We start from the raw sequence: 288,358 nt of genomic DNA on the forward strand, positions 1-288,358 counted from the left end.
CACACCCAGTACACCCAGTACACTGCAAACAGGCACACACCCAGTACACCCAGTACACTGCAAACAGGCACACACCCAGTACACCCAGTACACTGCAAACAGGCACACACCCAGTACACCCAGTACGCTGCAAACAGGCACACACCCAGTACACCCAGTACACCGCAAACAGGCACACACCCAGTACACCCAGTACACTGCAAACAGGCACACACCCAGTACACCCAGTACACTGCAAACAGGCACACACCCAGTACACCCAGTACACTGCAAACAGGCACACACCCAGTACACCCAGTACACTGCAAACAGGCACACACCCAGTACACCCAGTACACTGCAAACAGGCACACACCCAGTACACCCAGTACACTGCAAACAGGCACACACCCAGTACACCCAGTACACCCAGTACACCGCAAACAGGCACACACCCAGTACACCCAGTACGCTGCAAACAGGCACACACCCAGTACACCGCAAACAGGCACACACCCAGTACACCCAGTACACCCAGTACACTGCAAACAGGCACACACCCAGTACACCCAGTACACTGCAAACAGGCACACACCCAGTACACCCAGTACACTGCAAACAGGCACACACCCAGTACACCCAGTACACTGCAAACAGGCACACACCCAGTACACCCAGTACACTGCAAACAGGCACACACCCAGTACACCCAGTACACTGCAAACAGGCACACACCCAGTACACCCAGTACACTGCAAACAGGCACACACCCAGTACACCCAGTACGCTGCAAACAGGCACACACCCAGTACACTGCAAACAGGCACACACCCAGTACACCCAGTACACTGCAAACAGGCACACACCCAGTACACCCAGTACACTGCAAACAGGCACACACCCAGTACACCCAGTACACTGCAAACAGGCACACACCCAGTACACCCAGTACACTGCAAACAGGCACACACCCAGTACACCCAGTACGCTGCAAACAGGCACACACCCAGTACACCGCAAACAGGCACACACCCAGTACACCCAGTACACTGCAAACAGGCACACACCCAGTACACCCAGTACGCTGCAAACAGGCACACACCCAGTACACCCAGTACACCGCAAACAGGCACACACCCAGTACACCCAGTACACTGCAAACAGGCACACACCCAGTACACCCAGTACACTGCAAACAGGCACACACCCAGTACACCCAGTACACTGCAAACAGGCACACACCCAGTACACCCAGTACACTGCAAACAGGCACACACCCAGTACACCCAGTACACTGCAAACAGGCACACACCCAGTACACCCAGTACACTGCAAACAGGCACACACCCAGTACACCCAGTACACTGCAAACAGGCACACACCCAGTACACTGCAAACAGGCACACACCCAGTACACCCAGTACACTGCAAACAGGCACACACCCAGTACACCCAGTACACTGCAAACAGGCACACACCCAGTACACCCAGTACACTGCAAACAGGCACACACCCAGTACACCCAGTACACTGCAAACAGGCACACACCCAGTACACCCAGTACACTGCAAACAGGCACACACCCAGTACACCCAGTACACTGCAAACAGGCACACCCCCCGTACACCCAGTACACCGCAAACAGGCACACACCCAGTACACCCAGTACACTGCAAACAGGCACACACCCAGTACACCCAGTACACTGCAAACAGGCACACACCCAGTACACCCAGTACACTGCAAACAGGCACACACCCAGTACACCCAGTACGCTGCAAACAGGCACACACCCAGTACACCGCAAACAGGCACACACCCAGTACACCCAGTACGCTGCAAACAGGCACACACCCAGTACACTGCAAACAGGCACACACCCAGTACAAACTCACTGTACCAACTCTGAGTATTGAGTTTCTGGACAAGGTGATTGAATTTATGAAATTTGTAGAGAGACAGGCTTCAGGTAGCTTGATCTGTCACCATGTCTGTTTTTGTAAGCTGCTTAAGTGTCTCTGTTTATAATACCCATGAAAAATCAAAGACAATTAAAGGAATGGAAAGCACGGAAGCCTGATCAAAGTTTCACTGAACAGTGCACTCCAGCATGCAATAGAGCAGAACATCTAATATTACTCAACCATCAGCAACTGTGCATCTCACCAACCGTGCTTCTCAGGAACCGTGCATCTCAAAAACTGCATCTCAAAAACTGTGCATCTCAGAAACAGCATCTCAGCAACGGTGCATCTCAGACACTGCATCTGAGAAACTGCATCTCAGCAACCGTGCATCTCAAAACCTGCATCTGAGAAACTGCATCTCATCAACCGTGCATCTCAGAAACTGCATCTGAGAAACTGTATCTCAGCAATCGTGCATCTCAGGAACCGTGCATCTCAGGAACCGTGCCTCTCAGCAACCGTGCATCTCAGGAACCGTGCCTCTCAGGAACCGTGCCTCTCAGGAACCGTGCCTCTCAGGAACCGTGCCTCTCAGAAACCGTGCATCTCAGGAACCGTGCCTCTCAGGAACCGTGCCTCTCAGCAACCGTGCATCTCAGGAACCGTGCCTCTCAGGAACCGTGCCTCTCAGAAACCGTGCATCTCAGGAACCGTGCCTCTCAGCAACCGTGCCTCTCAGAAACCGTGCCTCTCAGCAATCGTGCATCTCAAAAACTGCATCTGAGAAACTGCATCTCATCAACCGTGCATCTCAAAAACTGAATCTCAGCTGTGTATATCTCAGCAACCGTGCCTCTCAGGAACCGTGCCTCTCAGGAACCGTGCCTCTCAGAAACCGTGCATCTCAGGAACCGTGCCTCTCAGGAACCGTGCCTCTCAGCAACCGTGCATCTCAGGAACCGTGCCTCTCAGGAACCGTGCCTCTCAGAAACCGTGCATCTCAGGAACCGTGCCTCTCAGCAACCGTGCCTCTCAGAAACCGTGCCTCTCAGCAATCGTGCATCTCAAAAACTGCATCTGAGAAACTGCATCTCATCAACCGTGCATCTCAAAAACTGAATCTCAGCTGTGTATATCTCAGCAACCGTGCAGCTCAGCGACGATGCATCTCAGAAACTGCTCTCAGCAGCGTGTAACTCGGCAACCGTGCATCTCAGCAACCGTACATCTCAGCAACTGTGCAGCTCAGAAACCATGCATCTCATCAACCGTGCAAATCGGAAACAGCATCTCAGCAACCATGCATCGCAGAAATTGCATCTCAGAAACTGTGCATCTCAGCAACCATGCATCTCAGAAACTGAATCTCAGCAGTGTATATCTCAGCAACCGTGCAGCTCAGCGACAATGCATCTCAGAAACGGCATCACAGCAGCGTGTAACTCGGCAACTGTGCATCTCAGCAGCCGTGCATCTCAGCAACCGTGCATCTCATCAACCATGCATCTCAGAAACGGAATCTCAGCAGTGTATATCTCAGCAACTGTGCAGCTCAGCGACGATGCATCTCAGAAACTGCTCTCAGCAGCGTGTAACTCGGCAACCGTGCATCTCAGAAACGGAATCTCAGCAGTGTATATCTCAGCAACCGTGCAGCTCAGCGACCATGCATCTCGGCAACCATGCATCTCCGCAACCATGCATCTCAGCAACCGTGCATCTCAGCAACCATGCATTCCAACAACCATGCATCAGCAACCGTGCATCGCAGCAACCATGCACCTCAGAAACTGCATCTGAGTAACCATCTCAGCAACAGAGAAGCTGTCGTTATTGATGCAAAGTGACTGAAGCTGAAATAGAAAGAAAGAGTGACGAACAGGCTTAAAATATAAAGATCCACAATAAAAGGGGCTGGTTTAGCACAGTGGGCTAAACTGCTGGCTTGTAATGCAGAACAAGGCAGCAGTGTGGCTTCAATTCCCGTACCGGCCTCCCCGAACAGGCGCCGGAATGTGGTGACTAGGGCTTTTCATAGTAACTTCATTTGAAGCCTACTTGTGATAATAAGCGATTATTATTATTGTTAAGAGAGTGAGACTGAGAGCGGGGAGTGTTTTAAGATTGAGGAGAGGCACAAAGTGAGAGAACGAGGTCAATGATCATCAGTAAAAACCAAGATTGAGATGAGCAGATCTGAGCAGGAGATCAGTGAAGTATATCAACTGGGCAAACAATGTTCAGAAACGCTAGCATCAGCAAATAAAACATAAAAGAGGAAACAAATAAATTACAAAACACAAGGAAAGATCGAAAGCAGAAGGAATATGTAACTGAGAAGCAATGACTGGAGGTAAAGTACGGGTTTCATTTCAACGTATAGAGTTTGTCAGTTCCGTATAAACTGAGATAATAAGAAAAACAGAAAGGGCTGGAAAAATTCAGCAGGTCTGGCAGCATCCGTGGAGAGCGGAACAGAGTTAACGTTTTAATTCCAACATGACTCTTCCGAACAGGAATTGTAAAGACATAGATTGGCTGAGAAAGCACAATGCAGTCAGCTGGACTGATAGTCATTCCATCCCTCCTGCAAATAACCTGTAACATGGATGTCAAACAGGAATACAGGGAAAAGAGGAGGCAATCTGGGCCTATTCTGCCAGTAAATTTGATCATGACTGATCTGTAATTGCGACTCCATTTACCCATCTTGGTTCTGTAACCTTTAATCCCCAAAACCCAATAAAAATCTATTCATCTCAATTTGAAATTTTCAATTGACCCATGCCTCAACAGCTTTTTGAGGGGACATTTCCTGTAATAAGCCTGATGAGACCCACAGGGATGTCCCATTGATTTCCCCATGGGGCCCGTCAGCTGGGGGTCTTAGAAATTAGACTGAGCCGGGCACAATCGGTCGACCTGGTTGGGACCTTTTTGGTGTATGCCGCGCTGTGGCCTTTTACTTTTGGCTTAAAATAAACTGCTGTTTGAATTTACCTTCTTGGATCTCCTGGCTTTTTATTGTTCCGGAGTCCTAAAAGAAAAAGATAAACTTAATGAGCAAGTTTTTTGGGGTAGAAGACAGTTGTATGAGGTGCAAGAGCAGCCCTGCAAACCATGTCCACATGTTTTGGGCATGCCCGGAGCTTAGAGAGTTCTGGCAAGGGTCCGCGAGGGCAATGTCCAAGGTGCTTAACACACGGGTGGTGCCGAGTCCAGAGATAGCGATCTTTGGAGTGTCAGAAGACCCGGGAGTTCAGGGGGTGAAAGAGGCCGACGTCTTAGCCTTTGCCTCCCCAGTAGCCCGGAGACGGATTTTATTAGTGTGGAGGGACTCGAAGCCCCCGAGTGTAGAGACTTGGGTTACCGACATGGCTGGGTTTCTCAGCCTCAAGGAAATAAAGTTTGCCTTAAGAGGGTCTACGCTAGGGTTCTCTCGGAGGTGGCAGCCGCTCGTCGACTTTCTCGGGGAAAATTAAAATGTCAGCAGTAGCAGCAATCCGTGGGGAGGGGGGGGTGAGTGCTTCATTGGGATGGTGTGGGAAGACTGGGTCGCGTGGGGTAATGTCTATTTCATTGTTATTGTATATTTTAATGTTCACTCTAGTTTGTTTTGTTATTATGGTTGCTACTGTTTTATTATGAAAAATTTTGCAAAACCTTAATAAAAATACTTTAAAAAAAAGGAAAAAGATAAACTTGGTCACCGAATGACCCAAAGCACTTTATAGTCGATGAAGTAATTTTAAAAATGCAGTAACTGTTTTAGTCTATGATCCTTTCCTCTACAACCTTTGTGTGAAGAAGTGCTCCCTGACATCATCACCGAACAACACAGTTTGAAAGCTTCTCATAGAACCTGGGACCCTGGAGCTGTGAGGCAGCAGTGCTAACCACTGTGCCACCGTGCCGTCCGCTTGTTCTGGACTCCCCACTTTGACTGTCAGTCTTTTCTGTTGTTTACCAGTTCCTTCACTGCAGACTGTACAGTGTGGGTGTAGTGTCAAAATTTGAGGTGCCAGAGCTCTAAGAAAATATGTTGACCATATCATTTCTAAATCTATTACCTTGTTTTTTCTATGTATTATTCAGTTAAGTCCCCAATCTTTAGTAAAACTATGCTTTTTAAATAAAATTATTAGTGTCAGTATTCATTTTATTTCAAACCATGTGGTATTTTGAATCATTTATCGTTAGAATACCTAGAAATTCATTATGCAACAGTTTAAGTATTTAATTCAAGTCTATTAAAAGCATGAATTACAAAAAACGTCACTTATTTCTGAGTTGTGGATGGTATAGAGAGGGCACATTGTGCTCTTCCTGATTTATATTAATAACTGAGACCTAGGTGAGCAGGGCACAATTTCAACATTTGAAGATGATTCTGGACTTGTCAGTATTGTGAATTGTGAGGAGGCTAGTGATCGACTTCAGGAGGATATAGACAGGCTGGTGGAATAGGCAGACATGGGGGCAGGTTAAATTTAATGTAACAAAGTGTAAAATTATACATTTTGGTTAGAAAAATGAGGAGCAGTGACGTAAAATAAAGGGTACAATTCTGAAGGAAATGCAGGAGCAGGGGGACCTGGGTATATATGTGCATAAATCATTGTGGGTGGCAGAACAGGGGCTGGTTCAGACAGGGGCTGGTTTAGACAGGGGCTGGTTTAGCTCACTGAGCTAAATTGCTGGCTTTGAAAGCAGGCCAGCAGCACGGTTCAATTCCCGTACCAGCCTCCCCGGACAGGCGCCGGAATGTGGCGACTAGGGGCTTTTCACAGTAACTTCATTGAAGCCTACTCGCGACAATAAGCAATTTTTATTTTTCATTTTCAACAGGTTGAGAAAGTAGCATAGTGGGCTAAACAGGGTGCTTATAATGCAGAACAAGACCAGCAGCTGGGTTCAATTCCTGTGCTGGCCTCCCTGAACAGGCGCCGGAATGTGGCGACTAGGGGCTTTTCATAGAACATAGAAAATACAGCACAGAACAGGCCCTTCAGCCCATGATGTTGTGCAGAACGTTTGTCCTAGATTAAGAACAAATTCATCTACACCCCAGCATTCTACTGTAATCCATTTATTTATCCAATAGCCGCTAGGCAGCACGGTAGCATTGTGGATAGCACAATCGCTTCACAGCTCCAAGGTCCCAGATTCGATTCCGGCTTGGGTCACTGTCTGTGTGGAGTCTGCACATCCTCCCCGTGTCTGCGTGGGTTTCCTCCGGGTGCTCCGGTTTCCTCCCACAGTCCAAAGATGTGCAGGCTAGGTGGATTGGCCGTGATAAATTGCCCTTAGCGTCCAAAATTGCCCTTAGTGTTGGGTGGGGTTACTGTGTTATGGGAATAGGGTGAAGGTGTTAACCTTGGGTAGGGTGCTCTTTCCAGGAGCCAGGGCAGACTCGATGGGCTGAATTGCCTCCTTCTGCACTGTAAATTCTATGATTGTAGGTCCCTAATGTTTCCAACTCAACTACTTCCACAGACAGTGCATTCCATGCCCCCACCACTCTCTGGGTAAAGAACCTACCTCTGACATCCCCCCCGATATCTTCCACCATTCATCTTAAATTTATGTCCCCTTGCAATGGTTTGTTCTACCCGACGAAAAAGTCTCTGACTGTCTACTCTATCTATTCCCCTGATCATCTTATAAACCTTCATCAAGTCGCCCCTCACCCTTCTCCATTCTAATGAGAAAGGGCCTAGCACCCTCAACCTTTCCTCGTAAGACCTACTCTCCATTCCAGGCAACATCCTGGTAAATCTCCTTTGCACCTTTTCCAAAGCTTCCACATCCTTCCTAAAATGAGGCGACCAGAACTGCACACAGTACTCCAAATGTGGCCTGACCAAGGTTTTGAACAGCTGCATCATCACCTCACGGCTCTTAAATTCAATCCCTCTGCTAATGAACGCTAGCACTCCATAGGCCTTCTTCACACCTCTGTCCACTTGAGTGGCAACTTTCAAAGATCTATGAACATAGACCCCAAGATCTCTCTGCTCCTACACACTGCCAAGTACCCTACCGTAACTTCATTGAAGCCTACTTGTGACAATAAGCAATTATTATTATTAACGAGTGGCCATAGAGGAATTGATGGAATCTTTTTACTGCAAACCGATAGCTAGACCTTCTTTGTGCGATTGTGAGTATCCCTTTTCAGCCTTTGTCAGCCTCCTAGATGAAAACCAATGGGATTTTCGGACCAATCCTCCATTACATAAGTAAGCACAGTCCCCACCCTTTCGGACGATGCAATGCATGACAGGATAAATTTCCTGTCTGGATCAAAATGGACTCGCAGATTTTTAAATTGCAGCAACGTTTTCACATCTTTGAAAGCCTTCGTCTGTGCAGACTCCCACTTCCATTTGGTTTCTTTGTCCAGAAGTAGATACAGTGGAGACAACACTGTGGACAGTCTGGCAAAAACTTTCCATAATAGTTTAGCAAACCTACAAATGACCTAAGTTTGTTTACATTCCTGGGCTCCGTAGCTTCCTTAATCGCGTGAACTTTCCTTTCCACAGGAAATAAGCCTCAATCAGTGATTCTTTGGCCCAGACCCTGAAGTGCCATCTTTATTTGGGTGGCATGGTAGCACAGTGATTAGCACTGCTGTTTCACAGCTCCAGGGTCCCAGGTTCGATTCCCGGCTTGGGTCAATGTCTGTGCGGAGTCTGCACATTCTCCCCGTGTCTGCGTGGGTTTCCTCCGGGTGCTCTGGTTTTGAGATGAAACAAAATGAAAATCACTTATTGTCACGAGTAGGCTTCAATGAAGTTACTGTGAAAAGCCCCCAGTCGCCACATTCCAACGCCTATTCGGGGAGGCTGGTACGGGAATTGCATCGTGCTGCTGGCCTGCCTTGGTCTGTTTTCAAAGCCAGCGATTTAGCCCAGTGTGCTAAACCAGCCTCTCTCCCACAGTGCAAAGATGTGCAGGTTAGGTGGATTGGCCATGATCAATTGTCCTTATTGTCCAATGAAAAGTTAGGTGCGGTTACTGGGTTACGGAGATAGGGTGGAGGTATGGGCTTAAGTAGGGTGCTCTTTCCAAGGGATGGTGGAGACTCGATGGGCCGAAAGGCCTCCTCCTGCACTGTAAATTCTATGATTCTATTCCCACTCAAACAAAAGAAAAAAAGTAACCTCAACTCGCAATCTACTTCAACCACCACTTGCACAAAGCAATGCCTCCTTTACAGGGATGTTCTTTGAGAAAGAGAGATCCCTTGATATTGCTTTAAAGAAATGATCTGACTCCTGTCAGACCCATGCAGAAACTCTGGCAGTACTTTTTCAGAAGAAGCTTCGCAGCTTGTTTCAGCTCCCCCTTGTCCTCAGACAAGTCTGCACTGCTTTAAATACCATTAACCTCTTTCAATTGAACTGCGGTGAGAGCAAAACTGCTTCACGTCTGGGCACAGCTTCATTCAGCTCGAATCTGACCTGCTTTCTCAAAATGCCTGACGCCTTAGCTCCATCCAGCAACGACATCATCTTACCAAGCTGAAATCAAATTAACTTCTGTTACCAAATTAACTAGATATGGCAGTTATTAATGATAATATTGCTTTTCAGAGTGGCCAGGTATCAAATGATACCACCACAAGGCTTTACCGGATATCAATCAAAGACCAAACAACCAGTTAATCAGTTCAAGTTCAAAGATGGTTTATTTACACAAAAGGATTACTTCGGCATGCAACATAAAACACTACAAGTTAAACTATACCTAACAACTACAATAACCTATACTTAACTTCAGGGCAACCGGCTCTATGCAGATGGACAAGGCCTTTGTCCTGATCTTGCGTGGCTGGGTGGAAGAAGTGGCTCTGTTTCTGCTGGGCTCATCCGTCTGGTAGCGATCGTTGGTCTTGAACTTGTCTTCTGGTCGTTATGCTGCACTTGCTTTTAGGCGTAGGCTGGGGCCAAGAGAGACCGAACACATGGCTGTGTCTCTTTTTATCCCTCTGGGATTTCATGCTCTTTGGGGCAGTCCTTAGCTTTGAACCCAATAATTCGACAGGCTTCGACCACTGCCTTTGATTTTGGCCAAAAAGGGGCGGGTGCCTTGATGGCTGGATTTGTCCTGAGCGGTCATTGACGTTGACTGTTTGGGCTTTCTTAGCAAAGGGAGTGGCGCCGGTTAGTCTGCATCTGTATCGGTGACCTGAGTACAGTCCTTTTGTTCTGGGGAAATGGGCCATTAGAATGCAAACGAGCGGGGGTTTCGATCACGTCTAGCCATCTGGGTTGCAAATACACACACAAGCTCTGACTGTGTCTGAGTCCTGGGTTGGTCAAAATTCCCATGATCCTTAACAGGTGGCCATCTGAGATGGCTACACTCCACAGGGAATCCCCTTAATCAAAACAAAATGCACCCCTGGCTCCCAACCTTTCAAACCAGGATTCTTACAAAACAGTCACACACAGTAACTCAGGGTTTTAACCCTTATTGAAAATAATACCTCTGATACAACACATCTGAATTTCCTACATTCACCACTGTTGTAATAGGTGTCCGTCATTCTTTAGATGATCGCCGCACTGGAGGAGATGCCAAAAACCAAACGATTATACTTGAACAGCCCTTTATGCTTGTTGATGGTCACGTACTGCTTCAAATCTTCCTCTAGCAAGAGTTGTTGATAGGGCTGGCTCATATCCAGTTTTGAAAACGTCTTGGCTCCTGCAAGGGTTGAAAACAGACCTTCTACGCTCGGCAACGGCTAAACATCCAGATTGGAAATCTGGTTAACGGTAAATTTGTAATCCCCACATATGCCCATCATTTTAAAAAATATCTTTTTTCTAATTAAGGGACAATTTAGTGTGGCCAGTCCACCTAACCTGCACATCTTTGGGTTGTGGGGGTGAAACTCACACAGACATGGCGAGAATGTGCAAACTCCACACGGACAGTGACCGAGGGCAGGGATCGAACCAGGGTCCTCGGCGCCGTGAGGCAGCAGTGCTAACCACTGCGCCACCGTGCCACCGCACCATTACTTTTACGAACAGGAACAATTGGAGCTGCCCAATGTGGAAACTGAATGGGCTTAATGATTCCGAGTCTTTACAACTGCTCCAACTCCTCCTTCACTTTGGCTTTCATGGTTTGAAAAAGCAAGAAGCAGCACGAGGATCTATAATTTAACAGTAGCGTTAAAATTGCTGATCCTTTGAAAGAAAATAGATATTAAGAGGGGGTTGTGTTGTGATCAGGTGATAAAAATAAATACATTGACTAGTTTTCACACACAGCAAGTTCCGACAAACTGAAATGTGATAATGACCAAATAATTTGTTTTTAGTGAAGTTGCTTGAAAGATAAATATTGGTCAGGAGATTGGAGAGACCTCCATAGTCACAAAAGTGACCACTGAATCTTTTACATCCATCTGAAAGGACAGATGGCACCGTGATTTAATGTGTGAAATATATTTTAGCATGATTCCAGTAAATCTCCTTTGCACTCTCTCTAAGGCCTTGACATCCAACATGGGGCTGAGGATTAGACATAGTACTCTGTCGGAAACTTAACTTGTGATTTATAAAGGTGTAGTATAACGTCCTTGCGCTCTATGCCTATATTGATAAAGCCAAGGCCTTCTCAACTTGTCCTGTCGCTTTCAAAGATTTGTAATTGTGAATTTCTAGGTCTCTCTGTTGCTGCAGTCGCTGCAAAATTGGACCATTTTGTTTATATTGCCTCTCCTCATTCTTCAGATCACAATCACGCACCCACGTTGTGTTCAACCACCAGATGAGGAAGGCCCCAGAGCCTGAATCTGCTGAGTGTGAGGGCTGCAGTGGAGTGCCACTGGATTACATGAGGTTCCTGCCTCTGGGCATTATCTGGTGAGTCTGGTTGGATGGACTGTGAGTAGGTGGGCATCAGCTGCAGAGGGAACATAATCACAAATAAGGGGTTTCCCATTTAAGACACAAATGAGGAGGAGGTTTTTTCTCCAAGAGGGTCATTAATCTTTGCAATTCTTTTCTCCAGAAAGCCCTGGAGGTTGGTAAGATACTCAAGGAAAGTCAGTGACCATGCTGCCTTTACACCTTCAAGAGAGGTGGGAGGAGAAAACCCATCAGAGTGAAATGTAAATGTCATCTAAAATAAAGAACAAGTAATAAATGCTAATTCCTGAAATCAAATAGAAATATTGGAGGGCGAATCTCCGAGCCCCACGCCAGGCCGGAGAATCGCCACAACCTCGCCACAACGCCCTGACGCCGGCGCGCAATTCTCCGAGGTGTGGAGAATTGGTGCCATTTGCACCGGCACGGAGCCGGTCTGTGGGCCGCTGGAATCGGCGGGGCTGCCGATTCTCCGGCCTGGATGGGCCGAGCGGCCGCTCCGATACAACACAGTCCTGCTGGCGCCGTTCACCCCTGATCGCTGCCGGCGGGAACTCAGCGGGAACGGTCGGGAGGCGGCCTGTGGGGTGGGGAGGGGGGGCTCCTTCACCGAGAGGGGCCTCCGATGGAGTCTGGCTCACGATCTGGGCCCACTGATTGGCGGGCCGGCCTCTCCCTCCCCCCTGCTGGGCCTACACCCTGGTGCGGCCAGCCCCTGAACACCGACCCCATGTTGGTCAGGGCCGGCACGCAAAAGACCCCGCGCATGCGCAGGTTGGCGTGGTACCCATTTGGCGCCGTGTAAGGAGGCTGGAGCGGTATGAACCGCTCCAGCGCCGTGCTTGCCCCCTGTGGGGGCCAGAATTGTACGTAACCGGGCACGGGGCGCGCCGTCATGAAACGCGACGGAGTCCACATTGACACAAACTCTTGGGTCCAATAGTGGAGAATCGCCCCCAGGATTTCTGCTTTGAAGGTATTATGAGGATATTTCATTGAACCATAAAGTTTCTCCAGGAATCACAAATGAGATAAGATGGTAACTATTGCATGTATGGAATAGTGTGAGGAAATAGAGTTTGGGAAAAAGGATACAAGATCAAATGGGAATTGGAATAATTCACACGAGGTGTAGTTCAATATATCAGTTTGGTATTGATGTACATTCTTGCAAAGTCTCAGGCAAGTGACCACTCGGAAGTGATGACTGTAGAAAAGTTTGGTTTTATTCTCCTAGTTATACACCCCTCTGACTCCCCAAAGGGTCTCCCGAGCCTGGCCCACACCCGGCTATTTATATGCCAGCAGTCTGAGGAAAAGTGGGGGTAGCCCCACCCCCTCATCTGGGTAAATTGGATTCAGGTGAGGCCAAAGAGACTCTGATGTTGCAGATTCCTATGTCTCTTGTCGGGTTATGACCCCCTCCCACCAAGCCCGATACACTGTCCATTTCGATGGGAAGGGGGGAATCCTTCACCTTCTTCGCCAATGGCTGGTTATTCGGTGCCCACCGCTCCGGGTCGGGAGGGGAGTAACGGAACAGGGAGCGTCACTACCCACCGCTCCGGGTCGGGAGGGGAGTAACGGTCCGGGGAGCGTCACTGCCCGCCACTCCGGGTCGTGAGGGGTGTAACGGTCCGGGGAGCGTCACTGCCCGCCGCTCCGGGAGGGGTGTAACGGTCCGGGGAGCGTCACTGACCGCTGCTCTGGGTCGGGAGGGGTGTAACGGTCCGGGGAGCATCACTACCCACCGCTCCGGGTCTGGTGGGGTGTGACGGTCTGGGGAGCGTAACTGCCCGCCGCTCCGGGTCCGGATGGGTGTAACGATCCGGGGAGCGTCACTGCCCGCCGCTCCGGGTCCGGATGGGTGTGACGGTCCGGGGAGCCTCACTGCCCGCCGCTTCGGGTCCGGACGGGTATAACGATCCGGGGAGCCTCACTGCCCGCCGCTTCGGGTCCGGACGGGTATAACGATCCGGGGAGCCTCACTGCCCGCTGCTTCGGGTCCGGACAGGTATAACGGTCCGGAGAGCGTCACTTCCTGATCGAACATTTGGCCGGTTCCTTAGCCTTTTGTTCGGCAGTCAGCCCCGGACCTGCGTCAATTTCCGTGGGTAGAAACTCAATGTCCAATTCTTGGTCGGACTGGTCGACCTCCCGCATTCCGGAGTCACAAAGCCCAGCTGCTTTGCTGGGTACCACCGGCAGCTCCGGAAGGAAGGGCACCGGCGCGCTTGAAATCCGTGGTCGGTCCTCGGGTACCTCGTCCACCCAGCTCTTGCACCCGCACTGTATACGTGACCGGCCCGGACCGTTTTATGATCGTTCCCGGAATCCATAACGCCCCATCAGTAAACTTCCAGGCGTAGACAGAGTCGCCAGCGGCAAATTCTCTCGCGGGCCTGGCTCGCTTTGCTCTGGTCTGTTCCTGCTGGTGACCGATCCTATCCCCGATGTCCGATGCACGAAGCCCAATCATGTGCGCAAGTGAAGATTCATCAAAAGCTCTGCGGGTGTGGTCCTATATATAGTTAAACAGGAAAAGAGCGAGGCGGGATCTGGTGAGCCTGGGGTCTGTTTTCGCATCCTAAGTTCGAATGTCTGTGTGGCACATTCTGCCAACCCATTTCAGGACGGATGATAAGGAATGGTGGGGGCATGACGGACCCCATTTTGCTTCAAAAAAATCTGCACACTCTGAACTAGTAAACGCGGTGCCATTGTCCGACATGAGTCTGCCTGAGCCGCTCGATGGTGATACACGAGGTGGTACACCATCGTCATCCAGTGTACATCCATCTATTTAGAATGCACGTCTACTATGAGTAGCTATATTGCCCCCTGGAAAGGCCTTGACCTGTCAGCCTTCCTAACTGGCATGACTGGCGCAGCCCAATCCGCAAATTGCACTGAGCGGATGATGCCCAGCTTCTCCAAACAGTCCAGTTCTGCGTCGACCTTTGGCATCAAAGCGTAATGAACGGGGCGGGCTGAAAAATAGCACGGTTGGATATCTGGGCCGACTGATATCCTGGCGGATGCCCCCCGAATGATACCGAGGCCCTCTTGGCATTCCCCGGGAAACTTGCCAATACCGCATCAGAACCATCGGGGTATGTTCGGCATACTCGCTGCCAGTCCAGCCAGAGGTGTTTTAGTTAGTCGCGCCCTCGCAAATTGGGGTCTGAACCTTTCACCACTCTTAGTGGTACATACGCTGACTGAGCCCGTATTCCATGGGAACATCCCAGGTGTCCACGATCTCCAATGGTTCCCCTGTATATGTCACCGGCCGGGCGTCAGTATCTCTCAACGCTAAGGCGCGTATCCCTGAGCGAACTTTGTTGTCTGTGCAGCGGTTGATCACCGTGACCACTGCTCCGGTATCAAGTTCCATCCGAATCGGGAATCTGTTCATCCATACCGCAACCTGGATAGGTGCCACCCGTGGTGCCGAATGCAGTAAAGGCGGTGGCCCTCCTCCGGCTCGTCATCGACAAATTGCGTCAGCCGTGTAAATTCTCAGGCAAGCGACCACTTGGATGCAATGACTGCAGGAAAGTTGGTTTTATTCTCCTAACTATACATCCCTCCGAGTCCCCAAAGGGTCTCTCACGTCCAACCCACACCCGGGCCGGGTATTTATATCCCAGCCCCAGGAAAAGGGGGGTAGCCCCACCCCCTCATCTGGGTAAACCGTATTCAGGTGAGGCCACAGGGACTCTGATTATGAAGATCCCGGGACCTCCTGTCAGGTTATAACAGTTCTAATAAAAGGAAAGTGTAGATGAGAAGAGTTAAATTAACAGATTCCTCTCAAAGATCATCATTTCCTAGGAGCTTTTTTTAAGAGACCAAATTTGATCTTGATGTTTTTCAGCGTTGTCACTCAATAAGGGCCGAGACATTGATCTTCTTCCTCTTGGCCTTTTGGGTATTGTGCTGTCTTGGTGCTCGCTGGATGTTCATCACTGATCGCACAAGTCATCAGTGTCCATGAGGCATCAGTCCATCAAAAGGATCTGGTGATACAGATATTTGACCAAAAGAGTGACATAATCCAGGTGATAATGCTTTGATCTAGGATGACTCCATGTGGTTTTGTAATAATCCTCCTGTTGGAAGAGGGTGTTTGTTATAATGAGGCTGAGCTGAGCATACTTAGTCAGCAGGTGGTCAGACGTTGAGTTGGCTTTCCCCGCCTCGTTTTTCTCAATGGTTCCACCCCAGGCTTCGGAGTCACGGCCAAGACCGGCATTAAAGTTCCCCAGAACTATGGTCTTTTCTTCTTTTAGGACGACAGTGGGGGCTTCATCAAGACCAGAATAGAACTTTTTCCTAACATATTTACTGCACTCAAGGGTTAGAGCATAACACTGATGACAATAGCATATTGATTACAATGAGTCTTCCATTTATACAATTAGCGAGTTCTGTCTGGCTGTGCATCCAAGAGCCTATTCTGGATGGGAAACCATCTCCGTGGGCAGAGGGCCACTGTCAGCCTTTCCTTCCAGTGGAAGGTGTATCTTCCTGCTTGTTCCTTCGGTTGCCCCGTCCCAGGAAGGTAGGTCTCACTGTGAGGTCGGCAATGTCATTTTGGTGTCTTGATGGTTCATGTGGTACTGTCACAGACCATCTTTCTGGACGGTCATTCTTGAGAGTCATAGAATCCCTGCAGTGCAGAAGGAGGCCAATCGGCCCATCGAGTCTGCACCGACCTTCTGAAAGAGCATTTTGCCTAGGCCGCCATCCCCATGCAACCCTGCGCATTGATCATGGCCAACCCACCTAACCTGCACATCTTTGGACACTAAGGGGCAATTTATCATGGTCAATCCACCTAACCTGCACATCTTTGGACACTAAGGGGCAATTTATCATGGTCAATCTACCTAACCTGCACATCTTTGGACTGTAGGAGGAAACCGGAGCATCCGGAGGAAACCCACGCCCACACGGGGAGGATGTGCAGACTCCGCACAGTCACCCAAGTCTGGAATTGAACGTAGGTCTCTGGCACTGTGAGGCAGCAGTGCTAACCACTGTGTTGATTCACCTGTGCTGTATTATCCACACGTATTATAACATTCCAAGTTGCAAAATGTAAAGTTTTATTTCTTTGACCACAAGGATGGTGATCCCACAGAGTGTGGTTTCCCAGCCAGGAGAAAGTGGAACAACTCAGTCAAAGATGCTGTTGCCCAGAGACACCGCTGTCCCAACAACTTTTTCCATCTCTCGGCTGTGTGCCTGCCTGTGTGTTTAACATGAAGATCCTGGGGCACAGTTGGGTTGATGACCAGATGACTGGGGCCACCTTGCCTGGAATTTAAACATAGAAATGTAGAAAATAGGAGGAGGAGGCCTTTTGGCCCTTCGAGCCTGCTCTGCCATTCATTATGATCATGGCTGATCATCCAACTCAATAGCCTCATCCCGCCTTCCCCCATAGCCTTTGATCCCCTTCGCCCTAAGTGCTATATCTAACTACTTCTTGAAACCAGACAATGTTTTGGCCTCAACTCCTTCCTGTGGTAATGAATTCCACAGGCCGACTGCTCTCTGGGTGAAGAAATGTCTCCTCATCTCTGCCCTAAACGGTCTCCCCCGTATCCTCAGACTGTGAGCCCTGGATCTGGACCCCCCCACCATCGGGGAACATCCTTCCTGCAGCTACCCTGTCCAGTCCTGTCAGAATTTTCTAGGTTTCTTTATAATGATTTGCTGATGATGAGAAACCCCGTCTGGTTCATGAGTGTGCGACAGTGAAGGAAGTCTGCCATCCTTACCCGGTCTGGCCTACACGGGGCTGTGCCCCACCGTCACACACCGGGCCCAGTTCAGGGAGCCGCCCGCCAAGGCCCGGTTACTGTGGCAACGCCCCTCACCAACTGGGGGCGGGCCAGAGGCTGGGGGTGGGGCCTAAGGCTGGGGCGGGGCCATAGCAGAAGGGGCGTGGCCATGGTGAGGGGGCAGGGCTATGGAGGAGGGGTGGGCAAGGGCAGTGAGGCCAGGCTACATCACAGGGGGCGGGGCCAGGTCGGCAGGGGCGCGGCCATGGCTGAGGGGGCGGGGCCAAGTTCACGGGGGCAGGTACGGTCGGCAGGGCGGGGCCACGGCCATAGGGCGGGGCCAGGTCGGCAGGGGCGCGGCCATGGCTGAGGGGGCGGGGCCAGGTTCACGGGGGCAGGGCCAGGTCGGCAGGGGCGGGCCAAGTTAACGGGGAGGGGCCAGGTCGGCAGGGCGGGGCCACGGCGATAGGGCGGGGCCAAGGCGCCGGGGGCGGCCCTTAGTGGCGAGATTGGGGCCAGGGCGGGGCCATGGCGGAGGGGACGAGACCGTGGCGAAGGGGCGGGGCAGTTTAGCGGGGGCAGGGCCGGGTGAGCGAGGCCGGGGCGGGGCCGGGGCCGGGGCGGAGGGGGCGGGGCCGGGTTAGCGCGGCCGGGGCGGGGCCATGCGGAGGGGGCGGAGCGGAGGGGGCGTGGGCGGGTTAGCGGGGCGGGGTCATGGCGGAGGGGGCGGGGCCGGGGCGGGGCCATGCGGAGGGGGCGGGGCCTGGGCGGAGGGGGCGTGGGCGGGTTAGCGAGGCGGGGTCATGGGGGAGGGTGCGGGGCCGGACTAGCGGGGTGGAGGGGACGGAGCCAGGGCGGAGGGGGCGGGGCCGGGTTAGCGAGGCCGGGGCGGGGCCATGGCGGAGGGGGCGGGGCCACGGCGGGGCCGGGTTAGCGGGGGCGGGGCCGGGTGAGCGAGGCCTGGGCGGAGGGGGCGTGGCCGGGTTAGCGGGGCGGGGCCAATGCGGAGGGGGCGGGGCCGGGTTAGTGGGGCGGGGCCATGGTGGAGGGGGCGGGTTAGCGGGGCGGGGCCAGTTTAGCGGGGGCGGGGCCACCGGACTATAAAAGCGGCCCCGGGCGGGGAGGCTGAAGCCTGGTTTCCCTCAGACAGACTGTCCCTCAGCCTGAACTCCGGCAGCAATGGTGTGGCTGTGCGACAGCGGCTCCGGGCCGCGAGCCCGCCTCTGGGTAAGAGGGACTGCTTCGCGTGGGGAGGGGGAGAGGGTTTTGGGGTGAGGTGGGGGGGGGAGGAGCGGGTTTTGGGGTGAGGTGGGGGGGAGGAGCGGGTTTTGGGGTGAGGTGGGGGGAGGAGAGGGTTTTGGGGTGAGGTGGGGGGGAGGAGAGGGTTTTGGGGTGAGGTGGGGGGGAGGAGCGGGTTTTGGGGTGAGGTGGGGGGGAGGAGCGGGTTTTGGGGTGAGGTGGGGGGGAGGAGCGGGTTTTGGGGTGAGGTGGGGGGGGAGGAGCGGGTTTTGGGGTGAGGTGGGGGGGAGGAGAGGGTTTTGGGGTGAGGTGGGGGGGAGGAGCGGGTTTTGGGGTGAGGTGGGGGGGAGGAGCGGGTTTTGGGGTGAGGTGGGGGGGAGGAGCGGGTTTTGGGGTGAGGTGGGGGGGAGGAGCGGGTTTTGGGGTGAGGTGGGGGGGAGGAGCGGGTTTTGGGGTGAGGTGGGGGGGAGGAGCGGGTTTTGGGGTGAGGTGGGGGGGAGGAGCGGGTTTTGGGGTGAGGTGGGGGGGAGAGGGTTTTGGGGTGAGGTGGGGGGGAGAGGGTTTTGGGGTGAGGTGGGGGGGAGAGGGTTTTGGGGTGAGGTAGGGGGGGAGAGGGTTTTGGGGTGAGGTAGGGGGGAAAGAGGGTTTTGGGGTGAGGTGGGGGGGAAAGAGGGTTTTGGGGTGAGGTGGGGGGGAAAGAGGGTTTTGGGGTGAGGTGGGGGGGGGAAAGAGGGTTTTGGGGTGAGGTGGGGGGGAGGAAAGAGGGTTTTGGGGTGAGGTGGGGGGGAAAGAGGGTTTTGGGGTGAGGTGGGGGGGGAAAGAGGGTTTTGGGGTGAGGTGGGGGGGAGGGTTTTGGGGTGACGTGGGGGGGGTGGGAAGAGGGTTTTGGGGTGAGGTGGGGGGGGAGGAGAGGGTTTTGGGGTGAGGTGGGGGGGAGGAGAGGGTTTTGGGGTGAGGTGGGGGGGAGGAGAGGGTTTTGGGGTGAGGTGGGGGGGAGGAGAGGGTTTTGGGGTGAGGTGGCGGGGAGGAGAGGGTTTTGGGGTGAGGTGGCGGGGAGAGGGTTTTGGAGTGAGGTGGGGGGGAGGAGAGGGTTTTGGGGTGAGGTGGTGGGGAGGAGAGGGTTTTGGGGTGAGGTGGTGGTCGAGGAGAGGGTTTTAGGGTGAGGTGGGGGGAGAGGATTTGGGGGGCGGGGGAGAGGGTTTTGGGGGGTGGTGGGGGGACAGGAGAGGGTTTTGGGGTGGGGTGGGGGGGGAGGAGAGGGTTTTGGGGTGAGGTGGGGGATCCTAGCTCTATTATCCATGATGATCTCTACCATCTGGCCCTCCTGTTCAGGGTGAAGGGGTGGGGAAAATGTGTTCAATGTTAATGTCAAACCCGAAACATTAACAACGCTTTCTCGTCTTGCAGATGCTGCCAATCCAGCTGAGTTCTTCCAACATCTTCTTCTGTTCTTCTTTATAGTTTTATTGTTTATTATTGGTGTGTTGTGATAATATTCTGGCTGCTTTCACTGGTTGTAATTTTTTTGAAATAAATTGGTGACTTGAACTAGTGACATGCCTTTTCATCTCGTGGGTATCTCCTGCCCCTCGAAGGGTCTTCTCATTTGTTTAAAAGCAACAGGCTGCTGTGATCTGCTGTATGCGTTTGTGAATTTGTATGTGCAGAACATCGATCTTGTGTGCCTCATGATTTGCTCTTACTGCTTCGGAACATGAATTAGGAACAGAAGTCAGCAATTCAGCTCCTTGAGCCTATCCTGCTCTGCCATTCAATCAGATCATGGCTGATCTCTCCCTGCTTTGATATCGCTTTATCAGTGAGGGTTTCACTTTAAATGGATGGTCAAGGATGAATGAGCTGTTTATGTCCGATGCGGGAATGTGTCTGTGTCCGGCATTTGAATCCAGTGGCATATCCAGGACACCATCCCGCTGTGTGATTGAACCCCCACATACTGACTAGCCACTGAAGCAGCTATATTGGGACCTTTGCCCCTTGAGCTAATCTGGGATCGAATGTTTTATTAAAAAACAGCTTTATTTGTTCAAAAATCTGACTTGTTATATACAAGCAAATACTTAACAAAGTTGGAGGCCTAATAATATTTGCTGAATTGTGGGGCTTGGCACCACAGTCGGTAAGTATCAATGTTCTGCATTGCATGGTTCATTTTGTTTTCATTTCAACAAAGCAAAACTTTCAAGTCCCCCCCCCCCCCCCCGCGTTGTAATTGTAATCGCCTGATTGTGTAAATAGTATCGTCACTATTATTACTAAACAGCAGTCTGCCCTGCCCGGCCTGCGCTGTACCCGGCTCGTGGTGTCTGCCGTGCCCTGCCCGGCCTGCGCTGTACCCGGCTCGTGGTCTGCCGTGCCCTGCCCGGCCTGCGCTGTACCCGGCTCGTGGTCTGCTGTGCCCTGCCCGCACTCTGCCCTACCCGGCCTGCGCTGTACCCGGCTCGTGGTTTGCCGTGCCCTGCCCTGCCCACATTGTGCCCTGCCCGGCCTGCGCTGTACCCGGCTCGTGGTCTGCCGTGCCCTGCCTGCACTCTGCCCTGCCCGGCCTGCGCTGTACCCAGCTCGTGGTCTGCCGTGCCCTGCCTGCACTCTGCCCTGCCCGGCCTGCGCTGTACCCGGCTCGTGGTCTGCCGTGCCCTGCCTGCACTCTGCCCTGCCCTTCCTGCGCTGTACCCGGCTTGTGGTCTGCCGTGCCCTGCCTGCACTCTGCCCTGCCCGGCCTGCGCTGTACCCGGCTTGTGGTCTGCCGTGCCCTGCCTGCACTCTGCCCTGCCCGGCCTGCGCTGTACCCGTCTCGTGGTCTGCCGTGCTCTGTCCGGCCTGCCGTGCTTGCTTCACATTTCTATATTGCAGTCTTCTGGCTGCTTTCTCCTCTTGACATTTGACCTGTACATGAGGTATCAGGTTTACTGTGTTTCACTTCAAATCTGTTGAATTGAAGTTTGGATTGTTTGGTAAATAAAGCTTGTGCAATCCAGTCTGTTGCCAGTGTGACTGGAAAAGAAAAGGACCGAGGAGGTAACCTTTCTCTTACACACGAGAGATTGTCGAAAGTAAGGGGGACTGTAACTGCTGTCACTGTGGGTGCTGAGACTGTAGATTTGTGATGTTGATGTACATTCTCCCATCATGGTATGGTATTGTTCACAACCCCTCCTGGGTGCAAGGGGATCCTGATGTTTACTTGTTTTCCTCTGGGGCTACACTGAACACTTAACCCATAAGACATAGAAGCAGAATTAGGCCACTCGGCCCATCGAGTCTGCTCCGCCATTCAATCATGGCTGATATTTTTCTCATCCCCATTCTCCTGCAGAGTCACAATTTATTCGGGATAAGAGTCCATCATGCGATAGGTTGCAGTAACTTGCTGTGAGGCCAGTGTTATGATTTGTCCAGACAGTCAGACCACATGTTCTGCCTCTCTTAACTGGCCCCAGAGTGAAAGGAGCTGCCTGTCTGTGAGTGAAGGGCAGGAGCTATTCTGAAAGGTGTTGGGAAACCAAGTTAGTTTTAATTTGTGTTGGTAAATGTTAGAAATAAAGTATAGTTTTTAGTGTGTTTAATGTGATGTTTCTGTTCCTGGAAAGGTAAAACTTATTATTAGATTCATGCTGAACATGTGTGGATGTTGACTTAAATTCCAAATGTGATTCTCTAAAGAACAAAGGGAACAAAGAAAAGTACAGCACAGGAACAGGCCCTTCGGCCCTCCAAGCCCGTGCCGACCATGCTGTCCGTCTAAATTAAAATCTTCTACACGTCCAGGGTCCATATCCCTCTATTCCCATCCTATTCATGTGCTTAGAGTGGACTATGGTGTAAAGAGTAAATAAACCAGCAGTAATTGCTTAGCAACTGGGGCCTTGTCATGTAGAGAAACTTTTACGTTTTACTTTAGCTGATTTTATTACAGTTGGAGATCAGTAGTAAGGGAGCTCATAGCTCTGCTAGAAGCAGTTGGTTTCAGAAGGCTAGAATATCTCTCGGCCTTGCTAGAAAAAAACCCATACTATTGAGTAAGCGAGCAGATGCTGAAAGTCTAAAAGGCCAGCTAGTTAAGTAAGCTAGAGAACTGTCCATGAAGTTCTGGAGTTTAACGGACGGAGGAAACTGGGAACCAGAACAAGTTACTGTTTAGTAAAGTCAGAATTGGAAAAAGCATTGTATTGCGAGATGCCAGAAAGATATCTGCAGTAGTGCTAAGGTTTGTGAGAAATCCCTGCAGTTTGGGAGACATATATAAAACAATTGTGGAATTCGGTGGCTGGATGTTTTGTGAGTTTGTGTAAAAGCCTCCAGACCAAGGAAACCTGAAGGGCGAGGTATGAAACCTGAAAGCAAAACCTTGATGGAAGCAGCGGAGGGAAGATTTAAAAGTGGAATTTGAAATCGCTCGTGTGTAAGCCGGAGTTCAGTGAGGCAGAGTGGTTCACGGTATAAGAATCACCTGAAGAAATTTGAGGACAAATCCACAGATATTCACTTGGGTTCAGAGAGGAGTGTCATGGGGACTTTGTGTTTAATGGGGCTAGTGTAGCTTTTACTTTGTAACCCTTGTTAATCTTAAAAACTCTTGTGTAATTGTTTAAGCTCGGGGGAGAGAAGAGTATTGTATCATGATCCGACTTTTCATGTTTAAATGTTTTTTTTTCCTTTTTAAAACTAATTAGTGATCCTGTGACTCTTCCTCTACATTCAAATTTAAAAAAAAAAAAAAGTAAAAATGATGGAGTGGGATGCTCCGTCGGCTGATGGCAGAATCGGGAAAGGCAATTTGGGCAGAGAATCGGTTCTAACGCTGAAGTCGTGGTGGGTACCAGTTTCCCCTAAACCGCAATACTCCAGTGCCTCACTCCGCACATACAGTAACTGCCTATCATTAGCAGCGAAGGGAAGGCAGACATACCAGATCAGTGAAGGCTGGCTGAACCGTCCCCGAGCCAAGCCCCACCCCCAGGGTTATGGGGGTTGGAGCCAGGGTTATGGGGGTTGGAGCCAGGGTTATGGGGGTTGGAGCCAGGGTTATGGGGGTTGGAGCCAGGGTTATGGGGGTTGGAGCCAGGGTTATGGGGGTTGGAGCCAGGGTTATGGGGGTTGGAGCCAGGGTTATGGGGATTGGAGCCAGGGTTATGGGGGTTGGAGCCAGGGTTATGGGGGTTGGAGTCAGGGTTATGGGGGTTGGAGCCAGGGTTATGGGGGTTGGAGCCAGGGGTATGTGAGATGCGGGGTTGGAGCCAGGGGTATGGGGGTTGGAGCCAGGGGTATGGGGGTTGGAGCCAGGGTTATGGGGGTTGGAGCCAGGGTTATGGGGGTTGGAGCCAGGGTTATGGGGGTTGGAGCCAGGGTTATGGGGGTTGGAGCCAGGGTTATGGGGGTTGGAGCCAGGGAGGTGGGGGGTTGGAGCCAGGGGTCTGGGAGGTGGGGGGTTGGAGCCAGGGGTCTGGGAGGTGGGGGGTTGGAGCCAGGGGTCTGGGAGGTGGGGGGTTGGAGCCAGGGGTCTGGGAGGTGGGGGGTTGGAGCCAGGGGTATGGGAGGTGGGGGGTTGGAGCCAGGGGTCTGGGAGGTGGGGGGTTGGAGCCAGGGGCACAGTGCCGCCCACTCACGCTGGCAGCCGTGAGGAGGTTGTGCAGTTTCTTACGGCACTGGGCACTGCTGGCTGGTCTGGACTTTGTTGCTCGCGGTGCTGGCAGCCTCTGCCACCTGCGCCATGGCACGGTGAAAGGCGACTGGCGGCCTCCTTTCCGGGCCGGGGCACAGGGTTGCCTGACGCTCCTCCATGGTGTCCAGCAAGGTCTGTAAAATGGCATGCCAGTCTCCTCTCTGCCATCTTCCTGGCTAGGATGGTGTGTGTGTGTGGGAAGTGGAAGTGAGAATCTGTGGCTGCAGATTGTCCACCTCCCAAGTCACAAATGCCGCATTGTTTCTCATCGGGATTGATGGAATCGATTGTGTTCCACGTGGTGCGATTACGGCCGTTGAATGGGTCCAGGTGCGGCACCAGTTTTGCTGTCAGAACTCCACGATTCCTGCCCCAGCGTTAACACTTAGTCGGTGGAATTCCCCGCTCCTGAGACCGTGTCTTAAGAGCCAGGATTCCATTCTGGGATCTTCCCGTCCAGTTATAATATCAACTGGGATCGTAATAAGGCAGCAGGAGTCTTTCGCATCTGAAATTGTGTTTTCAGATCTAAAGGTGGAGAATTCGATTATCTGGCAATCACATTCTGTAAAACAAACATTTTGCCTTGCTCTACTTGAGGCTGGAGGAAGCTAGGCACCATCGGTTTGAGAAAGTGTTGTTTAATTATTTCATAATGAAACATTCTTGTGGCATTGCATCACTTCCTTGGGATTTACCTGAGTCATGAGGTGCTGTTTGTGTAGGTGGCTGGTTGCTCCCTCCTACTATGCCTGTAAATCATGGAGTATGTATCGGGTTTGTCTGGAAAAGGGTAAAGATTGAGGAGAATCTGTGTCCTTTTAACATTCTTTCCCTTAACACACGAGAGACTGGACCAAAGTAAGAGGAATTGTGACTGCCTGTCACGTGGGTATGAGACTATAGATTGGTGATGATGCCGTCCCTCAGCACTGTGGTGAACATTCCCTCTCCATTCCAGAAACCAGACTGACGAGCAGTGCTGAGGGAGGTGCTGCCCCTTGGTTTGGTGGGCGCGTGTGTGTGTGTGTGCGCGTGCGTGTGTGTGTGTGTGCGCGAGCGTGTGTGTGTGTGTGTGCGCGAGCGTGTGTGCGTGTGTGCGCGAGCGTGTGTGTGTGTGCGTGTGTGTGTGTGTGTGCGAGCGTGCGTGTGTGTGTGTGCGCGAGCGTGTTTGTGTGTGCGCGAGCGTGTGTGTGCGAGCGTGTGTGTGTATGTGCGCGAGCGTGTGTGTGTATGTGCGCGAGCGTGCGTGTGTGTGCGCGAGCGTGCGTGTGTGTGCGCGAGCGTGTGTGTGTGTGCGCGAGCGTGTGTGTGTGCGCGAGCGTGTGTGTGCGCGCGAGAGTGTGTGTGCGCGCGAGCGTGTGTGTGCGCGCGAGAGTGTGTGTGCGCGCGAGCGTGTGTGTGCGCGAGCGTGTGTGTGCGCGCGAGCGTGTGTGTGCGCGCGAGCGTGTGTGTGTGTGTGCGCGAGCGTGTGTGTGTGCGCGAGCGTGTGTGTGTGTGCGCGCGAGAGTGGGTGTGCGCGCGAGAGTGGGTGTGCGCGCGAGCGTGTGTGTGTGCGCGAGAGTGGGTGTGCGCGCGAGAGTGGGTGTGTGCGCGAGGTGTGTGTGTGTGTGCGCGAGCGTGTGTGTGTGTGTGCGCGAGCGTGTGTGTGTGTGCGCGAGCGTGTGTGTGTGTGCGCGAGCGTGTGTGTGTGTGTGCGCGAGCGTGTGTGTGTGTGCGCGAGCGTGTGTGTGTGTGTGCGCGAGCGTGTGTGTGTGTGTGCGCGAGCGTGTGTGTGTGTGCGCGAGGTGTGTGTGTGTGTGCGCGAGCGTGTGTGTGTGTGCGCGAGCGTGTGTGTGTGTGCGCGAGCGTGTGTGTGTGTGCGCGAGCGTGTGTGTGTGCGCGAGCGTGTGTGTGTGCGCGAGCGTGTGTGTGTGTGCGCGAGCGTGTGTGTGTGTGCGCGAGCGTGTGTGTGTGTGCGCGAGCGTGTGTGTGTGTGCGCGAGCGTGTGTGTGTGTGCGCGAGCGGTGTGTGTGTGCGCGAGCGTGTGTGTGTGTGCGCGAGCGTGTGTGTGTGTGCGCGAGCGTGTGTGTGTGTGCGCGAGCGTGTGTGTGTGTGCGCGAGCGTGTGTGTGTGTGCGCGAGCGTGTGTGTGTGTGCGCGAGAGTGTGTGTGTGTGTGCGAGCGTGTGTGTGTGTGCGCGAGCGTGTGTGTGTGTGCGCGAGCGTGTGTGTGTGTGCGCGCGAGCGTGTGTGTGTGTGCGCGCGAGCGTGTGGATTTAATTGAGCATTTAATTTGATGAATATGTTCACCTGAGCCCTGGGGCCTGTTCTGGTGGAGGATTGAATCCTGTCCAGTCGTGCTGTTTCTGTGGAGTCTGGTTGAGTCGGACAGGTTAACTCTGTGCTGTTGAGTACATTTTGACTGGAGGGTGTGTTGGACAAGGTATTGGGTTTCAGTGATGCGATTTTGCTGATTTTAGGGCTGAATGTTTTAAACATTGACTTGCAGCTCATGGTAACCTGCAAACTCTCTACTGCTCTGATGTCCAGATCTGATCTGTTTGAAAACCAAAAACAAGATTGTACTTTCTGATATCTTTAACTTTGATTTTTATCTTGCTTATTACAGAAATAAAAACCTTCATTTAAATAGCATTTTTTTGCCCTGTGCCTTTACAAAGGCCATGTTGAGAAACACTGTCCAATGGCCTGTGTCCCCACCGAAGGCAAATGGGTTTTTCAGAGTCGAGTCTTGTCACGAAACATGCCTGTTTCCCATCAGAAGCTGTTTGACCAGTGATCAGCAGCAGAAACTTTGTTGATTTTTGCCTGTAGAACTGTCTAGATTCAGGACAGTGAGCCTCGGAAACTGAATAAACTTTCTAAATAATCAGCTTGTTCCATTGTACATGTAGCAGGTAGGTGTGGATGGGACAAGAGAGATTCACATCCACACAGGCCGAATCCTTCCTCCCCCTCTCTCTGCCCAGCCTTGATCACACATCCTGTGCAACAGTGGCCTTTGAAGAGGTACTTCTATCGTAGTAGTACTTCAAACGAGGTTTCTGGTTAATGTAGCACAGTGGTTAGCACTTGCTTCAGTGCCAGGGACCTGTGTATGATTCTGGCTTGGGTCACTGTCTGTGCGGAGTCCCCCCCGTGTCTACGTGGGTTTCCTCCTTGGGACAATAATAAATATTATTATAATACTGATGCACCCTGCTATGAATGGCAATACCCAGTAGGCCTGTAGGTACCAGGTTAGCAGCCCAGCAGAGCCACTCATGGGCACTAGGCAAAAGAATCAGTGATTTACTAAAAAGGAGGCCATTCAGATTGCTTCGACTGTGCTGACTCTTTTTAGTCCAATTTATCCAATTCGTTCCACCCACCTGCTTTTTCACCACAGCTAATTTGTTTCCCCCTCAAATATTTATCCTTTTCAGGCGACGCCCATTCCACATCACACAATTTCCCCATGTCTCCTCGTGTTGCCCATAGATATTTTGCCAGTTTTAGCTCTGTCCTTTGGTGACTGACTGAAATGCCACTGGAAACAATTTCTCCTTATTTCCTCTACCTGAACCTTTTTTGATTTTGAACACACCTATCCAAACCGCCTGTGAGCAATCCCAGCTTCTCCACATTAACTGGCATCACCCTGGCACTATTCCCAGTAAATCTTCACCTTCTCTCAGGCCTTATCATCCTTGCTGAGGTGTGGTGCCCAGATTTGAACATGCACTGTTGTCGTGGATTTAGGTTATTCCAGACCTGATACTCTATTACTAACCTATGTCCTAGGTTAACCTATTAAAAGAGGGAAACCTGTTTTCTTGCCAAGACTCCGAATGGATCTCCCGAAGGGAGAATCCTTTTCCGGGTCTCACAGTTAAACAGGATCTCAGTTACTTTCTATAGGGAGAGTTCAGATTCGTCACTCATAACTAAATCCATACCTCTTGAGGTCATGGGTCCTATTGCCTACTTGGGCTTCCTAAATGAGTGTCTAGGCGATCAACCTCAATTAATTAAAAAAAAAAATTAAGTCTACCCAATTCATTTTTTCCAATTAAGGGACAATTTAGCGTGGCCAATCCACCTAACCAGCACATCTTTGGGTTATGGGGGCGAAACCCACGCAGACACTGGGAGAATGTGCAAACTCCACACAGACAGTGACCCAGAGCCGGGATCGAACCTGGGACCTCGGCGCCGTGAGACTACAGGGCTAACCCACTGCGCCACCGTGTCACCCACAACCTCTATTAATTTTCACACAGTATGATTTTAATTAAAGTATCTTTATTGTGAAAACACTACCAATAGATACTGAATTGCAGAGTTAAAGTATAAGTGGGCTAAACAAACCTTCTCGTTATCTACTAACATACTAACTTCTCGCAATCGAATGAGATATCTAAACATGGAAAAATCCTTAAAGCAGCTCTATTAGTTTCTTAATACATCTAATAAGAAGTTATACAAAACCATACTTGCAACAGGTTTTGTCCGACGAGATAAGCTTCTAAGGACAGAACTGACTCTCGCCCTAAAAGGGGGGTCAGGATCGGAGAGAGAGGATACGTCTGCTAAAATCCCCTCTCCCTATATACATTAAACTTGCTTATCGGTTCAGGAAGGCATTTATTACCTTTGTATTTATGGTTGGGAAATTACCTATAGCCAAATGGCTAATTGGATGTACTATCACTGATAGATATTTTAATGGTTGTAGTGTCTGTGTGATTGTCAGGAATCCTAAGATATATTGGCAAGGGAGGCACTGGTTGGTGCCTGCCTCTTGTCAGGGTGACATTCTCTCCAGATATCAAAACAGACACTTTTGTGAAGGTGTTATCCTAAGTGTCCAAAGGTATAGTTTGAGAAAGATTTGTGTATCTATTTATCTGGGCAATTCTCTGTCCTTATATTTTGAATACTTCTCAGGAGGGGAGTTTTCTCAAATGATTTATGGTCTATCAAAGAAGAGCCTTTAATTGTTTGATACTAATGAGTCCTTGGAACCACCTTAGAGTCTCCCCCATCAGGGGGTAACCTCTATCTGAACTTTAGCTGGAGTGGTTTTATTCCATCTTGAATTAGAATGCTGTTTGTATTACTGCCTTATTTTTAATCCAAATTCTGCGGTGAACGTGATATCCATCACACTGTTCTCCTGCCAACGTAATGACCTGCCGATGCCCATCTATGCATGCACAGAAATCAATGACTTCAAACACCTGCCTATTCTAACACATTCTCAAATCTCTTCAGTTTAAGGGTTAGTTATGATCTTGCAAAGTACTGATTGTGGAGATGCCACCACTGGACTGGGGTGGGCACAGTAAGAAGTCTTACAACACCAGGTTAAAGTCCAACAGGTTTGTTTGGAATCACAAGCTTTCGGAGCACTGCTCCTTCCTCGGGTAAAGTGGAGGCAGTTTCACAATATATAGGCAGAGACACGATTGCAAGATAATTACAAATTGGAATGTGAACAATGGTTGAAATGAGAGTCTTTACAGGTACAAACAGTGTGAGTGGAGTGAGGGGTAATCGAGATGTGAATTGTTTCAAGCCAGGACGGTTGGTAGCATTCGGCTAACCCGGGCAGTATGATGGGGGTTACATGTAATGTGACAGGAACCCAAGATCCTGGTTGAGGCTGTGTGGAACTTGGCTACCAGTTTCTGCTCGGCGATTCGGTGTCCTGAAAGGTGCCTTGGAGAATGCTCATCCCAAAGATTGGAGGCTGAACTTTCTTGACTTTTAATTTCTGGAATGTGGGCATTTTAGGTTAGGCCAGCATTTATTGTCCCTTCAGAAGGTGGTGGTGGTGAGCTGCCATCTTGAGCCGCTGCAGTCCTTGATATGTAGGTGCACCCACAGTGCTGTTAGGGAGGGAGTTCCAGGATGTTGTGACAGTGAAGGAACGGCCGATATATTTCCAAGTCAGGGTGGTGAGTGACTTGGAGGGGAACCTCCCAGGTGGTGGGGTTCCCGGGTATCTGCTGCTCTTCTCTTTCTAGATGGTAGTGGTTGTGGTTTTGGAAGGTGCTGTCTAAGTAACCTTGGTGAGTTCCTACAGTACGTCTTGTAGACGGTACAAATGGCTGCCACTGTTTGGCACCCTTTCAGCCACCGACAAACAGGTGGGACTGCTTTGTCCTGGATGGTGTTGAGCTTCTGAGAGTTGTCGGAGCTGCACTCATCAAAGCAAGTGGAGGATATGCCACCACAAGGAACATTGATTTATTCCTTGTCAATAGTGGACAGACTTTGGGGGGGTCAGGAGGTGAGTTATTCACTGCAGGATTCCCAGCCTCTAACTATTTTTGTAGCCACAGTATCAATATGGCGAGTCCAGTTCAGTTTCTGGTCAGGATGTTGATGATGGGGAATTCAGTGACAGTAATGCCATTGAATGTCAAGGCATGATGGTTTGATTCTCTTATTGGAGATGGTCAATAACTGGTACTTGTGTGGTGTGAATGTAACTTGCCACTTGTCAGCCCAGCTTGGATAGTGTCCAGGCCTTGCTGCATTGGGACAGGGACTGCTTCAGTATCTGAGGAGTAGCGAATAGTGCTGAACATTGTGCAGTCATCGGTGAACACCCCCACTTCTGACCTTATGATGGAAGGGAGGTCATTGAAGCAGCTCACGATGGTTGGACCTTGGACACTACCCTGAGGAACTCCTGCAGTGATGTCCTGGAGCTGAGATGACTGACCTTGAATTATCACAACCATCTTCCTTTGTGCCGGGTATGATTTCGCTTTTTAGTAGCCTTCCCCAAATTCCCTCTCTCTTTCACCGATTTGTCCAGACATGCCTTTTAAGTCTCTGCTCCTACACCCAGTTTAACATTGTACCTTTTACACTGCTTCTCCTCATTCTTCCCAAATGTATCAGTTCACACTGCCCTGCATTAAATTTCATTCTGCACTGTAAATTCTATGAATCTGTGTTCGCCCGTTTCACTTTAAAAAAACAAAAACGTATTTTATTACAAACTTGTAATCAAAGCAGGTTACAGCAAGTAAACACCCTGGGAAACATACTTCCCAACAATCAACTGTACAGTCTGTACAGAATTTCCCCCTTTGTCACCCCACCCCCCTGCGGCAAATAGCTCCTCAAACACGGTCACAAACATCCCCCACCTTTCCTCAAACCCCCCTGCTGAGCCCCTTAACTCATACTTCATCTTCTCTAACTGCAGGAAATCGTACAGCTCCCCCAACCAAGCTGCTGCCCCCGGTGGCGATGCCGACCGCCATTCCAGTAAAATTCACCGCCGTGCAATCAGAGAGGCGAAGGCCACGACGTCGGCCTTCCTCCTCTCCATGAGCTCCGGCTTCTCTGAGACCCCAAATATCGCCACCATAGGGTCCGGGTCCACCTCCTCCCCCACTATCCTGGCTAAGACCCCGAACACTCCCGCCCAGAATTTCCCCAAAACATGTGCGCGTGATTCGCTGGCCCCCGCTCACACCTCTCACACTCATCTGCTATCCCCTGAAAGAACCCACTCGTTCTCGCCCGAGTCATATGCAGCCTGTGCACCATCTTAAACTGTATCAGGCTCATCCCTGCACAAGAAGAGGTCCTGTTTACCTTCACTCCATACTCCCCAATTGATCTCCATTCCCAACTCCGCTTCCCATTTCTCCGTGATCTTCACCACCCGCTCGCCTCCCTGCTCCCCCAGCCACTTGTGTATATATCCCTAATTCTTCCCTCCCCTTCCACATTCGGAAGCAGCAGTCGCTCCAGCAGGGTGTATCCCGGCAATCAAGGGAACCCCCCCCCCCCCCCCCCCCAGACCTTTCGTGCAAAGTCCCAAACCTGCAGATACCTGAACTCACTACCCCTCGGCAGCTTTACCCTCTCCGTGAGCTCCTCCAGACTGGCGAACGCTTCCTCCAAATATAAATCCCTCATCTTCACCAGCCCCGTGTCTGCCCATTTCAACAGTCTTTGTCTGTGTCCTGCTGAAATCTGTTGCTGTCCTCCACTGTTATGTTTTGATGTGTTTGTGTTGTCTGCAATCTCCTGTATATCCATGCTCAAGTCATTCATGTATTCCGAGGGTCCCAATATTGACCCCTCTATAATCTCTAGACCACCTTCCAGTCTGAAAAGCATCTGTTTGCCACTATCACTATTCTCAGCTTTCTGTCCTTTCGCAGTTTATATCCATGCTACCATGGTGACTTTAATCATGTGGGCTACAATTTAGTTAAAGTTTATGATTTACTTTGTCAAACAGCTTTTGACATCAACTGACTGCCCTTTTCAAACCCTCCATTACTTCATCAAATAACTCCCAAGTTAATCAATGGTTTGCTTCTACTTTCTAATATCTTACTGGGGAGGTGGTGGCATAGTGGCCACGTGACTGGACTAGTAATCCTGAGACCCAATCTAACACTCTGGGGACATGAATCCAAGTCTCACCATGACAGCTGGAGGATTTAAATTTAGTTTAAAAATTAATCTGGGATTGAAAGCTTGTCTATTACAATCATCGGTTATCGTAAAAACCCATTTGGTTCACTGATTGATTTTAGGGAAGGAAATCTGCCATCCTTACCTGATTTAGCTGACGGGTGAGTCCAGACCCACAGCAACGTGGGTTGACTTAACCACTGTGCCCCCTTGCCACAGTTAACACTGCTGCCTTTTGGTGCCAGAGACCCCCAAGTTCAATTCTGACCTTTGGTGTGGTGTTTGCACTTTCTCCCTATGTCTGTGTGGGTTTCCTCCCGGGTGCTCCGGTTTCTTCACACAGTCCTAAAGATGTGCCGGTTAGGTGGGGTTACAGGGATGGAGCTGGAGAGTGGGCCTAGGTAGGGTGGGGCCTCTTTCAGAGGGTCGGTGGAGACGCACTGGGCCCAATGGCCTTCAGGAGTTCTATGTACCTTCCGAAATGGCCGAGCGAGACGCACAGTTCAAGGGCATTTCGTGATGGGGAACAAATGCTGGCCTTGTGACTCCATCCCATCAACTAATAAAAATTAGCCTGTTCTTTTTAACAACAATTAATTTTGGCCCAGATTATTGTGTCTCTATGATTACTGTTTATTTTTCTCTCCAAACTTTCTCTAAGAATATAAATAAGCAATATGCTGAAGCAGATATGGCTGGTTACTAGGTTATTGCTGTTATCGGGAGACAAGCCAAGAGATGTTTATAAGATTCCTGGAATCCGAACAATTGTTGACTTTTTTACTTGGTCAGGAAGCAGGCCTGGAGCTCATAGATAGAGGAATCGTGACCTCTGCAGGAAAAGGACTACAGTATTTGCAGTAAAATCAAGTGTTTTGCTTTAAATGTCCAATTGTAGGAAATATTTGATTCGCACACAAGAATGTGCTTTTGTACTTCGAGTTTCATCTGCAACTCTCAGCCTTTGAGCCAGAATGTTGTGGGGACACTCCAGACCTTAACCAACATTAAAAACAATCTAGGATGTTGTGTTGGCTGTTTGAAAGTTAACCCTACTCTTTCCACCTTCTGCTTCTTTTGTTGATCACTTCACTTCAGATTTGGTTACCTAGGTTACCAATGTTTGTGCCGTTTGTTTAGTCTTTGAGACCTCTCTGATTTTGCAATACCTATATTCCATTTCCTCTTCTCCTTCTCTGCTCCAAGGAGAACCATCTCAGCTTCTCCAATCTCTCCTCAAGTGCCTCATAACAGCTATACTGTAAAACAAAGGAAAAGCCGAAATTGTTTTAAGAGTACATTGAGGGTAAAAGGACAACTAGGGAAAGAGTCGGGCCCATTAAGGACCACGGGTAATTTGTGTGGAGCTGGAGGATGCAGATAGGGTTCTAAATGAATACTGTGTGTCGGTGTTCACTCTGGAGAGGACCAGTGTGGGTACAGAAATCAGGGAGAAGGACTGACAAAATTAAAGAAATTAACATAGACAGAGAGGAGGCTCTGAGTGATCTGTCTTGCTTAGAAATAGACAAATCTCCAGGACCAGATGAAATGTATCCAAGGCTGTTGAATGTAAAACAGTATCCTGGCCGCGAGGTTTGCTAGTGTCACATGGGAGGGTTTAAACTAGTATGGCAGGGGGGTGGGTACCGGAGCAATAGGTCAGAAGGTGAAAGCATTGAGGGAGAACTAGGGAATAGGGCCAGTATGGCTCTGAGGAAGAGCAGACGGGGAGTTGTGGCTAAAAACAGCGGGTATGGTGGCCTGAAGTGCATATGTTTTAATGCGAGTATTACGGGTAAGGCAGATGAACTTTAGAACTTGGAACTATGATGTTGTTGCCATTACAGAGACCTGGTTGAGGGAAGGACAGGATTGGCAGCTAAACGTTCCAGGATTTAGATGTTTCAGGCGGGATAGAGGGGGATGTAAAAGGGGTGAAGGAGTTGCGCTACTGGTTAGGGAGAATATCACAGCTGTACTGAGGGAGGACACCTCGGAGGGCAGTGAGGCTATATGGGTAGAGATCAGGAATAAGAAGGGTGCAGTCACAATATTGGGGGCTTACTAAAAGGCTTCCCAGCAGCCAGTGGGAGATAAGAGGAGCAGATAGGTAGACAGATTTTGGAAATGAGTGAAAACAACAGGGCTGTTGTGATGGGAGACTTCAACTTCCCCAATATTGACTGGGACTCACTTAGTGCTAGGGGCTTAGATGGGGCAGAGTTTGTAAGGAGCATCCAGGAGGGCTTCTTAAAACAATATGTAGACTGTCCAACTAGGGAAGGGGCTGTACTGGATCTGGTATTGGGGAAAGAGCCCGGCCAGGTGGTAGAAGTTTCAGTCGGGGAGCATTTCGGGAACAGTGACCACAATTCAGTAAGTTTTATAGTGCTGGTGGGCAAGGATAAGAGTGGTCCTAGGGTGAATGTGCTAAATTGGGGGACGGCTAATTATAATTATTAGGCAGGAACTGAAGAAGCTAGATTGGGGGTGGATGTTTGAGGGTTAATCAAATTCTGACAGGTGGGAGGCTTTCAAATGCCAGTTGAAAGGAACTCGGGACCGGCATGTTCCTGTGTGGAAGAAGGATAAATACGGCAAAATTTCGGGAACCTTGGATAACGAGAGATAGTGTAGGCCTCGTCAAAAAGAAAAAGGAGGTATTTGTCAGGGCTAGAAGGCTGGGAACAGACGAAGCCTGTGTGGAATATAAGGAAAGTAGGAAGGAACCTAAGCAAAGAGTCAGGAGGGCTAGAAGGGGTCACGAAAAGTCATTGGCAAATAGGGTTAAGGAAAATCCCAAGGCTTTTTACCCATACATAAAAAGCAAGAGGGTAGCCAGGGAAATGGTTGGCCCACTGAAGGATAGGCAAGGGAATCTATGTGTGAAGCCAGAGGAAATGGGCGAGGTACTAAATGAATACTTTGCATCAGTATTCACCAAAGAGAAGGAATTGATGGATGTTGAGTCTGGAGAAGGGTGTGTAGATAGCCTGGGTCACATTGAGATCCAAAAAGATGAGGTGTTGGGCATCTTGAAAAATATTAAGGTAGATAAGTCCCCAGGGCCTGATGGCATCTCCCCAGAATACTGAAGGAGGCTAGAGAGGAAATTGCTGAGGCCTTGACAGAAATCTTTGGATCCTCACTGTCTTCAGGTGATGTCCCGGAGGACTGGAGAATAGCCAATGTTGTTCCTTTGTTTAAGAAGGGTAGCAAGGATAATCAAGGGAACTACAGGCCGGTGAGCATTACGTCAGTGGTAGAGAAATTACTGTAGAGAATTCTTCGAGACAGGATCTACTCCCATGTGGAAGCAAATGGACGTATTAGTGAGAGGTAGCACGGTTTTGTGAAGGGGAGGTCGCGTCTCACTAACTTGATGGAGTTTTTCGAAAAGGTGACAAAGATGATTGATGCAGGTAGGGCAGTGGATGTTGTCTATATGGACTTCAGTAAGGTCTTTGACAAGGTCCCTCATGGCAGACTGGTACAAAAGGTGAAGTCACACGGGATCAGGGGTGAGCTGGCAAGGTGGATACAGAACTGGCTAGGTCATAGAAGGCAGAGAGTAGCAATGGAAGGGTGCTTTTCTAATTGGAGGGCTGTGACTAATGGTGTTCCGCAGGGATCAGTGTTGGGACCTTTGCTGTTCGTACTCTATATAAATGATTTGGAGGAAAATGTAACTGGTCTGATTAGTAAGTTTGCAGACGACACAAAGGTTGGTGGGTTTGCGGATAGCGATGAGGACTGTCAGAGGATACAGCAGGATTTAGAACGTTTGGAGACTTGGGCGGAGAGATGGCAAATGGAGTTTAATCCGGACAAATGTGAGGTAATGCATTTTGGAAGGTCTAATGCAGGTAGGGAATATACAGTGAATGGTAGAACCCTCAAGAGTATTGAAAGTCAGAAAGATCTAGGTGTACAGGTCCACAGGTCATTGAAAGAGGCAACACGGGTGGAGAATGTAGTCAAGAAGGCATACGGCATGTTTGCCTTCAATGGCCGGGGCATTGATTGAGTATAAGAATTGGCAAGTCATAGAACCTTAGTTAGACCACACTTGGAGTATAGTGTTCAATTCTGGTCGCCACACTACCAGAAGGATGTGGAGGGTTTAGAGACGGTGCAGAAGAGATATACCAGGATGTTGCCTGGTATGGAGGGCATTAGCTATGAGGAGAGGTTGAATAAACTTTGTTCTCACTGGAACGACGGAGGTTGAGGGGCAACCTGATAGAGGTCTACAAAATTGAGGGGTATCGACGTCAGAGGCTTTTCCCCAGGGTAGAGGGGTCAATTACTAGGGAGCATAGGTTTAAGGTGCGAGGGGCAAGGTTTAGAGGAGATGTACGAGGCACGTTTTTTACACCAAGGGGTAGTGGGTGCCTGGAACTCGCTGCCGGAGGAGGTGGTGGAAGCAGGGACGATAGTGACGTTTAAGGGGCATCTTGACAAATACATGAATAGGATGGGATCAGAGGGATATGGACCAAGAAAGTGTAGAAGATTTTAGTTTAGATGGGCAGCATGGTCGGCACAGGCTTGGAGGGCCAAAGGGCCTGTTCCTGTTCTGTCCTTTTCTTTGTTCTTTGTTTGAATGAGGCAAGGGAGGAAATAGTAAGGTGGTGGCAATTTTCCATTCCTCTCTGGCCACAGGAGTGATGCTGGGGGCTGGAAAATAGCCAATGTGGTACCGTTATTCAAGAAGGGAGGAAGAGATAAACCAGGAAACTGCAAGCCAGTCAGTCTGACCTCGGTGGGGAAACTATTGGAAGCATTTCTGAGAGACCAAATTAATCTGCGTTTGGAGAGGCCGGGATTAATCAAGAACAGTCAGCATGGTTTTGTTAAGGGGAGGTCATGTCTGACCAACTTGATTGATTTTTGATTTTTTTTTTCAGAGGTGACCCTGGTGTTTAGATGCATTTAATGTAGTCTCCTTGGACTTTAGCAAGGTGTTTGATAAGGTCCCATATAGGAGACTGATAGCGAAGTTAAGAGCCCATGGGATCCAAGAAAATTTGGCAAATTGGATCTAAAATTGGGTAAGTGGCAGGAAGCAGAGGGTGATGGGCGAGGGGTGTTTTTCTGACTGGAGGCCTGTGTCCAGTATTGGGGTCCCGCCGGGATCGGTGTTGGGGTCCCGCCGGGATCGGTGTTGGGGTCCCGCCGGGATCGGTGTTGGGGTCCCGCCGGGATCGGTGTTGGGGTCCCGCCGGGATCGGTGTTGGGGTCCCGCCGGGATCGGTGTTGGGGTCCCGCCGGGATCGGTGTTGGGGTCCCGCGGGGATCGGTGTTGGGGTCCCGCGGGGATCGGTGTTGGGGTCCCGCGGGGATCGGTGTTGGGGTCCCGCAGGGATCGGTGTTGGGGGCAGGGATCGGTGTTGGGGTCCCGCGGGGATCGGTGTTGGGGTCCCGCGGGGATCGGTGTTGGGGTCCCGCGGGGATCGGTGTTGGGGTCCCGCGGGGATCGGTGTTGGGGTCCCGCGGGGATCGGTGTTGGGGTCCCGCAGGGATCGGTGTTGGGGTCCCGCAGGGATCGGTGTTGGGGTCCCGCGGGGATCGGTGTTGGGGTCCCGCGGGGATCGGTGTTGGGGTCCCGCGGGGATCGGTGTTGGGGTCCCGCGGGGATCGGTGTTGGGGTCCCGCGGGGATCGGTGTTGGGGTCCCGCGGGGATCGGTGTTGGGGTCCCGCGGGGATCGGTGTTGGGGTCCCGCGGGGATCGGTGTTGGGGTCCCGCGGGGATCGGTGTTGGGGTCCCGCGGGGATCGGTGTTGGGGTCCCGCGGGGATCGGTGTTGGGGTCCCGCGGGGATCGGTGTTGGGGTCCCGCGGGGATCGGTGTTGGGGTCCCGCGGGAATCGGTGTTGGGGGTCCCGCGGGGATCGGTGTTGGGGTCCCGCGGGGATCGGTGTTGGGGTCCCGCGGGGATCGGTGTTGGGGTCCCGCGGGGATCGGTGTTGGGGTCCCGCGGGGATCGGTGTTGGGGTCCCGCGGGGATCGGTGTTGGGGTCCCGCGGGGATCGGTGTTGGGGTCCCGCGGGGATCGGTGTTGGGGTCCCGCGGGGATCGGTGTTGGGGTCCCGCGGGGATCGGTGTTGGGGTCCCGCGGGGATCGGTGTTGGGGTCCCGCGGGGATCGGTGTTGGGGTCCCGCGGGGATCGGTGTTGGGGTCCCGCGGGGATCGGTGTTGGGGTCCCGCGGGGATCGGTGTTGGGGCCCTTTCTGTTTGTGGTTTATATAAATGATTTGATATGAATGCAGGAGGGTTGCTCAGTAAGTTGTGAATGATACTAAAATTGGTGGGGTGGTAAATAGTGAGGAGGGTAACCTTCGATTACAGGAGGATATAGACGGGCTGATCAGTGGCAAATGGAATTCAGTCCACAGAAGTGTGAGGTGATGCACGTGGGCAGGACAAACAAGGCAAGGGAATACGTGATCAAACATAGAATCCTGAGACACTCGAAGGTTCAGAAGGACCTTGGTGTGCATGTACACTGGTCCCTGAAGGTAGCAGAGCAGGTGGATACAGAGGTTAAGAAGGCATATGGTAGGGCAGCATGTGGTTAGCACTGGGACTGCAGCGCTGAGGACCCGGGTTTGAATCCCGGCTCTGGGTCACTGTCTGTGTGGAGTTTGCACATTCTCTCCCAGGTCTGCGTGGGTTTCGCCCCCACAACCCAAATGTGCTGGCTAGGTGGATTGGCCACGCTAAATTGCCCCTTAATTGGAAAAGAAAAATAATTGGCTACTCTAAATTTTAGAAGGGGTATGGTATACTTGCCTTTATTAGTCGAGGTTTAGAGTTTAATAGTGGGGAGGTTATGTTGGAACTAGTTAAACATTGGTTAGGCCACAGCTAGAGTATTGTGCGCAGTTCTGGAACCCACATTACAGGAGGGATGTGATCGCACTGGAAAGGGTGCAGAGGAGATTTACCAGGATGTTGCCTGGGCTGGAGAGGTTTCGCTATGAAGAGAGATTGGACAGACTGGGATTGTTTTCCTTGAAGCAGAGGACACTGAGGGAGGACATGATTCGGGGTGGCACAGTGGTTAGAATGTTGCTTCACAGCGCCAGGGACCTGACTTGGGTCAGTGATTGTGCAGAGTCTGTACGTTCTCCCCATGTCTGTGTGGGCTTCCTCCCAAAAGTCCCAACTACGTGCTTGTTAGGTGAATTGGACATTCGGAATTCTCCCTCTGTGACCCGAACAGACGCCAGGGGATTTTCACAGTAACTTCATTGCAGTGTTAATGTAAGCCTACTTGTGACAATAATAAAGATTATTATTGTTATTGAGATGTATAAAATTGAGGGTGATAGAGTAGGCAGGAAGAAACCTTTCCCCTTCGTGGAGGGATCAGTGACCATGGGGGACCATGGGGCAGAGATTTAAGGTAAGGGGAAGGAGGTGTGAGGAAGGACTGGTGGTAGGAGTCTGTAAATCACTGCCTGAATAGTGGTGGCAGAGACCCCATAACATTTAAAAATGAATAACTACATTTAGAGTACCCAGTTCATTGTTTTCCTAATTAAGGGGCAATTTAGCATGGCCAATCTACCTACCCTGCACATCTTTGGGTTGTGTGGGCAAGACCCACACAGACACTGGGAGAATGTGCACACTCCACACGGACAGTAACCCGGGGCCGGTGCCATGAGGCAGCAGTGCTAACCACTGTGCCACCCATCCCCTAACATTTAAGATTTATTTCCTAGAATTACAGTGCAGAAGGAGGCCATTCGGCCCATCAAGTCTGCACTGGCTCTTGGAAAGAGCACCCTACCCAAGGTCAACACCTCCACCCTATCCCCATAACCCAGTAACCCCACCCAACACTAAGGGCAATTTAGCATGGCCAATCCACCTAACCTGCACATCTTTGGACTGTGGGAGGAAACCGGAGCACCCGGAGGAAACTCACGCACACACGGGGAGGATTTAGATGTGCACTTGCGATCCCAGGGCATATAAGTGCTGAAAAAATGAAATGAAAAAATGGGATTAGAATGGTTAGGTTGTTTTTGACCAGGGCAGACGTGATGGACTAAATGGCCTTTTCTGTGTTTTGTACGTCTATGACTCTAATACTGAGAGAGATCAGCAATGGTGCAAATTCTCTTAACTGTGAGGTCACTGTGAAGTCTGAAAAGTCAGGGTGTGGGAGGATGATACTGAGAGCTCTACAAGTACGTGCTCCAAATAAAACTGAAGGTCTGTGGTGCAGATTGTCATTTGCAGACTTCTCCCTTCTTGGAGGTTTACAAAGGCAGCCAGTAAGCCATGTTAACCTGTGTTACAGCTGGATGATGCTTGTCGCATTATCATTTGAGTACACTTTGGATCTTGTTTCTAACCACAAGTGGATAACCACTTAGTTGCTACATCACTTTCTGCTGATGTGTTTAGTCATCTGATTCCACATAGTCATTGAGTTTTACAGCCCAGAAAAGGTCCTTCGATCCATTGCGTTGTCTTAAATATGATGAGGGTCCCCACCTCCATCACCCTTTCAGGCAGTGAGTTCCAGACTCCGTCCTCTGGGTGAATCTGTTTTTCTTCACAACCCCTCCTGCCTGTTCCCTTTAAAGCCATGATCCCTCCACCAAGGGGAAATGTTCCTTCAGGTCTACTCTATCTATGCCCCTTACAATTTTATACATCTCACTCGTGTCCACCATCCCCCCCCCCCCCCCCCCCCCCCCCCCCCCCCCACCCATCCCCCCGTCCCCTCCAGACTCCTCCACTTTAAAGCAAAGAACCCCAGTATATCTAACTCTGCTGTATATTCTGCATTTTGAGCCTGCATTTTGAACACATTAAAGCAGAATTTCTGGGGATGGAGTAGGGTGGGGTGTCTGCATTCAGCATCTCATCAAACTCTCCCAAGGAAGATATAAAAATATCTTGCATTTATATAGCACATACACAATCAGTGGACATCCCAAAGCACTTTCTACCCAGTATGACCAGGGAGTTGTCTGTCTCAGTGTTGATTTGAGGATGTATACTGGCCAGCGCACAGGGGCTAATTCTGTTGTTTGGTAGTATCAGCAATCTTTTACATCCACACCAGTGGGCAGTTCTAGATGGAACCTCGAACTCTTGCACTCGGAGTTAGAACTTTTATTTTGTGGTCAAGTCCCAGAGTGGGGCTTGTGCCAAAACCCTCTGACTCGGGAGAGTGTTAACTAAGCCGTAGTCGGCACTGGACAACATTATGGGTGCGATTCTCTGGCCTCGTTGCGTTCTCGCCTGGGTGAAACTAGGTCCGTGAATAGACCAAAACCAGAACCGTGCCAGGCACCAAACAGTTTGTGATGTAACCGGCCCACTCCGTAGGCAAAATCAGAATCCCGCTGTAGAGTGGCGAGAACCAGTTATCACCACTTATCCATATCTCCATACAATAAACAGGAGCTGCCCCATATCCACCTGCCTCCCGATATTCAGCGGCCTCCTCAGCAAGTGGTCACGCTGGCGCCGATTAGTACTGCTTTGAAAAACATGAACCTGGCGGAAGAGCTTCTGTGGGGAGCCGCGGAGGGGAGTAGCCATCTTTGCTCACAGGCAAAGAGCCCGGGGGCACTGGGCTTGCCACCCCAGTGCTCGACTGGGGGTGGGGACCCTCTGCAGGGATGGGCCGCCATGAGATGTGGGGGGGGGTGCTGGGAGGGCAACCGCATATGGCACCAGCATGCCAACCCCTGGATGGCGTGTACCCGTTGTGGGGGCAGCCCTTGTCTCTGCCCCTCCGACCACTCATAATCCCCACCGACTGCCGAGGCCTCGGCCTTTGCTGGAGGCTGTTGCTAATGGGGAATTGGCAATCGTGGTTAAGTGAGCACCACATAACCCAAGTAGATTCCTGTGGGTAGGTGGGTGCGCCATGTAGCATGTGAGAGTTATTGCCCAACATCCCAATCACACCTTGGTGCCTGGACACTGGGAGTCAACACCACACATGCAGCAGCCAACATCCGAACACCCAGGGGATGGGACACAAGTCTGGGGACTTGTCCATGTTCGGATGGTGGCTGAGTGCCACCAGGGGGGCGGGAGGCGGGGCGGGGAAGAGAGGTGCGGTGCCTGGAGAGATGGGCAAGGCTTTGGAACTTGGCCCACATTGCGGAAGAAAGTGACAGAGACATCATACTAGTTGTGCACAAAGGTGTTTGTGTGTAACAATACTCCACTCTCCCAATGGTGCTGCCCCCTCCCCCAGCGGCCACGGTGATTTCCCCCCCCCCCCAATCCCCTGGTGTCCTCCGTGATCCCCCATGTGCTTGACTCTCCCAGTTCTATCACTATGTCTAGATGTGTCCCCAGGATGCCAACCTTGAGGTGGAAGCAGCTGCTGCCTAGGTCATCCTGTGGCCTACGATGCCCCTGGCGGGCATCCACTGGAGCCGCAGGGTTCCAGCTCAATTGTCGGCCGCCCTGTCCCGTGTGCTGACTGTGAGCTGTGGCCTTATCAGAGGGATGGAACTCGGGGGAGCTGGTGGGACAGGTCCGGGTTGGCACCCAGCATCCTTACTCGGTGTACGTAGAGCCCCAGGTTCACCTTGGAGTCACTGAGAAGCATCGCCGAGGGCGTCGACATGATGGTGCAGACCATGGGGAACCCTTGGGGCTGGCAAAGCCAGATGATGCTGGGGCTCGAACCATGGTCCGCACCATCGTGTCGACACCCTCGGCAATGCCCACCTGCAACTGGGACAAGCTCCATGGCGCCTCGACCATTCCCATCTGAGATTGGAACCTCATCAAGATCAGCCTGGTACTGGGTGACGTCCCCCAGCGAGGTGGACATTCTGTCGAGACCCTCAGCCATGGCCGTCACCAACTGCGCGACAGCTTGGACACCTCCAGGGTGCGCTGGCACCCTGCACCAGGCTCTCCACTGTGGTCGCCACCCTAGCAGTGTTGGCCTCAGTGCCACACGCCCATAGCCTCTGGGACCCCTCAGAGCTGCTATGGACCTGCTGGAATATCACTGATGTCTCCCTAACGTCTCCATCAGCTCCGGGATGACCTGTTCCAGAGGCTCAGCATCAGGCTGGAACCCAGCTGGGTCCTAGGATTCAGCAGAACTCTGACTGCTGTCTGGCCTGGGGGTTCCTGCCTCCACCTGATATATATCAGCAGCTGTGTGATGCTCACCAGATTGTGGCCCAGGTGCCTGACCACTAACCTTTCCTACCGAGGTGTGTGTCTCCGCGCTGGTGGGGATGACAGCTGTGATGTGATGTCTTCCTCGGAGCTCTCCTCCGAGGCCTTCTCCTGGGAGACTGGAGAGGGGGCGGCCTGGGACATGCCAGTGCTGTCGGCTGGAGGACCTGTGGGAGAATGGACATGTGGTAGGGATGGGTCAGTCAGTAAGGCAATAACAACTCATGTTTAATAGGTTTTTTTGGCTGGGGCCCGGTGGTTCCTCACCTCTGTGGCGCCTGCCAGCTTCTGCGTTGGTGACTCCTCTGTCCTCACTCACCCCCAGGGCCCGCTCCTCAAAGCGGGTGAGGATTCTTATGTCCGCCACAACACCGCCTGTCTGGGCCCTTTCCCAGTAGAGCTTTCCTGAGGAGAGACAGAGGGCATCGTTAGCCACACGCATGGTTCACTGCGGGGGGGGGGGGGGGGGGGGGGGGTGAATATTGGGGAGGTTGAAGCGAGGAAGAGGTGGCAGGAGGGTTGCATGGTGAGTTGGGGGTAGAAGTTCATGTGGGGGTGGTGGAGGGGTGTTGGTGTCTACTCGCTCGTGCTGTCTGGTCTGGTCTTTCACCTTTTATCCGGAATTGGCAGCCAGTCCTCCTGGTCACACTCCCAGCGCTCTCACCCGCCGCCATCACGTCCCAGGCAGCACTGGCTGCCCTGTGGCTGACTCACTGGGATCCTCAGGAGAGCAGGACACCCCTCCTGGCCTTTACTGCATCCAGGAGCCGTCCCAGGTCAGCATCCCTGAATCTTGGGGCTGGTCTCCTGGGCGCCATTGTTGTGAGCTGGCTGGGGTTGGCTGAGCAAGTGCAGCTTGACATGGTTTAGTGTGGGGCTGGCGAGTGTGGTGCTGGTGAGCCTTCATTTCCGGAGAGAAGCCTGTGAGGGCTCGTTAAGTGGACCAATTAATGTTGAATAGCGTTGCCGGCCTTGCTGGGCCATGTGCCGGGAAGCTCGCAGCAGTTCCCACTCACTACAGCACTTGGAACACCCTGTGGGTTAGATACAGGGTTAGATACTCTCTCTCCATTGTCCTGGAAAAGTTCTTCATGCTAATATTGGACATCACCCCGTGGGTGTCCTAGTGGGAATCTGAGGGTACATCCTGGGATTTCTTTGGGGTTTGAGTCAATACCAACACGGCCATGGCCTGAGTCAAACTCCCTTCAGTGTGTGAGCTGTGTTCACTGCAGGGCTGTAAGGAAATCACACTCCTATCAGCCACATCATCCTGTCCTGGTTTGCATTAATTGGGCAGTTTCTATCGATGGCTCTTAACACCAAAAATTCTCTCTGTCTCTCTCTCTGTGTGTGTGTGTGTGTCTCTCTCTCTCTGTGTGTCTCTCTCTCTCTGTGTGGTGACTACTGCCAATTTTCCGGTTTGTGTATGTCAATGTTATTGCACACCAGGTAAATACTGTGAAACTTGTCTTATTTCATTAACTGACCCCATTTACACACCACCTCGCAATATCCCTTAATGCCACCTACACATTCATAGAATCAAATAACTTACAGTGCAGAAGGAGGCCATTCGGCCCATTGAGTGTGCACCCGCCCTTACAAAGAGCATCCTACTCAAGCCCACGTATCTACCCTATCCCAGTAACCCCCACTTAATCTTTTTTGGATACTAAGGGCAATTTATCATGGCCACTTCACTTAACCTGCACATCTTTGGACTGTGGGAGGAAACTGGAGCATCCGGAGGAAACCCACGCAGACACTGGGAGAACGTGCAAACTCCACACAGAGTGACCCAGCCAGGAATAAAACCTGGGAACCTGGAGCTGTGAAGCAACTGTGCTAACCACTGTGCTACCATGCTGCCCATTTGATCCATTCATTCCCTTCGATTTGTTTTTTTTTTTGCAAAAATATACTTTATTCATAAAATATCTGAAAGAACAGTACAAGCATTTCAAAATACCCATCTCAAAGTGCAATAATATTCTGTTTCTCTACATGTTGCACTCTTGTGGTACTTCAATACAGTCAAATAAATGTTGCGGATATTTCAAAATGGTTATTGCAAATGTTGCAAAGTTGCCTATGTAGACCAAGTTGCACACTCACACGGAATTGTGTGTCTGTGTGTGTGTGCGCGTGCGTGCGTGTGTGCGTCTGTGCCTGTGACTGTGCCAAGACACATTCCACAAGGAGGTGGACAACGGTCTCTTTCCCCACCTCCGGGAACCGTCCGCCAGGATCCACCATCCCCTTTTCCTCTGGGACGTTGCGTACGGACCGCTGCCTGACGGGATTTGTGGTCAACGGTGTTTCTCTGCATAAATTTCTCCACGAGGTCAGGCGGTCCGGCAACTTGGAACGTCCCGCGGCAGCCTGGCCAGACCCATCCAGAATTCCCAGCTCCGGCCAACAGCAGAAAATGCTTATTTTCTCGCTTCCTATTTTTCAATTATTTGAATTGTGACGGACCAAACATCTATAAACCTGACACGGAGTCCACCCTCAAAACCAGCCTTCCAAATATAACAGGAAGGAAAGAAAAACAAATGTGCCGGTGTATTAAACCGATTGGGAGCATCAACTAGCCTCCCTTGGGAATGCAATATGGGAGCATCAACTAGCCTCCCTTAGGAATGCAGTGTGGGAGCATCAACTAGCCTCCCTTGGGAATGCAGTGTGGGAGCATCAACTAGCCTCCCTTGGGAATGCAGTGTGGGAGCATCAACTAGCCTCCCTTGGGAATGCAGTGTGGGAGCATCAACTAGCCTCCCTTGGGAATGCAGTGTGGGAGCATCAACTAGCCTCCCTTGGGAATGCAGTGTGGGAGCATCAACTAGCCTCCCTTGGGAATGCAGTGTGGGAGCATCAACTAGCCTCCCTTGGGAATGCAGTGTGGGAGCATCAACTAGCCTCCCTTGGGAATGCAGTGTGGGAGCATCAACTAGCCTCCCTTGGGAATGCAGTGTGGGAGCATCAACTAGCCTCCCTTGGGAATGCAGTGTGGGAGCATCAACTAGCCTCCCTTGGGAATGCAGTGTGGGAGCATCAACTAGCCTCCCTTGGGAATGCAGTGTGGGAGCATCAACTAGCCTCCCTTGGGAATGCAGTGTGGGAGCATCAACTAGCCTCCCTTGGGAATGCAGTGTGGGAGCATCAACTAGCCTCCCTTGGGAATGCAGTGTGGGAGCATCAACTAGCCTCCCTTGGGAATGCAGTGTGGGAGCATCAACTAGCCTCCCTTGGGAATGCAGTGTGGGAGCATCAACTAGCCTCCCTTGGGAATGCAGTGTGGGAGCATCAACTAGCCTCCCTTGGGAATGCAGTGTGGGAGCATCAACTAGCCTCCCTTGGGAATGCAGTGTGGGAGCATCAACTAGCCTCCCTTGGGAATGCAGTGTGGGAGCATCAACTAGCCTCCCTTGGGAATGCAGTGTGGGAGCATCAACTAGCCTCCCTTGGGAATGCAGTGTGGGAGCATCAACTAGCCTCCCTTGGGAATGCAGTGTGGGAGCATCAACTAGCCTCCCTTGGGAATGCAGTGTGGGAGCATCAACTAGCCTCCCTTGGGAATGCAGTGTGGGAGCATCAACTAGCCTCCCTTGGGAATGCAGTGTGGGAGCATCAACTAGCCTCCCTTGGGAATGCAGTGTGGGAGCATCAACTAGCCTCCCTTGGGAATGCAGTGTGGGAGCATCAACTAGCCTCCCTTGGGAATGCAGTGTGGGAGCATCAACTAGCCTCCCTTGGGAATGCAGTGTGGGAGCATCAACTAGCCTCCCTTGGGAATGCAGTGTGGGAGCATCAACTAGCCTCCCTTGGGAATGCAGTGTGGGAGCATCAACTAGCCTCCCTTGGGAATGCAGTGTGGGAGCATCAACTAGCCTCCCTTGGGAATGCAGTGTGGGAGCATCAACTAGCCTCCCTTGGGAATGCAGTGTGGGAGCATCAACTAGCCTCCCTTGGGAATGCAGTGTGGGAGCATCAACTAGCCTCCCTTGGGAATGCAGTGTGGGAGCATCAACTAGCCTCCCTTGGGAATGCAGTGTGGGAGCATCAACTAGCCTCCCTTGGGAATGCAGAGTAGTAACACACCCAGCCTTCTCACATTTCCACCTTGCTTGACAGACATCCCAGTGGGGCAATAAACAGCTCAAAAATGTAACCTGTAGGGAACATTGTGCAAGGACCATTTTGAAATGTTTGGAATGTTCTTTAAGGGGACAGGTAGAACCTCTGGCATGTGGTGACTTTTGGTGTTTGTGTAATGAGGGTCGATGCACAGCTGGATGCAGCCACATGGGTGACCATCAGAATTAGCCAGGATGTGGAGATGCTGGCGTTGGACTGGGGTGAGCACAGTAAGAAGTCTTACAACACCAGGTTAAAGTCCAACAGGTTTGATTCAAACACGAGCTTTCGGAGCTGTGCACAGCTCCGAAAGCTCGTGTTTGAATCAAACCTGTTGAACTTTAACCTGGTGTTGTAAGACTTCTTACTGTCATCAGAATTAGGGTGGTGTTGGGCTCGTTTCTTCTGTCTTTATCCAGAAGTTGTACATCACATCCCTTCAAACACAGTCCATTGTGACCCCCCAGATGAAGTGGAAAATGGCTCAGGCTATCACCACGAGTGAGGAATGGGCCAGACCTACACCGCAGACAGCAACAAGGGAATGAGCATGTCCTTGCCAGCAGCGGAGAGGGAGCGTCGCTCCCACATACCTACCCACTCCTCCCAGTTCCTTAACGTACGCCCTGGTCCCTCCGAGCCATTTCCTCAGCACCTTCAGCTGCCTGACCTGACGGTGAAGGGGACAAGGGATCGGTCTGCCTAATTCCCAAAGAATGTGGCCTTGCTCTTGCCACGATTTACCTCCACTCCTGAGGCCAGTTTGAACTTTGCAGATGTCCATCAGTCTGAGCACGGAGCGCAGGCCCGAGCGGAACACTGGAGTCCATGTGCACGGAGGCTTTGACTGGAGTGCTTCCACTGCCTGGGATTGTCACTCCCCTTGTATCCACATCCGCCCTGATGGACTCAGCAAAGGATTCTATACATAATGGGAAGAGAGGGCAGCACTGCCCGACTCCAGATTTAATTGGAAAACTTTCCGATTCCCACCCATTGATTGAAACTTCACTAATGTTTGTGTAGAATTGTTGGAGGCAGAAGCCCCATTTTGGAGAGCACCATGTAGGTATGCAATATCCTGTCGAAAACCTTCTGGTTCATACTGAGGCAGGTATGCAGATCCCCGTCCCACACACAGGCAAACTCTGGGATACGATTACTGTCCGGGATTTTCCTGTTGAATGCAGAGCAGGTCTGGCCAGGTTGCATCAACGACTCCACAGCAGACTGACACGATTGAGTTCCCTTCTGATTTTTTTTTTTTTGTTGCAAAAATATACTTTATTTATAAAATATCTGAAAAAACATTTCAAAATGGCCGTCACACAACGTGCAATAAAATTTGGGTTCCCTACAGGTTACATTTTTGAGCTGTTTCTTGCCCCACTAGGATGTCTGTCAAGCAACGTGGAAATGTGAGAAGAATGGGTGTGATACTACACACTGTATTCCCAAGAGAGACTAGCACTGTTGCTTCACAGCACCAGGGTCCCAGGGTTCGATTCCCGGCTTGGGTCACTGTCTGTGCGGGGTCTGCACGTTCTCCCCGTGTCTGCGTGGGTTTCCTCCGGGTGCTCCGGTTTCCTCCCACAAGTCCCGAAAGATGCGCTGTTAGGTGAATTGGACATTGTGAATTCTCCCTGTGTGCACCCAAAAAGTGTGGCAACTAGGGGCTTTTCACAGTAACTTCATTGCTGTGTTAATGTAAGCCTACTTGTGACAATAAAGATTATTATCATGCTCTGAATCTGTTTAATACATCAGCACACAGTTTCTGTTGACTTTTTGTGTTTTTCTTTCCTTCCTGTTACATTTGGCTGGTTTGAGGGTGGACACCGTGTCAGGTTTATAAACATTTGGCCTGTCACAATTTGAATAATTGGAAAGTAGGAAACACGGTAATGAGCATTTCTATTGTTTTGCCCAAGCTGGGAACTCTGGAACTTCCCACTGCTCAAATTTCCCTCGACTTCACCCCAGCTTCTCCAGACCAATAATAGTTACACAGGGAGAGGTCCTGTGAGCAGCTGCTACATCAGCAGCATAGATATCACAGGCTGTCCCGCATCTGTGACTGTAGTCTTCATAATCACGTTTCCTTATTTAGTGGTTTACATAGTTACACAGACAACAGTCCACCGAGGAATTGTTTAATCTCCAAGTTCCCCTCTTGCATTACAAGCCAGATGTTTAGCCCACAGTGCTAAACCAGCCCTTCTACAGACTCATCCTATTTGATTTACTGGTTGAATGTCAGTCATTTGTTGGTAATTCCTTCTCTAGCTCTGGAACCTGGGGCGGAATTCTCTGACCCCCCCGCCCCCGCCGTGGCCAGAATTCTCCGCCACCAGGGTATCGGCGGGGGTGGGAATTGCGCTGCGCCGGTCGGCGGGCCCCCCGCGGCGATTTTCCGGCCGCGATGAAAATGAAAAATGAAATGAAAGTCGCTTATTGTCACGAGTAGGCTTCAATGAAGTTACTGTGAAAAGCCCCTAGTCGCCACATTCCGGCGCCTGTCTGGGGAGGCTGGTACGGGCCGAAGTCCCGCCGCTGACAGGCCTCTCCCGCCGACGTGGTTTAAACCACCTCTGGTTTCGGCGGGAGTAGGCGGCGCGAGTGGGCTCTGGGGGGACGCGGGGCGAGCCAGTGCCGTGGGGGCACTTTTTTTTTTCTTCTGCCGCCGCCACGGCCCCAACCATGGCGGAGGCGGAAGAGACCCCCTCCACCGCGCATGTGCTGGGGTGACGTCAGCGGCCGCTGACACTCCGGCGCATGCGCGGACTCACGCCGGCCGGCGAAGGCCTTTTGGCCAGTCCTGACGCTGGCCGGCGGGCGCCAAAGGCCGTTGGCGTCGGTCGGCGGGGTGCCAACCAATCCGGCGCGGGTCTAGTCCCTAAAGGGGCGGAGAATTCCGCACCTTTGGGGAGGCCCGACGCTGGGACCCCCCGCCCCGCCGGGTAGGGGAGAATCCCGGCCCTGATTCTCAGATAAGGGAATGCATGGCATGCTGAGGCACCAGGTTCGATTCCGGCTCTGGGTCACTGTCCGTGTGGAGTTTGCACAGTCTCCCCGTGCTTGTGTGGGTTTCACCCCACAACACAAAGATGTGCTGGTTAGGTGGATTGGCCACGCTAAATTGTCCCTTAATTGGAAAAATGAATTTGGTACTCTAAATTTATAATTTTTTTAAAAAATGCAGGAAGCTCAACAAGGTAAATCCAAAAAAGATTTAATTTGACAACAAAAGTAAAGGCTGCGACGTGGCTCACAATTCCCTTTTTTACAGGCCTGACTTACAGGGTGATTTCCATGAGGCCCAGTTAACGGGCCTTCACCCACAGGGGAGCTTGTACTCCATGTGACCCAAGGGAGCGATCAATTGGACATCCCCATGGGTCTCCTGAATGTTATAACCTTATCCCAGAGACGGCAGTGATGATCACAAAGGTACTAGGTAAAGTACTTGTAAAAACCTAGCTGGTTCGCAAAACTTCCTTTAGTGAATCTGCCACCCTTGCCCAACCTGGCCCGTCCAGACCCACTGCCCACTGAAATGGCTCAGCAAGTTACTGGGTCAAGAAGGTGGCTTACCACCAGCTTGGCTAGGGGAGGGAAGGGGGGGAGTGGGTTACGAGGGGAGGGGTGGGAGGGTAGAGTGGAGGGTCAATGGGGGTGGAGTGATGTTCTTTGGTAGTCGTGGAACCTCGCGCTGTCGTGGAACCCCGCGCTGTCGTGGAACCTCGCGCTGTCATGGAACCCCGCGCTGTCGTGGAACCCCGCGCTGTCGTGGAACCTCGCGCTGTCGTGGAACCTCGCGCTGTCGTGGAACCCCGCGCTGTCGTGGAACCTCGCGCTGTTGTGGTGTCACTAACAGGAGCCAGTTCTGAAGATCGATGCTGTTATTTGTCACTGCATGCGAACATGCTACTGCTCTAATCATTTCCTTGTGCGGTGGATCAAATTCCATGTTAACATTTTAATGTTTTTCTGCGCGTTTGTTCACATATTCAAATTGGATCTGCTTCTGAACACCGCTCTCAAACACTCTTTTGTTTTTACACTGGCTCGATTGTATTTGATACAGAGCCGATTACTGGTTAATGAAGAGAGATTTGTCTATCCCAGGTGAATAGGGGCATTGTGTTATCAGGAATATAATGAAAAGCTGCCTGGGTGTGTTTGTGGTGCTGTGGATTTTGCTGTCTCTCCATTCGGGAACTTGGCTGTCGGCCCATAGCGTTGAAGAAATATCGGGTAATGTCTGACCTCGAGGTCTGGCAATGAAAGCAGCGACGGACTCTTGTTTTAAGATGAATCTAAGATACACCGCTTTGTGTGACCTGTGATCGCTTTGTGTCACCATCAGGCAAAGGTGCAGTCTTTATCCAGAACCACCTCCCATCTCTCATATATATAGAACATAGAACATAGAACGATACAGCGCAGTACAGGCCCTTCGGCCCTCGATGTTGCACCGACATGGAAAAAAAAACTAAAGGCCATCTAACCTACACTATCCCCTTATCATCCATATGCTTATCCAATAAATTTTTAAATGCCCTCAATGTTGGCGAGTTCACTACTGTTGCAGGTAGGGCATTCCACGGCCTCACCACTCTTTGCGTAAAAAACCCACCTCTGACCTCTGTCCTATATCTATTACCCCTCAATTTAAGGCTATGTCCCCTCGTGCTAGCCACCTCCATCCGCGGGAGAAGGCTCTCGCTGTCCACCCTATCTAACCCTCTGATCATTTTGTATGCCTCTATTAAGTCACCTCTTAACCTTCTTCTCTCTAACGAAAACAACCTCAAGTCCATCAGCCTTTCCTCATAAGATTTTCCCTCCATACCAGGCAACATCCTGGTAAATCTCCTCTGCACCCGTTCCAAAGCTTCCACGTCCTTCCTATAATGAGGCGACCAGAACTGTACGCAATACTCCAAATGCGGCCGTACCAGAGTTTGGTACAGCTGCATCATGACCTCATGGCTCCGGAACTCAATCCCTCTACCAATAAAGGCCAACACACCATAGGCCTTCTTCACAACCCTATCAACCTGGGTGGCAACTTTCAGGGATCTATGTACATGGACACCGAGATCCCTCTGCTCATCCACACTACCAAGAATTTTACCATTAGCCAAATATTCCGCATTCCTGTTATTCTTTCCAAAGTGAATCACCTCACACTTCTCCACATTAAACTCCATTTGCCACCTCTCAGCCCAGCTCTGCAGCTTATCTATGTCCCTCTGTAACCTGCAACATCCTTCCGCACTGTCTACAACTCCACCGACTTTTGTGTCGTCTGCAAATTTACTCACCCATCCTTCTGCGCCCTCCTCTAGGTCATTTATAAAAATGACAAACAGCAACGGCCCCAGAACAGATCCTTGTGGTACGCCACTCGTAACTGAACTCCATTCTGAACATTTCCCATCAACTACCACTCTCTGTCTTCTTTCAACTAGCCAATTTCTGATCCACATCTCTAAATCACCCTCAATCCCCAGCCTCCGTATTTTCTGCAATAGCCGACCGTGGGGAACCTTATCAAACGCTTTACTGAAATCCATATACACCACATCAACTGCTCTACCCTCGTCTACCTGTTCAGTCACCTTCTCAAAGAACTCGATAAGGTTTGTGAGGCATGACCTACCCTTCACAAAACCATGCTGACTATCCCTAATCATATTATTCCTATCTAGATGATTATAAATCGTATCTTTTATAATCCTCTCCAAGACTTTACCCACCACAGACGTTAGGCTCACCGGCCTATAGTTACCGGGGTTATCTCTACTCCCCTTCTTGAACAAAGGGACCACATTTGCTATCCTCCAGTCCTCTGGCACTATTCCTGTAGCCAATGATGACCTAAAAATCAAAGCCAAAGGCTCAGCAATCTCTTCCCTGGCTTCCCAGAGAATCCTAGGATAAATCCCATCCGGCCCCGGGGACGTATCTATTTTCACCTTGTCCAGAATTGCCAACACTTCTTCCCTACGCACCTCAATGCCATCTATTCTAATAGCCTGGGTCTCAGCATTCTCCTCCACAATATTATCTTTTTCTTGAGTGAATACTGACGAAAAGTATTCATTTAGTATCTCGCTTATCTCCTCAGCCTCCACACACAACTTCCCACCACTGTCCTTGACTGGCCCTACTCTTACCCTAGTCATTCTTTTATTCCTGACATACCTATAGAAAGCTTTTGGGTTTTCCTTGATCCTACCTGCCAAAGACTTCTCATGTCCCCTCCTTGCTCGTCTCAGCTCTCTCTTTAGATCCTTCCTCGCTTCCTTGTAACTATCAAGCGCCCCAACTGAAACTTCACGCCTCATCTTCACATAGGCCTCCTTCTTCCTCTTAACAAGAGATTCCACTTCTTTGGTAAACCACGGTTCCCTCGCTCGACCCCTTCCTCCCTGCCTGACTGGTACGTACTTATCAAGAACATGCAATAGCTGTTCCTTGAACAAGCTCCACATATCCAGTGTGCCCAACCCTTGCAGCCTACTTCTCCAACCAACACATCCTAAGTCATGTCTAATGGCATCATAATTGCCCTTCCCCCAGCTATAACTCTTGCTCTGCGGGGTATACTTATCCCTTTCCATCACTAACGTAAAGGTCACCGAATTGTGGTCACTGTCTCCAAAGTGTTCACCTACCTCCAGATCTAACACCTGGCCTGGTTCATTACCCAAAACCAAATCCAAAGTGGCCTCACCTCTTGTTGGCCTGTCAACATATTGTGTCAGAAAACCCTCCTGCACACATTGTACAAAGAACGACCCATCCAATGTACTCGAACTATATCTTTTCCAGTCAATATTAGGAAAGTTAAAGTCTCCCATAACAACTACCCTGTTACTTTCGCTCTTTTCCAGAATCATCTTCGCCATCCTTTCCTCTACATCTCTAGAACTATTAGGTGGCCTATAGAAAACTCCCAACAGGGTGACCTCTCCTTTCCTGTTTCTAACCTCAGCCCATACTACCTCGGAAGAAGAGTCCCCATCTTGCATCCTTTCTACCACCGTAATACTGTCCTTGACTAGCAGCGCCACACCTCCCCCTCTTTTGCCCCCTTCTCTGACCTTACTAAAGCACCTAAACCCCGGAACCTGCAACAACCATTCCTGTCCCTGCTCTATCCATGTCTCTGAAATGGCCACAACATCGAAGTCCCAGGTACCTACCCATGCTGCCAGTTCCCCTACCTTATTTCGTATACTCCTGGCATTGAAATAGACACACTTCAAACCACAGACCTGAACACTGCCGCCGCCCTCCTGCGAAGTCAAAACTGTGCTCCTGACCTCTCTACTCTCAATCTCTCGCACCCCAAAACTACAATCCAGGTTCCCATGCCCCTGCTGATATATGTTATTGATCACTTCTGATCCATTCTTTATTTATATTTCAAGAATAAATATTGTCATAACAGTGCAGAAGGTTGGCCGTCTGACCTATCGAGTCTCTTCTGAGAAATCAAGCCAGTTCCCTTTGCCCTCTAACAGGTGAATCTGAGGAAGGAGCTGCGCTTCGAAAGCTAGTGTTTGAAACAAACCTGTTGGACTTTAACCTGGTGTTGTAAGACTTCTTACTGTGCTCACCCCAGTCCAACGGCGGCATCTCCACATCATCTCTAACATAATACCAGCATTTATTACCCATTCTAGTGGTCCTGCTACGATTCTGGTGGCTTTTCAGTTGTTAGCAGTTTGATGTAACCGAGTGGCTCACGAAGCCATGTCTGAGGGCAGTTGAGACTGAACCTCAGTGTGAGGCCTGGAGTCACCTCGGCCCCGAGAGGGTCAGATGGCAAATTTCTGTCCCTGAGGAGTGTCAGAGAATGAGTTGAGTTTTTATAAAAATCACCAGCTCCATGGTCATTTTCACTGACACCAACTTTTTATTTCCAAATTGTTTTTCAAACTGAATTCAATATTTCAAATCACCCAGGAAAGTTCTGAACTTGTGCTTTCTTTTAGTCTGGTAACCGAGCCGCTGCACCTTTGGTGATTTGGACTGAAGGATAATCATTGTCCAGGCAACTGGGGGAGAATTCCTGTGCTGCTTGAATAGAGCCGAGAATCGTCAACATCCTGTGGCATTTGGCAGACGGGACTGGGATCTGGATCCGGCTACAGGGGACTGGGATCCGGCTCCGGCTACAGGGGACTGGGATCCGGCTCCGGCTACAGGGGACTGGGATCCGGCTCCGGCTACAGGGGACTGGGATCCGGCTCCGGCTACAGGGGACTGGGATCCGGATTCGGTTACAGGGGACTGGGATCTGGATCCGGCTACAGGGGACTGGGATCCGGCTACAGGGGACTGGGATCCGGCTCCGGCTACAGGGGACTGGGATCCGGCTCCGGCTACAGGGGACTGGGATCCGGATTCGGTTACAGGGGACTGGGATCTGGATCCGGCTACAGGGGACTGGGATCCGGCTACAGGGGACTGGGATCCGGCTCCGGCTACAGGGGACTGGGATCCAGCTCCGGCTACAGGGGACTGGGATCCGGCTCCGGCTACAGGGGACTGGGATCCGGCTCCGGCTACAGGGGACTGGGATCCGGATCCGGCTACAGGGAACTGGGATCCGGCTCCGGCTACAGGGGACTGGGATCTGGATCCGGCTACAGGGGACTGGGATCCGGCTCCGGCTACAGGGGACTGGGATCCGGCTCCGGCTACAGGGAACTGGGATCCGGATCCGGCTACAGGGGACTGGGATCCGGCTACAGGGGACTGGGATCCGGCTCCGGCTACAGGGGACTGGGATCCGGCTCCGGCTACAGGGGACTGGGATCCGGATTCGGTTACAGGGGACTGGGATCTGGATCCGGCTACAGGGGACTGGGATCCGGCTACAGGGGACTGGGATCCGGCTCCGGCTACAGGGGACTGGGATCCGGCTCCGGCTACAGGGGACTGGGATCCGGATTCGGTTACAGGGGACTGGGATCTGGATCCGGCTACAGGGGACTGGGATCCGGCTACAGGGGACTGGGATCCGGCTCCGGCTACAGGGGACTGGGATCCGGCTCCGGCTACAGGGGACTGGGATCCGGCTCCGGCTACAGGGGACTGGGATCCGGCTCCGGCTACAGGGGACTGGGATCCGGATCCGGCTACAGGGAACTGGGATCCGGCTCCGGCTACAGGGGACTGGGATCTGGATCCGGCTACAGGGGACTGGGATCCGGCTCCGGCTACAGGGGACTGGGATCCGGCTCCGGCTACAGGGGACTGGGATGCGGCTCCGGCTACAGGGGACTGGGATCCGGAACCGGCTACAGGGGACTGGGATCCGGCTACAGGGGACTGGGATCCGGCTCCGGCTACAGGGGACTGGGATCCGCCTCCGGCTACAGGGGACTGGGATCCAGATCCGGCTACAGGGGACTGGGATCCGGCTACAGGGGACTGGGATCCGGCTCGGGCTACAGGGGACTGGGATCCGGCTCCGGCTACAGGGGACTGGGATCCGGCTCCGGCTACAGGGGACTGGGATCCGGCTCCGGCTACACGGGACTGGGATCCGGCTACAGGGGACTGGGATCTGGATCCGGCTACAGGGGACTGGGATCCGGCTACAGGGGACTGGGATCCGGCTCCGGCTACAGGGGACTGGGATCCGGCTCCGGCTACAGGGGACTGGGATCCGGCTCCGGCTACAGGGGACTGGGATCCGGCTCCGGCTACAGGGGACTGGGATCCGGATCCGGCTACAGGGAACTGGGATCCGGCTCCGGCTACAGGGGACTGGGATCTGGATCCGGCTACAGGGGACTGGGATCCGGCTCCGGCTACAGGGGACTGGGATCCGGCTCCGGCTACAGGGGACTGGGATCCGGCTCCGGCTACAGGGGACTGGGATCCGGATCCGGCTACAGGGGACTGGGATCCGGCTCCGGCTACAGGGGACTGGGATCCGGCTCCGGCTACAGGGGACTGGGATCCGGCTCCGGCTACAGGGGACTGGGATCCGGATTCGGTTACAGGGGACTGGGATCTGGATCCGGCTACAGGGGACTGGGATCCGGCTACAGGGGACTGGGATCCGGCTCCGGCTACAGGGGACTGGGATCCGGCTCCGGCTACAGGGGACTGGGATCCGGATTCGGTTACAGGGGACTGGGATCTGGATCCGGCTACAGGGGACTGGGATCCGGCTACAGGGGACTGGGATCCGGCTCCGGCTACAGGGGACTGGGATCCGGCTCCGGCTACAGGGGACTGGGATCCGGATCCGGCTACAGGGAACTGGGATCCGGCTCCGGCTACAGGGGACTGGGATCTGGATCCGGCTACAGGGGACTGGGATCCGGCTCCGGCTACAGGGGACTGGGATCCGGCTCCGGCTACAGGGGACTGGGATCCGGCTCCGGCTACAGGGGACTGGGATCCGGATCCGGCTACAGGGGACTGGGATCCGGCTACAGGGGACTGGGATCCGGCTCCGGCTACAGGGGACTGGGATCCGCCTCCGGCTACAGGGGACTGGGATCCAGATCCGGCTACAGGGGACTGGGATCCGGCTACAGGGGACTGGGATCCGGCTCGGGCTACAGGGGACTGGGATCCGGCTCCGGCTACAGGGGACTGGGATCCGGCTCCGGCTACAGGGGACTGGGATCCGGCTCCGGCTACAGGGGACTGGGATCCGGCTACAGGGGACTGGGATCCGGCTACAGGGGACTGGGATCTGGATCCGGCTACAGGGGACTGGGATCCGGCTACAGGGGACTGGGATCCGGCTCCGGCTACAGGGGACTGGGATCCGGCTCCGGCTACAGGGGACTGGGTTCCGGCTACAGGGGACTGGGATCCGGATCCGGCTACAGGGGACTGGGATCCGGCTACAGGGGACTGCGATCCGGCTACAGGGGACTGGGATCTGGATCCGGCTACAGGGGACTGGGATCCGGCTACAGGGGACTGGGATCCGGCTCCGGCTACAGGGGACTGGGATCCGGCTCCGGCTACAGGGACTGGGTTCCGGCTACAGGGGACTGGGATCCGGATCCGGCTACAGGGGACTGGGATCCGGCTACAGGGGACTGGGATCCAGATCCGGCTACAGGAGACTGGGATCCGGCTACAGGGGACTGGGAACCGGCTCCGGCTACAGGGGACAGGGATTCAGATCCGGCTACAGGAGACTGGGATCCGGATCCGGCTACAGGGGACTGGGATCCGGCTACAGGGGACTGGGATCCGGCTCTGGCTACAGGGGACTGGGATCCGGATCCGGCTACAGGGGACTGGGATCCGGCTCCGGCTACAGGGGACTGGGATCCGGCTACAGGGGACTGGGATCCGGATCCGGCTACAGGGGACTGGGATCCGGCTACAGGAGACCGGGATCCGGCTCCGGCTACAGGGGACTGGGATCCGGATCCGGCTACAGGGGACTGGGATCCGGATCCGGCTACAGGGGACTGGGATCCGGCTACAGGGGACTGGGATCCGGCTCCGGCTACAGGGGACTGGGATCCGCCTCCGGCTACAGGGGACTGGGATCCGGATTCGTCACGGGACTGGAATACGGATTCGGGGACAGGGATCCGGATTCGGGACTGGGATCCGGCTACAGGGGACTGGGATCCGGATCCGGCTACAGGGGACTGGGATCCGGATCCGGCTACAGGGGACTGGGATCCGGAATCAGCTACAGGGGACTGGGATCCGGCTACAGGGGACTGGGATCTGGCTCCGGCTACAGGGGACTGGGATCCGGATCCGGCTACAGGGGACTCAGTTCCGGCTCCGGCTACAGGGGACTGGGAACCGGCTACAGGGGACTGGGATCCGGCTACAGGGGACTGGGTTCCGGCTCCGGCTACTGGGGACTGGGATCCGGCTCCGGCTACAGGGGACTGGGATCCGGATTCGTCACGGGACTGGAATACGGATTCGGGGACAGGGATCCGGATTTGGGACTGGGATCCGGCTACAGGGGACTGGGATCCGGCACAGCGGACTGGGATCCGGATTCAGCTACAGGGGACTGGGATCCGGATTCGGCTACCGGGGATTGGGATCCGGATTCGGCTACAGGGGACTGGGCTCAGGCACAGGGGACATGGATCCGGCTCCGGCACAGGGGAACGGTATCCGGCTCCGGCTACAGGGGACTGGGATCCGGCTCCGGAACATGGGAATGGGCTCAGGCACAGGGGAACGAGATCCAGCTGCGGCTACAGGGGAACAGGATCCGGCTCCGGCACAGGAGACATGGATCCGGCTCAGAGGAACGGGATCCGGCTCTGGAACGGGCTCCGGCACTGGGAACGGGGATCCGGCTCCGGCTCCGGCACTGGGAACGGGGCTCCGGCTCCGGCACTGGGAACGGGGATCCGGCACTGGGAACGGGGCTCCGGCTCCGGCACTGGGAACGGGGCTCCGGCTCCGGCTCCGGCACTGGGAACGGGGATCCGGCTCCGGCACTGGGAACGGGGCTCCGGCTCCGGCACTGGGAACGGGGCTCCGGCTCCGGCACTGGGAACGGGGATCCGGCACTGGGAACGGGGCTCCGGCTCCGGCACTGGGAACGGGGATCCGGCTCCGGCACTGGGAACGGGGATCCGGCTCCGGCACTGGGAACGGGGATCCGGCTCCGGCACTGGGAACGGGGATCCGGCTCCGGCACTGGGAACGGGGATCCGGCTCCGGCACTGGGAACGGGGATCCGGCTCCGGCACTGGGAACGGGGATCCGGCTCCGGCACTGGGAACGGGGATCCGGCACTGGGAACGGGGATCCGGCACTGGGAACGGGGATCCGGCTCCGGCACTGGGAACGGGGATCCGGCACTGGGAACGGGGATCCGGCTCTGGGAACGGGGATCCGGCTCCGGCACTGGGAACGGGGATCCGGCTCCGGCACTGGGAACGGGGATCCGGCTCCGGCTCTGGGAACGGGGATCCGGCTCCGGCACTGGGAACGGGGATCCGGCTCCGGCACTGGGAACGGGGATCCGGCTCCGGCACTGGGAACAGGGCTCCGGCTCCGGCACTGGGAACGGGGATCCGGCTCTGGGAACGGGGCTCCGGCTCCGGCACTGGGAACGGGGCTCCGGCACTGGGAACGGGGATCCGGCTCCGGCACTGGGAACGGGGATCCGGCTCCGGCACTGGGAACGGGGCTCCGGCTCCGGCACTGGGAACGGGGCTCCGGCACTGGGAACGGGGATCCGGCTCCGGCACTGGGAACGGGGATCCGGCTCCGGCACTGGGAACGGGGATCCGGCTCCGGCACTGGGAACGGGGATCCGGCTCCGGCACTGGGAACAGGGATCCGGCTCCGGCACTGGGAACGGGGATCCGGCTCCGGCACTGGGAACAGGGATCCGGCTCCGGCACTGGGAACGGGGATCCGGCTCCGGCACTGGGAACAGGGATCCGGCTCCGGCACTGGGAACGGGGATCCGGCTCCGGCACTGGGAACAGGGATCCGGCTCCGGCACTGGGAACGGGGATCCGGCTCCGGCACTGGGAACAGGGATCCGGCACTGGGAACGGGGATCCGGCTCCGGCACTGGGAACGGGGATCCGGCTCTGGTGAGCATACAGTGCAGAAACTGTCCATTTGATCCAAGTAGACTGTGCTGGTGATAACGTGCAAAGTTGTCTGTCTTGCTGTCTGATGCGCTAACAATTGCACACAAAGACTCGAACCGGTACAAGAGAGGCTTTATTACCCTGAGATGTTATCCTTCGACTGCAGCTGGTAGAATGGCAGCTCAGGAGAACTCATGAATATTTATACTGCTCCCTGTGGGCGGAGCTAGCCGGCAGGGGCTTACCGACAAACCTGTAATACAGGTACTGCTGTACATCCCCTAATAGAGGCACACACATATATATACAGTGGTGGATCACCACACTGTCTCAACCCCTGTGGATAGGAGGTTGGTCACTTGAGGGAGGTACTGAAGCCCAGGAAGTGTCAGCAACTACAGGGACAGAGTTTGTGGGAGGAGGTGGGATGGTTTCAACATTGAGGACCTTTCAGTACTGGAGAGTCAGTGGAGGGGCTGGGAGAGTGGTGTATTCTGGTGTTTAATCAGGTAATATGTCAAAGAACAAAGAAAAGTACAGCCGAGGAACAGGCCCTTCGGCCCTCCAAGCCTGCGCTGACTATGCTGCCCGTCTAACCTAAAACCTTTTACACTGCCGGGGTCCGTATCCCTCTATTCCCATCCTATTCATGTATTTGTCAAGATGCCCCTTAAATGTCACTATCGTCCCTGCTTCCACCACCTCCTCTGGCAGCGATTTCCAGGCACCCACTACCCTCTATGTAGAAAATCATTCCTTCCACATCTCCTCTAAACTTTGCCTCTGATGATCTCCGCTGTCCATGCCCCTCACAATCTTGTACACTTGTTTCAGGTCACCTCTCAACTTCCATCATTCCAGTGAGAACAAACCGAGTTTATTCAACCTCTCCTCATAGCCCTCTATACCGGGCAACATCCGGTAAATCTCTCCAGTCTCTACATCCTTCTGGAAGTGTGGCAAACAGAATTGAACACTATCCTCCAAGTGTGTATTATACTATACCACTATACTAACTAAGGTTCTATACCCAGCTGCAATATGACTTGCCAATTTTTATACTCAATGCCCTGGCCAATGAAGGCAAGAATGCCATATGCCTCTTGACCACCTTCGCCACCTGAGTTGCCACTTTCTTTTTTTTTAAGGTACCCAATTCATTTTTTCCAATTATGGGGCAATTTAGCATGGCCAATCCACCTAGCCCGCACATCTTTTAGGTTGTGGAGGCGAAACCCATGCAAACCTAAACACAGGGAGACTGTGCAAATTCCACATGGACAGTGACCCAGAGCTGGGATAGAACCTGGGTCCTCGGTGCTGTGAGGCAGCAGTGCTAACCACTCCGCCACCATGCTGCCCTCTGCGTTGCCACTTTCAGTGACCTGTGGACCTGTACACCCAGATCCTTCTGTCTATCAATACACTTGAGGGTTCTGCTATTTACTGTATATTTCCCATCTGTATTAGAACTTCCAAAATGCATTATATCACATTTGTCCAGATTAAACTCCAGCTGCCATCTCTCCGCCCAACCGACCTATATCCTGCTGTATCCTCTGACAATTCTATCCGAAATTCCACAAACCTTTGTGTTATCTGCAAACTTGCTAATCAGAGCAGTTACATTTTCCTCAATCATTTATATATACTGCAGACCGCAAAGGTCCCAGCACTGATCCCTGAGGAACACACTAGTCACAACCCTCCATTCAAAAATCCTTCCACTGCTACCCTTTGCCCTCTATGACTGAGCCAGTTCTGTGTCCATCTTTCCAGCTCGCCTCTAATCCTGTCTGACTTCACCTTCTGCACCAGCCTGCTGTGAGGGACCTTGTCAAAGGCCTAAAACCAGTTTAACTTTCTGGAAATCAGTAATACTGTATGGTTAATTGAAATGAAGTCCAAATGTGAGCAAGATAATAAATGCAGATAACTGCTGGGAAGGCTGGGGGCTGATCTATGCGTGCTTGAGGTTGCAATATCATGTTTGTGCGAGCAATGGTTGCTGGAAACACTCAACAGGTCAGGTAGATTCTGTCAAGTCTGGAGCATTAACCAGATGTTGCATTAAGGTCACTATACTCCAGTAGGCCAAGCACACCGCAGCATTTATTTTGTGTTTACACGTTATAACACAAACACCAGAGACTGGAGAGAGAGAGAGAGAGTGAACCTGGTGTGGGAATAGTTGATTAGAAAGGCGACAAAATATTTGTTTCTTGGGGGTCGGTTTTCAGGATTGAAGGAGCTGGGAGCGAAGTATGGGCTGGAGCAGGGAGAAATGTTTAGATACATGCAGGTTCGGGATTTTGCCAGAAAGGAGATACAGAGCTTCCCGGCGGAACCGGCCTCCACATTGCTGGAGGAGGTGCTGACGACAGGGGGACTGGAGAAGGGGGTAGTGTCAGCGGTTTACGGGGCTATTTTGGAAGAGGAGAAGGCGCCACTGGAAGGGATCAGAGCAAAGTGGGAGGAAGAGTTGGGAGGGGTTATAGAGGAGGGGGGCTGGTGTGAGGTGCTCCGGAGAGTGAATGCCTCCACCTCGTGTGCGAGGTTGGGGCTGATACAGCTGAAGGTGGTATACAGAGCGCACCTCACGAGGGCGAGGATGAGCCGGCCCTTTGAGGGGGTAGAAGATGTGTGTGAACGTTGTTTGTTTCGGGGGGGAAACCACGTTCATCTGTTTTGGTCCTGTCCAAAGCTGGAGGATTACTGGAAGGAGGTGTTTAGGATAATCTCTAAAGTGGTGCACGTGAAACTGGACCCGGGCCCTCGGGAGGCCATATTCGGGGTGTCGGACCAGCCGGGGTTGGAAACGGGCGCGGGGGCAGATGTTGTACCCTTTGCCTCGTTGATCGCCCGAAGGCGGATCCTGATAGGTTGGAGAGCAGCTTCTCCACCCTGTGCCCTGGCGGGGGGACCTGTTGGAATTCTTGACCCTTGAGAAGGTTAAGTTTGAACTGAGGGGAAGGATGGAGGGGCTCTACAATTCATGGCATTATTCATTATGCACTTTCAAGAACTGGATAACATCGAACATTAGTTGGGGGGGGGGGTGGGAGGGTTGGGGTAGGGGGGCTGTGTATGTATTGATGGTGACTATGGGTGATTCCTGATTCCTTTTTGTTATTTGTTTATGTTAACATGCGGGCTAATGTTTGGGGGTTTGGTGGGAGGATGGGATCGTTGTTATTGATATGGGGATTGGCATATTTGTTACTGATTATTGTTTATTGTTGGTGGGTGCAAATTTGGGAGAAAATGTGAACAAGGAGGAGAATAAAAATATTTATTTTTAAAAAAAAAAGAAAGGTGATAAAACTTCAAAAGAGTAGTGCAGCACACCTTTCAAATCCACAGGCGCAGCTCCTGAGGTTACATCAGGCTTCAGAAAGTGACATGGGGCAAGAGGAAGCAGCTGATTGATCTGGCTGAGAAGCCGCGCATTGTGTCACTGACAGCTGGATGAGGAGTGTGTTAGTCCTCGCCCTCCAGCAACGCCTGGGCTCCAGCCAGCTCCGATTTCCCTGCCTCTGGGCCAAGACCTCGCTCTGCTGGGACCGTGGGGGGGGGGGGGGGGGGGGGGGGGTGGGGGGATGTGCAACGACCTTCCCACGTTAAAGTAATCCACACACACATCTTCCACCCCACCCCCACCCCAACCAAATGAATTTCAGGTACAGGAACATTAGGACCCTTATGGACAACAACAACAGATCTGGACATCACACAACTATCATAGGTCAGGAACATCATTGACATTGCTGCCGGATTGGCAGGAGAAAGCCAAGATGGAAGATACACCATCTTCTGGAAGGGAAAACCAAAAGAAGAATGTTGTCTCTATGGGGTTGGCTTAACTGTAAAAACAAATTGGTTGACTGCCTCAGAAGCAGCACATCACAGCCGTCAATGCCTCCACCCCAACCTTGGATGCAACGTCAAGACTAAATGCATTCTACTACGCCTTGGACCAATCGCTGTCCCACAAAGGGAGACCAGCGCTCGATTCAGTGTTAGAGTCGGGAAAGATGCAAACCTTTGGAAAGATGTGTTGGGCAGGGAAGGTGTGAGCAAAACAAACACCAACTGAGTTCTCCTAACAAAATGTTTAGAACATGACCTGGTCATCACCAACATCCTGTTCACCAAAGAGACGTGCGAAAGACCTCCTGACAGCCCCGCTCCAAGCACGTATAATAATAATAATGATCTTTATTGTCACAAGTAGGCTTACAGGAACACTGCAATGAAGTTACTGTGAAAATCCCCTAGTCCCCACACTCTGGCACCTGTTCGGGTACACGGAGGGAGAATTCAGAATGTCCAATTCACCTGACAGCACGTCTTTCGGTACTTTGCACCCAATAGACTATAATCGTCATCCTAGTGTCCACAGTGCCCAGTCTGTCTAAAAGCTACCATAATCAGCATCTGCAAGGAGACACTCAGGCCAACCAGGAAACACCGAGACTGGTTCACCGTGAGAATGATCAGAGATTCAGGATCTTCATGAATGCAAACGCAAGGCATTCCTGAACTGGCACCTCCACCAAGGTACCACCTAAAGAACAGATTGTGAGTGGAAAGAGCACAGGACACTCAACAGCTTTCCGACAACCACTGTGCGCAACTTCAGTGCAATTAAAACCATCTACGCCACACCCCACTGAGCCAAAAACGGAGACGTGTGCATCAAAAAGACCGAGGCCAGTCAATGCCCGCTGGAGAGAGCACTTAACCTCCTCAACCAAGACTTTCTCACAAGTGCCCTCAATACCTCCCGCAACACACTACCCACCACCATCTCAGCGTAACCCCAGCTCGCTGTGAAGTTGAAACAGCTGAAAAATAGAAGGCCTCTGACACAGACTCTCATGTATGCACCTTGCATTAGAACACAAACTGTTGAAGAAGCATCCGCAAAGGAAGCAATTGCCTCGTCGCAGGGTGGAGCACGTGGAAGCCGCATCGTCGCAGGGTGGGAGCACGTGGAAGCCGCATCGTCGCAGGGTTGAGCACGTGGAAGCCGCCTCATCGCAGGGTGGGAGCACGTGGAAGCCGCCTCGTCGCAGGGTTGAGCACGTGGACGCCGCCTCATCGCAGGGTGGGAGCACGTGGAAGCCGCATCGTCGCAGGGTGGGAGCACGTGGACGCCGCCTCATCGCAGGGTGGGAGCACGTGGAAGCCGCATCGTCGCAGGGTGGGAGCACGTGGACGCCGCCTCGTCGCAGGGTGGGAGCACGTGGAAGCCGCATCGTCGCAGGGTGGGAGCACGTGGAAGCCGCCTCGTCGCAGGGTGGGAGCACGTGGACGCCGCCTCGTCGCAGGGTGGGAGCACGTGGACGCCGCCTCGTCGCAGGGTGGGAGCACGTGGACGCCGCCTCGTCGCAGGGTGGAGCACGTGGAAGCTGCCTCGTCGCAGGGTGGAGCACGTGGAAGCTGCATCGTCGCAGGGTGGAGCACGTGGAAGCCGCCTCGTCGCAGGGTGGGAGCACGTGGAAGCTGCCTCATCGCAGGGTGGGAGCACGTGGACGCCGCCTCGTCGCAGGGTGGAGCACGTGGAAGTCGCCTCGTCGCAGGGTGGGAGCACGTGGACACCGCATCGTCGCAGGGTGGGAGCACGTGGACGCCGCCTCGTCGCAGGGTGGGAGCACGTGGAAGCTGCCTCGCCGCAGGGTGGAGCACGTGGAAGCTGCCTCGCCGCAGGGTGGAGCACGTGGAAGCCGCATCGTCGCAGGGTGGGAGCACGTGGACGCCGCCTCGTCGCAGGGTGGAGCACGTGGAAGCCGCATCGTCGCAGGGTGGGAGCACGTGGACGCCGCCTCGTCGCAGGGTGGGAGCACGTGGACGCCGCCTCGTCGCAGGGTGGGAGCACGTGGAAGCCGCCTCGTCGCAGGGTGGAGCACGTGGAAGCCGCATCGTCGCAGGGTGGGAGCAAGTGGACGCCGCATCGTCGCAGGGTTGAGCACGTGGAAGCCGCCTCGTCGCAGGGTGGGAGCACGTGGACGCCGCCTCGTCGCAGGGTGGGAGCACGTGGACGCCGCCTCGTCGCAGGGTGGGAGCACGTGGAAGCCGCATCGTCGCAGGGTGGGAGCACGTGGAAGCCGCCTCGTCGCAGGGTGGGAGCACGTGGACGCCGCCTCGTCGCAGGGTGGAGCACGTGGAAGCTGCATCGTCGCAGGGTGGGAGCATGTGGAAGCCGCATCGTCGCAGGGTGGGAGCACGTGGACGCCGCCTCGTCGCAGGGTGGGAGCACGTGGACGCCGCCTCGTCGCAGGGTGGAGCACGTGGAAGCCGCATCGTCGCAGGGTGGAGCAAGTGGACACCGCATCGTCGCAGGGTGGGAGGACGTGGACGCCGCCTCGTCGCAGGGTGGGAGCATGTGGAAGCCGCCTCGTCGCAGGGTGGGAGCACGTGGACGCCGCCTCGTCGCAGGGTGGAGCACGTGGACGCCGCCTCGCCGCAGGGTGGGAGCACGTGGAAGCCGCATCGTCGCAGGGTGGGAGCACGTGGAAGCCAAGTGTAAACAGCTGAAATGGTGGGCATTATAAGAGCACCCCCCCCCTCTGCAAACGCCATCTGTCAAAGCCCAAAAGACTCCTCCCCTTGCATACAATCAAACCCAGTTAATATATATATATTTAACACTTCCTTCTTAGGTTACTAAATGATTGAACATATTTGTATTTCACACGTACATTAATCTGCATTGTGCACCAGGGACCCAAGTTCAATTCCGACCTCGGGTCACTGTCTGTGCGGAGTTTGCACGTTCTCCCCGTGTGTGCGTGGGTTTTCTCCGGGTGCTCCGGTTTCCTCCCACAGTCCAAAGATGTGCAGGTTAGGTGGATTGGACATTTTTTTTTTCCAATTAAGGGCCAATCCACCTACCCTGCACATCTTTGGGTTGTGGGGGGTGAGACCCACGCAGACACTGGGAGAATGTGCAAACTCCACAGTGACCCGGGGCCAGGATCAAATCTGGGTCCTCAGCGCCATGAGGCAGTAGTGCTAACCACTGTGCCACCATGTAGCCCTGGAGTGACCATATTAAATTGTCTCTGCATGTCCAGAGGCAGCTAGGGTTATGGGGATACGGTGGGGGAATGGGCCTGGGTAATGTGCTCTTTCGGAGGGTCAGTGCCGACTCGATGGGCCAAATGGCCTCCTCCTTCACTGTGTTTAAGAATTCTAGATCCAAGTTATGGGGTTGGGAGAAGTTGCCAATAAATTCTGGAGTCGCTGTCATTTGTTGTATCACTGGGTCATTCCAACACGGCTGGGAGTTGGTGGATTGTAAAATCTGACTGGTTGCCTGCTGGATGTGGTCCCCACTACAGCCAATATCCTGCTGTCTAGCTGGTGACATCTTCCCTTGGCAACAACTCGCAATGTACATTTATAAAGCATCTTTAATACCATAAAATGCACTAAGGCGCAACAAAGGTTTTGCTCCATGAGCCACGCGAGGAGGTATTTGAGGCAAGTGGCCAGTAGCTTGTTTCTAGGTAGATTTAAAAAGAGGGAGTGAAAGCAGTTTCAGGAGAACTCCAGAACTTGGGGCCCGGGAAAAGAAGCCAACAATGGAGCACTTGAAATTGGACATGAAAGGTCAGCTTGTGGATATTTGGTTCCTGTGGCTCTGCCATGCTGACCTGTTTCTGTGTCCTTTCTCTCTGTTACAGGATCATAATGTTACGTTAAACACAGACAATCCAGATCTGACACCATGCTTCCAGAAGACTGTCCTGGTTTGGATTCCATGTGTGTACCTGTGGCTGATCTTTCCCATCTACTTCCTGTATCTCCGACACATCAACAGAGGTTACATCAGGGTCACCTTGCTCAACAGGGTCAAAACGGTAGGTTTGCCACTCAACTGAATTTCCCACCTACTTCCTGTAACTCCGACACAGCAACAGAGTTTACATCAGGGAAACCTTATTGCACGAAGGCAAATTTCACCAACTTGGAGAAACCAAACTGAAGCAAACTTGCAATAACCGGCCTGTTCTCTGATATATTATCAATCCTGTTGAAGCCTCCACTTGCCCTGCAAACGGTTTGATGGGGCAGTGTACTTTGTATCAAACCTCTTGCTGTACCTGTCCTGGTAGAGTTTGATGGGGACAGTGTAGAGGGAGCTTTACTCTGTATCTAACCCCGTGCTGTACCTGTCCTGGTAGTGTTTGATGGGGACAGTGTAGAGGGAGCTTTACTCTGTATCTAACCCCGTGCTGTACCTGTCCTGGGAGTGTTTGATGGGGACAGTGTAGAGGGAGCTTTACTCTGTATCTAACCCCGTGCTGTACCTGTCCTGGGAGTGTTTGATGGGGACAGTGTAGAGGGAGTTTTACTCTGTATCTAACCCCGTGCTGTACCTGTCCTGGGAGTGTTTGATGGGGACGGTGTAGAGGGAGCTTTACTCTGTATCTACCCCGTGCTGTACCTGTCCTGGGAGTGTTTGATGGGGACAGTGTAGAGGGAGTTTTACTCTGTATCTAACCCCGTGCTGTACCTGTCCTGAGAGTGTTTGATGGGGACAGTGTAGAGGGAGCTTTACTCTGTATCTAACCCTGTACCTGTCCTGGGAGTGTTTGATGGGGACAGTGTAGAGGGAGTTTTACTCTGTATCTAACCCCGTGCTGTACCTGTCCTGAGAGTGTTTGATGGGGACAGTGTAGAGGGAGCTTTACTCTGTATCTAACCCCGTGCTGTACCTGTCCTGGGAGTGTTTGATGGGGATAGTGTAGAGGGAGCTTTACTCTGTATCTAATCCCGTGCTATACCTGTCCTGGGAGTGTTTGATGGGGACAGTGTAGAGGGAGCTTTACTCTATATCTAACCCCGTGCTGTACCTGTCCTGGGAGTGTTTGATGGGGACAGTGTAGAGGGAGCTTTACTCTGTATCTAACCCCGTGCTGTACCTGTCCTGGGAGTGTTTGATGTGGACAGTGTAGAGGGAGCTTTACTCTGTATCTAACCCGTGCTGTACCTGTCCTGGGAGTGTTTGATGGGGACAGTGTAGAGGGAGCTTTACTCTGTATCTAACCCCGTGCTGTACCTGTCCTGGGAGTGTTTGATGGGGACAGTGTAGAGGAAGCTTTACTCTGTATCTATCCCCGTACTGTACCTGTCCTGGGAGTGTTTGATGGGGACAGTGTAGAGGGAGCTTTACTCTGTATCTAACCCATGCAATGTTCTGGTCTGGGGAGGTTCTTGCTGGTACTGGTTTTGAAGTTCCTCTGTAACAACCATAGGAAAAAAATGCAAGTGACCTTTGTGTGGAGATATTGACTCTTGTGTAAATTCTACACAATTGCAGTAAATGACTGACTGGTTCATTCACCATTATTAATTTTCCAGCATCTCTGGTCCTAGAACTTGATTAATCAATGATGACTCTTGCTGTGTAAACCATTAAACTCTGGTTATTTATCTTTGTGTGTACAAAAATGCCCGCATTCCCTGTGCTAAATTCCAGCTGCTGGGCAAACCCAGGGAGGTGCTGTGAGTGTGGGGTTGATAATAGTGCGTGGTAGAGAGGGTGAAGGAGAAAGCCTGAATGGAAAATGAAGTAATACAGTGGCTGTGTTGGCCTTATCAACATTGTGATATCACTAATTGTTGATCTACTCGTTCTGCCAGGAGGAAATAGCCCTGATAAGACAAACCAATTCAATTTTTCAAGGGCCCAAACTCCTTTTAAAGCGGGAACGAGTGAATCATTAACAGATTTAAAGTTTAAAAATACCTTCCATGTTAATATGGAGCCATTTAGTTTTTCTGGGAGCTGTTACTCTTTCTGTTTAAACTATAACTCTGTTTATCTTTCTCGCCTTAGCCAACCTGGAGTTGAAAGGTTGGATCAATACAGGTCTGCGTCACCAGTGAAACTACATACAACCTCTGCCTGAATCTACTCCTGCTGCACCAGTACTCCTCCTCTGCATTGCCCCCCAATAATTGTGGATTTAAGCCCATAATGCCGCTGACACTCCTGATCACAATAGTGAGGGAAAGCACCACAACCTCCGTTTGAAAGGTTTTACTGTGGCCACATCTAATTGTTCAGCTGAACAAAAGACACCGGGTGGGACTTTCCAGCCCACGCAGGCACCGGGAGAATGTGCAAACTCCACACGCTCAGTGACTCAGGGCTGGGATTGAACCCGGGTCCTCTGTGCCCTGAGGCAGCAGTGCTAACCACTGCGTCGCAGTGCCGCCCAACAGGGCCCTTTACAGCAACAGCAAGACTTCTTTACTTTTTTACTCCAATCTCTTTGTAATCAAAGCTTTGACACTATTTTGAACAAATAATTAATTGGCTGTGTTATCTTCCAATTCTTCAAGTAATTTTGTGCCTTATTTGTCAGCAGTTTTCAAGTAGTCTAACTGATCTATAATTTCCTGTCGAATGCCAGTCCCCTTTGCGAGGAGACACGTTTTAGACTCCACAACAAAATGATACATTTACTCTTCCACAGAATTGGAGGAAATACTAGCCTGAGCCTCCATTCTTCTTCTGTTGAGATAATTGGATATAAATCACTCCACTTCTCAGTGTGATTAGGATCATAGTCCCATTTCCTTGAATGAGAAGCCTAATTAACTGGTTTCAACTTTGGGTTTGAAGATCCATCTGTTCTGTGCAAACTCTCTATCTCCCCATCCAATCAAAGGTGGTCTCCTTCATGTCTTTTTTAAAATAAATTTAGAGTACCCAATTCATTTTTTTTCCTTCAAATTAAGGAGCAATTTAGCGTGGCCAATCCACCTACCCTGCACATCTTTGGGTTGTAGGGGGCGAAACCCACACAAATACAGGGAGAATGTGCAAACGCCACACGGACAGTGACCCAGAGCCGGGATCGAACCTGGGACCTCGGTGCCATGAGGCAGCAGTGCTAACCACTGCGCCACTGTGCTGCCAGTCATGTCTGACTTGGTTCCAGATGTTGAGGTACCTTTGTTTTTTAACAAAAGAAAAAGACCTTTCCATTTAAAAAGCAGACTCTGCAGACAGAAAGCCAGCACAATATAGGTCAGTCTGAAAGGTGAGATCAAAGGACTATGAGGGAGAATGCAAGTTAAAATACAATAAACATATTTTATGTTATGGTATGCATTTTTTAATCCACCTACCCTTGTGGGGTGAGACCCACGCAGAGACTGGGTGAATGTGCAAACTCCACAGAACAGTGGGCCAGGATTGAACCTGGGATCTTGGCAATGGGAGGTAGCGTTTGATGATGACTACATTTCTCCTGCATTTCATTTAATTTTGATTAGATCAAATTTTGAGGGCAGATAATCACTTCCTTCAAGGAACCCCAGTCTTCCCACTGGAATATGCTTCGTTTGCACCCTATCCAGCTCCTGTTTAATTATTTCTCGTTGTCTATCAAGGTTATATTTGCCAACTTTTCATTCTGAACAGGCTTGGGCTATGACAAAATGCCAGGCAATGATTATATTTTGAAAAGCGAATCTAACTATCTCCCAGTGATATTTAGTGCCATTACCTTTGTTGAATTCTCCAACTTAGCCATAGTGGGTGTGCATTAACCAGAAGTGGAACTGGACCAGCCATATAAATACTGGGGCTCGTATATCAACTCGGAGAAGGGAGCCTGTCTATTATCTACAAAGGACAAGTTTGGAGTGTGATGGTATCATAGAATTTACAGTGCAGAAGGAGGCCATTCAGCCCATCGAGTCTGCACCGGCTCTTGGAAAGAGCACCCTACCCAAGGTCAACACCTCCACCCTATCCCCATAACCCAGTAACCCCACCCAACACTAAGGGCAATTTTGGACACCAAGGGCAATTTATCATGGCCAATCCACCTAACCTGCACATCTTTGGACTGTGGGAGGAAACCGGAGCATCCGGAGGAAACCCACGCACACACGGGGAGGATGTGCAGACTCCGCACTGACAGTGACCCAAGCTGGAATTGAACCTGGGACCCTGGAGCTGTGAAGCAATTATGCTATCCACAATGCTACCGTGCTGCCCTAGCATATACCTGCCCTAGGTATACCTTTCAGCTGGGTGAACAAGCCCCTACACCACTTGGAGTGTGGTGGTTCTGGAAGTTGACCTACTCATAACCCGCTCAAAAGCAATTGGGGATGGGCAATAAATGTCAGCCTTGCCCCGTGGCACCCACATCCCAGCAATGAATAAATCAAACTGGACAAGTTTCTTTTTTCTTGTGTAATTTCCTTTTTTTCCATCCAACACACTTCTCATACACACTTCTATTCTAGCATTGATCCTAATTTTGCTGGAGAGATTATTTAAGGTCATTTAATTACAGAACCAGATTAGTTAAAATTAGAGGGCAAACAGCACAGACGGAGGCGATTGTGCCCGTGTCGAGAGAGTTATCCCCTTAGTCTCCTTCCCTTTCCCCATATGTTTCCCATTTGACTCTACTTTGTATAAAGATAATAACAAATTATGAAGAGTAGATGGGTAATTATCCTGAATCTGGCCTCTTGTGTAATGTTCCAAGTTAGAGAGTCAGCCAAGCCCAACATCTTTGTGGAATTTGCAGATTGGCTGTGATTGATGAGCAAGCTGGGAATGACGGCCTTGGGCTGTACAGAACGAAACGGTTGTACCGAAAATGCAGTGGGATAGGGGCAGCTGATAATTTAAGATGTAGGTACATGCAACTTTCAATCTTTTTCACATGGTGAAGGAGAAGTCCCATCAAAGCAGGCTGCAGCTGTGACAGTTCAGGCTGACGCCGAAAAGTACGTCCAGCATTTTCTGTTTTATAATAATCTTATCATCTTTATTATTGTCACAAGTAGGCTTACATTAACACTGCAATGACGTTACTGTGAAAAGCCCCTAGTCACCACATTCCGGCACCTGTCCGGGTACACTGAGGGAGAATTCAGAATGTCCAATTCATCTAACAGCACGTCTTTCGGGACTTGTGGGAGGAAACCGGAGCACCCGGAGGAAACCCACGCAGACACGGGGAGAATGTGCAGACTCCGCACAGACAGTGACCCAAGCTGGGAATCGAATCTGGGACCCTGGTGCTGTGAAGCAACAGTGCTAACCACTGTGCTACCGTGCCGCCCCACATATTGCAGGTTACACTAACTGCACCATCCTGCTTTTGGAGAAATTCCACATGCTGACAAATTCCTGATCTTAGAGAGTTACCCACAAAATGTTTTCCCATCATCCTGAAGCCTTTTGTAATTCTCTCTTTTAAACCAAAATCATCGATTTTATGTGTGAAAGTAAAGGGGAGGGTGGGAGACTTGGAAAACAGCAAAATAAATACAATTACTGGAAATTACACACGGCAATCCTGAAGAAAGGAAAATCTGCAGTTGGAGCAGGCGGAGACGATCCAGGAGACAAGGCTCCTTTTAAACCCACAACCACAACCATCTAGAAGGTCCAGGACAGCAGATAAATGGGAGCACCATCACCTGTAAGTTCCTCTCCAATCCGCTCACTGGGTGCAATTTAACCATCATTTGTTAAGTGTCAGGCTCTGCCCGAAAGTCGGCCTCTATCTCTCCTGATGCACAACCGAGTTTTCAGACCAGATTTCCTGGCACTTGGTGCAAAGAATACCTGGTTGCATGGTTTACGCCATCACTCTGGCGGGCAGGTCTGATAGTGCCAACTCCACAGAAAGCAGGGATCTCTCAGCCCTCGCCACCCCCACTTCACAGACTAGTTACTTTTCCCCACCTCAGTGGAGCTACCCAAAGGGCTGGTCGCTGGCCTGGGCATGAGAATCTTGTTTCCCAACTCTTGCAGGAATTTTGCATCCATGTGGCTGTTTACGCTCACGGTGGACATGGACTCAAAATTCTTCCCACCACCTTGACTTGGAAATATATCGCCATTCCATCACTGTCACTGGGCCAAAATCCTGGAACTCCCCCCCCGAACAATACTGGGTGTACCACATTGGCCGTTAGAGGGATGGAGTTTAAGACTAGGGAGGTTACGCTGCAATTGTATAAGGTGTTAGTGCGGCCACACCTGGAGTATTGTGTTCAGTTTTGGTCTCCTTACTTGAGAAAGGACGTACTGGCGCTGGAGGGTGTGCAGAGGAGATCCACTAGGTTAATCCCAGAGCTGATGGGGTTGGATTACGAGGAGAGGTTGAGTAGACTGGGACTGTACTCGTTGGAATTTAGAAGGATGAGGGGGGATCTTATAGAAACATTTAAAATTATGAAGGGAATAGATAGGATAGATGCGGGCAGGTTGTTTCCACTGGCGGGTGACAGCAGAACTAGGGGACATAGCCTCAAAATAAAGGGAAGTAGATTTAGGGCTGAGTTTAGGAGGAACTTCTTCACCCAAAGGGTTGTGAATCTATGGAATTCCTTGCCCAGTGAAGCAGTTGAGGCTCCTTCATTACATGTTTTTAAGGTAAAGATAGATAGTTTTTTGAAGAAAAAAGGGATTAAGGGTTATGGTGTTCGGGCCGGAAAGTGGAGCTGAGTCCACAAAAGATCAGCCATGATCTCATTGAATGGCGGAGAAGGCTCGAGGGGCCAGATGGCCTACTCCTGCTCCTAGTTCTTATGTTAGCAGTTCAAGACAGCAGCTCACCACCACCTTCTCGAGGGCAGCTAGGAATGGGTCATAAACACTGCTTAATGTTTATGTCCTAAGAATGAATTTTTAAAAATCAAATAATTGGAAAGTGAGGCCGAGCGGATTAGGGAGGGTATTGCAGAGCTTCGGGCCCATGTGATGGAAAAATTGACATTGGGGTTTAGCAGCAGATATGCTGAGGTGGGGGTGGAGTCAGATTTCTGATATAGAAATGGGTACTCCTGGTGATGGAGCACAGATGGAGTGGGAATCTCATCTCGGAATCACATATAACATGGAGGTTGTATACGGTCCAGTTCAGCCTGAGGCGATTGAAGGGAGAGGGATGGATTCGGCAGCCAAGGAATGGAGTTTGTGGGGTGGCACGGTGGCGCAGCGGTTAGCACGGCGCTGAGGTCCCAGGTTCGATCCCGGCCCTGGGTCGCTGTCCGTGTGGAGTTTGCAAATTCTCCCCGTGTCTGTGTGGGTTTCGCCCCCACAACCCAAAGATGTGCAGGGTAGGTGGATTGGCCACGCTAAATTGCCCTTTTGGGTCAAATGAATTGGGTACTCTAAATTTATATTTAAAAAAAAGGAATGGAGTTTGTCACAGAGACTGAAAACAATAGCTTAATTCTCTCCCCCCCCCCCCACCCCACCCACCCACCAATGTGTTTAAGTGGGGACATTTTGGCTCATCTGGTACTAGATGTTGGATAGGCAGCGTGATTGTTTAGCCGCTTTAAAGGACTTGAGAGTGTGGGGTGGGGGGGCAGAGTAAATATGGTCAGTGTACTTGTGAAAGCCAGTGCTGTTTTTGGATGATATTGCTGAGTGGCAGCGTGTAGTTGAGGGGCGGGATTTTCCGGTCCCACAGCCCATGTTTCCCGGTGGCACACCTTTCACTGGCGGCGGGATTCTCTACTCACACCTCTTATCAATGGGATTTTTCATTGAAGCCATCCCATGCTGCCAGGAGACATACGGGCAGGGGTGCGCAGTTGGCAGGTACAGAGACTCCCAATGGCCGGAAAACTCCGGCTGACAGATACGAGCAAGCTAAGAATAGATCCTCGGGGAACACCAGCATATGGGAGCAAGAAGAGAAGCCATTGTAAGCCATACTCTTTCTAGAATTTGATGGATAAGAATGGAAGGGGAGGAGAGCAGCCACACCCAGCTGGGCCGCAGTGGCGAGGAGTTGGAGGAGGATGGCTTGGCCAATCGTGTCATAGGCTGCAGACAGATCAAGGGGTTGGATTAAACCAATGCTCAAGAGGCCAGATTTAGAGGGGCGCAGATTTCTCCGAGGGTTGTGTGGCTGGAGGAGATTTCAGGGTTAGGGAAGAACAAGACCACGAAGGGATTAAAAACGAGGGTTAGAATTTTAAAATCGAGGCATTGCTTAACCAGGGAGTAGTGCAGTTCATTGAGAGCGAGGGCGATGAATGAACTGGATTTGGTGCCAAGTTAGGACATGGGCAGCAATGTTTTCAATGGCACTTAGTTTATGTAACGTAAACTGGGGCACCAGTCTAAGTAGCGTAAACTGGGGCACCAGTCTAAGTAGCGTAAACTGGGGCATCAGTCTATGTAGCGTAAACTGGGGCATCAGTCTATGTAGCGTAAACTGGGGCACCAGTCTAAGTAGCGTAAACTGGGGCATCAGTCTATGTAGCGTAAACTGGGGCACCAGTTTTTGTAGCATAAACTGGGGCACCAGTCTAAGTGTGTTGGAGTAGTCAAGTCTAAAAGTAATAAAGGCATAAATGAGAGTTTCAACAGCAGATGAGAGAGGGACGAATACAAGTGATATTACAAAGTTGGAAAGAACTAGTTACTGTTGCCCATCCAGCAGTGGTTTTGGGAACAACTGGTCTCCTGTCTAGGCAAGAGATCATAGAATCATAGAATTTATAGTGCAGAAGGAGGCCATTCAACCCATCGAGTCTGCACCAGCCCTTGGAAAGAACACCCTACTTAAGCCCACACCTCCACCCTACCCCAGTAACCCCAGCTAACCTTTTTTGGACACTAAGGGCAATTTAGCATGGCCAATCCACCTAACCTGCACATCATTGGACTGTGGGAGGAAACTGGAGAAGATGTGGATCCCTTTGCTATACAAGTGACTCCAAAGTGGGGTGTCTGGTACGGAAGGTTAGGATAAAGTCAGTACTCTGTGGGTGACTTGGTAAATGTGATAACTGAACCCAGGAGATATCCGAATGCAGGGGATAGCCTGTATAATGAAAGGAACGTTGAACCATCACTGTGAACGTGAGTACGCCTGATTCACTTGCGTCTAGTGCCGGGTCAGTACAGTCAGCACATTCACCTGTCAGAGCTCTGTGCTGGTCAGCTGTGGCTTCAGCCAATCGAAGACCAGCAGCTATTCAGGGCCAGAGACATTCCCAGATCCTGGCTTGTATCCGCCTCCTCTGCTTTCACTGTGTGAGCTTCAGGGAGGTGGCATTGGGAAAGCAGGAAATGTCCACGTTGATTTCTCAATAGCTCCTATTGGAGTTTTTCATACCTGGCACAATGTGTAAGTGTGTGTCAGGTCATCCACTTGAACATATATCCTGTATTATTGGAATATCTGTGTTTACTCCCCATTGTCTGACCAGAAGTTGTGTGTGTTCTGCAGGTTCTTGGGTTGTTGCTGTGGATTATCTGCTGGGCTGACCTCTTCTTCTCCTTGTTTGAAGTGGTGAATGTACAAGCAATAGCTGCAGTGTATTTCACCAGTCCTTTGCTGTTGGGAGTCACTATGGTGAGCAGAGCATTGCAGAGTCCTGTCATTAACACATTTTATGTTGCTATGTGGTTGGCAGTTTGGAATTCACAGCACTTATACTTTTTAAACTCTCGCTACACTGACATGTTGGGGTGATTATCAGGCTCAGCCCTAACTGTCCCTCCCCCACCCCTCCCCTTCCCCACCTCACCTCTGGCCCAGCTCCTCCGTGTCATGGCAGAGATTGTAATTGTGATCTTGTAAAGCGGGATTGCATCTGCAGCTCTGAGCCCCTGAGCTCCTACCCTGTCTTGACTATTATGGAACATGCAAACCAGGACAAGCAGCGAGCACCCTGTGCTGGATCTCAGTGTCCTGATTAGCGATGGGTAGGTGGGCTGTGAAGTGACACTGGTGAGAGGGGGAGCAGAAGAAATGACCCCCACTTTCACTGAAGATGCCTGATGTCAGCAGCTTGCTTTGCCTCCAGTTTATTTGCATATCGTCCCTCACCTACACACGTCGGATAGCGTTCAGGGAAGGAAACCCACAGTCTTTATGACTCCAGTCCTACACCAATGTGGTTGACCCTTGAATGTCTCTTGAACTGGACGGGCAAACCCCTGAGAAGGTTCATCAGCCTGATTCCTGGGGTGAAGGGGTTATCTTGTGAGGAAAGGTTAAGCAGGTTGCGCCCATACTCATTAGGGTTTAGCAGAATGAGAGCTGATCTTATTGAACGTTAGAGGATCCTGAGGGGGCAGGACTGGATCAATACTGAGAGGATGTCTCCTCTCATGGGGGAATCCCAAGCTGGGAGGCACAATTTGAAAATGAGGAGTCTCCCATTTTAAGGTGGTGACCCCCTGCGAGCTCTTCCCCCACAGATGCTCTTCCCCCACAGATCCTCTTCCCCCACAGATCCTCTTCCCCCACAGATCCTCTTCCCCCACAGATCCTCTTCCCCCACAGATCCTCTTCCCCCACAGATCCTCTTCCCCCACAGATCCTCTTCCCCCACAGATACTCTTCCCCCACAGATGCTCTTCCCCCACAGATCCTCTTCCCCCACAGATCCTCTTCCTCCACAGATCCTCTTCCCCCACAGATCCTCTTCCCCCACAGATCCTCTTCCCCCACAGATCCTCTTCCCCCACAGATCCTCTTCCCCCACAGATCCTCTTCCCCCACAGATCCTCTTCCCCCACAGATCCTCTTCTCCCACAGATCCTCTTCCCCCACAGATCCTCTTCCCCCACAGATCCTCTTCCCCCACAGATCCTCTTCCCCCACAGATCCTCTTCCCCCACAGATCCGCTTCCCCCACAGATCCTCTTCCCCCACAGATCCTCTTCCCCCACAGATCCTCTTCCCCCACAGATCCGCTTCCCCCACAGATCCGCTTCCCCCACAGATCCTCTTCCCCCACAGATCCTCTTCCCCCACAGATCCTCTTCCCCCACAGATCCTCTTCCCCCACAGATCCTCTTCCCCCACAGATCCTCTTCCTACATCTTATAACCGTACCAATCCTTTATTTATCGTATGTCCTATGTTTTTCATGGAACGATCTGTCTGGACTGTACGCAGAGACAATACTTTTCACTGTCCCTTAGTACACGTGACAATAAATCTAAATCCAGATGGAGTTGAGGAGAAATCTCTTCTCGCAGAGGATCGTTGGGCGTCTGGATTTCTCTTCCCAAGAATTCTGTGGAGACTGTGTCGATGAATTGATTGAAGGCTGGGTGAGACAGATGTTTGATTGGCAAGGGAGTCAGAAGGTTATGGGAGGACAGAAAATGGAGTTAGGGCTGAAATCCGATCAGCCATGATCAGAGTGAATGGCTTAGCAGGCTCGAGGGGCTGAATGGCCTACTCCTGCTCCAGTCTTTTAAGGTGCATCAAACTGCTGCAGCAGTTCACAAAGAAAGCCAATGGCCACCTTCTCCAAGCAACTAATAATGGGTAATTTGTCACAGCCTGGAGAATGATGCCCATCTCACGAGAATGAACAAAAAATTAAAATACAGCTGAGACAGGATAAATGCACCCAGAGTGAGATCGGGTTTGATTCTTTCTCACCTGGACTGCTCAGGTGCACACTGGGCTGGTACACTCACATAGTTGGGGTGAATTTCATTAATAAGGGCAAAATCAGCCCCCCCACAGCAGAGTAGCCCATCAATATTTACTCACAACAGGAGGAGGCCATTCTGTCCTTCAAACCCATTACAGAGGAACAGGAGGCCATTCTGTCCAAACCCATTACAGAGGAACAGGCGGAGGCCAATCAGCCCTTCAAACCCATTACAGAGGAACAGGAGGAGGCCATTCAGCCCTTCAAACCCGTTACAGAGGAACAGGAAGAGGCCATTCAGCCCTTCAAACCCATTACAGAGGAACAGGAGGAGGCCATTCCGTCCTTCAAACCCATTACAGAGGAACAGGAGGAGGCCATTCAGCCCTTCAAACCTGTTACATAGGAACAGGAGGAGGCCATTCAGCCCTTCAAACCTGTTACATAGGAACAGGAGGCCATTCAGCCCTTCAAACCCGTTACATAGGAACAGGAGGAGGCCATTCCGTCCTTCAAACCCATTACAGAGGAACAGGAGGAGGCCATTCAGCCCTTCAAACCCATTACAGAGGAACAGGAGGAGGCCATTCAGCCCTTCAAACCCATTACATAGGAACAGGCGGAGGCCAATCAGCCCTTCAAACCCATTACAGAGGAACAGGAGGAGGCCATTCAGCCCTTCAAACCCATTACAGAGGAACAGGAGGAGGCCATTCCGTCCTTCAAACCCATTACAGAGGAACAGGAGGAGGCCATTCAGCCCTTCAAACCTGTTACATAGGAACAGGAGGCCATTCAGCCCTTCAAACCCGTTACATAGGACTAGGAGGAGGCCATTCCGTCCTTCAAACCCATTACAGAGGAACAGGAGGAGTCACACAGCCCTTCAAACCTGTTACATAGGAACAGGAGGCCATTCAGCCCTTCAAACCCGTTACATAGGAATAGGAGGAGGCCATTCCGTCCTTCAAACCCATTACAGAGGAACAGGAGGAGGCCATTCAGCCCTTCAAACCCATTACAGAGGAACAGGAGGAGGCCATTCAGCCCTTCAAACCCGTTACAGAGGAACAGGAGGAGGCCATTCAGCCCTTCAAACCCGTTACAGAGGAACAGGAGGCCATTCTGTCCTTCAAACCCATTACAGAGGAACAGGCGGAGGCCAATCAGCCCTTCAAACCCGTTACAGAGTAACAGGAGGCCATTCCGTCCTTCAAACCCATTACAGAGGAACAGGAGGAGGCCATTCAGCCCTTTAAACCCGTTACATAGGAACAGGAGACCATTCAGCCCTTCAAACCCGTTACATAGGAACAGGAGGCCATTCCGTCCTTCAAACCCGTTACAGAGGAACAGGAAGAGGCCATTCAGCCCTTCAAACCCGTTACAGAGGAACAGGAGGAGGCCATTCCGTCCTTCAAACCCATTACAGAGGAACAGGAGGAGGCCATTCTGTCCCTCGAGTCTGCTCCACATTAGATATGATTATGCCTGGTGAACACCTCAAACTCCAATTACCCACCATTTTTCCATATCCCTGATTACCATGCCCAACCAAAGTCCTGTCAATTATAGTTGTCAACGTTACAATTGAACCCCATATTCCACAGCTTTTTGGGGAGAGTTCAAATTTCCACGATCCTTCACCTCTGACAGGCCTGTTTCTGACTTGAAGTTGAATCCTTGTTCTGGACTGCTGGGGTGGGGGGGAGGGGGGGTGGGGGGGAGGGGGGTCCTCCACCGGGGTAAATTCCTCAGACAGCACGTTCCAAACCCACGACCACTACCATCTAGAAGGACAAGAGCAGCAGATACCTGGGAACCCCACCACCTGGAGGTCCCCCTCCAAGTCACTCACCACCCTGACTGGGAAATATATCGGCCGTTCCTTCACTGTCGCCGGGGCAACATCCTGGAACTCCCTCCCTGACAGCACAGTGGGTGTACCTACACCTCAGGGACTGTAGCAGTTCAAAAAGGCAGCTCACCACCACCTTCTGAAAGGGCAACTAGGGATGGGCAATAAATTCTGGCCTAACCAGCGACACCCACGCCCGTAAAATGAATTATTTAAAAAATTGAAAGGTTTCAGCCACATCTCCCATGTAGAATAGCAAAGGCAGCTTCAGCCAAGATCTGTGGGATCCACACACCTGGAGAGTTGATGTCCTGGTGAGTATTTTTAACTCCTCTGGGTTTTAAGGTGTGTCTGTGCTGTGAACGCCTGGCTGTGGGTTCTGTTATGGAGGGCGAGGTTGTTACTAACGCTTTTCTTCATTGTGCCTTCAGTTACTGGCGACCTTTCTGATCCAGTATGAGAGGTTACGAGGAATCCAGTCCTCCGGAGTGCTCTTCTTCTTCTGGCTCATTGCGTTGCTTTGTGCTGTGATACCATTCAGATCAAAGATCCTGCTGGCAATCAGTGAGGTAAGTAAGAGAGCGCTGAGAGGCAGCAGAAAGTATTCATTGAAATGTCCCCATGAATCTTAAATGGATTAACCTCTCTATTCAGTAAATGTTAAGAGATTCACTGAGAGCGCCACGGCCACTGAGCAGGAGTGAGTAAACCAGGTGGACTGGAGCAATGGATATGCTGAAATTTTGCTGAATCAGCGAGTGTTTATGCTAAACTTTCACGGCAGTGATGACACAGGTCTGGGCTGTGGGGTGAATGGGCTGGACAGGCCAATGTTACCTCTCTTATTTGATGTTGGACACAATCTAAGAGAAACTTTTCTAAGTGTCATTTGTGGCGGGTTTTGCTGGGAGTTTTCTGCCAGCGAGTTCATAAGAACTAGGTGCAGGAGTAGGCCATCTGGCCCCTCGAGCCTGCTCCGCCATTCAATGAGATCATGGCTGATCTTTTGTGGGCTCAGCTCCTCTTTCCGGCCGGAACACCATAACCCTGAATCCCTTTTTTCTTCAAAAAACTATCTATCGTTACCTTTAAAATATCTAATGAAGGAGCCTCAACTGCTTCAGTGGGCAAGGAATTCCATAGATTCACAACCCTTTGGGTGAAGAAGTTCCTCCTAAACTCAGTCCTAAATCTACTTCCCCTTATTGTGAGGCTATGCCCCCTAGTTCTGCTGTCACCTGCCAGTGGAAACAACCTGTCCGCATCTATCCTATCTATGCCCTTCATAATTTTAAATGTTTCAATAAGATCCCCCCTCATCCTTCTAAATTCCAACGAGTACAGTCCCAGTCTACTCAACCTCTCCTCGTAATCCAACCCCTTCAGCTCTGGGATTAACCTAGTGAATCTCCTCTGCTGCTGCCAGCCACGGTGCCATGAACCTGGCTGCTGCTGCCTTCCCCTGGTGAGCCATCTCCCTCAACAGTATCCAAAGCGGTATATCTGTTTGCAGGGAGATGACCGCAGGGGACACCTACGCTGCCTTCCTACTCTGGCTCTGTCTTTTGGTCACCCATTTTCTAATTCCCACCGCTATCAAACGATGCAGTGACTTCTTTGGGCCCTGGGGAGTTTCTCACCGGTTTAGTCCACACTTAGAATTATTTTCCTCACCTAGGAGCTCGACTCCGAGATCTGACCGCCATTTTGAAAGGTGCCCTGATCTCTATGTGAGCTTGTGTGCACCCCACCCCTGTGCAATGTTACCCCCCCCCCCCCCCCCACACACACACACACACACACACACACACACACGGGCACTACCCCACACCCTTCCAAGTGAGAACACCCTGCCATGGGGTCCCCCCCCCATAAAATTGCAGAGGCCCCTCCTTACCTGCCCTGCACCCCCCCCCCCACCACCACCTCTCCACCTTCTATACTCCCCCCCCCCCCCCCCCCCCCCCCCCCAGAATCCGGGCACCCTTGCACTGCCACTCAGGGGGAGGGCTAGGGGGACACCCTGCAATATTAGGAGGCCTCCTGGGTGCCGTTCAGCCAGATCCGTCTTTGTGTTGACCAGTACTGAACTGTGCCTGGCTGGGGACTCCCTGGGCAGGTCGGTGGATCGTGGGTAAGTAGAACTTAGTAGATTTAAGGTCTACCTATGTGAGCAAGGCTTGGACAGGTTCCTGATCGCGATGCCTGGCAGGACTTGGGTAGGTCCCGCAGGGCGGAGTGGCTGCCGGGAAGCCTGAGGGACACTTCACCCGGCTTCTACCGGTCATGTCACACTTCCGTTCAAGCGCAACGTCGATCCCGCCCGTTCCCTCTCATGCTTTAACTCCAGTGGACAGGCAGTCTTTGGGTAAAGGTGCCTTCTGATAAAGGTGCCTTCTCCCACTTGACTCCTGGTAACCCGACAAGCCAGTGTCCTGTAGTAGATGGGATGGTCCTACCTGGACTGTACAAGCAGTGGAAAAGAAGGTAACTGGTGTCTGGTTTTAGCCAGTTAAACCTCAGTGTAATGTGCAGACTTGGGAGAAGAAGGTGGGGGTCTTTAGACTAGACTGTTCCTAACCTAGAGCCGAGGTCACTGAGCTTGGGTTAGTAGGAGATGCCAGGGATGCTGCTGAAGGGAGAGAATGTACTTGTCTTGCACAGCAAACAGGAGCCCGATCTATGTAGCTTGAAAGGCTTTGAACAACGGCCACCTGCCTCTGTTCTGAGCTGTAAATGAATTACTGACCACTGTTCTGTGTTCAGTAATGAGTTAAGAGACATTCCAATTAGTTGTTTCATTTATGTTAAGTATCCATTAATTGACACGTAAAGGTGGCAGTACCTTTGACTGTTTATTCAGCAGCAGCTAAACGTCTAACATTCTGTGTATTCTTTCTCTGCAGGGTGGTGTGTCTGACATCTTCAGGTTTACCACATTCTATATATACTTTGTCTTAGTTCTGATTCAGTTCTTTCTCTGCTGCTTCAGTGAACCTCCTCCATATTTCTCCACAGCATCACCAGACGAGGTGAGTCCAGCACCATTCGGCTCGACATTGCTATAGTTTTTGGTCTCTTCACGTCTCTGACATTAATGACATTGAAGTCTACACTTACTTGAGGACACTAGAAAATCCACGAGCCATGTATCAAAGCTGTAGGTTGTGACTCAGAGAATAGCACTCTCACAGCTGTGGGTTTAAAGGAGGATCAGTACTGAGGCAGTGCCGTGCTGTCAGAGAGTCCATATTGAGGCTACATGGCACTGTTGGAGGGGCAGCGCTGAGGGTGCGCCGCATTGTCGGAGGACCAGCGCTGAGGGTCCGGTGCACTGTCAGAGGACCAGCACTGATGGAGCACTGGGCTGTCGGAGGACCAGTGCTGAGGGTGCGGCGCACTGTCCGATGTTCGCGCTGAGCTGCACTGTGCTGTCGAAGCACTGGGCTGAGGGAGCGCTGGGCTGTCAGAGGGTCAGTACTGAGGGAGTGCTGCACTGTCAGAGGGTCAGTGCTGAGGGAGTGCTGCACTGTCAGAGGGTCAGTACTGAGGGGGTGCCGCACTGTCAGAGGGTCAGTACTGAGGGAGTGCCGCACTGTCAGAGGGTCAGTAATGAGGGAGTGCTGCACTGTCAGAGGGTCAGTACTGAGGGAGTGCTGCATTGTCAGAGGGTCAGTACTGAGGGTGCGCTGCACTGTCAGAGGGTCAGTACTGAGGGAGTGCTGCACTGTCAGAGGGTCAGTACTGAGGGTGCGCTGCACTGTCAGAGGGTCAGTACTGAGGGAGTGCTGCACTGTCAGAGGGTCAGTACTGAGGGAGTGCTGCACTGTCAGAGGGTCAGTACTGAGGGAGTGCCGCACTGTCAGAGGGTCAGTACCGAGGGTGCGCTGCATTGTCAGAGGGTCAGTACTGAGGGAGTGCTGCACTGTCAGAGGGTCAGTACTGAGGGAGTGCTGCACTGTCAGAGGGTCAGTACTGAGGGTGCGCTGCACTGTCAGAGGGTCAGTACTGAGGGAGTGCCGCACTGTCAGAGGGTCAGTACTGAGGGTGCGCTGCACTGTCAGAGGGTCAGTACTGAGGGTGCGCTGCACTGTCAGAGGGTCAGTACTGAGGGAGTGCCGCACTGTCAGAGGGTCAGTACTGAGGGAGTGCCGCACTGTCAGAGGGTCAGTACTGAGGGAGTGTTGCATTGTCAGAGGGTCAGTACTGAGGGTGCGCTGCATTGTCAGAGGGTCAGTACTGAGGGTGCGCCGCACTGTCAGAGGGTCAGTACTGAGGGAGTGCTGCACTGTCAGAGGGTCAGTACTGAGGGAGCCGCACTGTCAGAGGGTCAGTACTGAGGGAATGCCGCACTGTCAGTGGGTCAGTACTGAGGGAGTGCCGCACTGTCAGAGGGTCAGTACTGAGGGAGTGCTGCACTGTCAGAGGGTCAGTCCTGAGGGAGAGCTACACTGTCAGAGGGTCAGTACTGAGGGAGTGCTGCACTGTCAGAGGGTCAGTACTGAGGGAGTGCCGCACTGTCAGAGAGTCAGTACTGAGGGAGTGCAGCACTGTCAGAGGGTCAGTACTGAGGGAGTGCTGCACTGTCAGAGGGTCAGTAATGAGGGAGTGCTGCACTGTCAGAGGGTCAGTACTGAGGGAGTGCCGCACTGTCAGAGGGTCAGTACTGAGGGAGTGCCGCACTGTCAGAGGGTCAGTACTGAGGGAGTGTTGCACTGTCAGAGGGTCAGTACTGAGGGAATGCTGCACTGTCAGAGGGTCAGTACTGAGGGAATGCTGCACTGTCAGAGGGTCAGTACTGAGGGAGTGCCGCACTGTCAGAGGGTCAGTACTGAGGGAGTGCCGCACTGTCAGAGGGTCAGTGCTGAGGGAGTGCCGCACTGTTGATGGTGCCATCTTCCAATGGATTTTAAACCAAGGCCCTGTCTGCCCTGCCAGGTGAATATAAAGACCGCATGGACTATCCAAGAAGGGCAGAAGAGTTCTCCCTTGTGGTATTACTCCCTCAACCAATCACTAAAACTGATCAATTGGCTGTTTGCCCCATAGTTTCAGGGAGCTTGCTGTGCACAAATCAACAGCTGTATTTCACCACATTGCAAGAGTCCTTCAAAACCCAAATTCGCTTTGGAATAATTTGAGGTTATTAGAACCCACACTTACATAGTTTGTTTCCTGTAAATGATCAGAGAATTCCGATTGAAACTGCAATTGGTTAGAAACTGAGTTCATGCAAAAGCCTAAAGCCACCCTGGTACTAAAAGTGGGAAGAGCTGGAACGTGCCTGCAGACTCCATGTCGCGCAGTAAAGATGTACACTGTGGCTGCATTGAGCCTGATGTTAAGGCATTGGTTCCCCTCTCTCAGGAGGTGGCCATGCAGCCCCACCAGCCTGTTCTTCCCATTGACTTTCATCCTGATTATTACAATCCCAGACCTGACGCCAACAGTGTCTAGGATATGGCACCAAAACCCCAATATTTTAGTTTAATTTTGTAAGACTATGAGGATAAATGATTTTTCACTCCAGAAGTGATTTCACAAAGAAATAGGAATTTGGTATTTTAAAACAAACTTTGTTACTAACACAGTGTTAAAATCTTTAACATCACCCCAGAAAATAGCTTCCAACCCCTTAAACATGACTACTCAACACAGTGAAAATAGCTTATTGTCACAAGTAGGCTTCAAATGAAGTTACTGTGAAAAGCCCCTAGTCGCCACATTCCGGCGCCTGTTCAGGGAGGCTGGTACGGGAATTGAACCGTACTACTGGCCTGCCTTGGTCTGCTTTAAAAGCCAGCTATTTAGCCCAGTGTGCTAAACCAACCCTTGGTTTATAATGTGAATATAGTGAATATAATAACCTTACGAGATATTTTTATTCCCATTTAAACCACAAGAAAATAAATCAATCCACCCTGAATGCCAATGGCACAGGAGGATACTTGCTTTGCAGAGTTATTCTTTGAGAAACAGATCTCTGGACACTTCCTTACAGAACAGATCTGACTCTGCAGAAACTCTCGCCATATGTCTTCTAAGAATTTTTTCAACTGGCTTGTTTGAGCTTTGTCCTCAGACAAGTCTGCACTGCTTTAGTTACATTAATCTCTTTTAACTAACCTACAGCGAGAGCAGAACTGTTCAGGGAATCCCCCTCATCAAAACAAAATTGTATCAGCCCGAGCTTTTACGCCCCCCCCCCCCCCCCACCCCGACGAACAATTCTGCCATCACGGACAGAAACAGCCTCCTCAGCACGTTAAACCCCTCCTTCGCGGAGCCCACCAAGGGCCAACTCTATCTTCTCCAGTCTATAAAAGTCCTGCAGATTCACCAACCGTCCGTGACACCCGGCGTGCGCAGCTGACCTCCAACTTATATCCGTCACTGGGCAATCAGATAGGCAAAGGACACCACCTCGGCTCCCTTTCGCCTCCTGCCGCCGCGCGCCTCCAGCACCCCAAAAATCGCCACCTTGGGGTCCGGTGTCATCCTCACCCCCACAATCCCTTACAATCTTATGTCTTCATAAGACACGCTCTCCAGTCCAGGCAGCATCCTGGTAAATCTCCTCTGCACCCTCTCCAAAGCATCCACATCCTTCCTATAATGAGGCGACTAGACTGGACACAATATTCCAAGTGTGGTATAACCAGAGTTTTAAAAAGCTGCAGCAAAACCTGCGACTCTTAAACTCAGTCCCCCTGTTAATGAAAGCCAACACACCAGCATACTTCTTAACAATCCTATCAACCTGTGTGGCAACTTTGAGGGATCTATGTATGTGGACTCAAGATCCATCTGTTCCTACACACTTCCAAGAATCCTGCCTTTAACCCTGTATTCAGCATTCAAATTCGACCTTCCAAATGAATCACTTCACATTTGTCTCGGTTGAACTCCATCTGCCACTTCTCAGCCCAGCTCTGCATCCTGTCAATGTCCTGTTGTAACCTGCAACAGCCTTCAACACTATCTGCAACTCCAACCTTCGTGTCATCGGCAAACTTACTAACCCACCCTTCCACTTCCTCATCCAAGTTATTTATAAAAACCACAAAGAGCAGAGGTCCCAGAACAGATCCCTGCAGGACACCACTGGTACCGACCTCCAGGCGGAATACTTTCCATCCACTACCACTCGCTGTCTTCTTTCGGCCAGCCAATTCTCTATCCGGACAGCCAAACTTCCCTGTATCCCATTACTCCTAACATTCTGAATGAGCCTAACATGGGGAACCATATCAAATGCCTTACTAAAATTCATATACACCACATCCACTGCCCGACCTTCATCAATGTGTCTCGTCACATCCTCAAAGAATTCAATGAGGCTTGTGAGGCATGACCTGCCCCTCACAAAGCCATGTGACTATCTTTAATCAAACTATGTTTTTCAATGATGTGGAGATGCCGGCGTTGGACAGGGGTGAGCACAGTAAGAAGTCTTGCAACATCAGGTTAAAGTCCAACAGGTTTGTTTCAAACACTAGCTTTCCGAGCGCAGCTCCTTCCTCAGGTGAATCCATCTGAGGAAGGAGCAGTGCTCTGAAAGCTAGTGTTTGAAACAAACATGTTGGACTTTAACCTGGTGTTGTAAGACTTCTTACTATGTTTTTCTAAATACTCATAAATCCTATCTCTCAGAATCCTTTCCAATATTTTGCGCACCAGAGATGTAAGACTGACTGGTCTGTAATTCCCAAGTCGGTCCTATTCCCTTTTCTTGAACAAGGGAACAGTATTCTCCTCCCTCCATCTGGTACTACTCCAGTGGAGAGTGAGGACGCAAAGCTCATCGCCGACGGCGCAGCAATCTCCTCCCTCGCTTTCTGTAGTAACCTTGGGTATGTCCCCTCTGGCCCAGGGGACCTGTCTATTTTGATGCTTTTCAAAATTTCCAGCACATCCTCCTTCTTCATATAAATCTGTTCGAGTCTGTTAACCTGGTTCACACTGTTTTCACGAGCAACAAGGTCCCTCTCTCTAGTGAATACTGAAGCAAAATATTCATTTCGGGCCCCCCCCCCCCTTACCTCCTCTAGGCACAAGTTCCCTCCACTATCCCTCATCGGCTATCCCTACTCTCACTCTGATCATCCTCTTATTTCTCATATAAGTGTAGAACGCCTTGGGATTTTCCCTAATCCTTCCCGCCAGGTCTTTTTCATGCCCACTTCTAGCTCTCCTAAGACCATTTTTGAGTTCCTTCCTGGCTACCTTGTAACCCTCTAGAGCCGATTCAGTTCCTTGCTTCCTCAACCTTACCTAAGCTTCCTTCTTCCTCTTGACTAGAAGCTCCACTTCTCTTGTCATCCAAGGCTCCTTCCCCTTACCATTCCTTCCTCATCTCAGTGGGACAAAACTATTCAGCACTCGCAGCAAGTGCTCCTTAAACTACCCCCACAGTACTGTTGTGCATTTCCCCAAGAACAATTGTTCCCACTTTATGCTCCTCAGCTCCTGTCTAATAGCAGTATAATTTCCCCTCCCCCAATTAAATACCTTCCCATACTGTGTGTTCCTGTCCCTTTCCATGTCTATGGTAAAGGTCAAGGAGTTGTGGTCACTGTCACCGAAATGCTCTCCCACCGAGACATCTGACACCTGGCCTGGTTCGTTGCCGAGCACCAAGTCCAATATGGCCTCTCCCCTAGTCGGCCTATCTACATATTGAGTCAGGAATCCTTCCTGTACACATCTGGCAAAATCTGCTCCATCCAAACCATTTGCGCTAAGGAGGTTCCAGTCAATCTTAGAGAAGTTGAAGTAACCCATGACAACAAATCTGTTATTTCTGCACTTTTGCAATAATTCAAATTGATGCAAATATAATGTTAGGATTTGCATATGTTGAATTTTTTGCTCAATCAAATTGCTACATGTTGCCATGGAGCTGCCCAACTGGAAAGGTAACCATGGAACCGAGCTCCAGCTGCTAATAACCACCGTTAACAACAATTTAGCATAATGTGAAAAGTTTATAATGTGTCAGTGTGTGGGTTTGTGTCAATCTGTGCCTGTTACTCGGACAGGGGGATTATAAATGAATCGAGTTTTACTTGGATTGTACCAGCAATGAGACTTGGGGCTGGGCTTCTCCCTAAAGCAGAGAGGTTCTGGGGATTTTTACTTTAAAATCGTGAAGGTTTTTTTGTGTAAATTCAGAAAAGCTGATAGGAGAGTTGGAACCTGGAATAAGCAGATAGAAGGTGATTGGCCAAAGAAACAGGGGTGATATGAGGAAACATGCTTTTATTTAATATGTATACAGCAAGTTGTAATGACCTGGAAAGACTATGAAAACAAATATTAACTTCAGGAAATGTTATAAATACTTGAAAAGGAGAAACTTTCAAGGCTATGGGAAGAGAACATCCTTACTGAGTAGTGCCTTGAACGAGCTGGCAAAGACATGATGGGTCAAATGGCCTCCTGTGTGGTATCATTCTAACCAAGAAAAGATTAAACTGACTGAAGATTGACCAATCCTGTTCTTATTCATCACAGAATCCCTGCCCAGAAGTGAGTGCTGGATTCCTCTCTAGACTGACCTTCTGGTGGTTTACTGGGTGAGTGGTTTCCTCCTCATGACCTCAGCAGTCAAACAGTCTTCATAAAAATAATGGGTAATTCCCCCTGCAGTCTGTACAGTGCCTGACATCCGATTCCTGAATCACCTGATAATGAAAACGGTTCCTCCTCCGTCCAACCACCCAATTGTTTGGTTACTCTCACCGACTCACTTTCTTTTTTTTTTGATAAACAATTTATTGAGGCATTTTGGCATAGTAAACAACAACAACACAAAACAGTGTGCAAAGAACAATCAACAGAGTGCAAAAACCAGCTCCCCTCCTACAAGGACCCCGCCTAACTCCCCTCCCCCCCCCCCCCCCCCCCCCCCCCCCCGGACGATTAATTTTCAGCGAAGAAGTCGATAAACGGTTGCCTGGGCGAACCCTACCTCTCAGATTGAACTTCATTTTCTCCAGACCGAGAAAGCTCGCCGTATCCGATAGCCAGGCCTCCGACTTCGGGGCTTTGAATCCCTCCATGCAGCAGAATTCGTCGCCAGGCTACCAGGGAAGCAAAGGCCAAACCGTCGGCCTCTGTCTCCTCCTCGACCCCCGGGTCCTCTGAGACCCCAAATATTGCCACCTCTGGACTCATCGCCACCCTTGTTTTCAGTACCCGGGACATAACGTCCGCAAATCCCTGCCAGTATCCCCTGAGTTTTGGACATGTCCAGAACATGTGGATGTGGTTTGCTGGACCTCCCGCACATCTGGTGCACCTGTCCTCCAGTCCAAAGAATTTACTCATCCGGGTCACTGTCATGTGGACCCGGTGGACGACCTTGAATTGAGCCAGGCTGAGCCTGGTGCATGTTGCGGCCGCGTTTACCCTTCTCACGCCTCCCCCCATAAGCCCGCTTCTATCTCACCTCCGAGCTCCTCTTCCCACTTAAGCTTCAGCTCCTCGGTCTGCGACTCCTCTATTTATATATCTGAGACCCTCCCCTCCCCCACCCATCCACTGGACACTACCCTGTCCTGGATCCCCCAAAGTGGCAGGCGTGGGAAGGATGGAATCTGTCGGCGTAGAAAAGTCCCGCACCTGCAAGTACCTGAAATCCTTCCCCGTCGCCAGCCTAAATTTCTTCTCTAGCGCCCTCATGCTCGGGAAGCTCCCTTCCAAGAACAGATCCCCCATCCTCTCACTCCCAGGCCTCCGCCATGTTTGGAACCCACTGTCCATATTCCCCGGGGCAAACTGGTGATTGTCGCAAATTGGGGACCAAACCAATGCTCTCACTTCCCCCACGTGCCTCCTCCATTGGCTACAGATCCGCAAAGTCGCCACCACTATAGGGTTGGTGGAGTACCGTGCTGGCGGGAGTGGCAGGGGAGCCGTAACCAGGGCTGCCAAACTGGTGCCCCTGCACGAAGCGGCCTCCATCTGCCCCCAAACCGACCCCGCACCCACCATCCACTTCCTTATCATAGCTATGTTGGCCGCCCATAGTAATTACTAAAGTTTGGCAGTGCCAGCCCTCCTTCCCCTCGGTTCCTCTCGAGCATCAATCTCCTCACCCGCGGGGACTTTCCCACCCACACAAATCCCACAATCATTTTATTGACCTTCTTGAAAAAAGACCGCGGAATGAAAATGGGGAGACACCGGAATACGAACATAAATCTCTGGAGGATCGTCATTTTAACCGTCTGCAGTCTCCCCACTACTGTCAGTGGGAGCGCATCCCACATCCGGAACTTGACCCTCATTTGCTCCACCAACCGAAATAAATTCAACTTGTGCAACTGGCCCCAGACCCACGCCACCTGTCGCAAACAGCAGTGGGGAGAGGGAGCACCCTTCCTTGTCCCTCGGTACAGTCTAAAATAGTCAGACGTCGTCCTATTCGTCCTTACACTAGCCTCCGGAGCCTGGTACAACAGTCTGACCCAGTCGATAAAGCCCTCCCCGAACCCAAATTGTCTCAGCACCTCCCATAGATAGCCCCACTCAACCCGATCAAAAGCTTTCTCGCCATCCAATGCCACAACTACCTCTGCCTCCCTACTCTCCGGGGGCATCATGATCACATTCAGCAACCTTCTTAGGTTGGCCACCAACTGCCTGCCCTTGACAAACCCAGTTTGCACCTGCTCATTTTCATCGACATTCTGTCCTGAACAACATTGTCCAAAAACAGTGTTAGATTTCCATATACAAAGGAAGCTACAGAGGTGTGAGCTGGCTAAACTAGATTGAGGAACTTCATTAAAAGGCATGATGGTGGGTAAGCAATGGCTAATATAGAAGGAATTAATGTATGCATTGCAACTGTAATACATTTCTTTCTGGCACAAAATCACAAGAAAAGTGGCCCAACCATGGATTACAAACAACATTAAGCACAGTATTTGAGCCAAAGGGGAGTCATTTAAAGTTGCTAAAGAAAAATAGCAGAGCTGAGGATTGGGAAAAGTTCTGTATTCAGCAAAGGAGGACAAAGAGATTGATTGATTAAGACGGGAAAAATAAACTTCCAAGTAACATAAAAGTAGCTTAAGTGGGAAAGTATTTCTGTAAGTATATAAAAGGAAAAGGGTTAGTGAAGCACAGCCTGAAACAGGAGAATTTATAATGGAGAACAAGGAAATGGCAGAGCAATTAAACAACTACTTTAGTTCTGTCTTCATGGAGGAAAACACAAATAACTTCCCAGAAATGTAAAGGAATCAAGGGTCTAGTGAGAAGGAGGAATTGATGGAAATTAGTATGACTGGAAAAATCGTGTCGGAGAAATTAATGGGACTGAAAGCCGATAAATCCCCGGGGCTGATAATCGACATCCCAGGGTAGTAAAGGAGGGGGCCATGGAAATGGTGGATATGTTGGTTGTCAACTTACAAAATTCTGAAAGGTGAGGGGGGAGGTGGGGTGCAATCAAATGTAACCCCGCTATTTATAAAAAGAGGGAGGGAGAGAAAAACCAGGGAATTAGCCCAACATCAGTAGTCGTCAAAAAACTAGATTCTATTATTATAATAATAATGATGTGGAGATGCCGGCGTTGGACTGGGGTGAGCACAGTAAGAAGTCTTACAACACCAGGTTAAAGTCCAACAGGTTTGTTTCAAACACAAGCTTTCGGAGCACGGCTCCTTCTTCAGGTGAATGGAAAGGCTTGTTCCAGAAATGTTTATATAGACACAGTCAGAGATGCCCCGGAATGCGAGCACCTGCAGGCAATCAAATCATCAAAGATGCAGAGAGAGAGGTAACTCCAGGTTAAAGAGGTGTGAATTGTCCCAAGCCAGTTCAGTCGGTAGGCCTCTGCAAGTCCAGGCTTGTTGGTGGGGGCCGAATGTAATGCGACATGAATCCCAGATCCCGGTTGAGTCCGCATTCATGCGTGCGGAACTTAGCTATAAGTTTTTGCTCAGCAATTTTGCGTTGTCGCGTCTCCTGAAGGCCTCCTTGTAGAATGCTGACCCGGAGATCAGAGGCTGAATGTCCTTGACTGCTGAAGTGTTCCCCAACTGGAAGGGAACAGTCCTGCCTGTTGATAGTCGCACGATGCCCGTTTATTCGTTGTCGCAGTGTCTGCATGGTCTCGCCAATGTACCACGCTTCGGGACATCCTTTCCTGCAGCGTATGAGGTAGACTACATTGGTCGAGTCGCACGAGTATGCGCCGCGTACCTGGTGGGTGGTGTTTCCACGTGTAATGGTGGTGTCCATGTCGATGATCTGGCATGTCTTGCAGAGATTACCCTGGCAGGGTTTTGTGGTGTTGTGGTTGCTGTTCTGAAGGCTGGGTAATTTGCTGCAAACAATGGTTTGTTTGAGGTTGCGCGGTTGTTTGAAGGCCAGTAGTGGGGGTGTGGGGATGACCTTGGCAAGATGTCCATCCTCGCTGATGATGTGTTGGAGGCTGCGAAGAAGATGTCGTAGTTTCTCCGCCCCAGGAAAGTACTGGACGACGAAGGGTACTCTGTCAGTGGTGTCCCGTGTTTGTCTTCTGAGGAGGTCGGTGCGGTTTTTTGCTGTGGCGCGGTGGAACTGTCGATCAATGAGTCGAGCGCCATATCCCGTTCGTACGAGGGCATCTTTCAGCATCTGTAGGTGTCTGTTGCGCTCCTCCTTGTCTGAGCAGATCCTGTGTATACGGAGGGCTTGTCCATAGGGGATGGCTTCTTTAATGTGTTTCGGGTGAAAGCTGGAGAAGTGGAGCATCGTAAGATTATCTGTGGGCTTGCGGTAAAGCGAGGTGCTGAGGTGACCGTCCTTGATGGAGACGAGTGTGTCCAAGAATGGAACTGAATTTGGAGAATAGTCCATGGTGAGTTTGATGGTGGGATGGAACTTATTGATGTCATCGTGTAGTCGTTTCAGTGATGTCTCGCCGTGGGTCCAAAGGAAAAAAATGTCATCGATGTATCTGGTGTATAGCATCGGTTGAAAGTCCTGTGTGGTGAGGAAGTCCTGTTCAAACTTGTGCATGAAGATGTTGGCATATTGAGGTGCAAATTTGGTCCCCATGGCTGTTCCGTGCGTCTGGATGAAGAATTTGTTGTCGAAGGTGAAGACGTTGTGGTCTAGAATGAAACGGATGAGTTGCAGAATTGCGTCTGGAGATTGGCAGTTGTCGGTGTTGAGGACTGAGGCTGTTGCAGCAATGCCGTCGTCATGGGGGATGCTGGTGTAGAGTGCCGAGACATCCATTGTGACGAGGAATGTTCCTGGTTCAACTGGTCCATGGGTGGTGAGTTTCTGTAGGAAGTCCGTCGTGTCGCGACAGAAGCTGGGTGTACCTTGTACGATGGGTTTCAAGATGCCCTCGATGTGGCCAGAGAGGTTCTCACACAGGGTCCCATTGCCTGAAACGATAGGACGGCCTGGTGTGTTGGCCTTGTGTATTTTCGGGAGGCAGTAGAGATCTCCAATGCGGGGATTACGTGGGATGAGAGCACGTAGGGTGTTCTGAAGGTCTGGATCTAAGGTCTTGATCAGTCTGCTGAGTTGGCGGATGTGTTCCTTGGTTGGATCTGCGGGTAACTGCCTGTAGTGTTCCTGGTTGTCGAGTTGTCGGTATACTTCTTTGCAGTAGTCTGTTCTGTTCAGTATGACGGTGGCCCCTCCTTTGTCTGCTGGTTTGATGACGATGTTGCGGTTGGTCTTGAGAGTGCGGATGGCGTTGCGTTGTGCTTGGGTGACGTTTGAGGCTGCCTTGTGATTGCGAGTGATGAATCTGGCATTGACACGACTTCTGACGGCTTGAGCATACATGTCGAGTCTAGGGCAGCGGCCTTCCGGAGGGGTCCAATTTGACTCTTTCCTTTTCGGTTGCTGCACTGCAGATCTCGCGGTCTGCTGTTCCGGTTCATTGGTCGTGTCCCTGGGTTCGCTGTCGGCCTCTTGGGGTCTGTGGAAGAATTCCCGGAGCCTCATTCGCCTGATGAATTCCTCCGTATCTGCCGCGAGACTGATGGGGTCCATTTTGGTGGTGGTGCAGAAATTGAGCCCTCTGCTGAGGACTTCGATTTCGTCTGGTTGAAGGGTGTAGTCTGACAAGTTGACAATGGATTTCCCTGTATTGTTTTCGACTGTTGTACCGGGAGAAGCTTGATTGCTGCTGGTGGTGATGCCAAGTTTCTCAAGCTTCCTGTTCTTGGTGTGCATGTAGGTGGCATAGTATTGCTGTCTCATCTGTTTGGCGGTGTTCCGCAGCTGGTCTGCTGTGTCCTGAGCGCAAGTTGAGAATATGGCCTCTCTCTTGGTTTCCAGGTTGCGTTGACTGCTGTAGAGTTGGTGTACGAGGTGTTTGAGGAGTGTGACAGAGGTGCGGTGGCAGAGTCTTTCAGCGTAGTCTGTGTTGTAAGTCGACTTGAGTGGGTTTTTGATCTGTAGTCCTTTCGGGATCTTGTCTGCTTTTTTGCATCTTTGTAGAAACTGAATGTCAGTGTCTATATGCGCGATCTTCCTGGAGATCCTCTCCACTTTGAGCCGGCAGTTTGCGGTGTCAATGGTAGCCATGATGTGGAGATGCCGGCGTTGGACTGGGGTGAGCACAGTAAGAAGTCTTACAACACCAGGTTAAAGTCCAACAGGTTTGTTTCAAACACAAGCTTTCGGAGCACGGCTCCTTCTTCAGGTGAATGGAAAGGCTTGTTCCAGAAATGTTTATATAGACACAGTCAGAGATGCCCCGGAATGCGAGCACCTGCAGGCAATCAAATCATCAAAGATGCAGAGAGAGAGGTAACTCCAGGTTAAAGAGGTGTGAATTGTCCCAAGCCAGTTCAGTCGGTAGGCCTCTGCAAGTCCAGGCTTGTTGGTGGGGGCCGAATGTAATGCGACATGAATCCCAGATCCCGGTTGAGTCCGCATTCATGCGTGCGGAACTTAGCTATAAGTTTTTGCTCAGCAATTTTGCGTTGTCGCGTCTCCTGAAGGCCTCCTTGTAGAATGCTGACCCGGAGATCAGAGGCTGAATGTCCTTGACTGCTGAAGTGTTCCCCAACTGGAAGGGAACAGTCCTGCCTGTTGATAGTCGCACGATGCCCGTTTATTCGTTGTCGCAGTGTCTGCATGGTCTCGCCAATGTACCACGCTTCGGGACATCCTTTCCTGCAGCGTATGAGGTAGACTACATTGGTCGAGTCGCACGAGTATGCGCCGCGTACCTGGTGGGTGGTGTTTCCACGTGTAATGGTGGTGTCCATGTCGATGATCTGGCATGTCTTGCAGAGATTACCCTGGCAGGGTTTTGTGGTGTTGTGGTTGCTGTTCTGAAGGCTGGGTAATTTGCTGCAAACAATGGTTTGTTTGAGGTTGCGCGGTTGTTTGAAGGCCAGTAGTGGGGGTGTGGGGATGACCTTGGCAAGATGTCCATCCTCGCTGATGATGTGTTGGAGGCTGCGAAGAAGATGTCGTAGTTTCTCCGCCCCAGGAAAGTACTGGACGACGAAGGGTACTCTGTCAGTGGTGTCCCGTGTTTGTCTTCTGAGGAGGTCGGTGCGGTTTTTTGCTGTGGCGCGGTGGAACTGTCGATCAATGAGTCGAGCGCCATATCCCGTTCGTACGAGGGCATCTTTCAGCATCTGTAGGTGTCTGTTGCGCTCCTCCTTGTCTGAGCAGATCCTGTGTATACGGAGGGCTTGTCCATAGGGGATGGCTTCTTTAATGTGTTTCGGGTGAAAGCTGGAGAAGTGGAGCATCGTAAGATTATCTGTGGGCTTGCGGTAAAGCGAGGTGCTGAGGTGACCGTCCTTGATGGAGACGAGTGTGTCCAAGAATGGAACTGAATTTGGAGAATAGTCCATGGTGAGTTTGATGGTGGGATGGAACTTATTGATGTCATCGTGTAGTCGTTTCAGTGATGTCTCGCCGTGGGTCCAAAGGAAAAAAATGTCATCGATGTATCTGGTGTATAGCATCGGTTGAAAGTCCTGTGTGGTGAGGAAGTCCTGTTCAAACTTGTGCATGAAGATGTTGGCATATTGAGGTGCAATTTGGTCCCCATGGCTGTTCCGTGCGTCTGGATGAAGAATTTGTTGTCGAAGGTGAAGACGTTGTGGTCTAGAATGAAACGGATGAGTTGCAGAATTGCGTCTGGAGATTGGCAGTTGTCGGTGTTGAGGACTGAGGCTGTTGCAGCAATGCCGTCGTCATGGGGGATGCTGGTGTAGAGTGCCGAGACATCCATTGTGACGAGGAATGTTCCTGGTTCAACTGGTCCATGGGTGGTGAGTTTCTGTAGGAAGTCCGTCGTGTCGCGACAGAAGCTGGGTGTACCTTGTACGATGGGTTTCAAGATGCCCTCGATGTGGCCAGAGAGGTTCTCACACAGGGTCCCATTGCCTGAAACGATAGGACGGCCTGGTGTGTTGGCCTTGTGTATTTTCGGGAGGCAGTAGAGATCTCCAATGCGGGGATTACGTGGGATGAGAGCACGTAGGGTGTTCTGAAGGTCTGGATCTAAGGTCTTGATCAGTCTGCTGAGTTGGCGGATGTGTTCCTTGGTTGGATCTGCGGGTAACTGCCTGTAGTGTTCCTGGTTGTCGAGTTGTCGGTATACTTCTTTGCAGTAGTCTGTTCTGTTCAGTATGACGGTGGCCCCTCCTTTGTCTGCTGGTTTGATGACGATGTTGCGGTTGGTCTTGAGAGTGCGGATGGCGTTGCGTTGTGCTTGGGTGACGTTTGAGGCTGCCTTGTGATTGCGAGTGATGAATCTGGCATTGACACGACTTCTGACGGCTTGAGCATACATGTCGAGTCTAGGGCAGCGGCCTTCCGGAGGGGTCCAATTTGACTCTTTCCTTTTCGGTTGCTGCACTGCAGATCTCGCGGTCTGCTGTTCCGGTTCATTGGTCGTGTCCCTGGGTTCGCTGTCGGCCTCTTGGGGTCTGTGGAAGAATTCCCGGAGCCTCATTCGCCTGATGAATTCCTCCGTATCTGCCGCGAGACTGATGGGGTCCAGTTGGGGAACACTTCAGCAGTCAAGGACATTCAGCCTCTGATCTCCGGGTCAGCATTCTACAAGGAGGCCTTCAGGAGACGCGACAACGCAAAATTGCTGAGCAAAAACTTATAGCTAAGTTCCGCACGCATGAATGCGGACTCAACCGGGATCTGGGATTCATGTCGCATTACATTCGGCCCCCACCAACAAGCCTGGACTTGCAGAGGCCTACCGACTGAACTGGCTTGGGACAATTCACACCTCTTTAACCTGGAGTTACCTCTCTCTCTGCATCTTTGATGATTTGATTGCCTGCAGGTGCTCGCATTCCGGGGCATCTCTGACTGTGTCTATATAAACATTTCTGGAACAAGCCTTTCCATTCACCTGAAGAAGGAGCCGTGCTCCGAAAGCTTGTGTTTGAAACAAACCTGTTGGACTTTAACCTGGTGTTGTAAGACTTCTTACTATAATAATAATAACCTTTATTGTCACAAGGAGGCTTACATTAACACTGCAATGAAGTTACTGTGCAAAGCCCCTAGTCGCCACATTCCGGCATCTGTTCGGGTCACAGAGGGAGAATTCAGAATGTCCAATTCACCTAACAAGTATGTCTTTCGGGGCTTGTGGGAGGAAACCGGAGCACCCAGAGGAAACCCACGCAGACACGGGGAGAACACAAAGAGATTCCTGGGATGGCAGGATTGTCGTACAAGGAGAAATTAGGTCGACTGTGCCGATATTCACTGGAATTAAAATGAGAGGGGATCTCATTGAAATGTCTAAAAGTCTTGCAGGGCTGGGCAGACTGGGTGCAGGAATGTTGTTTCCTCTGCCTGGGGGTCTAGGACAATGGTCACAGTCTCAGGATACGGGGTAAGAGACCCAGGGTAATGCTGTGGGGACCTGGGTTTGAATCCCACCACGGCAGATTGTGACATTTGAATCCAGTAATACCTGGAACCAAGTCTAATGATGACGATGAAACCATTGTCGATTGTCATAAAAACTCATCATTAATGTTTCTTACGGAAGGTAATCTGCCATCCTCACTTGGCTTGCATGTGACTCCAGACCTGCAGCAATGTGGTTGACTCTGAAATGTCCTCTGAAATGGGCCAGTGGGTCATTCAGTTCAAGGCAGCCAGGATGACCAATAAATGCTGGTCCAGCCAGCGGACGTTCACCTCCCAGGAAGGAATAGAGCATTTTTAAAAACCTGGTGGAGTTGCAGGTAGCGAGGAGGACTGTCAGAGAGTACAACAAAATATAGATAGATTGGAGAGTTGGGCAGAGAAATGGCAGATGGAGTTCAATCCAGGCAAATGCGAGGTGATGCATTTTGGAAGATCAAATTCAAGAGCGGACTATATGGTCAATGGAAGGGTCTTGGGGAAAATTGATGTGCAGAGAGATCTGGGAGTTCAGGCCCATTGTACCCTGAAGGTGGCAACGCAGGTCGATAGAGTGGTCAAGAGGCATACAGCATGCTTGCCTTCATCGGACGGGGTATTGAGTAAAAGAGTCGGCAGGTCATGTTACAGTTGTATAGGACTTTGGTTCGGCCACATTTGGAATACTGCGTGCAGTTCTGGTCGCCACATTACCAGAAGGATGTGGATGCTTTAGAGAGGGTGCAGAGGAGGTTCACCAGGATGTTGCCTGGTATGGAGGGTGCTAGCTATGAAGAAAGGTTGAGTAGATTAGGATTGTTTTCGTTGGAAAGACAGAGGTTGAGGGGGGACCTGATTGAGGTCTACAAAATTATGAGAGGTATGGACAGGGTGGATAGCAACAAGCTTTTTCCAAGAGTGGGGGTGTCAATTACAAGGGGTCACAATTTCAAGGTGAGAGGGGGAAAGTTTAAGAGAGATGTGCGTGGAAAGTTTTTTACGCAGAGGGTGGTGGGTGCCTGGAATGCTTTACAGCGGAGGTGGTAGAGGCGGGTACGATAGCATCATTTAAGAGGCATCTAGACAGGTATATGAACGGGCGGGAACAGAGGGAAGTAGACCTTGGAAAATAGGAGACAGGTTTAGATAAAGGATCTGGATCGGCGCAGGCTGGGAGGGACGAAGGGCCTGTTCCTGTGCTGTAATTTTCTTTGTCTTTGTTCTTAGATGTGTACAACCATTCCAGACCCTTCAAGATCACTGCTCCATTCTGCCTCCTTGCACATCCTAAATATTTAGTTGCTCCACCATTGGTTACCGTGCCGCGTTGCCAGGGCCTGAAGCTCCGGAATTCCACCTCCAACTCTCTCCACTCTCTCCTCCTTTAAGATGCTTCTTAAAACCTACCTCTTTGACCTGACCTAACATCTCTTTATGTGGACGAGGGCCATATTGTGTTTGACAATGCTCCTAGGAATTATTTTGAGACAGGTTATTTTACGTGAAAAATGATGTTTTAATGCAAGTTGTTTGTACAGACCATTAATTGGGCTGGTCGGTCAGCAGGTCAGTTTGGATGCTGCTAGCAAGGAGGTGCATGTGAGCTGCCAGGATAAACAGACAGTTAAAAACGTCTTTCTCTTGTCTCCGGAGATCAGGAATGTGTATGTAGCAGCCCAGGATCCTGTCCATGTTTCAAGGTTGGGTTGCTGATCTGTCGCTCAGCCATATCTCTGTGAAGGAGGTCACTGAGCCTGGCTGGACATCACTCTAGTTACACTGATCCAGTTCAGGGGAGGGTCAGACCCTCTCAGCACGAAGGGCCAATTTAATGGTGAATATTCAGCTATTTGAAATCAGTCTTGGTAGGAATCGACTGTAGTTGGGTAATGTTCAGTGTGTGCCTACTCAAGTCTGCAAACAATCACACACTCTCTCCCTCTCTCTCTATCACACTATCCACAGAATGGCAATGCAGGGTTACAAGCACCCCCTGGAGGACAAAGATCTCTGGTCATTAAACAAAGACGACCGGTCGGATGTTGTGGTGCCGAAATTACTTGAAGAGTGGGAAAAAGAGAAGCTGAAAGCAAGAAGGTAACAATAACCCCACCACATCACCCCCACTCTTACTGCCAACAAGTGGCATAAAGGTAGAATATCAGATACCCGGGAGTGAGTTACAGACTGGAATATAATCGAGGGGTTCGGGATGGTTTATATATAGAATAACAGATACCCGGGAGTGAGTTACAGACTGGAATCTAATCGAGGGGTTCGGGATGGTTTATATATAGAATAACAGATACCCGGGAGTGAGTTACAGACTGGAATCTAATCGAGGGGTTCGGGATGGTTTATATATAGAATAACAGATACCCGGGAGTGAGTTACAGACTGGAATCTAATCGATGGGGGGTCAGGGTGGTTTATATATAGAATAACAGATACCCGGGAGTGAGTTACAGACTGGAATCTAATCGAAGGGTTTGGGGTGGTTTATATACAGAATTACAGATACCCGGGAGTGAGTTACAGACTGGAATCTAATCGAGGGGTTTGGGGTGGTTTATATATAGAATAACAGATACCCGGGAGTGAGTTACAGACTGGAATCTAATCGAGGGGTTCGGGATGGTTTATATAAAGAATAACAGATACCAGGGAGTGAGTTACAGACTGGAATCTAATCGAGGGGTTCAGGGTGGTTTATATAAAGAATAACAGATACCTGGGAGTGAGTTACAGACTGGGATCTAATCGAGAGGTTCGGGATGGTTTATATAAAGAATAACAGATACCCGGGAGTGAGTTACAGACTGGAATCTAATCGAGGGGTTCGGGATGGTTTATATAAAGAATAACAGATACCCGGGAGTGAGTTACAGACTGGAATCTAATCGAGGTGGTCAGGGTGGCTTATATATAGAATACCAGATACCCGGGAGTGAGTTACAGACTGGAATCTAATCGAGGGGTTCGGGGTGGTTTATATATAGAATAACAGATACCCGAGAGTGAGTTACAGATTGGAATCTAATCGAGGGGTTCGGGGTGGTTTATATGTAGAATAACAGATGCACGAGAGTGAGTTACAGACTGGAATCTAATCGAGGGGTTCGGGATGGTTTATATACAGAATTACAGATACCCGGGAGTGAGTTACAGACTGGAACCTAATCGAGGGGTTCGGGGTGGTTTATATATAGAATAACAGATACCCGGGAGTGAGTTACAGGCTGGAATCTAATCGAGGGGTTTGGGATGGTTTATATATAGAATAACAGATACCCGGGAGTGAGTTACAGACTGGAATCTAATTGAGGGGGTCAGGGTGGTTTATATATAGAATAACAGATACCCGGGAGTGAGTTACAGACTGGAATCTAATCGAGGGGTTCGGGATGGTTTATATATAGAATAACAGATACCCGGGAGTGAGTTACAGACTGGAATCTAATCGATGGGGGGTCAGGGTGGTTTATATATAGAATAACAGATACCCGGGAGTGAGTTACAGACTGGAATCTAATCGAAGGGTTTGGGGTGGTTTATATACAGAATTACAGATACCCGGGAGTGAGTTACAGACTGGAATCTAATCGAGGGGTTTGGGGTGGTTTATATATAGAATAACAGATACCCGGGAGTGAGTTACAGACTGGAATCTAATCGAGGGGTTCGGGATGGTTTATATAAAGAATAACAGATACCAGGGAGTGAGTTACAGACTGGAATCTAATCGAGGGGTTCAGGGTGGTTTATATAAAGAATAACAGATACCTGGGAGTGAGTTACAGACTGGGATCTAATCGAGAGGTTCGGGATGGTTTATATAAAGAATAACAGATACCCGGGAGTGAGTTACAGACTGGAATCTAATCGAGGGGTTCGGGATGGTTTATATAAAGAATAACAGATACCCGGGAGTGAGTTACAGACTGGAATCTAATCGAGGTGGTCAGGGTGGCTTATATATAGAATACCAGATACCCGGGAGTGAGTTACAGACTGGAATCTAATCGAGGGGTTCGGGGTGGTTTATATATAGAATAACAGATACCCGAGAGTGAGTTACAGACTGGAATCTAATCGAGGGGTTCGGGGTGGTTTATATGTAGAATAACAGATGCACGAGAGTGAGTTACAGACTGGAATCTAATCGAGGGGTTCGGGATGGTTTATATACAGAATTACAGATACCCGGGAGTGAGTTACAGACTGGAACCTAATCGAGGGGTTCGGGGTGGTTTATATATAGAATAACAGATACCCGGGAGTGAGTTACAGGCTGGAATCTAATCGAGGGGTTTGGGATGGTTTATATATAGAATAACAGATACCCGGGAGTGAGTTACAGACTGGAATCTAATTGAGGGGGTCAGGGTGGTTTATATATAGAATAACAGATACCCGGGAGTGAGTTACAGACTGGAATCTAATTGAGGTGGTCAGGGTGGCTTATATATAGAATACCAGATACCCAGCAGTGAGTTACAGACTGGAATCTAATCGAGGGGTTCGGGATGGTTTATATATAGAATAACACATGCCCGGGAGTGAGTTACAGACTGGAATCTAATCGAGGGGTTCGGGGTGGTTTATATAAAGAATAACAGATACCCGGGAGTAAGTTACAGACTGGAATCTAATCGAGGGGTACGGGATGGTTTATATATAGAATAACAGATACCTGGGAGTGAGTTACAGACTGGAATCTAATCGAGGGGTTCGGGGTGGTTTATATATAGAATAAGAGATACCCGGGAGTGAGTTACAGACTGGAATCTAATTGAGGGGTTCGGGGTGGTTTATATATAGAATAACAGATACCCGGGAGTGAGTTACAGACTGGAATCTAATCGAGGGGTTCGGGGTGGTTTATATATAGAATAACAGATACCCGGGAGTGAGTTACAGACTGGAATCTAATTGAGGGGTTCGAGGTGGTTTATATATAGAATAACAGATACCCGGGAGTGAGTTACAGACTGGAATCTAATCGAGGGGTTCGGGATGGTTTATATATAGAATAACAGATACCCGGGAGTGAGTTACAGACTGGAATCTAATCGAGGGGTTCCGGGGTATGGATACCCGGGAGAGAGTTATAGACTGGAGTCTAATCTAGGGATTGTGCATGGTTGATGATTTGTGATTTGATGTTGACCAGCAGTGAGTAATTACATGTTTTATGTCTCCCCTTTACCAGGAAACAGGAGGTGTTTTATACTAAATGCCCATCAAGCCCATATGACATCAAGGAGGGGGAACCTGATGAAGCTGAGGTGATGTTTCACAACAAGGAGGACCAGAAGCAGCCTTCGTTCCTCATCGCTCTGTGCAAAACCTTTGGGCCGTACTTCCTTTTGGGATCGGCACTGAAGCTATGCCAGGACTTGTTGTCTTTCGTCAATCCCCAACTTCTCAAGTACGAAGTTTATATAGTGAAGGGAGTTTGTTAAATGTCCTTCAGATTGTAAATTCTCCTAAGACCCTGCCTAAAAGACAGGGTTCAATTTTAACCTGCTTCCCCACCCCACCCCCAACAGTAAACTGCGGGGTTCAGCCCAGAGTACATTTCAACCCCATCATGTTACATTTGGGGTGTAAAGCGGATGCCAGACCCCAACTTCTGTTTTTCATTGAGTGAAGAGGTTGACAAAGGAACTCGGTTGCCTTTAGCTTCAAATAAGTATTGTCTATGTAACGGGAAGGCGAGCTGATTGCTCCTGTTCTGCAGTTGCCAATTCTGCTTCAGTTCCTGACGCACTCCTGTTTTTTTTCACTTCCAGCATGTTGATTTCCTTCATTAATAACCCAGAAGCTAAGACCTGGTGGGGTTACAGCATCTCAATCTTGATGTTCTTATCTGCTGCCGTGCAAACTATCATCCTGCATCAGCACTTCCAATATTGCTTTGTAACTGGCATGCGACTCCGGACTGCAATTGTTGGAGCCATATACCGCAAGGTGAGAGAGCCACAGCTTGCTTATGTGTTGCAATGATTATTTTGCTGGGCTAATAATCCAGAGAACAGAATTCAAGTTCCATATTGACCAGTTTACAATTTTAAACTCGAGCTGAGGAATAAGGAAATAAGAAGGTGGAAAAAATGAATCTGTGGACCTATCAGAAAAATCCAGTGGGGCCCACGAATAACCTCTAGTGACTTCTACTCAACTCAGCAGATGATGCACAGGGTTAGCAAGGGACCAGGCTTTTGCCCCAGTACTTAACATCCTGTTGACAGATTACCTGGTCATTATCACATTGCTGTTGTGGGATCTTGCTATGCATAGATTGGCCATCATGTTTTCTAAAATCTTTTCAATGTATGTCATTGACTGTAAAGTGCTTTGGAAGGTTCTTTGGTCATGAAAGGTGCTGTATAATTGCAAGTCTTTTTATCTTTTTAATTGCTTCAGTGAGTGTTGATGCCTGTAGAACCCCTCGATACAGAGTGTGATGTTTGATGGGTGTTTTTGAGACTGGAAAGCTGTTTTCAGTTGAGTTTCAGAGGGCTCCGTGCAGGGTCCTCTTCGTTTTGTGGGATATATTAATGATTTGGACTTAAAATGTAGGGGGCATAATTAAGAAGTTTTCAGATGACACAAAAATTGGCCGAATGGTTGATAGTGAGGATAATCGCTGCAGGAAGGTCTCAATGGACTGGTCAGGTGGGAGAAAAGTGACAAATAGAACTAAATCTGAAGAAGTGTGAGCTGATACTTTTGGGGAGGTCAAACAAGGCAAAGGATTATAAATAAATGCGACACTGAGAGATGTAGAGGAAGTGAGGGACCTTGGGAGTGAATGTCCACAGACCCCTGAGAAAGTATAACTTGGGTATTTTTTTAGTTTTTTTTTTAACCCGCGTCACATCGGGACTTTCAAGTGGTGATCCTGGAAATGTTGCCTTGAGGTATAAGTGTGTCGAGACAAATAACTGCTATTGCTGTTGTTGTCAACTAGTTTCCTAAACCTCAGATGGTCTGCCAACTCCGAACGCAGCAAAATCAACCCTTGGCGTTAATTTGCAGAAACCATTTTCTCTACAGGTGGAGAAATTAGGGATTACTTGAAGAAAACGATGGGCTACACCAATGAGGATGGTCATTCCGGGTGGGATTCTAACCGGTTAAACAATATCCTTGTTAAGTGTCGACTTTTAACGTAAAATATTGTTTGTGTAATGGTTACCTGGGAGTGACACCTGGTAACACCCACCTGTTCTAATGCCTCGATCTAGACCTATGAGGTTGATGAGATGAAACAATTCAGAGTTGTCGCTCTCTTAACCTTTAGGACTTCAGGTTTTGTAGATTTTAACCAAAGTTTAGGAATTTTGTGTCTTTAGAGGAAGTTGCCAAAGAGCTCAGTATAGATATTAGACAGTATAGACTGTTTTACTAATTTAACGGTTTATAATGGGAGCACTGATTTTAAAGGGGTGGGGTTTTTTTTTAAATTAAGCTTTTAATATGCAGAATGAACAGGGTGACAAAATATCTATAGGTATTAAATTATCAAGTGATAGGTGTCGATTATTATTATTATTTGAACAATTGGGCTGCACAGTAGCACAAGTGGATAGCACTGTGGCTTAACAGCGCCAGAGTCCCAGGTTCGATTCCCGGCTGGGCCACTGTCTGTGTGGAGTCTGCACGTTCTCCCCGTGTCTGCGTGGGTTTCCTCCGGGTGCTCCGGTTTCCTCCCACAGTCCAAAGATGTGCAGGTTAGGTAGATTGGCCAAGATAAATTTCCCTTAATGACCAAAAAGATTAGGAGGGGTATTGGGTTACGGGGATAGGGTGGAAGTGAGGGCTTAAGTGGGTCGGTGCAGACTTGATGGGCCGAATGGCCTCCTTCAGCACTGTATGTTCTATGTTTGGCTGGTGAGCTTTGTGTTGTTTAGTGCGCAGTGTTTCAGTGTGTCATTAGAAAGTTATTGATGATTTTGGGTAGAGTCTATCCCTCAAAACCTTCACTGCACGTTTGAGCGATTGTACGAAACATTCAGCTAAACAGTTGGTAGCTGGATAGGAGGCAGCTTTGATTTGGTGGGTGCCAAACCTCTGTAGGTAGTTCTCTAATTCGGCTGATGTGAATTGAGTACCATTATTGCTCACGAGTTGTTCAGGTTGCCTGAATCTTGCAAATATCTCGCCAAACATTTGATGGTCTGTTCCATAATTGTTGATTTTACAATGGCAACTTCTGGCCACTTCGAATGCGCATCACTCAAAACATGTGTCTTTTGATTGGTCCCGCGTAATTGACATGGATTCTTTGCCATGGCCTGGTAAGCCATTCTCATCGATTCAAAGGTTGTATTAGAGATCTATTTCTCAACATAGCGCAGGACAATAATAATAATCTTTATTGTCACAAATAGACTTACATTAACACTGCAATGAAGTTACTGTGAAAATCCCCTAGTCTCCACATTCCGGCGCCTGTTCGGGTACACCAGGAGAATTCAGAATGTCCAATTCACCTAACAAGCGTGTCTTTTGGGACTTGTGGGAGGAAACCAGAACACCCGGAGAAAACCCACGCAGATACGGGAAGAACGTGCAGACTCCGCACAGTGACCAAGACGGGAATTGAACCTGGGTCTCTGGTGCTGTGAGGCTGCAGTGCTAACCACTGTGCCACCATGCTATCCCATGATCTCAAAAATCACAATATCAGACAGAAAACATTAACGCTTGAAACAGACAACATGTATATCATTCATACACAAGCAGCAAAACGTATCCAGTGCTTTGAAGCAACAATGACCACAATGCTTTACTTAAGTGTCCCTGTGGTTCTGTTGTAAACTTCCATCTTTAATTAAAAAGTTCAGACAAGGTTAACTCCCCAGAGAGATGAACCTTAACAAACGTAGCCCAAAACACTCGTAACACAAATATATGAACATCACGTAAAACAAATTAAACACCCCTATTCCCACTGCTCATAAACTTCAAACAGTTAATCATCAGCCTTCTGTCGCTGTTGCAAATTCTTACTGCAAGCTCACAATCTCTTAGTTAAAATAATAAACAAGTTCCTTCATTCTCCTTCATGAAAAAACTTTATTATTTATTTAATTCATTTATTTATTTATTTATTGCTACGTTTAAGCCAATTTCCAACAACCGATTTCATAGGCATCACCTATTCTTTATTAAATTCAAATCTCAGAAGCATTCTCACCCAAACACGTTACCATCTGCAAAATCTTTGTTCTCCTATCTGGGAGCGATTTTGATAACACAAAATTCTCACATTTGTTCCAAATTTCGCTAGAGTATGCTTAAACTTTCCAATTTAACTGGTGCCATTGAGTTAAACCTTCTGTCACATAGCTTAGACACATGTAATCATCGACGCACCAGTTTGTGGGCAATTTAAAAACAAATCAATTAACTTTTCTGCTCCAATTTCTTTTTTTCCCATATATACTTTTTTCTTTAAACCAATTTCAATTTTCTTACTTAACCAAGTTTAAAATAAATTTGAAGTTTCTTAATTCAAATGTTTGAAGGTTCAAATTGGATTGCTGCCAAACAGCAAGCTTCTCTCTGACTGTGACTCAGAACTGAATTCAACAGCTTTTTAACATAAAGTTGTATTTCATTTACAACTTAATCAATTATTTTATCAATTTTGTGATAGCTGTGTGGGAGGAGTCAGCCACCGCAGTGAGGGGACCGCCATGCCTTTATACTCCTGAAAGAGCGTGTTTGAAATTTACAGCCCTTGTTTTAACTACACAGCTGAAGTGTTTGTTGGAAATCACCCTGTTTTTACATTTTATCAATTAGGATGATTCTACCGTTTCGGGTTTAGTTTTCCTGGCTCAGACACATCTATTTTATTTTGCTATTCCCAGTCAGGAGACCAGACAGCATCTTAACAGCGATGGAAGATCTATAGAAAAACAAATCGAGACAATTTGTGTGAATTCGGGGCATCCTTCCACAGGAACCGTCACCACTCTGACCTCCTGCTCCTGCGTGGGAGGAGGTTCACCAAGTTTACATTGCTTCCTCCCTTCCTCTAGGCAGAGCTTCACAGAATACACTTCGCTCCCCCCACAACCCTGGAAAGAAGCTTCAGGGAATGGAGGTCACTCCCTTGGGGCCTCGCGAGAGATGCACCTCTCTCACTCTTTCACACACTCCCTTAATCTGGTCGGGTTTACTCTGAGTTCGGATCCACCAGCTGTTCGGCAGCACCCAGCCAGGAGTCTAATCAAAGTTAATACTCGCCAAACTGAGGTCTTGTTCCTGCGCACAGCCGGGACAACCATTCTCTACTACCACACTACTACCAAACTACTACTACCAAACTGAAACTTACAGCTAATCCACTTAGTGTCGCTTCCAATCATGAGAAACCAGACCAAGACTCTTGGAGTAAGACTAGTCCTGTATTACAAGCTATAGCAGGGGCTGTTAGCATTTCAAATTGGGATGCCATTGAGCACAGATTCAAGAATGTTACAAACAGATATCATTTGAGATTCGGTTACAACAAGTTCGCATGTGCCAATAATTTATTACTAGTTATCTATGTCCAATCATGACTATTAGTTAAGCTTACATTATGCAGAATATATGAGAATAATTAACCATCACATTGAAGGTCCACAAGCTCAATTGAGCAATCCGATCATTACAAAGGCACCTATGTTGTCTTGCTATTAGTGATTTCAGTGGCCTGATATCTGGGGTGTAGCTATCAATCACCTTCCCTCCTGCTGTTTAATGTCTCCTCTCGAGGTATGGATGCTATCCATCACCTATCCCTGCTGTTATTGGCAGGCACCCTGGAGCCATTGCAAGGCACACTGTCACACATTGTAGAACAGACGGTGAGTTTTAACACCTGCAGATTTTATGGCTGGAAGCTGGTCCCCACTGGCTGATGGTGTCCTTGCAGAATCTGATAGAATTGGCAGCTTGTTTCCCACAGTATGAACTGAAAATGTTAACTTCTCCAGTAAGTAATGAAACTAGAGTTTTAAAACTGGCAATAGATTCCCGCCCAGTAGCCTCAACACTTTCAGATGATGAAAGGAATACAACCTTTGATCCTTTGGAATGTGACTGTGCTCAGCTACAATGACTTTTTATGTTTACTTTATGCCCTTATTCAGAGCCGGGGTTTGGGGTCGGCTGCCTCAGTTGGCTGGATGATTGGTTGGTGTTGCGAATTGACAGCAACACCGCGGGTTCGATTCCGGAACTGGCTGAGGTTATTCATGAAGCTTTCATGAAATCTTCTCAAACCTTGGCCCTCGCCTAAGGTGTGATTCTCAGGTTAAATCGCCACCAGTCAGCTCTCTTTCTCTAAATGAGAGAGCAGCCTATGGGTCATGGCGGACTATGGCGACTTTCATTTGTAATATGTGGGATAGTAAAGCTTGTGGACGGACCACATTATGAGTATGAAATATGCATCATATTATTGTTGCTTAGGCAGGTCGATAGGTGATTATGAAGGTAGATGGAATCTTTTCATTTATTAGACGAGGCTTAGAATATAAGAGCAGGGAGGTTATGCTAGAACTATATAAAACTCTAGTTGGGCTACAACTGTCCACAGTTGTGGTCACATCATTACAGAATGAATGTAATTGCACTAGAAAAGGTACAATGAAGATTTGCGAAAATGTTGCCAGCATCGGTAAATTTAAGACATGAGGAAAGATTGAATAGGCTGGGGTTATTTTCCTTGGAGCAGAGCTTGAGGGGGGTTTATACAAGGTCATGAGGAGCCAGGATAGATTGGATGGGAAGGAGTGGGTTCAATGACGAGGGGGCATAGATTTACACTGATTGGTAGAAGGATTCGAGGGGAGATTCAGAAGAGGTTTTTCACCCAGAGGGTGGTAGGGGTCTGGAACTCATCACCTAAAAGGGTAATAGAAGCAGAAACGCTCAGCTCGTTTCAAAGGTGTCTGCATGTGCACCTGAAGTCCAGGAACCTCCAGGGCTACAGGCCAAGTGCTAGAAAATGGGGCTGGGGAGGCTTGTTTATCAGAGACACAATAAGCAGAGTCGTCGCCTTTTGAGGTGTAAATGTTCCTACATTTTCAGATATTGCGAATTTAGTTTTGAACGGTGGAATGTGTAGATACATGGGGAGAGGATCAGGGAGTGGCTGGACCTGAATTGCTCCTTAGAAGCGACAGCACACACATGATGGGCTGAATGGCCTTCCTGCTGTAAGGATTCTCTGAGAGTTGGTGCCCTCCGAAAGGGAGAGTTGTGATTATGGCGAGGTACTAAATATGAAGAACTCAAGTGTGTGATTATCTGAATTTTATTTTTCAGTCTCTGGTCATCACCAACTCAGCCAAGCGTTCATCCACTGTTGGCGAGATTGTGAACTTGATGTCAGTGGATGCTCAGAGATTCATGGATCTCACTGGCTTCCTGAACATGCTGTGGTCCGCTCCACTCCAGATCTGTTTAGCTCTCTACTTCCTGTGGCAGGTACCTCCTTTCCCAATTCTCATTTTGAAATGCTAACATCTGGTGGTGTTGAGATGGACAGACACGCAGCCAAGAGCTGATGTTTGGAGTTTGATCAGTAGAGAGACGGGAGCACTAATGTGGTTTCTGCCTCCTTTCCCAGTACCTGGGTCCTTCTGTTCTGGCTGGCGTTGCAGTGATGGTTCTACTGATCCCATTCAACGCGGTAATTGCCATGAAAAGCCGAAGCTTTCAGGTATGTGAGATACTTCTTCACTCCTACTTTCCTTAATCGTTTCCCCTCCTTCATTCCTTCACTCCCAAATACTTCTCCATCTATTATTTATCAACCTTTCACTTGCCCATTTATTCTCTCAATGTTTCTCCTTAAACCTCACTCTTTCTCTCTTTACTCTTATTTACTCCCTCACTCTTTCCTTCAGGTCACAGAATCACAGAAAATACAGTGCCCATCGAGTCTGCACTGACACATGGAAAACACCCGATCCATCTACCAAATCCCATTTGCCAGTACTTAGTCCATAGCCTTGAATGTTATGACGTGCCAAGTGCTCATTCAGGTACCCGTCTCTACCACCCTCCAAGGCAGTGCATTCCATAAAACCGTGACCCACCCTCCCCCTCACTCAGGCCAAGTGATTCTCCCATATCCTGGTGCAGACCGGGTGACCCATTTGCACACTCTTGCCCAGGATGTACCCTCGCGTGTGCCCTGCCCTCTCTCATGCCTGTAATGTGATTACGCCAACTTGTGTATTGCAGGTGCAACAGATGCAGCACAAAGATTCCCGGATTAAGCTGATGAACGAAATCCTGAATGGCATTAAGGTGCTGAAGTTATATGCCTGGGAAAAGTCCTTTGAGCAGAAGGTTCTGGCCATTCGTCAGAAAGAACTCAATATCCTGAAGAAAGCTGCCTACCTCAATGCCCTCTCCACCTTTACTTGGACAACAGCCCCCTTCCTTGTGAGTACCCTCTCCTTTCTAACCCTGTGCATTGGGTATGAGCTGGGCCAAGTGAATCAGGCTCAGTAGGAGAATGTTTAGGGGACAGTGATCATTGTATCATAACGTTAAGGTTGGCTATGGAAAAGAAGCTTGGAACAATCCAGAGCAATTAAATGGTGAAAGCCAACTTTATTGGGGCAAGAGTGGGCCTCATATTAAATTCATATTTTGCATCTATCTTTACCAAGAAAGAAGGTTGTTACAAAATGACAGTGCTCTTTGTCTGTGGAATTTTTACTGGCATTTGTTGCGAGTTCTGATCATGTGCGAGCTTTGGGTGGGCTTTTTGCTGTCTGTAAGAAGTTCCTGCAAGCCAAACGCGTTTTACTAAAGTTCCTGTTTTTGTAGTTACTACTGTAATTGTTAAACATATTTATATAAAGAAGTCCCTTCTTTCAAAAAGTAGCATTCGGCTACTTTCTTTGCGGTCTCAAGTTACCACCTTTTTGGTGATGAGGAGAAAACGGCACGCAAAGGAAACAAAGATTTTTGTTCAGTGAGGCAACACGGGGCTGAATTCATTGAGTAGCTAGTTTTCATTGTGGGTTTATTCGACAGAATTTCAAATTAGCAGCACCATGTCTGTTCAGAGCAGTTGGAGAGTTTAATGAGCAGAATACGTGGAGAGGCTGCCGTACTTTGTCGTAAATGGCATCGAAGATGTGGCGAAGCAGCGTGCGATTCTCTTGGGGCGAGGACTTGTAAGTTGATAAGGAATCTGGCCACGCTACGGAAGACTCTCATTTGAAGCCTTAGTCACTCTGGTCCAGAATCAACGTTATCTGAAGTACTCTTGATTGTTCAAAGATTCAGATTTCATAGCCATTTTCAAAAAGCAGGTCAACCAGTTGCTAATTTGGTGGCAGAATTACGGCAGCTTTCAGAACGCTGATTTCGGTGAAGTTTTGGAAGATATGCTAAGAAATATGCTGGTCTGTGGCATTAACAAAGACCGCGTTCAGCGTTGGCAATTGAATGAGACAACACTTACCTTCAAAAAGGCTCTAGAAATTGCTCAGGGCTTAGAAATGGTTGCCGGTAATGCCAGACACATTCCGGCTAATGGTGGTGCCCAGGCAGGGGGCGTGGCATCAATTACAAAATGATACATCCAGGAATAAAAGTTCAAGCAGTGGAGTATTTCAGGTGTGGAGGGCCACACTATGTGAATCAATGCAGGTTTCTGGACACTGTTTTGTCAACGATGCAACAAGAAGGTGCATTTAGCAAAGAAATGCAGGGCAGAGGCTGAGTAAGAAAATTTAAATTTGAGGAAGCCCCAAGTGGAAAGCTCAGGGCGACAGAGGAGCAAATGTACAACATGTTTAATGTTGATGAGGAGTGAACAGGGCTTATTTATACAGCTGGTGGTGGATAGGAAGCAAATCAAGATGGAGGTGGAGCCTCGGATCCATAATTATTAAAGAGACAAACTAATCAACGTGGGACTCTAAGTGAGCGGCAGCCCTTACTCTGACAGAAATCACACTGCGGACATAAACTGGAGAGTCCATCCTGTTACTTGGGGTGTGGATTGTAAGTGTCCTTCCTGTTTATTTCCTTTGTTCCCATTTCTTTTTATGTTGTTATTTTTGGTCTGTGGACCCAGTGTGCTTTTAAGCAGAAGAGTGCTTCCCAGGAGAGTGTGTTCCTAGGTTTTGTATTGTGGAGAGGAGAACCCAAACTCGTCTGTGCCAAGTGCTTCGCACTGTGAAATGCATCACAGCTCCAGGGTCCCAGGTTCGATTCCCGGCTTGGGTGACTGTCTGTGCAGAGTCTGCACGTTCTCCCCGTGTGTGCGTGGGTTTCCTCCGGGTGCTCCGGTTTCCTCCCACAGTCCAAAGATGTGCAGGTTAGGTGGATTGGCCATGATAAATTGCCCGTAGTATCCAAAATTGCCCTTAGTGTTGGGTGGGGTTACTGGGTTATGGGGATAGGGTGGAGGTGTGGGCTTTGGTAGGGTGCTCTTTCCAAGAGCCGGTGCAGACTCAATGGGCTGAATGGCCTCCTTCTGTACTGTAACGTCTATGACAAAAAGTGAATCTTGGGAACCGGTTTCGGAGGAAGTCGGTTCGATTGGCCAACTGGCAACCGGTGGAAATTGTGGAGGCTCCGACCACGATATTTCAGTCTCCCTCAGACCCAGGATGCTGCCAGAGGACTGGAGAATTGCAAATGTTACACCCTTGTTCGAAAAAGGGTGTAAAGATCAGCCCAGCAACTACAGGCCAGTCGATCATGGAGAATCGGTTAGACTTAACTCAGGACAAAATTAATAGTCACATGGACATGTTGCTCGTTGTGTTCTCTCTTTAATTGGCTCTGTTTATGGCGGTTAATACGGTCGCCTTCCTGAATTCTAATTACGTTTGCTCAAGAGTCGCCAGGTATCTTTCGATGCCGCCACAAGTTTCAAAACCGAATACTGATCCGAGATTAGATACACCAGTTAGTAAGTTCAAAATCAATGCTCGTTTATTTACACACACAGTCAATTATACTCATGCACAAACTCTACCAACTAAACTATCACTACTACTAAAGCCTATACTTAGCTTCGGGTGCCCACTCAGTCAGAGGAACAATGGCCGTTGTCTGGTTCTGAGGCTGCTGGGGTTGAGCTGGTCCGGAATAGTAGCTCGGAGCGTCTATCTCGTAGCGTGCATTGACTTTGGACTTACTTATTCTGGTGCAGCTCCTAGTCAGGTCTCTCCTCACTGAGAGCCAAGGCCAAGAGAGCGATTCTCTCTTGGAGGCTTCTTCTTATACCCAAAGGGGTTTCACACGCTTTTGGGCGGGCCTTGAACTTAGTCCCAATTAATTGGACCATATCCTGATCATTGGTATCGATTTCCTCCAATAAAGGGGTGGCTGCCCTGATTGCTGGGTGGGCCCTAGGTGACCGTTGGCCTGCTTTGTTCTAGTCTCCTCTGGTACTGGGGTTTCTGCTTTAGTATTGTTTACTTAAATGTTACTGTTTTGTCCCCGGAGATGGCTCATTAGTATGGTAATGGTTTTGCAGTATCGGGCTTGTCTGGGAGCTACAGCTCCAATCAACAGACAAACCTTGCACCTGCTTGCTTTCTCAGCATTGTCCATTTTTCCCTTCATTCTTTGCAAAATGTCCATTTTGTAATTGGGACGTGACCACCCCAGGTGGCTACAGACAAATGCGGATTAATTAAGGAGTCAGCGTGGATTTCTCAACGGAAAATCATATTTAACTTATTGGATTTTTTTGAAGAGGTAACAGAAATTGTTAATGAGAGCAATGCTGTTGATGTGTTGTACACAAACTGCTAAAAGGTATTTCATACAGTACCTCCCAATAGAGCTGTGAGCAAAGTTAAAGCTCATGGGCAAGTCGCAACATGGATACAAAATTGGCTAAGTGGGAGGAAACAGAGATTAATGGTTAATGGAAGGAGGATTGTAGTGGAGTTCCCCAGGGTACAGGAGACCATTGCTTTTCCTGATGTATATTAATGACTTAGACTGGTGTACCTGGCATGATTTTGTGTACAGGACACAAATCTCAAAATTTTCAGATGATGCTAAACTTGTAAAGATTGAGAACTGTGGGGGCAGCACGGTGGCACAGTGGTTAGCCCTGCTGCCTCATGGCGCCGAGGTCCCAGGTTCGATCCCGGCCCTGTCACTGTCCGTGTGGAGTTTGCACATTCTCCCCTTGTCTGTTTGGCTCTCACCCCCACTACCCAAAGCTGTGCAGGGTAGGTGGATTTGCCGTACTAAATTGCCCCTTAATTGGAAAAAATGAATTGGGTACTCTCAGTTTTTAAAAAAAAGATTGAGAACTGTGATGATGGTAGTGTTGAACTTCAAAAGGACATGGATAAGTTGGTGGAATGGGCAGACGGTGATCTCTTTGTTCTATCAAAGCTTGGAGTGAGATTCAACTCATCATCCAAACTACTAGGCTCTCTCACCCTGTAACCCAAACATCTCTTTAACCACTTCATGCTGTCTGATTTCTCTCTCCCGTTGAAACTCTTTTTTTCTTTTTTTTCTCTCTCTCTTCGCTTGCTAACTTCTTTCTCTGGAGTCTGGTTTAAGCCTTCACATTTCTCTTTTTTTCCAAGTTAAAAGTTCTCCATCTCCTTCTACCTCAAGCTGCTCCATCTACAGCTGAATTCTGGCTAACCAGACATGTGGTATACTTCCAATTCCAACTACTGCACTATTATCTCAACTATGCCTGCTCTATTACAACCTGCCTTTAACCAATTATCCTAACCTTGGTTAATTATGGCCAATCACCTGGTTATATGTCTTCCTTCTCCTGAAAGGTCATAGTTGCTGACAAAGCCATTCGACTTTTAATAGGTACAATAAAAGTTACAGTGAAAATCATATCATCCGTACCCTCAGCAATTCTCAGCTCCCATATTTCTCTATGGATTAGAGATCCCCCCCAAGAGCCCTCAATTTATGCATGATTGAGCTAGGGACCAATAACTTTTTGTTTAAAGTAGACAAAATCTGAAATCCAAGGTAACCCACCAGGAAAAGAAAGCCATAAGATTCCACAGTGCTAAACAAACAACAACAAACTTTGTTTTATTTTTATGAATTTGTACTATAATCTATAATATCTATCTTATACCCTAACAGTCTGAATTAACCTGAGATAAACATGAATTCAAAAGCAAAGTGTGGTGAAACACACCATACTGCAGATTAAATGGCAGATTCGACCATGATGGATGCCGTGGATTTTTCAGCAAGATGTCAGTGATCACTATGAACCAGAAAGTCACATTAAAGCTTTGTTTTATGAGGGATTTCAGCATTTTACTTTCATAGATCTAACCTCTGAATGTCCTCAAAGGCCACTCTGACTTGGAAAACCTGAATGACTGTTTGGTTCAATCTCTTCTCCTGAAATCTGTGTCCCAATGGGATTCACTAAGCTGAGTCTGCGCCTGGGTTTCTCGGAACTCCTGTCCCCTGGCTGCACCAAGCTAGAAATGGATCCCAGGGCTTCTTCTCAGCCCTAACTCTCCCCACCACCATTTCAGCTCCTTATGACGTCTCCTGAGCCCCAACTGCACCAAATGGGTCCCAGGACTTGTGTGTGAACCGCAAAGCATGCAACGTTTAAGCTTCAACTAACCCTTTCTCACAACACACAAAGAAAAATTCAGAACCTTCTTAAGTTTCATCCACCTCTCTCACAATATAGTCTTTCACAGTTCACTGAATGCTTTTAAACAAATTTCACTCAACACCTGAAACAAGTATCTCTATGGGCTGCACTTTTTTGCAATCAGTTTAAGCATCATGCCTCCAGCCCTCCAACTAAGTAACTCACTTGCTGTATTAGGATATTACCATTCTAGCTGTTGGCCATTAAGGCAACGTGGCCCTAACCGAGTGGAATAGACACCGGGCTGTTTTTGTTACATTTATCCTGTTCTCTAAAATTAAAGTTCAATCATCCCTGAACTAAAAATTACCTCCAAAATATTAACCTGAACCATGAACTGGTTATTCATCACGAGGCACAATCCCAGCATATTAACCATCTGGGACCGTTTTGTCCAGGAGGAAAGACACCTGTTGCTTCCTGAAGTCCCTCTGTGACAACTGCATCACCCACAGTGTCGGTGAGGAAAGGCCCAGGCTAATCCCAGACTCTGTTTAATTAATCTCAACCACTTAGAAATGGTCACTAAATGTACATAACTGCTGAGCAGGGACTGTTTGATGGAGACAGTGTAGAGGGAGCTTTACTCTGTATCTAACCCCGTGCTGTACCTGTCCTGGGAGTGTTTGATGGGGACAGTGTAGAGGGAGCTTTACTCTGTATCTAACCCCGTGCTGTACCTGTCCTGGGAGTGTTTGATGGGGACAGTGTAGAGGGAGCTTTACTCTGTATCTAACCCCGTGCTGTACCTGTCCTGGGAGTGTTTGATGGGGACAGTGTAGAGGGAGCTTTACTCTGTATCTAACCCGTGCTGTACCTGTCCTGGGAGTGTTTGATGGGGACAGTGTAGAGGGAGCTTTACTCTGTATCTAACCCCGTGCTGTACCTGTCCTGGGAGTGTTTGATGGGGACAGTGTAGAGGGAGCTTTACTCTGTATCTAACCCCATGCTGTACATGTCCTGGGAGTGTTTGATAGGGACAGTGTAGAGGGAGCTTTACTCTGTATCTAACCCCATGCTGTACCTGTCCTGGGAGTGTTTGATGGGGACAGTGTAGAGGGAGCTTTACTCTGTATCTAACCCCGTGCTGTACCTGTCCTGGGAGTGGTCTTGGTACTTTCACATTAATAATTATTCAATTCCACCAAGGATTCAACATATTTCTCCTGTTCTAATTCAGGTTGCCTTGACTAGCTTTGCAGTATACGTGACTGTGGATGAGAATAACGTGTTGGACGCACAGAGAGCTTTTGTCTCTTTGTCTCTCTTCAATATCCTGCGGTTTCCACTCAATATGCTGCCTCAAGTCATCAGTGGTGTTGTTCAGGTGAGGCTGGCCCGGGTGGTGTCCGCTCCATTATAGAGAGAGGCAAGTTGTAGGGAGTAGAAAAGGTTAACCAATCTTTTTGTCTGTGCAGTTAAAATAGCCAGAGGAATCTCAGCTGATTTGTTTGTAATAAATACTCTGCTTCCAGGAAGGTGAAAATTTGCTTTAAATTGAGAGGAGTCATTGAAAAGATTTGCACTCCCTCAGTCCTGACACTCTGACAGTGCGGCACTCCCTCAGTACTGACCCTCTGACAGTGCAGCACTCCCTCAGTACTGACCCTCTGACAGTGCGGCACTCCCTCAGTACTGACCCTCTGACAGTGCGGCACTCCCTCAGTACAGACCCTCTGACAGTGCGGCCCTCCCTCAGTCCTGACCCTCTGACAATGCAGAACTCCCTCAATACTGACCCTCTGACAGTGCGGCACTCCCTCAGTACTGACCCTCTGACAGTGCAGCACTCCCTCAGTACTGACCCTCTGACAGTGCGGCACTCCCTCAGTACTGACCCTCTGACAATGCAGAACTCCCTCAATACTGACCCTCTGACAGTGCGGCACTTCCTCAGTACTGACCCTCTGACAGTGCAGCACTCCCTCAGTACTGACCCTCTGACAGTGCAGCACTCCCTCAGTACTGACCCTCTGACAGTGCAGCACTCCCTCAGTACTGACCCTCTGACATTGCGGCACTCCCTCAGTACTGACCCTCTGACCGTGCGGCACTCCCTCAGTACTGACCCTCTGACAGTGCAGCACTCCCTCAGTACTGACCCTCTGACATTGCGGCACTCCCTCAGTACTGACCCTCTGACAGTGCAGCACTCCCTCAGTACTGACCCTCTGACAGTGCGGCACTCCCTCAGTACTGACCCTCTGACAGTGCGGCACTCCCTCAGTACTGACCCTCTGACAGTGCAGCACTCCCTCAGTACTGACCCTCTGACAGTGCAGCACTCCCTCAGTACTGACCCTCTGACAGTGCGGCACTCCCTCAGTACTGACCCTCTGACAGTGCGGCACTCCCTCAGTACTGACCCTCTGACAGTGCAGCACTCCCTCAGTACTGACCCTCTGACAGTGCAGCACTCCCTCAGTACTGACCCTCTGACAGTGCAGCACTTCCTCAGTACTGACCCTCTGACAGTGCGGCACTCCCTCAGTACTGACCCTCTGACAGTGCGGCACTCCCTCAGTACTGACCCTCTGACAGTGCTGCACTCCCTCAGTACTGACCCTCTGAAAGTGCAGCACTCCCTCAGTACTGACCCTCTGACAGTGCAGCACTCCCTCAGTACTGACCCTCTGACAGTGCAGCACTCCCTCAGTACTGACCCTCTGACATTGCGGCACTCCCTCAGTACTGACCCTCTGACAGTGCAGCACTCCCTCAGTACTGACCCTCTGACAGTGCAGCACTCCCTCAGTACTGACCCTCTGACAGTGCGGCACTCCCTCAGTACTGACCCTCTGACAGTGCGGCACTCCCTCAGTACTGACCCTCTGACAGTGCAGCACTCCCTCAGTACTGACCCTCTGACAGTGCAGCACTCCCTCAGTACTGACCCTCTGACAGTGCAGCACTCCCTCAGTACTGACCCTCTGACAGTGCGGCACTCCCTCAGTACTGACCCTCTGACAATGCAGCACTCCCTCAGTACTGACCCTCTGACAGTGCAGCACTCCCTCAGTACTGACCCTCTGACAGTGCAGCACTCCCTCAGTACTGACCCTCTGACAGTGCAGCATTCCCTCAGTACTGACCCTCTGACAGTGCAGCACTCCCTCAGTACTGACCCTCTGACAGTGCGGCACTCCCTCAGTACTGACCCTCTGACAGTGCAGCACTCCCTCAGTACTGACCCTCTGACAGTGCAGCACTCCCTCAGTACTGACCCTCTGACAGTGCGGCACTCCCTCAGTACTGACCCTCTGACAGTGCGGCACTCCCTCAGTACTGACCCTCTGACAGTGCAGCCCTGCCTGTGTGCCACTCTCTGGGGAGGAGGGGGAGTGCCAAGCAGGCACTAGTCTCGGATACAATCTAATCTCTTGGGAGAAGGGGAACTGTGAGAGAACCACAGGAACCACAAGTGATGAGATATCGCTGATGGATTGTTGATGTCCTCCTCTTATCTTGTGTTAATTTGTCAAATAATCAAAATTTAGCTGATCTCTTTCAAAATACAAGAGCAGATTGAAATGCTGAATTTTACTCCATACGAATGTGAAATATAATTTTACACAAAATGAGGAAGTGAAGTTAAATTCATTGAACAGAGGATCGTACAGAAGGAAGCACAGGAAATGATTATCTGGTGTCAGTGCCCCACTTCATCCACATGTGGCCCAGTCTCATACCGCCACCCCCCACCTCCCCAAACCCCCAAGGTGATATAGAACCTGAAGCCAATTCAGGAAGACCTCTGGGGAAATTTCTCTTGAGTAAAGAATCGGGGGGCTGCAGTAAGCCAAGCAGGCCGATAACATCACCCTGCATACTGCCTCCTCCCTCACAACCACCAGCTTCCCTTCAAGGCCTATGGGGAACTGACGACTTTGTTCACAGAGCATTGCTTCTCTGAGGAAAAAGAACACTTCCTGATATTTAACTTATTTCTCTGTCCATCTCCTCTCTGCTTGAATTGGACTCGGGATCCCTCTTCCCCCCTCTTGCTTTCTCAGGCCACCGTTTCACTGAAACGATTACAGAATTTCCTGAGCCACGATGAGCTGGATCCTACAAGCATCGAGAGACAAAAGACTGCAACAGGTAATCCTGGGTCCTGTCTGAACCTGCCTGACTGTTTGCAGTCTCTTGGAGCATTCACAGTTTTTACTTGTGATCTTTCTCTTTTTTGTAATCATTCTCTCTCCTTCCATTTCTCTCTTTTCCTCTCTTCCTTTTCCTTTATCCCTGCTTTCTCCTTTCTGTTCCACTCTTTTTCTGCCCCTCTCTTTCTGTCTCTCCCTCTTTTCTGCCTCTCCCTCTCCCAATTACTGCCCAATTTGAACAGTGAACAAGGTAAAATGGATTCCTGCAGGATGCATCCACAATATTTGTGCCACCAGAAGCCTCAGCTTTATATGATTGGGGCCAAGGAGCATGGCCAACACTCCTTGATTCATTTGCTCCAACCTATGACCCAACTCATTCGGTGGTGATAGGAGGCTGGGGGAGGGCATGCACGGACAGATATCGCATACAGGAGACTGTTTTGTGTGCTGCTACTGATGATTGGCTATCTTAACAATCACTTCAGTCCAGCAGAAAGTCAGTCAGGACTTTGTGCGAGTTTCCCATGGCTATACCCAGTTTATGCTTTGTACACAGGATGCAGATCTGCATTGGGAATCGCTATCCTTGCGCTAGGGAGAGGAGCAGGATGAAGACATGGAAGATGCTAGGCTGGAAGCTCTTGATGTTGCCAATGCAGAAGACATCTTTTCTGCCCGTGTGGGCGGCACGGTAGCACAGTGGTTAGCACTGTTGCTTCACAGCTCCAGGGTCCCAGGTTCGATTCCCGGCTTGGGTCACTGTCTGTGCAGAGTCTGCACGTTCTCCCCGTGTCTGGGTGGGTTTCCTCCGGGTGCTCCGGTTTCCTCCCACCTGTCCCTAAAGACGTGCTTGTTAGGTGAATTGGGCATTCTGAATTCTCCCTCTGTGTTCCCGAACAGGCACCGGAGTGTGGCGACTCGGGGATTTTCACTGGGAGTATGGAGACTAGGGGCTTTTGTGTGGGGCGCGGTAGCATGGTGGTTAGCACAGTTGCTTCACAGCACCAGGGTCCCAGGTTCAATTCCCGGCTTGGGTCACTGTCTATGAGGAGTCTGCACGTTCTCCCAGCGTCTGCGTGGGTTTCCTCCGGGTGCTCCGGGTGCTCCGGTTTCCTCCACAGTCCAAAGATGTGCAGGTTAGGTGGATTGGACATGATAAATTGCCCTTAGTATCCAAAAAGGTGAGGTAGGGTTAATCGGTTACGCGGATGGGGTGGAGGCGTGGGCTTGGGTGGGGTGCTCTTTCCAAAGGCCGGTGCAGGCTCGATGGGCCGAATGGCCTTCTGCACTGTAAATTCTATGACAGTCACAGTAACTTCATTGCAGTGTTAATGTAAGCCTACTTTGACAATAAAGAAATATTATTATATACACTTCTACCTACTCAGCCACAGTCAACTATTAGGGTTTCCCTTTGTATTGTCAAGTTTCCCTGACTGAGGGAGAAAGGGTATGAGATGTAAGGAGATGAGTGCCACAAGAACAGCAGAATCAGGAGCAGGAATAGGCCATTCAGCCCTCAAGGCTGCTCTGCCTTTCGATTAAAATCATGATTGTGGCCCTAACTCTATTTTCCTGTCTGCAGAGTGTGTATGAAGGTACCAGATCCTTGACTCTTGGTTGCACTTGTAAGAACATTGAACCTCTTCCAGCCCTATTTGGCAGATCTTGGGAGTGTTGGAAGTTACCCTGACTTTCCCTGCCACTTCTCTCCAGCCAGCCTGGACTCTCTCCCATGGACAACCCAGCCAACTGTCTGGTCTTCTGGGCCTTAGTGCCCTCTGAGATTCGGACATTCTTACAGAACTTTGACCTTACCCTGAAACCAGCTCTTTAGTGACTACGCCAGACCTCAAATACCTCTCCCTCCCAGTGTCGATGAACCTATCATAAGTTTTATTACCACTCCAAGAGAACCTTGTACAGCCAATCGGGGGCCCAGGAAGAATTTATCATCGATTTGTGGGATTATGTATCTTCCCAATTGACAGACAAGAAGCTGGATCCGTCCAAAATTCCAAGAAATCTATCTTGGGATCCATTGAAGCCTCTGATGTCCTTTAAATAAGGAGCTTGGAGTCTGGGAAAGGTTAATGCTGTCACCATGAAGGTAAATTGCTGTGTTTCAGTGCAAGGTAAAAGGCTCACAATTTACTTTGTTTACCTATTGTCGACATGTGATTTGGTCTTTATTTTAGAATCATAGAATCCCTACAGTGTAGAAGGACACCATTCGGCCCATCGAGTCTGCACTGACCCCTCAAAAGAGCACTCTACCGATGTTCACTCACCTATCCATCCTGCCCTATCCCCGTAACCCCATAACCTGGACACTAAGGGGCAATTTAGCATGTCCAATCCATCTAACCTGCATATCTTTGACCTGTGGGAGGAAACTGGAGCAGTCCAGGTGCCACTGTTATACCTGCCCCTAAGTTATATTTGGAAATCTCCCTGATAAATCACTTACTGGAGACTTTTTCCAAATTGAAACAGAAGTAGTAAAAAGGGTTTCTGTGTGAGAATCGCCTTCCCCGATACCCCCCACTCTTCTTCAATCCAGCGTTGGAGATGATGAGCTGAGCATCACAGGCGATCCAGCTCCTTACAGGTTCCTGTAGCTCCCATTCCGTTGATTAACCTTCACCTTTCCATCACCTGCTTACTCCCACTTAAAATAAACACTCTTTCTTTTACAGTATCTCTCTCTTTCACTACTTCTCTCCCTTCTTTCTCTCTCTTTCCCTTTCTCTTACTCTTTTTCCCTCTCTCACTTTCTTTCTGTCTCTGATATCACGTCTCTAAAGACTCTTGTGTTTTGCAGGATATGCTATCACCATGCTGAACGGGACGTTTAGCTGGGGAAAGACTGATCCTGTTGTCCTGAATGGGTAAGAACAGATTAAGCTGTGAGTTTATGCATCAAAGGGTTTTTAAAAATTTTTTTGCAGTACCCAATTCATTTTTTTAAATTAAGAGGCAATTTAGCGTGGCCAATCCACCTACCCTGCACATCTTTGGGTTGTGGGGATGAAACCTACGCAAACACGGGGAGAATGTGCAAACTCCGGGATCGTAGCCGGGTCCTCGGCGCCATGAGGCAGCAGTGCTAACCACTGTGCTACCGTGCCACCCTTCAGGATACAATGTGACGGAAGAGAGAGGCTTTTAATAAGTACAAGAGGAGAAAACCAACAGAGGCATCAGTGGAGCACAGAAAGTACAGGATGGAGTTTAAGAAAGAAATTAGGAGAGCAAAGCGGGGATATGAGAAATCTCTAGCTGGTAAAAGTAGGGAAAATCCCAAAATATTCTGTAAGTATATAATTGGGAAGAGGGAAAGCAGGGAAAGAGTTGGGCCCATTAGGGACCAAGGGGGAATCTGTGGGTGGAGCCTGAGGATATTGGCTCTTAAATGAATATTTCACATCTGTCGTCACCCAAGAGAATGAGAAGGCAGATATGAAACTCGGGGAGAGAGACTGTGAGATTATTCAGTAAGTTGTTATAGAGAGGGACAAGGTATTGGAGGTGTTGGCGGGCTTAAATGTGGAGAAATCTCCAGGTCCGGACGAATTGTGACCCTCTGACAGTGCAGCACTCCCTCAGTACTGACCCTCTGACAGTGCGGCACTCCCTCAGTACTGACCCTCTGACAGTGCGGCACTCCCTCAGTACTGACCCTCTGACAGTGCAGCACTCCCTCAGTACTGACCCTCTGACAGTGCAGCACTCCCTCAGTACTGACCCTCTGACAGTGCAGCACTCCCTCAGTACTGACCCTCTGACAGTGCAGCACTCCCTCAGTACTGACCCTCTGACAGTCCAGCACTCCCTCAGTACTGACCCTCTGACAGTGCGGCACTCCCTCAGTACTGACCCTCTGACAGTGCAGCACTCCCTCAGTACTGACCCTCTGACAGTGCGGCACTCCCTCAGTACTGACCCTCTGACAGTGCGGCACTCCCTCAGTACTGACCCTCTGACAGTGCGGCACTCCCTCAGTACTGACCCTCTGACAGCGCGGCACTCCCTCAGTACTGACCCTCTGACAGTGCAGCACTCACTCAGTACTGACCCTCTGACAGTGCAGCACTCCCTCAGTACTGACCCTCTGACAGTGCGGCACTCCCTCAGTACTGACCCTCTGACAGTGCAGCACTCCCTCAGTACTGACCCTCTGACAGTGCGGCACTCCCTCAGTACTGACCCTCTGACAGTGCGGCACTCCCTCAGTACTGACCCTCTGACAGTGCAGCACTCCCTCAGTACTGACCCTCTGACAGTGCAGCACTCCCTCAGTACTGACCCTCTGACAGTGCAGCACTCCCTCAGTACTGACCCTCTGACAGTGCAGCACTCCCTCAGTACTGACCCTCTGACAGTCCAGCACTCCCTCAGTACTGACCCTCTGACAGTGCGGCACTCCCTCAGTACTGACCCTCTGACAGTGCAGCACTCCCTCAGTACTGACCCTCTGACAGTGCGGCACTCCCTCAGTACTGACCCTCTGACAGTGCGGCACTCCCTCAGTACTGACCCTCTGACAGTGCGGCACTCCCTCAGTACTGACCCTCTGACAGCGCGGCACTCCCTCAGTACTGACCCTCTGACAGTGCAGCACTCACTCAGTACTGACCCTCTGACAGTGCAGCACTCCCTCAGTACTGACCCTCTGACAGTGCGGCACTCCCTCAGTACTGACCCTCTGACAGTGCAGCACTCCCTCAGTACTGACCCTCTGACAGTGCGGCACTCCCTCAGTACTGACCCTCTGACAGTGCGGCACTCCCTCAGTACTGACCCTCTGACAGTGCGGCACTCCCTCAGTACTGACCCTCTGACAGTGCAGCACTCCCTCAGTACTGACCCTCTGAGAGTGCGGCACTCCCTCAGTACTGACCCTCTGACAGTGCAGAGCTCCCTCAGTACTGACCCTCTGACAGTGCGGCACTCCCTCAGTACTGACCCTCTGACAGTGCAGAGCTCCCTCAGTACTGACCCTCTGACAGTGCGGCACTCCCTCAGTACTGACCCTCTGACAGTGCAGAGCTCCCTCAGTACTGACCCTCTGACAGTGCGGCACTCCCTCAGTACTGACCCTCTCTCAGTGCGGCACTCCCTCAGTATTGACCCTCTGATAGTGCGGCACTCCCTCAGTACTGTCCCTCTGACAGTGCAGAGCTCCCTCAGTACTGACCCTCTGACAGTGCGGCACTCCCTCAGTACTGACCCTCTCTCAGTGCGGCACTCCCTCAGTATTGACCCTCTCTCAGTGCGGCACTCCTTCAGTACTGACCCTCTGACAATGCAGCACTCCCTCAGTACTGACCCTCTGACAGTGCAGAGCTCCCTCAGTACTGACCCTCTGACAGTGCGGCACTCCCTCAGTACTGACCCTCTCTCAGTGCGGCACTCCCTCAGTATTGACCCTCTGATAGTGCGACACTCTTTCTGTTCTGCACCAGTTTGGATCATGTTCTCAACTCTGCAGTAGGACTATAATTCATGGCCTTGACTGCGAGGTACGAGAGACATCCACTGAATTACCTGCCTCACTGTTCCCCAGAACGTCAAAGCAGGGGATCTCCTCACCTCCCTCCTTCCCTCGAACGAAACCCGGAGCTTATATTCACGTATTAACGCTTCCTGACTGGCCAACATATCTCCCCTCCTGTATCACACTTGGATACGACCAGCACTCTGTGTCTTTGCCCAGCCTCAAAATGTCTGATTATGTAAACAGTAGCTGCAATGTGTCCTTTTTGAATTTTTAAACTGCAGGATCAGTATGATGGTACCGCAGGGCTCGCTGGTGGCGGTTGTCGGCCACGTTGGATGTGGCAAGTCTTCGCTCGTCTCCGCCCTTCTGGGAGAGTTGGAGAAGCTGGAGGGCAGAGTGGCGATCCAGGTAAGCACCCTCACTGTCTGAGAACTCACTTTTCGTGGCAGGTGCATTGTTCAGATTGCAGTCCGGTTCCAATGGATCAATCGGAATGTCACCTTGGTGGGTGGAGCAGGAGGCTTGTGTGGAGCATAAACACCATTTTGTCTGAGTGGTTTGTTGCCATGCTGTTAAATTTGAAGATGCCTGGGAATTTGAAAGGAATTGACTGGCGAAGACTGTTCTACTGGTGGGGGAATTAAGGTACGGATCAGCCATGCTCTCATTAAATAGCAGGGGCTTGAGGGGCTGAATGGCCGTCTACTGTTCTTCCTATGCTGATCACATTGGACTCTGTGTGCTTGTTTAAAAGCCCACTCCCTGCTGGCAGTGTCCCTTTATCCTCGTCGGAGAAACACATCCCAATGGACTCAGCATGAGGACAGTGGGATCTGAGCAAATAAATCCCTAGCCCACTGGAACTATCCTGCCGCCTGGCTTAAAATCAACCCAAGGATCTGCGAATCGCTGGCAATATCAGGGGAGGACAATGAGTAACGCTCATTTTAGTGAATGTTCAACAGAATCAGACCTAACAGGTCAGCGATTAATAACACTGTCCATTAAACCAGGAGTTATAGCTCCCACTGCTTACAGCATATTCGGGCTACAATAGTACGGTATTGTTAACACAGGGGGCTGAATTCTCCGTCCTGAAGACTAAATGCTGCTGCCTGCATAGAATGTGCCGACTTTCATGACAGGAAAGTCAGCGGCGACCCCTAACCGATTCCAGTACCGAAAACGGCCGGAGAATGTCCGGGTCCCAGGCAGCGTATACTCACGGCTGACGACCTGCATATGCTGCGGCGTACAACATAGCGCCAGCCATGCACTAAACCTAACTACTGCACTGTAAATTCTATGATTCTAACCCGCCAACCGCAACATCACAGCCCACCCACTGCCCCCCCCCCCCCCCCCCCCGCCCTGACAGACGCCCCCCCGCTCGCGCCGCCAATCCCGCCGCCACCAGAGGTGGTTGAAACCACGGCGGCAGGATTGGCCTCTCAGCGGCGGGATATCGGCCCATCGCGGGCCGGAGAATCGCCGCAGGGGGCTCGCCGATCGGCGGGGCGTGAATCCCGCCCCCGCCAATTCCCGGGTGGCGGAGAATTCCGGCCACGGCGGGGGTGGGATTTTCGCCGGCCCCGGTCGGAGAATTTCGCCCCAGATTTGTAAGTACAGACACACAATAATTGTTTATTTATAACAAGAGAAAGAGTTAAAACATACAATTATTAAACTAGAATAACGGTCTGCTAATCTATTACTTTTCCCTTCGACCGTCCCACCTTCCGCAAACACACACAAGACAGACGCGCACAGAGGAAGGGAAAGGGGTAAAATGATAGGGGATTAAAATATGGAAGATTCTTGTTGCTGATGTTGAAGTCTACGCAGTCGGCTGGCTTTCCCAGTTGCGGAGTTTTGAAAACCAGCAGTTGGATTGGATCTTCTGGCATGTGCATTCAATCAGAACTCACAATTATCAGGCCTCACTGAGGTAAGTTCAGAGTTCTCCAATTATCAGATTTTGAAAGGAGCTTTTCAGATAACCCAGCCTGCCTGGTGCTGGTCTGGATCTTCCTGCAGGTTTAACTGGCTGTGGAGAGAGAGAGAAATGTGAACTGTGACTCTCAAAGCCTCTTTATCAAAAGTTAACTTCACTGTACAAAATGGAGCCTGTCTGAGTTTGGCAGAACATTCTGGAACACCAGCACCAATCATGATCGCGAGCCAGTCAAGTCCTGATAAATCAAAGTAGTCGATTGGCTGTCAGCCAAATCCATCAAAATATGTCATCACTGGGCCGGACCAAATAGGACTGGTACCGGGGGTTTCATGAGGTCAAATCAAGTAGCACCTCTGCCAGCGGGGGTTCAGTAATTCTCCAGATGCAAAAGTTATAACAGCCAAGATTACAGAAAATAAAGGGAATACACAAGGGAGTTCAGGTTTAAATAGGAACATCCTCCCATAGACTGGCAAGCCTTATTCAGTTGCATCTGGCCACGCTGACCAACAGTTTTTGTCGCTACTTTCCAGTCAGTTGTTTTGTTAACTTACAGCTGACTCCAAATAAGGAGACTGAGCTGCTGCATCTGACCTGTGATACCACATTAAAATCACGCCAAAAGCCCATGAGGCTGTCAGCATTCTGCAGTAGCATCTCCCAGTTGTATCCAGTGCTGAGTAAAACAAGCATTTTGTTGCTGTTGCCCTTCACAACGACCTGCATGTGAGAGGTTGGATTTTATGTTCTCACAAAGATGAAGATGGCACAAAGGAACTGGCTGCACCGGATATGCGCATTTCCCTCTCCTCCTGTGAACCTGATTGGAGTGAGATCAAAATGAGGACCAAACAGGCTCCCCTTTAGCATTAAAAGTTAGCGAACATGGTGTGGGTCATTAATGTCGGCCTGCGTGGGTCACAAAGGTCAGCTGGTTAGCAAAAGCGAGTCTCTTGTGGGGGGGGGTGTAAGAGTTTGAAAAACACTGCTCCAACAAATGCTTCTTATGTGAAGAGCATTTTGCCCAGTTCTTTCCAAAGCCACTCTGACACGGCACCTTTTATTTAAATTGCAGTCAATGTATAAACTGGAGCCCTACACAAAAAGTGGGATTCAAAGAAGCTTTAATACACACAAGATGATCATTACTTATTCCAAAGCAACACAGTGCAATGCTGGAAATCTAACCTGAAAATACAGCATTCTGTAAATACTCAGCAGCTCTGGCAGTATCTGTGGAGCAAGAGAGAAACAGACGATGACCTGACAACAGAACGGGAAAAGAACTGAGATTTAACAAGTTTGAAGTGAGTACACAGTCAGGTAGAGGATGGGGAAGAACAAGCGGGAAGGTCTGTGATAGGGAGGAAGTCAGAAGAGCTGAAGTGACAAAAGGAGAGATGGTGCTTGGTAATGGGCAAGAAACAAAAGCAGGTCCAGAGGCGGTAAACAGGAATAGAATCGCAGCAATAAAACTCGGTGAGTCACAAACATCTCAAGCTGGCATGCTGAGTATTTTCAGCACTTTTTCTTATTTATTATGATTTGCTCCTGAATTTACTTCACCTTAAATTTGATGAGATAAGGAGTGAGCACAGCTGTTAGCACCCATAATACAGTCTTTAAGCTGCTGTGCTGAGAACCTTGAAAATGATGTTCATGCAAATGGATAATGATCATCGTGTTTTGAGTAATAATGTGACTGCCCGATTTAACAATGGATGGTTCAGTAGTGAACACTACATTTTTGTGATATCTGAGTGGGTTTTTCTTCCAGGGATCTGTAGCCTACGTTCCTCAGCAAGCCTGGATTCGGAATGCCTCGCTAAAAGATAACATTATCTTTGAAGAGCCTCTAAGTCAGCATAAATATCAACAGGTCCTGGACGCCTGCGCGCTGATCACTGACCTGAATGTACTGCCTGGTGGGGACCAGACTGAGATTGGTGAAAAGGTAAACATCTTCACTCCTATCTACCCCTTCCCCTCCTCAACTTGGCGGTCGCTTTCACACTAATAATACAATACTCCTTGTGCAGGGGATAAACTTATCGGGAGGACAGAAACAGAGGGTCAGTCTGGCCCGAGCTGTGTACAGCGACACAGACGTGTATCTCCTGGATGACCCCCTTTCGGCAGTAGATGCACATGTGGCTAAACACATCTTCGATAAAGTCATAGGCCCAGACGGAATGTTAAAGGAAAAGGTAAAACAATGAAACATCTTTAAAGTGTGACCGTAACCCTAAATAAGCAGTTACTCTGTACAGTTACACAGTGAGTGACCCTCACCCTGCTGAATAAACAGTGACTCTGTACAGTTACACAGTGAGTGACCCTCACCCTGCTGAATAAACAGTGGCTCTGTACAGTTACACAGTGAGTGACCCTCACCCTGAATAAACAGTGACTCTGTACAGTTACACAGTGAGTGACCCTTACCCTGAATAAACAGTGACTCTGTACAGTTACACAGTGAGTGATCCTCACTCTGAATAAACAGTGACTCTGTACAGTTACACAGTGAGTGACCCTCACCCTGCTGAATAAACAGTGACTCTGTACAGTTACACAGTGAGTGACCCTCACCCTGCTGAATAAACAGTGGCTCTGTACAGTTACACAGTGAGTGACCCTCACCCTGCTGAATAAACAGTGACTCTGTACAGTTACACAGTGAGTGATCCTCACCCTGCTGAATAAACAGTGACTCTGTACAGTTACACAGTGAATGATCCTCACCCTGAATAAACACTGACTCTGTACAGTTACACAGTGAGTGATCCTCACCCTGCTGAATAAACAGTGACTCTGTACAGTTACACAGTGAGTGATCCTCACCCTGCTGAATAAACAATGACTCTGTACAGTTACACAGTGAGTGACCCTCACCCGCAATAAACCGTGACTCTGTACAGTTACACAGTGAGTGATCCTCACCCTGAATAAACAGTGACTCTGTACAGTTACACAGTGAGTGATCATCACCCTGAATAAACAGTGACTCTGTACAGTTACATAGTGAGAGATCCTCACCCTGCTGAATAAACAGTGACTCAGTACAGTTACACAGTGAGTAATCCTCACCCTGCTGAATAAACAGTGACTCTGTACAGTTACACAGTGAGTGATCCTCACCCTGCTGAATAAACAGTGACTCTGTACAGTTACACAGTGAGTGATCCTCACACTGAATAAACAGTGACTCTGTACAGTTACACAGTGAGTGATCCTCACCCTGCTGAATAAACAGTGACTCTGTACAGTTACACAGTGAGTGACCCTCACCTGCTGAATAATCAGTGACTAATAATCAGGATCAAGGAAAACCCTAAGGCTTTCTATAGGTATATCAGGAACAAAAGAATGACTCGAGTAAGATTAGGGCCAATCAAGGATAGTAGTGGAAAGTTGTGTGTGGAATCAGAGGAGATAGGGGAAGCATTAAATGGATATTTTTCGTCAGTGTTTACACTGGAGAAAGACAATGTTGTCGAGGAGAACACTCAGGTTCAGTCGACCAGGCTAGATGGAATTGAGGTTCAAAAGGAGGAGGTGTTAGCAATTTTAGAAAATGTCAAAATAGATAAGTCCCCTGGGCCAGATGGGATTTATCCTAGGATTCTCTGGGAAGCCAGGGAGGAGATTGCAGAGCCTTTGTCCTTGATATTTATGTCGTCTTTGTCGACAGGAATAGTGCCGGAAGACTGGAGGATAGCAAATGTTGTCCCCTTGTTCAAGAAGGGGAGTAGAGACAACCCTGGTAATTATAGACCTGTGAGCCTTACTTCGGTTGTGGGTAAAATGTTGGAAAAGGTTATAAGAGATAGGGTTTATAATCATCTTGAAAAGAACAAGTTGATTAGCGATACTCAACACGGTTTTGTGAAGGGTAGGTCATGTCTCACAAACCTTATTGAGTTTTTGAGAAGGTGACCAAACAGGTGGATCAGGGTAAAGCTGTTGATGTGGTGTATATGGATTTCAGTAAGGCGTTTGATAAGGTTCCCCACGGTAGGCTATTGCAGAAAATAAGGAAGTATGGAATTGAAGGTGATTTAGCGGTTTGGATCAGTAATTGGCTAGCTGAAAGAAGACAGAGGGTGGTGGTTGATGGCAAATGTTCATCCTGGAGTTCAGTTACTAGTGGTGTACCGCAAGGATCTGTTTTGGGGCCACTGCTGTTTGTCATTTTTATAAATGACCTGGAAGAGGGTGTAGAAGGATGGGTTAGTAAATTTGCAGATGACACGAAGGTCGGTGGAGTTGTGGATAGTGCTGAAGGATGTTATAGGATACAGAGGGACATAGATAAGCTGCAGAGCTGGGCTGAGAGGTGGCAGATGGAGTTTAATGCGGAAAAGTGTGAGGTGGTTCACTTTGGAAGGAGTAACAGGAATGCAGAGTACTGGGCTAATGGCAAGATTCTTGGTAGTGTAGATGAACAGAGAGATCTCGGCATCCAGGTACATAAATCCTTGAAAGTTGCCACCCAGGTTAATAGGGCTGTTAAGAAGGCATATGGTGTGCTAGCCTTTATAAGCGGGGGGATTGAGTTTCGGAACCACAGGGTCATGCTGCAGCTGTACATAACTCTGGTGCGGCCACACCTGGAGTACTGCGTGCAGTTCTGGTCACCACATTATAGGAAGGATGTGGAAGCTTTGGAAAGGGTTCAGAGGAGATTTACTAGGATATTGCCTGGTATGGAGGGAAGGTCTTACGAGGAAAGGCTCAGGGAATTGAGGTTGTTTTCGTTAAAGAGGAGAAGGCTGAGAGGTGACTTAATAGAGACATATAAGATAGTCAGAGGGTTAGATAGGGTGGACAGTGAGAGTCTTTTTCCTCGGATGGTGATGACCAACACGAGGGGACATAGCTTTAAATTGAGGGGTGAGAGATATAGGACAGATGTCAGAGGCAGTTTCTTTACTCAAAGAGTAGTAGGGGTGTGGAACGCCCTGCCTGCAACAGTAGTAGACTCGCCAACTTTAAGGGCATTTAAGTGGTCACTGGATAGACATATGGATGAAAATGGAATAGTGTAGGTCAGATAGGCTTCAGATGGTTTCACAGGTCGACGCAACATCGAGGGCCGAAGGGCCCGTACTGCGCTGTAGTGTTCTATGTTCTATGTTCTATGAGTGATCCTCACCCTGCTGAATAAACAGTGACTCTGTACAGTTACACAGTGAGTGATCCTCACCCTGCTGAGTAAACAGTGACTCTGTACAGTTACACAGTGAGTGATCCGCACCCTGAATAAACAGTGACTCTGTACAGTTACACAGTGAGTGATCCTCAACCTGAATAAACAGTGACTCTGTACAGTTACACAGTGCGTGATCCTCACCCTGCTGAATAAACAGTGACTCTGTACAGTCACACAGTGAGTGATCCTCACCCTGCTGAATAAACAGTGACTCTGTACAGTTACACAGTGCGTGATCCTCACCCTGCTGAATAAACAGTGACTCTGTACAGTTACACAGTGAGTGATCCTCACCCTGCTGAGTAAACAGTGACTCTGTACAGTTACACAGTGAGTGATCCGCACCCTGAATAAACAGTGACTCTGTACAGTTACACAGTGAGTGATCCTCAACCTGAATAAACAGTGACTCTGTACAGTTACACAGTGCGTGATCCTCACCCTGCTGAATAAACAGTGACTCTGTACAGTCACACAGTGAGTGATCCTCACCCTGCTGAATAAACAGTGACTCTGTACAGTTACACAGTGCGTGATCCTCACCCTGCTGAATAAACAGTGACTCTGTACAGTTACACAGTGAGTGATCCTCACCCTGCTGAATAAACAGTGACTCTGTACAGTTACACAGTGAGTGATCCTCACCCTGCTGAATAAACAGTGACTCTGTACAGTTACACAGTGCGTGATCCTCACCCTGCTGACTAAACAGTGACTCTGTACAGTTACACAGTGCGTGATCCTCACCCTGCTGAATAAATAGTGACTCTGTACAGTTACACAGTGAGTGATCCTCACCCTGCTGAATAAACAGTGACTCTGTACAGTTACACAGTGAGTGATCCTCACCCTGCTGAATAAACAGTGACTCTGTACAGTTACACAGAGAGTGACCCTCACCCTGAATAAACAGTGACTCTGTACAGTTACACAGTGAGTGATATTCACCCTGCTGAATAAACAGTGACTCTGTACAGTTACACAGTGAGTGATCCTCACCCTGAATAACAGTGACTCTGTACAGTTACACAGTGAGTGACCCTCACCCTGAATAAACAGTGAATCTGTACAGTTACACAGTGAGTGATCCTCACCCTGCTGACTAAACAGTGACTCTGTACAGTTACACAGTGAGTGATCCTCACCCTGAATAAACAGTGACTCTGTACAGTTACACAGTGAGTGATCCTCAACCTGAATAAACAGTGACTCTGTACAGTTACACAGTGCGTGATCCTCACCCTGCTGAATAAACAGTGACTCTGTACAGTCACACAGTGAGTGATCCTCACCCTGCTGAATAAACAGTGACTCTGTACAGTTACATAGTGAGAGATCCTCACCCTGCTGAATAAACAGTGACTCAGTACAGTTACACAGTGAGTAATCCTCACCCTGCTGAATAAACAGTGACTCTGTACAGTTACACAGTGAGTGATCCTCACCCTGCTGAATAAACAGTGACTCTGTACAGTTACACAGTGCGTGATCCTCACCCTGCTGAATAAACAGTGACTCTGTACAGTTACACAGTGAGTGATCCTCACCCTGCTGAATAAACAGTGACTCTGTACAGTTACACAGAGAGTGACCCTCACCCTGAATAAACAGTGACTCTGTACAGTTACACAGTGAGTGATATTCACCCTGCTGAATAAACAGTGACTCTGTACAGTTACACAGTGAGTGATCCTCACCCTGAATAAACAGTGACTCTGTACAGTTACACAGTGAGTGACCCTCACCCTGAATAAACAGTGAATCTGTACAGTTACACAGTGAGTGATCCTCACCCTGCTGAATAAACAGTGACTCTGTACAGTTACACAGTGAGTGATCCTCACCCTGAATAAACAGTGACTCTGTACAGTTACACAGTGAGTGATCCTCACCCTGCTGAATAAACAGTGACTCTGTACAGTTACACAGTGAGTGATCCTCACCCTGAATAAACAGTGACTCTGTACAGTTACACAGTGAGTGATCCTCACCCTGAATAAACCGTGATCAGACCTAACCGAATGACAGAGCAGGCTGGAGGGCCTGAATTCATCGGCTCTGGTTCGGACCAGTACCGAATTCTGCTCATTTCTGTGCAGACTTACTTGAGATAATAATCTGCTTTCTGGAACTGGTTCCTGGTGCAAATTAGTGAAGGAATTAGTTTGAAAGTATGGTGTGTTGAACATGTGTGAGTGGAACGGTACAGAATCCGTTCAGCTGTTTATCTCGGGGTGTGATAGGTTTGTGTTGCAGCTGTTAACAGTTTTACTCTTGGCTTTGCAGACCCGAGTGCTGGTAACACATGGGATCAGCTTCCTACCCCAGACGGACCAGATTGTGGTGTTGGTGAATGGTAAGGTCTCCGAGATGGGATCGTACCAGGAGCTGCAGAATCAGAACGGAGCCTTTGCAGAGTTCTTGCGAAACTATGCACAGCGGGATGAGGTGGATGAGGATGAGCCGACAGGTATGAGAGCTTCAGGGGAGGGGGGGGGGGGGGGGGGGGGGGGGGGGGGGGGGGGGGTGTGGCTCACAGATCAGGCTCAGTCCGCCATATGGTTATTGTGTCTGAGATCTCAACATTCATTCCTTCCAGAACTTTAGACAAGGTCATCGTTGAAAATGTGGAACACGTTGAGAAGGCTGCTAATAAAATAAATTGGGTATCCTGGGCTCTGTTCGTAAAAGATTAAATACAGACTCACGGAAATTATGCAAAATCCTTAGAAAACAGCTTGAACGTGTGTCCAATCTGGGCTCTGTATTTTGGGAAGGCCTTGTGTAGGCTGCAGGATCTCCCAGAGAAGTTGGGATTTTCTCTACAATTGTAACAGTATATACCGTATACTTCACCCGTTGTCTATGTTTATGTATTTTCATGTATTTACCGTATGGTCTGTGTTTCACGTTTGGAGCGATCAGCCTGGACTGCACACAGAACAATACTTTTCACTGTACCTCGGTACACGTGACAATAAATCTAAATCTAAGCTGGTTGTTCTCCCTGGAGCAGAGAATATGAAAGGAGATTTGGGAGAGATTTTCAAAGTTGAGGAGCTTTGATGAAGTAAATAAGGAGAACTTCCGTGCTGGACACATTGATAACTAGTAATTGATTTTTTTTTTAAACGGGGAGATGAGAATATTTTTTGCTCACTGCGTTGCTGTTGTGTACTCTGCACTGTCTACTTCACTTATTCACCGAAAGGGCAGCAAGCAGACTGAATACTTATTTCCAAAGAGGAACTGATTTGAAACGGAATAAATTGCAGGACTATGGGGAAAGAGCAGAGAGCAGTGGGGACTAGTTGGATAGAGCCAGCACAGGATTGATGGGCTGGATGGGCTTTTTTTGTGCTGTAAGATTCTGTCAGTAAACAGGATGGATGGGGACAGGGGAAAGAGGGGGAGAACAGATTATCAAAAGTAGTCTCAAAGGAACTTGACTCAAACCTTGTGATGCACTGGGCGAGGGGAGGTTTATGATAGTCCTGTCTCAGCATGTTGTCTCTTTGGGAGCAGACAGGCAGAAAGAAGCTGATTTTGGGCTCTCGCCCAGGTTATAACTTGTTTACTTTATGCCTTTCTCCTTCCCTTCTACCACTACGCTTCCTCCCCCCCCCCCCCCCCCCCCCCCCCCCCGCCATGCTGCAGGACGATTTTCAGGATGATAAAGGTTTGTTGACTCTGCATTTCCTATTTCAGTTATTCCTTCCAGTTCAATGTTCCCCTTAGCTGCATGAGCACGTGGCCACGTGGAATCTGGAAATTTTCCACCCAGGGAACAAACAAGCTGCGTGCTAGTGGTGTTCCCTTTAAGATGCATGATGCAAACAGTAAAGACAAATTAGAGGGAACTCTGGTCCAGGTTTCCGTGCAGATTGGGCAGTAGTGCATTTAGAGGTAGGTGTGTCCCTCTGTGAACAGGCTCATTGGCGCATGATGTCGGTTATGCACCTTGCCAAGTGCCAGGCTGTTGGTTAGACTCCTGGTACTTGCTCTGTTTAGTTTAGACTCCCTCCCAAAAGTCAAAAAATTGAACCATTTTCACCAGCGGGTCAAGGGCGAAGTGTGAAGTGACAACAAAAAAAACATTGATGAAACCCTGACTGCTGAAGATGCTGAGCTGCTGGAAATCGGCCGGGGGCGGGGGGGCGGGGGGGGGGGGGGGGGGGGGGGGGGGGGGGGCGCAGGAGATGTAACAGAATTTAAAAATAGTTTTTTTTAATAATTTTTATTGAAAAATTTTGTTTTTATATAACAACAACAAACTGCTATAAAATACTAACAATAACAATAATGATAACAGTCATAAACATTCGCCCATCCTCAATGAACAAATGAACAACAAAACATATTAACAACAACTTAAATTAACACAATATTAAGTTAAATAACCATTAAAAAAATAGAACAATAATAAAGAACACCCCCCCCCCCCCCCCCCCCCCCCCCCCGGGTTGCTGCTGCTATTGACCAAGGTACCTATCTCTGAGCCAGGAAGTCCAGAAAAGGCTGCCATCGTTTATAGAACCCTTGTATTGATCCTCTCAGGGCAAATTTACCCCTCTCAAGTTTGATAAATCCCGCCATGTCACTGATCCAGGTCTCCACGCTTGGGGGCCTCGCATCTTTCCACTGCATCAAGATCCTCCGCCAGGCTACTAGGGACGCAAAGGCCAGGACACCGGCCTCTTTCGCCTCCTGCACTCCCGGCTCCGCCGCAACTCCAAAAATCGCGAGTCCCCAACATGGCTTGACCCTGGATCCAACCACCCTCGACACCGTCCCCGCCACCCCCTTCCAGAATTCTTCCAGTGCCGGGCATGCCCAGAACATATGGGCGTGGTTCGCTGGACTCCCCGAACACCTGGTGTACCTGTCTTCACCCCCGAAGAACCTACTCATCCTAGTCCCGGACATGTGGGCCCGATGCAGCACCTTAAATTGGATGAGACTAAGCCTCACACAACTCCGTCAACAACCCCACATCCAACCGCCACAACGGGCGCTGGTCCCGCACCTCCCCCATCTCCAACTCCATCCAATGCGGAGCGTGGTCGGAGATTGCAATGGCCGAATATTCGGCCTCCTCCACTCTCGGAATCAGTCCCCTACTCACCACAAAGAAGTCTATCCGAGAATAAACCCTATGTACGTGGGAGAAGAAAGAGTACTCGCGTGCCCTCGGCCTCACAAACCTCCATGGGTCCACCCCTCCCATCTTGTCCATAAACCCCCTCAGCACCTTGGCCACCGCCAGCCTCCTACCCATCCTTGAACTGGAACGATCCAGTGAAGGATCCAACACCGTATTGAAGTCCCCCCCCCCCATAATCAGACCTCCCGCCTCTAGATCCGGGACACGTCCCAGCATACGCCTCATAAAGCCCGCATCATCCCAATTTCGGGCATACACACTAACAAGTACCACCTTCTCTCCCTGTAGCCTGCCCGCCACTCCCCGGTTCTTCACATCCAACCCAGAGTGGAAAACCTGCCCCACTCACCCCTTCCTCAGTCGGACCTGGTCCGCCACCTTCAGGTGGGTCTCCTGAAGCATTGCCACATCTGCCTTTAGCCCTCTCAGATGAGGAAGTACCCTAGACCGCTTCACCGGCCCATTCAGTCATCTCGCATTCCAGGTGACCAACCGGATCAGAGGGCGTCCCGCCCCCCTCCCCCGTCGACTAGCCATAGCCCGTCGACTGCCCGCCCCAGGCCAGCACCCCCCCGCCCGACCCAGTCCCCACAGCGACAACACCTCACCTCTGTCCCCCAGGCCCACACCAGCTCCTTCCTGACCCTGCCAGCAGCAACCAGGTATTCTTCTCCCCCCCCCCCAAAGGCTAGGAACCCTCCTAGCCGCGAACCGTCCTCCATTGTACTTCCGTGGGTCAGCTAACTTCTGCTGACCCCGGAAACTCCCGCCAAAAACCCGACCCCTCCCAAAGTGGGATCATCTCCCATCCTGTCACTCCTCAAGGCACTGCTCCAGCGCGGGGAGGAACCAGTTAAGGCCCCCCCCGTCATCATCTCCACCCCCCAACCAGAGGAATGCCCGCGCTTTCGCACTGCCCCACCACACCCTTCTGACGCAGCTCCCAAATACCAGCCCCACTCCATACCCCCAACCCTATACAGAATCCAACAAACCCTCCCCCCCCCCCGCAAAATACAAAACCCAAACAATGCCCCCCAACAAAAAACAGAACAACACTCCAATAAATAACCATATCAAAATTACAAAGGTACAGAAAAAACACAGCAACAGCAGAAACCAGCAATAAAGTATTACAACCGACCACGCAACCCCCAATCCCTAGTTCAAGTCCAGCTTCTCCGTCCGCACAAAGGCCCACGCCTCCTCCGGGGAATCAAAATAATAATGCCGCTCCAGATAAGTTACCCATAATCGCGCAGGCTGCAACATTGCAAACTTTATTGGCCCAGCGCAGCACACACTCCCCATCACTGAACCGGTGGAACCTCACCAGCACCGCATGCGGGGGTTCGTTCTCCTTAGGCCTCCTGGCCAGTACTCTGTGGGCTCCCTCCAGCACCAGGGGTAGATGGAAAGATCCTGCCCCCACTAGCGAGTTCAGCATCGTGGCCACGTAGGTTGTCAGATCCGACCCCTCCAGCCCCTCCGCAAGGCCCAAGATCCTCAGGTTCTTCCGCCTCATGCGGCGATCAAGCTCCTCGAAGCGGTCCTGCCACTTCTTATGGAGTGCCTCGTGCCCCTCCACCTTACTCACGAGGACCACGGCCTCCTCCTCTCGTTCAGCGGCCTGCGCCTGCAACGCCTGGATGGCAACACCCTGGGTCGTCTGAATCTCCCGAAAGCTTTTTATTCGTTTCCTGCAGAGAGCTCAGCACCTCAGCCTTAAAATCTGCAAAACAGCGCAGGAGAGCAGCTTGCCCACAGCCTCCACTCCTCTGGTGCTCCGCCGGCCGCCATCTTGGAATCCTTCCCCCGTTTTTTCTGGGGTTTTTTCTCCGAGTTCGAGTCATGAAATGTGGAGAATGTCGATCACCACACCTTCTCCCACCGGGAGACGTCGAACAAATTCCGTTTTGGGCTCTAAAAAGAGTTTAGAATACAAGACAAAGGAGGGCGGCACAGTGGCACAGTGGTTAGCACTGCTGCCTCATGGCGCCGAGGTCCTGGGTTCGATCCCGGCTCTGGGTACCTGTCTGTGTGAAGCTTTCACATTCTCCCCGTGTCTGCTTGGGTCTCACCCCCACAACCCAAAGGTGTGCAGGCTAGGTGGATTGGCTGTGCTAAATCGTCCCTTAATTGGAAAAAAGAATTGGATGCTCTAAATGTATTATGGAAAAAAATAATACACAAGACATCAGGGAATGTTAATGACAGTGCCGAAGACTAAAGAAGATGCTAATATTGGCCTAAAGATCAGGTAGCTGATTGTGTTAATAGCAGAACATGGGTCAGCACTCTGAAAACAAACATAAGAACAAGTTACAATCCAAAATTGTGCAGGTTAGGGGATTGGCTGTGATAATACTGTCCCTTAGTGTCCAACGATTAGGTGGAGTAACAGGAATAGGGCGGGTAGTGTGGGCCTAGGTTGGTGGCTCGGTAGCTTTAGGGTAGCACGGTAGCACAGTGGATAGCACTGTGGCTTCACAGCACCAGGTTCCCAGGTTCGATTCCCCGTTGGGTCACTGTCTGTGCGGAATCTGCACGTTCTCCCCTTCTCTGCGCGGGTTTCCACTGGGTGCTCTGGTTTCCTTCCAAAGATGCGCAGGTTAGGTGGATTGGCCATGATAAATTGCCCTTAGTGACCAAAACGGTTAGGTGGGGTTATGGGGATAGGGTGGAAGTGAGGGTCTAAGTGGGTCGGTGCAGACTTGATGGGCTGAATGGCCTCCTTCTGCATTGTATGTTCTATGTTCAAAATCTAAAAATTATCAAAAATGTATCTCTTTCTTCGGTGCTCTTCCTCAGCTTGTGTTGGGACTCACTGGGACATTGCAGTAGGTCGAGGACAGAAGTGTGGGTATGAGAGCCACATGGTGAATTGAAATGACAAGTGGCAGCAAAGTTGAGGTCATGTTTGTGGATTGAGCAAAGTTGGACTGAATGACGTTGTTCCCGCCAAGCGGTCACCCAATCTGCATTCAGCCTCCCCAATGTACAGGAGACTTCATCGTGAGCAGCGAATAAAGTAGAGTAAATTAAAAGAAGCAAAAGTCAAATTCTTGTTTCAGCTGGAAAGAGTGTTTGGGCCCTTGGACAATGAGGAGGTGAAGAAGCAGATTTTACACATCCTGCGATTGCAGGGGAAGATGCTGTGGGTAGGGGACGAGGTATTAGGGTTATAGAGAAGTGGACCAGGGTGTCACAGAGGGAACGGCCCCTGCGGAATGCTGATGGGGGGGTAAGGGGAGATGTGCTTGGTGGTGACCCTCTTATAGACTGATCTGTCTAATACTACACTGCAGTATGCTTCACCCATGTCTGTGTCTATGTATTTATACTGTACCTTGTGTTGCCCTGGTACACTGTTGTTTTTCATGTACTAAATGATCTGTTGAGCTGCACGCAGAAAAATACTTTTCACTGTATCTCGGTACACGTGACAATAAACAATCCAAAATCCAAAAATCATGCTGGAGTTTGCCAAACTGGCGGAGGGTGATGCTTTGAATGCGGAGGGTGGTGGGATGAAAAGTGAGGATGTGGGGAACCCTATCATGGCTGTGGGAGGGAGGGGAAGGGGTGAGGGTAGAAGTGCGGGGCATAGTTTGAACATGGTTTCAATTCACCATCCTGCTCTTACATCCACATGTCCGTCCTTGTCCTGCTGCAATGTTCCAGTGAAGCCCAGCGCAAACTGGAGGAACAGCACCTCATCTTCCGATTGGGGGCGCTATAGTCTTCTAGACTTGAGTTTAACAACCAAGAAAGCCCTCCTCCATTTTGATCAATTTTTTTAAAAATTGCTAATTCCCTTCCCCACAGGACCAGTCTCTACTTTGTTCTTATGATTTGCGTTCTCTCGCCTATCATTAACCTATTTTGCTCCTCCTTCAATATGAAAACCATCATATTTTTACCTCTCTCCACAGATCCTGTCAGACCTGCTGAATATCTCCAGCATTTCTGTTTACATTAGTTAGAGAATTCACTTTCTCTCTCTCGCTCCTCCTCAGCTGAGTGCAGGCCAGGCTGACCATAAGACATAGAAGCAAAATTAGGCCACTCGGCCCATCGAGACTGCTCCACCATTCAATCATGGCTGATATTTTTCTCATCCCTATTCTCCTGCCTTCTCCCCATAACCCCTGATCCCCTTATTAATCAAGAACCTATCTATCTCTGTCTTAAAGACACTGCGATTTGGCCTCCACAGCCTTCTGCGGCGAAGAGTTCCACAGATTCACCACCCTCTGGCTGAAGAAATTCCTCCTCATCTCTGTTTTAAAGGATTGTCCCTTCAGTTTGAGGCTGTGTTCCTCTGTTCTAGTTTCTCCTACTAGTGGAAACATCCTCTCCACGTCCACTCTATCCAGGCCTCGCAGTATCTTGTAAGTTTCAATAAGATCCCCCCCCCTCATCCTTCTAAACTCTAATGCGCACAGACCCAGAGTCCTCAACCCCTCCTCATATGACAAGCAGAGTCTGCACTCACTTCTCTACAGCGTGTTCTGATAGGTTTTTGTTAGAATGATGGAGGAAGTGTTATCAGCTAATTCCCCGTTGAATATACTCTTATCCAGGACTTCCCCCTGAGCCACAGACTCCCCTGCTGCCCTGTCTCATGCTGTTCCAAGTCAACACATTACAGAACCATTTATGAAATAACTTCCGTTTGGAACCAGCTGATGCCATTTGCAAAGTGATAACACCCATGCTTCCCCACCCCCACTGCAAGGTTCTCCACAGCCAGCATTATAGGATTCTGGCTGGGTTGTGTGATGTTCACATCATGTAACTGCTTGCAGAGGGGGGCGCAGTCTGATGCTTTCCTGTTGTGACTTCCCTTCTTTGTTCCACAGTACTCGATGAAGAGGAAGAGTTTCTTGGGGAGGATGCCCTCAGTAACCACATTGACCTGAGTGACACTGAGCCATCGGCAGCAGAGGCAAGGAAACAGTTCATGAGGTGAGTGTGCAGTTCTGTACAGCACCGTCCATTGACCAGAACTGCTCAGATTGGTCATGTCTGGAGACTTTCGAAGCTGGTGTCAGAGCTCCCTCCAATGGCTGCATGCCCTATAGATGTGGTACTGAGTCACACGCTCTGATCCTGTTCTGTGTTAAATCAGTTGAACTCAGCTAAACGGCAGCAGGAGATGGAGCTACAAGTGGAAATGCAGTGTACAATAACTGGCCCTATATCCAGCCCCACTGCTCCACACAGCACTCTGTACCTCCCCCCCCCCTATAAATCTCACCCTATTTCCAGCTCTCTCGCTTTGACATAGAGTCATCCAGACTCAAAACGTTAACTCCCTTCTCTCTCCACAGATGCTGTCAGACCTGCTGATAGCTCAAACACTCCAACCTGGGCAACCCCCTGGCAAATCTCTTCTGCACCCTCTCTGCTGCAAGCACATCCTTCCTATAGTGTGGGGACCAGAACTGTACACAGTTCCAAGCTGTGGCCTAACCAGGATTTTATACAGCTCCACCATAACCTCCCTCCTCTTATATTCTAAGCTTGGCTAATAAAGGTAAGTATCCCATATGCCTTCTTAACCATCTCCTCCACCTGTCCTGCTGCCTTCAGGGACCTAAGACATGCACCTCAAGGTCCCTCTGTACTTCCTAACGTCCGACCGTTCATTCTGTATCCCCTTGTCTTGTTAGTCCTCCCAAAATACATCACCTCTCACTTTTCAGGGTGAAATTCCATTTGTCACTGTTCTGCCTGTCTGACCAGCCCGTCTATATCGTCCTGTAATCTCAGCCTTTCCTCCTCGCTATTTACCGCATCACCAATAGAACATAGAACATAGAACATAGAACGATACAGCGCAGTACAGGCCCTTCGGCCCTCGATGTTGCACCGACATGGAGAAAAAAAAACTAAAGGCCATCTAACCTACACTATGCCCTTATCATCCATATGCTTATCCAATAAATTTTTAAATGCCCTCAATGTTGGCGAGTTCACTACTGTTGCAGGTAGGGCATTCCACGGCCTCACCACTCTTTGCGTAAAAAACCCACCTCTGACCTCTGTCCTATATCTATTACCCCTCAATTTAAGGCTATGTCCCCTCGTGCTAGCCACCTCCATCCGCGGGAGAAGGCTCTCGCTGTCCACCCTATCTAACCCTCTGATCATTTTGTATGCCTCTATTAAGTCACCTCTTAACCTTCTTCTCTCTAACGAAAACAACCTCAAGTCCATCAGCCTTTCCTCATAAGATTTTCCCTCCATACCAGGCAACATCCTGGTAAATCTCCTCTGCACCCGTTCCAAAGCTTCCACGTCCTTCCTATAATGAGGCGACCAGAACTGTACGCAATACTCCAAATGCGGCCGTACCAGAGTTTGGTACAGCTGCATCATGACCTCATGGCTCCGGAACTCAATCCCTCTACCAATAAAGGCCAACACACCATAGGCCTTCTTCACAACCCTATCAACCTGGGTGGCAACTTTCAGGGATCTATGTACATGGACACCGAGATCCCTCTGCTCATCCACACTACCAAGAATTTTACCATTAGCCAAATATTCCGCATTCCTGTTATTCTTTCCAAAGTGAATCACCTCACACTTCTCCACATTAAACTCCATTTGCCACCTCTCAGCCCAGCTCTGCAGCTTATCTATGTCCCTCTGTAACCTGCAACATCCTTCCGCACTGTCTACAACTCCACCGACTTTAGTGTCGTCTGCAAATTTACTCACCCATCCTTCTGCGCCCTCCTCTAGGTCATTTATAAAAATGACAAACAGCAACGGCCCCAGAACAGATCCTTGTGGTACGCCACTCGTAACTGAACTCCATTCTGAACATTTCCCATCAACTACCACTCTCTGTCTTCTTTCAACTAGCCAATTTCTGATCCACATCTCTAAATCACCCTCAATCCCCAGCCTCCGTATTTTCTGCAATAGCCGACCGTGGGGAACCTTATCAAACGCTTTACTGAAATCCATATACACCACATCAACTGCTCTACCCTCGTCTACCTGTTCAGTCACCTTCTCAAAGAACTCGATAAGGTTTGTGAGGCATGACCTACCCTTCACAAAACCATGCTGACTATCCCTAATCATATTATTCCTATCTAGATGATTATAAATCGTATCTTTTATAATCCTCTCCAAGACTTTACCCACCACAGACGTGAGGCTCACCGGCCTATAGTTACCGGGGTTATCTCTACTCCCCTTCTTGAACAAAGGGACCACATTTGCTATCCTCCAGTCCTCTGGCACTATTCCTGTAGCCAATGATGACCTAAAAATCAAAGCCAAAGGCTCAGCAATCTCTTCCCTGGCTTCCCAGAGAATCCTAGGATAAATCCCATCAGGCCCCGGGGACTTATCTATTTTCACCTTGTCCAGAATTTCCAACACTTCTTCCCTACGCACCTCAATGCCATCTATTCTAATAGCCTGGGTCTCAGCATTCTCCTCCTCAATATTATCTTTTTCTTGAGTGAATACTGACGAAAAGTATTCATTTAGTATCTCGCTTATCTCCTCAGCCTCCACACACAACTTCCCACCACTGTCCTTGACTGGCCCTACTCTTACCCTAGTCATTCTTTTATTCCTGACATACCTATAGAAAGCTTTTGGGTTTTCCTTGATCCTACCTGCCAAAGACTTCTCATGTCCCCTCCTTGCTCGTCTCAGCTCTCTCTTTAGATCCTTCCTCGCTTCCTTGTAACTATCAAGCGCCCCAACTGAAACTTCACGCCTCATCTTCACATAGGCCTCCTTCTTCCTCTTAACAAGAGATTCCACTTCTTTGGTAAACCACGGTTCCCTCGCTCGACCCCTTCCTCCCTGCCTGACTGGTACGTACTTATCAAGAACATGCAATAGCTGTTCCTTGAACAAGCTCCACATATCCAGTGTGCCCAACCCTTGCAGCCTACTTCTCCAACCAACACATCCTAAGTCATGTCTAATGGCATCATAATTGCCCTTCCCCCAGCTATAACTCTTGCTCTGCGGGGTATACTTATCCCTTTCCATCACTAACGTAAAGGTCACCGAATTGTGGTCACTGTCTCCAAAGTGTTCACCTACCTCCAGATCTAACACCTGGCCTGGTTCATTACCCAAAACCAAATCCAAAGTGGCCTCACCTCTTGTTGGCCTGTCAACATATTGTGTCAGAAAACCCTCCTGCACACATTGTACAAAGAACGACCCATCCAATGTACTCGAACTATATCTTTTCCAGTCAATATTAGGAAAGTTAAAGTCTCCCATAACAACTACCCTGTTACTTTCGCTCTTTTCCAGAATCATCTTCGCCATCCTTTCCTCTACATCTCTAGAACTATTAGGTGGCCTATAGAAAACTCCCAACAGGGTGACCTCTCCTTTCCTGTTTCTAACCTCAGCCCATACTACCTCGGAAGAAGAGTCCCCATCTTGCATCCTTTCTACCACCGTAATACTGTCCTTGACTAGCAGCGCCACACCTCCCCCTCTTTTGCCCCCTTCTCTGACCTTACTAAAGCACCTAAACCCCGGAACCTGCAACAACCATTCCTGTCCCTGCTCTATCCATGTCTCTGAAATGGCCACAACATCGAAGTCCCAGGTACCAACCCATGCTGCCAGTTCCCCTACCTTATTTCGTATACTCCTGGCATTGAAATAGACACACTTCAAACCACAGACCTGAACACTGCCGCCCTCCTGCGAAGTCAAAACTGTGCTCCTGACCTCTCTACTCTCAATCTCTCGCACCCCAAAACTACAATCCAGGTTCCCATGCCCCTGCTGAATTAGTTTAAACCCCCCCAAAGAGTACTAACAAATCTCCCCCCCAGGATATTTGTGCCCCTCAGGTTCAGATGTAGACCATCCTGTCTATAGAGGTCCCACCTTCCCCAGAAAGAGCCCCAGTTATCCAGAAATCTGAATCCCTCCCGCCTGCACCATCCCTGTAGCCACGTGTTTAATTGCTCTCTCTCCCTATTCCTCATCTCACTATCACGTGGCACGGGCAACAACCCAGAGATAACAACTCTGTTTGTTCTCGCTCTGAGCTTCCATCCTAGCTCCCTAAAGGCCTGCCTGACATCCTTGTCCCCTTTCCTACCTATGTCGTTAGTGCCAATGTGGACTACGACTTGGGGCTGCTCCCCCTCCCCCTTAAGGACCCGGAAAACACGATCCGAGACATCACGTACCCTTGCACCTGGGAGGCAACATACCAAACGTGAGTCTCTCTCGCTCCCACAAAATCTCCTATCTGTGCCCCTGACTATTGAGTCCCCAATTACTAATGCTCTGCTCCTTTCCCCCCTTCCCTTCTGAGCAACAGGGACAGACTCCGTGCCAGAGGCCCGTACCCATGGCTTACCCCTGGTAAGTCGTCCCCCCCACAAGTATCCAAAACGGTATACTTGTTACTCAGGGGAACGACCGCAGGGGGTCCCTGCACTGACTGCTTCTTCCCAGTCCCTCTTACAGTTACCCATCTATCTCCAGTCTTTGGTGTAACTATTTCCCTGAAGCTCCTATCTATGACCCCCTCTGCCTCCCGAATGATCCGAAGTTCATCCAGCTCAAGCTCCAGGTCCCTAACACGGTTTTTGAGGAGCTGGAGTTGGGTGCACTTCCCACAGATGAAATCAGCAGGGACACTGACGGCGTCCCTCACCTCAAACATTCTGCAGGAGGAGCATTGTACTGCCTTCCCTGACATCCCCTCTAGATTAAAAAAAAAAACAAGAAAAAGAAAAAGAAAGGAAGAGCTTACCTGATATTACCTCAAACCCTGATCCCGCTGAAAGGTAAGCAAATTTAAAGGCACTCACTCACCTTCACGACAGGCCCCTGCTCCCGCTTCCCAACCACCGTGGGGTGGGGGGGTTGGTTCGAGGAGGAGGTAGGGTGGGAAACACTCACAAAGTGTTTCGGGTTTAACTGTCACTTGCCAACAGCCCCTCCACAAACCACCTTCAACTTAGGCTGACCGCACTGCACGTATGCAAATTTCCCCAGAACAGCTGATCAGTAGCTCTGCTCTGCTGCCCTCTGCTGGTACTCTGCTGCCCTCTGCTGGTATGTTCATATCATCTGTGAACTTACTGATCATACCCCCCACATTCACATCAAGATAATTAATGTAGAGTGGTTTATGATAATATGACCAATAACCTAGAGGTCGTAAGTTCAAATTCATTTACGATAAATGTTAAAATTGAATTCCATAAACATACTTATTGTTTAATAACCCTATTGCCCTGTGACGGTGGCAGTAAATTGTTTGCATTTAAGAATTGAGCATGTTGGTGTGGGACTGGACTCACATCAAAACCCAGAATAGGACAGCAGGATTCCTTCCCTAAAGTTTGCTCATAAAACAGTTGGGTTTTTAGTGAAGCAGTTGGGTTTTTAGTGAAACAGTTGGGTTTTTAGTGAAACAGTTGGGTTTTTAATGAAGCAGTTGGGTTTTTAATGGATCAGTTAGGTTTTTTATTAATCAATCATTGTTGACTGTTTAATAGCTCCTGACATGATACAAGGCTGGGTCACTGTCTGTGCGGAGTCTGCACGTCCTCCCCGTGTGTGCGTGGGTTTCCTCCGGGTGCTCCGGTTTCCTCCCACAGTCCAAAGATGTGCGGGTTAGGTGGATTGGCCATGCTAAATTGCCCGTAGTGTCCTAAAAAAAAGTAAGGTTAAGGGGGGGGTTTTGGGTTACGGGTATAGGGTGGATACGTGGGTTTGAGTAGGGTGATCATTGCTCAGCACAACATCGAGGGCCGAAGGGCCTGTTCTGTGCTGTACTGTTCTATAAAAAAGTAACCACCGTCCCACAGTTTAATGACCGTTCTAAGGCTAAGTGAGAATACAGCATTGATTGACTTCAAATATAGAGACTGATAAGTACGACAGCTGCAGCCTCACCAGCTAGGGTTTTAAAAACCCTTATTTATTTCCCCTTGCCCAGCACAGGGAGGATAGCCTGGTAAGTGAGGAGGCACACAACTCTCTGGGCAGCACGGTGGAGCAGTGGTTAGCACTGCTGCCTCACAGCATCAAGGACCCGGGTTTGATCCCGTCCCCGGGTCACTGTCCGTGTGGAGTTTGCACATTCTCTCCGTGTCTGCGTGGGCCACACACGCCCCAACACAAAGATGTGCCGGGTAGGTGGATTGGCCACGCTAAATTGCCCCTTAATTGGAAAAAAAATTAATTGAGCACTTTTAATTTAAAAATAAAAGAGACACACAAACTGTGCAAAAGCAGTCAAGGATGTGTGTTTCCCAGTACCTGCTGCCTCACTATGAACAACTGGAATTGGCAGTTCAAAGAAGGAAAGACTTGCATTTTTATAGCGCCTTTCATAGCCATCAGAAGCTCCAAAGTAATTTACAGCTAAATTGTGCATTTCCGTCCCCAAATTACGATGGGTGTGAGAGGGAAGCAAAGGAATTATAGACCAATTCGCCAAATAATGTTGGGAAATTACTGGAGTCTATAATTAAAGGATAGGGTGACTGAACACCTTGATTTTTTTTTTGCTGATCAGAGTGAGTGGGGATTTGTAAAGGGCAGGTCATGTCTGACAAACTTTTTTTATTTTACTTTTTTTTAAATTTAGAGTACCCAATTATTTTTTCCAATTAAGGTGCAATTTAGCGTGGCCAATCCACCTAACCTGCACATCTTTAGGCTGTGGGGGTGAAACCCACACAGACACGGGGAGAACGTGCAAACTCCACACAGGCAGTGATCCAGGGCTGGGATCGAACCTGGGACCTCGGCGCCGTGAGGCAGCAATGCTAACCACTGTGCCACCGTGCTGCCCTTGTTTTACTTTTTTTTTAAATTTAGACTACCCAATTCTTTTTTTCCACTTAAGGGGCAATTTAGTGTGGCCGATCCACCGACCCTGCACAACTTTAGGTTGGGGGGTGGTGGGTGAGACTCATTTAGACACGGAGAGAATGTGCAAACTCCACACGGACAGTGACCCAGGGATGGGATTGAACCCGGGTCCCCGACGCTGTGAGGCAGCAGTGCTAACCTCTGTGCCGCCCATGCCTGACAAACCTGATCGAATTTTTTGAAGGGATGCCTAAAGTAGTGGACAGGGGGATGTCTATGGATGTTATTTATACGGACTTCCAAAGGATATTTGAGAAAGTTCTGCATCAGAGACAGTTAGTTTAAATTAAAGTTAATGGAATTGAAGGCAGATTATTGATCTTCTTTGGGAAGTGGCTGTACAACAGGAGACAGAGAGTAGGTATAACAGGAGGGGCCTCTACATGGTAGAACGTGGTGACTCACAAGGATCTGTGTTGGCACCTCAATTATTCACCATGGTTATTAATAACATAGATAATTGGATTAAAAGTTACATTTCCAAACTGACCGATGACACAAAGTGGTGGTGTTGCAAAGCTGCAGAGCTGGAAGCTTCGAATAACGGAGATATCGATCGATTAGCTGAATGGGAAAAACTGTGAGGAATGTGAGGTTGTCCACTTTGGACCTGAAAAGTGTAAAACTGGATGCTTTCAAAATGATGAAACATTAGAAACAGAGAAAGTCCAAAGAGTTTATATAGATCATTAAATAGATCATTGAAATGTCATGAACAGGAATAGAAAATAATCAGAAAGGTTAATGGAAGCTGGTCTTTATATCGAGGGACCAGAATACAAGGAGGTCACAGCCATACTGCAGCTGTACAAAGACCTGGTTCGATCACACCTGGAGTGACTGGGAAATGTGCTGGGAACCACTCCTGAGGAGGAATATATTGGCCTTCGAGGGAGTGCAGTCAGATTTACCAGAATGATTCCTGGAGTTCTCCTTGGGGCCTCACGGTAGCATGGTGGTTGGCATCAATGCTTCACAGCTCCAGGGTCCCAGGTTCGATTCCCGGCTGGGTCACTGTCTGTGTGGAGTCTGCACGTCCTCCCCGTGTGTGTGTGGGTTTCCTCCGGGTGCTCCGGTTTCCTCCCACAGTCCAAAGATGTGCAGGTTAGGTGGATTGGCCATGCTAAATTGCCCGTAGTGTAAGGTTAATGGGGGGATTGTTGGGATACGGGTTACGTGGGTTTAAGTAGGGTGATCATTGCTCGGCACAACATCGAGGGCTGAAGGGCCTGTTCTGTGCTGTACTGTTCTATGTTCTATGTTCAGTTGAAAGGAGAAGTTATGAGGAGAGATTAAAAACTGGGGTTGTATTCCCTGGAGTTTAGACAGCTGAGGGGAGAATTGATTGAGATTTTCAGGATATTAGTGAGAATAGAGAGAAACTATTCCCTCTGGTCGGGGAGTCTGGGATCGGGGAGTTTAAAAATCAGAAGCAGACGTTTCAGGAGTGAAATGAGGAGACATTTTGCACACAGAGTGCTGGAAGTTTGGAACTCTGTCCCACAAAACACACAAGGTCAGTTAGCAATTTAAATCTGATAGGTTTTGTTGTTAATGGATATGGGGGCCAAAGGGAATTTGGTCACAGATCAGCCATGATCTCATTGAATGACAGGATAGGCTTAAGGGGCTGAATGGTCTCTTCCTATTTCTTTGTTTACAGCCAATAAAGTACTTTTGAAGTGTGGTGATTGTTGTCAGAGCGAGCCCGACTTTGTGTTTTGGTTTTGGCTGTCACTGATGACCCAGGATAATTCCCCTGTGTTTTGAAACAGAGCTGTTCACCTGTGTCCTAGGTGGAGGCAGTGGTGTAGTGGTAATGTCACTGGGCTAGTAATCCAGGCCAGGCTAATGCCCCGGGCGCAGCATCTGGTGGAATTTAAATTGGATTGATAAATCTGGAATGTAAAGCTAGCTTCAGTAATGGCCACCATGATAACTATCATCGATGTAAAATCCCATCACATTCACCGTGATAACTATCATCGATGTAAAATCCCATCACATTCACCGTGATAGCTACCATCGATGTAAAATCCCATCACATTCACCGTGATAGCTACCATCGATGTAAAATCCCATCACATTCACCGTGATAGCTACCATCGATGTAAAATCCCATCACATTCACCGTGATAGCTACCATCGATGTAAAATCCCATCACATTCACCGTGATAGCTACCATCGATGTAAAATCCCATCACATTCACCGTGATAGCTATCATCGATGTAAAATCCCATCACATTCACCGTGATAACTATCATCGATGTAAAATCCCATCACATTCACCGTGATAGCTATCATCGATGTAAAATCCCATCACATTCACCGTGATAGCTACCATCGATGTAAAATCCCATCACATTCACCGTGATAACTATCATCGATGTAAAATCCCATCACATTCACTAATCTTCTGTTACAGGAGGAATCCGCCATTCTTACCAGGCTGATGACGTGCTGAGTTCTGTGCCATTGTCCTACCCCTTGCTGGCTGATCCAGGGCAACAGTTTTCTAACTCTATTTGCTTCTCCTCTGATATCAGACAAATCAGTGTGATCTCTTCCGATGGAGAGGTATCCACATGGAAATCCACAAGGAGGCGTCTGAGTGAGAAGAAGGTAGCAGAGAATTCTCCGCAGCAAAAGAATGAGCCAAGGGAACTGATCCAGGCCGAGAAAGCAGAAACCGGGAGGGTAAGCTCACACAGCGCTGACAGTCCGCATTCCAGTCACCCTTGGGTGCTGTGTTCACCACCCACCCTCCAAAGTAGGGTTGAGGTGTCAGTGATGGATACGCAGTACTTGCCTCAGAAACTCTGGGTAATTTCCTGCCGCTGTAACTGACTCTGGGAGGTGCATCTCATGATGTGCGCATCACTGCCAGCATTTATTCATTTGTTTGTTTATTTTTATAAATTTAAGAGTACCCAATTAATTTTTTCCAATTGAGGGGCAATTTAGCGTGGCCAATCCACCTAACCTTTGGGTTGTGGGGCGAAACCCACGCAGACACGGGGAGAATGTGCAAACTCCACACGGACAGTGGCCCAGAGCCGGGATCGAACCTGGGACCTGGGCGCCGTGAGGCCGCAGTGCTAACCACTGTACCACTGTGCCGCCCTTAAGGCCAGCATTTATTGCCAATCCCTAACTGTCCTCCAGAAGGTGGTGCCACCTTCTGAGTGGCGTGGCAGGCCTTTGCAGAGGGTAGTTAAGAGTAACCGAAGGGAAGTGGGGCGGCACGGTGATTGGCACTGCTGCCTCGTGGCACCAGGGTCGATTCCCCCTTCAGTCACTGTCAGGTGGAATTTGCACTTTCTCCCCGTGTCTGCATGGGTTTCCTCTGGGTGCTCCAGTTTCCTCCCGCGGTGCAAGGGTGTGCAGGGTGGATGGGTTGGCCATGTTGCCCCCCCCCCCCCCTCTCCGCCGGCCATGTTAAATTGTCCCTTAGTTTCCAAAAGATTTTTCAGGTCACTGGATTTAGGGGATAGGATGGAGGGATGGGCTTAAGTAGGGTGCTCATTCCAAGGGCCAGTGGGGATTGGTTGGGCCAAATGGCCTCCTTCTGCACTGTAAATTCTATGATCCATGATTCTATAATCCACTTTGCTGTGGATGTGGCGTCCCTTATAGACCAGACCGGGTAAGAGAGCAGCTTTCCTTCCCGAAAGGATCAATGAATCAGACGGGGTTTTTACGACAATCTGCCAACTTCATGATTAGTTTTACTGAAAATAATATTTTATGACTTACTTCAAATTCTAAAAGTCCAGCAGTGGGATTTGAAATCTTGTTTTCTGGGTTAGTGACTAACAGAGCATTGACACTACTATACCTGATGTTTAAAATAAACAGCAGCAGATACAGCTCAGGTGTAAGGGTAATAGAGGGATCTGTGTCAGCATTGAGTGGCATTGCAGCAACAGGACATTGAATCTCCAGCACAGACACAGATCCGACTGGTCAATGCTGGTGTCTATGCTCCACGCAATCCTCCTTCCACCCTACTTCACCACTTATAGGAATCAGAGTGGGCCATTCAGCCCTTCGAGCCTGTCCTACCATTCAATGACAACACAGCTGATCTATGATCCAACTCCATATACCTAACTTGGGCCCATATCCCTTAATAACTTTGCTTAAAGGAAATCTATCTGGGCGGCCCGGTGGTGCAGTGGGTTAGCACTGCTGCCTCACGGCGCTGAGGTCCCAGGTTCGATCCCGGCTCTGGGTCACTGTCCGTGTGGAGTTTGCACATTCTCCCCGTGTCTGCGTGGGTTTCACACCCACAACTCAAAGATGTGCAGGTTAGGTGGATTGGCCACGCTAAATTGCCCATTAATTGGTAAAAAAGAATAATGGGTACTTCAAATTTATTTTTTACAAATCTACCTATTTGAGATTTAAAATTAACAACAGTTCTCAGTTCAGCTGCTGTTTGTGGGAGTGAGTTCCAAACCTCGACCACCCTTTGAGTGAAGAAGTTCTTCCCAACATCTCTTCTCATCGGTCTAGACTATGCTGGCTAGCCAGCATCTCCAACCAGTGGAAATAGTTTATCTCTATCTACTCTGTCTTTCCCTGTTAATATCTTGGATACATCAATCAGATCACCCCTTAACCTTCTAAATTCTAGTGCAAACGGTTCTAATTTGTGTAATCTCGCCTCGTACTTTAATCCCTGTAGTTCAGGTATCATTTTTGGAAACCCACTTTACACTCCCTTCAAGGCCAAAATATCCTTGCTCGGGTATGGTGCCCAGATCTGCCCACAGTGTCCAGAACTGCCCACAGTGCCCATAACTGCCCACAGTGCCCAGAACTGCCCCAGTGCCCAGAACTGCCCACAGTGCCCAGAACTGCCCACAGTGCCCAGAACTGCCCACAGTGCCCAGAACTGCCCACAGTGCCCAGAACTGCCCACAGTGCCCAGAACTGCCCACAGTGCCCAGAACTGCCCACAGTGCCCAGAACTGCCCAGTGCCCAGAACTGCCCACAGTGCCCAGAACTGCCACAGTGCCCAGAACTGCCCAGTGCCCAGAACTGCCCACAGTGCCCAGAACTGCCACAGTGCCCAGAACTGCCCACAGTGTCCAGAACTGCCCACAGTGCCCAGAACTGCCCACAGTGCCCAGAACTGCCCACAGTGCCCAGAACTGCCCACAGTGCCCAGAACTGCCCAGTGCCCAGAACTGCCCACAGTGCCCAGAACTGCCCACAGTGCCCAGAACTGCCACAGTGCCCAGAACTGCCCACAGTGCCCAGAACTGCCCAGTGCCCAGAACTGCCCACAGTGCCCAGAACTGCCACAGTGCCCAGAACTGCCCACAGTGCCCAGAACTGCCCAGTGCCCAGAACTGCCCACAGTGCCCAGAACTGCCACAGTGCCCAGAACTGCCCACAGTGTCCAGAACTGCCCAGAACTGCCCACAGTGCCCAGAACTGCCCACAGTGTCCAGAACTGCCCACAGTGCCCAGAACTGCCACAGTGCCCAGAACTGCCACAGTGCCCAGAACTGCCCATAGTGCCCAGAACTGCCCACAGTGCCCAGAACTGCCCAGAACTGCCCACAGTGCCCAGAACTGCCACAGTGCCCAGAACTGCCACAGTGCCCAGAACTGCCACAGTGCCCAGAACTGCCACAGTGCCCAGAACTGCCCACAGTGCCCAGAACTGCCCACAGTGCCCAGAACTGCCCACAGTGCCCAGAACTGCCCACAGTGCCCAGAACTGCCCAGAACTGCCCACAGTGCCCAGAACTGCCACAGTGCCCAGAACTGCCACAGTGCCCAGAACTGCCCACAGTGCCCAGAACTGCCCAGAACTGCCCACAGTGCCCAGAACTGCCACAGTGCCCAGAACTGCCCAGAACTGCCCACAGTGCCCAGAACTGCCCACAGTGCCCAGAACTGCCCACAGTGCCCAGAACTGCCCACAGTGCCCAGAACTGCCAGAACTGCCCACAGTGTCCCCTGTGTCTTCATACTCCAATCCTCTTGATATAAAGGCCAGCATTCCATTCGTCTTTTTAAAAAATATTTTTATTCTTCTCCTTTTTCACATTTTCTCCCAAATTTACACCTAACAATAAACAATAATCAGTAACGAATGTAATGTTAGACATTGGCCCGCATGTTAACATAAACAAATGACAAAAAGGAATCAGGAATCACCGATAGTCATCATTAACACACACCCCCCTCCCCCCAACCCTCCCAGCCCCCAACCCCCCTAATGTGCGATGTGATCCAATTCTCGAAAGTGCATAATGAATAACGCCCATGAATTGTAGAATCCCGCCATCCTTCCCCTCAGCTCAAATTTGACCTTTTCAAGCGTTAAGAATTCCTGAGGTCCCCCCATCGCCCCATGGCACAGGGTGGAGAGGTTAATCTCCACCCTAACAGGATCCGCCTTCGGGCGATCAACGAGGCGAAGGCTACAACATCTGCCTCCGCTCCCATTTCCAACCCTGGCTGGTCCGACACCCCGAATATGGCCTCCCGAGGGCCCGGGTGCAGATTCACATGCACCACTTTAGAGATTACCCTAAAAACCTCCTTCCAGTAATCCTCTAGCTTTGGACAGGACCAAAACATATGAACATGGTTTGCGGGGGCCCCCCCGCAACGTTCACACACATCTTCTACTCCTTCAAAGAATCAGCTTATCCTCGCCCTTGTAAGTTGCGCTCTGTACATCACCTTCTGCTGTATCAGCCCCAACCTCGCACACGAGGCGTTCACCCTCCGGAGCACCTCACACCAGAACCCCTCCTCCATACCTTCTCCCAACTCTTCCTCCCACTTTGTCTTGATCCCTTAAAGTGGCGCCTTCTCCTCCAAATTAGCCCCGATACTACCCCCTTCTCCAGTCCCCCTGTCATCAGCACCTCCTCAAGCAATGTGGAGGCCGGCTCCACCGGGAAGCTCTGTATCTCCTTTCTGGCAAAGACTTGAACCTGCATGTATCTAAATATTTCCCCCTGCTCCAGCCCATACTTTTCATTAGCCTTTTTGATTATTTTCTGCACATGTTCAGCATATCCATCTTTTTTTTTTTTTTTTTTTTATTTTTTTAAATTTAGATTACCCAATTTTTTTTCCAATTAAGGGGCAATTTAGCGTAGCCAATCCACCTAACCTGCACATCTTTGGGTTGTGGGGGCGAAACCCACGCAGACACGGGGAGAACAGCATATCCATCTTGGAGGTTGGACGGATGGAATGATGTAAAGATTGAGCTACATCGCGCAGTGAGCATTGTTGAGATAAAGGATTATGGAAGTAGGCGCTTGGTTTCCGCCTTGCTGTCAGAAGGCATGCTGGGAACGGCAGCACTCGCGCAAACAAGAGCACTGGACCCAAAGAACAGTGGGTGACTGAGCCTGTGTTTCAATGGCAGGTTAAACTGGTTGTATTCTGGCAGTACCTGAAGGCAGTCGGCCCGCTCGTCTCCGTGGTGATTTGTATCATGTACTGCTGTCAGAACGCTGCAGCGATTGGTGCCAGTTTCTGGCTAAGTGCCTGGACCAACGACTCTGTCGTCAACAGAACCCAGCACCAAACCCACTTGCGGGTAGGAGTGTACGCCGCACTCGGCTTCGCACAAGGTAAGGCCCATCCTCCAACTGCAAATCCAGCTGGGAGGAGGCAAGATGCTGATTAACGGCCAACAGTCAAGTAGGCGGGGCTGGGGTGGGCTGCACCAATCGGGAGCTTGCCCTATATAAAACCAACAATTTTATCATTCAGTAATTAAAGGGAGGGGGTGTTCCTCACAGAAAATATCCAGACATCAGGGGTGGGGGATCAGTATTGTGGTTAGTGAATCTGACAAAGCACGGTGGTATAGTGGTTAGCACAATTGCTTCACAGCTACAGGGTCCCAGGTTCGATTCCGGCTTGGATCACTGTCTGTGCGGAGTCTGCACATCCTCCCCGTGTGTGCGTGGGTTTCCTCCGGGTGCTCCGGTTTCCTCCCACAGTCCAATGATGTGCAGGTTAGGCGGATTGGCCATGATAAATTGCCCGTAGTGTCCAAAAAAGGTTAGGTTGGGTTACGGGGATAAAGGAGATAGGGTGAAGGTGTGGGGCCGATGCAGACTCGATGGGCTGAATGGCCTTCTTCTGCACTGTAAATTCTATGATAATTCCTTGATAAAAATGAACATCTTAAATCTGCTTCCTAAACATTTCTGAAATAAATCACAATTTATCTAAACAATTTTCCCTAATTTCTAGTCGAAGGTTCCGGTTCACATCCTTCAGTGAACTGCAGTGAATCCGATCCACTGCTCATGGGGAGGAGGGGGGGGTCAGACTGGTTAGTAAGGTGGGGGTGAGTGGGATGTTGGTGGGGTGGGGGTGACGGGAAGGGGGGTTGGTGGGGAGGGGGTGGGGGTGACGGGGAGGGGGGTTGGTGGGGAGGGGGTGACGGGGAGGGGGGTGGGGGGTGATGCGGAGGGGGTGATGGGGTGGGGGTGACAGGGAGGGGGGTTGGTGGGGAGGGGGTGACGGGGAGGGGGGTTGGTGGGGAGGAGGTTGGGGGTGATGGGGAGGGGGGTTGGTGGGGAGGGGGTGGGGCTGACAGGGGGGTTGGTGGGGAGGGCGTGGGTTGACGGGGAAGGGGGTTGGTGGGGAAGGGGGTTGGTTGGGAGTGACGGGGAGGGGGGTTGGTGGGGTGACAGGGTGGGGGTGATGGGGAGGGGGTTGGTGGGGTGGAGGTGATGGGGAGGGGGTTGGTGGGGAGGGGGTGGGTTGACGGGGGGGTTGTTGGGGAGGAGGTTGGGAGTGACGGGGAGGGGGGTTGGTAGGGAGAGGGTGGGGGTGACGGGGAGGGGGATTGGTGGGGAGGGGGTGGGGGTTACGGGGAGGGTTGATGGGGAGGGGGTGGGTTGACGGGGAGGGGGGTTGGTCGGGAGGGGGTTGGGGAGGCGGGTTGGTGGGGTGGGGGCGATGGGGAGGGGGGTTGGTGGGGAGGGGGTGGGTTGACGGGGAGGGGGGTTGGTGGGAGAGGGTGGGGGTGACGGGGAGGGGGGTTGGTGGGGAGAGGGTGGGGTGACGAGGAGGGGGGTTGGTCGGGAGAGGGTGGGGGTGACGGGGGTGTTGGTGGGGTGGGGGTGACGGGGAGGGGGGTTGGTGGGGAGAGGGTGGGGGTGACGGGGATGGGATTGGTGGGGAGAGGGTGGGGGTGACGGGTAGGGGGGTTGGTGGGGAGAGGGTGGGGGTGACGGGCGGGGTTGGTGGGGTGGGGGTGACGGGGAGGGGGGTTGGTGGGGAGAGGGTGGGGGTGACGGGCGGGGTTGGTGGGGTGGGGGTGACGGGTAGGGGGGTTGATGGGGAGAGGGTGGGGGTGACGGGGGTGTTGGTGGGGTGGGGGTGGCGGGGAGGGGGGTTGGTGGGGAGAGGGTGGGGGTGACGGGGAGGGGGGTTGGTGGGGTGGGGGTGGCGGGGAGGGGGGTTGGTGGGGAGAGGGTGGGGGTGACGGGGGTGTTGGTGGGGTGGGGGTGGCGGGGAGGGGGGTTGGTGGGGAGAGGGTGGGGGTGACGGGGAGGGGGATTGGCTGTTAGGGTGTGTCATTTGTGTGCTAACCTTCACTCTGGAACTCCATTATGTTTCCATCACAGGGGTCCTAGTTATGATCTCCTCCTTCACATTGGCAATCGGAGGTCTAGGGGCTGCTCAACAGCTCCACGCACGGCTCCTGGAAAACAAGTTACACACACCTCAGGCATTCTTTGACACCACACCAATTGGCCGCCTCATTAATCGCTTCGGCAAGGATATTAACGTGATTGATGAAGTGATTCCGCTGACATTCCAGATGTTCCTCATGACGTTTTTCGTCTCCATTTCCACCATGATAGTAGTAACAGCCAGTACCCCGTGGTTCAGTCTGCTGATCGTGCCCCTGGCCTTTGTGTACTTCCTTGTACAGGTACTTCCTGAGTCACCTCTCCACTTTCGGACACACTGAAGTGCAAAGGATAATGGCAAGGTTTTATCGTTTTGCAACAGGGAGCCTCACTGTCAGAGCATCTCTTAAAGTGACCAATTCTGGAGATTATTGAACTGGACTCACCTCAGTAACACAGGGAGCTGGGGGAGAGGGGTTACTGAGTGACAGTGTGAGGGAGCTGGATTAACATCAGTAGAGATACAGTCAGTAACACAGGGTGATGGGGGAGAGGGGTTACTGAGTGACAGTGTGAGCGAGCTGGATTAACATCAGTAGAGATACAGTCAGTAACACAGGGTGCTGGGGGAGGGGTTACTGAGTGACAGTGAGAGGGAGCTGGATTAACATCAGTAGAGATACAGTCAGTAACACAGGGAGCTGGGGGAGAGGGGTTACTGAGTGACAGTGTGAGGGAGCTGGATTAACATCAGTAGAGATACAGTCAGTAACACAGGGAGCTGGGGGAGAGGGGTTACTGAGTGACAGTGTGAGGGAGCTGGGGGGAGAGGGGTTACTGAGTGACACTGTGAGGGAGCTGGATTAACATCAGTAGAGATACAGTCAGTAACACAGGGTGCTGGGGGAGGGGTTACTGAGTGACAGTGTGAGGGAGCTGGCTTAACATCAGTATAGATACAGTCAGTAACACAGGGTGCTGGGGGAGAGGGGCTACTGAGTGACAGTGAGAGGGAGCTGGATTAACATCAGTAGAGATACAGTCAGTAACACAGGGAGCTGGGGGAGAGGGGTTACTGAGTGACAGTGTGAGGGAGCTGGGGGGAGAGGGGTTACTGAGTGACACTGTGAGGGAGCTGGATTAACATCAGTAGAGATACAGTCAGTAACACAGGGTGCTGGGGAGAGGGGTTACTGAGAAACAGTGTGAGGGAGCTGGATTAACATCAGTAGAGATACAGTCAGTAACACAGGATGCTTGGGGGGGGGGGGGTGGTTACTGAGTGACAGTGTGAGGGAGCTGGATTAACATCAGTAGGGATACAGTCAGTAACACAGGGTGCTGGGGGAGAGGGGTTACTGAGAGACAGTGTGAGGGAGCTGGATTAACATCAGTAGGGATAGTCAGTAACACAGGGTGCTGGGGGAGAGGGGTTACTGAGTGACAGTGTGAGGGAGCTGGATTAACATCAGTAGAGATACAGTCAGTAACACAGGGTGCTGGGGGGAGAGGGGTTCCTGAGAGACAGTGTGAGGGAGCTGGATTAACATCAGTAGAGATACAGTCAGTAACACAGGGTGCTAGGGGAGAGGGGTTACTGAGTGACAGTGTGAGGGAGCTGGATTAACATCAATAGAGATACAGTCAGTAACACCGGGTGCTGGGGAGAGGAGTTACTGAGTGACAGTGTGAGGGAGCTGGATTAACATTAGTAGAGATACAGTCAGTAACACAGGGTGCTGGGGGAGAGGGGTTACTGAGTGACAGTGTGAGGGAGCTGGATTAACATCAGTCGAGATACAGTCAGTAACACAGGGTGCTGGGGGAGAGGGGTTACTGAGTGACAGTGTGAGGGAGCTGGATTAACATCAGTAGAGATACAGTCAGTAACACAGGGTGCTGGGGGGGAGAGGGGTTACTGAGTGACAGTGTGAGGGAGCTGGATTAACATCAGTAGAGATACAGTCAGTAACACAGGGTGCTGGGGGAGAGGGGGTACTGAGTGACAGTGTGAGGGAGCTGGATTAACATTAGTAGAGATACAGTCAGTAACACAGGGTGCTGGGGGAGAGGGGTTACTGAGTGACAGTGTGAGGGAGCTGGATTAACATCAGTAGAGATACAGTCAGTAACACAGGGTGCTGGGGGAGAGGGGTTACTGAGTGACAGTGTGAGGGAGCTGGATTAACATCAGTAGAGATACAGTCAGTAACACAGGGTGCTGGGGGGAGAGGGGTTACTGAGTGACAGTGTGAGGGAGCTGGATTAACATCAGTAGAGATACAGTCAGTAACACAGGGTGCTGGGGGAGAGGGGCTACTGAGTGACAGTGTGAGGGAGCTGGATTAACATCAGTAGAGATACAGTCAGTAACACAGGGTGCTGGGGGAGAGGGGCTACTGAGTGACAGTGTGAGGGAGCTGGATTAACATCAGTAGAGATACAGTCAGTAACACAGGGTGCTGGGGGAGAGGGGCTACTGAGTGACAGTGTGAGGGAGCTGGATTAACATCAGTAGAGATACAGTCAGTAACACAGGGTGCTGGGGGGAGAGGGGTTACTGAGTGACAGTGTGAGGGAGCTGGATTAACATCAGTCGAGATACAGTCAGTAACACAGGGTGCTGGGGGAGAGGGGTTACTGAGTGACAGTGTGAGGGAGCTGGATTAACATCAGTCGAGATACAGTCAAAGACCCACTAATGTGATTTTCTCTTCTGAAAAATTGAAATCAGCGATGTTGCTGACAGTGGGGCTGCCTCTTGTTGTGTTTCTCTCTGATCTAATGTTTCTGTTTTGGTGCTGTCAGTGTCTGTGAATCATCTAGTTTTACCAACACAAGTTATTCATTGTAGTCGGTTGTGACCATCATTTTCCTGCTGGGAAGTAACTGCGATGTAAATGTGAGGCTGCCGAGTTGGGCACGTGTTGTCTGAGTGTCAGCTTGGTCCATGTGTGGCTCCCAAGGAGACTGCCCACCCCACTGCCCTGCCACCCACCCACTGCCCAGCCAACTGCCCTGCCACCCACCCCACAGTCACCTACCCCATTGCCCACTGCCCAGGTACCCACCCACTGCCCAGTCCACTGCCAGCCACCTACCCCACTGCCCAGTCCACTGCCCAGGTACCCACCCATTGCCCAGCCCACTGCCCAGGTACCCACGCACTGCCCAGTCCACTGCCAGCCACCTACCCCATTGCCCAGCCCACTGCCCAGGTACCCACCCACTGCCCAGTCCACTGCCAGCCACCTACCCCACTGCCCAGTCCACTGCCCAGGTACCCACCCATTGCCCAGCCCACTGCCCAGGTACCCACCCATTGCCCAGCCCACTGCCCAGGTACCCACGCACTGCCCAGTCCACTGCCCTGCCACCCACCCACTGCCCAGCCCACTGCCCTGCCACCCACCCCACTGCACAGTCACCTACCCCATTGCCCAGCCCACTGCCCAGGTACCCACCCACTGCCCAGTCCACTGCCAGCCACCTACCCCATTGCCCAGTCCACTGCCCAGGTACCCACCCATTGCCCAGCCCACTGCCCAGGTACCCACGCACTGCCCAGTCCACTGCCAGCCACCTACCCCATTGCCCAGTCCACTGCCCAGGTACCCACCCATTGCCCAGCCCACTGCCAACCACCTACCCCACTGACCAGCCCACTGCCCGGTCACTCCACTCCTGTCCAATGTGAGTGTGTGTGTGTGAGGGTAATGCTGTCTCCCAGCCTGCACTCTGCTCCTGTCCAATGCCCAAATTGTGCTGCCCTCTGACCATTCAGCCTCTTCGAACAAACCTGTGACTGGCCGGGTGTACTGGGAGCCCGAAACATTGGTCACTGTGGTGCCTTGGGGAAGGGGCTGTGCACAGCCTGGAGGTGAGTGCGAGGCAAAACCATCAGACCAAGATTCCTTGGCAATAAATTCTGACCTGTGTGTAGAGAGTGAGAGATGTGCGTTTCCATAATGTGTTCTGCAAAGTCTGGGTCTCTGTGCCAACAGGATATTGTACCCTGTGTAATACACGGACTGTTTACTGAAACAAACAGCACCAATTGATCTAATCCAATGTTTTCAAAAGGACTTCATCTAACTTTCTGTTTTACCTTTTAGCCCAACAATGTGTGTCTCTCTCATTCTGTGTGTGTCTCTTTGTGTCTGTCTGTCTTTCTGTTAGTTTCTCTCCCACTTGGTTTGCCTGTCTTTGTCCATCTTTCGTCTCTTTGTCTGATTAATTCTCCCTCTCTATCTCTCTGGTCTTTGCTTAAGTCTCCTCTCTCTCGCGCTCTCTCTCCTCTCGCTCTCTCACTCGCTCTCGTCTCTCGCTCGCTCTCACTCTCTCTTTCTCTCTCTTGCTCCCTCTCTCGCTCTCTCTCGCGCTCTATCTCGCTCGCCCCTCTCTCTCTCTCGCTCGCCCTCTCTCTCTCTCACTCGCCCTCTCTCTCTCGCTTGCCCTCTCTCTTGCGCTCTCGCTCGCTTGCTCTCTTTCTCTTGCTCTCTCACACTCTTTTGCTCGCTCTCGCTCTCTCTTTCTCGCTCTCTCTTTCTCGCTCTCTTTCTCTCGCTTTCTCTCTCTCTCACTTTCTCTCTCTCTCGCTTTCTCTCACTCTCTCTCTCGCTTTCTCTCGCTCGCTCTCTCTCTCTCGCGCTCTCTCTCGCGCTCTCTCTCGCACTCTCTCGCGCTCTCTCGCGCTCTCTCTCTTGCTCTCTTGCGATCTCTCTCGCGCTCTCTCTCTCTCTCTCACATGATGCTGATGATGGTTCCTGAATGGATGATTGTTTAAAACTATCTCAGTTGGGGAAGTGTTTTCTGAAATAAATGATTGCTCAGCAAACCCTTTACATTCTGACAGCTGGGAACTCCGCTCAGAGCCAAGGGGGTTTGGAGATTCACCAGGTTAAATTCCTCTCAGCGGTGGCGCAGTGGTTAGCACTGCTGCATCACGGCACCGAGGTCCCAGGTTTGATCCCGGCCCTGGGTCACTGTCCCTGTGGAGTTTGCACATTCTCCCCGTGTTCGTGTGGGTTTCACCCCCGCAACCCAAAGATGTGCAGGGTAGGTGGACTGACCATGCTAAATTGCCCCTTTATTGGAAAAAATTAATTGGGTATTCTAAATTAAAAAATATATATATTCCGGTATTCCGTGAACTTGTGTTCCAGGGAATCTTGGAGATTTTACCGATCCTGGATGTGTAAATGTTTAAATTACATGTCTGAATGTAAAAGGTTTGCTGTTGGTGAGTTACGTTGGGGTTTATTTTGTGAAAGAATACCATCCTCCTTTGCACACAGATATCTGAACAGAATTTGGTCTGGGATGACATTCTCTGTTTCCAAGCTGTCAGGTCTCCACCCTTGGCAACGTTGTGACAGAGAGCTTTTAAATCAACAGAGACATGAGCTCTGGTGGAAGAGGCAGAGAAGTCAGAGAGGAACTCCCCCCCCCCCCCCCCCCCCCCTCGCCATCCTAAATCAGGGGGAGGTGCCTGTCAATAAGACAGAGGCACAGGTTCTAGTGGCAGCCATGCCTTCCTGAAATGGGTAGATTGGTGGAGGGGAGGTCTTTCAATTCTTTCTGTTTCAAATGGCAGGTGAAGGAATGGCTCCCACGTGTGAGCAATGCACATCGCAAATAGTCTGAGGAAATACTCTGGGTGGCACAGTGGTTAGCACTGCTGCCTCACAGCGCCAGGGTTTCGGGTTCAATTCCTGCTTTTGGTCACTGTCTGTGTGGCGTTTGCACGTTCTCCCCGTGTGTGCGTGGTTTTCCTCCGAGTGCTCCGGTTTTCTCCCACAGTCCACAGATGTGCAGGTTAGGTGGATTGGCCATGATAAATTGCCCTTAGTGTCCATCGGTTAGGTGGAGTTCCAGGGAATGGGCAGAGGAGTGGGCATGGTAGGGTGCTCTTTCAGAAGGTTGGTGCGGACTTGATGGGCCAGAACCTTCCTTCTGCACTGTAGGGTTCTATGAATCACCTCACAAAAGGTAATCTCATTGAAATAGATTCTGAGAGGGTTTGACAGGGCCAATGATTTGACCAGAGAGATTAGCCATTTTGGACTAATGAGAAGTTCCTTCACTCACAGGGAATTCGCTATCCCACAGAGCTGCAAATGCTCAGCTGTTGAATATATTCAAGGCAGAGATTGATAGATTTTTGGATTCTAAGGGCATGAGCAATATGATGATCAAACGGGCGGTAAGGCTGAGGGAAAAGATCAGCCATGATCCTACTGAACCCAGGCCAAGCCTGAGGTCGCTCCTGCAGCAAGACAGTCAGCATGTAAATCGCTGGCTGACCCAGGCCCATCGAGTAGATCAGGTTCAACAATTCCCACTCCAGCACTACAGACAGAGCAGAGACACTGCAAACTCCTCTGCCCCGTGTAGCCAAGCCACCATTCCTGGCCAGAGTTGGTTTAAACCAATAAGAATCTTTGTTTCAAAACACTTTGGACATTTGTAAGAAGTGATTCTCATCTGAGGTGGGTGGGGTAGGTTGTTGAAAGCGGAACATTAAATCCATAAGACCATCTTTAGGAAAAGAAAATTATATTGGGACAATTGTTCCCTATCTGATGATAAAAGAGTGGGTTAGGGGGGATGGACAGAAGGTTTTTCCCTTGGTGGAGGAAACCAGAACAAGGGGACAGAATCTTTACAATTCGATTATGTCAGGATGCAGCTGTCCCCAAGGAGCAGTGAAGTCTGGCAGTCACATGGAGCTGCCAAGACTGAGATTGATTGGCTTTCATTGGGTAAAGGAATGAATGGATATGAAGAGGCCTCGAGGGAAAGTTCCCCCCAAATCTCAGCTTGACCGATGTGAGCAGCACCGCAGACATCTGGCAACGTGTTGCCATTGCATGGTGCATTGCATGGTGCATTGCATGGTGCCATTGCATGGTGCCATTGCATGGTGCCGTTGCATGGTGCCGTTGCATGGTGCCATTGCATGGTGCCGTTGCATGGTGCTGTTGCATGGTGCCATTGCATGGTGCCGTTGCATGGTGCCGTTGCATGGTGCTGTTGCATGGTGCCGTTGCATGGTGCCATTGCATGGTGCCATTGCATAGTGCCGTTGCATGGTGCCGTTGCATGGTGCCATTGCATAGTGCCGTTGCATGGTGCTGTTGCATGGTGCCGTTGCATGGTGCCGTTGCATGGTGCCATTGCATAGTGCCGTTGCATGGTGCCGTTGCATGGTGCCATTGCATGGTGCCGTTGCATGGTGCCGTTGCATGGTGCCGTTGCATGGTGCCGTTGCATGGTGCCGTTGCATGGTGCCGTTGCATGGTGCCGTTGCATGGTGCCGTTGCATGGTGCCGTTGCATGGTGCCGTTGCATGGTGCCGTTGCATGGTGCCGTTGCATGGTGCCGTTGCATGGTGCCGTTGCATGGTGCCGTTGCATGGTGCCGTTGCATGGTGCCGTTGCATGGTGCCGTTGCATGGTGCCGTTGCATGGTGCCGTTGCATGGTGCCGTTGCATGGTGCCGTTGCATGGTGCCGTTGCATGGTGCCGTTGCATGGTGCCGTTGCATGGTGCCGTTGCATGGTGCCATTGTATGGTGCCGTTGTATGGGCTGTGGACGTGGAGAGCCAGGTCCAAGAATGCAGGATGGGCTTTACGTGCTGACCCCTCCAACCTCATATTAGAGAATGAGGGGGGAAAGCTTAACACTGGGACTCTGGGTGCTGGCTTTTATTGCCCTTACATGGTGAGGTGAGCCACCTTGTTAAACCACTGCTAACAGAATGGTCAAAACTGAGTGGCTTATAGTTCAGTCAACCCATTGATGTGTGATTGGAATCATCAGAAAGGCCCCGAGACTGGGGAAGAATGACAGGTTTATCAATGTCCTATATGGAAATTCACCAGTTAGGTTATTATTATAATCTTAACAACTTCACAGTCAATTTTACTGAGGCCAGCCAATTATTTTTAAATGTTATTTTAACTACCATGCTGGAATTTGAACTCATTCCCTGGATTACTAATCCAGTGGCAGAACCATAGGGTGGCACGGTGGTTAGCACTGCTGCTTCACAGCTCCAGTGTCCCAGGTTCAATTCCGGCTTCGGGTCACTGTGTGGAGTCTGCACGGCCCCCCGTGTGTGCGTGGGTTTCCTCCGGGTGCTCCCGTTTCCTCCCACAGTCCAAAGATGCGCAGGTTAGGTGGATTGGCCATAATAACTTGCCCCTTAGTGTCCAAAAGGTTAGGTGGGGTTCCGGGGGTAGGGTGGAGGCGTGGGCTTAAGTAGGGTGCTCTTTCCGAGAGCCGGTGCAGACTCGAGGGGCCGAATGGCCTCCTTCTGCACTGTTCCGTACTCCATCTAATAGAGGTATTCAAACTGCTGGAAGGTTTTGAGAGGTAAATAGTGAGAGGTCACTCCCGGTGGCTGAGCAATTTCATACGAGGGGCACAGACTGGGGGCGCGATTCTCCGCAAATGCGGAGAGTCGTGAAGGCTGCCGTGAAAATGGCCGTGTTTCACGGCAGCCTCCGCGCCCCCTCCCGGGACCCGATTCTGCTCCCCGGTCGAAAACGGCCGTAAAGGCCTGGGAACTCGGCCCATCGGCTAGGGGAGAATCGCTGCTCGCTGTAGAAAACGGCAAGCAGTGATTCGTGTCGTGGGGGGCCGTGGGGGGGAGGGGGGAGAATAGCGGGAGGTCGGGAAAAATGTCGGGAAGGCCCTCCCGCTATTCTCCGACCCGTCGTGGGGGGGCGGAGAATCGCGCCCTGGGGATTTTATCACTGGGCTACATTAGGACAGAAACATTCAAAGAAATCAGGCCGAAGCCGTAGGAGCAGAAGTAGGCCATTGTACCCATCCGCCATGCTGATCTGATATAATCCTCAACTCCAAAGGCAACTGAAATATGTGGTTGTCATGGTGAGATATTCAAATGGGCGTGTAGTGTTAATCAGATGTAAAATAGCTTATTGACTGTCTCTTTATGAACAGTTGTCATTTTTAGTCCAGATTATGTTCTTCCGCATTAAAATGGTGATGATGAGATTTGATCACACAGAATTGAAAAGTAGGGGAGTTATGCTAAGCTTGTAACAGTCCTTGGTTAGACCACATTTTTATTTATTCACACGGTGTAGGTGGCTGGCCCAGTATTTATAGGCCATCCTGAAGGTGTTGGTGAACCACTTCCTTGACCCACTGTCCCATGTGGTGTCCATGTGAAATTGGAGCAGGAGGAGGCCATTCAGCCCCTCTAGCCAGCTCCAACATTCATCCTGGTCCTAGCTGATCTGTTTTTTAAAAATGACACATTCCCACCTACCCCCGTAGTTTGCCCACCCCTGCTCTACACTGTCCCCATCAAACACTCCCAGGACAGGTACAGCATGGGGTTAGATACAGAGTAAAGCTCCCTCTACACTGTCGCCATCAAACACTCCCAGGACAGGTACAGCACGGGGTTAGATACAGAGTAAAGCTCCCTCTACACTGTCGCCATCAAACACTCCCAGGACAGGTACAGCACGGGGTTAGATACAGAGTAAAGCTCCCTCTACACCGTCCCCATCAAACACTCCCAGGACAGGTACAGCACGGGGTTAGAAACAGAGTAAAACTCCCTCTACACTGTCCCACCAAACACTCCCAGGACAGGTACAGCACGGGGTTAGATACAGAGTAAAGCTCCCTCTACACTGTCCCTATCAAACACTCCCAGGACAGGTACAGCACGGGGTTAGATACAGAGTAAAGCTCCCTCTACACTGTCCCCATCAAACACTCCCAGGACAGGTACAGCACGGGGTTAGATACAGAGTAAAGCTCCCTCTACACTGTCCCCATCAAACACTCCCAGGACAGGTACAGCACGGGGTTAGATACAGAGTAGAGTTCCATCTACCAGTTGTATGTAAATGAGAGTTGAACCCAGGTGGAATGGGAGAAACCAGGTTTGTTTGGTGCTTATTTAAAGCCTGCAATGGTAAATGAAGGCAGTAACACCCGGTTCTCGTTCAACAGGTTTCTTGTCCTACACCGAATCGCAGCTGCTGTTTGCATTCTGCTGTATCCGTGCTTCCTGCATCCTGCATGCCCGCCTGCTTAATCAAACTCTGCACTGTCCTGCACTTTATTTTGAGCTGACGCCAGTTGGACGAATTCTGAACCGTTTCTCACAGGACATGGAGACGATTGATGATCGGATCCCAGCGTGTGTGGAGGACCTGCTGCTGTGCTTCTTCGAAGTCCTGTCTACCATCGTGGTGCTGGCTTACTCCATTCCACTCTGCCTTCTGCCCTCTGTTCCAATCGCTTGCCTGTACCTTTCCCTTCAGGTATTAGGGATGTTTCCTGAGACGTGGGCCCTGCAGAGGGTCCTGCCCAATACTTTCTCTGATTGGTTAATCCTCTAACTGTAGTACACACAGAATTTAGGATAAACCCAGGCTTCACCTTCAGCCTCTGTGCGGTTTGGTGATCCAGCAGCCAGAATGGATGTTGGGGCTGAGGTAAGAGAGTCAGAGTGCATCCAATCTCCCTGGAACCAGAGCCCAACAACACATAGAACATAGAACAGTACAGCACAGAACAGGCCCTTCGGCCCTCAATGTTGTGCCGAGCCATGATCACCCTCCTCAAACCCACGTATCCTCCCTATACCCGTAACCCAACAACCCCCCCCCCCTTAACCTTACTTTTTTTATTAGGACACTACGGGCAATTTAGCATGGCCAATCCACCTAACCTGCACATCTTTGGACTGTGGGAGGAAACCGGAGCACCCGGAGGAAACCCACGCACACAGGGGGAGGACGTGCAGACTCCGCACAGACAGTGACCCAGCCGGGAATCGAACCTGGGACCCTGGAGCTGTGAAGCATTTATGCTAACCACCACGCTACCATGCTGCCCCCAACACAACACACTAGTTTCAAAAGAGAATTAATCCTGTGGCTCCGAGTGAAGATAAATGCTGTGTTTATTTTGAACAGTTGTTGTCATAGAACATAGAAAATACAGCACAGAACAGGCCCTTCGGCCCACGATGTTGTGCCAAACTTCTGTCCTAGATTAAGAACAAATTAATCGCAGCTCCACTTCTTAAATTAATTTTTTTCCACCTTGTTAATCTCTTGGCCTTTAAACAGGTCCCAGTATCTAACACAGCGCCATTACTGAACGGGTCCCAGTATCTAACACAGCGCCATTACTGATCTGGTCCCAGTATCTAACACAGCGCCATTACTGACCTGGTCCCAGTATCTAACACAGCGCCATTACTGAACGGGTCCCAGTATCTAACACAGCGCCATTACTGACCTGGTCCCAGTACCTGAATGGGTCCCAGTATCTAACACAGCGCCATTACTGACCTGGTCCCAGTACCTGAATGGGTCCCAGTATCTAACACAGCGCCATTACTGACCTGGTCCCAGTACCTGAACGGGTCTCAGTATCTAACACAGCGCCATTACTGACTTGGTCCCAGTACCTGAACGGGTCTCAGTATCTCACACAGCGCCATTACTGACCTGGTCCCAGTATCTAACACAGCGCCATTACTGACCTGGTCCCAGTACCTGACCTGGTCCCAGTATCTAACACAGCGCCATTACTGACCTGGTCCCAGTATCTAACACAGCGCCATTACTGACCTGGTCCCAGTATCTAACACAGCGCCATTACTGACCTGGTCCCAGTATCTAACACAGCGCCATTACTGACCTGGTCCCAGTATCTAACACAGCGCCATTACTGACCTGGTCCCAGTATCTAACACAGCGCCATTACTGAACGGGTCCCAGTATCTAACACAGCGCCATTACTGACCTGGTCCCAGTATCTAACACAGCGCCATTACTGAACGGGTCCCAGTATCTAACACAGCGCCATTACTGACCTGGTCCCAGTATCTAACACAGCGCCATTACTGACCTGGTCCCAGTATCTAACACAGCGCCATTACTGACCTGGTCCCAGTATCTAACACAGCGCCATTACTGACCTGGTCCCAGTACCTGACCCGGTTCACCCTGAGCTACCTGACTTGTGAGTAAACCTCACCTCAGGAAGCTGGGGGTGAGGGAATGTGGGAGGGAAAAGCAGCAGTGATAATTAGCTTCTGCCATGATTTGTGTTGAACTGGGTTTCAGCAGATCTCGTGCTCCAGCTTTTTGTGTCTCACTCATCTCCCTTTATTCATCCCTCTTCCTCCTGCCTCTATCCCGACAAGCACAATGTCGTGTCATTCTCCACCGTCTTCACCACCATTAACTCATTGAGAGGGAAATGTATTTTTCAGTATGTTTGTTGAGTGTGAGCCAGACTTTGGTGATGGGAACAGAACAGCAGTCAGGCCCTTTAACAGTTAGACCCCTGCTTTCAGCGGACCTTGGTAGTGTTGCTGGAAAGTGAGTAATTGGGGGAGTTAGGGGCTTATCCAATTTACATGCCTGAATCTTTCCTTGTGTGCTTAAACTCCCGAGGGTATATCTCTCCCTGCTAATCAAGATCATCAAAACAACCAGTCATCTGGTCATTATCACATTGCTGTTTGTGGGATCTCGCTAGTTAACTGCGTGTTTCCGACATTATCACTGGCTGCACTTTAAAAAGTACGTCACTGGCTGTAAAGTACTTTGAAACATTCAGGGGCTGCGAAAGGGATTATATAAATGCAAGTCTGTCTTGCGGTCTTTCCCTCTCCCTGATGCATGTGGTTTGTGCCCCTTGTATGTTCTGTGTCTTTTCATTGTTCTCCCTCTTCTTGTACAGGGCTCTTCATGTTTCTCACCTGCTGTATGAGCCGGGCATTCTGTATGCTCAAGGCCTCAAGGTTGATACACGTCAACATGCTTGACCATGTACTCTGTTGTTCTCTGTCCTTCTTCGAATCGACTCCCACTGGGAGGTTACTGAATCGCTTTGGGAAAGATATGGATACGATTGATGTCAGCATTCCTGAGAGCATTGACATATGGATCCGTTGCCTCTTGTACACACTCGTAGTTCTGCTCATTTGCTGTTCATTGAGTCCAGCCTTTCTCCTAGTGATTGTCCCTTTGCTGCTCTGCTATTGGCTGGTTCAGGTAAATATCACGGAGCTCTCAGCTGGCAGGATATGGGAATCGCAGTGAGAATTAGACATAGACATATAACATACAGAGCAGAAGGAGGCATTCGGCCCATCGACCTGCACATCTGTGGGAGGAAACCGGAGCACCCGGAGGAAACCCACGCAGACACAGGGAGAACGTGCAGACACCGCACAGACAGTGACCCAGCCGGGAATCGAACCTGGGACCCTGGTGCTGTGAAGCCACTGTGCGACCATGCTGCCCAGATTTGGCCATGTTTTAAGTGAATTATGCTTTTAAGAGAGATCCTGCTGCTCTCTGTGGAATGAGGGAGGATCCCATCTTCCAGTTCATTCCCCACCTCCTCTCTACAGTTCCCAGATTATCTCCAAATCGTGTTTGACCCCCCCCCCCCCCCCCCCCCCCCCCCCTAATCATCACAAGTTAATTGTACCTGAGCTCTGCCTGGATCCTGTCGTTGGGAAAGGAAAATCTAATCCCTCCAGTCACCTCCACAGGGCCTCAGTGACCCCAATCCCTGACTGGGAAGATTTAAAATCTGCCCTCTCCAGGTGAAGGTCTGTGAGTGGCAGGACCACCTTGAATCAGTAATTACATAGGCAGGGAACCGATGTTCCACATAAACACCTCCCCAGACTAGTGTCCAAATGCCTTAACCAACCCCAGCTATCCATCAGAACACAGACATTTTGCTTAATAATTATCTGCAACTTGCAACAAGCAAATGGTTAATGTTGTGGGCGTGGTATCTCTCTCTGGGGATGAGTGACTATCCAGACAGGTCTGCGTGATTAGATACTTGCCTGTTTTTGACAGCAGTATTATCAAGACTTGACTCCTCGGAATTGTTCCTTCTAAACTCCAAATGCCCTGCCCTGTCCTAACCGTTCTCTCCCTTCAGTTGGTCAGTTACCTCCTAGTCACAAGGTTCTAGGGGCCTCACGGTAGCATGGTGGTTAGCATAAATGCTTCACAGCTCCAGGGTCCCAGTTTCGATTCCCGGCTGGGTCACTGTCTGTGCGGAGTCTGCACGTCCTCCCCGTGTGTGCATGGGTTTCCTCCGGGTGCTCCGGTTTCCTCCCACAGTCCAAAGATGTGCGGGTTAAGTGGATTGGCCATGACAAATTGCCCGTAGTGTCCTAAAAAGTAAGGTTAAGCGGGGTGTTGTTGGGTTACGGGTATAGGGTGGATACGTGGGTTTGAGTAGGGTGATCATTGCTCGGCACAACATCGAGGGCCGAAGGGCCTGTTCTGTGCTGTACTGTTCTATGTTCTATGTTCTGGGTTCAAGACCCACTCCAGGACTTGAACACAAAATACCAGGGTGACACGCCAGTGTAGTACTGAGGGAGTGCCGCACTGTCAGAGGGTCAGTACTGAGGGAGTGCTGCACTGTCAGAGGGTCAGTACTGAGGGAGTGCCGCACTGTCAGAGGGTCAGTACTGAGGGAGTGCTGCACTGTCAGAGGGTCAGTACTGAGGGAGTGCTGCACTGTCAGAGGGTCAGTACTGAGGGAGTGCCGCACTGTCAGAGGGTCAGTACTGAGGGAGTGCTGCACTGTCAGAGGGTCAGTACTGAGAGAGTGCTGCACTGTCAGAGGGTCAGTACTGAGGGAGAGCCGCAATGTCAGAGGGTCAGTACTGAGGGAGTGCTGCTCTGTCAGAGGGTCAGTACTGAGGGAGTGCTGCACTGTCAGAGGGTCAGTACTGAGGGAGTGCCGCACTGTCAGAGGGTCAGTACTGAGGGAGTGCCGCACTGTCAGAGGGTCAGTACTGAGGGAGTGCTGCACTGTCAGAGGGTCAGTACTGAGGCAGTGCTGCACTGTCACAGGGTCAGTACTGAGGGAGTGCTGCACTGTCAGAGGGTCAGTACTGAGGGAGTGCTGCACTGTCAGAGGGTCAGTACTGAGGGAGTGCTGCACTGTCAGAGGGTCAGTACTGAGAGAGTGCCGCACTGTCAGAGGGTCAGTACTGAGGGAGTGCCGCACTGTCAGAGGGTCAGTACTGAGGGAGTGCTGCACTGTCAGAGGGTCAGTACTGAGGGAGTGCCGCACTGTCAGAGGGTCAGTACTGAGGGAGTGCCGCACTGTCAGAGGGTCAGTACTGAGGGAGTGCCGCACTGTCAGAGGGTCAGTACTGAGGGAGTGCCGCACTGTCAGAGGGTCAGTACTGAGGGAGTGCCGCACTGTCAGAGGGTCAGTACTGAGGGAGTGCCGCACTGTCAGAGGGCCAGTACTGAGGGAGTGCCGCACTGTCAGAGGGTCAGTACTGAGGGAGTGCCGCACTGTCAGAGGGTCAGTAGTGAGGGAGTGCCGCACTGTCAGAGGGTCAGTAGTGAGGGAGTGCTGCACTGTCAGAGGGTCAGTACTGAGGGAGCGCCACACGTTTTGAATGGGACTTCAAACCAAGGCTCCTGTCTACTTGGGAGGGTGTAGAAGATCCCATGGGGCTGTTTTGGTGGAGCAGGGAAAGCTGGTGAATTAGGACCCAGCAAAGGGGGATGGGGTGGTGGTTGTTGGGGAACATAGTGCTCCAAAACCAGGCTCCCCTTTGCTGAGGCTGCCAGGGTTTATTTGGCAGTCTCCCCACACAGCAGGGCTCGTCAACCATTTGTAAAACACCCACAGAGGCAGGAAGAGGCCCTGAGTCTTCAGTGGCTCAGTTAGACTCCCCGTAACGTGGTCATTTGTGATCGTTGCTACCTCTCGGAAAATGGCCTCCCCTTCCCATCCTAGTTCAGGCTAGTAAAATACAGCCCATTCTTTCACAGGACTGTCTTCCCCAGGTCCAGGGGCCAGCTGTCTCGCCTCTGTTACCATCACTACGGAACCTCCTTCTATTCTCCGTTTTTGACTATCAGTTTTACCGTTGCTTCTCCCCAACCTCGTGTCTGCTTCAGTGGAATAGCTTCGTTTGGTCCAGTCTGCCCTGTCCAACTGTCGAGCCATTGGTCTGTTCCTCAGCGACATGATCTGCTGATATAGAGATCTGTTTCCCCAGCACCCTCCCTCTTCCTCAGCGACATGATCTGCTGATATAGAGATCTGTTTCCCCAGCACCCTCCTTCCTCAGCGACATGATCTGCTGATATAGAGATCCGTTTCCCCAGCACCCTCCCTCTTCCTCAGCGACATGATCTGCTGATATAGAGATCCCTTTCCCCAGCACCCTCCCTCTTCCAACTCTTTCTCACTCTCTATCCCTGCTTGTCTTGGATAAGCGACAATTTCCTCCGTTTTAATGTCGGGTCTTTGTCCCTCCACCCACTCCATTCCTCTCCCAGGAACTGAGGCAGGAACAGACTGTTTTAATATCTGTGCCATATCTCATAGAATGGTTACAGCAGAGGATCTCAAGTTGTTTCCGACCGTCTGTGCCATCTCTAAGATGGCTTATTTTCACCTCTAACATTGACTTCTTTCTTGCTGCAGCTTATCCGCTGAGGCCGTCATTTCTGCCTTTGTTACGTCTCGACCCGCCTATTCCATTCAGTCCTCGGTGATGACACATTCTACCCTCTAAACCTCAGCTCACCAAGATTCAAAACCAAGTCCCAGTCGGTTCCTGTACCCTGTGTCATGTGAGAGTACCTTTAAGAAATGGGTTTTTATTACTCCAGTGATGTCAGAGAGTGGGTGGAGCTGGGCTGTCTGTCAGCTTTTTACTTTCGTTTTAGGCTGTTTGCTGCAGGGTGTGTTTTAGTTTTGTTTTCAGAGCTGGATAGCTGCAGTCAGAGCCAGAAGGGGTATTAGAGTCTCTCTCTGTAATATAAAGACTGTAAATCGATCCTGGTGATTTAAAACTAATAACAGTAGTGACTTTAACCTGATGTGCTTCTGGTAAAAGGTGTTTTAAGTCTTCTGGATGTTAAAAGGCCAGCTTAAGGATTACTTAGTAGTGTTGTCTTTGGGGGTTGTATTTGAATTGATGGTTGCTAAGATGTTCACTGTATGTTTTAAAAAGGTTAACTTGAGTTCATAGAATAAACATTGTTTTGCTTTAAAAAATACTTTTCCATTTCTGCTGTACCACCCCTGTAGAGTGGGCCGTGTGCTCCCCATACCACAATCTAGTAAACGTTGTGGGTCAGGTGAACCCCATGATACACTTTGGGATTCTCTAAACCCTGGCCCATAACTCCTGTACCCCCTGTCCTCCTGTACCCCCTGTCCTCCTGTACCCCCTCTCCTCCTGTACCCCCTGTCCTCCTGTACCCCCTCTCCTCCTGTACCCCCTGTCCTCCTGTACCCCCTGTCCTCCTGTACCCCCTGTCCTCCTGTACCCCCTGTCCTCCTGGACCCCCTCTCCTCCTGTACCCCCTCTCCTCCTGTACCCCCTGTCCTCCTGTACCCCCCTCTCCTCCTGTACCCCCTCTCCTCCTGTACCCCCTCTCCTCCTGTACCCCCTGTCCTCCTGGACCCCCTGTCCTCCTGTACCCCCTGTCCTCCTGTACCCCCTGTCCTCCTGTACCCCCTGTCCTCCTGTACCCCCTGTCCTCCTGTACCCCCTGTCCTCCTATACCCCCTGTCCTGTAATTGCTCCCAGCCCAGCAACCCTTCAATTTTAAAATTCTCAACCTTGTTTTCTAATCCCTCCATCCACTTACCCCTCCCTTTCTCTCTAATCTCTCAGCCCCCGGAGATATCTGGGCTCCTCTTCCCCAATTATAACCATTGATGGACGATGGCCCAATCTCTGCGTTCCTCTCCCTGCGTCTCTCTGCTTCTCGACATCTTGATCCTTCTTTAAGATGCTCGTTCTAACCCAAGTTTGCCAAAGCTTAGACCATAAGACATGTAGTCATTCGGTAATTCGTCCTCTTCGCTCCTCTTTTTGCTGGTTTGATTGATGACTTTTCCGTCCGGTAACTTGGGACATTATCCTTCATTGGGGGAAGTTGTTCTGGTTGAGGGGTGAATTCCAGCAATTCTCATTGGCTGATTAGCTTCAATCTGAATTTACAGTTCACAATCCTTTTTTATCCAATGAAGGGGCAATTTAACGTGGCCAATCCACCTACCCTGCACATCTTTGTGTTGTGGGGGTGTAGCGGTTCTACGTGGCTACACAGACACGGGGAGAATGTGCAAACTCCACACGGACAGGGACCCAGTGCCAGGATCGAACCTGGGACCTCGGCGCCGTGAAACAGCAGTGCTAACCACTCCGCCAACGTGCCACCCCTTCTCACAGTTCAATGTTGTCTAATCTAACCATGTCAGGCTTTTCTGAGCTTCCAGTTGGAATGGCTTTCTCTCCTAACCGAGCTTCTCCAGCACTGTTTTCTGAGGGAGATAGGCTCAGCTGGAATGGACTAATTGACCAGGAATCCTTCCCTGATCAGCTTCCAGTGGCCTGATAGTTCATAGAATAAACATTGTTTTGCTTTATAAAATATTTTTCCATTTCTGCTGTCCCACACCTGTAGAGTGGGCCGTGTGCTCCCCATACCACAATCTAGTAAACGTCGAGAGTCAGGTGAACTCCATGATACACTTTGGGGTTCTCTAGACCCTGGCCCATAACAGTATCTGTTCAGAGAGTTCCCCTGGGCTGTTCTTCCCCACACACAGTAATCATCCTGCTGCCCTGTGCACCCTCCCCCAGCTACTGTCACTCCTGCTGATAGCCCGGGGGGTGGGGGGTTACTGCTGCAGGTCACCCTGACTGTAACTCTTCCCCTGATTTCTCTCTCTTTGCAGTAACCAGTGCTCCTGTTGATCTCTGTGCGGTTTTTGTTAGACTGTCTGACCGTATTGTTGCCAATCAGCTTGATTTTGATGATGCAACACAGTCTCCCTCATTCTAACCACCATTGTTATGAATTTGTCTTGTTAACTGGCAGCGGTTCTACGTGGCAACATCACGGCAGCTGAAACGCTTGGAGTCCGTCAGCCGCTCACCAATCTACTCCCACTTCTCAGAAACCATCACTGGCTGTAGCGTCATCCGAGCCTACGGTAGGCAAAGCAGCTTCATCCGAATGAACAACAACAAAGTGGATGCAAACCAGAAGAGTTACTACCCAGGTATCGTATCAAACAGGTGAGACACCGACACTAACACTTCCTGATCCTCCTGTACAGAAACAAACCATTCAGCCATCAGCTTGGTGCTGGTTTTTGTTCTCCATATGAATCTCCTCCCACCCCTACACCTCATTCTCCCACCCCTACACCTCATTCTCCCACCCCTACACCTCATTCTCCCACTCCTACACCTCATTCTCCCACCCCTACACCTCATTCTCCCATCCCTACACCTCATTCTCCCACCCCTACACCTCATTCTCCCACCCCTACACCTCATTCTCCCACCCCACACCTCATTCTCCCACCCCACACCTCATTCTCCCACCCCACACCTCATTCTCCCACCCCTACATCTCATTCTCCCACCCCTACACCTCATTCTCCCATCCCTACACCTCATTCTCCCATCCCTACACCTCATTCTCCCACCCCTACACCTCACTCTCCCACCCCTACACCTCATTCTCCCATCCCTACACCTCATTCTGCCACCCCTACACCTCATTCTCCCACCCGTACACCTCATTCTCCCATCCCTACACCTCATTCTGCCACCCCTACACCTCATTCTCCCATCCCTACACCTCATTCTCCCACCCCTACACCTCATTCTCCCACCCCTACACCTCATTCTCCCACCCCTACACCTCATTCTCCCACCCCTACACCTCATTCTCCCACCCCTACACCTCATTCTCCCACCCCTACACCTCATTCTCCCATCCCTACACCTCATTCTCCCACCCCTACACCTCATTCTCCCACCCCTACACCTCATTCTCCCACCCCTACACCTCATTCTCCCACCCCTACACCTCATTCTCCCACCCCTACACCTCATTCTCCCACCCCTACACCTCATTCTCCCACCCCTACACCTCATTCTCCCATCCCTACACCTCATTCTGCCACCCCTACACCTCATTCTCCCACCCCTACACCTCATTGTCCCATCCCTACACCTCATTCTCCCATCCCTACACCTCATTCTCCCACCCCTACACCTCATTCTCCCACCCCACACCTCATTCTCCCACCCCTACACCTCATTCTCCCACCCCTACACCTCATTCTCCCACCCCACACCTCATTCTCCCACCCCTACACCTCATTCTCCCACCCCTACACCTCATTCTCCCATCCCTACACCTCATTCTCCCATCCCTACACCTCATTCTCCCACCCCTACACCTCATTCTCCCACCCCTACACCTCATTCTCCCATCCCTACACCTCATTCTGCCACCCCTACACCTCATTCTCCCATCCCTACACCTCATTCTCCCATCCCTACACCTCATTCTCCCATCCCTACACCTCATTCTCCCATCCCTACACCTCATTCTCCCATCCCTACACCTCATTCTCCCACCCCTACACCTCATTCTCCCATCCCTACACCTCATTCTCCCATCCCTACACCTCATTCTCCCACCCCTGCACCTCATTCTCCCACCCCTACACCTCATTCTCCCACCCCTACACCTCATTCTCCCACCCCTACACCTCATTCTCCCACCTCTACACCTCATTCTCCCACCCCTACACCTCATTCTCCCACCCCTACACCTCATTCTCCCACCCCTACACCTCATTCTCCCACCCCCACACCTCATTCTCCCACCCCTACACCTCATTCTCCCACCCCTACACCTCATTCTCCCATCCCTAAACCTCATTCTCCCACCCCTACACATTTATCCAACTTCCCCTTCAACCTTTCATAGAATTATTTCATAGAATTTACAGTGCAGAAGGAGGCCATTCGGCCCATCGAGTCTGCACCGGCTCTTGGAAAGAGCACCCTACCCAAGGTCAACACCTCCACCCTATCCCCATAGCCCAGTAACCCCACCCAACACTAAGGGCAATTTTGGACACTAAGGGCAAATTATCATGGCCAATCCACCTAACCTGCACATCTTTGGACTGTGGGAGGAAACCGGAGCACCCGGAGGAAACCCACGCAGACACGGGGAGGATGTGCAGACTCCGCACAGACAGTGACCCAAGCCGGGAATCAAACCTGGGACCCTGGAGCTGTGAAGCAATTGTGCTAACCACAATGCTACCGTGCTGCACTGTCCACACTATTCACCTCTGCCGCTCTCTGTGGGAGCCAGTTCCACATTCCCCGCCACTCTGGATAAAGGTGTTTCTCCTGAATTCCCGATTGGATTTATTAGTGACCGTCTATTATTTATTGCCCCTAGTTAAAGTCTTCCCCACAAATGGAAATATCTCTAGGCCTACCCTGTCAAACCCTTCCAGAATTTTAAAGAGCTCTATCAGGTCACTGCACCCAGGGCGGCACTGAGGGGGAGTGGTTAGCACTGCTGCCTCACGGCGCGAGGACCCGGATTGGAATCCCAGCCCCGGGTCACTGTCCGTGTGGAGTTTGTACATTCTCCCCGTGTCTGCATGGGTCTCACCCCCACAGTCCAAAGATGTGCAGAGGAAGTGGATTGGCCACACTCAATTGACCTTAATTGGAAAAATAAATAATTGGGTACTCTAAATGTATTTTTTAAAAGGTCACTGCACCCACTTCAGCTTTTCCTGATCTAACCTCTTACTGAATCTGCTCTGCACCTTCTCCAGCCTCTCTATGTCCTTGATATTATAGAATGACAAGAATTGGTCACAAAATTCCAAGCAAGATCTCACCAACGTTTGGTACAAGTTTAACGTAACATCTTTTCAATGCTATCCCTCTGCTTTTTACCGTGCAGAAACCCAGGAAGAGTGTGATACAGTGCAGGCTCTGCTTCTACTCCTAACTGTCCTTCCTGTTCTTCAGGTGGCTTGGGATCCGGATCGAGTTTATTGGGAATTGTATCGTCCTATTTGCTGCTCTGTTCGCTGTGATCGGCAGAGCTCACCTGAACCCAGGGATTGTCGGCCTCTCGGTTTCCTACGCCCTACAGGTAAGGTCCCCGCACACCCACACAAACTGCAAAAGATTGCTCGTGCTTGGCAAAAAGTTAGGACGTAGACTTTCACAACCTCAAGATGTCTCAAATGGTGTTGAACTGATACACGATCTGCTCTCTCAGCTGTCTGGAAAACAATCCACAGCATGGTTCAGGAGAGAACATCGGAATAGGAAGTGGCATTTAGCCCCCTGATCTAATCAATAAGATCATGGCTGATTTGTAACCAAACTCCATACACCTAACTTTGCCTCCTATTCCTTAACAGTTTGGGTTAACCAATATTTATCAATCACATATTTTAACTTAACATTGATCCAGAATCAATTCAAGTGTTTCCTCATTTCACTGCCGGAAGATCCAGTTGTAATTTTTGGTCCCTGGTCCTAGCTTCCCAAACCAGACAGTTTCAGGTCAGTAACCTTTCATCAGAAGGTTAACCACCTGAAATGTTAACTCTTTCTCTCTCCAGACGCTGCCAACCCTACCTGGTTTATCCAGTATTTTCTGTTTCTATTTCCGATTCCAGCATCAGCAGTATTTTGATTTTACAACAGTTTCTATCTACTCTGTTCCCTTCAATATCCTGAAAACTTTGATCAATTCATCCTGAAATCTTCTAAATCATCTACATTAGCGATTCCGGCCAGACCTCAGAATACAGCTGACATATCTGTCGTCTGTACAACTCATTAATGTACCAGGGTGCCTGGCAATTATACCACAGGAGCATTCTTAACACCAGTCAGTTACCTGTCGGATTTTGCTGATTTCCACCAGAAATTGCTGCGTTTTGAAACAACACAAACAGAACATTCCCTCTGATTATACAGGTCACTATGTCCTTAAACTGGATGGTGAGGATGACGTCGGACCTGGAATCTAATATTGTGGCAGTAGAAAGAGTTAAAGAATATTCTGAAACCAAAACCGAGGTATGTCACTTACCGTGTTTCAGCATTTTGACATGGGGTGGGGCAGAGCTTCTTCAGTGTTGTTGGAGCTGCACTCATCCAGGCAAGTGGAGAGTATTCCATCACACTCCTGACTTGATCCAGGCTTTGGGGGAGGGGGGGGGGGGGGGGGGGGGGGTCAGGTGAGTTACTCTCCGTAGGATTCCCAGCCTTTGACCTGCCCTGGTAGCCACAGTATTAAAGTGGCTAGTCCCAGTTCAGTTTCTGATCAATGGTAACCCCCAGGATGTTGATTGCGGGGGATTCAGTGATGGTAATGCCATTGCATGTCAAGGAGATGATTAGATTCTCTCTTGTTAAAGATGGTATTTATATGATGTGAATGTAGCTTTTACTTTACTTTTTGTTTAGCTCACTGGGCTAAATCGCTGGCTTTGAAAGCAGACTAAGGCAGGACAGCAGCATGGTTCCATTCCCGTACCAGCCTCCCCGAACAGGTGCCGGAATGTGGCGACTAGGGGCTTTTCACAGTAACTTCATTGAAGCCTACTCGTGACAATAAGCGATTTTCATTTCATTTGTCAGGCCAAGCCTGGATATTGTCCAGGTCTTGCTGTATTTGGACATGAACTGCTTCATTATCTGAGAATATCGAATGGTGCTGAACATTGTGCTGTCATCAGTGAACACCCCCACTTCTGAGCTTGTGATAGAGGGAAGGTCATTGAAGCAGCTGAAGATGGCTGGGCAAGGTTGGCATGGTGGCGCAATGGTTAGCACTGCTGCCTCATGGCACTGAGGACCCGGGTTCAATCTCAGCCCCGGATCACTGTCCATGTGGAGTTTGCACATTCTCCCCGTGTCTGCGTGGGTTTCACCCCCACAACCCAAAGATGTGCAGGTTAGGTGGATTGGCCATGCTAAATTGCCCCTTCATTGGAGAAAAAAAGAATTGGGCACTTCAAATTTATCCAAAAAAAAGATGGTTGGGCCGAGGACACTACCCTGAGGAACTCCTGCAGTGATGTCCTGGAGCTGAGATGATTGACCTCCAACCACCACAACCATCTTCCTTTGTGCCGGGAATGACTCCAACCAGCGGAGAGTTTTCCCTGATTCCCATTGACTCCTTTTTGCTGCCTTGGTGTCAACGGCAATCATTCTTCTCACCTAACTAGTCATTCAGTATTTTTCTCCTCACTGTTTTGGACGAAGGTTGTGATGAGGAACTCAGTCTGGTACTGGAAAGCAGTATTCAAGACCCTTGTCGGAAACCTTTCAAAATTCTGTTGGGAGGTAGCTATCGAGCTGAGGAGAATTAGATGTGGCAGCATTGTGAATGGGGAACTTAGCACTAGGACAAGGAAGTGTAGACTAGGATCCTGACTCATTATTTCAATGCATTACCTCCCATTCCACCACCAACCTCACCACAGATCAAGAAATCTGGGCAGCACGGTAGCATGGTGGTTAGCATCAATGCTTCACAGCTCCAGGGTCCCAGGTTCGATTCCCGGCTGGGTCACTGTCTGTGTGGAGTCTGCACGTCCTCCCCGTGTGTGCATGGGTTTCCTCCGGGTGCTCCGGTTTCCTCCCTCAGTCCAAAGATGTGCGGGTTAGGTGGATTGGCCATGATAAATTGCCCGTAGTGTCCTAAAAAAAAGTAAGGTTAAGGTGGAGTTGTTGGGTTACGGGTATAGGGTAGATACGTGAGTTTGAGTAGGGTGATCATTGCTCGGCACAACATCGAGGGCCGAAGGGCCTGTTCTGTGCTGTACTGTTCTATGTTCTAAATGTGACTGGTGCCACGTGTAGACACAGAGTTGACCCAAATATCTAATTGCAGGCTCCGTGGGTGATCGAGAACAACCGCCCACCGCAATCCTGGCCGGAGGCGGGGAATGTGGAGTTCCATGGATACAGTGTGCGGTATAGAGAGGGGTTAGACTTGGTGCTTAAGAACCTCTCTCTGAATGTGCACGGTGGAGAAAAGGTGGGTGTGAATGACCAGAACCTCGGGGAACACGGTAAACCACCCAGTCCATAACGCTCACGGGCATTTTACTTCCTGTCTGTTTATCCAGTTACTGCTTTGCGATCACTTGGGTTTGGAAGGTGGAGAGATTATTTTACAGAGGTGTTTAAATGACAATGCCATTTGATATTGAAATGTGAGCACCACACTCCTGAATCCCTCGAGTGGGAGTTGCAATTTGCCTTGGGAGGAGTGGGAGGAGTGGGCGGAGAAAGAGGAGGTGTTGCCATGGGGGAGAGTGAGGTATCGGGATTGGATAGATAGGTGTAGCAATGCAGCGGATTTCTGGAAGGATCAGTAATAGAGGCCCACATACCAGGTATACCGAGGTACAGTGAGTATTGTTCTGCGTACAGACCAGACAGATCATTCCAGACATCAAAACAACATAGGGGACACAACGGTAATGTCACTGGCCCGGTGATGCCGGCGATCCCGAGGCCCGATGATCCCGAGGCCCGGTGATCCCGAGGCCCGGTGATCCCGAGGCCCGGTGATCCCGAGGCCCGGTGATCCCGAGGCCCGGTGATCCCAGCGATCCCGAGGCCCGGTGATGCCGAGGCCCGGTGATCCCAGCGATCCCGAGGCCCGGTAATGCCGAGGCCCGGTGATCCCAGCGATCCCGAGGCCCGGTGATGCCGAGGCCCAGTGATCCCGAGGCCCGGTGATCCCGAGGCCCGGTGATCCCAGCGATCCCGAGGCCCGGTGATGCCGAGGCCCAGTGATCCCGAGGCCCGGTGATGCCGAGGCCCGGTGATCCCGAGGCCCAGTGATCCCGAGGCCCGGTGATGCCGAGGCCCGGCGATCCCGGTGATCCTGAGGCCCGGTGATCCCGAGGCCCGGTGATCCCGAGGCCCAGTGATCCCGAGGCCCGGCCGAGGCCCGGTGATGCCGAGGCCCGGCGATCCCGAGGCCCGGTGATCCCGAGGCCCGGTGATCCCGAGGCCCGGCGATCCCGAGGCCCGGCGATCCCGAGGCCCGGCGATCCCGAGGCCCGGCGATCCCGAGACCCAGTGATCCCGAGGCCCGGCGATCCCGAGGCCCGGCCGAGGCCCGGTGATCCCGGTGATCCCGAGGCCCGGCGATCCCGAGGCCCGGTGATCCCGAGGCCCGGCGATCCCGAGGCCCGGTGATCCCGGTGATCCCGAGGCCCGGCGATCCCGAGACCCGGCCGAGTCCCGGTGATCCCGAGGCCCGGCGATCCCGAGGCCCGGCGATCCCGAGACCCAGCGATCCCGAGACCCGGCCGAGTCCCGGTGATCCCGAGGCCCGGCGATCCCGAGGCCCGGCGATCCCGAGACCCAGCGATCCCGAGACCCGGCCGAGTCCCGGTGATCCCGAGGCCCGGCGATCCCGAGACCCAGCGATCCCGAGACCCGGCCGAGTCCCGGTGATCCCGAGGCCCGGCGATCCCGAGGCCCGGCGATCCCGAGACCCAGCGATCCCGAGGCCCGGCGATCCCGAGGCCCGGCCGAGGCCCGGTGATCCCGAGGCCCGGCGATCCCGAGGCCCGGCGATCCCGAGGCCCGGCGATCCCGAGGCCCGGCCGAGGCCCGGTGATCCCGAGGCCCGGCGATCCCGAGGCCCGGCGATCCCGAGACCCAGTGATCCCGAGGCCCGCCGATCCCGAGGCCCGGCCGAGGCCCGGTGATCCCGCCGATCCCGAGGCCCGGTGATCCCGGCGATCCCGAGACCCGGCGATCCCGGTGATGCCGAGGCCCAGGCTAGTGTTCTGGGGCAGGGGTTCAAATCCCGCCAGGGCAGCTGGTGTAATTTAAATTTACAAAGAAAAGTACAGCACAGGAACAGGCCCTTCGGCCCTCCAAGCCCGTGCCGACCATGCTGCCCGTCTGAACTAAAATCTCAGAACTTCCGGGTCTGAATCCCTCTATTCCCATCCTATTCATGTATTTGTCAAGATGCCCCTTAAACGTCACTATCGTCCCGGCTTCCAGCACCTCCTCCAGCAGCGAGTTCCAGGCACCCACTACCCTCTGTGTAAAAACACTTGCCTCGTACATCTCCTCTAAACCTTGCCCCTCGCAACTTAAACCTGTGTCCTCTAGTAATTGACCCCTCTAACTATCCACTGTCTATGCCCCTCATAATTTTGTAGACCTCTATCAGGTCGCCCCTCAACCTCTTTCGTTCCAGTGAGAACAAACCAAGTTTATCCAACTTCTCCTCATAGCTAATCTGGATTCAAAACGTTAGCTCTTTTCTCTCCCCACAGATGCTGCCAGACCTGCTGAGATTCTCCAGCATTTTCTGTTTTGATCCTGGCACCCTTTCTAAAGCCTCCACATCCTTCTGGTAGTGTGGCGACCAGAATTGAACACTATACTCCAAGTGTGGCCTAACTAAGGTTCTATACAGCTGCAACATGACTTGCCAATTCTTATACTCAATGCCCCGGCCAATGAAGGCAAGCATGCCGTATGCCTTCTTGACTACCTTCTCCACTTGCTTTGCCACTTTGTGACCTGTGGACCCAGATCTCTCTGACTTTCCATACTCTTGAGGGTTCTACCATTCACTGTATACTCCCTACCTGCATTAGACCTTCCAAAATGCATTACCTCACATTTGTCCGGATTAAACTCCATCTGCCATCTCTCCTCCCAAGTCTCCAAACGATCTAAATCCTGCTGTATCCTCTGACAGTCCCCATCGCTATCCGCAATTCCACCTACCTTTGTGTCGTCCGCAAACTTACTAATCAGACCAGTTACATTTTCCTCCAAATCATTTGTATATACTACGACCAGCACTGATCCCTGTGGAATTAATAAATAAATCTTCAATTATAAAGCTTGTGTCACTGATAATGGCCATGGAACCATTGTCGATTGTTGTAAAAAGCCACCTGGTTCATTAATACTCTTTAGGGAAGGCAATCTGCCGCCCTTACCCGGTCTGGCCGACGTGTGACTCTGGGCGCACAGCAATGTGATTGCCTCTTCATTGCTCTCTCAAATATTCTATTCAAAGATAATTAGGGATGGGCGACAAATCCATCAAAGAATAAATATGGCAAAAGAATCGGGGAGGTGAGATATTTTATGTGTTGAGATATGTGTGGGCAAGTTATAACGATGTGGATACATCAGCTGAAAAGTAGCTTAAAATAACAGATTTGAACCTTCAAAAGGAAATTAGAATTTAAGGAAAAGATTGGGGCAGGTGGTATGGGACGAACTGGATAGACCTGGCAAAGATCCGCTTTCTGTGTTGTAAGATCCTATTGAAAGGGAAGTGGTGAGAAAGAATTTATCTAATAGCAATCGGTGTAGGCTGAGAATTAAACAAAAGGAGAGGGAACTGTCGGGCTGTGACAAGCTGGTGTTTAGGAACTGGGCAGCAGAGGTAAAGGTTTAATGAGGGCTGGGGAAGTTGAGACACGAGTGTGGGTAGACATCTGGCCATTTGGGGCCAGAGGGGAGAATACTGATGCATGGCTGGTCAGTGAAACAGGGTGGATGTAGCAGGTTGGAGCTGTGTGCACCCATTTCATTGCACCTGTACTGTTAATGGTGTGTGTATATATATACATATATAGGTTGGTATTGTCGGGCGGACAGGAGCTGGTAAATCCTCGATGACACTCTGCCTCTTCAGAATCATAGAGGCAGCGCAAGGGGAGATTATAATTGATGGAGTGAAGATTGCAGATATTGGGCTTCACGATCTCCGATCAAAACTCACCATCATTCCACAGGTAAGCATCAACATCAAACTCATGGCTATAAATTGTCTGCTGCAACCCACTTGCTATGGAATTGCTGCTGTATTTGTCTATACCATGCACAGCAAGCTCCCGTAAACTTGATGGAGGAATGATGGCTAGGACACGAGACCTGACAATCCCTTCTTCCAAAATTACTGTTGTATCCACAGAATTTGCAGACAGGGTTCACATCCCAGCTCAAAGATTGCACAGTATTGCCTCTGACAGTGCGACGTTCCCTCAGACATACAAACAAATGAATTGAGAGAAGTGGGTCATTTGCCCCTCAAGCCTGCGCCGCCATTCATTAAGGTCATGGCTGATGGGTGTATTTTTCCAAATTCCATATTCCCACCTACTCCCAACACCGTATATTTTTGTTCAGCAAAATAAATTTTTTTTTTTTTATTATAAATTTAGAGTACCCAATTATTTTTACCAATTAAGGGGCAATTTAGCGTGGCCAATCTACCTACCCTGCACATCTTTGGGTTGTGGGGGTGAAACCCACGCAGACACGGGGAGAATGTGCAAACTCCACACGGACAGTGACCCAGGGCCGGGATTCGAACCTGGGTCCTCAGCGCCATAGGCAGCAATGCTAACCACTGTGCCACCGTGCTGCCCCTGCCACCGTGCTGCCCTGCAACATAATTAATCTACCTGTGCCTCAACATAATCATTGACCCTTCTCTCCAGAGAGACGCCCCTGCCTCCGGAGACGCCCCTGCCTCCAGAGAGACGCCCCTGCCTCCAGAGAGACCCCCCTGCCTCCAGAGAGACCCCCCTGCCTCCAGAGAGACCCCCCTGCCTCCAGAGAGACGCCCCTGCCTCCAGAGAGACCCCCCTGCCTCCAGAGAGACCCCCCTGCCTCCAGGGAGATGCCCCTGCCTCCAGAGAGACGCCCCTGCCTCCAGAGAGACCCCCCTGCCTCCGGAGAGACCCCCCTGCCTCCAGGGAGACGCCCCTGCCTCCAGAGAGACGCCCCTGCCTCCAGAGAGACCCCCCTGCCTCCAGAGAGACCCCCCTGCCTCCAGAGAGACGCCCCTGCCTCCGGAGAGACCCCCCTGCCTCCAGAGAGACGCCCCTGCCTCTAGAGAGGAGGCCCTGCCTCCAGAGAGACGCCCCTGCCTCCGGAGAGACAGAGTTCCAAACCTCAAAGAAAACCTTTCTCCTCATCTTTGTCCGAAAAGGGCAGCTCAGAATTTGAAAACAGTTCCCCCGAATTCTAGACTCACCCACAAGAGGAAACATATTTTCCACACCCCGCCTTGTCAACAACGCTCAGGATCTGATATTCTCGCTGTCTCCTCTGGAAACAAGCCCAGTCTGTCTAAGCTTTCCTCACAAGACAACCCGCTCAATCCAGTAAACCTCCTCTGCCTCCAATGTATTTACATCCTTAAATAAAACCAAAACTGTACACAGCATTAGAATTTACAGTGCAGGAGGTCGTCATTCGGCCCATCGAGTCTGCACGGCCCTTGGAAAGAGCACCCTACTTAAACCCACGCCTCCACCCTATCCCCGTAACCCCACCTAACCTTTTGGACACTAAGGGCAATTTATCATGGCTAATCCACCTAACCTGCACATATTTGGACTGTGGGAGGAAACCGGAGCACCCGGAGCAAACCCACGCAGACACGGGGAGGATGTGCAAACTCCACACAGTCACCTGAGGCCGGAATTGAACCCGGGTCGCTAGAGCTGTGATGTAGTAGTGCTAACCACCGTGCACCGTGTCGCTCTGGGTCCCTGGAGCTGTGAAGCAGTAGTGCTAAACACCCCAATGGTCTCTCCAATGCCCTGTATAACTGAAGCTTTACATCTTTATTTTTATGTTCAATTCCTCTTGTTATTAGCCTGAACTACTTGTCCTGAGTTCCAACCGTGTGATTGTGTACTAAATCCCTTTGCACCTTCGAATTCTGCAGTCGGACATTAAAGTAACACTCTGCTTCTTATTCATCCTGCCAAAGTCAACAACTTCACATTTTCCCACATTATACTCCATCTACCAGAATTTAGCCCAACACACTTCCTGACCCATCTCTGTGTCACCTGCAGATTTAGCTACCATACCTTCAAATCATTGAGGAATCTACTCTCAGCATCCTGCCAATCAGAAAACAACCCATTAATGCACCTTTTCTGTCAGCCAATCTTCAGTATATGTTATCCCCAACAACGTAACCTTTCCCCCTACACCGTGACCTTTCCCCTACACCGTGACCTTTCCCCAACAACGTAACCTTTCCCCCTACACCGTGAGCTTTCCCTCTACACCGTGACCTTTCCCCCTACACCGTGACCTTTCCCTCTACACCGTGACCTTTCCCTCTACACCGTGACCTTTCCCCTACACCGTGACCTTTCCCTCTACACCGTGACCGTTCCCCCTACACTGTGACCTTTCCCTCTACACCGTGACCTTTCCCCCTATACCGTGACCTTTCCCCTACACTGTGAGCTTTCCCCTACACCGTGACCTTTCCCTCTACACCGTGACCTTTCCCCTACACCGTGACCTTTCCCCAACACCGTGACCTTTCCCCTACACCGTGACCTTTCCAACACCGTGACCTTTCCCTCTACACCGTGACCTTTCCCCTACACCGTGACCTTTCCCTCTACACCGTGACCTTTCCCTCTACACCGTGACCTTTCCCCAACACCGTGACCTTTCCCTCTACACCGTGACCTTTCCCCTACACCGTGAGCTTTCCCTCTACACCGTGACCTTTCCCCTACACCGTGACCTTTCCCTCTACACCGTGACCTTTCCCTCTACACCGTGACCTTTCCCTCTACACCGTGACCTTTCCCCTACACCGTGACCTTTCCCTCTACACCGTGACCTTTCCCCTACACCGTGACCTTTCCAACACCGTGACCTTTCCCCTACACCGTGACCTTTCCCTCTACACCGTGACCTTTCCCTCTACACCGTGACCTTTCCCTCTACACCGTGACCTTTCCCCAACACAGAGCTTTCCCTCTACACCGTGACCTTTCCCCTACACCGTGACCTTTCCCCTACACCGTGACCTTTCCAACACCGTGAGCTTTCCCCTACACCGTGACCTTTCCCCCTACACCGTGACCTTTCCCTCTACACCGTGACCTTTCCCCTACACCGTGACCTTCCCAACACCGTGAGCTTTCCCTCTACACCGTGACCTTTCCCCCTACATGTGACCTTTCCCCCTACACCGACCTTTCCCCCTACACCGTGACCTTTCCCCTACACTGTGAGCTTTCCCTCTACACTGTGACCTTTCCCCTACACCGTGACCTTACCCCCTACACCCTGACCTTTCCCCCTACACCGTGACCTTTCCCTCTACACCGTGAGATTTCCCCAACACCGTGAGATTTCCCCCAACACAGTGACCTTTCCAACACCGTGACCTTTCCCCTACACCGTGACCTTGCCTCTACACCGTGACCTTTCCCCCTACACCGTGACCTTTCCCCCTACACCGTGACCTTTCCCCTACACCGTCACCTTTCCCCAACACAGAGCTTTCCCTCTACACCGTGAGCTTTCCCTCTACACTGTGACCTTTCCCCTACACTGTGACCTTTCCCCTACACTGTGACCTTTCCCCTACACCGTGACCTTTCCAACACTGTGAGCTTTCCCCCTACACCGTGACCTTTCCCCAACACCGTGACCTTACCCCCTACACCATGAGCTTTATTTTTTTTAAATAACCTTTACTGTTGCACCTTATCAAATATCTGCTGGAAATCCAAGTACTGTACATCTGAGCAATAATCCCAGCTTCCCATTCACTAACCTTGCCTCCGGGTGCTTGTAATACAGAATCTGGCCACCAGTTGGTAGTCACGCACTGACTTCCATACAACACACGAGGAACAGCACAGTGAAGACTGAACACAGCCAGAATCGATGATCATCCCGTCACCCTCATTACTAATCCCCTCTCATCTGTCTATCCAGGACCCTGTCCTATTCTCTGGCACATTAAGGATGAATCTCGACCCTTTCAATCAGTACTCGGAGGAAGAAGTCTGGAATGTTCTGGAACTATCGCACCTGAAAGGGTATGTCCACAGTCTGCCGGCTGGGCTGCAGCATGAATGTTCAGAAGGAGGAGAGAACCTCAGGTAAATCCAGCCGTGGTGATTAACTTTATTAGCAAAGATTTGGTGCAATGCGGTGGTACCAATGGTTAGACACACTCCTTCAAAAGGGATTAAACCTGATTCACCCCCCCCCCCCAGGTCCATTGTTCAGTTAGTCTTCACATTCTTAACCAGTTTGCAGCCTGAGACACCCTCAAAGGACTCCATCAACTCACCCAAGGCTACCTGCAGATTTAATATAAATGAATAACCCAGCAGTTTGAAACAGGTGGCACGTTAAACTCAGCCCACTGCTGGTTTATTTCACACTAGTCTGTGGGGGGGGGGTGGGGGGGGGGTTCTGAACTGTGTTCCTGTGCTGGGGAGGGGGGGGTTCTGAACTGTGTTCCTGTGCTGGGGAGGGGGGGGGTTCTGAACTGTGTTCCTGTGCTGGGGAGGGGGGGGGTTCTGAACTGTGTTCCTGTGCTGGGGAGGGGGGGTTCTGAACTGTGTTCCTGTGCTGGGGAGGGGGGGTTCTGGACTGTGTTCCTGTGCTGGGGAGGGGGGGTTCTGAACTGTGTTCCTGTGCTGGGGAGGGGGGGTTCTGAACTGTGTTCCTGTGCTGGGGAGGGGGGGGTTCTGAACTGTGTTCCTGTGCTGGGGAGGGGGGGTTCTGAACTGTGTTCCTGTGCTGGGGAGGGGGGGGTTCTGAACTGTGTTCCTGTGCTGGGGAGGGGGGGTTCTGAACTGTGTTCCTGTGCTGGGGAGGGGGGGGGGTTCTGAACTGTGTTCCTGTGCTGGGGAGGGGGGGGGGTTCTGAACTGTGTTCCTGTGCTGGGGAGGGGGGGGGGGTTCTGAACTGTGTTCCTGTGCTGGGGAGGGGGGGGGTTCAGAACTGTGTTCCTGTGCTGGGGAGGGGGGGGGTTCTGAACTGTGTTCCTGTGCTGGGGAGGGGGGGGGGGTTCTGAACTGTGTTCCTGTGCTGGGGGGGGGGGGGGGTTCTGAACTGTGTTCCTGTGCTGGGGAGGGGGGGGGGTTCTGAACTGTGTTCCTGTGCTGGGGAGGGGGGGGGTTCTGAACTGTGTTCCTGTGCTGGGGAAGGGGGGGGGGTTCTGAACTGTGTTCCTGTGCTGGGGAGGGGGGGGTTCTGAACTGTGTTCCTGTGCTGGGGAGGGGGGGGTTCTGAACTGTGTTCCTGTGCTGGGGAGGGGGGGTTCTGAACTGTGTTCCTGTGCTGGGGAGGGGGGGGGGTTCTGAACTGTGTTCCTGTGCTGGGGAGGGGGGGGTTCTGAACTGTGTTCCTGTGCTGGGGAGGGGGGGGGGGGGGTTCTGAACTGTGTTCCTGTGCTGGGGAGGGGGGGGGTTCTGAACTGTGTTCCTGTGCTGGGGAGGGGGGGGTTCTGAACTGTGTTCCTGTGCTGGGGAGGGGGGGGTTCAGAACTGTGTTCCTGTGCTGGGGAGGGGGGGGGGGTTCTGAACTGTGTTCCTGTGCTGGGGAGGGAGGGGGGTTCTGAACTGTGTTCCTATGCAGCCACACAACTTCCATCCTCATTTAATAACGACAGTCACACACACACACACACAGCCAAATGGTTAGAGCTTTAGTCAATCTAGCCTAAAGAACTGATAGTGTGTCGTGGGAGGTCTCAGACAAGAAACTAGCCCGATCTGATTAATCAGGTGAAATTAACAGCTGGAATTCACTCCTGTCAGTTCCTGGAACCTGAAACATTGTCAACACAGATCTTTGTTGCAGTCTGCTCATTGACCTTCCCACTCAGTGAGCAGCATGTTGCCACGTCAATGGCTGGAATGGGGGGGGTATTTTCTCTGCTTCCTCCTGACCTGTGGGAGCTTCTTTTGAGTTTTTTTTTATTGGTGCCACACGGTACCTTCATATCGGTGCACAGAAAATTCATTCCACACATGGATGGAGATGGGAGAATGTTACAGTCCAGGAACACCAAACCTGAGCTAACTCTTTTGTCCTCCTGGGGTTTCAGCTGCAGTGAATATTGGTGGAATCTGTCCGGTCTATAGGGGAATGGTACAGGGAGGGCTTTGCCGAGTTGTTAGTTTGTCGCTTAAATTTTGCGGCCATTTAAAATCCAAGTTTGGGTTCAGGCATAGCATTCAGGAAGGAATGACTTGTAATCCGGAGACCCAGAATACTGCTCTGGGGACCTGGGGTAGAATCTGAATTCAGTAAAAATCTGGAATTAAAAGTCTAATGATGACCATGAAATCATTGTTGATTGTTGTAAAAACCCATCTGGTTCACTAATGTCCATTGAGGAAGGAAATCTGCCACCCGTACCTGGTCTGGCCTACATGCCCTGAGGGACTGGTTTAGCAGTGGGCTAAACAGCTGGCTTGTAATGCAGAACACAACCAGCAGCGTGGGTTCAATTCCCATACCAGCCTCCCCGAACAGGCGCCGGAATGTGGTGACTAGCCGCTTTTCACAGTAACTTTATTGAAGCCTACTCGTGACAAAAAGCGATTATTGTATTATTATTATTATGTGACTGCAGACCCACAGCAATGTGGCTGACTCTCGACTGTCCTCAGGGATGGGCAGTCAATGCTGGCCCAGCGACGCTCACACCCCCTGGACATCACCCTGTCACCCTCAGGGATGGGCAGTCAATGCTGGCCCAGCAATGCTCACACCCCCTGGACATCACCCTGTCACCCTCAGGGATGGGCAGTCAATGCTGGCCCAGCGACGCTCACACCCCCTGGACATCACCCTGTCACCCTCAGGGATGGGCAGTCAATGCTGGCCCAGCAATGCTCACACCCCCTGGACATCACCCTGTCACCCTCAGGGATGGGCAGTCAATGCTGGCCCAGCGACGCTCACACCCCCTGGACATCACCCTGTCACCCTCAGGGATGGGCAGTCAATGCTGGCCCAGCGACGCTCACACCCCCTGGACATCACCCTGTCACCCTCAGGGATGGGCAGTCAATGCTGGCCCAGCAATGCTCACACCCCCTGGACATCACCCTGTCACCCTCAGGGATGGGCAGTCAATGCTGGCCCAGCAATGCTCACACCCCCTGGACATCACCCTGTCACCCTCAGGGATGGGCAGTCAATGTGGCCTAGCAATGCTCACACCCCCTGGACATCACCCTGTCACCCTCAGGGATGGGCAGTAAATGCTGGCCCAGCAATGCTCACACCCCCTGGACATCACCCTGTCACCCTCAGGGATGGGCAGTCAATGCTGGCCCAGCAATGCTCACACCCCCTGGACAAATAAAGGAAAAAAAGGGATACAGCAGTGATTATGCTCCTGGACTAATGATGCAGCAACTGCAGCATTTATTTAATTAATAAAACAATAAATAAAAAACTACTCAGTAACGGTGAGCATGAAACTATCATCGATTGCCTTACAATTCCATCTAGTTCACTTATCTTCAGGGAGAGAATCGGACATTGTAACCGAGTCTGGCCCAACTCTGACCCCCAAACCCACAGCCCGATGAAATTACCGAGTAAGTTGCACTCCAGATGATGCATCATCACCACTTCAAGTGCAATAAATACTGAACATACCAGTGACACCTACACCGTGTGACTGAATATAACAGAACACTGTGATAAAAGCAAATTACTGCAGATGCTGGAATCCGAAACAAAACCAGAAAATACTGGACAATCTCAGCAGGTCTGACAGCGTCCGTGGAGAGAAATGGGAGCTAACGTTTTGAGTCTGGATGACTCTTTCGTCAAAGAGCATGTGTGCTGTAGCTGGTTGATGGGACATTGAATAAAATGCACCATCTTCAGTTACAGCATTTGAGCCAGAATGAGTCTCCAGAACTCTGGAGGGTGTAAGTTCCTTCTTCTGAACTTTCATAGAATTTACATTGCAGGAGGCCATTCGGCCCATCGAGTCTGCGCCGGCCCTTGGAAAGAGCACCCACCCCTTCAACCTAACCCCGTAACCCAACCTAATCTTTTGGTCACTAAGGGCAATTTATCATGGCCAATTCACCTAACCTTAACATCTTTGGACTTTGGGAGGAAACCCACCCACACACAGGGAGAACGTGCAAACTCCACACAGACAGTGACCCAAGGCCAGAATTGAACCCGGGTCCCTGATGCTGTGAGGCAGCAGTGCTAACCATCGTGCCACCCTAAAGTCACTTTTGTCCAGTGACTCCAGCTGGAAGTGCTCGTGTGTGGACGAGTTCAGATTCAGGCCCAGGCTAGGCTCAGACTCCTTTCACCAACATGAAGGTGACCACCTGGGCAAGATTAGGGGAGCCAGTCAATGATATCCCAGAGCAGACAGCATCCTTCAGCACCGAGTGTGGCAATCTTAGTGACTTTCAATATGAGACAATAGTTTTTTCTGCATTAACTTCAGTTTGGAGCATTATTGGATTTAAATCCTTTACCTTGCCTCTCACCAGTGTGGGGCAAAGGCAGCTTGTGTGTCTTGCAAGAGCCCTCCTTAGAAAGACTCGGATTCTGATTCTTGATGAAGCTACTGCTGCTGTTGACCTGGAGACAGACGACTTGATTCAGTCGACGATCAGGACCCAGTTTGACGACTGTACCGTCCTCACCATTGCACATCGTTTAAACACAATCATGGATTACACCAGGTAAGGAACAATTTTAGCAGAGGAACTGGGGTATTGGAGTCGGGGAAAGGCCTGGTTCCATTTGACAGTGTAACCAGTTAGCAAGGGGATGAGTTCCGGGATAGTCTGTTTAATGATATTTGCATTGACATTGTTTTTCTGGCAGGGTGTTGGTACTGGAGAAAGGGAGGATAGCAGAATTTGATACACCTAGCAACCTCATTGCACAGAAGGGAATCTTCTACAGCATGGTTAAAGATGCTGGCCTGGCATAATGGAAAGCAATAGTGTGGGGAAATCCTGGGCACTGTACTGCAGCTGTGCCTTCACTGAACTTGCATAACCTCAGACCCACTGGTTCCGGCTTTAACACCAAAGAGAATATATTCCAACTCAGGAGGAAAAAGCAGACGGGCAGTTTTATTTGTGAAATCATTGAACAGCACTCTTTTCTATTTTTGTACTTGATGTATTTATACGTTAAGCATTTAAGTGCAGGAGTTTGATTTTTTTTGTAAATATATGAAGTATGAGCTCCTATCCTGGAAATGATCCAGGCAGGAGTTTGTTGTTTCCTGTTTCAATAAAACATGACTTTTGCTAAACCTGCAGTGTCCGTGAACTTGTCTCAAGCAGATCCATGAGCAGCTAATTGGTAAAAAGAAACAATTGGGAAACAGGCCAGTTCACACCTGAAACCGTCACAAACCCTCTCTCGCACCAGTAGACAATGTGTTTATATAGCACCTTTGACAACCTCAATATCCCAAAGTGCTTTACAGCCAATGAAGTCGTCACTGGTAATACAGATGACCGAATTACACAGCAAGGATCTCACAAAACAACAAAATAAATGACTGATTAATCTGGTTCAGTGATAACGTGGTCAGGACTCTTGGGGGGGGGGGGGGGGGGGGGGATATCAACAATAGTTCCATTCGTACTTGTACATCCAGAATTGGTTTTGATGGCTCATCTGTAACTAAGCAACTCTGTACGTTAGCATTCCGCCTATCACGCAGCATCATCCTTAATTAGATGTCAAGTGCATGTGACTTCAACCCACAACCTTCTGACCCTCTGCAGCTGGGTTGAACGCATTAGGGGAGAATAGCGAGGTTGTGATTGGCAAGTATTTTGCAGGATAGAGTAGACATGCTGCAGTGCTGACCCCCCACCTGAACAGGCTGGAGCCAAAAATTAAATTAAACACAACGCATAGTAAAGATTTACTGAAAAAAAATTTATTCATACTCAACACTAAAATTTGCAAATTACAGCAACCATATTCAAAATACAGGAACAGCAGGGCAGGGGGAAAATCTCAACACTTGTCCTTGAGGCTGGATGGGAAACGAAGAAAGAGGCAGACAGCCTAGCACTACAAAAACCAAAAGAAAAAGATTGTGGCCACAGGAGCAATGGTAAAAATCAGCCTCTTAATCAAAACAGATCTATACAACTTAGCGGCCTGTGTATTTACAGATAGCGGCTTGCTACGAAATTTAAACGTCAAGGAAAACCTTCGGGTACACATTTGTAGGTCACATGGTTCGGGCGCAGCTCACTTTAGTCTGACACACTTGTGGAAAAAACAGGACTTGGATTCACTATTAGTGAAACAGAGGATTGCAAGCACAAGAAATGGGAAGTTCTCTGGGGCAGCTAATCACACACGAAAGTCCGGAAATGAATGTGTTTTTTTTTTGATTAAAAATTACAATTTCTCACTCTCTCTCTCTCTCTCTCTCTCTCCCTACACCACTACAGTTTTCTTTCACCTTGTTTTAACTGGACAGATGCTTCAGGTTGGGCAGTCAAATCTTCACTGGGATTCCTTGACATCTTCAAAATGGCCACGCCTACAGAAATTAAACATTCAACAACATTCAATTAGAATCAGTTTAAATGAATGCACAAACTTGTTCACCATTATACACAACCATTTATTTTCTTTTTTTTTAAATAAAAAGGCAAAAGGAAAGTACCTCTTGGAGATTTCCTACTGCCTTACAGAGAGCACTTGTCTTCTGGGGTTTCTGCTAACGACTGGCTACAGCTCTAACCTAGAAAAGGAAACCCTTTCTCAGAGTGTAAACAGCCCACCTCTACTGTATCCTTAAGTAGTGATTTACTGTAATCTCCCATCTGTAATGACAGACAGCATACAGAGTTGTCAACCGATTCATCACACAACATAAAGAGGGTCAAGGGCAGCGACTTTACATTTCTAAAAACATTTTACCTTCCGGTTGGTCAATATTAATTCTTTACTGAGAAAGCTTTCCTTGATGCGCCCTGTTGCCTTCAGCAACTAGTTAATGTTTAATTGCAGCTTCTTCAGCAGCCTCAGTATAATTTTCACGTTAAAGAATGCTTTACGCGTTGCCAATTTCTACACGCCATCTTTGTGGATAGATGATGGCAGACGGGAATTAAATGTGGATTTGAGCGATGGCCATTTGGTCCATCGAGGCAGAATTCAAATACATCATTGATTCCACCACCCCCACTCTGGAAGCAATGTCAATCATGGACTCTCCTGCCCTAAACACTTGATTCCTCCCATTTTAATGGAGAAATTCATTTCCCTACATCCCCATTGACATCTTTGAAAGCTTCAATCCACAGTCCAGCCGAACTGTTTCTGCTGAACTCCAAAGAAACCCACATTCAGCAATTCATTATCGTAAAACTTTTCTCTGCCCCTATCACTGGATAAATGTATGTTCAGAGTACTGTCAGCACTGGGGAATCTGCAGCAGTTACTGGGTCCATCCCATAGAACAAAAATTACAACGGTTAATTCCATTTTAAAATTATTTATAATCAAATTTACCATTACAATTAGAACCTTCTGTGAGATCGCAATTATGGTCACCTGCATTTATACAGCACTGTACACAACCTCAGGATATCCCAACGCACTTCCGTCAATGAATAACAGTCACTCCTGTTTTTGTAAGCAATGTGCATTCTCAGCTGGAGTGGGGCCAGCTGAATCTAACTCTCAGTCAAGGCCATGTTGTGGATGAGGGAATTGGTCTAAATTGACTTTTAATGTTAATACAAAAGGAAGGATAGGAGATCAAACAACTACCTGCATGTCTAGTGTTCCGAGGTGGTTAAAGACTAGCTCAGGGGTGGGCAAACTTTTCCGTGCAAGGGCCGCATTCAGAAATTCACAATTCACAAAGGGCCGCATAGTATATTAAGTAAAATAATTACGTCACCCGGTTATGATTCTGGGCGCCTCATATAGAACATAGAACAGTACAGCACAGAACAGGCCCTTCGGCCCTCGACGTTGTGCCAAGAAATGATCACCCTACTCAAGTCAACGTATCCACCCTATACCAGTAAGTAACCCAACAGCCCCCCCCACCCATTAACCTTTAAAAAAAAAAAATTAAAAAAAAAAAAAAAAATTTTTTTTAAAAAAAAAAAAAATTTTTTTTTTTTTTTAATGACTTGGTGGGCCGCAGAAATACCTTTGGCGGGCCGCATGCGGCCCGCGGGCCGTAGTTTGCCCACCCCTGGACTAGCTTGAGGAAATAGCAGACAAGAGTGAGTGGGTCTATGCACTAGTGCGAGGGAGGGGAGACATTTATGACTTAGTTTACTGATGTTATCACTGATATCTCTTGCTGACCATTTTTAACAGGGTGCTGCAGGAATCCCCAAAAATAGATCAGAGTTTCTGATTCATTGATGAATTAGGTGGACTGTTATAAGTAAGCTTCGGTGCTACAACTTTCACTTCCCTGCATGTCTCCTCTGAAGGCTGATCTTAGTGTTGAGAGTCCTCTGCAGTAATTGCGAAGCAGCATAGTGCTGCAATGATGCCACACGGACAGCATGCGCTACCTGGGGGTGATGTACATAGAATGGTTACAAGACAGGAGGCCAATCGGTCTTTGAGTCCATGTCAGTTATCGCAGCTACAATCTAGCTAGCGCCATTTGCCCTTCTATCTGTCTGGACCCTTCATGGTTTTGAATACCTCGATCAACTCTTCTCAACCTCACCCTCCTCTTCTTTAAGAGCAAACCCGGCACCTCCATTTTAGCCACATGCCCTCACCCGTGAACTACACTAATCAATTCTGCAACCCCATATGAAGCTTTCAAATCCGTCCTTCAATAAATTGCACACCATTGCGCTCAAGGCTGAACCAGGGTTTAGTATTGTTCACCTTAACTCCCTGTTCTTTTGTAATCTATGTTCCTATTTATGAAGCTTAGGATCCTTCTTAACCACTTTCTGAGCCTGCCCTGCCACCTTTAATGATTTTCCACATCAACCCAGATCTGTGTCCCCGCATAGAGCGTTAAAGAAAAAAAACAGCCCAAAGTGAGAAAGGAATTCATCGGGATGAGGATCATCAGCTTTTTGTATTTCAGAGAGGGGAGTATAACCCAGGAAGGTATCAGATTTAGGAGGGAGCACGGGTAGCCAGGTACAGGCAGGTGCTAAGAAACATTAATTTTGGAGGGTGTTCAAAAGCTGCAACAGAATTACCAGGAAGGGAAATGAAGCCGGGACACTGTTTATTCGTTAGCTGGAGGGTGTAACGGGGGTGGTAGAGTTGGTAGCAGAGAAGAATGATATCAAACAGGTTAAAGCACATCCACGAAAAGTGACATAGTGGTGCTGTGCTCAATAGTAACCGGGGCTGTTGATAAGTAGGCACACCGTGTAGAGCGGGGTACTGACCTCTGACTATGTGTGCTACAAACTCCTGAATAATTACAGTGTCCACATTTACGTGTTGCTTTACTGCTGCGTCATACGCCTCACAGATTTAGCTGACCCACCATCAGGAAGCTGGTCACAAGCAAAGAATTAATATTGACAATTCCTTTTCTCAGTTGTAACCAAAGTCACTGTCATTCAAATCTCTTTCTGTATTTAATAATTAACAAAAACAAGTTCACCAGCCATGGCAGGGCAGCATCAGTCAAGAGCTGACTGGACATGGGATGGGAGGGCAAGGGAGGAGGGTGGAGGGGCAAAGAAGTCTCAAGTCGTACCTCTGTGCTAGGGCCGGTAATGTACTGCACGAAAACAGGAGGCTGCTACAGGTTTGGGTTTGTTTTTAATTTATGTGAAAAGTAAAGTTAATTCTTGAAAATTCCCTTCCATTGTAGTTTGAAGAAAATTCTGTAACACATCTGCACAGAAACAATTCCACAATTTCAAAAAAAATGATGGTGACAGGAAACTAATATTTAAATCCTGTGTTAAACACGATCAGCAAATACAATATGAAATAGCAAGCTTTAAAAAAAAAGATAAAGATTTATTTTTTAAAACAGGCAAAAGCATTCAAACACGGAGGTGTGTAGAGAAAGGAGTGTACCTGGCACGAGTACCTGCAATTCATTCACTGATTCCTTGATTTTTAATTTGCTTTCATGGGCGGCTCACAAGACCAGCGCAGTGTGAGATATGGTTCTCAGGTTCAGTTAGTCATAAACCCTACACTTCCATCAATCCAAGCTACTGGCTCGAGTTACAGAAAGACTCCATTAGAGTGCAAGGCAGTTTTAAAAAAAAACAAAAAATCTACAACATCCGTGACATTAACAGAGATTTGTTAAAACTAAAAAAAAAATCTTTCAAATATGCCTTAGATGCAGTCACAGAAACAGGAAAAAACCATTCTCCACCTAGTTATTGAATTCTAAACTTATTCAACTGATAACAGTTCACACCAATCAATACCCCCAAAACTTACAGTTTTCTTAAAGTTACTTTTAAAACACATACCCATTTATTTCCATTCACTAGATCCACAAAGGAACAGAAACGAGGACCAGGTTCAGTACATTATAGATAATATGCAGAGGTAAAGTAAGGTACCTAGTGTCTCCCAGGTGCATATTTTGTCTCTCTTACTGTCAAGACTAGTCTGTTGTCCTCGCTCGACGTTTTACAAGTATACCTCCGCGTGCTTTTGTCGGTCTCCATCTTCTCTGTTGCAATACTTACACTGTACTGCTAAAGCGAACCAAACAAAAAACACAGGGCAAACCCTAACCGAGGAATGCAAAAGCCACACTTACCTTGGTCTGATCTGAGGTCAAATCAGATCAGTTTTAATTGGACTGAGTGTCACCTTCAGATTTTAGGTCTTCGTCTCTCCCATTGACCTCGCTTTTAGTGGTGTCCACCTCCATGGGGTCAGTCCGAGCCTCTGCAATCTCTCTGTCTGTCTGGCTGGGTTTCCAACTGCTTTTCATCATTTCATCAGAATCCCTCCTCTCTGCAACAGAGAAATGTCAACAGACTGATGGGAGATGTGGGCAGATAATGGGGGAAGGCAGGAGGCTGGTTAACTAGAGACGGCAGATTTAAGGTCATTGGAAAATAACCAGACAGGAGAATTATATTTTTCCACATTTGAGTTGTGACCTGGAATGTGCTGTCTGAAAACACGGTGGGAGATTCAATAGGAACTGTCAAAAGGGAATTGGAAAAATACTTGAAGGGGAGATGTTTGCACCAGGGGAGTGGGACTGATGGGATAAAACTCTCACAGAGCTAGCATCAGCATGATGGACTGAATGGCATCATTTTGTTGCTGTCAGTCTAAGATTTCCTGCTTAAACTTTTAGATTACAATTACAGTAGCCAGGGCAGCGACTCGACCAAGTTACAGCCGCTGTGTGAATAACTCTCCTCTCAGAGTATTTTAGGGTTTTCCCCCAGTTAATTATTATTATTATTCTATCAGTTCTCCCGAGGAATGGGTTCCACAGACACAAATTCCCTTTCATCACAAGTGATCCTGCAGGATGCAGGCTTTTCTTCCTTGGGAAGCATCACAATAAAGCCCTTACGATGTCAATGAGTGTGACTGGACAACTTTCAGTAGTGGATTTACTCAGTGACTTATTAAAGTTGCCGTGATGAATGAAAAGGTGCAGAGAGGGACCTACATTTATTATCCACTCAGACAAAGAGCAATAGAGCTGCTGAAACCACTTGGAAAGATTCCTTATTGTAGCGAGGACTGAGAGCTTCAGAAGTCAATCGCGCTCAGAACAGCAAAAAGCTGGAAGGGGATCCGAAGAGGCGGCAGAGAACAGAGTCTCACTCTATGCAGATGACCTGCTCCTCTACATTTTGGACCCACCGAGCAGCATGGACGGAATCATCACGCTCCTGAAAGAGTTTGGCGCCTTCTCGGGCTACAAACTCAACATGAGCAAAAGAGAGATCTTCCCAGTACACCCGCAGGGGGGGGGGGGGGGGGGGGGCAGCACTAACGGGACTGCCGTTTAAACAAGCCCGACACAAATTCCGCTACCTGGGGATCCAAATATACCCCTGACTGGAATGGATCCACAAATGGAACCTCACCAGTCTGACAGAGGAAGTAAAAAAGGACCTGCAAAGGTGGAATACACTCCCACTCTCCCTCGTGGGGCGAGTCCAGGCGATCAAGATGAACGCACTGCCCAAGTACCTCTTCCTACTTCGATCCATCACGATCTACATCCCCAAGGCCTTTTTCAAAGCAGCGCTGACTGACACCACCTTTAAAAAGTGAGGACAGGACAGAGGGGCACTGACAGAGTCAGGGACCTATACAACGACGGCAGGGTCGCAACACTGGACGAACTGACAGAGAAATTCCAGCTAGCCAGGGGGAACGAGCTAAGGTACCTGCAACTCAAAAACTTCCTACAAAAGGAGACAACCGCCACGACTGGAAGAGTTACTGGATGCAAGCATCCTCGATAAAGGGAACTGTAGCGACATATATGACCGAATGGTAGAAAGGGCCGACACCGTACTGGACGCAACAAGAAATGGGAGGAAGACCTGGGGATTGAAATAGGGTGGGGACTCTGGAGCGAAGCACTGCATAGAGTCAACTCCACCTCCACGTGTGCACGGCTCAGCCTGACGCAACTAAAAGTGGTACATAGAGCCCACTTCAAAAGAACCCGCATGAATAGGTTCTACCTGGAGGTGGAGGATAGATGGGAACGGTGCCAAGAAGGCCCGGCCAACCACACCCACATGTTCCTGTCTTGCCCCAGACTTGCTGGGTATTGGACAGCCTTCTTAGAGGCAATGTCCAAAGTGGTGGGGATGCTTGCCTTCATTGGCCGGGGCATTGAGTACAAGAATTGGCAAGTCATGTTGCAGCTGTATAGGACCTTAGTTAGGATACACTTGGAGTATAGTGTTCAATTCTGGTCGCCACTCTACCAGAGGCTTTAGAGAGGGTGCCGAAGAGATTTACCAGGATGTTGCCTGGTATAGAGGATGCTAGCTATGAGGAGAGGTTGAATAAACTTGGTTTGTTCTCACTGGAATGATGGAGGTTGAGGGGCGACCTGATAGAGGTCTACAAAATTATGAGGGGCATAGACAGAGTGGATAGTCAGAGGCTTTACCCCAGGGTAGAGGGGTCAATTACTAGGGGGCATAGGTTTAAGATGCGAGGGGAAAGGTTTAGAGGAGATGTACGAGGCAAGTTTTTTTTACACAGAGGGTATTGGGTGCCTGGAACTCGCTGCCGGAGGTGGTGGTGGAAGCAGGGACGATAGTGACGTTTAAGGGGCGTCTTGACAAATACATGAATAGGATGGGAATAGAGGGATACGGATCCCGGAAGTGTAGAAGATTTTAGTTTAGGCGGGTACCATGGTCGGCACGGGCTTGGAGGGCCGAAGGGCCTGGTCCTGTGCTGTACTTTTATTTGTTCTTTGAGGGTGGAGCCATGCCCAAAACTGGCGGTCTTCAGGGTATCAGACCAGCCAGATCTATTCCTGGGGAGGAGGTTCCGGGACCTGTTTGTGGCCAACGAACAAGCAGAAGAATAGCCAAGTAGCCAAGAATCAGGGGAAAGTAGCAGAGGCGGGAGAGGGAGGGATAGACCGGGGGTGGGGTGGACAGCTAAACCTAAGAGGAAAGAAAGGCGAACCATAGGAGAAGGGGGGGGGGGGGGGGGGGGGGGGGGGGGGGAGAAGTGGGCAGAGAGAGGTGGCGGGGGATTGGGGGGAAGGAGTGGGCAGAAAGAGGTGGCAGGGGATTGGGGGGGGGGGGGGGGGGGAGAAGTGAGGAGACAGGGAACTAGAGAGGACAACCAGAGAGGAGGGGGGGGGGGGGGGGGGGGGGGGCAGGACAATGATAGCCGGAAGGGCAGGGGAAACAATAACAAACTTGGCATCTACAGGAACAGGGAACGAGGAGAATATAGCCGAAAGACGGGACGAACGGCTGAAGCGGAGGTGAACACGAGATGACAACGGCAGCAAAATCCGTCCGGGAGAAGCAAGTGACAACACCAACATCAGACCCATTCACGTATTGCCCTCTGTAATTGTTTCTCCGACACCCAAATGTATATCCACCTCTTCTCCCCCCCCCCCCCCCCCCCCACAAACAGATGCCTACTTGTGTTGTAAGTAATTTGCTGCTGTTGAGCGGGTGCGTAATACCTTACCAGTTACTTTTTTGTGTGTGGTATGTTAGTGTGTGCTCTTCTTTTCATATATATGTATATATATCTTATTGTGTGTACATAACAGTAAACCCAATAAAAATCATTTATAACAAAAAAAGAAAAAAATAATTGTGGAAAAAGAATGGTGATTTCACATGACGTTGATGCACCAGTCAATATTACCAATTATTAGGGCAGCACGGTGGAGCAGTGGTTAGCACTGTGGTCTCATGGCACCGAGGTCCTGGGTTCGATCCTGGACCCAGGTCGCTGTCTGTGTGGAGTTTGCACATTCTCCCCGTGTCTGCGTGGGTCTCACCCCCGCAACCCAAAGATGTGCAGGGTAGGTGGATTGGCCACACTAAATTGCCCCTTAATTGGAAAAAAATGAAGTGGGTACACTAAATTTATAAATAAAATATTACGAATCATTAAACTTGGCATCTCCAGGAGCAGAGAACAAGGAAAATCCGGGCGAAAGACGAGACGAACGGCTGAAGCAGAGGTGATCGCGAGACGACAATGGCAGCGAAAACCGATGGGAGAAGCTTCTCTTTGTTATATGTATTCTATTTAGAGTACATATAATGGTAAATATTCTTTATTCAAAACTCCAATAAAAAACATTTATAAAAAAAAATATTACCAATCATTGCCTTGCAACATAACTAGGGATTTGGAATAAATATTTAGCAAGAACGAGCTTGCAATCCAGTCGGACAAAGCATACCTGACTTTGGTAAGAGAGGAGCTATTGACATATCCCAAAGGTTCTTTGATATTTAATGTGGTACGGACGAGGCACCAAGATTGTCTGTCCCAGTAGAGACCAGAGTGTGAGCAGGGAAACCGGCAGATACATCAGTCACACACACACACAGGGTTACTCAGTGATATGTGCAGAAACACCACTGCTTCAGATTTACTTTAAACAACAGCTCCAACTCTGCAGTTGCACCAAACACCTCAACAGAACAGGCTCCATCTGGAGTAGGAGGAGGTTCGGGCAGATCACCAGAAAGCTGCTGCTGTCGGGAAACAGAGGTGGTTTTAAATAATCCTGTGGGTATTAGAAACACGGTACAGCGCGCTGATCCACATGCACCTACCCATTCCTCACCTTCCTCCACCAGTCCCACCCTAGTGCCTTTCTCCTTTTAGTTACATTGGAATCTGCTCCTGGAATATGCAGCCATACACCTCTACATTCAGATGTGATGCCACAAAGCCATGTGTGTAATCGATGGCACCCTGCATCAGGGAGATTCCCACTATCCTAGTAAAGCCACCGAAACATTGTCAGCAAACACAGGTAGTTTTAAATAATCTATGTTTGTATTTGTGGGTATTAAAATAGTGAATAGCTTAAAGCAAGTTTAAATTTGTGTTTTTGTACAATAGTTGAAACCTTAGTTGGCTTCATATTAAACAAAGGTACCTGCATGTCTGTGGGTTTTGATCACTTTAAACTGCATTGTAATTGAAGTGTCTACAGCGTGGAAATGAAGATCATGGGAAAACCAGAGTGGCAGTGGATCAGTTATCTCAGTGTGATAAGCATCTGAGGGGATGTGATGAGAAACCCACCAGCCATTATATTGGGTGGCATCTGTCTCTTGGATTCACAGTGTGGTGTGTCAGACCATAGTTACATGTTGGTTTAGATGGACTGTGTACTTACCAAGAACATTCATAGAATCATAGAATTTACAGCGCAGGAGGCCATTTGGCCCATCGAGTCTGCACCAGCCCTTGGAAAGACCACCCTACTCAAGCACACACCTCCTCCACCCACCCCCTTACCCAATAATGCCAATTCACCTTTCTTTGGACAATAAGGGCAATTTATCATGGCCAATCCACCTAACCCGCACACCATTGGACTGTGGGAGGAAACCGGAGCACCCGGAGGAAACCCACACAGACACAGGAGAACGTGCAGACTCCGCAGACAGTGACCCAAGCCGGGAATCGAACCTGGGACCCTGGAGCTGTGAAGCAACTATGCTAACCACTATGCTACAATACATCATAGTAAAAGATATATTTTGTCACCTGTTATCCTTGAAAATCTGTGAAGATATAGATGGGGTGAAGGAATATTATGTTATAGTCAAATCTTTTCATGTTTAATAAATGTTTGATTCTTTTGTTGAAAGTTAATTGGCAGCCCTGTGATTGTTCATCCACGTTTCTAAAGAAAAAAAATAAAAGTTCCGTTCTATTGGGCCAAGGTTCCATTCTGGGCCCCGAGTGACCAGGAGTAACATCAGATGGGATCTTAACACAAACACACAACTTAGTGAATCCCGCATCTCTTTACCTTTGTCCTTTGACCTCCTCTCTTTCTCCCTGCTCCTGCTCCTGTGTTTATGCGACCTTACATCCCGACTCCGTGATCTGCGGCGTTCCCGACTCCGAGACCTGTGTTTCCTTTCCGACCGGTCCCTGCTCCTCTCTGATCGCTCTCTGCTTCGGTGGTCCTCACCCCTTTTTCAAATCAAAATTGTAATGCACACTTCAAAACGGTACAACAGTGAACAGGTCTAACAGAACCAACAAAACTTTCCTAGAATGATGTGAGATACAATAACCTCAACATGAAACAACACCGTATATTTATGAGGCATCTTTTATATAAAATGTCACAGGCTTTTTCACAGGGGCAATTATTCAACATGGGCTGACACCGAACCACAGAAGGAGGCGTGTCACATTAATAAACACAAGAATTGGAAAATAATAAACTGGTTCATTATTTTTAAATAAATGGTTGTGAATTCTTGTGAATCAAAGTGAATTAGGGAGAGATACTATTTGGACGGATACATGGTTAAAAATGTCCCCTAACTTCAGGAACCTTTGCAATATTAAAGATCTGGGCTAGGAATCCAAAATTTATCACAAACCCTCTGGAAATGTGTGTGTATTTAAAGTGTCAAATATCTTTGGGATCAATCTTCCCTGAAGAACTCTACAAATGCAGCTGTAACAATGAGATCAGTGATACTGACTGGCCCAACTTCTCTCCAGCACCCTCCCTTCCAAACCTCCCGCTCGCCACCTCCCTCACCGGCCCTCCTGCCAGCACCCTCCCGCTCGCCACCTCCCTCACCGGCCCTCCTGCCAGCACCTTCCCTTCCAAACCTCCCGCTCGCCACCTCCAATACCGGCCCTCCTGCCAGCACCTTCCCTTCCAAACCTCCCGCTCGCCACCTCCCTCACCGGCCCTCCTGCCAGCACCCTCCCGCTCGCCACCTCCCTCACCGGCCCTCCTGCCAGCACCTTCCCTTCCAAACCTCCCGCTCGCCACCTCCAATACCGGCCCTCCTGCCAGCACCTTCCCTTCCAAACCTCCCGCTCGCCACCTCCCTCACCGGCCCTCCTGCCAGCACCCTCCCTTCCAAACCTCCCGCTCGCCACCTCCCTCACCGGCCCTCCTGCCAGCACCCTCCCGCTCGCCACCTCCCTCCAGCACCTTCCCTTCCAAACCTCCCACTCGCCACCTCCAATACTGGCCCTCCTGCCAGCACCCTCCCTTCCAAACCTCCCGCTCGCCACCTCCCTCACCGGCCCTCCTGCCAGCACCCTCCCTTCCAAACCTCCCGCTCGCAACCTCCAATACCGGCCCTCCTGCCAACACCTTCCCTTCCAAACCTCCCACCCGCCACTGATCCTCCTGCTCAAGAGACTCCATAAAGATATCACTAAACACAGTGGTAGGTCAGTGGCTCCTTGTTATGAATTCAATGTCCAACAGGGGTAAGAGTAGCAACGACTGCGCCCAAGGTTGAAGAGCAGACATTGCCAGCTTGTTTAGGCTGACATGTCAAGCTAGGACATCTAGAGGACACATTGCAGATTGTGAGTCACAACCATGTGACTTCAGGGAGAGGAAAAAACAGGCGAGAGGTTCCCATCACTCACTCAAAACTTGAATCTATTAAAGTTACAATGGAATGCACAGCCACAAGGAGTGGATGAGGCAAATATTGTAGAATCCCTACAGTGCAGAAGACCATTCGGCCCATCGAGTCTGCACCGTCCTGCTGAAAGAGCACCCCACCTAGACCCACTCCCCCACCCTCGACCTGTAACCCTGCGCATCCTTGGATTGTGGGAGGAAACCTGCGTAGTGACACAGGGAGAATATACAAACTCCACACAGACATTCACAGGAACCAAACCCAGGTCCCTGGAGTAATAGGCAGCAGTGTAACCAGTGTCACCATGTCTACCTTCCTACTGACCGTATGGGATTGTGGGTAAACTATACAAACACAGAGGAGATGCCATTGGAGGAGATTAATCAATATGGGGAGGCTTGTGGGCCATTAACAGCAGCACGACACAGTTGGGTCAGTTTGCATTCTCTAGAATGTTCTATCAACTAAGCTCTCCACGACGGCTGCTGTTTCATACCTGCTCCGTTTCTTTTCCCGTTCCTTACTGCGTGACCGTTTGCGCTCTCGGGACCTGCTTCGCCTCCGCTCAGACGTCCGGCTGGAATGGGAATGCCGGCTCCGTGAATGGCTCCTTCTCCGCCGTGCCTCCCGCTCCCGCTCCTTCTCCTCCTCTTCCCGTCGCCGTTTCTTCTCCCGTTCCTCCCTCTCTCGCTCTCGCTCCAGCTCCCGTTCTTCTCTCTCTCGTTTTAATTTATCATCACGTTCTGGCTCTTCGGTTTTCTTCCGGACCTTCTCCTGGACACAAATAAAACACTAAACACGCAAGGCCGCAAACCAATACTACTATTTTTTTTTAAAAAATTTTGTGTATCCAATTCATTTTTTCCAATTAAGGGGCAATTTAGCGTGGCCAATCCACCTACCCTGCACATCTTTGGGTTGTGGGGGTGAAACCCACACGAACACGGGGAGAATGTGCAAACTCCACACGGACAGTGACCCAGAGCCGGGATTGAACCTGGTGCCTCGGCGCCGTGAGGCAGCAGGGCTAACCCACTGTGCCACCGTGCTGCCCATACTACAATGTTTACTTCAATTAACAACACCTCCAGCACTGCAGCAGTTTGTGTCCAAATGCAGCAAGAACTGGACTATATCCAGGCTCGGGCTGACAAATGGCAGGTTACATTTACACCGCACAAGTGCCGGGTCCATCTCCATAAGAGAGAATCAAACCATCACCGAATGGTCATTCAATGGCATTACCATCACCAAATCATCCACTGTCAACACCTTGAGGGTTACCAATAACCAGAAACTGACCTGGACTAATACTGTGAAGACAAGAGCAGACCAGAGACTGGGAATCCTGCAGAGAGTAACCCACTGCCTGACTCCCCACAGCTTGTTCACCATCTACAAGGCACAAGTCAGGAGTGTAATGGAATATTCTCCACTTGCCTGGATGAGTACAGCTCCAACCACACTCAAGAAGCTCAACACCATCCAGGACAAAAGCAACCTGCTTGATTAGCACTCCATCCACCACATTAAACATTCACCTCCCTCACAGTGGCAGCATCTACAATATGTACTGCCGCATCTTAGCAAACCCCACCCACTTCACAGCACCAGCCAAGCCCAACAACTTGAACACCTAGAAAGAGAACAGCAGATGCACAAGAACTCCAGCACCTGGCAGACCCCATCCAAGCCCTAAACCATCCTACTTTGCAACTATCAGTCTGTCACTGGGTTAAAATGCTGGAATCCGCTCCCTAACTGCAGCAGCTAAAAGTGGCAGTTCACCAATTTCTCCAGGGTAAGGACAGGGACGAAATGCTCAGCTTTGACAGCAATGCCTGGATCCAGTGAATTAATCCAAAACACACCAGGTTTATTGGCCAGCTAAATAACCGATAACTGCTCGAGCCCTGCATCCCCTCCAAGACCAGTCTACTCTTTCCTGAGTTCTATTCCCAGAGCAGAACAATTACTCCGGAGGGGTGTAACCAGAGCCATTGGAACAGGTCAGCTCTGCACTAACCTTCAGTTCCTCAACTGTTGCTTTGATCTTCGCATACCCCATGTGCTGCTTCCCCATTAAGTGATCATCAACCCTGGATTGTGCATCTCCCACGATGAGGAATGCGCCGCACACTTCGCACACCTCCATCTGCTTCTCCTGGGCCGCAAAGCTCTCGATGGTCTGCAGAATCATTTGAAAGGAAACATATAGATAGATGCTTCTAACCACATGATAGCGTGAACGATGGTAAAGCAGAGCAAGACTCACCGAGCTGGCGGATCGCAGTTGCTCTCGCTCATCCTTCAGTTGTTCCACAAGTTTCATCATCCCCTGGGCCTCTTCCACCTTCCCCTCAGAACCCAGTTCCTCAATCTGAGAGAAAATAAAATAGTCACTTTATAGCACCTTTCACGCCTCAAAGCTTTACAGCCAATTAAATACTTTAAAGCAGGCATTGTCAAACTCGGGGGCACGACCCGCGGGCGGGTCTCGGGAGGGTCGCTGAGCCGTTCGTCACGGCACTCCCGATCTCGCAAATCTGCGTGAAACAGCCGGCTGTTAATAACGCCTTCAAAATAGCCGTGAACATGGAAAAAAAATGCGGCCACACTGCGCATGCGTGCCAGATCATCGGTGCCCATGCGCAAAACTATATGCATGCGCACTGATGATTGGGCACGCACGCGCAGTGCAGCCGCTTTTAAAAAAACTGCCACAGCTTTTTGTTTACAAATTCGGGGCGGTTTTCTTCATTTAATTTCCCCCCCCTTTTTTTTTACAAGTTCGGGGGGGGGGGGTTTGATAAAATTTTACTGAAAAAAATGCAGAACTTTGGACAGATGGAGACTCCATACGTTCCGACACCGGAAGGCTTCACCCTCATCCAACATGTTCCATTGGAGGAGCGTGTACGAGGGCCAAAGGGACCCAAAACCATTTCCTCCATTTCTGTCTGCAGCAAACAAGGCAAGAGAAAATGGTGGGTCGCGCAGGTCGGCCGTGTTGGGTCCCGACGGTTGGCCGGTTGGTAAAAATGGGTCCCCGGAAACAATGTTTGAAAAACACTGCTTTAAAGTGTAGTCATTGTCATAATATGGGAAACACAGCAGCTAATTTGTGCACAGCAAGCTCCCACAAGCAGCAATGTGATAATGACAGGTCATTGTTTATGTCTGACACAGACACGATGGGCCGAAGGGTCTTTCTGTGCTCTGTGACACCCTCTTGCCAAAGTTACAGCAGACATATCCTCAGCTTTTACCTGTTCCAGGAGTTCTTCAATTTTCTCTGTTAGAACCTGGCCTTTCTCTTCATTCTTACTGACAGGTCCTCCAGTCTGTGAGTAAAACATTCAGATTAGCAACTAATCAGCACAAACCACATTACACACACTCCCAACTAACCACATTCCCCCCAGGCTCCCATAATGCACCCACCCCTCCCCCAGGCCCCCATTACACACCCACCCCTCCCCCAGGCCCCCATAATGCACCCACCCCTCCCCCAGGCCCGCATTACATACCCACCCCTCCCCCAGGCCCCCATAATGCACCCACCCCTCCCCCAGGCCCCCATAATGCACCCACCCCACCCCCAGGCCCCCATAATGCACCCACCCCTTCTCCAGGCCCCCATTACACACCCACCCCTCCCCCAGGGCCCCATAATGCACCCACCCCTTCCCCAGGCCCCCGTTACACACCCACCCCTCCCCCAGGGCCCCATAATGCACCCACCCCTCCCCCAGGCCCCCATTACACACACACAATTCCCCCAGGCCTCCATAATTCACCCACCCCTCCCCCAGGCCCCCATTACACACACACAATTCCCCCAGGCCTCCATAATTCACCCGCCCCTCACCCAGGCTCCCATTACACCAGTCCCCACCCACTTCCCCTACCTACGCAAACCACCCACCCCCACCCATTACACATCCACCCCTTCCCACAGCCCCCATTGCAGACACCCCCCACTCTTTAGGTGTTTGAGAAACCACCCACATTAGACACACTCCCAACAATTATGTCCATAGCTGTACAATTGGACAGAGTTTTACAGGTGGGATTTGGGAACATTAATCTGCTGTTCTCAGTGAATCAATGCCCGGCACTCACCGTCGTTCCAGTTGTGGTGTTTTGGGACAGTGCCAACCGAGCATGACCTCGGCGAATCCGCCGCTCCACATCTGCCATCAGATTTTGCAGATAACGCAGGAAATCCTTCTCGTAGCCCACTTTCATAAAACGAGAGCTCTTCTCGTAACTGTGGGAGAAACGGAAATGGTAACTAGCTGCTGCACAAATTGGGAGAAGTCACAGGAACCCAAAAAACAGAAACTTACTATTTCCGCAGGTTGTCATCGTGAATCTTTTCACAGGGCCCTAAAACAGGAAAAGCAAAAATCATCATCTTAAATGGTGCACCTGCCATGTATGGTCAGCCCCCATTTTACCCGAAGCCCACAATAAATCACTCAGGTCAATAAAATACCCATCAAGTCCATATTGCAGATCCAGGATGGCACAGTGGTTAGCACTGCTGCCTCACAGTGCCAGGGCCTCGGGTGACTGTCTGCGTGGGGTTTGCACGTTCTCCCCATATCTGTATGGGTTTCCTCCAGGTGCTCCGGTTTCCTCCTAGGTTAGGTAGATTGGCCATGATAAATTGCCCGTTAGTGTCCAAAAAGGTCAGATGGGGTTACAGGGGTATGGCTGAGGTGTGGGCTAAAGTAGGGCGCTTCCAAGGGCTGATGCACTCGATGGGCCGAATGGCCTCCTTCTGCACCGTAGGGATTCTATGACAGACACTCACACACAAAGATTGCATTTCAAAATCTTCATTCCTTCAAAGTGCAGGTTGCGCTGGAGGAAGTTACAAAAGATGGATAGCAATTTGGTTTTACGAACAAGGACATGGAGTTTCAGTGTAAGGAAACAGTGACAAATTTATACAAAACTCTAGAGATTGTGTGTAGTCAGAGATAACGGCAAAAAAACCTCATGGATAGAAAATATATTTCTCAGTAAACCCACGCAGACACGGGGAGAACGTGATTCTGCACAGAGTGACCCAAGCTGGGAATCAAACCCGGGTCACTGGTGCTGTGAAGCAACTGTGCTAACCACTGGGTTACCGTGCCACCCATATGCAGATACGCCCCGAGTATGCCGATACAACAGGTGATAAGGAAGGCAAATGGAATATTGACCTTTCAAGTTAAAGGGATAGATTATAAAAGTAGGGAAGTGTTGCTGCAACAGTACACAGCATTGGTGAGACTGCACCTGGTGTACAGTGTCCACTTTAGTCTCCTTGTTTGAGCAGGGATGTAGTGGCATTGGAGGTAGTTCAAAGGAGTTTCACTAGATTGATTCCAGATTTGAGGGGTTTGTCCTGTGAAGAGTTTGAGCAGTTTAGGCCGATACTCTTGTGTTTAGAAGAATGAGGGGAGATCTAACTGAGGTATATCTGATAAGGGGATTGATTGGATTGGATTTGTTGACTGTGACGTGTACCGAGGTACAGTGAAAAGTATTTTTCTGCGAGCAGCTCAACAGATCAAACCGCTAACCATCTCCACCTCGGCCCCGTTGATGCTGACAGGGGTGTGTACAGTACTTTGCTTCCTGAAGTCAATGACCAGCTCTTTAGTTTTGCTGGCATTGAGGGAGAGATTGTTGTCACTGCACCACTCCACTAGGTTCTCTATCTCCCTCCTGTATTCTGACTCGTCGTTATTCGAGCGGATGTTTCCTCTTGTGGGGCAATGTAAAAGGGAAGACCGTTGCTTTAGGGTATGATGAGCAGATGTAAAACAGATGAGGAGAAATGACTTCTCAAAAGGTTGTCAATCTGCGGGATTCACTACCCCAGAGTGCAGTGGATGCTGGGAAATTGAGTAAATCTGAGGAGATTGGCAGCGTGTTGAAGGATTATGGAGAACGGGCAGGAAAGTGGAGTTGAGGCTGGGAAGAGACCAGCCAGGATCTTATTGAATGGCAGAGTGTGGATCGAGAGGCGACTCCTGCTCCTCGTTCTAATGTTCTTCTCCGTTGACCAATTTCTTGGTCTCCTGTGAAACACCTTTGAATATTTTATTGAAGACATCAGATAAATATAAGCTGTGTTTAAAATTCTGACCGAAGTGAAGAGGAAGACTGGGAACAATTTAGTTTGCGTTTATGCACTTTGACCTAGGGTGCATGTGAGGCAGAGTCCATTGGAGCTTTTTTGAGGAGACGGCAGAGACAATTGAAGCGGGGAGTTGCAAAATGATGCAATGGGATTTGTTCTGAACCAGCTCAGCAAAACCTGGCACAGGTTCAATGGCCCTTTTCTGTGCTATGATGCTCTATGGCCCTCAGGTGATTGGAGTCTGCCCTCTCCATGCATGCTCGTGCTTCCCAACATTTTTCAATGAAACAAGAAAGCACAATACTGCGATTGTGTTCTGTAACAGTACATTATCCACATAGATAGTAACAAACAGCAACCCCACTGATGCAAAGAATGAAACCACTGGAGCTCTGCTCCACCATACAGACTATTTATTCCCCCACACAATGCCATGCCTTGTAATACGGGGACCAAAATAAATGAGTCACATTCTCCACACGCGGGAAGCTTTTTGTCTGGACTCTTTCCACACCTCAGGATGCCCTGCTGTCACATCTATGACTTAAGTTTTTGGTTGTGGGTTGCTATTAATGTATTGAGTGCAACAAATAACAGAACTAAATTAAGGCCGTGACTCTTCTCGCAGATTAGCCATTCAGCCAGGGTCTCTAGTGACTTGGTCAATATTTATCCTTCAATCAAGAGATTATCTAATCATTTTCACATTATTATTTGTGGGAGCATGCTGTGCACAAACTGCTGACGGCCACCTTTCCTACATTACAAATCTGACCACATTTCTAAAGTACTTCATTGGCTCTAAAATGTGTTGGGATGCCGGAGATTGTGGAAGACGCTATATAAACGCAAGTGTTTCCTTATTCCTATAACGAAACATGAGCCAAGAAGATACACTGAATCTGAGAAATGGGAACATTATTTCTAGGAGTTACGGTTGTTCCAGTTTCTGCTCCAGCCCGATTATGAATTGATTTGAACAGTTGTAATAATAATAATCTTTATTATCACAAGTAGGCTTACATTAACACTGCAATGAAGTTACTGTGAATGTCATAGAATTTACAGTGCAGGAGGCCATTCGGCCCGTCGAGCCTGCACCGGCCGCATTCCGGCGCCCGTTCGGGTACACAGAGGGAGAATTCAGAATGTCCAATTCACCTAACAGCAAGATTTTCGGGACTTGTGGGAGGAAACCGAAACACACGGAGGAAACCCACGCAGACACGGGTATAACGTGCAGATTCCGCACAGACAGTGACCCGAGCCGGAAATCAAACCTGGGACCCTGGCACTGTGAAGCCACAGTGCTAACCGCTGTACCACACTATTTCCTAATGCATGTTTTCAAACTTGTCCAGTGCAATCACTGGTTATTGGTCGTAGCTCAATTAACAGGTTGTTATTAAGAAAGAGGATGTGCGGGAAATTTTGAAAAGCATCAGGACAGACCCAAAGTTACTACGGGAAGCGAGGGAGGAGATTGCTGCGCCATTGGCGATGATCTTTGCGTTCTCACTCTCCACTGGAGTAGTACTGGATGATTGGAGGGAGGCGAATGTTGTTCCCCTGTTCAAGAAAGGGATAGGGAAATCCCTGGGAATTACAAACCCATCAGTCTTACGTCTGTGGTGAGCAAAATATTGGAAAGGATTCTGAGAGAGAGGATTTATGATTATTTAGAAAAACATAGTTTGATTAAAGATAGTCAGCATGGCTTTGTGAGGGGCAGGTCATGCCTCACAAGCCTCTTTGAATTCTTTGAGGATGTGACGAGACACATTGATGAATGGTTGGGCAGTGGATATGGTGTATATGTAGTTTAGTAAGGCATTTGATAAGGTTCCCCATGGTAGGCTCATTCAGAAAGTCAGTGAGCATAGGATACAGGGAAATTTGGCTGTCTGGATAGAGAATTGGCTGGCCGAAAGAAGACAGAATGGTAATAGATGGAAAGTATTCCGCCTGGAGGTCGGTGACCAGTGGTGTCCTGCAGGGATCTGTTTTGGGACCTCTGCTCTTTGTGGTTTTTATAAATGACTTGGATGAGGAAGTGAAAGGGTGGGTTAGTAAGTTTGCCGATAACACAAAGGTTGGGGGAGTTGGAGATAGTGTTGAGGGTTGTTGCAGGTTACAAAAGGACATTGACAGGATGCAGAGCTGGGCTGAGAAGTGGCAGGTGGAGATCAACCGAGATAAATGTGAAGTGATTCATTTGGAAGGTCGAATTTGAATGCTGAATACAGGGTAAAAAACAGGCTTCTTGGAAGTGTGGAGGAACAGAGGGATCTTGATGTCCATGTACATAGATCCCTCAAAGTTGCCACCTAGGTTGATAGGGTTGTTAAGAAGGCTTTCATTAACAGGGGGATTGAGTTTAAGAGCCACGAGGTTTTGCTGTAGCTTTATAAAACCATAGTTAGACCAGACTTGGAATATTGTTTCCAGTTCTGGTCACCTCATTATAGGAAGGATGTGGATGCTTTGGAGGGTGCAGAGATTTACCAGGATGCTGTCTGGACAGGAGCGTATGACTTATGAAGAAAGGTTGAGGGAGCTAGGGCTTTTCTCACTGGAGCGAAGAAGGCAGAGAGGTGACTTGATAGAGGTGTACAAGGTGATGAGAGGCATGGATAGAGTGGATAGCCAGAGACTTCCCCAGGGTGGAAATGGCTGTCACGAGGGGACATAATTTTAAGGTGATTGGAGGAAGGTATATGGGAGATGTCAGAGGTAGATTGTTTACACAGAGAGTGGTGGGTGTGTGGAATGCACTGCCAGCAGAGGTGGTGGTGTCAGAGTCATTAGGGACATTTAAGCGACTCTAGGACAGGCACATGGACAGCAGTAAATTGAAGGGGTGTAGGTTAGGTTGATCTTAGATTAGGATAAATGGTCGGCACAACATCGTGGGCTGAGGAGCCTGTACTGTGCTGTACTGCTCTATGTTCTTTATGTTCTATAACCAGGTGTAATTAAAAGAGACAACTGCAGTCTGAAATAACAGAGGTCTCATTGATTTAACTGGGAGGCAAAGGTCCCTAGACATAATGCTAATTCGCACTCCAAACATAGAACAAAGAGAGGATGGCCACCAAAGAGAGATCAGACAGGTGGATGATGCCGCCGGATTTGAAAGTCACAGTAAGAGAATCCGAGGTCCTTATCACCACAGCTAATCTCTGACTGCTCCAATCCAACACAAATTAAACTAGCGAAAGGGAAAATGCTGGAAAATCTCAGCAAGTCTGGCAGCATCTGTAGGAAGAGAAAAGAGCTAACGTTTCAAGTCCGATGACTCTTTGTCAAAGCTTTGACAAAGAGTCATCGGACTCGAAACGTTAGCTCTTTTCTCTCCCTACAGATGCTGCCAGACTTGCTGAGATTTTCTAGCATTTTCCCTTTCGTTTCAGATTCCAGCATCCGCAGTAATTTGCTTGTTTACAAATTAAACTAGCTATGGCCCAGAAAGAGACAGTCAATTTGGCACATCTCCCGTCATCTTTTGAAAGTCCTCATTCTCCCAGAGAGACATTTTTTACAGATACAGATAAATTTGAATAATTATCCCTGCCTTAGTGGGTAGAAGTCACTCTGGAGACAGGTAGCCAAGGGTTGAAGTTTCCCTCCTGATGCTCAGGTCAGCACACACAGTGCAGCACTGAAGGGGTACTTCCAAGAGAAACGAGAAACTTTTCAAGCAGATGTCAAAGGTCCCACGGCCACTATTCAAAGACAATCACGGACATCCTCCAGAAGGTTCAAGAACAATATTTATCCTACACGCAGCTTCACTAAAATAGATTCCTGGTCATTTATCACATGGCTGACTGTGGAGTCTTGCTGTGCACAAAGACGAAGATATAACATTGAGCCACATAGGAAAATAACAAATCAGATGAACAAAAGCTTGGTCAAAGAGATGGATACATAGAAAATAGGAGCAAGAGGAGGCCTTTTGGCCCTTCGAGCCTGCTCCGTCATTCATCACGATCATGGCTGATCATCCAACTCAATAGCTTAATCCTGCTTTCTCCCCATAGCCTTTGATCCCATTCTCCCCAAGTGCTATATCCAGCTGCCTTTTGAAAATATAGGTCTGAACGAACATCAAGAATATGTGGAGAGGTGCAGGAGAGGACATTCCAGAGCTTGTGCCCGGAGCAACCGAAGCACTGCTGGTGGAACAATTAATATCGGGGGTGCACAAAGTGCCAGAATTAGAGAAGAGCAGATGTCTCAGAGGGTTGTAGGGCTAGCGGAGATTAGAGATAGGGAGGGGAAAGGGATTTGGAAATAAGGAGAGAATCAAAATGTTGCCAAAGTAGGGCAACATGCACAGGGGTGATAGTGTGACGCAAATCTTCGACTGAACCGCCAGCAGCTGTTGTGTAGAGAATGGTACTGGCTGGTGCACTGAGCGATTCATATTGCAACACAGCACAAGTCTCAGGCCTACACAGACATATCCTATTCATTGTCACCATAACACCTGACATCTACGTCTGAAGGAAGCAGCCACTGTAAGTTTGTCACTTCACGTTCACAAGGACGTGGCATTGGTAATTGCCATTATAAATGTGCAGAAGGCAGCACGGCGGCACCATGGTTAGCACAGCGCCAAGGACCTGGGTTCGATCCCAGCCCCGGGTCACTGCCCGTGTGGAATTTGCACATTTTCCCCGTGTTTACGTGGGTCTCACCCCCACAACCCAAAGAAGTCCTGGAAGTGAAGTTGATTTTTAACCTGTGTACCATGACAGAATTGACACTAATGTTTTTAATGTTCATGTTTTCGGGATGTGGGCCTCGCTAGTTCAGTCCAACAGCATCCTCCACCTGTCAGATCTCTGAATTAGTGGCCATCAAGAAGGCGGTGGTGAGCTGCCTTCTTGAACCGCTGCAGTCCCTGAAATGTAGGTACACACACAGTGCTGTTCGGGAAGGAGTTCCAGGATTTTGACCCAGCGAAAGTGAAGGAAGAGTGTTATATTTCCAAGTCAGAGTGGTCAGTGACTTGGAGGAGAACCTCCAGGTGGTGGGGTTCCCAGGTATCTGCTGCTATTGTCCTTCCAGATTGTAGTGGTTGTGGGTTTGGAAGGTGCTGCCTAAGGAACCTTGGTCCTGCAGTGCACCTTGCAGATGGTTCACACGGCTGATACTGTTCATTGGAGGTGGATGTGGTGCCAATCAAGCAAGGCTGCTTTGTCCTGGATGGTGCCGAGCTTCTTGAGAGTTGATGGAGATGCACTCATCCAGGCAAGTGGAGCACATTCCATCACACTCCTGACTTGTGTCTTGTCGATGGTGGACAGGCTTTGGGGAGTCAGGTAGCGAGTTACTCACCACAGGATTCCAAGCCTCTGACCTGCTCTTCTGCCACTCTTTTGCATTGAAATCACAATATTAAGGAACAGGTTTTGAAAATGTACTCCTCAATTATCTCCACTTTTAACATCAATCCATTAGCCTTCAGTACCAACTGCATTAATACATTAATTGCTGCCCAGTCACAGCAGGAGCGGCTGGTGAATCTGCGAGAACATTGTTCTCAACAACTGAAATAATGTTCTAAACCTTCTTCTGAAGGCTAGGTTCAACTCTTCACTCAATGATTCCCATCTCTCTCTGCGATATAGGTCCATAGGCACTGGCAAGTCCTCACCATGACCCACTAAATGCCCCTTCACCACAGGTTCAGGGGCCACCACCGAAAAGTCTCACCGCAGTGAACCGCACACACCAGTCACGAATCACAGGATAGCTAACAGGGACAAAGGGAAGGGCTGCCCCCTACAGGAGCAGGTCCCCATTGCGGTACTGTCACTAAGTCTGCACCAAGTTCCTGCCTAGTTTTAAATGACAGACCAGTCACACATGTTCATTCTCCCAGTGTAACTATAAGACATTGATGATTGTAAAATAGTAACTAAAATCGAAGCATTCTTACCCAGATCAGAGCGTGTATTAGTGAATAACTCGGCCGGACAGAATCCACACAGGAAATATTTACACACCTGGAAAGACAAGACACATTTCAGTAACAGATTCTCTTTTTACAACATTCATCAGCTATTCCACATCCCAAAATATGTTCCAAATAAATCAGTCCCATCATGTTATTCCCCACGCCAGCACCCAGAACTACTCAGAAATTGAACAGCCTGGGGATGAAGTGTCCAAGAATAGAAAAAAACTTCCAAAACTGTCTTCAAACCAACAAACTCCCTGTCTGCGTGATCAAGGTCTGTGCTCCAGACTAACTAATTTCAATTTCTCAATCAGCTCCTGGTGCAAATGACATTAAATAATTCCAGGAAACACAAGTCTGCAGCAGAGAAATGCTTGACCAGAGGAGTCACTGGTCAAAGAAGCATTCACACTGCTATTTGGCATAGTCATGGAGGTTAGTGCTTTCAAGACAGGATGAAAGGTACTCGAGAGTGAGGGTCTCCGTTATTCACCTCCCCAAAGAGCTTGTGACATATCCGAAAACTGCCAGCAAGACAAAGGGGGCAGGCAGATAAAGTCCCAATATCAGATAAATTATTTCTAAAATCCTCCTAAACCAGCTGCAAGTTCCCCACTAACGCACACACCAGCTGACTTGGAATTACATCGCTGTTCCTGTATCATCACTGGGTCAGAATTATAGAACACCAGGGGGGGCGATGAACAGAGTGCTTTCGGGGGTGTGGGTCAGAGAGGGGAAGGTGTCTGACGTTTGTGGGGTAGTGCAGGAGGTGGAGGAGTCATCAGTGGAGGAGTCATCAGTGGAGGAGCTGAGGGCTAAATGGGAGGGGGAACTTGGGGAACAGATAGAGGACGGGACTTGGGCGGATGCTTTGGAGAGTCTCAACTCTTCCTCTTCATGTGCGAGGCTTAGTCTCATCCAATTCAAGATGCTGCACCGGGCCCACATGTCCGGGACTAGGATGAGCAGGTTCTTTGGGGGTGAGGACAGGTGCACCAGGTGTTCGGGGAGTCCAGCGAATCATGCCCATATGTTCTGGACATGCCCGGCACTGGAAGGATTCTGGAAGGGGGTGGCGGAGACGGTGTTGAGGGTGGTTGGATCCAAGGTCAAACCAGGGTGGGGACTCGCGATTTTTTGGAGTTGCGGTGGAGCCGGGAGTGCAGGAGGCGAAAGAGGCCGGTGTCCTGGCCTTTGCGTCCCTAGTAGCCCGGCGGAGGATCTTGCTGCAGTGGAAGGATGCGAGGCCCCCCAAGTGTGGAGACCTGGATCAGTGACATGGCTGGCGGGATTTATAAAATTGGAGGGGGTCAAATTTGCCCTGAGAGGATCAATACAACGGTTCTATAAACGGTGGAAGCCTTTTCTGGACTTCCTGGCTCAAAAATAGGTATGGGGGGGGGGGGGGGGGGGGGTGGTGTGTTCCTTATTGTAGTTTCTATTTTTTTCCCTATGGTTATGTAACTTAACATTGTGTTAATTTAAGTTGTTGTTAATATGTTGTGCTGTTCATTGAGGAGGGGGCGAATGTTTATGATTGCTATTATTATTGTTGGTATTTTATTATGGTTCGATGTTGTTGTATAAATACAAAATTTTTCAATAATAATTATTTTTTATTAAAAAGAATAATAGGACACCCTCCGGTATAGCACCAAGGGTACACCTTCACCGCACAGACTGCAGCAGATCCAGGCGATGACTCATCACCGCACCGCCTTAAGGACAAATAGGGATTGGCAATAAATACTGGCTTTACCAGCGACGCCCACATTCCAGGAATAAATTAATTTAAACCATACAATCAACCAGCCTTTCAAATTGTTCACGGCATCAAGAGACATGTTATAACAACAGGATATCCAGTTTCACAAAACTACGCCAACATCCTACACCCACTCAGTTCCTGACTGTAGCCACATTGAGATACAGGTCGGCAGGATAGATGAAAGTGGGAGAATGTGCAGGTAGTTTGATAGGCTCCATGCTAACGTACTTTATTGTTCAACTTTCAGTAGTACCCGGCTAAAGGAACAAAAGCAGAACCCAAGAGCACCCCGTTATAATGCGGACAGAAAGAGTGAAATATGTAACATCCATACTGTTAGAGGTTTTCAAAGTTTGCTGTCGCTATTACTGAGTGATTGGGATTTATTTATCGGAATAATTTGAAATATAAAAAAGTTTAGTGACTTTTGTTAATAAACTCATGAGGTTGTTGAGGTCCTATCACACATGCTCCACCGACCAGAAGCAGATGAGACAGGCCGGTGGTGCTCTGCCATGCCGGATGGCTTGATCCCAACTCAGTGGACACAGGCCAACCTTGACTTTCACTGCGTCGTAGGTTTCATGACGCCCTTTGACTCGTGCACATTTTAGACACCTTGGTTCAAGTTTCACCAACATCAAAACATATTCCACAAACAGTGCTCCCCATGACACTGTTCCCCTTATGTGACGAAGCACAGTGGTTAGCACTGCTGCCTCACAGCCCCAGAGTTCAATTCCAGCCTTGGAGTTTGCACTTTCTCCCTGTCAGTCCAAAGATGTGTCGGTAAGGTGAATTGGCCACGATAAAATTGCCCGATGTGTGCAGGTTAGGTGGGGTTGCTAGGATAGTGCGGAAAATAGGTAGGGTGCTCTTTCAGAGGGTAGGTGCAGACCCGTTGGACCAAATGGCATTCTTCTGTGCTGATTCTACGCAACACTGGAAGGATTGCTTAATGAAGTGAATAATAAAATTGCAGCCCCCAATTTTATTTTACAGATTTATACGAAATTCACTGGGATTTCTCAGTGTAATCAAAAAATCATTCAAATTCCCCACAGAAATTCTCATTCGGAACTGAAACTGGAATCCAGAGAGATTAATTTTACGAGTGATCGCATTCTCGACCAGGAAGTTTATTTTGCTCAAATTCCCAATGGGCCTTCCTAAGTACTGTAAGACTGTCTGCGTTCCATGGCTGGAAACAAATCAATGATTAACCGCTCACAAACTGGCGATCACGGATTGCTCTGGAAGGGAATCAGTCACCTCCAGCGGGTGGGCACGATGTGAGGCTGTTGTGGCAGAGTGCGAGCCAAGAGGTAATCCACCTCCGTCAACAGGGCAATGATGTGTCTGATTCCGGGGGAGACCCTGGCAGCTGCTGGAGATCTGGGGTTAAAGTCAGAGAGGTTAGGTGAATTGGACATTCTGAATTCTCCCTCTGTGTACCCGAACAGGCGCCGGAATGTGGTGATTAGGGGATTTTCACAGTAATTTCATTGCAGTGTTAATGTAAGCCTACTTGTGACAATAATAAAGGTGTTTTTTTTAAGGGCTCTTGTGATTGTTAAAGAGGACGGGGGGGGGGGGGGGGGGGGGTTCTGCACAGGGGCTGCAACCAACAGGAGAGCCCCACACAGACATTGTGCTGGGGGCAGGGAGACACAGCGGCCTCCCCGGCCCTCCTCCCCCCGGGCCTCCTCCCCGGGGCTCTCCTGCTCCCCCCGGGCCTCCCCGCCCGCTTCCCCCGGGGCCCCGCCCGCCTCTCCTGCTGCCGCGGGCCGGGGCTTTGCTGGGCCGCAGGGTATCCAGGCCGCAGCGGGATGTCAATGAGCGGCCCGGCTCCCGCCCCACCCCAACTCCGGGCCCCGGGACTCACGCTCTCATCGTCCCAGCGGACATTCTGCCGCTTCTCGTCCGGGGCCAGGTTGCGGTCCCGGCCCATCAACTCATCCAGGAGCTGCGCGTTCGACAGCATCTCGGCCAGGCCCGCGCTCCACAAAATGGCGCCGGCGGCTAGGGAGCGCCCAGACTGCACCGCGCTGATCACCCACAGTGCACCGCGCCAGTCACCCAGAGGGCACCGCGCTGTTCACCCACAGTGCACCGCGCCAGTCATTAGAGCGCAGCGCTGGGGTTCCCACCATGCACAGCGCCAGCAACATGCAGATCATCCCTCACTAATCTACCCCCTCAGTCATTGACCCCTCACTAATCTACCCCCTCAGTCATTGACCCCTCACTAATCTACCCCCTCAGTCATTGACCCCTCACTAATCTACCCCCTCAGTCATTGACCCCTCACTAATCTACCCCCTCAGTCATTGACCCCTCACTAATCTACCCCCTCAGTAATTTACCCCCTCACTAACCTACCCCCTCAGTAATCGACCCCCTCACTAATCTACCCCCTCAGTAATTGACCCCCTCACTAATCTACCCCCTCAGTAATCGACCCCCTCACTAATCTACCCCCTCAGTCATTGACCCCCTCACTAATCTACCCCCTCAGTAAATTACCCCCTCAGTAATCTACCCCCTCAGTAATTGACCCCTCACTATTCTACCCCCTCAGTAATTGACCCCTCACTATTCTACCCCCTCAGTAATTGACCCCTCACTATTCTACCCCCTCAGTAATTGACCCCTCACTATTCTACCCCCTCACTAATTTACCCCCTCAGAAATGTATCCCTCAGTAATTTACCCCCTCACTAATTTACCCCTCAGTAATTTACCCCCTCACTAATCTACCCCTCAGTAATTTACCCCCTCACTAATCTACCCCTCAGTAATTTACCCCTCATTAATGAAATGAAAATCGCTTATTGTCACGAGTAGGCTTCAATGAAGTTACTGTGAAAAGCCCCTAGTCGCCACATTCCGGCGCCTGTCCGGGGAGGCTGGTACGGGAATCGAACCGTGCTGCTGGCCTGCTTGGTCTGCTTTAAAAACCAGCGATTTAGCTAAGTGAGCTAAACCAGCCCCTCGAGCTAAACCAGCCCCCTCAGTCATTTACCCCCTCAGTCATTTACCCCCTCAATCATCTACCCCCTCACTAATTTATCCCTCAGTAATTTACCCCCTCACTAATTTACCCCTCAGTAATTTACCCCTTTAGTCATTTACCCCCTCAGTCATTTACCCCCTCAGTCATTTACCCCCTCAATCATCTACCCCCTCACTAATGTACCCCCTCACTAATGTTCCCCCTCACTAATGTTCCCCCTCAGAAATTTACCCCCTCAGAAATTTACCCCCTCACTAATTTACCCCCTCACTCATTTACCCCCTCAGTCATTTACCCCCTCAGTCATTTACCCCCTCAGTCATTTACCCCCGCAGTCATTTACCCCCTCACTAATTTACCCCAGTGATTTACCCCCTCAGTAATTTACTCCCTCACTAATTTACCTCCTCACTAATTTACCACCTCACTAATTTACCCCTCACTAATTTACCCCCACTAATTTACCCCCTCACTAATTTACCCCTCACTAATTTACCCCCACTAATTTACCCCTCACTAATTTACCCCCTCACTAATTTACCCCCTCACTAATTTACCCCTCACTAATTTACCCTCAGTATTTTACCCCATCAGTAATTTACCCTCAGTAATTTACCACCTCAGTAATTTACCCCCTCACTAATTTACCCCTATTTAATTTACCCCTCACTAATTTACCCCTATTTAATTTACCCCTCACTAATTTACCCTCTCAGTATTTTACCCCTCAGTATTTTACCCCCTCAGTAATTTACCACCTCAGTAATTTACCCCCTCATTAATTTACCCATTCTCAGTTTCATTCCCCTCAGTAATTTACCCCCTTAGTAATTTACCCCGCACTCTCAGTAATTTGCCCCCTCAATAATTTACCCCCAATCTCAGTCATTTACCCCCTCAGTAATTTATCCTGAACTCTCAGTAATTTGCTCCCTCAATAATTTACTCTCTGTCTCAGTAATTTACCCCCTCAGTATTTATCCTGAACTCTCAGTAATTTGCCCCCTCAATAATTTAACCCCAATCTCAGTCATTTATCCCCTCAGTAATTTATCCTGAACTCTTAGTAATTTGCCCCCTCAATAATTTACCCCCAGCCTCAGTAATTTGCCTCTCAGTATTTTACTCCCTCACTCAGTAATTTGCCCCCTCAATAAATACATCTTCAATGAATTCCAGTAGATTTTGTCAGGCATGATTTTCCATTCATAAATCTATGCTAACTTTATGTGATTATACCACTACTTTCCAAATGCTGTGCTATGAAATCCTTGTTAATGGATTTTAGCAACTTCACTACGATGACGTTAGGCTCATTGGTCTACAGTTCCCTGTTTTCGCTCAACCTCCCTTATTGAAAAGTGGTCATACATTCACAACCCTCCAATCTGTAGGCGGCATGGTAGCACAGTGGTTAGCACAGTTGCTTCGCAGCTCCAGTGTCCCATATTCAATTCCCGATCTGGGTCACTCTGCGGAGTCGGCACGTTCTCCCCGTGTCGGCGTGGGTTTCCTCCGGGTGCTCCGGTTTCCTCCCACCGTCCAAAGGTGTGCGGGTTAGGCGGATTGGCCGTGATAAATTGCCCTTAGTGTCCAAAAAAGTTAGGTGGGGTTACGAGGACAAGAGGATAGGGTGGAGGTGTGGGGCTGAAGTGGGGTGTTCTTTCCAGTGCAGACCAGATGGGACGAATGGCCTCCTTCTGCACTGTAAATTTTAGGATTCATTCCAAACAACAAATTTTGGAAAATGATCGCCAATGGATCTATTATTTCCAGGGTTACTTCCTTAAGCACTCTGGGATGAAGATTATCAGGCCCTGGATATTGATTTGTTTTCAATCCCATTAATTTTGCAAAGAATATTTTTCTGCTAATATTTATTTTTGTGAGCTCCTCACTGAATCTTGTCTTTCTCAGATGTTCCGGTACATTATTCATGTCTGCCCTTTGCGAAGACAGAAGCACAGAATGAATTCAGTTCCTCAGCCATGAATTCCCCCCTTTCTGACTGGAAGGGGCTGACATTAGTTTTTATTGATCATTTTCTCTGTACATACCGAAACTTTCACACTCAGTTTTTATGTTCCCGCCAGTTACTCTCAGGTTGTATTTTGCCTTTTTATTCAATGGCTTGGTGTGTGCTGCCGGTGTGAGGGTTATTGGCAGCAGCTCCACATTCAGCACACACATTAAAGAGGGAATGTAGCCTGACAGCCCGGCAGCTTAGACTTAGACTTAGAGAAATACAGCACAGAACAGGCCCTTCGGCCCACGATGTTGTGCAGAACTTTTGTCCTAGGTTAATCATAGAATTTTGGACACTAAGGGCAATTTATCATGGCCAATCCACCCAACCTGCACATCTTTGGACTGTGGGAGGAAACCGGAGTACCCGGAGGAAACCCACTCACACAAGGGGAGGATGTGCAGACTCCACACAGACAGTGGCCCAAGTCGAAATCGAACTTGGGATCCTGGAGCTGTGAAGCAATTGTGCTTTCCACATTGCTACCGTGCTGCCCTTAAGAAGAAATTAATCTACACTCCATTATTCTACCCTAATCCATGTACCTATCCAATAGCGGCTTGAAGGTCCCTAACATTTCCGACTCAATTACTTCCACAGGCAGTGCATTCCATGCCCCCACTACTCTCTGGGTAAAGAACCTACCTCTGACATCCCCCCTATATCTTCCACCATTTACCTTAAATTTAATGTAATGGTTTGTTCCACCCGGGGAAAAAGTCTCTGACTGTCTACTCTATCTATTCCCCTGATCATTTTATAAACCTCTATCAAGTCGCCCCTCATCCTTCTCCGTTCTAATGAGAAAAGGCCTAGCACATAAGAACATAAGAACTAGGAGCAGGAGTAGGCCATCTGGCCCCTCGAGCCTGCTCCACCATTCAATGAGATCATGGCTGATCTTTTGTGGACTCAGCTCCACTTTCCGGCCCGAGCACCATAACCCTTAATCCCTTTATTCTTCAAAAAACTATCTATCTTTACCTTAAAAACATGAAATGAAGGAGCCTCAACTGCTTCACTGGGCAAGGAATTCCATAGATTCACAACCCTTTGGGTGAGGAAGTTCCTCCTAAACTCAGTCCTAAATCTATTTCCCCTTATTTTGAGGCTATGTCCCCTAGTTCTGCTTTCACCCGCCAGTGGAAACAACCTGCCCGCATCTATCCTATCTATTCCCTTCATAATTTTAAATGTTTCTACAAGATCCCCCCTCATCCTTCTAAATTCCAATGAGTACAGTCCCAGTCTACTCAACCTCTCCTCATAATCCAACCTCTTCAGCTCTGGGATTAACGTAGTGAATCTCCTCTGCACACCCTCCAGTGCCAGTACATCCTTTCTCAAGTAAGGAGACCAAAACTGAACACAATACTCCAGGTGTGGCCTCACTAACACCTTATACAATTGCAACATAACCTCCCTAGTCTTAAACTCCATCCCTCTAGCAATGAAGGACAAAATTCCATTTACCTTCTTAATCACCTGTTGCACCTGTAAACCAACTTTCTGTGACTCATGCACTAGCACACCCAAGTCTCTCTGCACAGCGGCATGCTTTAATATTTTATCGTTTAAATAATAATCCCGTTTGCTGTTATTCCTACCAAAATGGATAACCTCACATTTGTCAACATTGTATTCCATCTGCCAGACCCTAGCCCATTCACTTAACCTATCCAAATCCCTCTGCAGACTTCCAGTATCCTCTGCACTTTTCGCTTTACCACTCATCTTAGTGTCATCTGCAAATTTGGACACATTGCCCTTGGTCCCCAACTCCAAATCATCTATGTAAATTGTGAACAATTGTGGGCCCAACACGGATCCCTGAGGGACACCACTAGCTACTGATTGCCAACCAGAGAAACACCCATTAATCCCCACTCTTTGCTTTCTATTAATTAACCAATCCTCTATCCATGCTACTACTTTACCCTTAATGCCATGCATCTTTATCTTATGCAGCAACCTTTTGTGTGGCACCTTGTCAAAGGCTTTCTGGAAATTGAGATATACCACATCCATTGGCTCCCCGTTAGCTACTGCACTGGTAATGTCCTCAAAAAATTCCACTAAATTAGTTAGGCATGACCTGCCCTTTACGAACCCATGCTGCGTCTGCCCAATGGGACAATTTCTATCCAGATGCCTCGCTATTTCTTCCTTGTTGATAGATTCCAGCATCTTCCCTACTACCGAAGTTAAGCTCACTGGCCTATAATTTCCTGCTTTCTGCCTACCTCCTTTTTTAAACAGTGGTGTCACGTTTGCTAATTTCCAATCCACCGGGACCACCCCAGAGTCTAGTGAATTTCGGTAAATTATCACTAGTGCATCTGCAATTTCCCTAGCCATCTCTTTTAGCACTCTGGGATGCATTCCATCAGGGCCAGGAGACTTGTCTACTTTTAGCCCCATTAGCTTGCCCATCACTACCTCCTTAGTGATAACAACCCTCTCAAGGTCCTCACCTGTCATAGCCTCATTTCTATCAGTCGCTGGCATGTTATTTGTGTCTTCCACTGTGAAGACCGACCCAAAAAACCTGGTCAGTTCCTCAGCCATTTCCTTATTTCCCATTATTAAAACTCCCTTCTCATCCTCTAAAGGACCAACATTTACCTTAGCCACTCTTTTTTGTTTTATATATTTGTAAAAACTTTTACTGTCTGTTTTTATATTCTGAGCAAGTTTACTCTCATACTCTATCTTACCCTCAACCTTTCCTCGTAAGACCTACTCTCCATTCCAGGCAACACCCTGGTAAATCTCTTTTGCACCTTTTCCAAAGCTTCCACATCCTTCCTAAAATGAGGTGACCAGAACTGTACACAGTATTCCAAATGTAGCCTGACCAAGGTTTTGTGCAGCTGCATCATCACCTCACGGCTCTTAAATTCAATCCCTCTGCTAATGAACGCTAGCACACAATAGGCCTTCTTCACAGCTCTATCCACTTGAGTGGCAACTTTCAAAGATCTATGAACATAGACCCCAAGATCTCTCTGCTCCTCTACATTGCCAAGAATCCTACCATTAACCCTGTATTCCGCATTCATATTTGTCCTTCCAAAATGGACAACCTCACACTTGTCAGGGTTAAACTCCATCTGCCACTTCTCAGCCCAGCTCTGCATCCTATCTATGTCTCTTTGAAGCCGACAACAGCTGCTGTGCACTGGGGCCCCTGTCCCGCTCAGCCCACCCTGCACAGTTACTGCACCCACTGGGGCCCCTGTCCCGCTCAGCCCACCCTGCACAGTTACTGCACCCACTGGGGCCCCTGTCCCGCTCAGCCCACCCTGCACAGTTACTGCACCCACTGGGCCCCTGTCCCGCTCAGCCCACCCTGCACAGTTACTGCACCCACTGGGGCCCCTGTTCCGCTCAGCCCACCCTGCACAGTTACTGCACCCACTGGGGCCCCTGTCCCGCTCAGCCCACCCTGCACAGTTACTGCACCCACTGGGGCCTCAGGCCCACTCAGCCCACCCTGCACAGTTACTGCACCCACTGGGCCCCAGGCCTGCTCAGCCCACCCTGCACAGTTACTGCACCCACTGGGGCCCCAGGCCCACCCTGCACAGTTACTGCACCCACTGGGGCCCCAGGCGCGCTCAGCCCACCCTGCACAGTTACTGCACCCACTGGGCCCCTGTCCCGCTCAGCCCACCCTGCACAGTTACTGCACCCACTGGGGCCCCAGGCGCGCTCAGCCCACCCTGCACAGTTACTGCACCCACTGGGGCCCCTGTCCCACTCAGCCCACCCTGCACAGTTACTGCACCCACTGGGGCCCCAGGCCCACCCTGCAGTTACTGCACCCACTGGGGCCCCTGTCCCGCTCAGCCCACCCTGCACAGTTACTGCACCCACTGGGGCCCCTGTCCCGCCCAGCCCACCCTGCACAGTTACTGCACCCACTGGGGCACCAGGCCCGCTCTGCCCACCCTGCACAGTTACTGCACCCACTGGGGCCCCTGTCCCACTCAGCCCACCCTGCACAGTTACTGCACCCACTGGGCCCCTGTCCCGCTCAGCCCACCCTGCACAGTTACTGCACCCACTGGGGCCTCTGTCCCGCTCAGCCCACCCTGCACAGTTACTGCACCCACTGGGGCCCCAGGCCCACCCTGCACAGTTACTGCACCCACTGGGGCCCCTGTCCTGCTCAGCCCACCCTGCACAGTTACTGCACCCACTGGGGCCCCAAGCCCACCCTGCACAGTTACTGCACCCACTGGGGCCCCTGTCCCGCTCAGCCCACCCTGCACAGTTACTGCACCCACTGGGGCCCCAGGCCCACCCTGCACAGTTACTGCACCCACTGGGGCCCCAGGCCCACCCTGCACAGTTACTGCACCCACTGGGGCCCCTGTCCCGCTCAGCCCACCCTGCACAGTTACTGCACCCACTGGGCCCCAGGCCCACCCTGCACAGTTACTGCACCCACTGGGGCCCCTGTCCCGCTCAGCCCACCCTGCACAGTGTGAATAACCTGCTTATCTTTTGAATGTATAAAGACATTTTGCTGCGCTCGGGGCGCCTTCCTCTCTCTCCTGTGGTGAGAGGAATGCGTCCTCTGCAGAGTAAGAAATAAACGACTTGCTCACATCCATGACTGATTGTTTCTGAGCTTTCCTTTTCCCACCACAGTTCTTGGCGACGAGGATGGGATCCCGTGCTTGAGACAGACACTGGGAGATTCCGGGGAGGCAGACACTGGGAGATTCCGGAGAGGCGTTAGCGCTGACACCTGAGGGCTTTTCACCTCATCTTAAACGCTTCAATTGGCCATCAGTGTGAGAGGACCAGGAATTACTGGGTCACCTCATCACCGGGATCTGGACTGAAATCTGTGGTAAGGAATTGCTCCATTATTAATTATAGACAGTGGTGAACAGTCTCACAGTGACGGGTGGATTTAGACTTGGATCTATCAAACAGGTTGGACCTGTAAAAATACCTAATGGATAGGTATTGGTTTGCTGGTTTAGGAAAACCAAGCCACCTAAGCGGACGCACTTACGTGCGGGAGCCTCCGGAGGAAAATCAAGTCACAAGGGATAAGGTCGCTGTGAGTCTGGGTCACAAGTAAGAGACCGGTCATGGGTAATAGTAATGGGAAAAAACAAACAAATGCTGCAAGTTTAAATAGCCCTAATATACGACACATGGTTACTAATTATGGACAAGACTCGGTGAGTCAAGTTAAAATGTGGGCGAAGGAGTGTGGTTTTCCTGAAGGAGGAAGTTTTAGTTTAAGACAATTGGAATTATTAAAAACTCAGTTAGAACAGAGGGCAAAAGAAAGTGGAAAGAAAAGCACAAGGAAAAGAGAAACAATACATTGGGCGGCTTACGGTATGTGGAAAACAGAGGCAGAAATAAGAAATAGACGATCACAGGCGAAACCCAAAGAAACTGCAAATAAAACCAACTCTCTTCAGTGTGTTAAGTTTATTTCAGGTTACCCCATTCCGGATGATCCCGACCTGGATGGCTGCCTCCCGCGCCCAACGGCTCCTCCACAAGTGGCCCCCACGAACCCAGGCCAACAGTCGCGACCGAGCCCTCCACCATATAGTGAACCCCCTCGGGGAACGCCTGAGACGTCCATGGGAACGCTACCGTCAGGAGCTGACCGTCACCCCCTTTACCCAGATATCAGTACCATGACTACATCTGACTCCCCAGTAGCTCACCATACCCGGAGTAAGGCGTCGTGCAGACTAAATCTGCCCTTCCAGATGCACCAGAACCGTTTAATTATCACAAAGGCGACAAAGAAAGGGAAGGAGACAGTAAATTTCTCGGCAATGTCCTCAATGCTCCAATGATAGAGGTGACGGGCCCGGAAGGAGAACCGATACTTGCCCACCGACCGTGGACAATGAATGACATTGAATGTGCCGATGAACAACTCCCGGATCCCAGAGAAGCGGGAGGCCAGAAATTTGCAGGCGAGGTACGCAAATTCTGCCTCGAGTTTCGCCCCACGTCTCATGAGATGCAGCGATTATTGGGGAGGAAATTGGGCGCAGACATCTCCAAGATCCGATACAATTGGCCAGATGATAATGTACGAGCTCGCCAAGTTCAACCAGACCATGCAGATAATATGCCTTATAACGCCTTTGTTACAGGTCTGGTGGACGCCTGTCAAACTGCCTTTCCGGTAAGAATGGACATGACAAAAATTGCCATGTGTAAGCAGCGTGACGGTGAAACTGTGTCCCAATACCTGACCCGGCTCACAGAAGTCCATAACGCTCATAGTGGACTTACACCACCAGCTGACATGAATATAGCTGAAGTGACTCCGTATGAGGCACATCTGCGGAACAGTTTTATGAATGGATTAAGTGAGGACATCGCTAAGAAGGTGAAAAATACATGTATTACATGGGACACAGGGAAACGCAACTTAATCGGACAACACGCCATACACGCTGAAAAGCTACTGACACAAGAAAAGGCGAAGCGGAACAAAAGGAGGGAGGATCAGAGTCACCAAGCACAGCTAACTATGATGCAGATGGTGACACAGGTTGCAGAAGGTCAGCAACGAGGAAGAGGTAGAGGACGGACAAGAGGAAGAGGCAGGGGAGGTCGAGGGCGAGGACGCGGTAAGACGGACGGGTGTTTCACGTGCGGAAGCAAGGACCACTGGGCAAGAGACTGCCCAACAAAGAGACAAGAAGGGCCAAGAGACGATGGTGACAATGGTAATTGACAAAGGGGAGGAGAGGACGATGGAGGTATGCCTGAAGGAGAGGGTGAATCCAAAACCTTGATGCTTTGCAATGAAGCACCCTTTAAGCTAACCTCTTGTACTAACATAGAACATAGAACAGTACAGCACAGAACAGGCCCTTCGGCTCTCGATGTTGTGCGAGTATAGAGAGTGTGATGCACGAATCTAAACCGCAAGACACTTATGTTAAGTATAATGAAGAATTCTATCAACGAATGCCAGTGTACGTATTAACTGTGGAAGGGGAAAGACTTACGTTTTTAGTTGACTCCGGTGCGGGAAACTCTGTGATACAGATTAGTCAATTAAAGGCACCGATTAAGACGAGTGGGAGGTACCTGAACTCCATCGGGGCATCTGGCGTCATAGTACAAGAACAATTTACTGCACCCTTAAGGTGTGAGACTAGAACATATAGAACAGTACAGTACAGAACAGGCCCTTCGGCCCTCGATGTTGTGCCGAGCCATGATCACCCTACTCAAACCCACGTATCCACCCTATACCCGTAACCCAACAACCCCCCCTTAACCTTACTTTTTAGGACACTACGGGCAATTTAGCATGGCCAATCCACCTAACCCACACATCTTTGGACTGTGGGAGGAAACCGGAGCACCCGGAGGAAACCCACGCACACACGGGGAGGACGTGCAGACTCCGCACAGACAGTGACCCAGCCGGGAATCGAACCTGGGACCCTGGAGCTGTGACGCATTTATGCTAACCACCATGCTACCGTGCTGCCCAGGTTCTAATTATGGAGAAAGGTTTAAATTTGTATTTTTACTCTCTAGGTGTTGCCCGATTAATCTCATGGGACGGGATTTGATAGGAAAATTGGGACTTAGCCTGATCAGTATCCCAGAGGGACTAAGGGTTACGGAAGGAGAGGAAATAGCATTCCAAGGAGTTAAATTTGACGCCAGACCTCTGATGTATATTTATGAATGGAGATTGGCTCCAGCGGCAGTGAGTTCAGTAAACCGAGCACTCATGGGAGAAGCACGCAAACGCGTTAACCCTATTAACACTGACTTTATGTCCGAGGAGAATCTGCACTGCACCGCACACATTCACTTGGGGGACCAGATAATCGATATGAGAATGAATGGCTCGGGATGTTGCAAAAGTCTGAGGTGCTGCTGATACGGGAATTATATTGGGATGAGCACAGGTGCGCTGCAAGTATAGACCTGTCTAGAATACGTCTGAGATCGGGAGTACCACACCCCTTTACAATAGAAGGGTCACACCTCCATGTATCGTTAGCGAAAGGGCGCAATAGACAATGGAAAGATTTGGGACCGTGGGTCCTTAAAAATCTCAAAGTCAATGATTGGACACTGCTTTCAGATACAACTGTGTGGTTCAGTACGAGTATGCAAGCTTATAAAAAGAATCTTAACTGGCTATCTCAGGCAGAGAGAGTGGTGGATATAGTCCCCGCCTCGGACGAGAGCCATAGGGGAACAACCTGGAGTTTTGTGCAAATTGCTGCCGATGACCCGTGGCTGTAGACAGTTCCAGGGAAACTTTGGGCAAAGGGAAAACATGATGTGGGTCTAATACGCCATTGTGAGCCCGTAAAGATTACACCAAAGTCTGATTATAGACCATGCAGAACACAGTACCCGCTAAAACCCAAAGCGGTAGAAGGGATCACCCCCGTATTCAATTCACTATTGAAAGCGGGAGTCATAGTATCCTGCGAAAACTCACCAGTGCGTACACCGATTTTCCCTGTAAAAAAGGCGACTCTCCCGGGAGAACCCGAGGGATGGAGGTTTGTACAGGACTTGCAGGCAGTCAATGATGCTGTTATGGCCAGAGCCCCTAATGTTCCGAATCCATATACCATTTTGGCACAGATCCCACCCGGGAGCAGGTGGTTCTCCGTAGTAGACATCGCTAATGTATTCTTTAGCATTCCTGTTCACCCAGTCAGTACTGGTTTGCTTTTTCATTTAAGGGAAGTTCTTATACATTTACAAGGTTATGTCAGGGATATTGTGAATTGCCCACCATCTACAACGAAACGTTAAAAAAGAGTTTGGAGCCACTAATCCTGTCCCCGGGATCAGCCCTCCTACAGTATGTAGACGATTGTCTAATCGCAGCTCCAACCAAGGAGCAGTGTGAGCAAGACACATTGGCACTATTATGCCACCTAGCTGAGGAAGGACACAAGGCAAGCCGTTCAAAATTTCAGTTCGTGCAAGAACAAGTAAAGTTTCTGGGACATTTAATATCAGCACAGGGTAAGACCTTGGAACAAAGCAGAGTGAAAGCAATCCAAGAAATCCCTAAACCCAGGACTAAAAAACAGTTGATGTCCTTCTTGGGAGTGTGCTCATACTGTAGGATGTTTATTCCCAACTATGCCGTCCTCGAAGCCCCTCTGAGTGACATAGCCCACGGGAAGGGCTTGCAAGCCCACAGTACACTCAGCTGGACCCCAGAAGCAGAAAAGGCGTTCAGCGACTTGAAATTGGCTTTACAGTCTACACCGACCCTAGGAATTCCCAACCCAGATAAACCTTTTACCCAAACGGTAGATGAAAAACGAGGCTGCATGACGTCCGTGCTGTTACAAGAGCACGGAGGGAAACTTCGGCCAGTGGCATATTTCTCTGCTAAATTGGACCCAGTAGCAGCGGGGCTGCCTACTTGCCTGAGAACAGTCACAGCTGCCGAAAAAACAATAGCAGTCTCTAGAGATATCATGGGATACAGTGAATTAACTTTGTTGGTACCACATGCAGTCTCACTACTTCTCCTAGAACAAAAAACAGCTCATATGTCTGCAGCAAGGTGGTTAAGATATAACACGGTCCTGCTGGAAATGCCAAACATTACAGTGAAAAGGTGTACCATACTTAACCCCGCCACTCTTCTTCCCACCGCAGGTGATGGGGAACCACATGGTTGTGTTGCTCTAAATAATGAAGTTTGTAGTCCGCGACCTGACTTGCAGGATAACCCCCTACAAAATCCCGACATGGAACTGTTTGTGGATGGGTCTGCGTTCAGAGATCGAGAAGCGGGCCAGAACTGTGTGGGGTATGCCATAGTCACATCACACAACCTACTAAAAGCAGAGCCGCTTCCTAGACACCTCTCCGCACAAGCTGCGGAACTGATAGCCCTTACAGAAGCATGTAAACTTGTAGAAGGCAAGTCCGTTACTATCTACACAGACAGTAGATATGCCTTTGGGGTGACTCATGATTTCGGAACCTTGTGGAAACATAGGGGATTCTTAACATCAACAGGCAAACCAATCACGCACCATGGGCTGATTTCTGATCTTTTGGACGCAGTCCTCTTCCCCAAGTGTATTGCAGTCTGTAAGTGTGACGCACATACAGGGAAAACCGATCCAGTCTCACAGGGAAATGGAAGGGCGGATGCGGCAGCGAAAGCAGCAGCGCGAAAACCTATCAGTGATAATGTAAACATGCCAATGCTAACAGTTCCTATCCCAACAGCGGACATACAAGACCTGCAAACACAAGCCTCACGGGAAGAAAAGAAAGAATGGTCAAAGGCAGGGGGTAAGGTAAAAGAAGGGGTATGGTACGTCCCCAATGATAAGCCATGTCTACCGAGAGTGCTATTTCCTCATTATGCTAAGTTGACACACGGCAAGGACCATGTGTCAAAAGGACGGATGTTCAAGAGTATCGCTGCACATTGGTACACCAGAGGCTTTACTAGTTACTCCCAGAAATTTTGTGAGCGATGTGTTATTTGTGCTACCAATAATGTGGGGAGAGGAATTAAGTTAAGCCCAGGGGCGCACCCAGAACCACTGAGACCCTTCGAGCATATTCAAATGGACTTTATTGAGCTAACCCCAAGTGAAGGGAAGAAATACTGCCTAGTAATGGTTGACATGTTCTCTAAGTGGGTAGAGGTGTTCCCTACAGCCAAACAAGATGCTAGTGCAGTAACCAAGGCCCTGTTAACTGAAATCATTCCACGATGGGGCATCCCAGAGAAAATCAGCAGTGATAATGGCACGCCATGTGTAAACCAGGCTCTTAAGCAGGTAGAATACCTAGGCATTGATCTAAGGCAACACTGTGCAGACCATCCTGCAACTGGAGGAGCGGGAGAAAGGGAAAATGCCACTCTGAAAAATAAGCTAGCAAAGTGTTGCAATGAAATGGGAATACCATGGATGAAAGCCCTGCCCGTAGTACTAATGTACATGAGGACTAGGGTCAGAGGTAGAGCCAACTTAAGTCCATTTGAAATATTATTCGGCAGACCACCCAACACTGGAATTGGGCCAAAACCCGTCGCGAGGACCCTGACTAGCCATTGTGAGGATGAAATGTTACGTTACTGTACAAAACTCTCTGCGATTTTATCTCGGGTGCAAGCTCAAGTGAAGGAAGCCCTGCCACAACCGGCTGAGGGGAAGTTGCACGACCTGCAGCCAGGCGACTGGGTAGTGGTGAAAGACTTCAGGAGGAAGAGCTGGAGAGCTAGACGGTGGCTGGGACTATTCCAGGTGCTCCTTGTGACGCAGACAGCGATAAAGGTAGCAGAAAGAGCAACGTAGATTCACGCTAGTCATTGTAAGCGGGTGCCAGAGCCCCAGCTCACACCGGACAAGTCAACATGAAAGGGGTAATGTCGCTTATCATGATGCTTATGCTGGAACTGGTAATGGGAAAAGCGTATTGGGCTGGAGAGGTTACAGTGACATTAACCAGAGGAGAGACAGGCACATTTACGTGTGACCCGTAGCCCTATGACTCTAAATACTTGCGAGATGATAAGTACTTATTCCGAGACCCCTGTGGCCCATACAACTGGAACCTGGTGGTGGCGACCACGGCGAAAGGACTCCCCAAAACTGGTAATCGCTTCAGCATAACCAAGACAATCCGAAACACCGCCATGGTAACCGTAAGAGCAGCAGAGACAACAGATGGAGGAGTGCATTGGTGTGCCATAAACAGACCATATTCTGACCTGTTTCAAAGAGTTGTTGTCACAGTTGCAGAACCTCGACCGAGGGTGATGGAAAGCATAATACCCCAAGACGCTATGACCATGAATCCTCAGGATGAAGATGATTTCAGTGACCTGGATACGTTGGATCCGAGCGGAGAGGAAGCACGACGGGCATTGAGACGGTGCGGAGACAATAGCGCATGTGCCCTAGCCCTCCTACATAAGGAAGATTTGAAGATTAACGGGAGTTGTTGGATTTGCCATGCAATGACAGGCCGATGGCAAACCAAACCATTGACGGCTGGGACTGCTCAACAAGGTCACACCGATGAAAGCTGGGAAACTGAAAGGGATGGCAATTGCACCCTTCCCTGAAGCATGCTCATGGTATTACACGCTGGTCAGCTGATCAGAGAAAATAAGACTGTAGTCCCACACCCCAATACCACATGCTTAGACGCTCATCCTGTAGCCAGTCGAATGGCCTTTGAAGTACCCCTCTATCTTGCAGAGACACGTGTGTGTTCAACCCATCAAAGTGGCCCTGAGTTGGGACGGTCCAGATGTGCTACCAGAATACATGTGGATGTTACAAGGTCCCTGAATTGCACTTCCAAGTGGCCCAATGGCACTGTGCACGCTTTCTCGTGCCCATTTGACCGGTTGACCTCACAGTCAGGACTCATGTGGGCATGCGGCAGAAAAGTGTTCCAACTCTTGCCATCCCAATTCAAATGGACAGGGTGCTGTCACCCCGCAGTTGTGACCACCGGAACTATTGTATACCCATTCCCTGAAAACCAGCCTGATCATCATCATCAATGAGGAAGGAGCAGTGCTCCGAAAGCTCGTGTTTGAAACAAACCTGTTGGACTTTAACCTGGTGTTGTAAGACTTCTTACTATCATCAACGTCTGCAGAGGAGTTCACAAGGAGTCCCTCGGCACTTCCAAGGCTACAAACTGGCTGACCCTTGGACTGATCCGGGCGCCAGTATAGGATGGTCACTGTTCCTCGGCGGAGGCACAGCAACAGCCCTCAACAAGATCAATGGGTTGGCGTGGTCAGTTCTGAAGCTGGCCAACGAGACTGAAGCAGCCCTGACTATGGTAAATGGAGAGATGACAGCAATTAGGACCGCCGTGATCCAACACAGGCTGGCCCTGGACATCCTGTTAGCAGAAAGAGGGGGTGTCTGCAAATTGCTTAACATGTCCTGCCGTTTTTACATACCTGATGAGCATGAGAACATAACCAATATCATTAAGCACATGTGAGAGGCTATTCGAGTGCCCCCAGCAGCCGATGACTCCTGGTTTGCATGGTTCACCGGGTTATGGGGAGGCTGGGGGTACTGGATAATACATGTGATAATACCAATCGTAATCGTGTTCATGTTTTTGTTGTGTATAGGACCATACATCTGCCAATGCCTACAGAAAGCAGCTATAGCAAACCTGTCCCGCAGTTACCGGATGTTGAAACTATCTGACACAACAGCAGCAAGGGAACAAGTTGACTTAGAGGAGGCAAACCAGTGGATACCTCCATTCGAGAATGAACTGTCAATAGACTAATCTTCTGTATCATCTAGCTAGAATGACAACCTGTTCCCCATTTTAGGTACCAAAGATTAATGATGGTATTATTGAAAAATCTGCAGGAGTACGATAATACCTGATGTATGTTCTTTGAGCAAACATTTGTTTAACAATAAGGGAATGTAGATACTGCTTAGGTGACTGGCTGCGATTAAAATTTTGATAGATGTTGTAATTAGGATGACAAAAAGGAGGGAATTGTAATGGACAATTTTAATACTTAATATTGAATAACTGCTTAATAGTGAGATTAACTAAAGCTGCAGGCGTTTGTTTGTGTGTGTGTGTGTGTGTGTGTGCGCAAGGTTAGAGAGAGTAACTGCAAAACTGATATGCCAGCTGTATGAAGGACGAGACAGTAAAGCCAGGAGAAAAACAACTCCTTATATGGAATGGAGAAATACTAGTAAAGAAGCAAAGCCAGCCATTGTCTACATGAATGCCTGTGAAAAACCTGCTTATCTTTTGAATGTATAAAGACTGAAGGTTGCTGCGCTCGGGGCGCCTTCCTCTCTCTCCTGTGGTGAGGAATGCGTCCTCTGTAGAGTAAGAAATAAACGACTTGCTCACATCCATGACTGATTGTTTCTGAGTTTTCCTTTTTCACACCCTGCACAGTTACTGCACCCACTGGGGCCCCTGTCCCGCTCAGCCCACCCTGCACAGTTACTGCACCCACTGGGCCCCTGTCCCGCTCAACCCACCCTGCACAGTTACTGCACCCACTGGGGCCCCTGTCCCGCTCAGCCCACCCTGCACAGTTACTGCACCCACTGGGGCCCCTGTCCCGCTCAGCCCACCCTGCACAGTTACTGCACCCACTGGGGCCTCTGTCCCACTCAGCCCACCCTGCACAGTTACTGCACCCACTGGGGCCCCTGTCCCGCTCAGCCCACCCTGCACAGTTACTGCACGAACTGGGGCCCCTATCCCGCTCAGCCCACCCTGCACAGTTACTGCACGAACTGGGGCCCCTGTCCCGCTCAGCACACCCTGCACAGTTACTGCACCCACTGGGGCCCCCTGTCCCACTCAGCCCACCCTGCACAGTTACTGCACCCACTGGGGCCCCTGTCCCGCTCAGCCCACCCTGCACAGTTACTGCATCCACTGGGGCCCCAGGCCCACCCTGCACAGTTACTGCACCCACTGGGGCCCCAGGCCCACCCTGCACAGTTACTGCACCCACTCGGGCCCCAGGCCCTCTCAGCCCACCCTGCACAGTTACTGCACCCACTGGGGCCCCTGTCCTGCTCAGCCCACCCTGCACAGTTACTGCACCCACTGGGGCCCCTGTCCCGCTCAGCCCACCCTGCACAGTTACTGCACCCACTGGGGCCCCTGTCCCGCTCAGCCCACCCTGCACAGTTACTGCACCCACTGGGGCCTCAGGGCTGCTCAGCCCACCCTGCACAGTTACTGCACCCACTGGGCCCCTGTACCGCTCAGCCCACCCTGCACAGTTACTGCACCCACTGGGGCCCCTGTCCCGCTCAGCCCACCCTGCACAGTTACTGCACCCACTGGGGCCTCAGGCCCACTCAGCCCATCCTGCACAGTTACTGCACCCACTGGGGCCCCAGGCCCACCCTGCAGTTACTGCACCCACTGGGGCCCCAGGCCCACCCTGCAGTTACTGCACCCACTGGGCCCCAGGCCCGCTCAGCCCACCCTGCACAGTTACTGCACCCACTGGGGCCCCTGTCCCGCTCAGCCCACCCTGCACAGTTACTGCCCCCACTGGGCCCCAGGCCTGTCCAGCCCACCCTGCACAGTTACTGCACCCACTGGGCCCCTGTCCCGCTCAGCCCACCCTGCACAGTTACTGCACCCACTGGGGCCCCTGTCCCGCTCAGCCCACCCTGCACAGTTACTGCACCCACTGGGGCCCCTGTCCCGCTCAGCCCACCCTGCACAGTTACTGCACCCACTGGGGCCCCTGTCCCGCTCAGCCCACCCTGCACAGTTACTGCACCCACTGGGGCCCCAGGCCCACCCTGCAGTTACTGCACCCACTGGGCCCCAGGCCCGCTCAGCCCACCCTGCACAGTTACTGCATCCACTGGGGCCCCAGGCCCACCCTGCACAGTTACTGCACCCACTGGGGCCCCAGGCCCACCCTGCACAGTTACTGCACCCACTGGGGCCCCTGTCCCGCTCAGCCCACCCTGCACAGTTACTGCACCCACTGGGGCCTCAGGGCTGCTCAGCCCACCCTGCACAGTTACTGCACCCACTGGGGCCCCTGTACCGCTCAGCCCACCCTGCACAGTTACTGCACCCAATGGGGCCCCTGTCCCGCTCAGCCCACCCTGCACAGTTACTGCACCCACTGGGGCCTCAGGGCTGCTCAGCCCACCCTGCACAGTTACTGCACCCACTGGGTCCCCTGTCCCGCTCAGCCCACCCTGCACAGTTACTGCACCCACTGGGGCCTCAGGCCCACTCAGCCCATCCTGCACAGTTACTGCACCCACTGGGGCCCCAGGCCCACCCTGCAGTTACTGCACCCACTGGGGCCCCAGGCCCACCCTGCAGTTACTGCACCCACTGGGCCCCAGGCCCGCTCAGCCCACCCTGCACAGTTACTGCACCCACTGGGGCCCCTGTCCCGCTCAGCCCACCCTGCACAGTTACTGCCCCCACTGGGCCCCAGGCCTGTCCAGCCCACCCTGCACAGTTACTGCACCCACTGGGCCCCTGTCCCGCTCAGCCCACCCTGCACAGTTACTGCACCCACTGGGGCCCCTGTCCCGCTCAGCCCACCCTGCACAGTTACTGCACCCACTGGGGCCCCTGTCCCGCTCAGCCCACCCTGCACAGTTACTGCACCCACTGGGGCCCCTGTCCCGCTCAGCCCACCCTGCACAGTTACTGCACCCACTGGGGCCCCAGGCCCACCCTGCAGTTACTGCACCCACTGGGCCCCAGGCCCGCTCAGCCCACCCTGCACAGTTACTGCACCCACTGGGGCCCCTGTCCCGCTCAGCCCACCCTGCACAGTTACTGCACCCACTGGGGCCCCAGGCCCGCTCAGCCCACCCTGCACAGTTACTGCACCCACTGGGGGCCCTGTACCGCTCAGCCCACCCTGCACAGTTACTGCACCCACTGGGGCCCCTGTCCCGCTCAGCCCACCCTGCACAGTTACTGCACCCACTGGGGCCCCTGTCCCGCTCAGCCCACCCTGCACAGTTACTGCACCCACTGGGGCCCCTGTCCCGCTCAGCCCACCCTGCACAGTTACTGCACCCACTGGGGCCCCAGGCCGGCTCAGCCCACCCTGCACAGTTACTGCACCCACTGGGGCCCCAGGCCGGCTCAGCCCACCCTGCACAGTTACTGCACCCACTGGGGCCCCAGGCCCACCCTGCACAGTTACTGCACCCACTGGGGCCCCAGGCCCACCCTGCACAGTTACTGCACCCACTGAGGCCCCAGGCCCACCCTGCACAGTTACTGCACCCACTGGGGCCCCAGGCCCACCCTGCACAGTTACTGCACCCACTGGGGCCCCTGTACCGCTCAGCCCACCCTGCACAGTTACTGCACCCACTGGGCCCCAGGCCCACCCTGCACAGTTACTGCACCCACTGGGGCCCCAGGCCCACCCTGCACAGTTACTGCACCCACTGGGGCCCCAGGCCCACCCTGCACAGTTACTGCACCCACTGGGCCCCTGTCCCGCTCAGCCCACCCTGCACAGTTACTGCACCCACTGGGGCCCCTGTCCCGCTCAGCCCACAAGGGGCGGGGTTAGCGCTCGGGGGCTTGGTGCAGGGCAATGGGACGTGGGTGGCGTCCGGAAATGGCGTCAAGCGCCAGGGGGCGGGGCTGGCGCTTGGGAGCATGGGTCAGCGGTGGGACGGCAGAGCTTCAGGGGGCGGGACCAGCGGGGGAGGGGTCAGCATTAGGGGCGGGGCTAACGCCCAGGGTCATGGTCAAACGGACGAGGCTGGCGCCCGGGAGGCGGGGTCAGCATAATGGGCGGGGCTAACGCCCTGGGGGCGAGGTCAGCGACCGGGGGCGGGACAGGTGTCCGGGAGGCGGGGCTGGCGCGCGAGGGGCGGGGCACGGCGCAAGGGGCGGGGCACGGCGCAAGGGGCGGGGCTGGCTGCCAGGGGCGGGCACAGCGCCATGGTTCGGGGCTGGCGCCTGGCAGCTGGGGGATGACGCCATGGGCAGGGCTTGCACCCGGGGGCGGGGCTGGCGTCAGGGGCGGAGCCGGCACCCGGGGGCGGGGCTGCAACCCGGGGGCGGGGCTGGCGTCAGGGGCGGAGCTGGCACCCGGGGGCGGGGCTGGCGTCAGGGGCGGAGCTGGCACACGGGGGTGGGAACAGCGCCAGGGGGCGGAGCAGGCGCTCGGTTGACGGGTCTGGCTCCCCCGGGCGGCGCACTGCGCCGTTGGGAGCGTTTGTGGCTCCGGGGGGCGGGGCTGGCGTCCGGGAGGCGGGGTCAGCATAATGGACGAAGCTAACGCCCTGTGGGCGAGGTCAGCGACCGGGGGCGGGACTGGTGTCCGGGAGGCGGGGCTGGCGCCCGGGGGGCGGGGCACGGCGCAAGGGGCGGGGCTGGCACCCGGGGGCGGGCACAGCGCCATGGTGCGGGCCTGGCGCATGGCGGCTGGGGTATGACGTCATGGGCAGGGCTTGCACCCGGGGGCGGGGCTGGCGTCAGGGGCGGAGCTTGCACCGGGGGGCGGGGCTGGCGTCAGGGGCGGAGCTGGCACCCGGGGGCGGGGCTGGCGTCAGGGGCGGAGCTGGCACCCGGGGGCGGGGCTGGCGTCAGGGGCTGAGCTGGCACCCGGGGGCGGGGCTGGCGTCAGGGGCGGAGCTGGCACCCGGGGGCGGGGCTGGCGTCAGGGGCCGAGCCGGTACCCGGCAGTGGGAACAGCGCCAGGGGGCGGAGCAGGCATTCGGTTGACGGGCCTGGCTCCCCCGGGCGGGGCACTGCGCCGTTGGGGGCGTTTGTGGCTCCGGGGGATGGTGCTGGCGTCCGGGAGGCGGGGCTGGCGCCCGGGGGGCGGGGCTGGCGCCCGGGGGGCGGGGCTGGCGCCCGGGGGGCGGGGCTGGCGCCCGGGGGCGGGGTTGGCGCCTAGGGGGCGGGGCTGGCGGGCCTGGTTCCCGGGGGCGCGGGGCTGGCGGCCGGGGGGGCGGGGCTGGCGCCTGGGGGGCGGGGCTGGCGCCTGGGGGGGCGGGGCTGGCGCCTGGGGGGGCGGGGCTGGCGCCTGGGGGGCGGGGCTGGCGCCTGGGTGGCGGGGCTGGCGCCGGGGAGGCGGGGCTGGCGTCCGGGAGGCGGGGCTGGCGCCCGGGGGGCGGGGCTGGCGTCCGGGGGGCGGGGCTGGCGCCCGGGGGGCGGGGCTGGCGCCCGGGGGGCGGGGCTGGCGCCTGGGGGGCGGGCTCAGCTCTGGTATCGATGGCGGCCGATTCCCAAGTTGAGTTGGATGAGAGGCTCAGGGAGGCCTCGAGTATCGGGGACCTGCTGTCCATGCGGGAGCTGCTGGGCCGCGGGGCCCGAGTGAACGGACAAAACCCGGTGAACGGCTGGTAAGTGAAAACCCGCAGGTACTGAGGGAGCTGCTCTGTCAGAGGGTCAGTACTGAGGGAATGCCGCACTGTCAGAGGGTCAGTACTGAGGGAGTGCCGCACTGTCAGAGGGTCAGTACTGAGGGAGTGCTGCACTGTCAGAGGGTCAGTACTGAGGGAGTGCGGCACTGTCAGAGGGTCAGTACTGAGGGAGCTGCTCTGTCAGAGGGTCAGTACTGAGGGAGTGCTGCACTGTCAGAGGGTCAGTACTGAGGGAGTGCCGCACTGTCAGAGGGTCAGTACTGAGGGAATGCCGCACTGTCAGAGGGTCAGTACTGAGGGAGTGCTGCACTGTCAGAGGGTCAGTACTGAGGGAGTGCCGCACTGTCAGAGAGTCAGTACTGAGGGAGTGCCGCACTGTCAGAGGGTCAGTACTGAGGGAGTGCTGCACTGTCAGAGGGTCAGTACTGAGGGAGTGCTGCACTGTCAGAGGGTCAGTACTGAGGGAGTGCCGCACTGTCAGAGAGTCAGTACTGAGGGAGTGCCGCACTGTCAGAGGGTCAGTACTGAGGGAGTGCTGCACTGTCAGAGGGTCAGTACTGAGGGAGTGCCGCACTGTCAGAGGGTCAGTACTGAGGGAGCTGCTCTGTCAGAGGGTCAGTACTGAGGGAGCGCTGCACTGTCAGAGGGTCAGTACTGAGGGAGTGCCGCACTGTCAGAGGGTCAGTACTGAGGGAGCTGCTCTGTCAGAGGGTCAGTACTGAGGGAGTGCTGCACTGTCAGAGGGTCAGTACTGAGGGAGTGCTGCACTGTCAGAGGGTCAGTACTGAGGGAGCTGCTCTGTCAGAGGGTCAGTACTGAGGGAGTGCTGCACTGTCAGAGGGTCAGTACTGAGGGAGTGCTGCACTGTCAGAGGGTCAGTACTGAGGGAGCTGCTCTGTCAGAGGGTCAGTACTGAGGGAGTGCCGCACTGTCAGAGGGTCAGTACTGAGGGAGTGCCGCACTGTCAGAGGGTCAGTACTGAGGGAGTGCTGCACTGTCAGAGGGTCAGTACTGAGGGAGTGCTGCTCTGTCAGAGGGTCAGTACTGAGGGAGTGCTGCTCTGTCAGAGGGTCAGTACTGAGGGAGCTCTGCACTGTCAGAGGGTCAGTACTGAGGGAGCTGCTCTGTCAGAGGGTCAGTACTGAGGGAGCGCTGCACTGTCAGAGGGTCAGTACTGAGGGAGCTGCACTGTCAGAGGGTCAGTACTAAGGGAGTGCCGCACTGTCAGAGGGTCAGTACTGAGGGAGTGCCGCACTGTCAGAGGGTCAGTACTGAGGGAGTGCCGCACTGTCAGAGGGTCAGTACTGAGGGAGTGCTGCTCTGTCAGAGGGTCAGTACTAAGGGAGTGCCGCACTGTCAGAGGGTCAGTACTGAGGGGAGTGCCGCACTGTCAGAGGGTCAGTACTGAGGGAGTGCCGCACTGTCAGAGGGTCAGTACTGAGGGAGTGCCGCACTGTCAGAGGGTCAGTACTGAGGGAGTGCCGCACTGTCAGAGGGTCAGTACTGAGGGAGTGCTGCACTGTCAGAGGGTCAGTACTGAGGGAGCCGCACTGTCAGAGGGTCAGTACTGAGGGAGTGCCGCACTGTCAGAGGGTCAGTACTGAGGGAGTGCTGCACTGTCAGAGGGTCAGTACTGAGGGAGCCGCACTGTCAGAGGGTCAGTACTGAGGGAGTGCTGCACTGTCAGAGGGTCAGTACTGAGGGAGTGCCGCACTGTCAGAGGGTCAGTACTGAGGGAGTGCCGCACTGTCAGAGGGTCAGTACTGAGGGAGTGCCGCACTGTCAGAGGGTCAGTACTGAGGGAGTGCCGCACTGTCAGAGGGTCAGTACTGAGGGAGTGCCGCACTGTCAGAGGGTCAGTACTGAGGGAGTGCCGCACTGTCAGAGGGTCATGTACTGAAGGGAGTGCTGGACTGTCAGAGGGTCAGTACTGAGGGAGCTGCGCACTGTCAGAGGGTCAGTACTGAGGGAGTGCTGCACTGTCAGAGGGTCAGTACTGAGGGAGTGCTGGACTGTCAGAGGGTCAGTACTGAGGGAGCTGCACTGTCAGAGGGTCAGTACTGAGGGAGTGCTGCACTGTCAGAGGGTCAGTACTGAGGGAGTGCTGGACTGTCAGAGGGTCAGTACTGAGGGAGCTGCACTGTCAGAGGGTCAGTACTGAGGGAGTGCTGCACTGTCAGAGGGTCAGTACTGAGGGAGTGCTGCACTGTCAGAGGGTCAGTACTGAGGGAGTGCTGCACTGTCAGAGGGTCAGTACTGAGGGAGTGCTGCACTGTCAGAGGGTCAGTACTGAGGGAGTGCCGCACTGTCAGAGGCTCAGTACTGAGGGAGTGCTGCACTGTCAGAGGGTCAGTACTGAGGGAGTGCCGCACTGTCAGAGGGTCAGTACTGAGGGAGTGCCGCCCTGTCAGAGGCTCAGTACTGAGGGAGTGCTGCACTGTCAGAGGGTCAGTACTGAGGGAGTGCCGCACTGTCAGAGGCTCAGTACTGAGGGAGTGCTGCACTGTCAGAGGGTCAGTACTGAGGGCGTGCCGCACTGTCAGAGGGTCAGTACTGAGGGAGTGCCGCACTGTCAGAGGGTCAGTACTGAGGGAGTGCTGCACTGTCAGAGGGTCAGTACTGAGGGAGTGCTGCACTGTCAGAGGGTCAGTACTGAGGGAGTGCCGCACTGTCAGAGGGTCAGTACTGAGGGAGTGCCGCACTGTCAGAGGGTCAGTACTGAGGGAGTGCTGCACTGTCAGAGGGTCAGTACTGAGGGAGTGCCGCACTGTCAGAGGGTCGGTACTGAGGGAGTGCTGCACTGTCAGAGGGTCAGTACTGAGGGAGCCGCACTGTCAGATGGTCAGTACTGAGGGAGTGCTGCTCTGTCAGAGGGTCAGTACTGAGGGAGAGCTGCACTGTCAGAGGGTCAATACTGAGGTAGTGCTGTACTGTCAGAGGGTCAGTACTGAGGGAGCCGCACTGTCAGAGGGTCAGTACTGAGTGAGTGCCGCACTGTCAGAGGGTCAGTACTGAGGGAGTGCCGCACTGTCAGAGGGTCAGTACTGAGGGAGTGCTGCACTGCCAGAGGGTCAGTACTGAGGGAGTGCCGCACTGTCAGAGGGTCAGTACTGAGGGAGTGCTGCACTGTCCGAGGGTCAGTACTGAGGGAGTGCCGCACTGTCAGAGGGTCAGTACTGAGGGAGTGCCGCACTGTCAGAGAGTCAGTACTGAGGGAGTGCTGCACTGTCAGAGGGTCAGTACTGAGGGAGTGCTGCACTGTCAGAGGGTCAGTACTGAGGGAGTGCTGCACTGTCAGAGGGTCAGTACTGAGGGAGCTGCACTGTCAGAGGGTCAGTACTGAGGAAGGCCGCACTGTCAGAGGGTCAGTACTGAGGGAGCGCTGCACTGTCAGAGGGTCAGTACTGAGGGAGTGCCGCACTGTCAGAGGGTCGGTACTGAGGGAGTGCTGCACTGTCAGAGGGTCAGTACTGAGGGAGCCGCACTGTCAGATGGTCAGTACTGAGGGAGTGCCGCACTGTCAGAGAGTCAGTACTGAGGGAGTGCTGCACTGTCAGAGGGTCAGTACTGAGGGAGTGCTGCACTGTCAGAGGGTCAGTACTGAGGGAGCGCTGCACTGTCAGAGGGTCAGTACTGAGGGAGCGCTGCACTGCCAGAGGGTCAGTACTGAGGGAGTGCCGCACTGTCAGAGGGTCAGTACTGAGGGAGCTGCACTGTCAGAGGGTCAGTACTGAGGGAGGCCGCACTGTCAGAGGGTCAGTACTGAGGGAGCGCTGCACTGTCAGAGGGTCAGTACTGAGGGAGTGCCCCACTGTCAGAGGGTCAGTACTGAGGGAGTGCTATACTGTCAGAGGGTCAGTACTGAGGGAGTACCACACTGTCAGAGGGTCAGTACTGAGGGAGTGCTGCACTGTCAGAGGGTCAGTACTGAGTGAGTGCTGCACTGTCATAGGGCCAGCACTGAGGGTGCGCTGCACTGTTGGAGGGTCAGTACCGAGGGAGTGCCGCACTGTCAGAGGGTGTGGAAGGGAAGTCAATGAGTTGCCCACTTGGACGCATGCCGGGTAATGCTTCACTATAGTTTAACATTGCTTTTGAACTGAAATAAGTAGGTGAGGTATCGTGAACAAAATACTGCTTAATATTTTGACTCGGCCTTATTATGATAAGTTGTTCTTCTGAAGGACAACAAAATGAACACTCAAGTTGTTTTTAAACCAAGGCGCAAAACATTGATATTTATCTCTTCAAAGTTGTTTATTTGACACTATAAATATAATAGTTTTCAAGTGTATAACTCAGAGTGATGTGGAATGGCTATGCAGCCAGACTATTCCTCTCTCCGCAAATATTTGTGCAAATAAATTTCCTTAAATCGAACCTCGAAGAATCTGTCTTTATTATAATTTCCACGACAATTACTGTCCCCGCTTCTCTTGCCCTTGTCACCCTGCTGAGGTGCCCACCCCCCTGATAATTCTAGTTTAAATCCTCACCTATCACACTCGCAAATGACCCCCCTAGGACATCAGTCCCAGGTCCTGCCCAGGTGTAACCTGTCCAGTTTGTACAGGTCCCACTTCCCGCAGAACCGGTCCCAATGTCCCAGGAAACTGAAACCCTCCCCCTGACACCATCTCGTATTCTTCCAATATATCCTGCTATTTCTACTCTGACTAGCACGTAGCACTGGTAGTAATCCTTCGAACACTATCTTTAAGGTCCAATTTTTCAACTTGCTTCCTAATTCCGTATGTTTTGCATTTCGGACCTTGCCCCTTTTTTTACCTATGTAGTTGGTATCGATGTGTACCACGACCACCGACCGATCGCCCTCCCCCTCCAGAATGTCCTGTATCTGCTCCGAGGCATCTTTGATCTTAGCACCAGGGAGGCAACGCACCAGGGAGGCGACGCACCATCCTGGAGTCTTGTTTGTGACCACAGGAACACTTATCTGTTTTTGTTCATGAGTCACTGGCACCGACACAGGGGAAAGTGGGAATAGTACTCTTGGGATGATCTTCACCGGAACCCTGCTGGGACCAGCGCCACATACATGGAGAAGCAGAAGCTTTTAATCTGAATAGTGGGGCAAGGGATCAAATTGGGAAAGATTTGGTAAATTAAAGAGAACAGAAGGCTCAAATATAAATAAATAAGTACAATCTGATAGTCAATATAGAGGCATAGCTGCAGGATGACCTAAATAAAGAACTTAAAATTGAGAGGCACGTTACATTTAGGACGGACACAAAGCCATGAAAAGGGGAAGAGGTAGCTCGGTTAATGAATGATGGTATCAGTACAATATAGAGGGATGACCTGAGTTCACCAAACCAGGATGTAGAAGCGGTTTGGGTGGAGTTGAGAAACATTAAAGGTAAGAAATCACTTATGGTAATGGTGTACACCCACCCCGAACAGTAACCACATGGCAGGATGGGTTACAAAGAAAGGTATGGCAATAATCATGGGGGATTTGCATCTACATATAGACTGGGATAATCAGATGGGCAAAGGTAGCGTGAATGAGGAGTTTATAAAATGTTTCCGTGATAGTTTCTTAGAACAGCATATTCTGGAGCCAAGCAAAGGGCTTTGCTAGATTTGGTATTGTGCAACGAGATATGATTAATTAATTACCTCAAATTCATTAATTACCCGAGTTCAATTCCAGCCTTGGGTGACTGTCTGTGTGGAGTTTGGACATAATACAACCTTTATTGTCACAAGTAGGCTTACATTCACACTGCAATGAAGTTACTGTGGAAAGCCCCAAGTCGCCACATTTGGGTACACAGAGGGTGAATTCAGAATGTCCAACAGCACATCTTTCGGGACTTGTGGGAGGAAACCGGAGCACCCGGAGGAAACCCACACAGTCATGGGGAGAACGTGCAGACTCCACACAGACAGTGACCCAAGCCAGGAATCGAACCTGGGACCCTGGCGCTGTGAAGCAATAGTGCTAACCACTACCGTGCCACCCTTAGTGAAGGCACCCCAAATATCAGCGGTCACAACATGTTTGAATTTTACATTTGTTTTGGGGAAGAGAGGAGTGGGTCTAAGAATAGTATTTGAAACTGAAGTAAGGGCAATTGCAAGGGCATGAAAGCAGAGCTGGCTAAAGTGAACAGGCAAATTAGGTTAAGGATAGGTCCACAGAGATGCAGTGTTGGACATTTAAGGGGATATTTCAGAATAGACAGATAGATACATTCCAACAAGGTAGAAAAATTTCAAGGGGAGGATCCACCATCAGTGGTTAACTAAAAAAGTTACAGGTAGTATCAAACTTAAAGAAAAAGCTTATAATTGTGCAAAGATCAGAAGATAGAAAGAATATAAAAATCAAACAGAGAGAAAGCTAGCTGGAAATATAAAGACAGAGTTTTCATAGATACAAAAAAAGTGAGCATTAATCCTATAGAAAGTAAGTCTGGGGAATTAATAATGGAAACTAAGGAGATGGCTGATTAATTGAACTGGTATTTTGCAACTGTTTTCACAATAGAGGATACAAGTTGTTAGCATCTGGCTGCTGTGGAGTAGAGTCAGGAGCTCTGCTCCTTTTCCCAAACACCATTACTTTTCCTTGAACACACACTGCACCATCATCACCTCACATGCTCCAAAGGCCACCTGGGGCCTCTTTACATATCAGTGCCAATTATTGGATCAATGAGGCATCTAATTGGAATGCTTCTTAACCCATTCCTTAACACAAGCTGCATCCCAGAAATACCTGTGAATCAGGAAATGGAGGGAGGGAGGAGCTGGTGAGATTCTTGATGCATTAATTTTAATTTTCCAAAATTCTCTAGATTCTAGGGACATAGGAGCAGACGTAGGCAATTCAGCCCTCCGAGCTTGCTCCGCCATTCAACTAAATCATCGCTGATCTCTTCCTGGTCTCAAATCTATCTCCCCGTCTGCTCGCCATAACCCTTTAACCCATTTAAAAAAAAAATTTAGAGTACCCAATTATTATTTTTTCCAATTAAGGGGCAATTTAGCGTGGCCAATCCACCTAACCACATCTTTTTGGGTTGTGGGGGTGAAACCCACGCAGACACGGGGAGAATGTGCAAACTCCACACAGACAGTGACCCAGAGCTGGGATTCGAACCCTAGTGCTAACCACTGCACCACTGTGCTGCCCTCCTTGAACCCTTCTTGAAACCATTTAATAACTGATTCCACCGCACTATGGGGCAGCGAGTTCCACAAATTCACCACCCTCTGCGAGAAGTAGTTCCTCCTCATCTCAGTTCTAAATCTCCCGCCTCTCAACGTATATCCATGGCCTCTGGTTCTAGATTGCCCCACAAGGAGGAACATTTGGTCTACCTTTACTTTATTAATCCCTTTTAGTATTTTATGTACCTCGAACAGATCCCCTCTCATTCTTCTAAACTCCAACGAGTATAAACCCAAACTGTTTAATCTCTCCCAAAACGTCAACCCTTTCATCCCTGGAATCAATCTGGTGAACCTCCTCTGAACTGCCTCCAATGCCACCACATTTTTCCTCAAATAAGGAGACCAAAACTGGACACAATACTCCAGATGTGGCCTCACCAACACCCTATATCCTCGTTCCATTAAATTGGAAAATTGCAAATTAACTCCTTTGGATATATTCACGGTAATCAGGCAGAGTCAAAGGGAAATCATGTTTAAACAACTTATTGAAGTTTTTTGAAGAAGTAGATTGTGCTGTGGATAAAGGGGAACCGGTGGATGTAACGTACTTAGATTTCCAGAAGGCATTTGATAATGTGCCACATTAAAGGTTTGTGTGGAAAACTGAAGCTCATGGTGTAGGGGGTAACATATTGGCATGGACAGATGATGGGCTGCTTAACGGGAAACAGAGTAAGCATAAGGGGCTGGTTTAGCTCATTCGGCTAAATCGCTGGCTTTTAAAGCAGACCAAGCAGGCCAGCAGCACGGTTCGATTCCCGTACCAGCCTCGCCGGACAGGCACCGGAATGTGGCGACTGGGGGCTTTTCACAGTAACTTCATTGAAGTCTACTCGTGACAATAAGCGATTTTCATTTAATTTCATAAATGTTTTTTCTGGTTGTCTGGATGTAACGAGTGATGTGCCACAGCAATCAGTGCTGGGGCCTCAACCCTGTAACAATTTTTATAAATGACTTGGAGGAAGAGGCAGAATATATTGCTGCTGGATTTATTGAAAACACAAAGATAGGATAGGTAAGAAAGTAAGTTGTGAAGAGGACATATGGAAGCTACAAAGGGATATCAAAGCAATATACTGCAGATGCTGGAAATCTGAAATAAAAACTGAAAATGCTGGGAAAACTCAGCAGGTCTGTGGAGAGGGAAACAAGAGTTTAAAACAAAAAGTATTTTTATGCAGCTTTTTCAATTTTATGCAAAATGATCATAAACTACCTGCAACCCTCCACCCCCCCCCCCACCTGAACCAAAAAGACCCCAACAAACACCCCCCGCCCACTAACGCTCCCCCCCCCTCCACAACACCCCTCCGTGACAACTAACGGTGACCAGGAGAGTTTTGGGAAGAGTCTGAAGAAGAGTCTCTCAGACTCAAAACTTTAACACTTTCTACAAAGGGATATAAAGGTAGATTAAATGAATGACCAATGGAGTATAATGTGGGAAAATATGAAATGGTCCATTCTGTCAGGGAGAATACAAATGAAGCTTATATTTCAATGGTGAAACATTCATGGTGCAGAGGGACCTGGGTGTGGTAAGGGTCCTTTTTTCTTGTTTATTCCATGACTATTCCCTTATTTTCCCTTTTTTTTATTTCTGCTGTTACATTTTTGATCCATGGCTGTTTAATGGACCTGTGACTTTAAGGCAAAGCAGTCTGTGCCTTTAAGGCAAAGCAGTCTGTGCCTTTAATTCAAACAGGAAGATCGGGAAGGCTGTGCTGTTTTATACTGACCCGGATTGATTGATGTGGCTGGTGATCTGCCCAGTAACGGGTGGTGATTGGATATTATCGACTGGAATGTTTCTGAGGGCCACCAGGTTCCGTTTTAGTTTCACTTTGATTCTGCAGTCTGGGTGGAAGATTCCGACTAATTCTGTCCAAACGATCCAGCTAAACTCTCTCCATAAGGCCACTGAGAAGTGATTTTCTCTCTCCAGTAGGTCTGGGTGCCATTCTCTTGGAACTGTAAAGACTTGAAGTCGAACCGTGGGCTCGAAGCAGGGTTTGATGTCAGGAAATGTGTCTGAAGAAAATAATAGGCCTGAATGTGAAACTTCAAGTTGAAGGCCCAGTTTAATAAGAACTAAAGTGACTCTCCAGAAGGCTTGCTTCCTCTACGTACCATGCTAAATGAATGGCTCTGCAAGGAAGATCTGCACCAACTATAAACCAGAGGCTTTGATCACCCAGCTTGCTGTGAGGAAAGCCTGCTACAGAACCACCATTGGAAGCAAAGACTCCTTATCTTTTGATCCTCATCCTTATTATTTCCCCCTTCCCCCTTTGTGATTGTGTTGTGTGTGTGGGTAGAGGGTGGGGAAAGGGGGCAGTAAGTTAGCTTGTTACTCGGTTTCAGTTACTGCATATTTTACCTTTTATAAATAAACAGTAATTGTGATGTAACTTACAAACCTGGTGACTGTAATTATTGGGCAGCCAAGGGCCAAAGATTTCAGCAATTTTTATAAGATTTATTGGTTAATTTACTTGTGTTGTGACACTGGGGCCTGTGAGCTGGTATTGACCGTGCTCTGGCCCAGGGTGGCGTAACAGTGTATAAATCACAAAAGGCTAGTGTACAGGTACAGCAAGTAATTAGGAAAACTAACTAAAAATAGGGAGATGATGCTTCAGTTATTGCTGGAAACACACCTGGAGTACTGTGTACAGTATTGATCACCTTATTTAAGGAAGGGCGTAAATGCATTGGAAGCAGTTCAAAGAAGGTTTACCAGATTGATACCTAGAATGGGGGATTGCCTTCGGAGGAAAGGTTGGACAGGTTAGACTTGTATCTGCTAGAGTTTAGAATAGAAGAGTAAGAGGCAACTTGATTGAGACAGATAAGATTCTCAAGGGCCTTGGTACGATGGATGTGAAAAGAATGCTTCAACTTGTGAGAAAATCTAGAACTAGAGGTCACTGTTTTTAAACCATTTCAGACAGAGATGAGGAAAAATCTTTTGTCTGAGGGGGGTGAGTGTTCGGAACTCTCTTTCCCTCAAAAGGCGGTGGAAGCAAAATCTTTGAATATTTTTAAGGCAGAGCGAGATAGATTCTTCATTAACAAGCGGGGAGGGGTGAAAGGTTATTGGAGGTCGGCAGGAATGTGGGGTTGAGGTTACAATCAGATTAGCCACGATCTTATTGAATGGCGGAGCAGACTCGAGGGGCAGAGTGGCCCCCTCCTCCTAATTTGTGCGCTGGTCAGTATTGATGTTTGTGATCGCTTGCTGGGCGCTAATTTATAATAATGTTTATTAACGTTAACATTGCAATGAAGAGGGCAGCACGGTGGCACAGTGGGTTAGCATTGCTGCCTACGGCGCTGAGGACCTGGGTTCGATCCCGGCTCTGGGTCACTGTCTGTGAGGAGTTTGCACATTCTCCCCGTGTCTGCGTGGGTTTCGCCCCCACAACCCAAAGATGTGCAGGTTAGGTGGATTGGCCATACTAAATTTCCCCTGAATTGGAAATAAATAATTGGGTACTCTAAATTTATTTTTTAAAAAACAAAAAACAACATTGCAATGAAGTTGCTGTTTTCCTAACTGGCAGCACTGACTCAGAGAATCCCTACAGTGCAGAAGGAGGCCATTCGGCCCACCTAGACTGCACTGACCCTCTGAAAGAGCATCCTACCTATACCCAATCCCCCAACCTATCCCCATAACCCCACCTAGAGGCAATTTAGCACGGCCAATCCATCTAACCTGCACATGGTTGGACTGTGGGAGTAAACCGGAGCACCCGGAGGAAACCCACGCAGACACGGGGAAAACGTGCAGACTCCGCACAGACAGTGATCTGAGGCCGGAATTGAACCCGGGACCCTGGAGATTGTAAGGCAGCAGTGCTGACCACTGTGGCACTGTGATGCCCCTAATTAATAACCGCATTTTAAAACGTGTGCACGATTTGTGATGTCCTGGGGTTGTGAATTGTGCTATTGAAATGTAAGTTCTTTTTCCCTAGAATATTCACACCAATACTGTCTCTGTTTATTATTTCTGGGGATGTCATATGCTTGTGTTTGAAAACAATAAGTATTAGTGAGTTCACTAATCGTGAACTGTGGAAATCTTTAGTTTCAGTTCTTTATTTTTACACTCATGGTGTGATGGTGATCCACCCCACCTCCCTATCAGAAAGAGTGACCATCATTCCAATCCGAATCCACACAAACACTCCCCTTTTACTGAGCTGTGTAGTTGTTTCTGTGCCCTGTGTTGTTGACTGTCCTTTGATCGTGTTGCTTGCCTTACAGGACCTGTTTGCATTGGGCTTGCAAACGTGGTCATGGCCAGATCGTGTCAGACTTGCTTGATGCTGGGGCTGATAAAGACATCCTCACAAACAAAGGGGAAAGTGCAGCACGGCTCACCATGAAACCGGAAATCCGCGCATTGTTAGGAGGTGACTTGCTGATACTTTTATTCTTCCTCTTACCCTGGCAGTCGGTGCACCACGTTTTCTGTCTACCTGGCTCAGTTTTGTTTCACCCTGAAATTCTCATCTCTGCATATCTCTCGGGTGTTCTATTGTCTAATGTCAAATATCCTGACAGGGACAGCCTCCCATCTCACTGTAAACATCAACTCATCCCAAATCCCAATGTTCATCCATCAGTCTTTTCCCTCTCTGACCTTACTCTGGAACCCAGTACAACAAAACTTATTTTGTGTTGAAATCTCTCCAGGGTATCGATCCTCCCTATCTCTGTAACTTCCTCCATTGTGCATGGTGGTTATGTTATTGGACAAGTAATCCAGAAGCCTGGTCTAATGAACAGTGGCCATGTTTCCCTGATTTTCAATGGCATTACTATTGCTGAAATCCCATTAACATCCTGAGGATTATTATTGACTGTCCTGGATCTGCCATATAAACTGTGGCTACAAGAGTAGGCCAGAGGTTGGGAATTCTGTGGTGAGCAACTCCTGGCTCCCCAAAGCCTGTCCACCATCTACAAGGCACAATTCAGAAATGTGATGGAATACTCCCCACTTGCCAGGGTGAGTGCAGCTCCAACAGCAGTCAAGAAACTCGACACCATCCAGGACAAAGCAGCCCAGCTTGAGTATCAGCCTATCAACCATCTTAAACAATCGCTCCCTCCATCACCCACGCACAGTGACAGCCGTGTGTACCATCCACAATATGCACTGCAGCAATTCACCAAGCTTCCCTCAACAGCATCTTCTGATCCACGACCACAACCATCTAGAAGGACAAGGGCAGCAGATACCTGGGAACACCACCACCTGGAGGTTTCCCTCCAAGTCACTCACCATCCTGACTCTGAAATATATTGGTTATTCCTTCACCGTCACTGGGACAAAATCCTTGAAGTCCCTCCCTAACAGCGTACACCAAATTGACTGCAGCAGTTCAAGAAGACAGCGCACCACCATTTTCTCAAGGGCAATGGGGGATAGACAATAAATGCTGACCTGGTCAGCAATGCCCATATTCCATAAATTAAAGGAAATCTCTCCAAGAACTTGGTGCTTTCCAATTTTGGCCTGTTCAGTTATCCTAAACTCTGGAATTTCCTCCTTGCAGCTCGCCACCTCTCTAACTTTCTCTTCCTTCGTGACACTTGTTAAAATCTACCTCTTTGACCAGGTTCGAAAGGGAAAGTGCTGGAAAATCTCAGCAGGTCTGGCAGCATCTGTAGGGAGAGAAAACAGCCGACGTTTAACGTCGGCTCTTTTCTCTCCCTACAGATGCTGCCAGACTTGCTGAGATTTTCCAGCATTTTCCCTTTCGTTTCAGATTCCAGCATCCGCAGTAATTTGCTTTTACTCTTTGACCAGGTTTTTGGTCACGTTCAGCCGTGGCTCAAAGGATAGCTCCCTCGCCTCTGAGTCAGAAGGTTGTTGGTTCAAGTCGCACTCCATGAACTTGAGAAAAAATTCTCGGCTGACAATTGAGTGCAGTACTGAGGAAGTGCTACCCTGTCAGAGGTCTCACATTCCGATAAATAGCATTAAACCAAGGACCTGGCTGTTCCCTCAGGTGAATGTAAAAGATCCCACAGCCACCTCAATCAAGATCACAAACACAAATTACCTGGTCCTTTTTACATTGCTGTTTGTACACAAATTGGCTGCTGGATTCTGTAAATTACATCAGTAAAGTATTTCATCGGCTGCAAAGTATTTTGTTATATCTAGTAAATGCAAATATTTCCTTATTTCTTTACCTGCCCTAATATATTCTCATGTAGCTGCATCAAATTGTATCTGCTAATGCTGCTGAGAAGCACCTTGGCAAGTGTAACTACATTAAAGGTGCTATCTAAATGCAAGCTGTTATTGTGGTGAAGATGGTGCTCACTGTTGTTTACTCTTTCTCTGCAGTTGATGAGGATTCGGAGGCTGTGGTTAATGGAGAAGCTGAGCTCCCGTTCCTGCCCAACTACCTGGCAAATCCCTGCTTCCCGTACATGGGGAGCCAGGAAGCCGACAGCTCCCAGACTGCCGCTACTGGCTCACCAAAGGCTCTCAAACCATCACCAATGCTGCAAGTACAGAATGGGCCACCACCAGGACCCCCAGCCACTTTTCAGCCACTATTCTTTACTGGGACTTTCCCTGTAAATGAGCGAGGTATGGATACTGGGTGCATGACAGACTGTGTGTTCAGAGAAAGGTCACACAGACTCCCAGCACACTCGGCAGTGGTAGTACATGTTTATGCTTCTGCCCTGTACACATGACAGCGATTAACACAGTACAGAATATACCCGGGACACTCTCCAGGATATACACAGAACAATGATTAACACTCTCCAGAATATACACTTGACAGCAATTAACTCACTACAGAATATACAAAGGACAGCAATTAATACCCTCCGGAATACACACAGGACAGCAATAAACACAGTACAGAATATACACAGGACAGCCATTAACACAATACAGAATATACACAGGACAGCCATTAACACAGTACAGAATATACACAGGACAGCAATAAACACAGTACAGAATATACACAGGACAGCCATTAACACAATACAGAATATACACAGGACAGCCATTAACACAGTACAGAATATACACAGGACAGCAATAAACACAGTACAGAATATACACAGGACAGCCATTAACACAATACAGAATATACACAGGACAGCCATTAACACAGTACAGAATATACACAGGACAGCAATAAACACAGTACAGAATATACACAGGACAGCCATTAACACAGTACAGAATATACACAGGACAGCAATAAACACAGTACAGAATATACACAGGACAGCCATTAACACAATACAGAATATACACAGGACAGCCATTAACACAGTACAGAATATACACAGGACAGCAATAAACACAGTACAGAATATACACAGGACAGCCATTAACACAGTACAGAATATACACAGGCCAGCCATTAACACAGTACAGAATATACACAGGACAGCCATTAATACAGTACAGAATATACACAGGACAGCCATTAACACAGTACAGAATATACACAGGACAGCCATTAACACAGTACAGAATATACACAGGACAGCCATTAACACAGTACAGGATATTTCCATGACTGTGAATAACACCGTGCAGGATATGAAAAGGACAGTGGCTATATGCTATATAGGTAGTGGGTAGCTATAATTCGGTATAGGGTATGTACACTATATACCTGGTCTCACAGAAAGGTGTCAAGAAGCTGTTGGATGTGGTTAATTCTCAGCTGTCCATCTGCTGAAACGGCTCCCGTTATTTATGGGCTCCGATGGAGCAAGAATCAGAAATTCCTGAGCTTGAGATTATAGACTGGGATAACACTTTGAGATGGGGCAGAGCACCTGTTCAAAGGAAGACATGGCTTGAAACCCATGATTCTCCGCTCTAAGCCGCTGTTGTCTCTGTCCTTGCAGAACTGATATTGAAAGTTCGCATTCAGAATCCTGCCATCCGGGACAATGACTTCATTGAGGTGGAGCTCGATCGAACGGAACTCACCTACCAGGCACTACTCACAGTGAGCTGCCGGGAGCTTGATGTCCATCCTGAGCAAGTGGAAAAGATCAGGAAACTGCCCAACACATTGCTCCGAAAGGTACCAAAAATACCAACACCCCTCACTGTAACACTGATATACCCCTCACCCCTCACTGTAACTCTGATACACTCCACACCCCTCACTGTAACACTGATATACCCCACACCCCTCACTGTAACACTGATATACCCCACACCCCTCACTGTAACACTGATATACCCCCCACCCCTCACTGTAACACTCTGATATACCCCACCCCCCTCACTGTAACACTCTGATATATCCCTCACCCCTCACTGTAACACTCTGATATATCCCTCACCCCTCACTGTAACACTGATATACCCCACACCCCTCACTGTAACACTGATATACCCCACACCCCTCACTGTAACACTCTGATATACCCCACACCCCTCACTGTAACACTGATATACCCCACATCCCTCACTGTAACACTGATATACCCCACACCCCTTACTGTAACACTCTGATATACCCCACACCCCTCACTGTAACACTGATATACCCCACACCCCTCACTGTAACACTCTGATATACCCCACACCCCTCACTGTAACACTGATATACCCCACATCCCTCACTGTAACACTGATATACCCCACACCCCTCACTGTAACACTGATATACCCCACATCCCTCACTGTAACACTGATATACCCCACACCCCTCACTGTAACACTCTGATATACCCCACACCCCTCACTGTGACACTCTGATATACCCCACACCCCTCACTGTAACACTGATATATCCCACACCCCTCACTGTAACACTGATATACCCCACACCCCTCACTGTAACACTGATATACCCCACACCCCTCACTGTAACACTGATATACCCCACACCCCTCACTGTAACACTGATATACCCCACACCCCTCACTGTAACACTGATATACCCCACACCCCTCACTGTAACACTGATATACCCCACACCCCTCACTGTAACACTGATATACCCCACACCCCTCACTGTAACTCTGATATACCCCACACCCCTCACTGTAACACTGATATACCCCACACCCCTCACTGTAACACTCTGATATATCCCACACCCCTCACTGTAACACTGATATACCGCACACCCCTCACTGTAACACTGATATACCCCACACCCCTCACTGTAACTCTGATATACCCCACACACCTCACTGTAACACTCTGATATACCCCACACCCCTCACTATAACACTGATATACCCCACACCCCTCACTGTAACACTGATACACCCCTCACTGTAACACTGCTATACCCCACACCCCTCACTGTAACACTGATATACCCCACACCCCTCACTGTAACACTGATATACCCCACACCCCTCACTGTAACACTGATATACCCCACACCCCTCACTGTAACACTGATATACCCCACACCCCTCACTGTAACACTGATATACCCCACACCCCTCACTGTAACACTGATATACCCCACACCCCTCACTGTAACACTGATATACCCCACACCCCTCACTGTAACACTGATACACCCCTCACTGTAACACTGCTATACCCCACACCCCTCACTGTAACACTGATATACCACACACCCCTCACTGTAACACTGATATACCACACACCCCTCACTGTAACACTGATATACCACACACCCCTCACTGTAACACTGATATACCCCACACCCCTCACTGTAACACTCTGATATACCCCACACCCCTCACTGTAACACTGATATACCACACACCCCTCACTGTAACACTGATATACCCCACACCCCTCACTGTAACACTGATATACCCCTCACTGTAACACTGATATACCCCACACCCCTCACTGTAACTCTCTGATATACCCCACACCCCTCACTGTAACACTGATATACCCCTCACTGTAACACTCTGATATACCTCACTGTAACACTGATATACCCCACACCCCTCACTGTAACACTGCTATACCCCACACCCCTCACTGTAACACTGCTATACCCCACACCCCTCACTGTAACACTGCTATACCCCACACCCCTCACTGTCACACTGATATACCCCACACCCCTCACTGTAACACTGATATACCCCACACCCCTCACTGTAACACTGATATAGCCCACACCCCTCACTGTAACACTAATATACCCCACACCCCTCACTGTAACACTGATATACCCCACACCCCTCACTGTAACACTGATATAGCCCACACCCCTCACTGTAACACTGATATACCCCACACCCCTCACTGTAACACTGATATACCCAACACCCCTCACTGTAACACTGATATACCCCTCACTGTAACACTCTGATATACCCCACACCCCTCACTGTAACACTGATATACCCCACACCCCTCACTGTAACACTCTGATATACCCCACACCCCTCACTGTAACACTGATATACCCCACACCCCTCACTATAACACTGATATACCCCAAACCCCTCACTGTAACACTGATATACCCCACACCCCTCACTGTAACACTCTGATATACCCCACACCCCTCACTGTAACACTGATATACCCCACACCCCTCACTGTAACACTCTGATATACCCCACACCCCTCACTGTAACACTGAGATACCCCACACCCCTCAATGTAACACTGATATACCCCACACCCCTCACTGTAACACTGATATACCCCACACCCCTCACTGTAACACTGATATACCCCTCACTGTAACACTGATATACCCCACACCCCTCACTATAACACTGATATACCCCACACCCCTCACTATAACACTGATATACCCCACACCCCTCACTGTAACACTGATATACCCCACACCCCTCACTGTAACACTGATATAGCCCAAGCCCCTCACTGTAACACTCTGATATTCCCCACACCCCTCACTGTAACACTGATATACCCCACACCTCTCACTGTAACCCTCTGATATACCCCACACCCCTCACTATAACACTGATATACCCCACACCCCTCACTGTAACACTGATATACCCCTCACTGTAACACTCTGATATACCCCACACCCCTCACTGTAACACTCTGATATACCCCACACCCCTCACTGTGACACTCTGATATACCCCACACCTCTCAATGTAACACTCTGATATACCTGACACCCCTCACTGTGACACTCTGATATATCCCACACCCCTCACTGTAACTCTTTGATATATCCCACACCCCTCACTGTAACACTCTTATATACCCCACACCTCTCAATGTAAAACTCTGATATACCCCACACCTCTCATTGTAACGCTCTGATATATCCCACACCCCTCACTGTAACACTCTGATATACCCCACACCCCTCACTGTAACTCTCTGATATATCCCACACCCATCACTGTAACACTCTGATATACCTCACACCCCTCACTGTAACACTGAAATACCCCACACCCCCTCACTGTAACACTGATATATCCCACACCCCTCACTGTAACACTGATATACCCCACACCCCTCACTGTAACACTCTGATATATCCCACACCCCTCACTGTAACACTCTGATAATCCCCACAACCCTCACTGTAACACTCTGATATACCCCTCACTGTAACACTCTGATATACTCCACACCCCTCACTGTAACACTCTGATATACCCCACACCCCCCTCACTGTAACACTGATGTACCCCGCACCCCTCACTGTAACACTCTGATATACTCCACACCCCTCACTGTAACACTGATATACCCCACACACCTCACTGTAACACTGATATACCCCACACCCCTCACTGTAACACTCTGATATACTCCACACCCGCACTGTAACACTGATATACCCCACACCCCTCACTGTAACACTCATATACCCCACACCCCTCACTGTAACGCTCTGATATACTCCACACCCTTCACTGTAACACTCTGATATATCCCACACCCCTCACTGTAACACTCTGATATACCCCACACCCCTCACTGTAACGCTCTGATATATCCCACACCCCTCACTGTAACACTCTGATATACCCCACACCCCTCACTGTAACACTCTGATATACCCCACACCCCTCACTGTAACACTGATATACCCCACACCCCTCACTGTGACACTCTGATATACCCCACACCCCTCACTGTAACACTGATATACCCACACCCCTCACTGTAACACTGATATACCCCTCACTGTAACGCTCTGATATATCCCACACCCCCTCACTGTAACACTCTGATATACTCCACACCCCTCACTGTAACACTCTGATATACCCCACACCCCTCACTGTAACACTCTGATATACCCCACACCCCCTTCACTGTAACACTGATGTACCCCACACCCCTCACTGTAACACTGATATACCCCACACCCCTCACTGTAACACTGGTATACCCCACACCACTCACTGTAACACTGGTATACCCCACACCCCTCACTGTAACACTCTGATATATCCCGCACCCCTCACTGTAACACTCTGATATACCCCTCACTGTAACACTCTGATATACCCCACACCCCTCACTGTAACACTCTGATATACTCCACACCCCTCACCGTAACACTCTGATATACTCCACACCCTTCACCGTAACACTCTGATATACCCCTCACTGTAACACTCTTGATATATCCCACACCCCTCACTGTAACACTCTGATATACCCACGCCCCTCACTGTAACACTCTGATATACCCCACACCCCTCACCGTAACACTCTGATGTACCCCACACCCCTGTTTTTACACACAGGAAATGATTTAAAAACAAATTAGAATACTCTATTATTTTTATCCCAATTAAGGGGCAATTTAGCGTGGCCAATCCACCTATCCTGCACATCTTTGGGTTGTGGGGGTGAAACCCACGCAGACACGGGGAGAATGTGCAAACTCCACACGGACAGTGACCCAGGGCCGGGATCGAACTTGGTTGGAAATGTTAATGATTCTGCTTTTGTAATTTGCTGGTGGTTTAAATACATCTTTTATTTCTTTAGTTGTCCCCTTACCATTTCCCCTGGCCTTACACCATGGCCTGTTTTGTTATTTAACTCTCCTACCTTCCCCCCTAACTCACACCTGCCCTGCTATTTTTTTCTCCCATTGCCTGTTCCCTGACTTTGTTCTGACATTAAACCTGTCACATCTCAAACATGTTTTTTTTTACTTTATGTTTAGGATAAAGAAGTTGGGAGGCTTCAGAATTTCCAAGAGTTGGAGTTTGTTTTACTGAAAGGAGACACAATCTCCTCACCAGCTGCCCTTACTGAACGACCTTGTTACAATCAGGGAGCTGCAACGATGACCTACTGAATCTCCCTTCCATCTCTCACTGTGACCAACCATCACTGCGATTAGCCCAACGACTGTTGCTATCTGTAAGAGAGGACAAGTGACTGTAGGCAGTGTAGCCCCTGCTCTGTGATGCCTACAAGATTAATTCCAGCAGTTACTGGAGGGACACCAACACTACTTCAAGCTGCCTCCCCTCATTATAAATAAAAGCTAATTAGATACATAAAACACTCCCTCCATTCCTGTCAAACCCCCTCTCCCCCAGTCTGGACACTCTCATCCCATCTTGGCAGTTGCAGTGAGAATACTCCAGGAGCAGGGAGGGTGTCAGGCGGTAGGGGAGGTGTCAGGCGGTAGGGGAGGTGTCAGGCAGTAGGGCGGGTGTCAGGCAGTAGGGAGGGAGGGTTTCAGGCGGTAGCGAGGTGTCAGGCGGTAGGGAGGGTGTCAGGTGGTAGGGAGGGCGTCAGGTGGTAGGGAGGGAGGGTGCCAGGCGGTAGGGGAGGGTGTCAGGCGGTAGGGGAGGGTGTCAGGCGGTAGGGAGGGTGTCAGGCGGTAGGGAGGGTGTCAGGCGGTAGGGAGGGTGTCAGGCGGTAGGGAGGGTGTCAGGCGGTAGGGAGGGTGTCAGGCGGTAGGGAGGGTGTCAGGCGGTAGGGAGGGTGTCAGGCGGTAGGGAGGGTGTCAGGCGGTAGGGAGGGTGTCAGGCGGTAGGGAGGGTGTCAGGCGGTAGGGAGGGTGTCAGGCGGTAGGGAGGGTGTCAGGCGGTAGGGAGGGTGTCAGGCGGTAGGGAGGGTGTCAGGCGGTAGGGAGGGTGTCAGGCGGTAGGGAGGGTGTCAGGCGGTAGGGAGGGTGTCAGGCGGTAGGGAGGGTGTCAGGCGGTAGGGAGGGTGTCAGGCGGTAGGGAGGGTGTCAGGCGGTAGGGAGGGTGTCAGGCGGTAGGGAGGGTGTCAGGCGGTAGGGAGGGTGTCAGGCGGTAGGGAGGGTGTCAGGCGGTAGGGAGGGTGTCAGGCGGTAGGGAGGGTGTCAGGCGGTAGGGAAGGTGTCAGGCGTCATGGGGCAGGCGGTGGGGGGGGTGATGGGGCAGGTAGTAGCGAGGGCGTCAGGTTGTAGGGGGTATCAGGCGGTAGGGAGGGTGTCAGGCAGTAGGGAGAGCGACAGGCGGTAGGGAGGGCGTCAGGCGGTAGGGAGGGCGTCAGGCGGTAGGAAGGGTGATGGCTGATGTATGATCTGCCATTTTGTAAACGGGGATTTTGGGTGTTTGGTGATTTACATCTTCCGCTGATCATTGGCGATCGCTGAGCGGTAAATGTGTTGCTCTGCCTTAACATCTCCCTCTGGATGAAAACCATGATCACCCTGTCCCCTTAACCCGCCATTCCCCACACCCCACCCTCATTCCCAATCTATCCCCCCCCGCCACTCCCCACAGCCCCACCCTCATTCCCAATCTATCCCCGCCACTCCCCACAGCCCCACCCTCATTCCCAATCTATCCCCGCCACTCCCCACAGCCCCAACCTCATTCCCAATCTATCCCCCGCCACTCCCCACAGCCCCACCCTCATTCCCAATCTGTCCCCACCCCGCAACTCCCCACAGCCCCACCCTCATTCCCAAACTATCCCCGCCACTCCCCACAGCCCCACCCTCATTCCCAAACTACTCCCCCCACCCCGCCACTCTCCACAGCACCACCCTCATTCCCAATCTTTACCCTGCCACTCCCCACAGCCCCACCCTCATTCCCAATCTACCCCCACCCCACCACTCCCCACAGCCCCACCCTCATTCCCAAACTACTCCCCCCACCCCGCCACTCCCCACAGCCCCACCCTCATTCCCAAACTACTCCCCCCACCCCGCCACTCTCCACAGCACCACCCTCATTCCCAATCTATCCCCCGCCACTCCCCACAGCCCCACCCTCATTCCCAATCTATCCCCACCCCGCCACTCCCCACAGCCCCACCCTCATTCCCAATCTATCCCCCGCTACTCCCCACAGCCCCACCCTCATTCCCAATCTATCCCCCGCCACTCCCCACAGCCCCACCCTCATTCCCAATCTATCCCCACTGCCACTCCCCACAGCCCCACCCTCATTCCCAATCTATCCCCACCCCGCCACTCCCCACAGCCCCACCCTTATTCCCAATCTATCCCCGCCACTCCCAACAGCCCCACCCTCATTCCCAATCTATCCCCACCCCGCCATTCCCCACAGCCCCACCCTCATTCCCAATCTATCCCCACCCCGCAACTCCCCACAGCCCCACCCTCATTCCCAATCTATCCCCACCCCGCAACTCCCCACAGCCCCACCCTCATTCCTAATCTATCCCCGCCACTCCCCACAGCCCCACCCTCATTCCCAATCTATCCCCGCCACTCTCCACAGCCCCACCCTCATTCCCAATCTATCCCCCGCCACTCCCCACAGCCCCACCCTCATTCCCAATCTATCCCCCGCTACTCCCCACAGCCCCACCCTCATTCCCAATCTATCCCCACTGCCACTCTCCACAGCCCCACCCTCATTCCCAATCTAACCACCCCCCATCCTGCCACTCTCCACAGCCCCACCCTCATTCCCAATCTATCCCCCGCTACTCCCCACAGCCCCACCCTCATTCCCAATCTATCCCCACTGCCACTCTCCACAGCCCCACCCTCATTCCCAATCTAACCACCCCCCATCCTGCCACTCTCCACAGCCCCACCCTCATTCCCAATCTATCCCCACCCCACCATTCCCCACAGCCCCACCCTCATTCCCAATCTAACCACCCCCCATCCTGCCACTCCCCACAGCCCCACCCTCATTCCCAATCTATCCCCACCCCACCATTCCCCACAGCCCCACCCTCATTCCCAATCTAACCACCCCCCCATCCCGCCACTCCCCACAGCCCTACCCTCATTCCCAATCTAACCACCACCCATCCCGCCACTCTCCATAGCCTCTATCCTGGTGATTTCCCCAAGTCAGAAAGTTATTTTTATAAGAAAGCTCAAAAATAAAACTGACTACTTTATTTTTCTATTGTCACCATTGCTGCCAGCCGGTGTCCGAGGAGCTGATTTGTCATCTCGTTCTCTTCCACTTGTTTAACCATCAGGAGTGTGTTTATTGATGGCGATCTGATTTAGGGTGAGTCCTGGGTGACGTTTCAGAGAAACACTCCCAATTCGTCACTCTGAAATCACTTACCAAACTATGCATTTAGAGATTTGCTAATTTTATATATATATATATAAAGATATATCTGCCTTTTCCTTTATTTCCATATTCAATAACACTTTTTCAAAATGTTACAGTCAGGAATTGAAAGCACAATAACTGTAATTATCAATAAAACAACGTTTGTGTGTAACGAAGTGATCAAAGTTTGTGTGGATATGTATGGGGTGCATATGTGTAGCTGATGTCTGCATATGGGTATATGTTTGCATGTGTCTGTGTGCAATTGCTGCTTAATCTGTGTTTATTTCCAGACAATGGGAACTGTCAGCTGAAATCTTTTCCCAGCTTCCTGTAGCTCTTACATACTGGAGAGTCCAGGAGAGGGAGCTGCTCTACAGGAGAAGCAAGACAGACACAGAAACAAGGCAGCAGTTCACAACTGCCCGATGCTGTGTGTGTTTCTCAGTGTCAGCTCCTGTACGGTCTGTGTGTGTGTGTGTGTGTGTGTGTGTCTCTCTCTCTCAGCTCATGTACGGTCTGTGTGTGTGTGTGTCTCAGTGTCAGCTCCTGTACGATCTGTGTGTGTGTGTGTCTCTCAGCCCATGTACGGTCTGTGTGTGTGTCTCAGTGTCAGCTCCTGTACAATCTGTGTGTGTCTCAGTGTCAGCTCATGTACGGTCTGTGTGTGTGTGTGTGTGTGTGTGTGTGTCTCTCTCTCTCAGCTCCTGTACGATCTGTGTGTGTGTGTGTCTCTCAGCCCATGTACGGTCTGTGTGTGTGTGTGTGTGTCTCAGTGTCAGCTCCTGTACGGTCTGTGTGTGTGTGTGTCTCAGTGTCAGCTCCTGTACGGTCTGTGTGTGTGTGTCTCAGTGTCAGCTCCTGTACGATCTGTGTGTGTGTGTCTCAGTATCAGCTCCTGTACAATCTGTGTGTGTCTCAGAGTCAACTCCCGTACGGTCTGTGTGTGTGTGTGTTTCTCAGTGTCAGCTCCTGTACGATCTGTGTGTGTGTGTGTCTCTCAGCCCATGTACGGTCTGTGTGTGTGTGTGTCTCAGTATCAGCTCCTGTACAATCTGTGTGTGTCTCAGAGTCAACTCCCATACGGTCTGTGTGTGTGTGTGTGTGTTTCTCAGTGTCAGCTCCTGTACGATCTGTGTGTGTGTGTGTCTCTCAGCCCATGTACGGTCTGTGTGTGTGTGTGTGTCTCAGTGTCAGCTCCTGTACAATCTGTGTGTGTCTCAGTGTCAGCTCATGTACGGTCTGTGTGTGTGTGTGTTTCTCAGTGTCAGCTCATGTACGGTCTGTGTGTGTGTCTGTGTGCCTCAGTTTCAATATGCAATAGGTTAAAGAGCACAAGCGACTTCTGTCTGATACATTCACATGTTTCTCTGCTCAGATATGTATATTTGAAGCAAAGCGCTGAACACTTTAAACTTGCTCCAAGCGGACACTGAGCTCTGATATGTCAGAGTGCTGGAATATATCTCCACTCATCTCCTGAATGTGCTGTCAGGGTTTAATCGTGAGCAGAGGTGATACCATGTGGACCTTAATCTTGGATTGGTGGGATTGAGGCTGATCCTGGTTCAGGACAGCTCTGTTCCTTGGCAGAGTGGCACAGTCTGGACTAGCTCAGTCATGACCCGAAGTTTCAATCTCATTATATCCAGAATGATTAATTCCACACTAATCTGGTACTTTGTGGAGCTGTCGCCATTGCACAGATCCTCACAACAAACAGCATCAACTCAGTTATCAGAGAGGCAGCAAAACCGGAGCTGGTGAGGATATCACCCTCGGACAGTCACTGAAATAAAATTACATCCAACCCCGAGCTTAATCTATCTAACCCCGTGCTGTACCTGTCCTGGGAGTGTTTGATGGGGACAGTGTCGAGGGAGCTTTACTCTGTATCTAACTCCGTGCTGTACCTGTCCTGGGAGTGTTTGATGGGGACAGTGTAGAGGGAGCTTTACTCTGTATCTAACCCCGTGCTGTACCTGTCCTGGAGTGATTAATGGGGACAGTATAGAGGCAGATTTACTTTGAATCTAACCCCGTGCTGTACCTGTCCTGGGAGTGTTTAATGGGGTCAGTGTAGAGGGAGCTTTACTCTGTGTCTAACCCCATGCTGTACCTGTCCTGGGAATGTTTAATGGGGTCAGTGTAGAAGGAGCTTTACTCTGTATCTAACCCTGTGCTGTACCTGTTATGGGACAGTGTAGAGGGAGCTTTACTCTGTATCTAACCCCGTGCTGTACCTGTCCTGGGAGTGTTTGATGGGGACAGTGTAGAGGGAGCTTTACTCTGTATCTAACCCCGTGCTGTATCTGTCCTGGGAGTGTTTAATGGGGACAGTGTAGAAGGAGCTTTACTCTGTATCTAACCCCGTGCTGTACCTGTCCTGGGAGTGTTTGATGGGGACAGTGTAGAGGCAGATTTACTCTGTATCTAACCCAGTGCTGTACCTGTCCTGGGGGTGTTTAATGGGGCCAGTGTAGAGGGAGCTTTACTCTGTATCTAACCCCGTGCTGTACCTGTCCTGGGAGTGTTTAATGGGGTCAGTGTAGAAGGAGCTTTACTCTGTATCTAACCCTGTGCTGTACCTGTACTGGGGGTGTTTGATGGGGCCAGTGTAGAGGGAGCTTTACTCTGTATCTGACCATGTGCTGTACCTGTCCTGGGAGTGTTTGATGGGGACAGTGTAGAGGGAGCTTTACTCTGTATCTAACCCATGCTGTACCTGTCCTGGGAGTGTTTGATGGGGACAGTGTCGAGGGAGCTTTACTCTGTATCTAATCCCGTGCTGTACCTGTCCTGGGAGTGTTTGATGGGGACAGTGTCGAGGGAGCTTTACTCTGTATCTAACTCCGTGCTGTACCTGTCCTGGGAGTGTTTGATGGGGACAGTGTAGAGGGAGCTTTACTCTGTATCTAACCCCGTGCTGTACCTGTCCTGGGGGTGTTTAATGGGGCCAGTGTAGAGGGAACTTTACCCTGTACCTAACCCCGTGGTGTACCTGACCTGGGATTGTTTAATGGGGACAGTGTAGCGGGAGCTTTACTCTGTATCTAACCATGTGCTGTACCTGTCCTGGGAGTGTTTGATGGGGACAGTATAGAGGGAGCTTTACTCTGTATCTAACCATGTGCTGTACCTGTCCTGGGAGTGTTTGATGGGGACAGTGTAGAGGGAGCTTTACTCTGTATCTAACCCCATGCAGTACCTGTCCTGGGAGTGTTTGATGGGGACAGTGTAGAGGAAGCTTTACTCTGTATCTAACCCCGTGCTTTACCTGTCCTGGGAGATTTTGTGAGTATCATAGCCGGAGCACTGACCCCAGTGCTTCCGACTTGATTTTCCTTCCCAAACTTGCTGATCGTCAGCCTTTAGCAGGTTTTGATGATTTGATGTTTGTTGGTATTATTGGTGTGATTTATTTGAGAAAGCTCAGTACATTCCTGCCCCGGACTCTGCCCAGAATAAGCTGTACGTGACAAGACGACCACTGGATTGTAGGTGAAAACCACGGGACCCGGATACTTAATCTCCCATGCAACAATCTGGCTATTGTAAGGTTCCATGGTGTGATCAGCACCCTCGTCTGCAGGGCTTGGCGGTGAGAGTGGATTATTAACCTGTTAGTCACCGTCTTTCCCTTCCTAATGTGGACATAGTCTTTTCGACCATTAAAATGGGGGTGACATGTTTTTACTCTGTTCTGTGTCCTCTCCTCTTCCTTACTGCGGGTTTCATCAATTAGTTTAGGCCCTTGACATCTTTCCAGAGACTTGTGTACAGAATTGAGGCAGATCCCCTGACTGTAGTAATAAGAGGGAGTGCTGAACTGTTAGAGGGTCAGTACTGAGGGAGTGCTGCACTGTCAGAGGGTCAGTACTGAGGGAGTGCCGCACTGTCAGAGGGTCAGTACTGAGGGAGTGCTGCACTGTCAGAGGGTCAGTACTGAGGGATTGCTGCACTGTGAGAGGGTCAGTACTGAGGGAGTGCCGCACTGTCAGAGGGTCAGTACTGAGGGAGTGCTGCACTGTCAGAGGTCGGTACTGAGGGTGTGCTGCACTGTCAGAGGGTCAGTACTGAGGGAGTGCCGCACTGTCAGAGGGTCAGTACTGAGGGAGTGCTGCACTGTCAGAGGGTCAGTACTGAGGGAGTGCCGCACTGTCAGAGGGTCAGTACTGAGGGAGTGCCGCACTGTCAGAGGGTCGGTACTGAGGGAGTGCTGCACTGTCAGAGGGTCGGTACTGAGGGAGTGCTGCACTGTCAGAGGGTCAGTACTGAGGGAGTGCTGCACTGTCAGAGGGTCAGTACTGAGGGAGTGCTGCACTGCCAGAGGGTCAGTACTGAGGGAGTGCCGCACTGTCAGAGGGTCAGTACTGAGGGAGTGCTGAACTGTCAGAGGGTCAGTACTGAGGGAGCCCCGCACTGTCAGAGGGTCAGTACTGAGGGAATGCTGCACTGTCAGAGGGTCAGTACTGAAGGAGTGCCGCACTGTCAGAGGGCCAGTACTGAGGGAGCGCTGCACTGTCAGAGGGTCAGTACTGAGGGAGTGCCGCACTGTCAGAGGGTCAGTACTGAGGGAGCGCCGCACTGTCAGAGGGTCAGTACTGAGGGAGTGCTGCACTGTCAGAGGGTCAGTACTGAGGGAGTGCTGCACTGTCAGAGGGTCAGTACTGAGGGAGTGCTGCACTGTCAGAGATACCATGATTTGGATGAGATTTTGAACAGATGCTGTGACTGCCCTCTTGATTCTCTCAGCACTATTTCAAAGAAGAGCAGGTGAGTTGTCTTGTGTGCCCTGGCTAATATCTGGTGTCATGTTGCCTGTTTTGTTGAGTGTGCTTTACACTTAATTTGCTCTGTTTTATTACCTTGCTCTAGAGTCACCAGGTATCTTTATGATACCACCACGTCATCACAGTGCTGTTTGTGGGAACTTGCTGTTGTCAAATTTCCACCTGAGGTTCCACATTGCCACAGTAGTGACACTTCAAAACGTTCGATTGTCCGGCACCTTGAGACATCCTGAGCTTATGAAAGGTGCCATAGAAATGCAACTCTTAAAATTAATGACTCAAAATTGACTATAACATTACATCACTGGCTTGTCCAATGATTTGGAGAGTCAGCATTCTGTTTGTGCTTTTGTTCTTTAGACCCTTTCGATTCTAAAATTAGTGTTCTTTTCCATAACTCATCCTTTAAAGATTTATGTATTACAATCTCAAACACTCTGCTGCTCTATCTGTTGTACATATTAACCTTCCCTCCTCAATTGGTCCTTCCAAATCTATTAACTCTTATTTGATATTTATTGTTACATGTCATGAAGTACAGGGAAAAGTATTTTTCTGCGGCGGAGGAAGCGTACACAGTACGTACATAGTAGACAAAAGAATAATCAACAGAACATTGATGAATGGTACATGGAAAGTGATTGGTTACAGTGTGGAACAAGGGGCCAAACAAAGCAAATACGTGAGCAAGAGCAGCATTTGCCTTCCTATTTGTATCTTAACTGCATCTTAACTTTGTGATTCATGTACAAGTGCATCCAAATTCCCGAGATAAAGGGCCGGATTCACCGAGCCAGCGATGGGTCGGAGAATCGTCCGGGTTGCGGGAAATTCCTGCCACGCCGGGCTGCCAATTCTCCGGTCGCCGCGGCGCCGGTCGGGGGTCGTGGAAATAGGCCCCCCGTAGCGATTCTCCACAGGCGACGGGCCGAACTCCCTACGAGTTCTGCCGAGTCACGCCGGCGTGGTTCAAACCTGGTACCACCCGTAGGGAGCTCGGACCCGCGGCCGCTGTGGATGTCCTGGTGGGGGGCGGTGGGATTTGACTCCAGGGGGCGGCCTCCACAGGGTCCAGGCCCGCAATCGGGGACTTCCGATCGGCGAGTAGCCGCGATCTGTAGGGGGGCCTACATCCATCCGCGCAGGCCCGCTGTTAGGGCTCCGATAAGTTGCTGTGCACCGGCATGGAGATGGCAACCATGCGCTGTCGCACGCATGCACAAAACCGCGCCGGCCCTGCAGGGCCTCCGGAGCAGCGCGCAGCATTCCGGCGTCGTGTTAGCCGCCTAACAACCGGGGATTTGTTGGGCCAGGAGGCTCGTTGGCGCCAGCGTACACCACTCCGGTCTTTACGCCGGCGTCAACACTTAGCCGGGATTTCAAAGAATCCCAGCCAGACTGTGTGGAACTGTATCCCAGTGAGAGTCAGTGTGTGTGGGACCCCAGTGAGAGTCAGTGTGTGTGGGACCCGTACCCCAGTGAGAGTCAGTGTGTGCGGAACTGTATCCCGGTGAGAGTCAGTGTGTGCGGAACTGTATCCCGGTGAGAGTCAGTGTGTGTGGGACCCGTACCCCAGTGAGAGTCAGTGTGTGCGGAACTGTATCCCGGTGAGAGTCAGTGTGTGTGGGACCCCGTACCCCAGTGAGAGTCAGTGTGTGTGGGACCCGTACCCCAGTGAGAGTCAGTGTGTGTGGGACCCGTACCCCAGTGAGAGTCAGTGTGTGTGGGACCCGTACCCCAGTGAGAGTCAGTGTGTGTGGGACCCGTAACCCAGTGAGAGTCAGTGTGTGTGGGACCCCAGTGAGAGTCAGTGTGTGTGGGACCCCAGTGAGAGTCAGTGTGTGTGGGACTGTACCCCAGTGAGAGTCAGTGTGTGTGGGACCCCAGTGAGAGTCAGTGTGTGTGGGACTGTACCCCAGTGAGAGTTAGTGTGTGTGGGACCCGTACCCCAGTGAGAGTCAGTGTGTGTGGGACCCGTACCCCAGTGAGAGTCAGTGTGTGTGGGACCCGTATCCCAGTGAGAGTCAGTGTGTGTGGGACCCGTATCCCAGTGAGAGTCAGTGTGTGTGGGACCCGTACCCCAGTGAGAGTCAGTGTGTATGGGACCCGTATCCCAGTGAGAGTCAGTGTGTGTGGGACCCCAGTGAGAGTCAGTGTGTGTGGGACCCCTACCCCAGTGAGAGTCAGTGTGTGTGGGACCCCAGTGAGAGTCAGTGTGTGTGGGACCCGTACCCCAGTGAGAGTCAGTGTGTGTGGCACTGTATCCCAGTGAGAGTCAGTGTGTGTGGGACCCGTACCCCAGTGAGAGTCAGTGTGTGTGGGTCTGTACCCCAGTGAGAGTCAGTGTGTGTGGGACCCGTACCCCAGTGAGAGTCAGTGTGTGTGGGACCCGTAACCCAGTGAGAGTCAGTGTGTGTGGGACCCCAGTGAGAGTCAGTGTGTGTGGGACCCCAGTGAGAGTCAGTGTGTGTGGGACTGTACCCCAGTGAGAGTCAGTGTGTGTGGGACCCCAGTGAGAGTCAGTGTGTGTGGGACCCCAGTGAGAGTCAGTGTGTGTGGGACTGTACCCCAGTGAGAGTCAGTGTGTGTGGGACCCGTACCCCAGTGAGAGTCAGTGTGTGTGGGACCCGTACCCCAGTGAGAGTCAGTGTGTGTGGGACCCGTATCCCAGTGAGAGTCAGTGTGTGTGGGACCCGTATCCCAGTGAGAGTCAGTGTGTGTGGGACCCGTACCCCAGTGAGAGTCAGTGTGTGTGGGACCCGTATCCCAGTGAGAGTCAGTGTGTGTGGGACCCCAGTGAGAGTCAGTGTGTGTGGGACCCGTACCCCAGTGAGAGTCAGTGTGTGTGGGACTGTATCCCAGTGAGAGTCAGTGTGTGTGGGACCCCTACCCCAGTGAGAGTCAGTGTGTGTGGGACCCCAGTGAGAGTCAGTGTGTGTGGGACCCGTACCCCAGTGAGAGTCAGTGTGTGTGGCACTGTATCCCAGTGAGAGTCAGTGTGTGTGGGACCCGTACCCCAGTGAGAGTCAGTGTGTGTGGGACTGTACCCCAGTGAGAGTCAGTGTGTGTGGGACCCGTACCCCAGTGAGAGTCAGTGTGTGTGGGACCCGTACCCCAGTGAGAGTCAGTGTGTGTGGACCCATACCCCAGTGAGAGTCAGTGTGTGTGGGACCCGTACCCCAGTGAGAGTCAGTGTGTGTGGGACCCGTACCCTAGTGAGAGTCAGTGTGTGTGGGACCCGTACCCCAGTGAGAGTCAGTGTGTGTGGAACTGTATCCCAGTGAGAGTCAGTGTGTGTGGGACCCGTACCCTAGTGAGAGTCAGTGTGTGTGGGACCCATACCCCAGTGAGAGTCAGTGTGTGTGGAACTGTACCCCAGTGAGAGTCAGTGTGTGTGGGACCCGTACCCCAGTGAGAGTCAGTGTGTGTGGGACCCGTACCCTAGTGAGAGTCAGTGTGTGTGGGACCCGTACCCCAGTGAGAGTCAGTGTGTGTGGAACTGTATCCCAGTGAGAGTCAGTGTGTGTGGGACCCGTACCCCAGTGAGAGTCAGTGTGTGTGGGACCCGTAACCCAGTGAGAGTCAGTGTGTGTGGCACCCCAGTGAGAGTCAGTGTGTGTGGGACCCCAGTGAGAGTCAGTGTGTGTGGGACTGTACCCCAGTGAGAGTCAGTGTGTGTGGGACCCCAGTGAGAGTCAGTGTGTGTGGGACCCCAGTGAGAGTCAGTGTGTGTGGGACTGTACCCCAGTGAGAGTCAGTGTGTGTGGGACCCGTACCCCAGTGAGAGTCAGTGTGTGTGGGACCCGTACCCCAGTGAGAGTCAGTGTGTGTGGGACCCGTATCCCAGTGAGAGTCAGTGTGTGTGGGACCCGTATCCCAGTGAGAGTCAGTGTGTGTGGGACCCGTATCCCAGTGAGAGTCAGTGTGTGTGGGACCCCAGTGAGAGTCAGTGTGTGTGGGACCCGTACCCCAGTGAGAGTCAGTGTGTGTAGGACTGTATCCCAGTAAGAGTCAGTGTGTGTGGGACCCCTACCCCAGTGAGAGTCAGTGTGTGTGGGACCCCAGTGAGAGTCAGTGTGTGTGGGACCCGTACCCCAGTGAGAGTCAGTGTGTGTGGCACTGTATCCCAGTGAGAGTCAGTGTGTGTGGGACCCGTACCCCAGTGAGAGTCAGTGTGTGTGGGACTGTACCCCAGTGAGAGTCAGTGTGTGTGGGACCCGTACCCCAGTGAGAGTCAGTGTGTGTGGGACCCGTACCCCAGTGAGAGTCAGTGTGTGTGGGTCTGTACCCCAGTGAGAGTCAGTGTGTGTGGGACCCGTACCCCAGTGAGAGTCAGTGTGTGTGGGACCCGTAACCAGTGAGAGTCAGTGTGTGTGGGACCCCAGTGAGAGTCAGTGTGTGTGGGACCCCAGTGAGAGTCAGTGTGTGTGGGACTGTACCCCAGTGAGAGTCAGTGTGTGTGGGACCCCAGTGAGAGTCAGTGTGTGTGGGACCCCAGTGAGAGTCAGTGTGTGTGGGACTGTACCCCAGTGAGAGTCAGTGTGTGTGGGACTGTACCCCAGTGAGAGTTAGTGTGTGTGGGACCCGTACCCCAGTGAGAGTCAGTGTGTGTGGGACCCGTACCCCAGTGAGAGTCAGTGTGTGTGGGACCCGTATCCCAGTGAGAGTCAGTGTGTGTGGGACCCGTATCCCAGTGAGAGTCAGTGTGTGTGGGACCCGTACCCCAGTGAGAGTCAGTGTGTATGGGACCCGTATCCCAGTGAGAGTCAGTGTGTGTGGGACCCCAGTGAGAGTCAGTGTGTGTGGGACCCCTACCCCAGTGAGAGTCAGTGTGTGTGGGACCCCAGTGAGAGTCAGTGTGTGTGGGACCCGTACCCCAGTGAGAGTCAGTGTGTGTGGCACTGTATCCCAGTGAGAGTCAGTGTGTGTGGGACCCGTACCCCAGTGAGAGTCAGTGTGTGTGGGACTGTACCCCAGTGAGAGTCAGTGTGTGTGGGACCCGTACCCCAGTGAGAGTCAGTGTGTGTGGGACCCGTAACCCAGTGAGAGTCAGTGTGTGTGGCACCCCAGTAAGAGTCAGTGTGTGTGGGACCCCAGTGAGAGTCAGTGTGTGTGGGACTGTACCCCAGTGAGAGTCAGTGTGTGTGGGACCCCAGTGAGAGTCAGTGTGTGTGGGACCCCAGTGAGAGTCAGTGTGTGTGGGACTGTACCCCAGTGAGAGTCAGTGTGTGTGGGACCCGTACCCCAGTGAGAGTCAGTGTGTGTGGGACCCGTACCCCAGTGAGAGTCAGTGTGTGTGGGACCCGTATCCCAGTGAGAGTCAGTGTGTGTGGGACCCGTATCCCAGTGAGAGTCAGTGTGTGTGGGACCCGTATCCCAGTGAGAGTCAGTGTGTGTGGGACCCCAGTGAGAGTCAGTGTGTGTGGGACCCGTACCCCAGTGAGAGTCAGTGTGTGTGGGACTGTATCCCAGTAAGAGTCAGTGTGTGTGGGACCCCTACCCCAGTGAGAGTCAGTGTGTGTGGGACCCCAGTGAGAGTCAGTGTGTGTGGGACCCGTACCCCAGTGAGAGTCAGTGTGTGTGGCACTGTATCCCAGTGAGAGTCAGTGTGTGTGGGACCCGTACCCCAGTGAGAGTCAGTGTGTGTGGGACTGTACCCCAGTGAGAGTCAGTGTGTGTGGGACCCGTACCCCAGTGAGAGTCAGTGTGTGTGGGACCCGTACCCCAGTGAGAGTCAGTGTGTGTGGGTCTGTACCCCAGTGAGAGTCAGTGTGTGTGGGACCCGTACCCCAGTGAGAGTCAGTGTGTGTGGGACCCGTAACCCAGTGAGAGTCAGTGTGTGTGGGACCCCAGTGAGAGTCAGTGTGTGTGGGACCCCAGTGAGAGTCAGTGTGTGTGGGACTGTACCCCAGTGAGAGTCAGTGTGTGTGGGACCCCAGTGAGAGTCAGTGTGTGTGGGACCCCAGTGAGAGTCAGTGTGTGTGGGACTGTACCCCAGTGAGAGTCAGTGTGTGTGGGACCCGTACCCCAGTGAGAGTCAGTGTGTGTGGGACCCGTATCCCAGTGAGAGTCAGTGTGTGTGGGACCCCAGTGAGAGTCAGTGTGTGTGGGACCCGTACCCCAGTGAGAGTCAGTGTGTGTGGGACTGTATCCCAGTGAGAGTCAGTGTGTGTGGGACCCCTACCCCAGTGAGAGTCAGTGTGTGTGGGACCCCAGTGAGAGTCAGTGTGTGTGGGACCCGTACCCCAGTGAGAGTCAGTGTGTGTGGGACCCGTACCCCAGTGAGAGTCAGTGTGTGTGGGACCCGTACCCCAGTGAGAGTCAGTGTGTGTGGGACCCGTACCCCAGTGAGAGTCAGTGTGTGTGGGTCTGTACCCCAGTGAGAGTCAGTGTGTGTGGGACCCGTACCCCAGTGAGAGTCAGTGTGTGTGGGACCCGTAACCCAGTGAGAGTCAGTGTGTGTGGGACCCCAGTGAGAGTCAGTGTGTGTGGGACCCCAGTGAGAGTCAGTGTGTGTGGGACTGTACCCCAGTGAGAGTCAGTGTGTGTGGGACCCCAGTGAGAGTCAGTGTGTGTGGGACCCCAGTGAGAGTCAGTGTGTGTGGGACTGTACCCCAGTGAGAGTCAGTGTGTGTGGGACCCGTACCCCAGTGAGAGTCAGTGTGTGTGGGACGCGTACCCCAGTGAGAGTCAGTGTGTGTGGGACCCGTATCCCAGTGAGAGTCAGTGTGTGTGGGACCCGTACCCCAGTGAGAGTCAGTGTGTGTGGACCCGTAACCCAGTGAGAGTCAGTGTGTGTGGGACCCCAGTGAGAGTCAGTGTGTGTGGGACCCCAGTGAGAGTCAGTGTGTGTGGGACTGTACCCCAGTGAGAGTCAGTGTGTGTGGGACCCCGGTGAGAGTCAGTGTGTGTGGGACCCCAGTGAGAGTCAGTGTGTGTGGGACTGTACCCCAGTGAGAGTCAGTGTGTGTGGGACCCGTACCCCAGTGAGAGTCAGTGTGTGTGGGACCCGTACCCCAGTGAGAGTCAGTGTGTG

The 288,358-nt window shown here is 50.4% G+C and overlaps 3 protein-coding genes and 1 long non-coding RNA gene across 13 annotated transcripts in view; 2 read left to right on the forward strand and 2 right to left on the reverse strand.

Annotated features, from left to right (window-relative positions):
• Positions 1-4,880: 4,880 nt before the first annotated feature.
• Positions 4,881-17,675, reverse strand: LOC119953718. Its single transcript, XR_005458084.1, has 2 exons — positions 17,575-17,675; positions 4,881-4,923 (listed from the first exon to the last, which is right to left on the reverse strand). It is a non-coding gene; the product is annotated as an uncharacterized LOC119953718 (long non-coding RNA).
• A 996-nt stretch (positions 17,676-18,671) lies between these two features.
• On the forward strand, positions 18,672-202,223 carry abcc3 (ATP-binding cassette, sub-family C (CFTR/MRP), member 3). Of its 7 annotated transcripts, none has more exons than XM_038776532.1 (32): positions 18,672-18,804; positions 69,554-69,730; positions 79,115-79,240; positions 83,574-83,711; positions 86,049-86,174; positions 92,659-92,720; positions 103,987-104,118; positions 107,234-107,452; positions 107,817-107,994; positions 114,358-114,519; positions 114,662-114,754; positions 115,282-115,485; positions 121,875-122,021; positions 124,708-124,795; positions 127,625-127,691; positions 130,585-130,711; positions 134,038-134,214; positions 134,300-134,467; positions 139,759-139,942; positions 141,131-141,151; positions 147,502-147,607; positions 157,098-157,248; positions 161,961-162,168; positions 164,185-164,495; positions 183,117-183,316; positions 186,104-186,230; positions 187,070-187,171; positions 188,997-189,143; positions 192,745-192,903; positions 196,883-197,049; positions 201,445-201,639; positions 201,785-202,223. In XM_038776532.1, exons 1-32 carry the CDS (start codon positions 18,757-18,759, stop codon positions 201,891-201,893), a joined length of 4,626 nt encoding a protein of 1,541 aa, XP_038632460.1. In that variant the 5' UTR covers positions 18,672-18,756; the 3' UTR covers positions 201,894-202,223. The 7 variants fall into 7 exon arrangements, 6 of the variants coding, with proteins under 6 accessions (XP_038632460.1, XP_038632459.1, XP_038632462.1 ...); XM_038776531.1 differs by lacking the exon at positions 164,185-164,495 and adding an exon at positions 176,950-177,263; XM_038776534.1 differs by lacking the exon at positions 141,131-141,151.
• Positions 202,224-202,840: 617 nt separating this feature from the next.
• Positions 202,841-230,944, reverse strand: luc7l3 (LUC7-like 3 pre-mRNA splicing factor). Of its 2 annotated transcripts, none has more exons than XM_038776739.1 (11): positions 230,783-230,944; positions 227,106-227,172; positions 219,363-219,402; positions 219,136-219,283; positions 218,280-218,354; positions 217,286-217,390; positions 217,037-217,198; positions 215,507-215,781; positions 213,408-213,574; positions 207,687-207,886; positions 202,841-203,480 (listed from the first exon to the last, which is right to left on the reverse strand). In XM_038776739.1, exons 1-10 carry the CDS (start codon positions 230,879-230,881, stop codon positions 207,720-207,722), a joined length of 1,305 nt encoding a protein of 434 aa, XP_038632667.1. In that variant the 5' UTR covers positions 230,882-230,944; the 3' UTR covers positions 202,841-203,480; positions 207,687-207,719. The 2 variants fall into 2 exon arrangements, with proteins under 2 accessions (XP_038632667.1, XP_038632666.1); XM_038776738.1 differs by having other exon boundaries at positions 215,507-215,784.
• A 21,718-nt stretch (positions 230,945-252,662) lies between these two features.
• Positions 252,663-288,358, forward strand: part of ankrd40 (ankyrin repeat domain 40) — a 41,653-nt gene continuing 5,957 nt past the window's right edge. The window contains exons 1-6 of one of the 3 annotated variants that reach the window (XM_038777756.1): positions 252,663-252,817; positions 264,329-264,477; positions 266,427-266,675; positions 267,971-268,152; positions 276,390-276,478; positions 281,408-281,755. In XM_038777756.1, coding sequence (XP_038633684.1) covers positions 252,687-252,817; positions 264,329-264,477; positions 266,427-266,675; positions 267,971-268,152; positions 276,390-276,461 — 783 coding nt within the window. In that variant the 5' untranslated portion in view covers positions 252,663-252,686 and the 3' untranslated portion in view covers positions 276,462-276,478; positions 281,408-281,755. Of the gene's footprint in view, positions 252,818-264,328; positions 264,478-266,426; positions 266,676-267,970; positions 268,153-273,213; positions 273,375-276,389; positions 276,479-281,407; positions 281,756-288,358 lie in introns of those variants that run through there. The other 2 variants (XM_038777753.1, XM_038777754.1) reach the window with 2 other exon arrangements.

This window comes from Scyliorhinus canicula, chromosome 18, assembly GCF_902713615.1.
Source record: "Scyliorhinus canicula chromosome 18, sScyCan1.1, whole genome shotgun sequence".
NCBI lineage: Eukaryota > Metazoa > Chordata > Chondrichthyes > Carcharhiniformes > Scyliorhinidae > Scyliorhinus > Scyliorhinus canicula.

Coding starts and splice junctions, on each gene's coding strand:
- abcc3 (XM_038776531.1), top strand. CDS start 18,757: ATGGTGTGGCTGTGCGACAGCGGCTCCGGGCCGCGAGCCCGCCTCTGG. Junction 69,731..79,114: donor TGCTCAACAGGGTCAAAACG/GTAGGTTTGCCA, acceptor TGTGTTCTGCAG/GTTCTTGGGTTGTTGCTGTG. Junction 130,712..134,037: donor AGGGCAGAGTGGCGATCCAG/GTAAGCACCCTC, acceptor TTTTTCTTCCAG/GGATCTGTAGCCTACGTTCC.
- luc7l3 (XM_038776738.1), bottom strand. CDS start 230,881: ATGCTGTCGAACGCGCAGCTCCTGGATGAGTTGATGGGCCGGGACCGC. Junction 217,199..217,285: donor AACTGCGATCCGCCAGCTCG/GTGAGTCTTGCT, acceptor ATGATTCTGCAG/ACCATCGAGAGCTTTGCGGC. Junction 213,575..215,506: donor CGGGAAAAGAAACGGAGCAG/GTATGAAACAGC, acceptor GATTTGAAAAAG/GGGTGAGGACCACCGAAGCA.